This window comes from Athene noctua, chromosome 28, assembly GCF_965140245.1.
Source record: "Athene noctua chromosome 28, bAthNoc1.hap1.1, whole genome shotgun sequence".
Classification (NCBI taxonomy): Eukaryota; Metazoa; Chordata; class Aves; order Strigiformes; family Strigidae; genus Athene; species Athene noctua.
The window spans coordinates 1,472,127-1,758,951 of NC_134064.1; the positions used below are offsets into that span (position 1 = coordinate 1,472,127).

Here is a 286,825-nt window from a genome sequence, read left to right on the forward strand (position 1 = left end):
ATGGAATTAGTCATGTAAGTGTAGACCATTCAGAAGCTGGATCCTGACCCAACACATGGCAGAGTTCCCTATAATCTTGGCTGGTTATGGATGTTGGCTCTGTAGCCATCCAATTCAGACAATCATGATTATTTGGACCAGAAAGGAAAAAGAAAATAAAGTACAAAAGTTTCTGACCATGCTGAGAGTTAGCTGATCTCCTCTGGAAGGTGGATGGGAGGTCAGGGGATTTAGGGCAATGGTTGTCTGCACCCTGTTGTACCTTGTTGCAGGAGCTGCCCCCTTCAGGAAGGCGAGGGGTTGTTACTGTAGGAGAAATTCCCCATATAAGGTTCAGGAGACAAAGCTTTGTCTCTCCAGGAGCCCTTTGCCTAGGGTCTGCTCAGCTTTCAGCATGTTGTTGCCATCTCTTAAAGTTTGGAAGGGCTATGGCTGGCCTTAAATATTGCCAGCCTGAAGCACTGTCTAGCACAGCTTTGCTGTCCCTGCGTCAGAAGAGGAACAGTAAGACAAGCCCACAGTTCCTATCAGTGCCGTAAGTAACAAAGCGCATTGCCTTTCTTTTCACTGATATCTCCTGTTTGTCCCATCAATTATTTTAAACTCCCTTGTTAAAAAGCTTTCCAAATCCCCAAGCTTTATTCAGCTGCGTACCTGTTCTGTACTCCCTCTCCATCCTGCTGTTTTCCCATCTCTACAAAAGACATAATAAAAATTAAAGGTCACAGCAAGACAGGGCAGCGTGCTTTAAGTAAATAAATAGAGCTCAAGCAGCCAGCTTGTTAAGCAGGAGATATTTATTCTAGGTCCCTCAATGAGAACACAGCTGAACCTCTTGGAAAATGGCAGCATTTGTTTTTTTGCCCTAAGGACCTGGCCTTTTAAATTTGCACCTGAAAGGATAGAGGAGCCTGGTGCTGGAAGAAGAGATTTTCAGTGTGTCATTTGATTAACAGGTACCTGCCTTTAGCTTTGGAAAAGCAGCCTCACTTTATTCATGGAGGACCAAATCCTGACACTAAGGAAGTCGTTAGCCAGTCTCCCACAGATTTAAGTGGGGACCAGAATCTGGGCCTTTGGGGATTGTGCAGGCAGGTGTTTTGAGGAAATTTATAAGGGAATGCTCATTTTTATACCTGAGCACTAGCAGCTTGCAATTGGCAACCCCTGAAAATAGGGTTATTTAGCTGTTGTGTAAGTGCTGTCGGAGCTATGTTTCGATGCTGGAGCTCAGTTAGACTGTCTCCATAGCAGCGGGTAGCCGAGGTTAGGGTGGAGGCTGAAAACCAGCACTTGCTTTTCTAACGCACCAGTTTTCACGTGCTTGTAAGAGGGTAAAGAATTCTCATTCTGCCTATTAATAACAGATTAATCACAAAGTTAACTGTGGATTTTAGGACTTGCTGCAGAGATGTAGGGGTACTTTTGACACTTAAAGCAAGAATGTCTCCTTAGCTCCAGTTCAGCACTGTGTAAAATGAAACCTCCATTTCCACAGGTCAGAGGTAGCCTTGGTGGTGTTTTGGGGAAGACCCTAAGAAGAGACAGCCTGAAGATCCTATTCTATTATTTGAGCAAAGCCCTCTTAACACAATGATAAGAAGGAAGGTGACAAACACCCTCCCAGAAATAGGTAAGCAGTGTTTATTTGAGGTGGGCAGACTAAAATGTTCCAATTCATGTAAGAAATAAGTGTTCTTAGCTCTTCATTGCTTGCCATAACCATAGAAACCCTGTTTTTACAGAGTATTACCAGGGGAATGTGCAGCACTCCACCTCTAGGCAATTCAGACACATTTCACAAAGCCCTGAGCACAGCACACCAGTACTGCGACGAAAGTCAAGGGCTCTCTAGATAGACCTGGGTTGATTACATCAATATACATGTCACATAAGGCCAAGAAGGAACGGGGGAATGGAACTGATTTGAGAAAATCCCTATAACCTAAAGTGCCTTTAAAACAAGATACCACTTCGATGTGGTGGTCTACACAGCTTAGAAAATAAGCTGTAAGGGGAGACAGCAATGAGCAGCTGTATGAGAAAGCCAGGAGTCAAACTCCCTGTTTCAAGAGTGCTTCAATTACAAGATTTTTAAGACTTGCTTGCACATTCTGCAGGCAGACAAAGAAGAGATCCTGGATGCTATTACAATTTATAAGTGATAACTCTAACAGTGTCTTAGGTGCTACTGCACTCAGTGCTTTCCACGCTGCTATGCCGCAGCGTATGTTGTGTTGACACTGTCTCAGAAATACCCACACACTCTGCCTTTCTCTTACAGAGGAACTTAAGGCTGCACTTGGCCATGAGCCCAGTCTACTGTTTTCTTGTAACTAAAGCTTTTTTTTTTTTACAGCATGGAAGGCAACCAGTCATGGGCCATTGGCTGTTAGACAGCTTCATCGGCTTTATCCAGAGGGGGATTGGAGTCAGCAAGCACCTCGATAGTGAGGTTGTGAAGATGGTTAGGCACTTGTGGGGTGACACTTTTACCTTCAAAAGAGCCCTTTGCAGTCATATAAGTTGTCGCTTGCACTTGATCTGATCCTAGCTGTGTTGTCTCACTTTCCCATGGTTCAAACTGAACTGGGGAAACAGGTCTGCTTCAGCATCCCCAGCAGAGCTTAAGGCACAGACTGTGGCAGAAGATGCAGAGGAGTCTTCACATGCTCTAGGGTTGCCTGGCCTCGAGAAGCCATTCCCATCACTTGCTGGGAAGACATCGCCTCGTGTGGGTGCAGTGCCATCAGAATTACACTGCTTGTCGGGGTAGAGCCTATTTACATTAAGGACAAGAGAGGGTTCAAGCCACCAATACTCCTCTTTGACATTGCAAAGTCTCTCTCCTTGTAAAATCTGGGGTAGACCACTATAATTGCATTCATGTTACAGTTTGTACAGATATAATAATTGTCTCAACCCCCCACTATCAAAACTAATTGATACCGTTTAATCCCCACGCTTTAGGGCATTTGCGAGCTCCACGGAGACACATTCAGTCAGGAAAACTCCTAATGCCCCTGTGGAAGCTCTGTATTATTTGTGGTACAACCCAAACCTTCCTTCCCCAAAGCTGCAGGCTATGAAATGCTACACTATTGCTTCCAGCAGCCTTAAATGCATTATCAGACCTAAATTTCATTTAATGGGCTTAATGAATGTTTACTTCAATTAGCATACATATAGTGCTGAAGAGGAAATGAGTAGCTTTCATCTTTTTCTTAATTAATATCTGCCTTTATATAGCTTTATCTTAGCTGCTCTGTAATTTGGCTATAACCCAGCTCTAGGGGGTGAAAACAGAGCTGTGACTGCCCAGCTGAGGGGGACTTCCAAGGCACACACGTGTTCATTCCTTCATGGAAATAGGATAGAAACTCCCTGGCTGATGCAGTGCTTGGAGTGCAGAAAACACATTAAGCATCCTAACACAACATATGTAGTGCTAAAAAGCAACAAGAGTGGGGCTGCTCCCCAAGAAAAACCAAGCTAGGAGTAAAGGATGCTGACAGCACCGCAGGTGAGCCTGCAAATGGGACTCAGTCCTACCACGTGTAAATACGGTAGTAACAGTTGCATTGGCCCCCCAGCAATGATGAGGCAAAGTGAGGAAGCAAGTCCCCAGCCTCCCCAGGAAACTAAGTTAGAAACACTAAGAAACTGCACAAGTCCAGAGCTTACCCAGCAAAGTCAAAAGACAGAACCACAGCCAAAACTACTCTACAACTGCCTCAAAGAGGGATGAAGTCTCCTGGGCCTGCATTTAAATGGAGGTGCTGGCCGATGAGCAAAGGGTGGTGGGGAGAGGCCCAGGTGGGACTCTTTGGGGTAATTAAAGCCTGGGGGTGCACTCAGGACCCTGGCACTTGAAAACCAGCTGATAAATCCCTTCTCAGAGAAATCTGATCTGAAAATTCCTCCTCATGCAATGATACCTGCTTTCAACAACAGTATATATTTATAGTGCAAAGTCATGCTCCTTGAGAAACACAGCTCTTTTGGACTTGGTGGTCAAACCTATGAGGGACACAGTATCAATCTGGGCTATGTGTAGTATTGCATCAAACATGCATCAGCCTACAGACCTCAATCAACTCAATTATTTCCTTCTGTGCCTGCTATAAATATATATATATATAGGCCATGAGTACCATTATTGCTGATGGAAGATGTTGGTTTCTAGCTGCAGGAAGTGTAGCTATTGTTAGAGCTAGTGACTATATCTTACAAGGGCAAACAGGAGCATATAAGAGGTAAAAACTTGTGGGTTTTAAGCAGGTAAAGTACAGATATGAGTTCTGGAGTATTTTTGCTCCTCCACAGAACTCTAAAGCTAGTCAAATTCTTAGCTACACGATGGTATGCTTTTCTTGGGGGTGGTAAGGAAAAGTGATGGCTCTTCTGCTCATACTGGTAGTGTTTGTGGACTACTGCTATGCCCTTAAAAGAAATTATTGAGTTCCAGAATATCCTAAGCAGAAAGAGATAGACAGAACAGTGGTTCTACTACTCTTTAGCTGGTGAGAAGTTTGTTAGAAATTTTTGCAGCAAAGGTGTGTGGTTAAGGGGACGTCCTTATCAAGATAAAAAGAATTGGATGAGAAGAGTTAATTATTATGGACTGAATACAGGAAAGTATGTTACTTTGCCACCCCCGATAGTTAGGTATAGCTAAACACAGAAATCTGTGCAGCCTTTCTACCTTGGTGCCGCTTCTCGCAATGTCCAGAAGAGGCCAGTGTACCCTTGCTTTTAGGTTGCCTGCATGAAACCTTTCCAACTGTATGTTTTTATTTAGAAAATGCTGAGCTGTCTGGAAAGTTTGATCAAGAGGGATGCAGCTGTATTAATGTGCTTCTTCCTGGGGATTTGAATGCATTTTCTTAGCGGTACAGTGGAACGAGGGATCAGGGAGACAATATGCAGGCAAACAGCTCTGCTGACCACATCATCAGGACTTGAATATTTTAAAACCAGCATCATGGGATTTTAACAGCTAAAATTTGGTCTTTAGGATTGACCATGTTAGTCAGACTGAGGTTTCTCTCTGCAGTGGGACAAATCTGTGAGCACCCTGGAGCTGCTCCAGGCTAACACAAGAGAAGTACTAGACCATGTCTCTGCTGGCAATCACTGATGAGCTTTTTCACTTAAAGCTTTCAGGCTCAGTCCTCTCTGATCCCTCTGAAGGTCACCGGGATTGCAGCAGTGCAGCCGATCCTCGTGCCTTCTGGAATAAAGAATATCATCAGCATCTGCAGCTGAGGGTTGGCTTCTGCTGTGCTTTTGCTCCCCAAAATGGTCACCAGCAGAGTTTGTGTGCCTGTGGCCAGAACATCAGGGCCCCATATTGTATGTGGGTCTGACACTGCATTATACCTCAGCACTACCAGGTATATTTTAAAAAAGTGCTTCTCAGTGCCTAGTTAGGATGTTCAGCAGTGCATCTGCAAGCTCTCTGCATGGCATTAGGCTTATCTTCTTTAGTTGGAAATGAGTCATTTCCCTGTACTGTACAGAGATGCCCAATTTCCTTGGAAATTGTTCAGTTCTGCAGAGTCCCCAGAAATCACTGATTATTAGACTCTTTTCACACTGGGTATTTTACCTCAGTCTTAATAGATGCCTGGGGATGCTTCACAGGTGGGAGTAATTAAAAAAAATTAAAAAGGGGTAGAAGAAACTGAGGCTTCATATTTAATCTGAAGGCAAGTGAATCTTCTGTACTGACCACTGGCAACTCATCTGGAGGCTGAGAAAGGTTTATTGAAGATTAAAGCCTGTTAAAAAAGGACTGCTTTCACTCTTGTGTTAGTTGACTGGCTGAAATGATTGCCGTTCTAGCTGTGTGGATTTAGGGTGTCTTGTGCGTGACACTTGGAAATGAGGTGCAGGTAGGAGCCACCCTGCAGCACCCTACAAACTACAGATGAATGCTGGTGGTCAAGGAGGACTTGAGGTCTGCAGGGGGGACTTGTAGACTCTTACCTACAAGAACTACTGGGAATAAGGATGGTGAAGAGGTATAGCACTAACCATAATGGAGAGGCACAGTGGCTCAGCAGAAGAACAATTGTACAGTAACACACTTTTACATCTGTGCGTCCAACATGCTAAATATCACCAGCAATTTTACTTGCCTATTTGGAGAGCCATATGCATCTTAAAAGTCTTCAAACACTGGGTGGAAAAAACAATTAGGTCTGTTTACAACATGCTGTTCTAGTCTCGATGGCATTGCTGAAGCCCATATCCAAAAGGGATGAAGGAAAAATAAAAAGGGCTACGCAAAGGGTAAACATTTTTGCCATCCCACAGTAACCAGGGCCTGCCTAGCCTATCCACTTGGGACAGGAGCTTGTCAGCAGGATGGCTGTAGTTATTACCATAATACAGGAAATAATAGTCATCGGGGAAAATGTGAGTGTGCTCTGGTTTCCTCTTCTGCTCTAGTCAGAGGGGAGGAAGGAGAGCGGTGCTGTCATGGAGGCATCCCTTGGTCAGCCACATGTTTCTAGGGGCTCTGTATTCTGTGTCACAGGTGGGGAAAACCAATTTTTGCCATTTTAATATTTCCCTCTGCTGTTCGAAATCCTAGCGCTGGCCTTCCCTGTTAATGCATGTGGAAAGAAGAGGAGCCAGCTACTCTGGATGCTGTAGGCTGGAAAAATCTTCGGATTTCTGAGAAAAAATCCAGAAAAGAACCCAAAGTGCATTTAAAGGAAATTTCACAACATTCAAGCTAAACTAAATTTCTCTGAAGCCTGACTCAAGGGCTTTGGGCTCTTTGGATGAGTCACATCGCTGCTTATGAGCATCTTGCTGCAAGCTGAGGTACTGGAGTGGGGAGGAGAAAGATGCAATTTAATAGTAAATCTAAGGTGCAGGCTCTACAAAACCAACTGCTAGGTTTAAAGCATTCAAGGAGTTTAGAAGGCTGGGGATATCTAGTTTGGTTTTAGTTTTATTTAAGGCTCTTGAACCAGGCACTAGCAGGGCCTGATTAAAGACAGGCCTTGTACTTCAGGTCAAGTCCAAGATGCCACAGTAGGAGGCTTTTATGACACGAAAAACCTCAAATTTAAGTGCCCTATTTCGAAACCCAACGTGAATAGCTGTCACCAGACACAGGCCGCGGCTCCTCGCAGACAGAATTTCCGCACTCATCTCTCGTGGTGGGGGCAAGAAATGGCTCCCAGGCACCCTCCGCTCTCCCTGGGGCCGCGGAGGATCCCATCGCCGCCGGCCAAGCAGCGGGGAAGCCGCCGCACCGGGGTCTCTGTCCCTCCACAACCCCCTCACGGCCCCGCCAAAACGCCCTCCCCCGCGCCCCCTCCTCCCCCCCCCGCCCTGGCGCTGTCGCGGTGCATGCTGGGAGTCGTAGTCCCCGCCGCGCCCGCCGCCGCCGCCGCTCGGGGAGCGGGAACTACCGCTCCCAGGGTGCCGCGCGGCGGGGCCGCTGCCGCCATTCCGCCTCCCCCCCTCGCCCCACGCAAAAGGGCACTCGCCCCTCCGCCGCGCTGTGGGGCGGGGGGTGACGGCCGTGCTCCCGGGTGGCTCTGCCGCCGCCGCCGGTGGTGGTCGTGGGGGCATCCTGGGGCGGCGGGGCCCGGCCGAGCCCTCCGGGCTGGCGGAGGCGCGGGGGCGGCGCCCCCGCCGGCGGCCGGGACTTCCTGTGACAGCCCATTTCCTGGTCGGATGGGGCCGGCGGGGGGCGGCGGCGGCGGGGTCGGTCCCTGACGGGCTCGGTGGCCGCCGGGAGCTCCGCCAGGCAGCGATGCGGGCCCCGGGCCCTGCCGGCAGGCGGCCCCCGCCGTGACCCGCCGCGGGCAGCCGGTGGGGCTGCGGCAGGCCGGCCCTGGGCGCCGCTGCGGGGTGCATGGAGGCACCCCCCGCCCGCGGAGAGGTACCGGGCGGGGGGCCCTGTCAGGGGCCCTGTCACTCAGGGCTCCCCTGAGGGGGCTGCGGTGGCCCGGGCCGTGCTGCGGGGGTAACCGCCTTTCCCCTCCCGCTATCCCCCCCTGTGGTTTTGCAGGTGTGACTCCCCCGGAGGACAGCGCGCCTGCTCTGCTTGGTCCCACAAGGCGAGCGGCCCCGGGTCCCCCCTCGCCGGCCTCGGCCGGGCTGCAGGAGGAACAAGGAGGGGGCTTAGGACCTTAAAAATAGCATCGCCCCCATAACCAGGCAGCTGCTGCCTCCTGAGAAATGAAGAAGTTTTTCGACTCGCGTCGGGAGCAGGGTGGCTCTGGCCCTGGATCGGGCGCCAGCGGCGGCGGCGGCGGCAGCGGTGGCCCGGGCAGCGGGTACATCGGGAGGGTGTTCAGCATCGGACGGCACCAGGTGACGGTGGACGAGGTGCTGGCGGAAGGTAAGACCCCCCCGTGCCTTTTGCAGAGCGCCCTGCCTTTGCTTCTTTCCCTCCCCCTTTTCCCTCACAAAGCTGGAAAGAGAGGCTTTGGCCTTTCCCGTGCACTCCACCTCCCCCTCTCTCCCTCGCTCCCCTAATATTTCATTGTCCTTGACAGACTTGCAACCCAGTGGCATCTGCAAGCTGACATTTCTGGTCTTCCCATGGGTAAACCCATTGTGGGTTTGTTGGATTTGGTTTGGTTTTGATTTTTTTTATATGCTTCAGAAACTGAGGGTATTTCAGAAGTTAATTGTTTCCCACTTTACCTAAACTGGGAGCTTGTTAACAAAAAGCCCAAACGCAAAATTGTCAAATTGTTGTTTTGGTGCAGAACAAGTTGCTGTAAATAAAAAGCAGTGGCCTTTACTCTTTAACTTTCTTCAGCTGGTTGCCTCCTCTCCTACCTTAAGCAAAGAGGAATAATACTGGAGTGAATTCCTTATGGATATAATATGCACATTGATGGGCTGAGTAGAGGTAGCTGTGATCTGGGATGAGGGATTTCTGTTTGTGTGGGGTTTCTGCAGGGGAAGCAGTAATCCCAATTGCATTTTTTTTCAAAGCAAAGAACTAAAAAGGAACAGTAGGGATTATAAAACTCTTTACGTATACAGTCCTTGCAGTGCAGCAAGCTGCTGGTGGTATTTTTTTAATTGTAACCAGCAGTACTTCTTTAACTATCATTTTACATTTCATTTGTTTGGGCTATAAGGAACCTTATGAATGGCTCTGGTAACCTTAGCCTCGACCTTCAGAGAGATGTTGGCCTCCTTAGACCTGCTTCTGGTCCATCTCCTCCTTTGCAATTTCAGTCAAAACAGTGTTCTGTTTTGATCTTGTAATTGTGAAGGAGAGGGTAGCTGCTGTGTGAGAGCTGAGTGGGAGGACCTGTGTTGGCTTTTACAGGAAGAACCCTAAAATGGAAAAGGGACTCTGTGTACGCTGTGTGTTCAGGTTTGTAAAAAGTCACCACAGTGTACAAGAAAATAGATCTGTGACCATCTTTCAGATATGGTTTCCGATATGTTCTGCTGCATGCTGAGCTGAGAGGAGCCCCAAAACCAGCCCTTCAGTTAGTAACTATAATGAGGGTTTTTTTTTCTGACTTGAAATTTGCAGTATAGGTTTGCCTTGGCTGATATTTCCAAGGCCCGTTTTGGCCCTCAGACCTTAGGAACTGTAGGAGCTAAACCTGAGAAGCTGTCAGTCTTTTTCTTTTTCTTTCTTTTTTTTTTTTTTTTTTTTTTTTTTTTTAAACACAGACTGGCCTCATCCTGGTAACTAGGAAAACAGAGGCTTTTTTTGCTGATGAATAATCTGCTGGCAGGTTCTGCCCCGGTGCTGACAGCACCAGGAAGCGATGCCTGTGTGTCACTGGGCGCTCTCCGCTTCAGCAGGCCGAGGCTACAGCCACCAAGGGTGCAAGGTGGTGGCACAGACTGTGCCGGAGAAGTGTCTCTCCTCCATCCCTCACTGTCCTGGAGGAACTGCTGCTTGGGAGGGCTTTTTTCTGTGACTCCTGGTTTCTTGACTGGCCTCTGGGATGGAGCATGGCCTGGGGTTGGCTGCAACGCTGAGATCTGCATGCCCAGGCCAGGCGAGGCGCAGCAGGCCTGTAAAATAGGTGCTATGTTCTCTTCCTGCCCACGCTATAAGGCAAAGGAAGTTCTTTGGGTGAAATGTGCTACGCGGGTGTTTTCCTCACACTTAGATAGACTCCTGGTGTGGGCAGTTCCAAAATCCTGCTGTGTGGGGAGTGAAGCCTTCAGGGACAAGAGCAGGGTGGCTTGCAGGTTTGCAGGTTTGTTGCCTTTTGATGGGAACAGAGGGGTGAAAATGTGATTTACTTTATAGGAAAGGTAGGTCATCTGGGGAGTCTGCGTGGGTCAGAAATGTTGCAGCTTGGCATGCTTATGGCCTTTTGGTGTAGCTGCATGAGCTCCCCAAATGCTGGTGAACAGCATTTTTTCACTGACTCAGCTGAAGACCTGGGCAGCTGTCTGGCAACCTGGTCCCTGCACTACTGACATCTGAATCTTCAGCTGGAAAACTTCTTTGTATCTGCAGTGAATTTTAGTGGTTCAGCAGTGTTGAAAAGGCGACTTGTGAAGTCTTGGCTATTTCTGCTAAAAGGAAAAGTCCCCTGGGAAGCACTTTGTAGGAGGAGTATCCTGTCTGGGAAAGAAACATCTCTCATCCCCGTTGCTTTAGAAGGAAGAGGAGAGGCCTATGTTTTGGTGTAGCGTGTGAAGCCTAGAAAATAAAAGTGGCTTAAAAGAAAGTCTGTGAAATGATGATGGATGGTGTGGGGGAGACTTGAGTTGCAAGCCTGAGGAACTGGTTGGACCAGAACTTTTGGCATTAAAGTGTTCGGATTTACCTCTTATCTGTCAAAGCTGTGACTGGTCACCCTCAATTCTGCTGAGCAACCCTGCTGAATATGACTGCTCCCTGGCCCGGGATGGGAGTCCTTAATGCAGGCTCTGTGAAGTGCCAGATGGCAGATGTCTCCACGTGCTCGCAGTCTCTTGCGTAGATCCCCCAAAATATCCACTCTGGTTGGGTACACCCCCCACCCCCTTAAAAATAGTTGTGTCTGGATACTTGCTTTCCTGGGCGGGGAGGAACATTCCTTCCTTTTGGAAGGAAGTAGGTGGGAGTAATATAGAAGGAATTTCAGTGGTTGTTAGTGATGTTATAATACAGGTGAATAATTTTTTTTTTTTTTTATGAAGAGTATATTGCAATAGGTGATTCTTAGTTGAGCCTTCGTAGTCGTATTGCTCTAATCCATACAATAGCATGAAAAATCTCTTGAAAAATTCCCCTCAAAGTTTGCATGAGGATTAACTGCTGTGGGAGGTCAGCACTGCTGGCCTTGGAGTTTTGCAAGGCCGGGTTAAAGCCGATGGCATCATCCGATCTGGGCTGAGGGGGGTTGTTGCTGACTTTGAGGTGACTGGTGTTTCACAGAGCTGAGGTGAATGCCCGGCAGGCATTTGAGTGTGTGGGTGAGTCAGGCTACTATCTTACTGTTTTGTTTATGAAAAGAAACCTAAACCGTGTGATCAGATTGGTTGCTGCTTTTTGTTTCTGCCTGTGTGTAGAGGGAAGAAACCCAAAACACCCCAAAATCAACAAACCACCCCAAAAGCCCTCACTGGAGCTGTAAGGAGGACGGTGTCTCTCTGCTGAGGACCAGAGCAGCAGATTGATAAGGATGTTGCCAGAAATGAGAAATTTATTAAGGAGTTTGAAATGTGCATGTGTGGCAAAGTACCACAAGCCACATGTACTTCTCTGTGCTAAAACGAACAAGGTGGGGATTGCTCCAGTGTCCAGGTTTCAGGGGCTGGTTTGTGTTACTCTCTGTACTTGCAATATGGTAAGAGTGCTGAATTGACCCAGGGTATGGAAGCGTTGATAGAGTGGCTGTTTGTGCTGGGATTTTGGTTGTCTTGGTCTACTTCTAGCAGAAGATACAGGTCTGTGAAGAATTACTTTTTCAATTAGCAGTATTTTTCTGAAGGTGCTACTTGCAGTCTTTTCCCCTTAAAATGTGTAGGTTAGGGTATTCAGGTTTAACTGTGAGATATTTCACAGATTTTTTTTCAGATACATGCCTCTGTGTGTGCTGCTAGCTAGTGTGTATTTCAAAGCATTTAATGGTAGACATTATAAACCAATGCAAAATCAGTTTAAACTTGCCAGCTATATTTTTTACTCTGTTTTGGAAAGATGGGCGTTGTGGGAAGGTTTAATTGTGATTTTCTTTAGTGGATCTGCAGGCCAGCACGTGTAGGAAGAGCTTCCTAAGGCTGTGAATGTGCAGCCTGTGCCCGGTGGGGGCAGGTGGTCCCCTGAGCTGCCTAATGTGTGGTTGGGCTAATTGCGGAGGACTTCTGCCGACCCCTGCCTGGCTTGCCCCCAGCGCTTCCTTGCCTTGGAGCGTGCAGCAACATAACCCGCAGTCACTAAAAGTACATGTGAGCTTCTTCTGAAATTACTTTGCTTTAAAACAAACTCTATCTGAGTTAAATCTGATCCTCAACCCAGTTCTAGTGTGGTTGGGTTCAAGACATCCCTTTGAAGTGTATTTTGTTAGTTATTGCCTTCTAGCTTCTGCCAAGTGCCAGCTGCTGATCAGCTGACTAGTGACATTTGGATTAGGAATTAAACTATTTCTCCTCTTGGAATGGGACATGTGATTTTTATTTTTTAATTTTTTTTCCCTATTGCTTTTCCTGTGTACCTTGTGAGGCAGGGCATGTACACTACTCTGTTTTCATAGTCTGGTGTTCTGGTATTTTTTTTTTGAGTGTACAAGCCAGGCAAACTGATGAAGAATCCCAAGTGAGTTATTTGGTAAATGTCAAGGTATCCCAAGTGCTTTGTTGCTTTTAGCAGCACAGATTTTGCTGGGGCAGAGTATGCGCCGTGTCCCTAGTTGTAATCAGGAAGGAGAAGGTGTTAGTGGATTTAACTGTGTAAGAAGTTGTATAGCCCAGAGACTCGCATCATCGGCCTCACTTGTAAGCTTTATGCGATGTGTCAGAGAACAGGTCTGGGATCCTACGCAGGGGTGGCTGGTTTCTTACGTAACAGCTACATTAGCTAGAAGCGTATGTAATGGTGATGTTAGCCCCATGTGCTCACGGGAGGACGAGTTTTCTGCAGTTGTCTTCCCAGGAAAGAGCTTCCATTTTAAAACAAAATAGTTTCTAATGCAAACAGTCCTGCAACAGCCTTAAGAACTTGTCAATTACTTAGTGTGAGAAAACTTAGTTTTGGGATTCTGGCTGGGAAAAACACAGGGTTTAACTATCCAACTCGGGTCTTGCCAAAGTGTTCTAGCAATTAAATATGAACAGGTTACTAACCTCTGGTTGTGACACCAGCAATGACACTTTTGGATCCAAGGAGAACATGTACTGCCATTATGTTTCTATTGTATCATGGGCCTTCTCCCCTTTGTACAGGAGCTTTTCAGCAGTTGAAGAGAGCAGGTGGTAAGTTATAAATGTGCTGAAGACAGGCTGGAATCCACTTTGGGTTTAGCACTTGCTGCTTTCCAAGCTCACCCACCTGCATTAATCATGGCTAATAAGGGGTCAGAACTGACTAGGTGCTGCACGCTTGCCTTGAGACTGGAAGCTTCTTCCTTTGAAGGTGACTTTTTTTCAGTGGAAATAGTGATTTGGTCAGGCTGAAGCTGTGCCCTTTGGAACTGCAGCTTGCCAGACTTTCCTCTAGAAAGTCACAAGCGATTTGCCTTCATTTGTACTAAGTAAGTGTTTACTTGTGTTTCACGTGTGGAAGGAGACGGGAAGTCTCTAAGGAGAAACATGCCGTAAGCAACCTCAGTTTATGGAGGAGTTCTCTTTTGGTAACAAGAGGTAACTGAATAAAGTTTCCCAGGAAAATGATACCTTCTTTCTCGGATGAGGGGGGAGTTACAGGATGTCTTTGTGGCGATATCGTGTGGAAACATACTTTCCTAAATCAGATACTGTCTGCTGTACTTTTTTCAATGTACAAACAATACTGACAGTGATTTACAAGCACAAGGAAAAGATTTGGAAAGGCTTAAGTGAAACAGTTGCAAGGTATTTCTCTCTCATTTGTGGCTTTTTATCATTATGGAAACTCCTTTTCTCCTTTTGTAGGAGGTCCAGGAATTGCCACTCAATGAAATGAAGGTTATTGTTAGCTGCCTACAGTATGATGCAGTAGAATGAAAGCAGAGAGCAGCTGCTGCAGCTCCTCTAATGTGAGAAGCTCTCACTACCCTGTTGCCAGAGTATCTGAGCCCTGGCACAGTCCATGAAAATGTCCTTCCGTTTCTTTTAGGGCTGCTGGGAAATAATATACTGAGATATGAAGGTGAAGCGATGCAGAGTATGTGTGGCCAAATCAGGAACTGATCTCTGGCCTTCCAGATTAAGTGCTTTAATTGCAGTCTGTGTTTTCTCTCAAATGCTGCCTCTATGTGTTTTAAATGGGCGTGCTCTTGGCACACATGTGATCTGGGCATAAATTTACGCTTGCTCTGTGGCAGAACCCATGCTGACATCAGGACCCCGGGCCATGTGTCACAGGATTGGATTAAAGACTTTTTTGGAACAAGATGCTCATAGCATCTGGTTTGCTTCATGATTTTGCAGAAACAAATTACGTACCAGTGACGGGTGATCTCATAGATTAAAAATAAAAAAGCCATCAGCAGCTGAATTCCCTGAGCAGAGACTTTGCTTGCGTGTATATCCACCCCACAGTTGAGCTGGAAGCTAACTGGTGCTGTCAGGAGGACAGGTAGATCTGATCTTCATTTGCTGTTAGGATCGTGCTGGTTTTACTTCCTGGTTGGTGTTTGTAGGGCTGCAATAGGGAGGTGACCCCAAAAATATGCCTGTGTGAACTTAAAAAGCAATCTGGCATGCTGTTCTCAAGAGTGTGATAGCAAAATGCATGGTCTTCTGAAGCTGTCTAAATGCACAGCTGTTATTCCTTTATTTCTGTAAGCTAAATGATGCTTGCAAGGTTGACATGTGCTTTTGCTGCACAGCTCTGACGGCAGCAGTAAAATAAGCTTAGAACTTGTCTCTTAAATGTGGAATGCTCTTTGAGGAGCACGATGTGGCCTGCTTGGTGTGGGCTTTCCCTGAACATCGCTTTCTGTTCAAAGCACCATCGCAAGCAGGAGGAACCCTTGGTTTGGTGTGGTACACCTGTTTTTTTGTGACTTTACTGCTCTCCTGAGTTGTAGGTGGAAGCTATTCAGATATTGTGGGAGTGACAAATATAAAACTCAGACTTGAAAGTGTTTTAAAATACTTAAAATGAATACAAATAATCAGTGCTAATGCGAGAGGAGCACAGCAGTGCAGACCCATTGCTTTATGTGCCTTCTCTGTGCGACCTATCTCTGAAGTCAGTGATACTTTAGTTACTTGTCATGAGCCTCTGAAGGATTAATTGCTTCTGACTTGAAGTATTTCAGAAATAAAGACCTTCTCTCCAGCATTTAGCTGCTGCTTTGGAGGAGTGAGCTGGATCGATAGGAAATCCTTGCCTTATGACTGCGGTGTGTTCACATGAAGATATTCGTGGCTGCTCTTGACCTTTGGGCTCTGGTCTAATAACTCTTTGTGACCTTTGGCAAGAAGTGTCTAATGCCAGGGGATAGGCACATGATTGGTGGCATGAAAGATAGGGTGAAATTCTCAAAGACAGTATCATTTTAAGTTGAGAAAGGGTCTGTAAAAGCATGTGTGTGTGTATACAGTCACATGCTGGCACACCGGCCTCTTTTATCCAGATACTGTAGCACCTCTCTAGGCAGGCACCTGTGTGGTGTGTAGAGAGTAGATGAATAACAAGGAATAACCAGCCCTCTGGGGTTCAGCACAAGTAGGCAAGAGACATCAGGTGGATGGAAGAGGCAGTGCCATGTCTCCTCAGGGAGAGTTGTGGTGAGGGCAGCAGACAAGCAAGGGTGGCTCAGTGGCTGGGATGGAAAGGTTCTCTTCATGTGATTCCTGTTGCTTTGACTGGAGTTCTGCAAATGTCTCATTAGGCAACTTAGACCCTTGAGAGGTACCTGCTAAACTCCGACATCTTTGTGCCTTATTTCCCCCTTGCAGTGCAGGTAGGGTCAGCAGAATGCTCATGACTGTGTTGGGGAGCAGGTGATGTGGACGCTAGCGGAGGTGAGCTGGATGTTCCCTGGGAATCTTAGCAAGTGCCACTCGCAAAGTTGAGCGTGCTATGACTTCAGCTCTTCGGTTGCATGTTCATTACAGACCTTTCACAAGTCACTGAGCGTAAGCTGACACAAGAAGCCAGCCCCAGTTGTCAGCTGGTGAGATCCTGCTGGTTCTTATGTTCTTTTTTTTTTTTTTTAATGTTTATGTTTGTAAGGAAATAAAATGCATTGTGGAGCACTGATGTGTGCATTGTGGGGTGGCAGAGGATGAAGGAGGGACAGTATGGCAGAGAGAAAGGGAATGGGCAGTACAGACTTGTGTCAGACTCTGTCCTGGGGTGCCTTGAGTGCATATTTGTCAAGAAAAATTCTGCTGAAAGTCAGAGTCGTTCTTTTGCCCTTGACCTGTTGCTTTTGAGTTAGAAGGTGTACTTAGATATGTGAATATGAGTTTACCCTTCTGTTCTGTACCTGATTACCAGCTGTAGTTTGATCTGTTTTGCTGTTATGCAAACATAAAGACCCCTGTGTGCATACAACAAGGTGTCATACAACTTGTGGCTCCGTGCGTGGTGGTTTTCCTTCCCCTCACTGCAACGTAGACAATGCATGGTCGAAGAAAGGCTTATCAAATTATTTTACAAATGGGAAACTGAAGCCCATGAAGATGCAGCGATTTGATAAGGGCTATGTAGGAAAGCAGTGACGAAGCCTTGTATTAAATGCAAATGTAACTCCTTGTCTGGTGTTTTAACCACAGTGTCATTAATATTCATGTCACCATAGTATCAAGGAACTTTTATCATGGACTAGAGCCCTGTGTCACATAATGCATGAGCAGAACAAAGACTGTCCATACTCCTGGGAGATGCATGGCTGCCCTTGTCTGTGCCTGCTGAGGCTCAGTAGTTGTGTTTGGTACCAAAATATGCTCGTGTGCTGTGACCTTAGGGGACATACTCAGAAAGACACATCACTAGGTGCAAGCAGCTGTAATCTTACAGCTGATCATGACATGATAATTAACACCCAGTATCTTCTAAAGATCTGATGTTACTCAGAGACCACAGGAAACACACAAACTCAACCTTGCTCACACAGTGTTCAACAGAACATGTGACAGGATTAGACATGTATTGGTTTTTTTTTAAAAATTAAAATGTTGCTATTTTTGGAGTGGGACAGATGGTTTTCTACCTTTTGCTTTTGTTTTAAACTTAACGACATAAGAAGCACTTGTGTTGTACCTTTGAAGCCTTTTCTGCTACTGACCAGGCTAGAAATATGTATGTTGATATATTTTATGTAAATTGGGATTCTCAGGCAATTATGTAAGTTCATTTGAGCTGGTGAATTAAACCCCTAGTAATTACGGGGCTTGTGAGTAACAGTCACAAGACCGCAGGTTCTGGACCCCTGCAACCCTTTCCTGTTTCTGGACATCTGACAAATGAACAGACAAGCATATGCCTGTTCATATCTCTCTCCTTCCTCACTTGTATATATGTGGACAAACTCAAAACCCTGCTTCATGTAGGGGTAATTTTTTAATTATTTTAAAAATTATTTTTAAAAAATTAGAAATTTTTCCCTGTACTGAATGATAGATACTGTGTGCTCCTGACTGTGGTTTGAATTCCCTGAGAGCTGCCTGGTGGGACAGTAGATACCTCTCTCCACGCCTGACACGTACCGAAGAGTTGAAAAGTTCATTGCTGGCTTCAGGGTCTGATTAGCATATACCCTTCTAGAGGAATATTATGTAGTCCTCAAGTTGTATTTTCCTGTTACTTAGTGAGATGGCACTTCCGTGGCTCAAGAGTATACCTGTAGTTATATAGGAGATCTGAAAAGGTTGAAATCTGGATTCCTGGGTTTAAGCAGAAGAAACTTGTTTGAGACAAACCTCCATGCCCTGTTGTGAAGCTCTTACAGTATCATGTTAGCTGTAAGCTTGAGCTTTTCCTAGAATGTATGTATTAGGGTTTATCTTGTGGTTTTCATCCTGCTTTGCTCAGTAGGGATGTCAGAGTGCTACCATAGTAATCAAAATTCCTAAATGTCTGACTTGTCTGTTGCCATGAGCTCTCTTTGGATCCTTGCATAATTGCTTCCCAAATGGAGTTTGCTGTTACCATAGCACTTAAGGTCTCTGGTAAACCCGCTCTGGCTGGCCCTTCCAAGCAAGTCCAGTTAAAAACCGGTCCCAGCCCTGACCAGCTTAGTCTTGCTCTATCCTTTCTCTACACCTCCAGCTACAACCTGCTTTCTGCTCAAATAGTTTTGTTTTTTCTCTCCTCTCCTGTCGACGTGATTCACTGCTTCCTTGCCTTTCCAATGAAGCTTTTCAGCTGCATGCAGTTGCTGTAGCTTCTTGCTGGCTTTGCAGTTCCAGTCATGTTCACTCAAAAACAGTCGTGCTCTGCAGCATGTTTATGCCATTACTAGTTTCACTTGGAGATGAACAAGGTCTCAGATGCTATTAGCAGCTGCTTGGAATAATAGCAGCAAAAATGTGCTTTTTAGAGGGCTGACTGATAACTAAACAAATTCTTTTTTTTTTAAGCTGCGAGTTATTCATAACCCATTAATTTTTTTTTTCCCAATCTTACAGTGGAAGTTCAAGGACTAAAATTGTCACAACAGAGAGGGACTGAGTCTGCTTTGCCAAGTAATCTACTTGGAGGCAGTGTGTCTTGCTGCATAGTAATAAAACACGGCTCCATCAGCTTTGGGTTTCCAAGTCTGCCTGTCAGGGAGGAATTGAGCGGATGCACAAGACTGTAAAGCGGGACACATGCCTAGCAAATCTACCCACGTGAACATCCAAACGTGCTTCCTGCTGTGAAGGCCGGTACAGTTCCATAGACTTTAGTGAGCTGCTATTTGTTATGAAATTGCTGTCACAAATACTGTGAGACTTTAATACCCCTAAATTAAGGTGTCTGGGCTGTGTTCTGACTGTGTTCTTGGTGGATGGGTAGTGTGACAAGCTATTGCTGCCCTTGGACTAGAGCTTTTGAAAAGGGAATGCACAGGATGAATCTGCCCACTGATTATTTTAGGCTTCTAATATGCTGGTGCATGGCAGAGATTAACTTCCTTCCCCCTCCTTTTTTTTTTTTTTCTCCCCTCCTTTCTCTGCTATGTTATGAATTACAACTTCTTTTTTGACTTTCTCCATGGAGCTGGCTGGGAGTTGAAGGGGTATCGTCTAGGGGAGACGAGTGGCTCTTAAAGATCTGTAATGAGACAGAGTCCTGAAAAATGCAAACAAATGAAGCTAAACAGCTTTAAATGAAATCAAAATAAACCCCAGAGAAGTGAGGAAGAGGCAATTAAGTTTTTTCCATGTCATCAGTGCAGTGAAAATGCTTGTGACTATAGAATATTTTATAGATATAGAATATAGAATATTTTGTGGCCGTTTACAGTTGTGTCATAGGCAATAACCTAAATGTTAACCAAAATGCAACACTTGCTAGCCAACCAGTCTTGCTCTCCTAAAATTAGGAGAGCTAAAGACCATGCTGCTGTTCTGTGTTGGATGACATTTCTGGTTGTATTATTTTGCACAGTTTAGGCACTCGTGGCTGTGACTGCCACGCTAACATTAAGTATGACATCCTGCCTATTTAAAAAGCCCCCAGAAGAGGGTGGAGCCTGTAAATCTAAATCTGTTTTGTCATGGCCTAGATATTGCAGCAATGACACTAAGCAAGGGGCCTATAATTATGTTGGTAATATTGGATAATCACATTAGGATTCTTAGCTGTATAATCTGTATTGGGCTAACTATGTCCCTGCTTTACTCTTGCTGAGAATCCAAACCACAAGCTCTACATAAGCTTGAGCCTTTGTTTTACCTGGGGAGAAATCCTGTGCTCTGTTAGATATGCTAGATGTTCTATTAAAGTTTGTCTAGTAGTAGTTGAAGACTAGAGCTTAAGCAGTGCTATGGCCATGAGAGCTACTGCTTTCTTGAGTTGGTAGTGAGAGGAGTGTCTAAAGAGCAGGGCTTTGCCTGCACACCTTGGCCTTTTCTGCATTATTGGATGCAGATCTTTGCCTTGATGGTGTGTGTTGTCTAATGGATGTGCATGGCTCTGGAGATATCTTTGTAGCTGTTTCCCCCCACCACCACTAAATCAGTTGTGCAGCAGTTGCATTTTGTGTCCAGCGCAAAGCTAACAGAGATGCTGGGCTTTCTGTGCCTGGTGAACTTGCTCAGCATGTAGCTGCCTAACAGATTGTTGCTGGCCACCGACGGAGGCTCCTCTCTCTTCTTTTAAGCCAATAGAACATGGAGACTGTATTGCTCATATGTGCAAACTTACTTTGTGTAGATCAAATTCTTTCCAGCTCAGATGTGAGTGGGGTGGATAATTTCTTGCAATTATCATTGGTGGAAGAGTGCAGAGTCTCACACCTAAACCTTAAGATCTCTGAGCTGTAGGGCTGTGTGTGTCATTCTCTGCCACAGGCTGTGTGAAACAGATGACTGACTGTGCATTTATGATCTGCTCTGCTCAGAACTGGTGTTGATATGAATATGAACCAGGTGAACATGGAATCTACCTTGATTTCCCAACACTGCTTTCCTCTGACAGTAGGACCAAACTTGTGAAGCCCCAGCCTTTGCTAGGAGGAAGCGAGTTGTGTACGTGCTTGCTCTGGAGGTGGGTTGGAGATTTTATGGGACTGTTGCCCAACAAAGTTTGGATATTCTTCATGAGTTTGTCCTATGCCAGATGGATGCCATCCTTGGATAGCTTGATGTGCAACCTGTGTCCCTGTTCCTTCTATAGTTTCTTTAGTTAAAGTAGCACTAAAAATATTTATAAAATGAGAAGCTGCATTTCCTGTAAGTTGGAGCTCCTTTAACTTGGAGCTCTCTTGACTTCTTACAGTTGTGTCACTGTTACAGTCTTCTTTTGAGTATGATCACTATTAAAGCCCTAATCTTGCAAACATACCTGCTTAGCTAATTTTCCATTTGCTTAGTATTTCATATGGGGAGATGCAGGTTTCAGCTGATTCTCCTGATATTTGTGCCTGTTTCAGGTTTCTTGTTTTGAAATACTAGGTGTCCTTTATGCTTTATCTAGGTGCTCTTACTTTCCCTCCAGCTCTGATGCTCTGATTTGCTCCTACAGCCACTTAAAATGGTCAGAATGTAGATGAAATTTGAGTGATCGTGACCATTGCTCCTTACACATATGAAGCTCTTTTAGCTGCGAGTTAGTGGTTTGCTTTTTTTCTTTGCCCTCAAGATAACTCTTAAATCTTCAGACTATTTAATTGGCGGTTGATGTTTCAAGATCTGATTTGATAAGTTTCCCAGAGCAGTTCTATCTCCACTCCAGTGTGGAGCCTTTTAAAGTGCTGTTTAGGGGCAATGAAAGCAGCTCAAAGGAACAGACTAACCCACAGCTGAAAGCTTAGTAAACCAACCAGAATCTATTCTGATTTTTTTTGTTTTATTTTATTGGTGTCTAACTCCCTGTACAGGTGAATATAGTGAGATAAGACACTGAGAGCTTTGTCTTTCCTCTTGAAAATGAGCATGGAGCTTCCCAGGGACTGCTCCTGTGCACGAAAGGAAGCGTGGTACTTTTTCTGCACTCTTATTTGCTTCATAGCTATTAGGCCTGCACAGACTGTAAGGACTTGTATCTCTGTGTTTTAGAGCCCTTGAGCTGAAGAAGCCCTGCAGCACTGTACAGACTCTACTTTCTACCCTGCAGAGGCCAGTGGTTTGTATTCCTGATATGTAAAGTTCATCTTAAGAGCTTGCTCCAAATACTACTCTAGGAGATGCTGGGCCAGGCCTTTTAGACTGAAGTAGTCCCTTAAACTTGGCACTGTTATGCTTTAGCATAAATCAGGTGACTTAGTTGTTTTTTGTTTTATTTTAATTAAGTAAAGCTTGTTATTTCCTTTGAGGTAGAAAACCTCGGCTGAGAGTGGACCTGTTTAGTTTAGCATTATTATCTGCTTTTCTCAGCTGGAGAGTCTGTTGGCAGGGGATAAGGGGTTTTGTTTTTGTTCTTGCTCAGAACTGGACTCTGGTTTATAACACACATGTACCCACACAAACGTGAGCTGGTTGGAGTTAGAAGAACTTGGGTGTAGTAAAATCAGGAGATCCATATTCAGGCTTTCCTGGTTCTGCAGAGACTACTGCTTGGTCTGTGCAGCGTGTCCTGTGTTAGCCCTCACTTCTCATTGCAACTTGAATGACTTTCTGAAGGTGGCACTTACAGCTGTGGGTTTCTGGGTATGAGCCTGTTGTGCTGTGGCTGAGCACACCCTGTCACTACTCTGTGCTTGAGCTTGCAAGCTGTTGACACAGCTTAGCCTAGGTAAAGAAAATCCTAACTTTGTAGCCTGGATCGTGGGAAATAAACATCAATTACGTCCACATATTCCTGAGACCTGTACCCCTAGGATAGGCTCTGTGTTTTCTGTGCATGCAACTTGTGGGTCAATAATCTTTGCTTATATGGATATAAAATAACATACCCTAATGTAACCAGAGGATTATGGAATTGGGTGGGAGAGTGAATCACAGGCATTAATTAAATCCCAAACTCTGTGTGTCATGATGAATGCTCCAACATGTTGTAATAAAACAGCAAAATACAAACACAAAGGAGAGCATTAGTACGACCACCACTGCTTCAAGTCTTTTTAGTCTTTTTGTGTTAGGTGATCTGGAAAAGACACTCTGGATGGCAGAGCTCCAGCTGTGCAGGAGGCTGTGGAGAAAAGACTGGCAGTAGCTTGTTGATGTCTGTGGCATGCAGGGTAAGAATCTGGGGTTGAAATCAAGTCAATGAAGAGCTTGGCGAGACTTCCTGAGGGTAGGGATAACAACACCCCAGGAATAAACCACTCGTGAGCATGCAGAGAATGCGTGAGTAGAATAGTTAAAGAACAGGTTAGACAGACGTGTCAGGAGTGACTGTGGGCATTGTCAGTCCTGCCTGTAAGCGAGAGGCTGAGTCAGGTGAAATCCTGTGCCAGACAGTGACGCAGTGACACAGGGCCACGCTTTCTCAGCGAGACAGTCCTGTGTTGTTTCCCTCTTGAAATTTGGAGAAGGTGAAATGAGGCTGGAGAAAGCCTCCCTCTGTCCACTAATCTTGTCATCCTCGACCTACCTCCTTTCAACTCCACTGAGGCAAGAATAAAATTGTCTTTTTTTAATGCAGTTTTGATTGTTAGTTATAAAGCTATAAAACCACTGGGGAGAGAGAGAGAAGTTTGAAGGCCCAAAGGGCTCACCTTTTGGGTTGCTGCTTGTGTGGAGATGACCATGAAAAAGGAAGAAAATACCAGAGGCCGTGCTAGTGATCTTGCAGTTACCTGTCTAACTACAGCCACTCTGGTGTCTTCGCTCAGGGAAAACTGAAGTGCCCCTTTGCCTGCAGGCTTTATAGTAGCAGACTACCTCCTACTGCCTTCCAAAAAAGCAGAGGATGTAGGAAATGTTGTTTGACTGTATCAGTGATTAATCTTTCACCAGACCAAAGCAAGCTTGCGAGTAAGAGATCTTATGTTCACTTTTAAGACTGGATTCCTGGCAACAGTCAGGGCTCTTTGATACCTGGCAGTATTGGGCAACCTCTAAAAATATTTCTTCCTGTTGGAAATATGTTGTGCCATATCCAGAATGTAATGAGAGGGGTTTCTGTGTGAACCTTCAGTCCCATCCTGTTAGGATGGCTTGCCACTGTATCTTACTGTGAGATGCCCTGGTTTGAGGGGTCTTTTCTGGACTTTCCCTCATTGGACACCTGAAGGTGCCCCTCCAGCATGAATTTCCTTCCTGGAGACAGCCTGCAGAGCTCATGTCTGCAAAGCAGAGTTCAGGGATGTGAGCTGTGTAGGCAGGGCCTTTGCTTCATACTGCTGCTATGAGTAGTATGTTGTCCCACTGACCCATGTGTTCTTTGATCAGGCGCTTAATTTTTTGCCTTTTTTGTTAATCACATGTTTTCCTACACTAATAGCATTGTTTTTAAGACTGTGACTTATAGAACCAAGGATTTATTTGCAAATTGATTGTGTTTCTGACAATCTCCATCTCAAGGAAGCAGGAGCAGAGATGATGTTCCAGGTTGAACTCGGTCCATCACAGATTGTACCAGTATTGTCTTTGATACAGCTGTGGTCTTGGATGTTACAGCCCTAATGCAAAGTCTGCCTCATTACTGTGGTTTCTTAATTAAATCTCCAATAGCTTTACAACAACTCCCTCAAGATTTGTTTTTATTTTTCTTTAAAGGTGTTAATGCTGACATCTCTGTCTAACTTTAGAAGTGTTGTAGATGCCTCATAAAGCAGAAAAAACATCTAGTGATCCTGACCATTCCAATTCCTTGTTATGTGTTAAAGCAGGATGCTTCACAATACTGATTCCAGTTTATGGGTGTGTTTGGTAGTAAAAAGGGGTAATGTTGGAACAGAAAACTTATTTTGAGGTGAAATATGCTGCCTTGGAAACGAAGAGCTCAGAAGTGATGGCGGAGTTGCATGAAAAGGGGAAATGGGATTTAAAATCATACATTTCCTAGCAAGTATACTGCAGTAATACCCTCCTGCTGGGCAAGGGAGTAGAAGAATAAAAGATAGCAGAAAGAATATATTAGTGCAGATTATAGTGCTATTTTTGTCAGTATTAATCCTAATACCCATCATAGTTGACTAGTGGAGCTGTAATTAAAGTAAAAAGCCCATATAAAAATTAACCAGTAAATATTTGTCAATGTGGAGGGTAATACAAGATCATCACATGTGAGAGAGGATCAGTCAGGGGCTGTTGCCCTTTGCTTTCCTCCCCGTTATTGCTGTGTTCTTGGGACTGAGCGTGGTGCTTTCTATAGGAGCTGCTGGTCGAGTCTGCTCATGACAGCACCACTCACGTTGTGATGCACAGTAACACTTTCTAGCAGTAAGAGGAGGTTTTTCTGCATGTTTCTGCAGCTTAGCAGCTCCAGTGTTGTCTGCGGAGGGAATACCAGGGCATCTTGGTGTTTTTTCCCTGTCTTACAGATGAGTCACTTGTCCATCTTCATCCTTGGTTATAGGTGGGGAGAACAGTCTTTCACCTTTGTTGGAAACTGGCACTAAGAGCTAGAAGAGAGAAGCACTGGCACATCTGAGTGCTTTTCCCTGATGTGCTTGCAGACCTTGATGTTAACGTTAACTGAACTTGGCCATTGTCTGAAATAATTACGGATGATTGTATTGCTCAACTCTGCCCAAAGTGTTTTCCTTGGCCTTTTTTCTTTGTGATGAAGGGTAAGTGACTCCAAAGTTGAGGTTTGCTGAAGCCATCTCTGTTCCTGGAAAAGATGTCCCAATATTTTGGTGCTTTATAATCAAGAATCATATCATAGAATCTTAGAATAGTTTGGGTTGGAAGTATACACAGCAAGGGAAAACCTTTTTTTTTTTTTTTTTTTGTTAAATGACTGTATGTTACGCCAGCTAGAGAGGTGTCGGGGTGCAGGACGGCTTTCTCAGTACAGCAGCAGAGAAAATGATTCTGGTGTTGCCAAGTGATGATGTCCAGTGATGGGTAATGAGCAGTGTCTGTGTGTCTGCTGGTTGTGGCTATGACTGTAGGGAAAAATAAGTGCTGGGAACTATTTTTTAGTAAAGCTGTGGGAATAGTGAGCTGCAAACACCCTGTGCAAGGGAGTTGATGTGATTTTCATCTAACTGAATCACTGCATCCTGACTTGGGTGTAATTAAAAAAAATTGAGTAAGCCTGCCCCTTGTACTTAGGAAAGTAAATGCTAAGGAAGTTATGACTTATGAGGTAAGGCAAACATGATATAATTATTGATGGATAAGAATGGGTAAGTATTTGGATTGTGCAAATGAGGAGTGGCTTTGTGCCTGGTTCAGCAAAGCACTTAATTTTAAGTGCCTGCTAGCACAACCGGAGCTTAAAACGCCTTCCTGGCTGTCCCTGGAGGCTAAATATTCCTAGGGCAATTGTTGGGGACATCTGAAAAGCACTTGGCTGTCCCCTCAGCTTCAGTGCTAAAGCACGGTGGGCTGTCTGGCATGCAGAGCTTTGAGGTGGATGAGATAGAGCTAAAGTACAGAAAGCTGGAAACAATTCAGTGGAAAACCACATGCGTTATTTGTCCAGCTCAGAAAAGAATTTCACCCCTGAAGAATAAAGTTTTTAGTGGCATCCAGAACGTTTATCAAGAACTATGCTAATCTAGATATTGTTTGTTTGTAGAAGGGTGATGGAGAAAATCCAAAATGAAGCAGTAGTTTTGGTTTTTTATTTTAAGTGGGAATTAATGATTTGATAGTTGGCTCTTTCAAGCCCAATAATTTGACTAATTTAACTGAAAAGAGGAGTGATTCCTCATGCTCAAACCTAGCTGCTTTTGGGTTATCCAACATGGCCTTGGAAAAAGAAATGAGATGTGACCTAAGACAAAACTTGGGAAATGTTTGCAGAAGGAAGACACATCCATGCACTGGAGATGTTTTTGTAGCTGTTATTGCAGAGCTCAAACACACAGCTGGGAGATCATCATGCTACAGGTCTCCTTTGCTCCTGTGCAAATAGCGTTTAACGTCTCTGGGAGGTACTTTCAGCATGGATTTTCAAAAGAGGTGTTCTGCCTAATTGTGTTTGGATGAAGCTATTTCTGTGTTGTTAGTGTACCTGCTTGCAGAGGGTGGTGGATCAGCATAGCAGGGTAACACAGAAAACGCAGTGTGTTTTGGGAACATTAATGGCTTGTGAAGAGGCCTTTGGTCCTGCAGATCCTGTGAAATCTAACCTGCTTTACTTTGTGTGGAAAGGGCAGAGTCCAGCCAGTCCTGTTCTGGCCTATGATTAACTCAGGTGAAGTGGTCTGTTGAGTTGTGCTTCAAGCACTGTCTGGCTATGGTTGAATTTGCTTTATTTTGGCTCAGCATGATCAAAACAGGAATTTTGTGAGGACCTGTTGTCTGGTTGGCACAAAACCTGACTGCAGTAACACTTTGTTTTCTTCTCTGCTGTTTAAATAGGTGTCTGATAGGGTGTGGTTGAAGATCTGGAGCAGAACTTAAATGCAGCTCAAACAGCTGAATAAGTGATGATGTGTGAAGGTCCAGTAATAGTGTTGCTAGGAAGGGGGTTCTCAGGACAAGCCGTTTCTCATGGTTTCCCCATCCCTGCAGGAGGAGGTGGCTCTGTTGCTCTGGAATACCTGGGCTGTGCTGGGGGCAGTTGTGCCCATCGAGGGCAGGGTGTGCGGTGCTCAGCACGTTGATCATCTGCTGTAGTAGCATGTACTGAGTTTTGCTAACTTATATGTTCACCAGTGAAAGGCAGCTCTGGAAGACCTTATCACAAAGAGGTGACGGAGCAACCTATTTCTCTGTAAACTTTCTCATCATAGTACAGCTTTTCTTAGAAGCAGGATCCTGTGTGTGTTTGCAGGTTGGCAGTGCTGGCTGCCTCTGACTTACTGGCTGCAAGAGGATTCCAGGCTTGCAGTACACGTGAATCGCTTAAATGCAGCAGAGCACTATCTTCTTACCTTGAGAGGAGCTAAGAGAGGGATCACGTGCAGCTCTGTGTGGCTGTTTTTACCTAGTTCAGAAGTGCTTGCCTGGCTGTGAAGAGTTCTGCATCCTGCTGAAATTACAGAAGGGCTGAAAATATAAGTACCAGTGCTGGAAACTGGCCAGCTCACTGACACAAACCTGCACGGAAAATTGCTCTGGCATATCTGTATTGACTGGAGATTAATTGGAACTTCCTTTTTTTTTTTTTTTTTTCAGCTTATCCTAAAACCAGTTAGCAAGAACAAGTCAGGCCAGAAGTGTGTAGCAAGATAATCGTGTTCCCATGCTGTTGTGGAGGTGGATGCAGGCCTAAGTGCAAAAGCCAGTGATGTTTCTCAAGATCTATGGCTGTTGCTGGCTCAAAGATGATGGTGATCGCAGTGACTGCATTCTTACCTGTTCAACAGTGTTAATGTCTTAAGGATGAACATATAAACACTTAATGTTGTTGAATGAGAGTGGTATTTTAGATTCTTCTGGCTTGTATAGGAAGAGTTGAATTTTCTTCAGAACTTTAAATCACAGGCACTTGTTTATGAATACAAAGAAGTGTCCTCTAAACTGACTTTCAGGACTAGTTCTTGCTTCTCTCCCTTCTGGTGCTTGCAAAGTCTCTGGATTTATTTGCTCTATTGTATCTTACCTTTAGCTTTCCATATGTGTGCTGAAGAAAAGGCTCTACTGGCAAAGAAGTGAGGATGTTCCTGGTGCCTGGATTACTAAACTCTGCCTTGTGTGTGACCTGCCCTCCCTGGCCACTTGTGGCAGAGCTATCTAACTTCACTTGAGGCAGCACAAGCTCTTGAGCTGACCTTGGTTGGCTTGGAGTCACACAGATCCTGGCGTGTCTGTCTGTTGTATCAGAGCTGACATAGTGCACTAGAGCTGGCAATTTCTGGCCGTTGAAAGGGTTGTCTTGCTTGCTGTTCACTGAAAATAGAAGTAAATGGTTCTGTAATGTGCATCTAGCAGTGCTTCATAATAATTGCTTGTCAGTTTGTCTTTGATCTTTTTCCTTTCAACTTTGCCCAGATCTAGCAAAGTTGGGGCTTGGACTGGGATAAGGAGGGAGAAACTGGTTGTGGTTCCAGGCTCTGGAGGCTGAAAGTAGTCCTTGAGGCCGACAAGGTGGTAGAGTTTAGATATGTAGTGTGCAAGGAGGAGGGGTTAACCAGTGAGGAGCAGCTGTTAGCAAGATAGTTGAAAGCTAAAGTAAGTGTATTAATTTCAGCATGATGCTGTGAAAAACCATCAGAGTTCAGATGAGTGCTGAGTTGTCTAAGCAAATCCTGCTTGTTTAGTGCATCGATGACCAGGCAGACAGTGAGGGTTGGGCAGCACCCGACCTAACTGCTACAGCCTGGAGAAGACACCCATCAGGTTCTGCGAATGGCCCCCTCTTCTACTGTGTAATGTTGCATGGTAGGTGAAAGAAAACTTAAATCCATTAGAAAGTCTTTGTTAGGCAGTGTTAGCGACAGTCTTGGTGCTTGATAGCTTGATCCCTTCCTGAGCTGTGCTGAACAGTGTTCTGGGCTGTCAGATGCTGCCAAGTGAAAATTTCAGTCATCTATTGGGTCCTTCTTCCCCTCTGTCATAATTTGCTGAAAAATGTGAACTGTATTTTCTCTCTGCTGCTTACCAACAAAGTTGCTGCTTTTGAGGTAGCTGTGGGAGTACAGGTCCTTCTGAAACTGCTCTCTTAGCATGAATCTAAAGTATTGGCCACAGTTGTCAGTAGTAAGGTTTCAAATGCTTCAGAATGCTTCAAGTGTATTAGCTACTTCTGCACCTGAACCCCTAACCTTCAACCCATGATGCAGTGGTATTGTTAATGATTTTTGCAATGCAACAGTTTCAGGCAAGTGCCATTTTCTTTAGCAGGATGGGCAGTTCATGAGCAGTCAGTAATAAATGTGTGAGCTGCTTGGGAGGTGAAGAATAGACAAAAGCTCCAAAATCACCTCTTGGGGACAAGAGACTTAAAAGGAAATATATCTAGGTCCAGGTACAGACCACTGAAGGCATCCCTGCCATTTCCACACTTTCAGGCATACAGCAGTTGTTGCATGAGAAACCTGTAAGCAGATATACCTATAGCTTTGACTTCAGCCTGACAAGACCTTCAGCTCCTGCAGGGAGCAGGATTCCTGTTGTAGCTCAGATTTGCTCTGGCACATGGAATGCCATCAAGCCCTGTTTCTGCAAATACATGTGTGATGCATGAAAGCTGGTGGCCTGATTTTCCTTGCTCTGTCTGTGCACCTGCTGCTTCCTCTGGAAGCTAATTTTCAGGTTTAGGTTCTTGGAATTCTTAAAATTGACCCTAATGTCCTGCTAATGGTTTTTGATCTTGTATTTCTAGAGCTATTTATGTATGAGGAGTGTGGCAAGAAGCTGCTGTTCTTTGTGCTCTTTATCCCTTTCCGCTTCCCTCCTCCTGCTGTTTTACTGAGAGTTTGCAGTCCTGCTCTCTGCATGCAGAACTGGGAGTGCTGAAGCCAATTAGCAGTGGAACGTGTAATAAATGCAGAAAAATTCAAATTAAGGTGGTATTTTTCACACCTTTTCTGATTTAAATGAGGAATACCTGAGGCAAGTTAGATATTCTTGATTATGTTGTGCCTTTCTGGACTAAATACTGAATACAGTCAAAACCTGGCTCAGTAAAGGGTAGTTTGGAGGGAATACTGTGGTCTGCTTTAACTGAGGTAATCGGACCACGTGATGTATTAGTTGTTTAGAAGGTAAGACTTTGCATCCTCACTCAAATGGATGTGGATCATCAGATTTTGCTTCTCTGATGGCAAAGTCACTTACTCTAGATTGCTGTGTAAAAATTGCTGTATGTACCCAGATTAAATCAATACTTGTTTTCTCTGGAGAGAAGCATGCTGCTTTTACTAGTAGCAAAATTGTCATGCTTTAATCTGCAGTCAGTGGGAGTTTAATAATAAAGTAACCAAATTGGTAGGTGTATTTTGCAGATGAAGTAAGTTAATGATTTTGCATAGCTTCCATGTGTGGTGTTGTCAGCTGAAGTTTGCAAGGGTTAAAGGTAAGGGAGAGAAGGACGTGAGGACATAATTTGCCTGTGTATGTAAGCACTGTGACACCTCTGCAAATGCTGCAGGATTCCCCTTCCTTGGATGTGGCTCCACCTGACGTATGTGTCTTGCTGCTCCATTTGGAAGATGCTCCGGGCCATGTTTCTGTCAGGTCCCTATGTGTTCATGTTGCAGTTCTCTATCAGAAAGCATTAACTTATTTTTTAATTATTTATTTATTTTTAGATTCTACATTTCTCTTTCCTTTGAGTTCTCAGGATGGTTTAACTATGTTATCTGTTGCATAGACTGTAGTTTTCTTTGCCAGTTGGCCCTGGCTGCTTGTAAGCAAAACAGCATGATGTACATATTCTAGCAAGGGTGCTCTAGGAGTGACTTAGTTAATTAGCAGCAGATCCAGACCAGAGGAAAGGTACCTTGCCCAAAACTTTGCTAATGAGACAGTTAGCAGTGGGTGTGAAGAGGTACCAGTCCCACTTCAGCTGAAGCAAAGATTTAGGAGGAGGTCCGAAGCAAAGATTTAGGAGGAGGTCCTTGAATTGAGTGGATCTGCTTTTTTTTTTTTTTAAGTTTAATTGATCTATTTTTTGCTGCTCAGCTCGTGTTTCTTTCTGCTGAGCATAGCACTGTAAACAGAGATGGGGTATCCTGCTGGCCTCCAGGCCTGGTGGGAGGAGCTGCGGGAAAGGAACTGAACCCCTGGAGAGGAGGGAAGGCTTCTGATGGACCACTTCTGACTTTGTCATTTGGGGGGGGGGGGAAGTGATTCCCCAAAAGTTTTGGGGATGACTGAGACTGTGTAATAAAAACATTTTTTTGTTTGTTTAATGTTTTCTCTAGATTTTATCTGTAGTCCATGGAAATACTGTACAGAAAATTAAAAAAGAAGTCCAAACCTGATCTCTCCAATGATTTAAAAAAGCGTGATGTGTTAAAGTAGGAATTGGAGAAGTTGTGCTGGTTATGGGTCCTTTATTTCTTACTGGCTCCGTTGTGAGTTATAAGAGGGGGGGGAAAAAAATTCAGTAGAGTGTTGTCTTGCTTTTTTGAACATAGACATCCTTTGGGCTAAGTGGGATATGCAGATTTGTTCTCCAGAAATGAGACAAATGTGGCTAGGGTAGAACAATAAGGATTTGCTGTGGATTTAAGGAGTCCTTAAAAATGACTTGTAACTTGAGATCCTCAACTTGAAGCATCTTAAGGGTTATTTTTGTGTCTGAATTTGAGCATTATGAAGAAATGAGGCCTTCAGAACAACAAGGGTTTTAAAATCTTCTGTCAGAAATGAGCAGCATCTGTATGGCTTGTTGTATCCCAGGGCCATGTCCCGTTCTTCTGCATTTGTATATAATTTTTCAGCCTGGTTATAGGTTTTAAGACCTCTAATTGAACTCTTGATGCTTTTTCTACTTTTTTTTTTTCCTTCTTCCTCTTCTGTTGCATCTTTGTGCAACTTCTCCGGGGCTGCTACCAGTTAGTTCTGCTCCTGAAAGTCAATGGGGCTTCTGTGGAAAACCTGATCTACTTTTTATGGCAGACTATGATGTGTAGAATTAAGGTTTTTTGCATGCTAAAAGAGAGATTTTTGTTTAACAGCTCTGGTGCTGACAGGCATGTTATTTGCATGTGTAACTTCTGTGGTTGTTTTGGAAGATGGGCTGTAATGGGTGCTATAAAAGCTGTTTGATAACAAATGGGCAGGGTTATACTTTGAACACAGCAGCGTTGTCTGATCACTTGCTCTTTTTCAATCTTAGTGAAAATAAATCCCAGTTTTAGTAAAAGCTTCAGTGGGCCTTTTGGCTGTGGCGTTCGATTTGTTAACAGCTTGTAAGCACCAGTTGTTGCAAGACTGGAGTTGTCAAATGCAACCTATTTTAACACTAAATTTTACCCAAATGTGGCTTTCTTGCTTGTCACATTTTACATGATGGGGAGGAACTCATGTAAGTGCTAAATAGCCATTAGTAATAATTATGTACAAACATGTCAAATGTGGCTATATATGTGTTGTTGATCTGATGGTTTCTGGCAGCTTGTAAAGATTGGGATTCACCAAAGGGCTCAATCTTTAAAAATGAGAATTCTTTGGGATGTGAGTAGCTTTTTACAGTGTGTAACTACAGCTCTTGGCGTCATGGGACTTCTGAAGGCTACGGCAGCACCAAATCATAATTTACTATCGAGCTGTTTCTTTAGAAGTCCTTAAGCATAAAAGAAGTATGTGCAGTAATAGAAGGTAACAGAGAGCAAATGAAGTGCTGTTAGGTTGTGCCATCGACAGTGTTGTTGTGCTTCCCTTTTTATCATTGTGCAGCACTTCTTGGCTACTTGGATCCGTGGACTCTTTATTCGGATTCATTCTGATCTCTGGGATCCAGGTGTGAAACTTTGATGCCTATATACCTCCATCTTCAATCAGCTTCCTGTTTCTGTCCAGGACTACAAATGTAAAACCCACATATTTTGATGCATTGCTAAGAGAGATGAAAGGCTTTCATCCTAAACAAGTCAAGTATGTCCTGGGAGTCCTGACCTTACTAATAGCAATGACCACAAAATGAATTGTGGTTTGGTTTTATTTTCCTTGTTCTTCTGTCCTTTTTAAAAGCAGTAACATCAAACCACATGTGGGAGATGGGTTTCTTCTGCTTCTTGCAAAAATCAGCTTTGTAATGTAACTTAGATGCTTCAAAAGTTGGGAAGCCTTTTAAGTTCAGGCCTTCAGTAGTAATTCAGTGGATGATCTGTAGCCCTGATTTCTGTCCAAGGCAGCGTTTATACTTCAGCTTTCTTCATAATGGAAATTAATGGAGCAATGAAGGACTCTCTGGCAGGACAAGTAACTGTGTCATTTCTTGTTTTTATGGAGATGTTAATGTTAACTTTGCTTCCATTAATTGAAGATTTGCCCCCTTGGATTCCTTTTAGTTCCCAGAAATAACTGTCTGGGCAGAGTTGGAAGCTCTGGAGCTGAACACGTGTAAGGGACGCACCAACCACGGCTCTGTTGGTAGCTGCTGAGTGCCCTGCCTCATCTGACTGTACTCTGAAGGCAGGTGGAGACAGGGACAGGGTTGGAAGCAAGAACCATGAGGTTTCTTGGTAAATGAATAGGGTGATTTTGTGTCTTCTGCAGGTGGATTCGCCATAGTGTTTCTTGTGAGGACTAACAATGGGATGAAATGTGCCCTGAAGCGGATGTACGTCAATAACGAGTATGACTTGCAAGTCTGCAAAAGAGAAATCCAAATCATGGTAAGTCACCGCTTTGTATTGGGGCCCCATTGTACTGGGAGTGGAATAGTGCAGGAGCCTGATCCCCTTCTGCCTGTGATCTGTGTAGCATCACGTCGCCAACTGTGGGTTTTCTTAGCAAAGCTGTCTTTTGCAAAGACCTGACTCCTGAAGTTATATGACTATGTGAAAAAGCTCATACTGAATTATTTAAAGTGTAAATAGCTTCAGTGGGCAAGAAAAACAGGAGAGCTGGAAAAGCAGAGGGAATCTCGGGAAAATGAGGGGAGGAAAACACTTCTATGTCAACCCCATGACTTAATGGGAAAGCGAAGAGCTGAAGAGGTGAGCATCGTTGGGGCTGTTAGACTTCAAAGTCTGTAACTATCTTCAGGGCTGAAGTCTTAAGCCTTTTAGACTTCATCAGAAAAGGCTTATGATTCTGATTTAACCATCTTCATCAGTTAACGAATGGAAGACCTCCATCCTGAGATGAATTTGTATCAACAGCTTCTAATCTTTTGTGTTGGGATGAAGGCTATCTCTGTATTGGTGAGGTTGGTAGAGTAAAACCAGTATTTGTGGGGTAGTTACTACCTGGAGTTTTGAAATAGGGAAGTGTTTATATAATAAGCACTGGGATACTTTTCTAAATTATTAGATAACAAGGAGTTACATGATAGGATGGCTGTTCTTAATGTCTCTAAACAACAAAACATTGAGGTGGTCCAAATGAACTTGGTTAGTCTTGTTTGGAACCTGGTAAACCTATAAAGTGCCACTTTTGAAGTTGCATTCAAAGGTATTGATGAACATTTAGGGTACTGCAAGGTGGAGAAGGAAATATTAAAACCCTCATCCTACTAATTTACGACACAAGATTTAAGTTTGGAGTAGATGATCTTCATATCAGAGGCTCTTACCTGTAGCAATTCTGGGTATGTTTTTTGAAGTAGCTTTTAATTAGGTTAATGCCTTTAAAGTTAACTTCTGGAGTTTGTGCGATAGTGCAGTGAAGCTTGTGGCCATGCTTTGTCATCACCGTAGCTAATGCTACATGGGAAAAGTTGAGATTAGATCTTACATCAAAGGTTTTAGCTGTGCTCATAAAGCTTGTTTACTTGGATCTTACTTGCCAGTGCTTTCCACTGTCTCCACGTCTTTGGTGCCTCTCTGAAATGTGTGGCTAACCTGGAAAGTGAGGGCAAGAAGTATCCTCACTTGACACGTCCGCTTGCTCCTGTACCGAGTCTTTTCATAAGCCCTTGAGTCTTATCACTTGCCCTGAAGAACCTGTACATCACTAAAAGGCCGTATTTTCTTATTTCCTAGCTTTTGTGCAGTAAAGAAGTATTTAAAACTTAACTGTGCTAACTACAGCATTGTAGCAGAATGTGACTAGCAGAATCTTGATTTCTTTTACTGGTGAAGCTGAACGTTGAACTGGACTGGCTATCGCACCTGGGCATGTGTGTGACGCTGGCAGTCCCAAAAAATTACTTTCCCTGCAGGTTTAGCATGCATCACAGATAAATCATTGATATGAGAACTTGTGCTTTAATCCATCAAGTTACTTAAAATAAGGTACTTCTAAAGCAAGGTTGAAATTTGCTTTATTACCTTAGTGGGGTTTTTAAGCCTGTGAAGAATTGAGGTGGTTTGCCAGCAGAAGAGTGGAAGGAGATGAGAAAAGTAAGCACAACATGTACTGTGCATGGCCACCACAAAACATCTGCCTTGTTCTCTTCTCTGGGTAAAGGAAGAGCAGCTCCAGGTAGCTTGGCCTGGGCCATCTAAGGAAACATGCAGAAATGTGGACTGATCCCTGGGCAGGTTAGTTCAACAGGTTGGCTGTTTCTCTGCTGTTTGTCTCAAATCCTTCTGGAAGGTAGAGACAGAAGGTCTGTTCAAGTTTTGCATGACGATTAATCCAAAGTGACAGAAGCTTGTGCCTAGACAGGAAAAGAGCTAGGAAGGCTTTGTAGTGTAGAACCACCAGATTAGAATATTGCTCACTCTATATGGCTGGTTTATGCTTTATTTTACAGCGGGACCTGTCTGGCCACAAGAACATTGTTGGATACATTGATTCCAGTATAAACTCTGTAAGCAGTGGCGACGTGTGGGAAGTGCTGATACTAATGGACTTCTGTCGAGGTGAGTGTGGGCTCAGTGTATTGTTCATTGGTAGATTTGTCCCTTTTCAGTGCTTACAGGAAACTTGCACAACATCTTCCTTTGAAAAAAAACCCAACTAATTTCTAGGCCTGGCCCTTCCTTGGCTACCAAGGAACTGTTCTGAATGAAGCAAAGCCAAAACTAAGCGTGGAGAAGTAGATGATATGTGAGGCTATGTTGGCCCTGTTAATGGCACTGGTACCACCTTTGCCTGTGCCCATGGTTGTCCTAGATCCTTTCTGTTGTGAAGAAGAATCCTTAAATATATATTGCTGTTTTCCCTAGGCTGGTCCACACAAGAAGTGGCTCTTCTAAAGCTGCCAGGCTGTGGAATTAAATTGTTCTTCACTTTATGTCATATTGCAAGCTTTTTCCACTTCAGCCTGACTTAGGATTGTTCTAGAAGAAGCATGAAATGAATAATGTGAAGCTGAAAAGTATTCATTTTACCTCTGACCTTTTTACTTGGCTGTCTCTAGCCAGACAGGCTCTTCCAGTCTTTTCCAGCTGTCCCAAAGCTTTGATCTTTTGTGGCTAGGATGTGGTGTTTGGAAAATGACGCATGTGCTGTGCTCAAATGCCTCTCGCAGGAATAGTGTTAAGCAAAGAGATTGTTTTGGCCAGGTGACTTCAGAAGTCTGTGGCTGTTTTGAATGGTGGCAGCTGATGGAAATAGGTATTCTTGGGGAGTGTTTGGCTTTTAACTGAAGCCAGGTGCATTGTAGCAAGAGCAACTAGATGCTAAAATACCTTTGCACATGTACAGTACAGCTTTCTGTTCTGCTGTGCTGGCTTTGCTGCTTCCTTTTGATGCAGGAATCTTGACGAACTTGCATTCTGTTTGTTTGCTGGTAAAAGGAAGAACCTTAAGTGTACTTTTGCTGAAGGAATTGTTACGTAAGCTCTCTGTAAGCTTAAACCTAAAGATCACAAGGAGTGTTGTAAGAAATAGGTCTGGCAGTGCTAGTAAATCCATACTCAGCTCCATGTTGCATACCCCGCTGTGGAGGGAAGTGCAAACCATAGCAATTCAGAATGCACTCCCTCCAGCTGCAGTAGACTCCCCTCTGTGCCAAATTTTGGGCTGATGAAGTAAAATCTGTCTTTCTAAGGTGCTTCCTTCCATCTGAAAGGAGGAGAGCTGCAAGGTGGTATTTCTCACGTGGTTTGCTTTTGCCAGATACTCAACACACACCTGTCTGTCTCCAACACCCAGACTGAAGCACAGGAATTGCTGTTACATGTTGGATTTTCCCGTGTTACTTTCCTTTTGTGTGGAACAGTTTCCAAACCAAATCAGTATGTCTTTGTGTGCAGAACTGCACTTGCTTTCAGTGCGAAATGTTCACAGCTGCATTATTTATTAAGCTGAGCTTTTCTTTTGTGGCATGAAAATAAAGTTTTCCAACACTTGTGATATGAAATGATACAGTTTTGCTTTGCCAAAGGTTCAGAAAGGAGTTTTTTCTGCGTGTATAGGGTGTTTTGAGGGGGGAAGAACCTCAGCGTGGATTGTTTTGGAAAGGACTTGACAGCAACAAAACCTCAAAGTTGAGGCAGATTCAGGAATCATTCATGAAAACTTGCTTTTCTTTGTCCGGAGTTCCCCTTGTTACAGAGGAATTGTTAATTTTTTGCCAATCCGTGAATTTAGCCAAGCCACTTAGTAGAGTATGGGCTTTCTGAGTGTCTCCCTTTCCCCCTCCTCTTGCTTACATGTGGCAAACTATTTTGTGGACTGGGTGCCCCAAATTCAGCCTTTTATTCCTCTAGTCTACAAAAAAGTCTTATTTTGAAGAAGAAAGAAAAATTTGTGGCTTAGAGTTAGATTTGAGAGTTAACACAGCCAGGTGAATGTGGGCCTTAGAAGTTAAAGTGCTGCTCTTGAAGCATTGTTCAAAGACAAGGTGAGATGTAATGCCTGCCAGCGGATATGTGAAACCCCCTGGGATTTAGGCAAGGGAATGCGAATGAAACAAGATGAGTAAGCAGATTACAAAAAGCTTCTGGGGAAGGCTTGGTGTGAATTTTGAATTTGAACTTGTGGACTTCTTATGTGCTGACTCTACAGCCACAATTTGAAGGGGAGCAGACTGAGACAAATTATGTCTGGTAAGATGGGAGCTTAGGCCAGGCCAGACCTCATTTTGCATATCTACTCTGATTCTTTGTGTTTTTCTCCTCAGGAGGTCAAGTGGTGAACCTCATGAACCAACGCCTGCAGACCGGGTTCACGGAGAATGAGGTCCTGCAGATCTTCTGTGACACCTGCGAAGCCGTAGCCAGGTTGCATCAGTGTAAAACGCCAATAATCCACAGGGATTTGAAGGTGAGCTGTGGACTCCAGTAATACAGCAGGGAGCGTGCGTCCTCCTTAACGTGTCTGTTTGCTGCCTACACCGTGGCAGACGGGCTTTGAATACCGGGACTGTGTTTCTGTTGTTAGTAATGAGGAAAAGTGGGCATAAATATCTCTCTCTATTGGAAGATAAAAAAAGAAATGAGCCTCTTATTGCTGCTTACCATATGTTTACCATCTATAGATCTACTTAAAAAACACCAGTGTTTGTGAATAATTCTGTTTTGCACAGGAGATGTGCCAGAATGTATCTGATGAATTATTCACGGTGACTTTCTACCACCTGAAACATTATTGATTTTATAAGGTAGTTCACAGAAAACATGCTGTAAATTTGGTTCCTGGACCCACATTAAAAGGATCCCTCCAGAGATGTTGGCCTTGGGGCAAGAGTCGTTAGAAGCTTTTGAAACTGGCCTCTAACTCTCTGCTGACCATGAAAATGCATTGTAAAACTCTGTGTGCTTAGCTGGGAACAGAGCTAGGCCAGCAGGGAGAGCTTTTGAAAAATCCCATGCCTATAATCAAACAAACAAACAAAAAGATCTTCCCTTTCCTCTCAACTAGCTTGTAAAATGCCTGAATAATATATTCAGCCAAGAAGGAGGCTCCTGTGTACATTTGAAATTCAGATGTGCTTTGTGGGTCAGGTTCTGTTTTCAGAGCCTGCAACAGATGTTTGTTTTGTGCCGCTGGCCATTATGTTACAGGAACAGAAGATGCCACGTGTGCCAACGAGAGCACAGGGGAAACAAATCCTCAGGGATTGGTATGCTTTAGCATGTTTCAAATGATTGTGACCCCACTGCTCGGTCAGTCTGAATGTATGAAACTAGTCTGACATCTGTTTTTTCTAGAGTGAAATGGGTGGTCTTGTAAATTCGAGGCCTGGATTTAAAGCTGGTAAGGTCTGTGGCATCTTGCAGGCGTATGTATAGGCAAGGAAAATTGGGATGAGAGGATGAGGCTTAGGAACAGGAACCTCTCAAGTTGATATTAACCCCTGCTGTTACCTTTTTGGCGAATCCATGGGTTTTTTTAATAAAGAACAAACTCATTGTGTGTCATGTGAATAAAATCTGGGACATCTGTGCCGAGTTAAGAAGTTGATTTGGAGTGTTGCTTTCTACACTGAGTTGAAGTTGAAATGGACTGTTACGGTCTGATGTCCAGCCCACTGCTGCATGCATAGATCAGTAAAGTTTTTGCCAGGCCTGGCTCTTGGTTGGTAAGCTGTGTCCAAGGTCAGAGTTGGCTCTTCTTTGCTTTGAGACATGTTTCTCAGTTGACTATTGTATTATTTCTGTGGTGATGACCTCTGGAGCTCCAGTCACAACTGGGGATCTGAGTACTAACACTGAATGAATAATTTGGATATGTTTTGACTTTGAGTTCAGATTTAATAATGCCAAAGGGGAGCTGCAATTCCAAGAGAGATTAAGGGCCAGAGAAGTTTTGTACAAGTCCTGAGTGTAAGAAAGGGCATCCATCGGGTAGGTGTTTTGTTGGGGTGAACATAACCCTCCTGAAGAGTGGGCAGATGTTGACTTTGCAGGCAGCTGCATGGGGACTGGAGGCTTTTTTTTGCCTTCCAGCTCTTTGATGTTGCTCTGATGCTGGAGGTTCCTGCCCAGAGAACTCTGCCAGCAGAAGGGATCGTGTGAATTGTCTTTAAGCCCTTTCAGACAAATGCAGCTGGATTGGTTTCAGCAGCCTGTGGCAGTGATTTTTGAATTAACCCAACAGGCTTTGCCAGAAGCAAGAGCAACCTCCTGTTGGCACAGTCTCCAGCTGGTGGGAAGTGACCAACAGCTGGGGACAACAGCACCTTTAAGCAGCGTGCCTGTAGGCAAAAATGGACATCTCAGTGTGAATAAAGGCCACAAAAAAGATAGTATGTCATCTCTGTGTTTGTTTGTTAAGGTTTGCCTTCCTGATCTCAACTCTCAGGTGCTGTGTCTGTCCCTGTGCACTTACAGCTGGGATGTACAGGGTGTGATGTTTAATTTCATGTGCTCTGATTGACTGCCACAAAACCAGGTGTATATCGATGTTGCTTTTTCCTAAAAAATTAGGAAGCTCCTCATGCGCTGCCTCTGTGCTGGTTAGGACCCCTGACCTACAGAGGCAGTGTAAGCCTACTGGCAGTGGGCTCGCCTTGTGTAGTTACCTTTGCTTTTTCTTGCAAACATTTTCCTCACCCTCAGGGTTCAGAGGCCATTGCTGCTCTAGGGCATTTCCTAAAAACTTAATTTTTATCCTCTCTGGAGTAAGAACACTTCCTAGATCTTTAGGTTAGGCTTTTTAACAGTGAAGAACAAGTGGTAATCTTCTTATGGCTATCAGTTGTATCACCCTGGCTGTGAAGTCTCTGCTTCTAAGTTGGACTTTATGCAGAGAAACTGTAACTGTCAGACCCCAGAGGAGTAGGGTTTAGTGAGGTGGAGGGAGAGGAAAAATCTATCCAGGGCTGATGATAATTTAGACAACTACCCTATACCTAGTGGCAGTTGTCTGCATAACTTGCTTTACAGTTAACCTGTCTTTCCAGTCTTGTGTCCTATAACATGTGTTGTTCAAAGCACCAGCTTAGAGCCAAGTTTGATTTCTACAGCTCAGAGCTTTCTGCAGTGAGAGGTCTCCCATGTCTACCTGTGAAGCTTCTGCTAGTCTGAACCCATCTGGTTCCAGGATTAGATGACTAGTTTGCAGATGAGTGGCTGGATAGACACTGTAGTAGACACACAGCAGGATACAGCAAAATACTATGTCAGTCAACCCAGAGGATTCTGTTGATCAAAACATTTTTCTCCTTTCCTTTCTCTACTTTCTGAAATAACCAGAAGGTTGTGCTCTCATGTTAAGGATTTAGTTTCTTCTGCTTTCTTTTTAGCAGGAGTCTTCCCTATGTTGTTCTTCTCTGTGGCGTGGTAAGACAGTTACACTGTGCTGCTGTTATCTCTGTGCCGCCTTCTATCATGCTTCTTTGTAATGCCAAGCCTTGCCCTGATGCTGACAACAAGCCTTTGACTGGAATTTGTTTGGATAAATCTGTGTTCAGTGTGTGATACGTAAAATTGTTCAGTCCTCTAATGGTAAACCCTTGTATCGACCATGTTAAGAATATGCCTGTGCCAAAATCAGTTAGTGGTCTTAGCTGTCACATTGCATTCATTTCTTTGCTATGAAATACTAAACAAACTTTCAGAAGTAAAGAGTGAATGGTGCCAGGGGACGAAGGAGAGTTGAAACATCTCTAGAGAGACCTGAAGGTGCTGGAAAGCAGTCAGGAATTGTACCCTGGTCATGCACCCCTCCCAGATTGCTACCTGAATTTAGAGATCCCGGACTTAGAAGCCATTGCTCTCACGAGAGGATAAGGTGTGTTGATTTTGCTAGTTAAAGCCTTATTCCTTATCCCTTGCCCGTGTGTGCCTGTGCACTGCTTTTTGTGACTTCTGATTTTAGCAAAGAAAGGCTTCAGAGGGTAAAGCCAGAAGCTACATTCCATAACTAACAGAACTTGCAGCAACTCATAGTTTCCCTTAAAGATTCTTGTTTGGGGTCTAAATCTGGTTTTTAAGTGTTGGTCATGTTAGAGACTGCAGCCAGAGTTGTGGGTACTCAAAAATGCTGAAAAGTATTTCAGCTTTCTGAGTGTTTGACTGGAAGAAGGCACCTCTGTACTATTTTTAAAAGACAATTTTCTCTGGCCTGGCTGTCAGTAGCAGTAATTTAAATACTTTGTTTCGCTGTTTTTAATTTTTTTTCTTTCTTTCTGGAAGTTACTGAACAAGCCTGGTTGCTGGACAGTCCACTGCTGATACTTAATAAAACTTGCAGGATGTTTCAGTGAGCAGTCATGTCAGACTTCTCAGCCAGATAAAGTGGAAGGATTCTTCTGGAAATGTTTGATGAATATTTGCAGGGAATAGGGAATAATGCTGTCAGTGTTGATCTGCTAGGGAGAACATCTGTGTGCAATGCTTTATTCAAAGCAGATGGATAGCAGAGGGGGGAAGGGGTGTTGTTTAACCCTTGGTTTCAAGCCAGCGTTTCCCCCCTCAGCTGCTCTAATTTGGCTGCATTTTCTGATGCTTAAAATGCTGACTACTTCTTTTTCTTTCCTTCTTGTAAAGATCATCCTTGATGGAGAAGTCGACTTCCAAAAGATTTTGTTAGTGAACGCTTATATGGTGATTTTCTTGAAATATATGAGCAGTATGTTTTATCTTTTTATATCTGAGCACTTGACATTGATTGAAGATAAATATGTTAAAATTTGTGTGTGTTCCCATGAGAGAACATGCTGTTAATGCCACTGTACAGATGAGGAGCTGGAATACAGGGATGCTCTGCCAAAGCAAAGAACTGAACACAGGTTTGTCCACATCTGATGTAGGTGTTGAAACATTTAGACAGCTTGCTTAAGTGGATGCAAACTAGATATTTGTTAATGCATGATTAAGTGTCACTATTTAGGGAAAGGCAGTGACTGCTGATTTTTATTTTTTTAGCTATCCCAGGTGTTAGTTTCAGCATTTGTTTCAGTTGTCTGATTCAAATTACCAAGTACTTGGAAGAAAGGGCTCATATTCTTAGCAGCCTGGAGGAACCTCTGCTGATACAACCACTGTTGAGGATTACAGGGTACCCAACACTGCCTGATAACAAGCAACTGAAGTGTGAGCATAAGCTGAAGCTTGTTTTGAATGAGACACTAAGCGGCAGGTGAAATGCAGGCAAAGAACTGGAGGTGTAGTACAGTTCCATAAAGGATAGAAGTGTGTGTGCTGTCATCCATTTGTCTCCCCTCTGCCCCACTGGACATCTTGTGTGAGCTGGCTCAAGTTCAGATGGCAGAGTGTGGGTCATAGTAAATCAGGGAAGTTGAACACGAAAGACTGAGACACATTTCCTGTCCCGAAGCACACAGCAGTCTTATTGGCAAGGTGATGTGCTTGCAGAAGGAGAAAGGAGAGGTGGCAGGATGGAAGGCAGTGTTACAACTATGCTTCCACAATTTGACTTCTATTTTAGGAGATGTGACAGGGTTTTGATGCGTATTTTCTTTGCTGTCATGTTATGCTTTCATGTCAGACATGTCTGATATGTCTTCAGGCACTAAAAACCCTGGCTCATGGAAAGAAAACTGATTTTTTTGTCTGAGTGATTCTGTATTTGTCTGTGATGCTCACAGGTTGAGAACATCCTGCTCCACGATCGTGGCCACTATGTCCTGTGTGACTTTGGAAGTGCTACTAACAAATTCCAGAACCCTCAAACAGAAGGGGTGAACGCAGTAGAGGAGGAGATCAAAAAGTAAGTGCTCTTTTCCTTCTCAACTTGGACATAGTTTGTGTTTGAAGGGTAGTTTTTATCTTCTACTGGGGACTAAATTTTACTCAGTCCTGTTGCAGCAGATTGGGTGCTGCTGCATAGAAGTGTCTACTGCAGGTAAATAAGCGCCTGGGGGAAGGTGAAACAATAAATTGAGCTTGATGTAATTGTTTTGGACCTGAAAGACTGAGTGTGCTAATGCAGAGAAGGTGCCCATCTTGACGAGGTAGTGACATGTTCTGTTATCTATGGGGTCAGTCTATCTCTGTCCTTCATCTCTCTTGGCTTCTTTGGACTGCAGTACAGCAGATGATAAAATCCCTGTCCTCCATGAGCAACTTGTCATAAATCCTTGTAGTGACTAAGGGAATGTATGGCCGAACTCCTCAGCTCTTCATAGAAAATCTAAGGACCTTGAGGTGTTTAATCTGGCTGCTTCTCTCGCCCCATGCACAGCCAGTTATAGTGATGGCAACTAGGTGCACCTTGATGCCCTTAAAAAGGGAACTGGCAGTTTGGTAGGACCTAGATCAGGAATGGAGCAGACTCCAGCTTCTTGGGCTCACTTTGGTTTTAACACTGCTGCTGCAAACTTTACAGTTCTGTTAATACAGTAGTCTGGCTAGAAAACAGCATGTTAGAAATGTGTGCAAATGCCTTCTTTTTGTTAGGATTCAATTACACCTGCATGGATTTCCTAGACTTGTTTGACTGAAGTTTTTAGAGTGCTCCTAGTCTGGCTTTGCGGTCCCTTTGGAATGCCCTATTTGTACACTTATTAACAAGCCTACAAAAACTTTGCCTTTAGCAATGCTTTCTTGTGATCAAGATAAACAGCATGCAAGGTGCTGTGGCAGAAATTATAGACCTACTGATAGGAAATCTTATCGTAAGAGTCTTTTAAACTGTGGCGCAGTTTCCAGCTATTCTATTTGTAGTGATTTGTTAAAATGAGGCAGATTCTAGCCATAGTTTAAGATATGAAATAACCTTTCCCTTGTTTACAGTGACTCTGAGCAGGAGCCCTGGTATGGAAGTCTGTCTATTAGAGCCGCGTATCTGGTTACAATCTTTGTAATACAGTTGGCCGAAGCCCCAGCAGTGAGGACATTGCAGAGGACATCTGACTATTGACCTTGTTACTCTGAATCCTTGACTATTTCTGTTCTAGTTCTTAAAATGACTGTACTATTTTGTGAGTAAATTTCTTGCTTTAGAAAAGATCCTGGTTATTGCTTTGGTTTCACAGGGCAGTTTGTAGTGGTTAGTATTTTATTGTTAAAGGTATGTAGCAGATGCTGCTGTTAAAAGATATTATTTTTTTTCCTATAGATTATCTTCTTTAGTATCCCTTTCCCCAAAATGAATAGGGATGGAGTGAAATTTTAATAATTTGGAAAGGTGACATGGTGAGAATGTATCTGATACCCATTTTGAACTCACTGATGGATCTTTCTGCTACAGGTACACTACGTTATCCTACAGAGCACCAGAAATGGTCAACCTCTATAGTGGCAAACTTATTACTACAAAAGCAGACATATGGGTATGTATAAAAACTGCTTAACATTGTAGAACCAGACTGCAGCTTGCTTTCATTACTGTAATGAGAGGGTAGCTTTCTGGTTGGGGCTAACCTAGTTTCCTTAAGAGGCTGGACAGTTTCTGAATAAAGAGTTCCTCTGCTTGATGTTTCTGAGTTACTGCTGAGCATGGTGGTTTATGGATAAAACATGCATGCTTCTTCACATGCTACCCCCCCATGTGGTTTTAATTTAGAGATGTATGGAATTCCAGGGTTGAACAGTGCAAACCTGGTGTTGTGTCTTAAGAGTTAAAACAGAAAATTCAGAGTATTGTGACTTCTTGTGCCTGGGTTGGGTTGTAAGCATGTGACATGAAAGTTACTGGTCAGAATTTAGTAGAAAACTAAGAAAACAGACCTTCCCCAGGAGCAATAGTATGCTTATCCTGGACAGTGTAACACAGGTCTGGGTTGTCAAATCTGGCCAAAGACCAAGCTTTTGTGCTGCTGTTTCTAATGACCAGTGCAGTCTTGCCATGCTTTTCATGTTGAGAGCAAAATGCAACTGTAGTGTAATCCATTACTGGCTAACCTGATCAAGGATGGAAGGCTTCCCCTTTAGTTGGGATGGAGATGAAAAAAGGTCTGTGCCGTTTGTAGTGTAGTGGCAATTTAGCAAATAGGATGCGTTTAAAATGCTAATTCAGAGCATGTTTGTTTGGTTTCTGAAGCCCTGAGCTAGGAAGAAGCCAGAAGCAGCATAAGGAGAGTTCTAATGTGTTCTCAATAGCTCTGCATCTGCATATATGAGAGGGAAAATTGCTGGCGTGACATCTGCTGGGAAGAGTCCTCTGTCCTCTCTGAGCTCAGCTCGGAGTTGGGAAAGCAGCAGCTCCTGTGGGGCTCTTTCTCTGCTGAGTTCAGCAGGACGTTTGTAGGCCTTGTACCAGTGCTGGCTCACTCGCCTGAGTGTTGGAGACCTGGAGAGGGAAGGTCACAGCTGTAACAGCACAAAAAGATTGTCAGGGCCTCCAAGGCAGCCAGAAAACTTAGGATTTGCACTCCTTCCTGTGATAATGTGGAAGGGCAGAGACCCAAAGGCTCTCCTCTTCCTGGCATGGAAGGAATTTTGTTCTAGTGACCTGCTGAGCATTTCCAAATGAGCTTGTGGTGGTGTGCACAGTGGGACCTTGGCTTCAAGGCCCGTTGCAGCATTTGTCCAGCTGGAAACCTCCCCTTCCTTAAATCTTATCGAGGTTATTTTAAACTAGAGTGCGATTTAATTGTGAAATCCTATGACAAAAGAGAAGCTGATGATGACTTGCTTAGGATTAGGAAATGTCTCCCTCTCTCCCCTCTGAGATGGTGGGAGTGTTTCATAATTAGCCCTTTGTGCAAAACTTGTATTTTCTTTTGAAATAGGTGGTGGTTTTTGCTGTCAAAAGCAGCCCAGAAATAGATGGAAGGGTGATATAACCTAGCAGCCTGTAGTCTTCTCTGTATATCTCTGCCTGGTACATATTTATAACGATTGAAAGGTGGTTTGAACTTAAGCTTGGAAACAGTTTAGACTTTCTTTGCCAGAATAAATGTATTAAGAAAGATGGTTACCATTTATTTTTGCTGTTACTTTGCTTTTTCCTCCCAGTATGTGGTGGAAACAGGCTTTGCCTGTTCAATGACATGAAGGGTCACTCGATGTGTAGTGGTATGTGGAGCTGTGGGGGGTGTGTGACACAGTCCCCCAGATAACAGTATTTCAGCCTAGCAAGGGAAGGCTCTTCATGTATTTATCTTCCCATATAACTGTGCTTGTTTTCAAGTCAGTCCCAAGGACGTTAAAATGCAGGCCTGACGTCATGCAGGACCCATATAGTAGAGCAAGCTAGAGCACTTTCCCTGCTATCTGCAATGGTATTTGGATTGTACCATTCCCTGCTTTTCCTCAGTTTGTTGAATCCTTTGCTCTGTTCTCTCTCTTTAGGCCCTTGGCTGTTTACTGTACAAGCTGTGTTACTTCACCTTGCCGTTTGGGGAGAGTCAGGTGGCAATCTGTGATGGCAATTTCACCATTCCAGATAATTCTCGGCACTCACAAGACATGCACTGCCTCATCCGTGAGTGTCTGACAGTGGCGTAAGCTACTTCCACAGAACTAAAAAAACCCAGCAGAAGTGTTTTGTCCTTACATTCCCTGTTCCTACAGTAAAACCGTTGGTGTTTCTCTTCTTTTAAGAGACTTGCTTGCACAAAGGGGTGGTTAAAGTGATCTTGTAGTAGCTTAGGAGATCACTCTTTGAAAGACAGTTGTGACAAAGAGATCTCTCTTTGGCTAGGGTGTAGTGAACTCCGTGGAAAGGCAGGAAAACAGACAACCATTTGGTTTGAGTCCTACAGAAACTTGCACAATAAGCCTATTTATGCAGAAACTTATTTCTCCAGTAATAAATCTATTTGGATAAGGAACTGAAAAGAACCACAGTGACTTAGACGAGCGATAAGAATTCATCTTCTGTGAATTGAGAAACAGAACTGAAATGATTTATAAATAACCCACTGACTAGAGTGAATGTGTAATTAAGGGTACAATGCACTGCTCTTGGCAAAGCTAGGGCAGCTCTCTTGTTTTCAGCACAGCATTGGATTATTTTTTTTTTCCTAGCCACAATTTTGACTAACACAGAGTTGGATGTGTTTGCAGAGCAGGCTGGTATTTTTTTTTTTTTGCTTATGTGGTGGTACATGTGCAGCGATATATGTGGCTGGCCTGTGTTCCTGCCCCATTGGCACACCGGGCCTGGATCAAGCTCTTTTCCTGTGGGTTCACTTGGAAATGCAGAAGTCAAAACCAATGCTGTTCCCTGACCAAGCAGGCTCCATTTCCCCTTCTGGCCCTCGAGCCTTCAATAGCAGCTACGAATTTTTATAGCTGCCCTGGAAAATATCCCCTAGTCCATCCTGAGTGGCTGTCTTGCTCCTTCTTCAGCTGACCCAGATGATCACCTCAGTCCTGCTGGCCACTGACTGGGTGCTTTGAAAGAGTCATGGCACCCTCTTAGCATCTGCTTATACCAAATGTGGAATCCCAGAATGGTTTGGGCTGGAAGGGACCTCTAAAGCTCACCTAGTCCAGCCCCCCTGCCATGAGCAGGGACATCTTCAGCTAGATCAGGTTGCTCGGAGCTCTGTCTGGCCTGACCTTGAGTGTTTCCAGGGATGGGGCATCTACCACCTCTCTGACATCCTGTGCCAGTGTTTTTACCATGCCCATCATAAATTTCTTCCTTATATCTTCTGATACGCTGCCACAAATGGCTCATGTCAGTCTGTCTGTTCTATTGCTCTGATGTTAGCATCTCTGTCTTTTAAAGGGTATATGCTTGAGCCAGACCCTGATAAGAGACCTGATATTTATCAGGTTTCCTACTTTGCATTCAAATTGGCAAAGAAGGAATGCCCAGTCCAGAATGTCCAGGTGAGTGGCAAAGGAGTGGACTGATGTAGAGCTTTGTGGGAGGAGACTGGGGGTGGCAATTGCTGAATATCGAGCATTTTGCTATATTCTGTCGGTTGTTCCTCAGTTCTGTAATTAGGAGGGTCTGTCTTTTTTTCTTTCCCTCTTTTTTTTGTAACTAGTGCTGTTTGGGTTGGGGTTTTTTTAGGAGGTGGGGACAGGAATCGTGGTTTTGTTTCATATGTCTTTTATTTCTGTTTGTCCCTGGCTTAACACCTCACCCAGTTACCATGTGAGGCCAACCAAGAGATCTTGTGCATGTGAACATGAAAAATTAGGCCATGCTTGTGAAACCAATTTGATCTCCCAGCACATTCATCATAGCGTGTGTAATTTGTGCTGCAGTGGGTTTTAAACATAGCAGTTTTGTGTCTGCCGTCTGGCTGGGACTGCGTTTGAACTCCGTCAGGCCTTACACAACCGTCTGCCCCTTCTTAGTGTATCCTTATAGACTTCAGTTGAAAAATAGTTGACAGGTTTTTTTTTTAATGGTGTTACACACATCTGTGACATGACATTTTATTGTTTCCAGGTAAGAGGAAACCTATTTTTTTCCCCATGTTCAGGTGGTTATTTACAGTCTTTATGAATAAGACATGTTTTTAGTACTACTACGCCTGTATCTTTTTTTATAGCAGTATTAATATGTATGGCTGCTATTGTCCCAGGTTGTCTTTTAAAAATAACCCAAGTTGTGCTGTGAAGCTTTGTGTTCAGATTCCACATGTAGCAAATAGTCAAAAAGCTGAACTGTGTTTTTTCCCTTGTAAAGACTCTCCTAAACTCCTGTCTTCTCATGACAGTAATATTGAGGGGTTTGTCCTGTGTCCAGCATGAGGAATAATTGTTTTGGGGATCCCCCAATTTCCCTGTTTCATTGTGATGCTCTTGCAAATTAGTTCTGACTGTCTTCTGCCCTCAAAATACAAAATTTGTTGGTTTTGGGATCTGCAGAATTCTCCAATCCCCGCTAAGCTCCCAGACCCGGTTAAAGCAAGTGAAGCTGCTGCAAAGAAGAGTCAACCAAAGGCCAGGTAACCACATCTGCATTATGCTCAGCCCTCTGTTGTCTTTCTGCTGTTGGTTAGGAAAGATGCTTGGTATATTTAGGTGCTTCCTCATGGGCTTCCATTTACATGTGGAGACAGACACTGCGGTCCTGAGGCTTCTGCTTCAATGACAGAAATAACCATTGATCTCATTGATCTGAAAGGCAGAAAATGCAGATATTTGGGGAAGTTTTTCTGCTTGGGGGGGGTGGGGGTGGGACTTGGGCGGTGCTCAACATGACTCAACAGCCAGGCTTTTTGTGCTGAAGACATTGCTTGACAGCAGCACTTGAAGTTCGTGCACTTAGATGAATCTAGTGTGTCATCCATCCGGAGGCAGAACCCACAGTACCTGGGAGCAAAGTCAGGAGAGAGACTGCAGCTGGGCTGCAGTGGGCCTGGAATTGGCCCAAAGAACGCGAGACTGCTGAGAAACAGCATCAGGGACTCTTGCTGTTTTGAGTTTGACCCTTGGCAGATGATAACCTGCCGCAGTAATTACTGTATGAAATTGCTGTGATTTCTGCAAAAGTCCTGTAATTTCTTCGGGGGGGGGGGGACACACACATGAAAGCCCAAGCAGTCTCCATCTGAAGAGCCCAGTTATTGGGGACACCACTGTACTGCTGTGCTTTTTTCTCCTCTCCTGCTGCTGCTTGCTCTGCTTCTGACACTGTAATAGAGACTTGTAAATTCTGTTAGACAAAACTTGTACCTTATTTCACTGCAATGTGAGCAGTACAGCAGTGGGCACTCTAAAACCAACAGTTTTCTTCAGACTTTAAAATAGGGCATCCTCTCTGTCTGTCAATCCCAGGAGTCTGCTTTGTTTGTTTTTATAATTGAATGCAGTTACTCTCACATTAGTAGAACAACATGGTATCTAACAAGCAAATGCATCCACAGAAGGGCAGGATGGTGTCTGGCTGCTTGGCTCCGTTGCTGTGCATTTTTTGGAGCTCAGTAAATACTGAGCACGGATCAGAAGAGGTCCAATCACCTGATTCTGGGATAGATGTACTAAAGTTAAGGTACTTCTAAAGATGACAATTTAGACAACTCTGCCCAAAGGTACCAGCTGCTCTTCAGCTAATTTATGTCCTTCATCTGCTCATTCAGAACTCTAAGTGGATTTAAACAATATGTCGTAGGAAATATTTGAATGAGTTGAGTGATTTTGACAAGTTCCAGCTGTCCAACAGAAGATGATGCCACAATTAGCAAAATTACAGTCCTTGGATTAATTGTTGTGAATGCATCCATTAAGTTTTACTGTGCTTGCAGTTTTCTGGAAGGAGTCGATGTGGGTGTCTGGATGCCCACAAGTGTTTCACCTTTATCAGTCACATACTGCTGAAGTTTTTAAACCCCTGCAGTGTGTTGCATGCAGCAGCTGTCAAGTTTACAAAGGCTGTGCTCTTACTGCTCTTCTTTTTATTCCTTACCTTATTTTGCAGGCTGACAGATCCCATCCCTACAACAGAAACTTCCATAGCACCCCGCCAGAGACCTAAAGCAGGACAGACACAGCCCAACCCTGGAATTCTACCCATTCAGCCAGCCCTGACGCCGAGGAAGAGACCCACGGCTCAAGCAGCCATTCAGCCCCAAGGTGAGACGATGTTCGTTCCCTCTGTGGTGCCTTCCTGCCGCCAGGCTGTGGTGCACGTTGATTTAATGGATCTGTTGTGGTTTGGTTTTTTTCTGTTTTTCTTTCTACCAGTTGCAGGACCTGCTGCCCTGGGCAGTGGTCAGCCTTCGCTCCCTGCAAGTGTCCCCCAGCAAAAAGCAGCACCTCCACAGACTCCGGCACAGCCGCAAGCCAAGCAGACACCCGTTCCGCAGCAGGCCTCGCAGACACAGCCCCAGGTCCCTTCTACTCAGCCACAAGCCACACCTCAGCATCAACAGCAGCTTTTCTTGAAGCAGCAGCTTCTGCAACAGCAGCAGCAGCAGCAACAGGCTGCGTATTATCAGCAGCAGCAGATGATGCAGGCTCAGCAGGTAGGTGTGTGTGCTCATGTTTGTTGCAGGCTTCCTGTGCTAGAGGCCTGAAAGGCTGTATCTTTGTGTTTATGGCAAGATGACTCCTTTTTTGGGACATAGGTACAGTTTTTAGGCATTTTCCAATGCATCTCCAGTTCTCTAGCAAGATTTTTTGCTACTCAAGGCTGGCATTTTTAACTTGAGATAGTTTTGTCATTTATAAACAAAATAAGCTGTGCTGGTTAAGATTTTACAGCTCCAAGTGTTTCAGGGTCTTGAAGTGAATGCTCAGCTGATGAGTAGAGGGGCAGAGTTTCCCTTCTGCTCTCTTTGTGACACGAGAAGCCTGGCATGCCTTTTCAACGGTAAGATTCAGGTTTTGTGGTAGACTGCGGTGATAAGGAGGTCTGTGAACACATGATGTGTTAGACGGGGTGTGTCTAGATGACAGACTTGTGTGCTAAACTGAGGTGTTTATAGCAGCACAGTTCTCTGCTAAAGCATATTTAATAGCGGAAGCAAAGGGACAGTAAATCTTCCCATCCTAGGGAAAGGTTTAGAATTTATAAAAATGGAGAAAGACGGAAGCTCTGTGCAGGCAGGTGTAACCCTGGATGGATTTAATGTTAGACCAGAGGCCATTTTCCAGCACTCCTTTGCAGATGGTCTCCAAGCCATCGCAGACTGTTACTCCTCTGCTGTGTGCAGTGGCTGTAACTGTTCTCATGGCTTGCCCTGAGTTCTGGTGGTGGTACCCCAGTTCCCACCAGCAACCAGCTTAACCATGGGTTGTTTCCCAGTTCCCAGTGATGCAACAAGGAGCGCCAGCACAGCAGCAGCTGATGCAGAACTATTACCAGCAGCAGCAGCAACAGCAGCAGCAGATGATGGCCCAGCAGGCAGTGATGCAGCAGAAGACAGCAGTAGCAGCAGTCCAGCAGAAGCAGCAAGCCCCGGCACCGCCGCAGCCCCAGGCCCAGGCCCAGCCGAGCGTGGCCCAGCCGGTGCAGCCGCAGGAGCAAGTGGTAAGAGCCTTGTGGGAGGGAGTGGGCAGCGGTTCTGGAGCCTGGCACGTGCTCCCCTGCCTGGCCCTCTACGCCAGAAACACCCCAGCGCAGTGCCTGGTTTTTCAGACCCACAGAGCCCAGGTAGTTAGGGCTCTAGGACCTGCTGACCCCTGGTGAGTTATTACTGAGTCACAGAGGTCAGCGCTAAACTCGCTGTGTCAGACACGTGCAGTTGTTTGGACTGCTCTTCCCAATGGGATGCTGGGCTCTGGAGTTGTGCTCTGGGTCCGTAGGAGGAAGATGAGTAGGTGATGAGTAGAAAGCAGACAGGAAGATGTAAGTAGCTGCTTAATGCAGCTTCTCTCTATCCCTCCTCTGTCACGTTGCCTTAGAAGACATGTCATAAACTCTTTTTAAAAGTTGTTTGTGCTTAACACATCAGGTTGGGCACCAGGCAACAGAACTGTTGCTGCATGTTTTGAAAACTTCCATCTTGTGTTCAGGGCTGTGATGCAGAGGGTGGTGCAAGCAGCCTTCCTGGTTGTTTCTGGCATTTGGGTAACTTTTTTTCTATAATACTATGGAGAGAAGACTTTTCAAAGTACTGTATCTAAAAATAAATAAATCAATCATCCACTTTACTAATCATCAGAATGTGTGTCCAAAATAAATGCTCTTAATGGAAAATGTGGCTGTCTACAACAGGGAAGTAGCCAGCTGTCCACAGTGTTCAAGGCAGGGGAGCTGTGCCAGAGGGCAGGATCCCCGTTGCCAAAGTGTCTCTGCAGTACATATGGGAGGAAGCTGTGCCTTTTGCTTTTATTCCTGCGAAATCCCATCCCCTCTTGCTTGGTTCTGGGAGTGCAAAGGGGTGTCCCTAACTCTAGTTGTGTGTTGAAAAGAAAGCATGTTGAAAAGAAAGCATGTGCAGGAGGAAGCTCCTCGTTAACTTTGCTGTACCAGGTTGCACATGTGCAAAGCAAACAGTATCTGATAACAAACCCCTTCAGGTGCACACTGTTTGAGTCCAAACTAAGGGTCAGTTTGTGTTTGCTTGTTCCTGAGTTGCCAGTTATTCAGGACCTAATTCATCTCTTGAGCATGCTTCCTTTGAAGTGACATCAGGAATTAATTTGACTAATAGACTCCATAAGCCAGTGACCTGAGCAATTCTGGGGAAGTATTGTTTGTTTTACTCTGATGTGTCTCAAGGCTCTGTCACATTCATCCCCTTTGCTTTTATATTAATTTTCAGCACGAAGCTGCTTGTTAGGGAGGGTGACAAGCTTGGAGCTGTTGTGTTCCTGGTCTTGTTATTGTTTTGCTCAATGACCTGAGGCAAGTTATTTTGTTGAAATCGGTGGGAGATTTTTAGTACATGTAGACAGGTTTTGGATGAGGCCATTATTACCCAGTTCCTTTTAGAGGAGAAATGCCTGAAATGTAGTGTTAAAATGCATCTCTGAAGAGCTTTGCTGTGATTCACTAGCACAAAACCAGTCTTAATTTTATTAAATCATCTAGATTGAAAATTAGCCTTATCCCCCTGGATGGCTGATCAGAATGGACGCATCTGGACACTTCTCCACTCCTGCAGCTGTCAGAGGGGAAAAGCAGTGGTTGGCTCATTTAAAAAATGATAGTGAGATGTGGTCTCTGCAGAGCAGAGTCTCTGAGCAGAAGGTACCAAGCCAGGACCCATCAAAACCTTTTCACATGGCGAGACTTCAGCTTAATAAGCCCTGCATTCATTTATGTGGCGATTTCAGCACTGCCCTTTTATTTCTCAGCACCAAATGTACTTTCTGCAGTGACCTATATAGCGAGATGTAAGGTGGGTGCATCAGAAGCAGTCAGGTCAGTTTGCTTCTCAGCTGCAGTGAATTAGTCTGCCTGAAAATGCCAGATGAAGAATGAGACAGCTAACCACTTGTTTGCCTTGGCCCACTGGAGTTAAGCACCACACTGGGGAGGTAAATCTTTTTCTCATTGCCCTCTCTTAGGTCTTTACAAGTCTTTCATCTGTCTTCCTTGGTTGAAAATGGCCTGGGATGGTCCAGGCTGGGGAACAGGGAGCTAGTGCCCAGGCAGAGGAGGTGACATGCACAGCTTCCTGCTCTTTGCATTCTAGTTTTCCTGCTTTAAATCCAGCCATAATATCTAAATGACAAACAGATTTTGAAAAAACAGGTAATTGGAAGTGATGCTCTTGTTTATTGCTACAAAACAGTATTTCAAGTATTTATGGGTTTGTGAATTTAATGTAAGACTGAGGTAATGGAAAAAGGAGATCAGTTTGAGGAAACCCCTTGAAGTTTCCAAAGGTTTTGTAGCTGGGCTGCCTTGGCTTACACTTAAACCAAACGTGCTGTTTTTCTCCTGCAGATTTTAATGACAAATATTGCTTCCATGATCCTTGCTTTTCTCTTTTTTAATGTAAGAGAAAGCTAAGAAAGCCTTTTGCACAAGATTCCTGCAGAAGACCTGTACTCCATTAGGGGTTTGCCCCCAGTCACATGTTATCTACTGGAAGGAACACTGCTCTTTACCTTACCCCCACTCCTCATGTCCCTGTGACGAGAGTCCTGCATACTATGATCTGATTTCTTCTTCTGCCATGGATTTCAGCCTCTTTACCCATGAGCAAGTTTCTGAGACCGGCTAGCCTTTAATGACATGTGCTAATAGAGGCTTTGTCTCCAGAGCTGCACCATAGAAAGGGGAGAGTCTCTGCTTGTACAGTTGTAGTTATCCTGAAATACTATAGAACAGTGAATTCCCTCCTGCTCCCAATTCCTTTGGTTTGCTTTTCCCCTCCAGACTCCCCAATCCATGACTTGAAGGTCAGATCCTCCAGCATTTATTTGGTTTTGTCATCGTGGCTGTTGTTCTCAAACAAGGACATACCATTTAACTTTCTCTCCTAGATGCAGGCACAAATGAGGCCACAGCAAAAACCTCAAACCACACCCCCCCCAGCAGTGCAAGGACAGAAGCTGGGCTCCCTCACCCCTCCGTCCTCCCCCAAGACGCAGCGTGCAGGACACAGGAGGATTCTGAGCGACGTGACCCACAGTGCGGTTTTTGGGGTTCCAGCCAGCAAGTCTACGCAGCTCCTGCAGGCAGCTGCTGCTGAAGCCAGTCTCAACAAATCCAAGTAGGTGGCTGGTCACTTGGTGTCCGAGGGTACGGAGGGAGGGGATTGATGGGGCTCTTCAGAGATTTCCTAGGCAAAGCATTGAGATGAATGTAGGCAGCAAACTCTGAGGTCTAAATAAGTCCTTGCTTTCCCAAGACCATAGTTTAGGGCTTGGCAGAAAGTTGCTGAAAAACTTCCCCAGGGGCAGAAGTCCTCCTGAGTTCTTCTGTGCTTCCCAAAAGCTGAGCAAACAAGGCCTTCCTCTAGATTATAAAAGCCAGCATCATCCCTGGTGCATGCTTCACACTTGCTGCTTATAATCAGTGCTTCCTCAGGAGTATTTGCTAGCTCACTTTTGTAGTGTCTGCAGGCAGGAAGCCTCCACATGGGCATTGCAGAAAATTGTTTCAAACAGGATGTTTATGATTCTTGTTTTAATCTCTGACACCAGGATGCTCAACCAGATTACGTGTAGATAAGGCTAACTGGTCCCAGCTTTCTGGGCCTGCAAGTAAATAACTTGTGCTGAGTGTTTTAAGTAGGAAGTAATTATAATGCAGTAGCTTTGACCAGCTCATAGTACTAGCCAGAGGATTTCAGATGGGTTATTAATGACTGTTGTTTGGTTGGGATGATCACATCTAGATCTGCTTCCACCACACCCTCGGGTTCCCCAAGGACCTCACAGCAGAATGTCTATAACCCGCCTGATGTCTCCACGTGGAATCCATTTGATGATGATAACTTCTCCAAACTCACCGCTGAGGAGCTGCTGAACAAGGACTTTGCAAAGCTAAGTGATGGTAGGTTTATGGAGGTGGTTTAAGACCAGCCTGCTCTCAGAACAGAAGATGGCATGGAAGTATGGTGCTTTTGGTCAGATGTTGCTGGGGTGCTCCCATATTATCATGGTTCTCTGTGCCTGTATGAGCTAAATCCTTCCAATTTCCCATCTCAGTCCCTGTCCTCTTTGCTGAGCAATTGCTATAAGCATGATCCTCAGAGGTATTATCTGCTTTTAAAGCAGCCTTGATCAGCTGGAGGTAGAAGCTACAGTTTAAACTTTGCTTCATCTGCAAGTTATGATTTGTGGGAACGGGGTTAAGTCACATACTGAAATAGTGTCCTAAAAATCTAGGTCAGCAAGCTACCATCAGAATGGATGTTTTTCCCCTAAATCTGCATCTGGCATTTCAGGGAAAGCTCCAGAAAAGATGGGCAGTTCCACAGAGAACTTGATTCCAGGTTTCCAGCCAGCTTCATCTGCAACCCAGACAGATGCATTTGGTGGCTCTTCCTTCACTGCTGGATCAGGTGAGTTTGTGAATGTCCTATAGGGCAATGCCCTGGGAAGCACTGCAGAAAAGTGGCAACTCTTTGTCGAGGCCTCTTTGAAAGGGAGGTAAAACTGGTATAAATTGAGCTGGGCCTTGGCACTAAGAACTGTAGGAGGGAAGGTAGGAAAGGCCCATGTCCCTGTCACAGTTGGGTTACAGAGGCAGGAGGCACAGTGTACAGGCAGAGCTGAGGCTTTTGGTGAGACCCTTAAAATAACGAGAAAGCTTCTTAATATACCATATATAGTTCCAGGCAGCTCATAATTAGAAGTAAAATATGTAGTGTGCAATAAGGGAATTGGACTCAGACATTGGTCAGACATGCTGGAGGATATTCCTTGCTTGAAGCTGTTAGGCTGTATGAAGGGAGATGAGCAGGGATAATAATGTCTCTGCCACAGAATGAGGAGAACAGCAGACAGGAGTGAGCAGGGAGAACCCTCAGGAAGGCACAGTTAGTCTCATAATTTACATGTTAAATGGTGAAGGTAAGAAGTCTTGCACTGGCTGCTCTGTCTGGGTCCAGAGGCCAGGAGTTCTTGGCTGGTTGAAGGAGCTTTTCTGCAGAGGTCTCTGCTTGTGTGATCTTGTCTGGCGTCTCCTTTGGTACTTGAGTACCAAGGTTTTGCCATGAGCAGCCCCTGCTGTGCCAAAAAAACTTGGTGAGTGCTGATGCTTGTTTCTAGTTCTTTAGCACCATGCTGAATACGGCAGAGACCTGCCAAGCACAGTGTTGGAAAACTGCTTCCAGGAGTCCTCAATGCGAGTAATCCTCTCCCCCATCCTGGGCAGTCATTGGTACTGGTGACAAATGCAACTGTTTGATGCTTCCCCATGGAAGTGCACCAACCCTTGGTGAGAGGAGTCCTGGGAAGAGGCTGGAGAATCCTTTGTGGGGCAAGAAGTGACAAATCCATTTATGCTTATTTCTATTTATAAAAGGAGATTTAGAGGAGCTTATAACTGAGCTTGGTATTGTTGGCTCTTACCTGAGAATTAAGGAGTTGAAGGCCATGACACAAGTGTGCTCTAGGGGGTTGCTTTCTGAGTTTGTTCAGCTGTTCAGCGCCCTGTGAATGGTTTACAATGTTCCATCAGCCTTTGTGAAGTGCTGTTGAGTGACAGCAGCTCCAGATTCAGCTGTAATGTACCTTCTGCAAAGCTTGAGAAGCATCTGCATGTTCTGGGCTTTCTGGCCGCTGTAGCATGTTCATTTTGTATAGTAGTTGTCTTTAAAATGTGCTCCTTGACTCTCCTGTCCTGCGGTTTGGCATAGGAATGTGTCTTGGAAATTCTCTTGGTGCTGGCATTGGGCTGTGCACTTCTAGCCCTTTTCTTTTTCTTTCCTCATAGATACAAGCCTGTCTGATGCAAGATGCTGTATCTTTTATTTCAGACAAAGAGGCCCAACATGGGGGCTGGCCTGCTGTATGTCCTTTGTTAAGGCGTTTCACCTTTTGTGCCACTGTAAAATGAGATAATAGTACTTCCTTTTCAAGGAATGTTTTGAGATCTGTAGGTTGAATTGTGTTGGAGAGCTATGTGGTAATAGTGGTTTTTTGTTTTGTGTTTTTCTTCTTTTCACTAGCAATATAAACTTGTTCTGAGTGTACACGTGTGTGTTGTTCTTGTCAGGCTGTAGCTTGGACTCTGTAATATTGAGCTGTGCTGAGATTTTGTTTGATGCTTTCTGCTTTTCTCTTTTCTTCTCTGTTTCACTCTGCCTTTTCTCTTCCTGGTTACCAGCTGAAAAAACGAAAGACATTCTGAGTTTGGATGCTAGCCCTCCTCTTCTGACTGTGCCTGATCCTTTCATTCCTCTCCCGTTGTCCGACACGCCAGGTAACCGGAACTGACTTTATGGAGGGGGGCAGATTCTTCTTGTTTGTTTTGTATTCTTGATCTTCTGGTTCTGTTTCTAGGCTCCCCTGAACTCCTGGGCCTCAGTCAGTGGTGCTGAGTGCTGACAAACTGCTGAACTCACTGGCAGTAACAGTGTGTAGCACTTTCTGCTGCTGGATATCTGGGTGGTGGTGGGAGCGGTGCTGAGCACAAGAGCCCTTAGTTCTCATGGCAGACCCTGGGGTTGTCTGATTGTTTCTGATGCCAACAGTGTTGGTGTCTTTAAAGGTTCAGTATTCAAAGCCAGAAATAATTGCTGGGTAATTACTTGTTCTGATCTAAGCCATTTTCAAGTTGGTATCCAACTATGAAATTGTATTTTTTTATTATTGTTAAACTTTGTTTCCCAGAAGAATCTTGGCTTCTGAGGTCTATTGCAAATGTGTGCTTGGTGTGCAGTGCAAGTTAAGATGTAACCTTTTCTGAATTGGCAAAATTTTCTAGTGCAGTTGGTAGCTATTTCCATTTACTTTGCAGTACTACTTAAAAGTCTTTCCTGTATGCACATTTCTGACTGCAGCAGCCAACACTTTTTAGCACAAGATTATATAATTGCTTAGGAGCTTATTTGCAAATCAGTGGGATTTGGAATATGGGAATGTTTTTGTTTTTTTTTCTTGGAGTTTCTCTAAGCCCTCTGGTGAATGTGTGTGACTGGTTCCTTGTCAGCTAGCTCTGGAGGACAAGTGCTTGTTACAGCTCTTACCCTTGTCCTTAGCTCAAGCTGTGGATCACTGGTGGCTTGACAGGAGAAGACCCAAGCTTCAAAATTATCTACTTGTAGATTTGGCATCTCTGTGGAAAGTTAAGCAATTCAGGAAAAAAAAAAAAATCTATTTTTTTTCCGTAACTGTGGAACTTGCTTCCTTCTGGTTGATGCTTAAAGAGCATGAGAAGTATGTTTTGGTTCAGAAGGGATTTTACTCATAAATGCTGCAGTTTGAGAAAAGAAGCAGAACTTACAGGCTTTCTCCCCTAGTGTGAGCGCTTGCCAGGAGCTGACTTGCCCAGCCATAGTTTGAAAAGAACCTACAGAAGGCAGATGACTGCATGTTTTTCTACCCCCATTCTACCCCCCCCCCCCCCCCCCCCCCCCCCACAAATCCTACTGCAAGCATTGGTTTTCCTGACTTGAAGTCTGGCAGCCCAGACTACTATTTAATTCTCTGTCAGCGTGCTCAACACGTGCAGTTGCACACAGAGATGGTTGTTTTCCTGATTGCCTATTGCATTTTGATACAGCACAACCATACGAAGCAGCAGTTGCAGCTTTAGCTACAGGAGCTCTGAAATACTTTATAGTAGAAACCACTGCAGAGAAATTGCCTTTCAACCCTGCCCAGCAGTTGTCTGCAGTTTTGTGGGGCCAGGTTGCTCATCCCACAGTCTGTCCCTGATGGGCTGTGTATCTTTGCAGGCAGGTGCTAAACCTTCTTTTGCTAATCTCTGTCCCTGCATGTGTCTGGTCCTGTTGAGTTCAGTGGATGTCCTGTGGGGGCAAAGCGGGGGGCAAGGACATGCAGGAGACCTGGCTTTGTTGGCTTCCTGCAGGTTCCTGCAAAGACATTTCTCATGTTTGTTGGTTTTTTTTTTACCTTAAAACTTCAGGCCAAGAGCTCATTAATGCTTTTAAGGACCAGAGCTACAGGCATATCCTTAGCTTTGAAAGCTGAGAGGGCTTGTCTGTGCTTGTAAATTGAACAGAAAAGATAAAAATCCTGGATTTGGACTCAGGTTTTCAATCTATGTGTCTGTCATGCAGAATAGAGTCATCTTTGTTCTTCTGTCTGCATTACCTGTGCAGAAGCATTCCCACAGCAAGCAGAGAGGTCTTGGACAAGAGGGATGTGCTGACTTGGATGTGAAAGGCATTTTTAGGTGTGCCCCTTGGGTCAGCAGAGCTGGGATTGACTTCGGTCTCTTAACATGTCAGCATCTCCAGTTGCACATCTCCAAGCTGCCTTAGTTTTGTGCAGAAGCAGCTGAATTTGTTTGAATATTTGCTAAATATTTACTTTCTGCTTGGAATATTTTTATTTCTGAGAAAAACCTTGATAGTGAATCTCATTGCTTTGAAAACATTTTACGTCAGTCTTTTTATAGACTGGGAGCATGCATAGCCCTTTGAGAAGTAAAAGCGTCAGGCTTTACCCCTTGGTTACAAGAGCAGTGTTGTTCAGGAAGGCTTTCAGTACAGGCATAAGTGAGGCTTTGATTTGGTATTTTCCCTATTTGTCATACAGAGCCAGTTTTGTCAGCTTTCTGTGCTCTAAACCTGTGACAGCTGAGGGTCTGGCTGAGAGCTCAGCTTCTTTATTTGCTTTAGCCACAAACGTGCTGCCTTTGGCACCTGAGGGTGCAGGTGGCATCGCTTGAATGTTGGCAGGAGACCTCCTTGTGCTTTTCCACCTTTCCTCTATATGCTCAGAAGGGCAGATGTGCCTTTCTATAGCAGATTCATGAGAAATAAGTAAATGATGCTTAACAAATCGCCATAGGGTGCATCCTCAGACAGCCTAAATCTGTTCAGGTGGAGGAGCTCACTGATTTGGAGCTACAAGCCAGGAGATGTGGCTTTAAGTGTGACGGCTCGCTTGTGGGTTTAGCAGGATCACGCTTCTGGTTCTGTCAGTTAAATGGGTGCAGCAAAGACAAACCTTGGGCAGCAGGTTCTGGCAGGCTACCCTGTTTGTGGGGTCACGGTGCTGGGGGTGTGTGATGTCTTAGAGGAGGTTGTTTGTTGTGGGTAATGAGATGCTCAGTAATTGCTTCTAGAGAAGAGGTAACATAGCACCATATAGAAGGCAGAAATACCAGCTCTGGACAATAATCAAGTGGCAGTAGAATGGCTTTCAGTATATTCCTCCTTCTCCAATGTGTAATGGCTGCAGTTCTTAATAGAATTGTAACGAGTAAGAGGAGCTGGCAAGACGGATGTAAAAATATGACAAAACATGTGTTAAAATAAGGGAGAATTAGATATTCATGCTGAAAACATTTTTCCTTGTGCATGTGCAGGAAAGAGAGCCAAGTTGTTCTTAATAAGCTTATTGCAGGCTTCACTGCTGATTAATCATAATGGAGTATTTGATCAGAATGGTAATTTTTCAGCTATGTGTGGCTACTTAATGTCTACCAGTATGAATTTAGTATGAATTTAGCTTGTATGAGCATGGGAGGCTAAATTTTGCACAAGGTATTCTGGAGACCTGAAATTAAACTGAGTTATGAAGCTTCAAGATAGATCTTTCCCTTTGTCATTGAGGCTCTGTTCTGTGAATAGTCCCAAGTTTAGGGTTTTTAAACCTGCTTTGCAGAAGTATTTAATGAGAGGTTTGACCCAGAGCATTGAATACATCTGCTCTAGCCCATGTTCCTTATTCACGGTTGAAATGGAAGCGCCTGAGTGCCATCTTGACACCGTTACCTGCACTCTTCGGACATCTGTTAGGGTCAGGAAGGGTTTTAGACATCCCTCCTTTAGAAACATCTGCTCAGGTAAACAAGTTTTTGAGTAAGTGAAGGGTGAACCCAGTGAAATGCCCTCTAAGATATGCTAAAAATATTTTTTTCCAATTGTTTGAGGGTTTGGGATGGGAGGGGGGTGTCTCCTCCTTGCTCCAATTCCAGATAAATGTTCTCCCAGGTACCTGGTGCTTTCAGCAGGCCTGGCTTATTCTCCCCTTTCTGCAGAAGAGGAGAGAGATGAGGTGGTGAGTGTGGGTCCTTGGCAGCAGAGCAAGCAAGGAGTTGTGGAGCAGCAGCACTGAGGTGTGAGAGCTGAGAAGGAGCAGCTCTGCTCCTCCCTGTGACTGGATGGAGGACAAACTCCCCCCTCCTGCAGATCAGGCCCCATGTGTGTGGGGGGTACTGGCGGCCTCTCTGCATCAGTACCGAGTACAATACTGCCTTTGCACAATGAGTCAATCTTTTTTTTACCCCCTTTCAAAAGAGAACGGATCATTCTTTGCGAATTTACACAACCATTTACTCCCTGCAGTAATTCAGCATCTTGCCTGCAGCTGGGAGACAAGTGTCTCTTTAGTGTGGTTATTTGTTTGAAGAACAGCAACACCAAGTGGCCTCTGCAACATTGTCTTGCCCATAACAGAGATAAGAGAAATGCCATGTCCAGCACAGCTAAGTAAACATGCAGCCATAGCTGGGGAAGGAAAGCCAGGCCAAGAAAGCACGGCTGTGCCATCTGGGCACATGCCGGGTTCTCATTTTTGATGAAAAGGCGCATGGCGTTGCTTATTAGAGTCATTGTCACGTTGAAATTCTCCAAGGTTTTTAAATAGCGCTTTAAGGATGATTGTTTTCCTTTTTATTTCCTTCAAATACTCAACTTGTGTGTTTTTCCATTATCCTGAGAGGGTGCTTATCAAGGCTAAGGAAGTAGATACCTTGCAGTGCAATTTCAAAACAAAGCATGTCCACGCCCTTGGCCTATTTTTCGAGCTGGCTATCAAAAATATGTGGCCCTGATAACCATTCCTGCTCAAAACATAACTGGCTTCAAAAATAAGAGTTTTAAGCAACGTGTTCCAATGTGTGGCCATCAGGAGGTGGGTTTCCAAGCATTCTCTGCAGGGTGCTGAAGCAGCATTGTGAGCTGAGGTGAGTTGCAGGCTGTTGCAACTGATTGAAGGACTGGAAATGGGAACTAATTGTGAAGCATTCAGATCAGATTGCTGAAGCTGGCAGTTTCTAGCACCTGGAAACATGAGCTGGGACTCAAACCACTCACATCCTTGTCAAAACACACAAGTTCAGCTGCTTTAATGGGGCCACTATTACTAATGTAGGAGGTCTCTTATTTTTTGGCACAAAATACTTGATAAAATGTTTTTAATCAGCATAACTCTCTCTATCCCAGGCCCATAAATTCTGAGAAGATAACTGTATGCCCACCTATGTCAGGGTGTTTATAACTACTGTAAAAAAAAAACAAAAAAACCCCTCTATTTCTAATGAGAACTTGTATTTGTATCAAGATGACACATTGAGGTAAAGTAATTGCAGATGAGATGTGCACAAATGCATATTGATGTCTACTAATGATTGGAGTTTAGATCCTGAGTTGGGAAAATGCAAAAGGGGAACTATTTATCTATTGATTAATTAATTGCTGTATTATTCACTGAGAGTGCAATATGGTGTGTTGATGGTTTGGAGACACCAAAGCCAGTGGACCACATGAATCCCAACTGCATGAGTGTAAATAGTATCTAGTGTTGCTTCTGTCTGGGTTTTGAGTTTGATCCAAAGGGGTGGTATTTTACAAATATTTGAGATCTTGAAAGTGAAACTAAATTGTTTGATTTTGATCTTTTAAGGAGCCACTGTTAAATGTTGTCCCACTATTCTCTGTGGTGTTTAAAAAGTCATATATGTGTGTATTTAAAGCATGCCAATTGCTTTTTTTATCTTCTTTTTCTATTTATGCTATATAAGAAACAGTTCCACTTCACAGAAACTCCATTAGGAAAATTAAAGTCTAGTGTCTTCCATTGATTAGACAAAGTCCTCTGTTGCTGAATGATGTGCAGGGCTTCCTTTGATCTTTAATTCTTGATTAATCAATAGGCAGAAATCTTTGAGTGACTAATCTATACCTACCATGGTAATTTGCCCTCCCACTCGCAGCACAGTTGACTTGGCAGGATTTTTACAACCTTGTCTTTCTTTCTCAGTTGACATCCGAAGAAAAGATCTCTGCTGTGTGCTGTATTGAGTTATCTTTCTTTTTGCTATTCCTCCGTGGTACATGAGTGAGTAACGTTCTTACTGTGTGCAGTGCCTGGCTGGTGGACTTCTTTAGCTTTGAGATGTTGCATCTTGATTGTTCAGTGTGTTACCAATTTATGACAGAATTTTGCCCTCCGTTCCCTGTTTAACTTGCAATTTTCTGAGGAATCTTTATTCTTTCTAATAGCCTGCTCTAACTAAAAACCCGTTTGCCTCCCTGGTCTCTTGAATTATATTTTTTTTTTCTTAACTCTAGTCCTCCTTAAAATGCTTTCTGCACATACTTTGTTGCTTAGCGGGTATTTTGCCAAGTATAAATGTAGCATGCCAACTTACAGTCTTTGGCAGCGGTGATGTTGCAGATGCAAAGTCTGTGCAAATTGACTAATTGTGAATCTCAAAAGTCAGATTTGTGCATGTGTTAGAAAAGAAGGGACCTGAAGGAAAAAGGTCAACATTTTCTCACTGGATTGTCCAAAGCTGTGCTTCTCAACCTATGCATGGGGTTTGAACTTGCTTTCTTGTCCCATGATATAAATCCATAGTTAAGTCTGCTGATGCTAAATGGCATTACTTCCACTTTGGTGCAAATCAGAGGAAAGGCTCTTGCTTTTATTCCCAGAGGAAGTGAGTTGGTTTTCCAGTCTCTGAAGCTACCAACATCTGCCATTTGGGGATGCCTCTGAGAGCTGTTAGCTGTAGGCTCTTTCTTTGCTTTTTCTGCAATGTGTTCTGCTTACTCTGGCTGTGATAGGAAACAATCAGTAATTTCTTATTATGAGGAACTGTCAAGTTAGGAACAATGTGACTGGGCCTAAGCTCTGGAAAGGGTTGATAGGACACATTTTAATCCCCCCTGCATGCTTTTAAGCTTAGACACCTTCTTAAAACTTGCTAATGAATCTTGCTACTCAGCCAGCATCCTTACTAGCTGATGCAAAGCCATAGCAAACTGCTGCCATCCTGTCAGGAGTGAAAACGGGCGAATTAGAAAATCCAACAGAAAACGAAATACCAATGGTCAGATCCATCCTGCACCCGAATCAAGCTTGTTTTCCTGTGACCTGGAAAGCATCTGGCAGATTTTTGGTAGGCTGTTTGGGAAAGAGGATGCCTCCAAGAGGCAACCTCATGTGGGAGCACAGTTATGGAGTAAAGCACGCATTTCCCAGCTGGAGTTTGATAAAAGCCCTTCCTGAGAGCCCTTCAGTAGTTGTGTGATATAAAATACCTTTTTATTGGGTGACATGTTCTTAACCTTGTTTATCCTTGTGCTTGTTCGTATGTCTACATATAAATCATCTGGATATGTCTGTTGGATCTGAGGCGGAAGGACTTCCGATACTGTAGAATCCTGAATTTAACTGCGTGGTGATTGATACAGAATGTGTTTTGTCCTGTCACACTCCAGTCTGAGCTCTATACATGCACAAGATCAGTTCCAGTGGGCCCTGAAACTGCAGTGTAGAAGTAGATTCTATTTGTTGATTTCTTGTTCCATTGCTGTTTGCTGCATAACTGATCTTCTTTGCCATCATGACCACTTGTAAAATGCAGCTTGTGATTGTGTGCCCAGAGAGTCACAAGAAACTGGTACTGTAGTGGCAAAACATCTCTCTTGGTTTTCTTCCCATAGATCTTTGCTAAGGGGATGGCAGATGGGAAAGGGTGTTCTGGAGAAGTCCATACCCGAGGCTGTAGCCTTCGTGTCTTTCTGCCAACGGCAGATACATGCTGCACTGTTGGTGGAGTCTGTTCTGCAACTGATGATTATTTCATATATGTGTGACTTGGAACTGTTAGTTCTGTAGAGGTAACAAAACCAAGGCTAGTTACGCCAGCTTTTCCTTCTCTTGCACTGTTGTATTTCTTATTCAGATGACTTAACATTGCTGGCTTCTCACCATCTCAGCCATGGCTTTGCTTGCAGGTGAAGCAGCTTTTCTCTTGGAAATGAAAATGAAACTTCTGCTAGAGAATTCCCTCGGTAGCAGCACCCAAGTGCATTTCAGTATCAGGAGAGAGCCAGTTTTTTCTTTCTAGGCCTGCATGTATTTAAACTGCAGCTGCCTAATGTTCATGCACAGGGAAACAGTCCAGTGCACAGAAGATACCCTCCTTGAGTTACTGCTTTAATCATCGTAGCTTTGGTGAAGCAGAGGCTTTAAGAGCTGGGTTTATTTGCCACTGCAAAGGCATCTAGTGTTCTTGGACTTGAATGCCTGATGGAGATTCAGAAAAACTTCCTTTAGCAATGTGCATTTTTAGTAAGTGTGGCGTGCTAAAGAGAACAAAGCTAACTCTTGTAGAGAAGGTATTCCTGCTAACTAATGCAGAACTGTGGATTGTGCTGGGCCTTCACTAACTTTTCCTTTGCTCCTAGTTGAATGTAAATTTCCCACCACTAAAGCGCCTGCTGTTCCTTTATCTCTTATTCTTACAGGTTAGTACAAGATGCAACACAAAACAGAAACCAGGGAAATGAACTGCCAGGCCTCAAAATAGAATGAGGCATCTGATTTTTGTTACTTTTGGTATCTCCTTTTCCATTCATCCTGACACCTTCTGTTGAACTTCTCAGGCTCATTCAAAAGGGTTAAAGTTCCTTTTAATCATGCCCTAAGAGATACAGTGGCTACCTGTAACAGCACTGGCAGAGCAGCACCAAGAATGAAGGGAACAAGAAAGGGGATCTCATGAGACAAGTAACAAAATAAGACAAAAAAAACGCTGACAAAAAACACTGTCTAAAGCTTTATGTAAGGCAATTGAGCTCAGGGGCCAGGAGAGAAAAATAACATGCACAGAGAACACCGTGTTTATTCTCATAGTTTTTGTGTTTAAAACATGGGGCTGAGCTCAATAGGCAACTTTCTAGTACCTGACCAAGAGGCAGTTCCACTGTGTTGAATGGAAAATCTGCAGTAATGAAGGAGGAGGAAACTTACTGGAAAGGTAAGGTTGAAAGAGGGAGACTTCAAGGAGCAAGACACTTGGAAATGGCATGGTAAAAGGCACGATGACTGTAGATACAGCTTTGAAGATACAGGTTGGTGCAAGTGCAGTGAGAAGAGCTGGGCATTGGCTGACAGGCTTTCCGTAAGACCCTGCTTTGAAAGGAGAGTCTTGGGCCTGAATCTCTAAAATGTGGGTACATACACCATGTGCATACTTGTCACTTCATAACTTACAAACTTCATCTCAAACTAGAAGCCAAACCCAGTCTGAAACTGTCCAACTCTGAGACAATCCATGATTTCTCCCACATAGTGTCCTGTGCCTTGCTACCTGGATTAATAATCTGTATTCTAGGTGGGTACCTGTTATCTTACTGCTTCCCTTCTGGGAGGAGGAGTTGAGCATGTTCCCTGTCATCTTGCCCCAAGTCTCTCTCCTGTGTTTTGTTATGTTTTCTTGACATGCTTAATCAATTCCATCCTTCTTCAGCCCTCCTTTTTATAGCATCAACACGTCTTCTTGTTGCTAAGCCCCTGCTCCCAGCCCCTTCATTCACACAAGGAGAAATCCTCTCTTAATGCAGCTGAGAAGCCAAGGGTGATACCTCTGCAGCTGGGGTGCATTTTATTTGGCAAAACTGACCTTTTAAAACTGAGTATTCCTTAGAGGTGGGAAGGTTTCAAGTCCATTCAAAGCTGCTGTTCCCATCAGGTTTTTTCTTTCAGTTGACCTTCTTCAAGCTTTTAATGGTGTAACAGCTGCCTCTTGGGTTGCTTTAGGTTTCCTTGCCCTCCTGGTTGCTTTAATGTGTTAGCTTGTGAAGTTTTTCACAAGGGAGTAGAATTTGTCCTGCTTTGAATAAGTAGTTCCAAAGCCACTAGGCTATTTTATTATTGATATAGGGCAATAAAAAAGATCGATGTTATCACCATGTATGTAACAGTGCATGTTAAGCTTTTCTTTGGCTTTTTCAGCGTGGTAAGTGTTTTATACAGCAGTATTCCAGAGCCTGTGCTCTTGTGCAGTTATGAGCACATTTTCTTTGGATAATAAATAATAACAGCAGCCTTTGAACTCAAAACATAAAGCACAGATATAAAAATTTTGTAAAGGCATGGCTGTGGCAGGACCACAGCTCATTCTAATGCTCGATTATAAATGCAGTCATTCCAACATGTTGAAATGGCCCAATTTGTCAGTGTGGAGCAAATTCATCAGTGCTGTTCTACTGAAGGTGATTACTTCTAGCACATCCGGAAAATGTTGTTCTTCATCTTGTTCTGTGGAAAAACCCTTGTGAAAGCTAAATAATTAAGCTCATTATTGAAAACCTGGTCAGTATGATTGTGAAATCACTCATCCACCAGATTAATAATTGAGATTAACTTTTTGCCCTGGCTATTTAAATTTCTTTGTGTGAAGGATAATGGGAACCACAGGAGTTGTACTGCTGAGAATTACATGTCTGATTTAAAACCTGATACTTGAAATAATTGGTAACTAGACAGCTGTTTAACCCAAGGGCAAGTTCTGATGTCTGGCACTAGTGTCTCAATGATTTCTGGTTTTGCTTAAGCTCTTAAGGGCTGTAAGTATTCCATTCTTGAGCATATTAATAGGTGTTGGATACCTAGCTCTAGCATCGTGAGCTTCAGATCACTTCTTCCATTTCTTCATACAAAGACTAACAAAGACTTCCCCAGCATGAGGGGGAGGTGAGAGAGGAAAAATTGCAGGGTGGGGATTTTTTTTTGTTTTGTATTCTTTTGGGTTTTTTCAAATTTGATTTTCAGTGGGTCATGTTCAGCTTTTGTGCTTTGACTAGGAGTGAAAGAACCGCTTGCTGTTTTACAGTGGCTCCTTAGGGAGAGCAACACACAGTGGGTGTGAATGTCCTCGGTTGTCTTAGATGGCCATGGCCAGCTGGTGAATAGCTGCCCTCTAATATCTCTGAGTGACAGTGTTATTTGCACACAAAACCGTGCAGATGCTCTTCTGAGGCTGTCACACTGGACTGTGAGCCACTGAACTGAGCATCTGATTAATGTTGTCTTGTATTTTTTTGCTTTTTTTTTCTCTGTTGCCTGCCTTCCTCCTTTTCCTGCTTAACCCAGAAAAACTGATTGAGGGACTCAAATCTCCTGAGACTGCGCTTCTGCTCCCTGATATCCTGCCTCTCGCTGACCCCTTCGGTAGCACGTCAGACGCTGTGAATGGTAAAAATAAACTCAGGGTGCCTCCTCCCCTCTGTCTTACATGGCATGTCTTGTCCTGCATGATAACTCTGCGTGTTTACCCCCACTGGGCGCTCAAAACAGCTGCTGATGTTGGTGAAACGCAGTGTAATGGGAAGATAATGGATTATGCTGAGGCAGACCTGCCTCTTCTCCATGAGACTAGATTTGAACAGCAAAGACTTCGTATTTGCATTAAAATCTAGGCTTACTGATTTGGCACAATAACATGGCGTGGTTGTGCCTTGTGTGTTCTTCTGGTCTTCGTAGAAGAAAGTTAATTGACTGAAGGAAAAGATGCAAAAAATTCCTGCACTTCTGTTCAGGATTTTGTGGACCATGGCCCAGGCACTGAGCCTGTCTGTGTCTCCATCCACTCCCAGCAGGATGAGGACGACGGAATTGCCTTTGACCTGGGTCACTATGGGGAATAAACGTGCTAGGATCCATGAGCCCAGATGCAACAGGCTCCAGGCAGTATAAAGACTTCAGAGTGTTGCAGAACTGTGTTTTGATCTACTTGCCAAATGTACTAAAGACTAATAATTGCAGGCTGCAGTTAGTTGCAGTCAGCTGCTTTTGTGGGTTTGGGTCCCAGCCAGGGTCCCCTGGCTAGCTGGTTGCAACCGTGTGGCTTTGAATAGCAAGTTAGGAAATGAGTCACCTTAATAGTAAGACTTTTTCTCCCTTTTGCAATTTCTAGCAGTTGTCTGAATACTTGCAGATAATCCTCCTGCAAATCAGACACACATGCTGGTCCACAAACAAAAATATTCATTCATCTCTCTTAGGTTGACCAGTTAGACCATTTTGGGTCCTGGCTTTGAGTGCAGCCTTGTTCTTCAATTTAACAACTTGGTCATTACCTTGATGCTGGTCCTTGAGGAAGAGACACAGACAAGCATTAATACCTGGCTGTTGTGACTGCGATAGTTATCTTCTGTGTCTCCCCCTCCCTTTTATGGTTTCTGTAAAAACAAATCTTTATATCCAGCCTTTATAACATCTCCTTTTGTAGGCACGTAATGGACATCAATATTAGATGATAGTGGGGACTGGTGTTAGCATAAGACGTTGAGTTTCAAAACTTTTCACATCTGTGTAGGGTCTGCAATCTTTGCTCCACTGGGCACTCAAAGTGGAAAAGAAAATCCTGCGTCTTGGGTTTTTACAGGCGTAACTGGGGATATGCTAAGGGTTCCACAGTAGGTTTAATGAGCTGTTACTTCTAATGCAAGGGGACTCCTTAAAGGTCAATGTTTTCCTTTTGCTGGAAAAGGATCTTGCAAAAGCATGTAGCTCTTTGCCCAGCCTCAGGCCTGCTGCTTAGCTGCAGGGCAGGGATTATTAACCTCCCATCCCACTCTCTGGATGTTTGAAATTGGGCTTGCACAAATTAAAATAAATTAAAAAAACAAAACAACATTAAAAAAACCTTCAAACCCAACAAACGCTAATGTGTTACAGTCTTCCCTTGTGATTAAATTAATATTGGTCTAACTTCAGCCTCCTGTTGCGGCCAGCATAGCTGACACATATGAAAGGGTGACTAAAGGATTCAGACAACTGCTGCCTTAGTTCCTATTTATGCTGTGTCTTGCAAACTAACCTCTGGCTTCTTCTCTGCTCTGGTATTTTGCACATTTGGAAAGGAAAACCTGACGTAGCTGTTGAGAGTCTCATACCGGGCCTCGAGGCTCCCTTGCCCCAACGCCTTGTGTCACAGACCGAGTCGGTTGCCTCCAACAGAACAGGTTGGTGAGGCAGGAGGGTGTTGGGGGGCAGGGGTGCAGCGTATCGCTGTGGGCTGTGTTAAATCGCAAAGCACCGTCTGCTTGAACAGAAGCAGCTCTGCTGCTTTTCCCACCAGTGTAAACTGAGGTTGCTTGTGTGTCTTTTAAGTGGATGCTGCATGTTCCTTGAAGGTCAGTGTTACTTGTCTCCTCGTGAAGATCGGTGCAGTATTCCTTCAGGCCACCGTTACAGATCTGTAGGTGTCAGAGTACTGCTCTCATGAAGTGCTTTTGCAATCTGGAGCAGTCACTGTTTTTGTCTCTTCCATTGGGGTGTGGTAGTAAGGAATTCACGGCCCTTTCTTACTGTGAAGGCCTTGATCTGGCCACTTCTGCAGCAGATGGACTCAACGTCTTTTCAGAGCGCTCTTCTGAAATAGCCAGTGCACTCAATTTTGCCGGAGTCCTTGCAATTCTTTCCCTCCTCATGCTCCCCTTTGCTCCCCTTCCTTTAACCTGTCACTTGTGTGGAATTTCATTGTTGTATACTCAGCTTTAGAGGGTATTTAGCTCCATAGAATGCGTTATGTTGCTAAAGGTGTTGGGAATTGCTCTGCCCTCACTACAGAGCAGTAAGAAATGTTTTCCATCACAAAAAATAGCAGCTTTTGTGCTGCTTTGCATCAAGCCTCTGTTTGTACACTAAGCGGGCGGGAACAGGAATGTGAGAAAATGAGCTTAACAGTGTTTGTGTCCTGTTTACTGCTACCTTGCGGCCTCTGGATGCTAACCTGGCTTCAGACTCTCTCACTGGGGAAGACTCTCTGCTTGACTGTTCTCTGCTTTCTAACCCTGCTGCTGACCTCTTGGACGAGTTTGCTCCCGTAGCTTTCGCAGCTCAGCCTCACAAAGGTAAACTGTCCCCTTGTCCCTAACACCTAATCAGACCTGGGACACGGTCTTTAGCTTTCGTGAAGTGAAGCTGATGCCCGTGTACACCAGCAGATGCTCTGACCTGTGTTGTGGTGGTGGTTTGGTTGGTTTTTGTTGGTTTTGGTTGTTTTTTCCCAAGCCATTGTTTTGTTTTCTTCCCAAGCTGGTATAACTTCCAGTGTATATTGAAGTACTAATATATAGTACTATAGGTAAAAGTGTTCAGTTTGACTTGTAAAGACAAGATTTTTCAAGACAGGTGGCATCTTCCACAAAACAGGGATAGAGCAGAAGGGATACAGTAGGCTTTTGTATGCAGCCCTCCTTCAGGTTTGTAAGTGAATGCACTCTGGTTTTGCTTTTTGCACGTGGGATTTAAGACCTGCTTTTCTGCTGCATTATTAATTCTGGAAAGGAGCCTGGTAATCATCTATACTGGTGTCCCAGGTTTTTGAAACAAAAAGAATTGGTTTTTTGGTTTGTTAGAGTTAGCGTCAGAGGCATGCGCGTGAACTTTTTCAGATCTAAAGAATGTTTTCCTCTTCAGAGGTTGACATGAGGAGGTTCTTGAGTCAAACTGCAGTGCCACAGCAAATATGAATGAAAATCTAAGTGCAGTATCCTACTGAATAATGGAATAGTTTCATAGTAACATGAAAAAGCAGAGCTAAGGAGAAGCAGACCCCATGTGGTCTGAAGAGCTGCAGATCAGCCGTTGCAGTACCTCAGTATTTGAGCTTGAGTGGAATTGTGCAAATACTGTGTAGTGATCAGAGTCCTGTTCTCTTTCCACTAACGAGCAGGAGTAGAGAACCCTGGGAAGCTGGGTCCTGGCTCAGATGGCTTTTTTTTTTTCTTCCCAACCTGCAGAGCATCAAGCTGAAATCCAGGCCCTCTCCATGCAGTGTGGCTGGAGCAGTGGCAGTGGAATAGTTTGAAGAGCTGAAGTGTGAACTGCACAGTGAACTTTTCCTGCTCTGTTCTGGCACATCCCTGTTTCGGGGTAAAGCAGTCGTGAGCAGCACATGTGTCCCTGGGGGAAGTGCCAGATGTTAGCGAATGACTCTCACATAAACCAAGCTTGTAGTGAATATTGGGTAGTAACACATCCACCCGGGTGGGAGGGGAAGACCAGGACTTCCGTGCTATTTATTGCCTTGAAAAGAGAGGCCCAGAGCACAAATGCTAACTACTGGGTGCCCCTTGATGATGAGTTTTGCTTAGCTCGTGTGCTAAGTATCCCTATAGCAACAGAAAATGATCTGTCCTCAGAGGAATCGCTGTAAAAACAGTCTGTAATCAATTTTTACACTTGATGGCACTTCAAAATGAGTTTGTGCTTTTCATAGAGCTTTTGGGTTTAAACAAGCCGTTGTTCTAATTGCTCATTGCTATAATACACTTCCATGCCACTTTATTTTGAGTAAATGGCTTGAAATGTATGTCGAGCAGTTATTACTCCATGTCTGGAACATAGTAAAGCCAAAACATTGTTGGTGTGACTTAATGAGAAAATGAATTAACAGATTCCTGCATGACTTCTCCCAGGCTGCCCTGCTGTTCCCTCTGGGATGAAGAGGCTCACATTTGACAAGGAAAGCAAGACTTCTGTTAGCAGGGTGGGGGCAAAATATTAAAATCTTCCAAAAGTCATTTGTGGCTTCTTTTCCAACCCTGCTTTTATAGCTGTGGGTGTGGCCATTAACTGTACTTCTGTGTCAGATCTTTGGTTTTCGTTGGCCTTGTTTATCCAATCCTGGCTCTGAAGATGCAGAGCGCCTGTGGGGCAGATGCTGCTGCCCGTGGGCATCATCAGCTTGTGGAGCGGCAGCGCTGCGACCGGGGGACCTGACAAAGCAGCCACAGCCTGGGCATGGACTGATGCTCCAACCATGCCGTAGTACCCTTTTCTTTGTGCTTTACTAGGCTGTTTTCTGGCCTCTGAATAAAAAAAGCCTTCAGGATTCCTTAATTTGTTTGCTGAATACAGCACCAAGCTGCATGTATGCGAGAGGGGAGAATTTTTCTACTTCTGTTGATTAAATAGTCACTGGGATGAACTCAAACACTTTTGAAGGAATTTTGCCTGAACACTTGCCAGCCTTCCCCTCTCCTTAGGAAGGATAGTCCATAATTGAGCAGTGCTCCTTCAGCAGCTTCTTGTACAGCAAACTCCAGAGCTATGAGCAGTTGTGAGGTGAATAAATGAGGTGAAGTGGAAATAGGATGCTTGCAAAGGCTCCCATGTAGGTTGAGAAGAGCCACAAATAAATAACTTCAGAGACAGAGTGATGACAAGATGAGACTTTCTGTTAAGATGAAACGTCTTTGTGGTTTTGACACTTTACAGGCTAGTCTTCTATAAAATTTGTGGAGTTTTTTTCTGGGTCTGATCCTCCAGAGGACAGTGTATTTCCACAAGTGGTTTCTTGCATAATCTCACCCAAAACCTTGTCAGCCTATGTGTCAGCTTTAGGTAGAGAGCTTTTATTCTTGAGAGGTGTCAAACAGGAATGTTCTTGTTCCTTGGAAACCGTTGACTTGTACGTGTCCTTGCTAGGTTTCAGAAATATTTCATGTAGTGATTGAGGACCAGATTTTGGAAGGTATTTTAGGTGTCTGAAGTAAGAAGTAGTGATGCACAGCGAGAGTGCAGAAGTCCCTAAAGGTATGTAATTGCCTGGTAAGGCAGATAAATGTCTTGTCTATTGTGGAGATTGTTGAAAGTGCCTCCCACCACGTGTCTAACTGCAGCTGACGTGGTTTGAAGTCAATGGAATTACTTGCCAGAAAAGCTTTAGGGGCTTTTAAAAAAAATCTCTCTTGGTATCTAGTTACATCTTCAGGCATTTTAAACTCCTTGGAATTCTGACTTCATATTACACTTCTTGTTTTACCACTGTAGGTGAAAGCTCAGGGGTTTTGCCTCACGTTGATGACTGGAATTTCTTCTGTGTGTTCTTTTCCCAGCCTTTTTCTTCTCCCTGTGCATGAGAGCTGGTAACCAGAGAGCCAGACTGCGCTCTCAAACTGTACTAATATCTGACAGCCATTGGATGATGACAAAGAATACCTTCAGTCCTTAGGAGCTTAAGTCCCAGGCCTTTACCACAGCTTTGAACTGTGTCGGTTGTTAAGCCCTTAGATTGGCCAAATTTTATTTTGGTTCTCATGACTTGCCTTGTGTTTTGTTTTGTGTTTTTCCTCTCTACTTTTGTATTTAATTGGCTCTCTTACTTCTTACCTTCTTTACCAAACACCAACTTTATTTCACCTTTAAATGAAACTGCTGCTTCTAAACCCTGTCTGTGAAAACATAAAGATATTCTAACACTTTTTAGCAATTCTAACCAGCCTTCTCTGCTATCTTTGCTTCTTTACCTCTGTTTCTCCTTTATGCTGCAGAAGATACTAACCTGATATCAGGCTTTGATGCTCCTGAGGGCTCTGAAAAAGTGACAGAAGATGAATTTGACCCAATTCCAGTGTTGATATCCAAAAATTCACAAGGTAAGCCAGGATTCGGGGTGAAAAAGGGAAGGAAAAAAGGAAAAGTTCTGGGGCAGTGGTGCTGCAGCCCATGTGAAGTAGGATGATAATCCGTTATAACTCTGAAACTCCTGCTGAAAGTGAGTTTTTTCACTTCCGACTGATGTCTTTCAAAGGTGCTTGTGGGAACTGAGTATGAGAAGTTTGGTAGACAGTACCCACCTCCTTTGAAGAGCTTTGAGCAGTCAGAGTCCTTGGGACAGAGACTGGAAAGCTTCTCGGTTTGCAGCATTCCTGTCACCTAGATCCCATTACTGTGATCTTTGCAAACAGTTTCAGCCTTATGCATGGTTAAGTATAAGAAGCAGCACTGTTTCCTTAAGAGAAGTAATAGCTCTGCATTTTGTAGCTCTTGTAGGGGCAGAAGTAGGCAGCATTTTGCAGTTTGGTCAGTCCAGTAGTTCTTCTCTCTGCAGTCACGCTGCTGAAAAGTTTTAATTACAGCTTTCGATATGCTAGCATAGGTTTAAAGACATACTCCAGGGCTCCCTTTTTTTTTTTCCTCTGATTTTTTTGTAGTTGGATCATAGAAGTTTTCTACTTCCCTAGCTCCCATTTTTGTTCACAGCAGGAATGTGCTGTACACCTCCTCTGCATCTGATGCTAGCTTTCAAAGACTGACACTCATTAGAAAAATTTCTTGGACATAGAAACTCTGCTCCTGCTGAAAGTCAGAGATTTCTACCAAAGTTGGGCCAAGATAGGCTACCTTGAATAAAGAGGAGCCTCTTTACTTCAGTATCAAAGTATCAGTTACAGAAAGCTCAGCTCTCCTTAAAGTAGCTGACAACTCAAAGATGCTCTTAAACCTTGAAATTAGTTGCTGTTTTAAAGCTCTGAACAGTCCTTTCTATAGGCTGTAGGAGTTCTTGTAATTGCTTTACAGATCCTTTAGTAAGGACAGAATTCTGCTGCTTGGATGTAAACCTTGGGAAAAAGAAATAGTTTATAGAGATTTATTGGCTGCTGTGATGTTTTTCCATCCAGCGAGCTAGGGTTGGGGGGGCGTGGGGGGAGAGGGTGGAAGAGCAAGCAGGGGAATGTTACTGTTGTGATGTGAGTAATGAGAAGAGCTTGAGCAAATTTTCTGTTTTGCTTTGACTTTTTTCTTGCTTGCTTGCTCTTGAACATCTGAAACTGTCGTGTGTGTGTGTCCTGTTCAATACTGAATTCCTATCTCTCACACTTTCAGGTGGGCATTCTAGAAACAACAGTGGAAGCTCTGAGTCCAGTCTTCCCAACATAGCCAGGTCTTTACTGCTGGTGGATCAGCTCATAGACCTGTAGCAGTGACACAGTAGCAGACGCAGTTTCTGTAACGTACCTAATCCTCCGTTTTCATTTCCAGAAGAGTTACCTTCAGTTGTGGTTCTTTTGGGCTTTTTTTTTTTTTTTTTTGGCTCCTTAATTGAAAGAAAAACAAATCTGCCTACAGGAGACAGTCATCCACCTTTCTCCCTGTCTTCCCATGCTCTGGGAAAGATTCTGTCTCAGTTCTCCAGGTAGTCCTCTCTAAAGCTGGTAAAAAGCTGTTGTGGTTCCTTCTGCACCTGTCTCTAATAGCCTGTGTCTAAAGGGAGCACTGTCCTTAGCCGCCCTGCTGAGATGAACACATAGCACCATGGAAAGCCTAACTGTAAATGAATTAGATCATTGTAGCTGATGTATGATCCCTGCGTACAACAGACTCCTTTCTCCTTAGAGTAGTGCGTGAACAACTGTGTTTCAATCTTTGCGTTTGTGTTTTTGGGTTTGTTTTTTGTTCTGTTCCTGTTTTTCTGATGAATGGGCAGGAGGAAGGGGACAGGTGAAATCGGTAGGGACGTCCCTCTCCTGCAGAATACAGGTTAGGAGAGCTGATGTTTCTAAATTGCCAGTATATGCTTCAGAGGAGGAGAAAGCACTGAATTCCTCTGAAGTAGTCTTGCCTAGTACCTCTGGTGATGGTGCATATGAAGAGAGTTTTCCCGACTGCCCCCAGCTAATGGTTTGCTGTTTAACAATCCTGCTTGTGAATGAACTGCGCTTCCTTGGGGAAGGGGAAAAAAAGAAAAAAAAAAAAAAAAAAAGAAAAAGAAAAAAAAAACCCACCCGATTGTTAAAGCTGCAGAAATGACCCTAAGTGAAATATAACAAGTTTTTGAACCAAATACATGTGAGTATGGCTGTGAGCTAGTGTTTTGTTCACCTTTTTTGGATGAAAAGGGCATTGTGGCAGCAGCAGATGTATTTTCTGTGACTTCTTTTCTGTGTTTGACTGGAAAAAAAGAAAATCCCCCCCAACCTACTGTAAATTGTGTATGAAACAAATTGTCCTACGGTTGTTTGTCTATTTTTAATCCTGGTTTTAGTCAAGCATCTGGTATCTGTTCTGGGTTCCCCTTTTTCTCTTGTAACTGCATATAGTACAAACCAGTTAAGTATGGAACCATTTGTTTCAGTAGACAAAGATTACTGTGGACTTTATGCCACTCTTCAGTCTTTGTGGAACAAGCATGCACTTGATTCAGATGGTTTGAAATAAGTGCTGCTACAACTTGATGGGTTTTTACCTTTTCTTTTTCCCTTCACATGCTTAGTTTGTCAACTAGCTGGATACGCTAAACTTGTTTTCATTGGCTTATGGTCATGAAGTCCGGAATTTCTATCTTGTATTTGAAAGCTCTTTCTGAACAGAAGGACTCTTCCTCTGTAGTGGAATAATTAATAGCTTACTGCTAACCTTGTGTATGTGTATGTAGCTGTATTAGTAAAAGTGCAGTTTCCCATGTGCGAAAGTATGAACGACTGAAATATGTATGTACTGCCCTCTCGCTAAGAAGGAAAGAATCAAAGTTTGTGACTACTCCTTTCCTATCTCCAGTCTCTCCGCTATTCCCCCACCCCAACACTTAGTTTAACAAATTCTGTAAATAGAACTACCATCGATTGTGTCTGCTCTACATTACTCTTCTTTTAAAACCTACACTTAATAATAAAAGTATTGCTTAAGTGTGTTGTATCATTACATGTGTATACTGCACTTTCCAAGAGAAGCTTTACATGAGAACTATGGAAATGACCTTAGTAAAATTGTGGATAGAACTTTATTATTTTTTTGTTTTATATTCCTAAAGCACAGGCAAGCTGGACTGGAAAACATGAAGACGCTATAGATAGAAAGTTATTGTATAGTCAGATACTGAGATTATATGAAAAGAGAATGGATTTTAAAAAGTAACCATCTACTGTATATTAGAAACAAAGATTTCTGTGAATTAAAGTACTTTTAAAGAATGTTTAAGATTTTAAATCTAATGGCGCTTGTTCAAGGGTTCTGGAAAATTATAAATGCACTGGGATGTTAATAATGCTATTAAATAAGCAGATGTGAATGTTTATTTTATTGCTTTTTCAAGTAGCTATTCATGGATCTGGGTGGGAAATACAATGCAATGGAAGCATACATTTTTAGAGATGTCTATCTAGACCTCCTTCAGAAAATACTCACTACTTATTCACAGAATGAATGGAAAATGCAAGAGATGAAACGAGTGGATATTTGTTAATTTTAAGCACTCCAGAAAAGGTGACTGTCCTACAGGTGTTGGGTTAGTGTTGGTATGCTGCTCAAAAGTCGGAGTTTGTGTGAAAGCTGCTGCTGTGAAGGAACAAACTGAACTTTCATCCCGTGTCTGTATGGGAGATGTTTCCTTCCCAGCATTCCCAAAAACCCCTCAGAATGATTCTCTCCTATAGCTGTGGTCGCAGCCTGATTTGAAGCCATGGGAGATGTTTCTGTCCCTTTTTAAGGGTCGTAGGGTCAGGTGTTGTTAAATAACATCATACAAACCTCCAGTCAGCCAAACCACAGCAGTGTGTTCTCCTCTCTGCCCAGTCTGTGCTGCTCAGTCATCTCAGGGTGACAGAGGAGTCGTTCTGCCCTGACAAGCTGAAGCTTGTAGTTGTGATCTTGGCATTAACTGTTTTGATGGATCCTGCTGATAGGATACTACAGATGCAACCACAGTACATGGAGCAATTTCCTTTTGAGTTAAGGTTGAGCTCTGGAAGCAAACTCTGGTTTTTGGGGTGGCAAGGTGTTCAGAGGAATAGTTGGTTCTCGCTTACTCTGAGGGGTCTTGGGTTTTGAACTGCCCCTGCTTTTGGGAATCTCCCCAGTTTTAACTGGATGAGCATGAGTGTCGCAGCCACAATTCAGAGATCAGCAAATTCATGTTGTATCTGACACTATTCACTGTAGTGGGAGCATCTGTCCCAACACCAGAAGGTGCTGCAGCTCCGTGATTTCTGGCTGTCCAAGTCCTCATGGGCTTCCTTGGGCCTTGGCCCAAGTGTGAAGGTGCTGTGCAACCTGCTGGAGAAGCCTGAGAGATGGGTGAAGAATCTGGGCACTGGTGGCTTTGTGGCAGACCCGCATCCTCTAACAGCCCCTTTACCACAAGTAAATGGTGCTTGTGTGAATCGCTGGGTAGAGCAAAATTATTTTTAGAGAGGGCTTCTTGTAAGTGAATGATGATGGCTTTCTTCAGCATGAAAGCTCACAGGATATTGCCTCCAGTGACTTTCCAAACCCACCCTGTTAAATTGATTTTTTTAAAAATTTGTTATTACACTGAAAGATCCAATGCAAGTCAGAACAAAAACAGAGTTCAGCATTTGTTGGGGTATCCAAGCAAACAAAATGTGGAGCATGTGGGCCTCTGACTACAGAAAATGTCACCAAGCACATGCTGTGCTGCAGTAACATCTGAAGCGTGTGCGTGTCTTTGTGGAGTAAGTTATTTTCTTTTTAGCCAATACATTTTCTAGTTTGGGAACATGGGAATCAGTCAGAAATTGGGGAGTAGCTGGCATGGATGTGGGAGAGCGTGAATGCTGCGGTGGGGGGGGGCATTGATGAATGAGCCTTATTGGTCAGCTTGGTTACCAGTAGTTGCGTGAGATGAGTTCCCCTGATTTCTTTGTTGAAGTGTGTGGGCACTGCACGTGAAAACTGCATCACTCCACCAGGAAACGTAGACCTGGGGTGGGGGGGAGGTGGTTTTTATATTTATTTTTTTGTTCCTCTGTAGTCTCTTTCTGTAACAGAAAGAAGCTGTGCTCTGGGGACAGCCGTGCCTACGCACGGGAGCGCAGACTCTACGCGCAGCTTCAGATCTGTTGTTCCTGGGGAGGAAGGGTGGGTTGCCTGCCTGGGCTTGTTTTAAGGACAGTGCTGATGTGTGAGACTTGTGCTCCTGCCCTGCACAGGAGGGAGTTTAACCCCTAGAAATTTGCCTTCGTTTTTTTTTTTTTACACGGTCACAGACTGCATCTTAAAAATGAGTTGCATACGTAACCCTTGGCTTGTGCCTGGTACCAATGAGGGGAAAACTAAATGATGCTGTTAGGCTCCGGGTGGTCAGTCTTGTTCATAAACTGCTGGAATATGGTGTGTGGGGTTAGTCCGTTTAACGTGGGTCCTGTCTCACTCTGCATGGTGCAAATGACTGTACAAGTGTGCCAAAAGTCGAATATTAAATTCCTTATCTGCAACTGAAGAACCCCAGATTTGTTCCAAAATCTGCCGCTGTGCAGAAATGCATAATTGTGCTGTCCAGATTGTCCAGTGACATAGTAATAAAAGTTTAAGAGTAGGGTTGACTTAGCACTGAGGGATATGGTGTAGTTTGGAACTGTTAATGTTAGGTTGATGCTGGACTGGATGATCTTCAAGGTCTTTTCCAACCTAGACAATTCTGTGATTCTGTAATGGTGATGCTGACCTTGGGTGTTCTGGTTGATACTCCCTCGCTGAAAGCACTGAGGGGGTAGCTTTGTCTTGTTACTGAATGATAGTGCTTCTGGGAATCAGAATAGAAGGAGAAACTCCACCGTTTCAAGACCAGAGGATTAAGAAGTCTTTTGACCCTTTTAAAATGTTAAACTAGTAATCTTGCATACTAGTATGTTGATTTTTAGGTACACATTACCATAATTTGAGACCTTCCTGACTTTGGCTGGATGAAATCAGGAGAGTTATTTAGTGGAAGAGTAGCTTTAGAAATGCCTCTGTCTCCCTGACTTCCTTGTTTTGGACTCTGCCCTAGCGATGAGATCATCATCTTGGTGACTGCTCTGCCTTCTTGCAGCCCCCTGTAATAGGGAGAATAAATCTTTTATAGCTTTCCTGTCCATTATTTCAGTCCTGTGCCACTTCAATGCACCTTTTCTTTAAAAGATGGAGGAAATCTATGTGTCAGTGCTGTAACTCAGGAGTAAACGCCCTTTTCTTCAGGTTTCTATCTGAATACACGCAGGGTGTATTCCTGGGGTACCAAGCTATAAGGGTTTTTATTATTAAGGTTCTTCCTGCAGAAAGGGAGCCTGGGCATTGGTTATTTAGTGTGTATAGCTGATTCTGGAATAAAAAATTACATGTGAATGTTGTACATGGGTAGGGAGGGGAGAAACCTTATCTATAAACTCAAGCTTCTGGCAAGATTTTATGCTGTAAAGCTTGCAGCTGTTAGGAGCGTGCACGTGTTAAAACCTGAGCATTAATTGAAAACATTAGGGAATGCTTCCCCATGAAGCAACACACAGGTTTCTGGAGTCCAGAGGAGGAGGGAACGAAAGAGGCAACTGCTTGTTGACAGGGTCCATCTTGGCACAGGCAGATGTTAGGAAATGCTGCCTCTGGAAAAGAGGCATCTCTCTGCTTTGTGTGTTATTTCAAGCAGATCATCTGCCTGTATCTTTTCAGACCTCTTCGGTGTGAGAGAGAGCTGAGTTGTCCCAGAGAAGGGGCAGGGCTTCCAACAAAAAGGCACCGTCTTAGTTTCAGGAGATTTGTCATTTACCCTCATGCTGTTACCAGCTCGTGGAGTGACCCTTTCTCCGTTACTGTAACACAGAACAAAACTACCCTGCCTTTTCAGGTGAAACTCTCCCTCGAGCACTTCAGTCTTGCTGGTCTCTGCTCTCAGACCTGCCCAAGCATCCATCGGCGCTGCCTGACTTAAATTCTCTATCGTCCTAAAAGTTACGCAGCACGCGCCTCCAAAACGTTTCTCTGCAAAGCCCGTAGCTATGGCTGCTCGTGTGGATGCACAGACCTTGTCTCGTTAGCTCTAACCTGACCTTTACACAAAGGAGTTTGGGTTTTTTTAGTTCGATGGCATATTTCAGTGTCTAAGCGTAGCTCAGACCTTTTTTAACACAGGTGATTAACAACTCTGAGAGGAGATGTCTAAGCCATTGTCTAGTTAGACATGCACCCAGGTGTTGGCTAAAGTAAAATGCTGGCATGATGTTGTCTTCCTTGTTGTAGTGATGCTGCCATAGCTCCTTCTGGGACTGTCCCTTTGCTTTCTACCAAAGGAAACAAACTGGGGGAACCCAAGAAACATGGGAAGGAAAGAGATTGGTTACTGTGGGATGGTGGCTGGAAGCCAGGTCTTCCTCCTTCAACGTCAGAAAAATAGAACATGGGAGTGTAGATGGTGCTTCTCTCTTGTCAGTAAATCCCCAAACTTCTCAGGTAACTGCATTTTACTATCGCTGTGCCTATTTTTGTTGTTTTCAAATTGTCAGGGCCCTTCCTTTCTTGCTCTTATTGCCTAGCAGCTTTGCCTGAAACCAGCTCTCAACTGAAGGCTCCTACCTAATGATCACTTCATTTTTTCTTCCCAGAGTAATTCACAACTCCTGTACTGGCCTTAGCAAGGGAGAAAACTGCTTCCAAGCATTCAGTGCCCTTCTTACTTATGATAGGCAGAGAGAGTGAGAAAGCATTGGAAAAAGTTTTTTTTTTTCCAAAAATAGAGCGTTTTGCCTGTCATACAGTGCTTCCAAGTTCAGAGACATGTGCTGCTCCTGTCCTAAGCGAACGGGCTTATATCCTGTCAGCCCTTCTCTTACTCTGTCCTCAGTGTCATCACTTATGTGAACGTAGACACCTACTAACTCTTTAAAAAGAAAATTCTGATCAGATGACTTGTTTGTGCTGTTCTTGTGGAAAGCGGGTCACTGGTTTGCATTGGCATAATGTTCACCTGATAAATGCCTTTTTGCTTTCCTTGTTTTCCTGTACGCTCTACTTCAGTGAGGAGGGGGTAACTCAGAGGCGTTGGCATGATGTGGCAACTGGTCTTGCTCTGCTCCAGCCTGTATTCTCAAAATCTCACAGTAATACCTGGTAAATATATAACCAGCCTCCTGGAAGAAAGCGACACCATAGACGTACTGTTCCTGTAATCTGAGATTAGCATCTAAGGTTAAACCATGGCTGACAGCATAGGCTTCAGGAAAGATAGATAGTATTTTTGTAGAGTAACTTATAAAATGTTCACATATCTACACTGTCTTTATTTAGCAGTGTAATGTATCTAAGTGAATAGTTTCCCAATAAACACCGATTTTGATGCCTAATGACCGACTACTGTGTCTTTAATGGTGAGCAGTGACTAAGAACGAGTTAACTTGCATAAGTCTACAGACTTGATCAAGAAATGGTGCCTTGTGGGCTGCAATGGGTGTGCAAATGTGAACGATTAACCTGGGCAGAGTATTAACCTGGGCAATGATGCTATTTTGTCACAGCAGGGTGGGTTGGTTAGTACCTCGCTTGTCCATTGGTCAGTGGATACCAAACAACCTCCTTACCCTCCTCATTGTACCTTCAATTCAAACTGCTTAGTTTTCATGTGCCTTTTTCCTATCCTCTTGCTAACATGAGTCCAATGACATGCTCCTAACCTGCCAATAGTTCTTTGAAGGTAAGATATCTTCTGTTCTGTCTGTGTGAGTCCTAAGGCAAAACCAACCCCATCTTGGGCTCTTGCAGCTGGAGAAGAGCAGAACAGCGAGCCTCTCCCCACAAGGTCATGTACACTACCACAGAAGCAAGCCAGATGGTTATAGTTATGTTAGATACTTAAAGTCATGGTATGGAGTGTTTAAAATCATATGTCTTGCAGTGGTTTAAAATAATGCTGCTGTAGTTACCAGGATTCTTTAAAAGCTGTAGGCTGACCTTCATTCTTTGTAATGTGTATGTTATTTTAGCAGATTGTAGGACATCCCTGTGTATTTTACATGCCTGACTGTAATTCCATGTGTCCGTGGGATGACTTACAGAAATAGTGGCTGTGCCAAGCTACAGATCTGCCTGTAGGGAGTCAATAAATAACAGCGCAGAATGAAATGACGAAACTTGTCTGTTTGCTGGAGCTTCACTCCGGGCAACAGTGTCACAAAGTGGAAACCTCTGATGGTGGTCATCGTCATGGGGGGCAGAGGAAACCTTGTGGAATGGCGCTGAGAGAGTGCTGGGTGTGCCCATTTGTGTGTCAAACATCTTCCATCTCTCTAAAAACTGGTACTCGTGGTGTCCCCGAGCTGTGAGGTGGTGCTGAGTTGTGGGTCAGTTTGTGTGTTGTAAATACCTTCCCTGGCGTTTTTTATTTTCTTTTACTTGCCCTCCCTCTCCTTCCCATTTTCCATGTGTGATGGTGGTTTAAATCTGAATGGCATGACATTTCTTGTGTAAGAAGTATCCTTCATTCATGTTTATGACTAAAGAGATGGAGCATGTTGAGTAACACTCTTCCCTTGCATTTTTAGGTCTGCAGAGGGATCCAGCCCTATTCCCTGTTGTAGGTCTTGAACTCTGTAAAGGACCTTCTGGCAGTGATGGACTTGCTTTGTATAAGGGTCAGTCTGAGATAATGGAGGTGAAAACGCAGCCCAACTCGGAGTCAGACTATTTAACAAGAGATGGTCCTTCAAGCAACAGCTCCTTCTACAGCAGCGAAGGAGAGGGGACAGACCATGAAGGAGATATTTTGGACTGCAGCGGGTCCAGGCCTTTACTGATGGATTCGGAAGAGGAGGAGGATACCTACAAGCTGTGCACAGGGTTCCTGCAGTCTGCACCCAGGGAAAGACACGAGGCCTCCAAAGAAGATCCCCGCTCCCAGTCTTCCCAGACTAGAGCAGGGGAGATGCTGTTCCCTGCCTTCCAGTCGCACACTGGGGAGGTTTTCAACGAACCGGATGTTTTTGCCACGGCTCCTTTTCGAAGCTCTAGAAAAGTGCCTGATGAGGTGGATGTCTTTACCAAAGCTCCTTTTATCTCCAAGGGTAACGTGGCTCTTAGACATCCAGAAGAAGCAGATGTATTTCTGAGAGCCCCTTTCACTAAAAAGAAAAGCATGGAAGAGTTGACTTCCCACAGTACGTCTAAGGAACTGTTCGCACCGTCCATTTTCTTAAGTGTAGGAGGTGATGTCCAACACAGAGCTAACCAGCTGTTCCCAGGCATGGATTCGGCGCTCTGTGGGTCCACGGCCTCGGCAAGATCTCAGTGTCCCTCTGCCGGGTTTACTCAGCCAAGCAATCTTCATTCCTCTTCTGTAAGAGCCGTGGAGACCCAGGAAACCCCCCCTTCGAAAGGTGTGCTGCAGGAGCAGGGTGGCATTGCTGGTGAGAGGAACCAAGGAGGCCCCGCGCTGCCCCAGGAAGGTGTGCTGGGCTCTGTGGTTAACAAGCCTTTCCGTCCACAATCCTTGTCAAAATATTCCCGTCACTACAGTCCAGAAGATGGGCAGGGTCTCGAAGTCAAGCCCATAGCTGCTTACAAAGTGGTTTCTCAGACCAACAGACAGGCGATAGCAGGATCTGTCTCTGTTGCCCCTCTGTCTTCCAGGACTACAGAGCTCTCCGGCGGGGATCCGTTTGCTTCAGCACCCTTTCCTTCCAAAGCAGGAAAGCAAAAGCCTTAATCTGCTGTGAGCTGGGAGGTGTGCATCCCATAGGAGCACCTCTCACAGGACCTTGAACCTCTTAGTTGAAATGAATGATATAGCAATATATATATATATAAAAAATAATTATTATTTTTTGGTCAGAACTCTATTTGCAGTGATATATAGTTGAACCATTTTAAGTTATGTTAGTTAGTCTGAATGCCTGGCTCTCAGGATCTTCATATCTTTTTCAGTTGCTTCTTACCTTCCTCCTCTCACTGTCTTTCCCCCCATTTATTTTTTAGATGCTTTTCCAAACCAGTAATATTCCATATTTTCTGGTCCTGGCTAGGGAAATGCATTATAAGATGAATAAAAAGGTTTCTTAATTACAGAGTAAGTCAAGCGGGACTTGCTAGTGCTCTGGAAAGAGATTTCCCCGGTTAAAGGGTAACTGCTACTTCTTTGCTATCGGTGGCGGCTCGAGAGCAGGGTCATACGTTCCTGCTGCTCTGGCAGACCTGGCAGCTGTGGCTCTGACCATGGTTGTGTGTGTTCGTGGGTGATGCACACACCGAGCCAGAGCCGTGTCATCGCACGGGCAGCGTTTCTTTGCTCGCTGTGGCAGGTAACGTGGGGAGAATGCTTCTGCCCAGCGGCCTGTGCCAGAGCCTGGAGCTGTTGGTGGAAGGACTCACAGTGCCTTCAGTCCCTTGTCTTGTCAACTCTCAGATACACAAACTTCAGTAAAGCAATCTGTCAGGCTGTTACTATTGCTGTTGTTTGGAAAATCGAATGATCAGGCAGAACTTTAGTTTTACACATGTATTCCCTGTCTGGTTTATGCCAAAGTGTAGGACCCAGAAATTTGCTTATGGTGTTGTGAAGGAGAGAGCCGTGCATTTTTACAGTATTAAAAAAAGCCTTACAAAAAAAATTATTATGCAAACAACTCGATAAATGTCCTGATCTATAAATACCTCTTTTGGTGTAATTCAGCATTGGATGCAATCCGATGAGACTGATTTATACTGTCTATAGTGTAGTGACTTTCTATTTGTAAATTCTGCCTTTTTTGTTTTCCTGTAGATCAAGGATGAACCTAAACAAAATCCATTCACACTCCTTTGGTAATGTTTGCTCTACTTCCAAAATACTGTGCTTTCTACCATATTCCCACAGAGAAAGACAGCGTCTTGTTGTTTGTTCAGTCATTGATGTAGTGAATCCCAAGATAGTGTTTGGAGGAAAAATCGCCCAGGCTGGCAGCTGGGCAGAAACAAAGCAGACTTTGCTCCCCTCTCTTTTCGCTAATATAAGACAGAGGTAAGAGTGAAACCTCCTGTCTTTATTTTGCAAAATGCCTGGTTGCATAAGTTGTCCTGGATCTGCTATTTCTGGCCCGCAAAGGCTATTTGTAAGCGTGGACTGACTTTCAAAATACCCAGTTATAGGGACTCTTTGGGCTCAAAGTCGCTGATGAATCTTCGTGGTGCAGTAATCCTTCCTCCTAACAGGTGTTGCTGCAGAATGTCTCCCAAGAAAAAAAGTCTGGTGGTTTTAAGGACTTGACATCTATGGAAAAAATCCCCACTGGCTCCAGTAGCGTCTGGCCAAGCCTCTGAAGAGCCTCGCGGTGGCCATTTCCAAAGGGAGTTTGTCCATTGTCACGTGAGCTGGAGCATGGTGCTGAGGGTGAAGCACATATTGTGTGTTTGGGGGTCTCCCGCAAGTGGCTTTGAGATCTTTGTGCGTTTGCAGGGTAAGGAGCAATGGGTAGGTTGCTGAGATCAGGACTGGCCGTATGTGGGGCAGGTGCCTGCTCTGCCTCTGTTCTGATGTGTTTGTACTCAGAGAGAAAGTACTGTGAGTACTGTCACTCATGAGAGGGAAGGATCAGCCGTAGCACCTCCTAACTCACTGGGATTGCACCTGGGAGAGCTTCTGCAGCTGAAAATAGATTTCAGTATAGTTTTTGGGGGAGGTGGGTGTAAAAAAAAGGAGACCACCTGCGGTACATAGCTTTGTCTGATGTCCAAATAATAAGTGTTAAAGGAATGCAACAGGCTTATTAAAGATGCATGTGAAAGCTGCTTAAACCCGGCAGAACATTGCACAGTCCGGGGCTGGCTCGCTGCTGACTTTAAGGCCAACAGCATAAGGGGAGGATGGATGGGAAAGCCTTGAATGCCAGGAGCTGACTAGCGAATCTTCTGCAAATAGGAGTCACAGCCTGCTCCGTGTTTCCTTTCCCCTCCCCAAATTCAGTTGCCCTCCAAAATATCTCCACTTGCAACAGATGAGCCAAATATTCTGCTGGACGTGCTCAGCGTGGAGATTGCCTGGAAGGGAGAAGCTCGGGCTGAGGTCTTAAAGCCCTGGGGTGGGGAGGGAGAATACTTGAAAGCACGGAGGTTATGTTGGCTTGCACAGCCCAGCTGCTGGCAAATGGTGACTTGCCAAGCCCAGGTCAGGTCGTGTTGTGTGGAGCTGGAAACCTTCTGCCCTGTTCTGCTACGCTTGGAGTAAAGTAATATTGGTGCATACTGGCGGTTTAGGTTTTTTTCTGTCCTCTGTCACCTCTTGAAAACAGAAGTACTGTAGAGAAATTTCTGGATTTCCCTTGAGATGTTTCTTCAGCAAAGCTGAGGCTGTTGCTTATCGTTGTCGTTTTCTGTTTAAATATACACCCAAAAGGCAGTTGTTGGTTTTGTTTAATATAAACCCCCTCTAAATCAGTTGTTGCTGGATTGCATCAGTGAGAGATGCCAAGAATGACTGTGATAGCAAACTGTGAATTCAAGGGATACCAAGGAGACTGAGCGTTGAGGGCCCAGATTTGCTTCAGCACACAACTGTCCCGGCCATGCGTGCAGCCAGGAGGCTGAATTTGGCCTCGAGCTGTTAAATTCACTCGGGAAGCTGCTGGAAAGGGAGGTCAGGCCTTGGCAGTGCTGGGATAAATCTGTGGGACAGGGAGATGCTTTGCTGGAGTGAGCGAGTGCATATAAATCAGATGTAGGTTCAAGGTATTACCTCTGCTAACTGGATTCAGGTTCTCCTTCCTTTCCTTCATTTTTACTTGAAAAACTTCGGATAATTCTGTGAAACTTCCTTCAATGCCGCATCCAGGTCTCACTGAGCTGATGCCGGTGAAGCATCAGCCTGTTCCCCTTCACGCTGGGACCGGAGCCCCCCGCGCGCGTGTTCACGAGGTGGAGGTGAGCTGCCTGTGGTTCAGACCTTGCTATCCTGCACTGCCAGCCAAGGGAGAAAGGGAAAATACACCGAGGCACAGTTAGCTGCGGGGGCTTGTTTACAGCCCTGATTCAGGTCGGGTCAGGCTGAATTTCCAGCTAGCATTTTGGCAGCTTTTATGTTCTTCAAGCACTTTATACAAAGAGCAAGCTAACGGTGCCCCAGAAGCTCATGATCCTGCCAGCATACATCCAGTGCTTAAATGGTTTTCAATCTCTTTTGGGGGGTCGAGGCAGCTTGTTTGTATGTCTGCATGTGACCTATAAAGTAATGGGACTTCTGGTTATGGTCAGAAAAATGTATTTCAGTGCCTGTTAGTCTGATATCCTTTGCATTTCCAGTTTGTGTTCCTCCTAATCCTGCACTGCCAGTACTGCAGCTTCAGTGTGATTGATTACAAGTGGAAATTTCATTTCCATAGCCTCTGAAGCTTACTGTTTTTAATGAACGTAGAAGAATAATGCTAATTGTTTTCTTTCCTATGCAACCAGTGATCTTAGTGAAATAAGACCGGTACGGCCTCAATGCAGCATTTTGAAGTCAGTTTTCTGAACAGAACCACTGGTTTAATCATTTTTTAAAGCTGTAGTAAATTCTGTTAACTGCCCTGGGTCCTCATGCACAGCAAGAGGGCCGCAGTTATCGCCGCAGTCCTGCGACAATCTTAGATTCATGCTGCGAAAGGGACTGGTTCTTACCCATTGCCAACTTCAGCTTGAATGCACTCAAAGTCTCTCTTCAAAATGATTAATCAGTTTCTGCATTAAAAAAAAAAGCAGTTGCTTGGCTCTCTGTGCCTCACTGCCATGACGTTTATACAGCGCATGTAACGGGACCAGCTGCCCTGGTGGTAACCTGCGCGTTCTGCAGCCTGCTGCAGTATCTTTGGGACTTTCCCTGTATCTCCTCTCTCCCTTCCAGCCAGCTCAGCACTAGTCAGATGTGGTGTTCAGTTTACAGCCTTAGTCTCCTGAAGCCAGCGCCCACTCACTCGGTAACGCACACTATGCACGGAGCACACGGGCGGCGTTAACACTCGTAACAGCAAACCCACGTAAACAATCGTGACACACGGCGCCTGAAGCGTGTCTTCAGTGGGACTTAAGCAAGACTGAGCGAGATCTCTTTATTTGCTGAACTTTTAATCACTCCAAAGTGGTAATCGGTTACTTTAACTCAGCTTCCACCAAAGACTCTTGTGTTGGGGAGTTGAATTTTTTGCGGTTGGTTTTGGTTTTTGGGTTTTTTTCCTCATGGTGTTAAATCAAGGCCTTTCAGTACACAAAAAGACTCCAAAGCATTTTTACAGTAGTGTCTTGACAGTGAAATCTTGTTCCAGCTCTGAAACACATTTCTGAAACCTGATCAGCTGTGTTAGTGTTTCTAAAAATAAGCCACAGCCTGTAGTTTCCATTGTAGGTAGGGCAAATACCCTCACACACACCTAGAAATATTCCCTTGTGAAGTTAGAAGGATCATGATGATCCCCTGTTCCCCAATCCCTCCTCTCTAAAGGGAGAACTTGCTCGCAGGCGTGGGGAGGGTAGGGGCTTGTTCAGGGCTGGGAGCTCTGATGTAGCCGGCAGAGCATCACTTCCCTTCGAGTCCAGCAGCAAAAAACTCCCCTTGTTTCTGCATGGAGTGGGAAGCCGGAGCTGGAAGCATCCATGATCTCTGCTAACTGTGACAAACAATCTGTGACTCGTGTCCTAAGAGCAGTGTTTCGTTTGCACCACACTCTTAATAAGGTAATTCTTAGCGATCTCGGAAGTACCTCTGACTTGCAGATTTGATGGAGTCAAGTTTTGCACTCCGGGTGTGATCATCTGTGTTTCTGGTAATTATGATGAAGAAATGTTCGAGTTGTAAACTTATGTACATTTTATTAAAACTGTATCTGATTACAATACATCTTCTCTGCTGTGCATTCCTTCTCCCCCCCCCCTTGCAAAATATTTTTGCTGGATATAAAGAATCTGCATTTGAATGAGGTTTTTCCTACTGAGGTACTGACCTCTGTCTGTCCCTACTATTTTATCTGGTAGGTGGAAGGTTGAACTGATCTCACGGCTTTAAGCAGAGGCTTTAAGCAGTGGATATTCCTATTTACAGGAAAGAAACCATGTCTAGGGCAGTGCTATAAGACAGCACAGGGCTACTGAGCCTTCTCTGCAAACCTGGGAGCTGCTGCTGCAAGAGAAGAAGTGCAGGATGAACCCATCTCCGAAGAGGATCTGCTGTCTGCAAGTGAAATGGTCCATGGCCACTAACTGCCGTGCACATGTGTTGGGGGGAAATATGGGGGTATCCCAGAATACGTTTTAGCACGAAGTTCAGGGAAAACATGCTTTCTGTGAGTGCAGCTGTGTGCCCAGGTACAGTGCATCCAGTGAGGAATGAGCCAGCAGTGTGCCCAGGTGCCAAGAAGGCCAGTGGCATCCTGGCTTGTACCAGCCCTGGCGTGGCCAGCAGGGACAGAGAAGGGATCTGAGCCCTGTGCTCGGCACTGGTGAGGCCGCCCCTCGCTGAGTGGGTTCAGTTCTGGGCCCCTCACCCCAAAAAGGCCATTGAATGACTCGAGCGTGGCCAGAGAAGGGCAACGGAGCTGGGGCAGGGTCTGGAGCACAGGTCTGCTGGGGAGCGGCTGGGGGAACTGGGGGGGTTCAGTCTGGAGCAGAGGAGGCTGAGGGGAGACCTCCTGGCCCTCTGCAACTCCCTGCCAGGAGGGGGCAGAGAGGGGGGATGAGTCTCTGGAGCCAAGGCCCCAGCGCCAGGCCCCGAGGGAATGGCCTCAAGCTGCCCAGGGCAGGGTCAGGCTGGCTCTGAGGAAGGATTTCTGTGCAGAAGGGGCTGTTGGGCGTTGGAATGGGCTGCCCAGGGCAGGGGGGAGTCCCCGGGATCCCTGGGGGGGTTGAAGAGTCGGGCTGAGCCAGTGCTGAGGGATCTGGGGGAGTTGGGAACGGTCAGGGTGAGGGTCGTGGTTGGGCTGGAGGAGCTGCAAGGGCTTTTCCAACCCAGATGATTCTGGGATTCTGGGAATGACTGAACTGAAGGGCTGAAAGTTTGTTTAAAGAACTTCGTTGGATTTTTAGGTTGTCTAGTTAACTGTAGGAGAATAAGCAGCTATGATTGGCCTAATGTAAGTGATTTTCTGGTCAAAAATCATCAGGACTATAATCATACTGAGGGGGGCAGGCAACCACGGCCCAGACATAAGATGGAACCTCTTAATCTTGCTGAAATTGCAAGTGTGTCTCCTTCCTCACCAGGGATACTCTTCCTCTTCTTGTTCCCTGTGCAACAGCCCTGAATGGCAGCAGCTGCCATATGCAAAATCAAGAGCATCCCTCTCCAATATATTTTGATCAAAGCCAACCCATCACCTCTCGCTTTATCTGCACCTCCCAATCTCTGGAAGTTTACTGGGCTAAATCTGCAATTTCTTGATGCCTTGGGAGACCTGGCAGGGGGGAGTTTTTTGTGTGTTAAACTTGTCTCTGTGGTGAAGCCTGGCCTGGAGGGTCTGGTTTAGCGCTGGGTGTGGTAACCGAGGCTGCTCCTTCCAGTGACCGGGAGGGTAAGGAAAAAGTAGCTGTTTTAAAAAAAAAAAAAAAGTGTTCCTTGTGTTCGGGGGTGTTGCTTTGATTTTACTTCTATATTAGACTTTCAGCAGTTTTGCGCCACCCCCGGCGGCCGGGCCGGCTCCGCTCGGGGAGTCGCGGGGCCCGTTCCCGCCAGGGGTCGCCGCCGCGCCTCGGGCGGGGCGGGAACGGGGCGGGGCGCGCGCGGCCCTGAGGAGCGCCAAGATGGCGGCTGCGCGGTGGCTCGGCGCGGCTGCGGGGCTGGGCGGCCGGTAGGTGACGGCCGGGCTCCCTCAGCTCCTGGCGGCCCCGGCCCGGAGGAGGGAGCCCGGCTTTTTCCCTGCAGGGCTTCCCTCTCCCCCCCTTCCCCGCGCGGCTGGAGCGGGGCGGCCGCGTCGCAAGGAGCCGCACCGCGACCTCCCGGGCTGCCCCAGGCAGGCCTCGCTCTTTCCCTTTGCCTTCCCCGCTGCAGCGGGCTGAACGAGGGTGAAGTTATTTCTTCCTTCTCCTCGCTACGGGCGGGCAGAGAGAGGTTGTTTCTTCCCCCTGCCTCGTTACAACAGCGAGGCGGGGATTTCCCCCCACACGCAGGTGCCGAGGGACTGTTCACCCCCCCGCGCACAAAGGTGTGAGTAATGAGGGGGAATTTCCCCAACCGTGCAACGAGGAGTAATTCCCCCCCGTCCCTCATGTGCACAGGATCACGCAGAGGGGCAGTTACCTGCCCCACATATTTATACTTGGGTCCAGACAATAAGGGGAAATTTCTCCATTCCTCCCTCCCCGAAGCTGCTAAAGACTGTGCAGTAAGGGGAAGTTCAAAGGACCGTGTGGCTCACCTCCTACCTTGTGGACTCTATTCCCCAAAACTAAAGGGAGAAAGAACTTTTTTCTTGGCGGAGCCCCCCCCGTAGTCTCTCTACCTGTTACAAAGACCACAAAAGTAAGCAAATAAATGGTTTTAGACCTTTTCTGTGTTCATGTCTCCCTCTCTCGCAGGGAGGCCCATTTCATGAGAATGAGCTTTTCTCCTGTCCCATGTTTGAGGAATCTGGGCCTGGGTGCAGTACTTGTGTGCTCATTTATGACCCCGGAGAGAATCAGCCTCCTCTCTCAATAACAGCCCCTGCAGATGTCATTTATTTAGTTTACCTGCTTTCCCCTCTCTGCACCTGATGAGGCGTGAAACCAGATAATAATTAATCCTCCGTATGTAATAGTTATCTGTGACATGAGGTGGGTTTTGGTTTCGTTTTCTGATTTTCACTTTGTTCTGAAATACCAGGATGCTGTTGGCTGTGCATACAGTTACAGAAATCGGTTGTGCAAGTGTTTACGCTCTTGAAAGATAGGCCTGCTGGTCCATCGCTCTGCTGTGCGTTTTCTCTTAAATGTTTTGTTTGCTTTTTCCCTTCTGCTCTCCCCTCTTTTAACTTCAGCTGGGCAGCTGACACCATCCCTATTTTGACTGCTAGTGCGAGTTTATGTGGCCAGGATGGAGCAGGGCCTCTGTAACTGCTCTGGTTTAATTCTGGAACACTACTTGTACAGAAATATACTGAATTTCTTTATTCCCCAAAGGGAAGAAATACATTGAGATGGACAGAGATGAGGTATAGCTTGGTACATGGAACGAATAGAATTTTTATGTTTTATCCAAATGTTGTCCTGGTATTTTTTTCTTACAAGAATTGCTTGTGTAAGAGTAGCCATTGCATTACCTTTTTAGCCCATCTTGTATTTTCTAAGAGTCATATGGGGGAATCTCATGTTTGACCAGCTAAACCCACAGAATATAGGAGTCAATTCTGGCCTTGATTTAGCCTCAGGTGCTTGGGGTTGGATTCATCTCAGCTGTCTGTTGTCTTCTGAAAATTATGTATTTAGTCCAAGCTAGATTTCCAGTTGCTCAGTATTGTCAAAAGGAACACTGAAAAGCTCCCTTAGGGTGATTTATCCTCTTTTGTTATAAGTAAGTAGTGTGGTTGACCTGTTTGTAGTGGCTGTAAAGGAGTGTAGATTAATTTTTTAGGTGGCCAAAATTGGAGAGTTAAGTCTGTTTTGTTATGAAATGAGAGGGAACACTAAAAAGGGGAAAAAGTAAGGGATGTTTTGTGATCTAGGCTGTGAGGTTTAAGGCAAGTGTGTGTCTTGCTCTGAGTTCAGGGGTTGCTAGAAACATGTGAAATGGAAATTGTTAGTGAAATTATTTTTCTCTAGGTTCTGTCGCATGGTTTTAAAAGATCATAACTTGACAACTCAACAGTCTTTCCACCAACTTGTGCAAAAGAAACCATTTTTTCCGTCTGCAGTATGGCGTAATGCAGGTAAATACTAGTTAAAAATTATTAGATGAGTGTGTTGAGAGTTTTTGTGTCTTGTGGTAATAATGAAAGTCTGCTCTTCTTCCTGAAATCTGAGTGTGATAACATTTCCTAGGTGGTATTTGGACACTGGGGAGATGATGTGGATGGCTCACTATGTGCTTGATTATACATTTTTTCTGTATCATTTAGCTGCCAAGACTTACAAGGGGTTCTGACAGTGTAAAATAATATTTGGGCTTTGCTGCACTTCTTAATTTAATTTCTGTCTCGGTGTAAATGTATCCCTTGCGAAAGACTTTGTGCTGCCTTCTGTCCTGCTCTAGCTGCTGAGCTCTGCCAGATGAAATTGCCAAGCCTTTCATTCTTAGAGCTGCAATTTTTTTGTTTTTTTAATTTTCCCCCTCTTGAACATGCATCCACGTATGGTGCATTAATGGCATTCTCCATTAATATTATCTGCAGCTTGGTGTTACCCTGGAAAAGCAATGTTTAAGATCGAGTTTGTTGTAGCTACCATTTTTTTTAGGAGGCTGTAATGCTGAGGAAAGGAAAAAAAACCTGAAAACAAAAAAAAAAAATCTCTGAAACTTGCACCACAGAAAAGCATTTTGCTTTTGCACCTGCCTGAGGGACGTAGCAACTGCTCTCCAATGCTGCAGCAGAAAGAGTCTTAAGACAGAAAAATTCTGCAGGTGGCATTGCATGGATTAGACATAAAAGGAAATCTTATTTAGGTGAGTCTGCTCAGGCAGAAGTTTGTTTTTAATTCTGGTTTCAGAGAAGTGCAGTCTCATCTGGTCCAACACCATTTTTTCTATTTCTGTTCTAATCAACTGGCAGACTCTGACGAGTAGACTTAGTATTACCTGCTTCTGTAGGTGTCCTACTAAAGTTGGCCTCTGTTTGGGCTCTTCCTCGTACCTTGAGCAGATGCAGAGCAGAATAATAAGCAGCTATATGCAGCGTTCTGCAGAGGGTTGAAAGAAATTGTATGGACGTTTGATGTAAATACAGCCAGTTACCAACTACAGAATAATAAATTCTAAGCAAGTTATTCACAGCTGTGCAAAGAACTCTGCAGACTGATTAATGACTGAAAAACCTGGTTTTAGGAAGGTAGATCTTCAACTGCAGAAGACCCTTTTAAAATACAGAGGCTACCCGCATGGGCAACCTTTCTGAGAGCTGATGGAGCCAGTTGTGTTTTAGGGTGTTAGAGGTGCTGGATGAAAAATGTACAGTAGCTGTTAGTGACCCATTGCTTTCAGAAAAATGGGCTGAGTGTACTCAGCTCACGCCAGCCCAATCCCCTGGTGTTGGTTATTTGTAAACTAAACTGTTACACTGGGTGTGATTTTGGATGCCAGCTGGAGCTGGAAGATGAATTCTTCCATCCCCATGGATAAAGCTGACTAGTTGCTTGCTCGATCAGAATTATTCTTTTCATGTTAAAACTAAGTATTTTCGTGCTAAGTTTTTTTTTTCCTTTTTTTAAAAAAAGAACCAAGAACCCCTGTAGTCTGTGCGTACTTTGCCATTGTGTACGTTCAAGTCAAAGGGGTTGTCGCCACGACAGACACATGCAGTAACAATTTGGCAATTTATAAATAGCGTGATGTGTCATCTAATATTAGGGAGTCACAGGCAAAATGGCAGTTTATGAAAATGAAAATGTCACCTCTTTTTGCTGCTTTAAATCCCTCTATTCCATAGTTTTCGAAGTTATGTGAGCTTGTTTCTCAAGTATAATTTATTTATAAATATTCCTAGAGGTTTTTGCTTTTAAAATGCATTTTTTCTTTCCTGAATTTTCGTATATCATTGTGTTATTTGATGTACAGGGAGAGTTAGAAAGAAGAAGAACTAGGAAGAAAATTAGAACATGGGGAAACTGTCCCTCACTGTGTTCAGCTTTAGTGAGACATCAGGCATATGCTGCATAGACATGTCTGCAAGGAAATACACTATTAAATGTAGAGTATGAAATTTTAGTCAAGATCAGGGTTTTTTTTTTCACTATTCTAGTGAAAGAAAGACACTGCAAAAGGAACTTAAGTGAAAATTTATCTTTGAAACATCTTTACCAGTGAACCGTAAATAATTTTATTTTGAATGGTTTGGTCAGTTCAGTTTTTGGAAGATAATCAATAGCTTACAGTAATTTTTCCCTCTGTGGAAAATATTATAAGCAGGGTGTGGTTCACTGTAACTGCTGTTACACTTGTTTTTCTTTTTTTTTATAATCCTGAAAAATTATTCATAGAATCATCAAATACCAGGTTGGAAGGGAGCTCGGGGATCATCTGGGCCAACCTTTCTGGCAAGAGCCTGGTCTAGACAAGGTGGCCAGCCCCCTGTCCAGCTGAACCTTCAAAGTGTCCAGTGTTGGGGAATCCACCACTTCCCTGGGGAGATTATCCCAGTGGCTGATTGTTCCCATTGAGAAAAATTTTCCTTCTGTGTCTAGTTGGAATCTCCCCAGGAGTAACTTGTGCCTGTTACCCCTTGTCTTTTCCACATGACTCCTTGCAAAAAGGGAGTCTCCATGTTCTTCGTGACCACCCTTTAAATGTTGGAACGGGCTGATAAGGTCTCCCTGGAGCCTTCTCTTCCCAAGGCTGTACAAACCCAGTTCTCTCGGCCTTTCCTCATGTGGCAGGCTGCCCAGTCCATGAGATAAAAAACAAACCCCATAAACCATGTGTATCTTCAAGAGAAGGTTAGTAATTCTGATAATGCTTTGAACAGGAAGTGATAATGCTGGAAGATGGGCTTAAACAACATTTGAAGATTGTAAAATATGAAAAAAAGAAAACACAACAGGGAAATGAAGGTTGCACCCTTCTGCCTCATGTAGAAAATGAGGATGATACTGGCCTCATGCAGTTTGATGCTGTTGCAGTAGCATGTTTTTTAGTAAATAAAAGTTAGCAAAAGAAGCAAAGACGAGGTTCCGTTTATCATCTTGTTCCTTGTGGGATAACATGCCTGTGTTTATCAGTCTTCATGTCAGTCTGGAGGCTTCCATGGAACCTGTTGCACTGTGGTTTTGAAGTACTGTTGGTGCACAGGCTGCTCTTGGCTGTAGCACAGTGATCACCCTGGTCTTGGCTTGCTAAGTAATCAAGATCTTTGACTTTCATTTAAGCTACTTAAGTTTGCTTACATTATTGTTCTTCTTTTTTTTTTTTTTTTTTTTTTTTTAAATTTCCAGTAAGAGGCATGTTTATTCAAACTCAGGACACACCAAATCCAAATAGTTTGAAGTTTATTCCAGGCAAGGAAGTGCTGGAGTCGAGGACTATGGAGTTTTCCACGCCAGCTGCAGCATTTTGCTCACCTTTAGCAAGGTATTATTAAACACATCATCATTTGTTTGGGGGACCAACATGGGCCGTCTGTCTACAACTGATGTTTTTAAGCACAGCTTCTGATCATTCTGCTTGCTCCTCCTTGTACTCAGGAGTAGCTTGGTTGGATTTAAGTTTTTAACGCTGCTTTACTTGTGTGTATAACTAAAACTGGGAAGATTGTCGTTATTAAAGTAGTCTTTCTGTGTGTCTGTGCTCCCCATGGCTGTATCATAGCGGAATGTGTCAAGGTCTAAGTTTACGCAACTGGATTGAGTAGTATTATAAATCAGTATTCTTGAACAGTTGCTGCATCACCAGTGAGACCTCTGGCCCCGATTTCACAAAAATCATTCCCATCAGAACACCCTTAATTGAAGTAGTTACTTGGAAATCATGCAGCTCTGCAGAATTGGGAAATAGATGGCATAAGGAAGTAAATAGTCCCCACATACCATGAATTAAATGTAGTAGCTTGCCTGCTTTGGCAGCTGGTGGTGCTAACCTGAACTTCAAAGCCAACAGATTTTTCTTTCACAAAAGGCTTATAATGTTTGGTCAAAGGAAATTCAGTTTGGGGCCACTCTTTCGGGCTGGATCTATAACAGGTCTTGGGAGTTGCAGTTTTCAATACCAAAATGCATAATCTGGAGTGTGAATTGCTGAGCAGGTAATTGATTTGTGCCATCTTGTATAGAAGGGGTTTGGAGCACCATCACAAGCCTCTCTGGGAATCTTTAGAAGAATCCTTTTCTGCATGTTTGTCGTTGCTTTCACATTAGGTACTGAAAAGAAACTTTATCTGTTACTTGGGTGGAAGGGCTTCAGTTTGAGGGTGAGATCCAGAAATGCTTCAGTAGGTTCCCTCCGGAGATCCCAGCTGAGGTCATCTTTGAGTATGTTAGAAAAATTCTATGCAAAAGCAGGAGTTGTTTCATGTGACATTCTCTCCAGGAACTGTAGAGTTATCAAACAAGCAGCACTGACGTTTCCAAAGGTCTCTTGCAGAGTTGTTTGAGAGCAAACAGGATCTTTACACACAAAGCTTTGTGACTTAAAGTAATAAATCCAATGTGAAAGGTTTTTGAGGACATCAAAACGTGTTAGTGGAACGCTAAAGCTGTAGGATCTGATTATGCCAAAGTGCATCAGGTTGCAGAATGCAATCAACTGTCAGAAAGTGGCTTTTTGTTGTCAAATATCTGCAAATAGACGTCTCATCAAAGATGTGAGTGTGTACTGTGGCAAATCATGCGTCTTGTGCAGGTTAATGGAAAAAAAATGTCTATTATATATTGTTAAACCCCAGATTATGGTTCTTCTAAATGGAATACTCATTTATTTTAAAAGGGAACATTAATTTTCCAGTATAGAAATAATAAAAGCTTCCTGAAGGGGAGGGAGAGGGGGAGAGAATTATTTAGTTGATCTAGGATGGTTTGGTGCACTTGCATAATTTAAGTAATTTTAAAATCCATTTGGTTTAGTGATATAAAAGCTTGGTACACGTAGAACTGTTTCATGTGTGGAAATTCTTTCAAATGGGTATTGTGAAATCTCTTCTGTCATTTTTCATCATGCATACCTTTGTGATAAGACTTCCAATTCCTTCGTGCATTGTATTTTTGACATTTTCTAGCCTTTCAGGAGAATTTTTTTTTTTTCTTAATCACAAAAACACGCTTACAGTGTTAAGCTATATTTAACTCTAGGTGCTACCTACTTTTAATGATTTTTTTTTTTTTACTCTTCAGGAGTAGCGTTATTTATTCTGTAAGATGAACTTGTTGGGTCTTATTTAACCATTTGTGGAAACTGGTCTTACATTCTCATTCTGCTTTTTATACTTAAAATACTGTCAGAAATATGCTCTTTCCTATTGTCTAAGTTCTTGGTTGCTTTGGATGTGTGCTAATTTACCACCTGGTTGTTGGGTGCTGTGTTGGCCATCTCAAGCAGTTTAGTATGAATCCTGAGCCTTTACTAGATCTTCAATATTTTTAATCATTTGTATGGCACATGAAAAATTTGAAGATTGCTCACAGAGTGAGTCACTGTGTTAAAGCCTTGAGGACTGCTTGGCACTGATCCTTTTATTTAATGGCAACAGAATTGAAGACAGTTTTTATTGAGCTCAATTACTTTAAATAACTTGCTTTGATCTAAGGAACTTTCCTTGTATTTGTATTACTCCTACCTGAAACAATAGGTACCTACTGGTTTTGATGCTGAACAAAATACATTTTTATATACAGAATATAACTTTGCCTCCAAAGAACAACTGGAGAGAAACTCTTTCACACATCTTGTGGAAAAGTTGTGTAAGATATGTTCAGTTTTACTATGTACACTGCTTCACAGCAGGATCTCCTGGCTCTTAGTAAACTGTAGGTGAAGTAACTCAGAGTTTCTTCTAAAGGTTCTGGTTTTGGTGCTTATTTTTGTCTGGAAGTGTATTCTAGAACTTTTTTTCTGTAACATGAAATAAAATCTTTAGGAGTTTGCCCGAAATATGTGTGCATTTTTTTCTTGGTTGTTTTTTTTTGTTTGTTTTCCTAACAGACAGTTATTCAAAATTGAAGGAGTTAAAAGTATTTTCTTTGGACCAGACTTCATCACAATCACCAAGGTAAGCAGAACGGCGACTCCCATGTACTAAAAGCTGCGCTGGGGTTCAGCTGTCTAACAGATGGGCCACGGAGGAGATCCAGTCAGGCTCGGACTTGCACAGTGAAAGTACCAGAGGCAGTGGTCACAAGTGGCATCAAGGAAAATGCCTTTAATGTAAAGAAAAAACAAAAAAGACAATGTGTGGATAAGCACTGTAAGGAGTAGGTTGACCAGTGAAGTTGTAGATTCTTTGATCTTGCAAACAGCCGACGCTGGCCTGGCCCTGTGCGGCCTGGCCCGCTTGGCCACTGGCTCTGCGTCGGGCGGGACGCGGGACTCGATAACCGCCAGCGGTGGCTTCCGAAGGAGATGACTGTGCGGCCGGGGTGCAGCGCCTCGCGGGCAGCGTGCTGTTTGCCCAAGGTGTACAGCTCCTGGCAGCAGAGATAAGGTGTTGTGTGGTAGCTGTGCAGTTATACTCTTACTGTGTGAAGAGTACAGGGCAATCCAGTGAATGGTAATTTGGCTCAAAACTAAATGGAACCAAACAACCTTGAGTCTGTGAAACAGTTGGTAAAAATATGTGTCAGATGTATTTAGGAGACTTTTTCACCTCTTTTTAGCTAAGATTTTAATAGCATTTGGCTTGCAAACAAGGAAACCTTTCTGTTGATTATTATACACTGAGTCTTACTAAACTTTTTTGGCAAAGCTGGACTTGACAAAACTGTGAAATCAAATTTTCTCAGCGTGAGAGCCCACTGTGATATTTTTAACATAAAAAGAATCTCTGCGTAACTTATTATTAGGAGGCAGATACTCTGGTTTTTATAATTTTTTTTTTTCCCTTCTGATTTACATAGGAGAGTGAAGACCTGGATTGGAACTTACTGAAACCAGATATTTATGCAACTATAATGGATTTCTTTGCCTCTGGCTTACCTGTAGTTACTGATGAGGCACCTAGGACAGATACGGGTAAGTCAAACTCTTCAGGAAGTAGCCCGTATCTGCCTTTGGGTTGAAGTTTTTGTAACATCCAGAAGAGCCTCCTCTTGTCTCTCAGTAAAGCATGCAAGAGAATTTAAAGTGAAAGCCACTAAAATTAACACAGGAGAGAATTTGCAGGATGTGTATGCTCTAGTGGAAGCAATGCTGCACTGTCTAAAGGAGTTGCTTACCTGTGAACATAAAGCCTGGTTCTGTCTGCTGTGGCAGGAGGGCTGTATCTTCACCAGAGCTGTGCTGCACTGTGTGTCTTGGCAGAGTGGACCGTGTTCTGTTATTCTTTGTGTGTGTGAAATGTTTTGGGAAGTACTGTGTTTGGAAAGCTGTGGGGTGTTGCTGCATATCCTTTTTGTATGGGCACCTACAAAGGGTTTTATTTCCCTCCTTAAATCAAAAAAGAATGCCCAGGCTTAATGTGCGTGTCTTAATGATAGGTTTATGGTCTTAAATGAACAAGAAATAGCAAGAAGTCTTTTCCAAACTGTAATAGAAAGTAACTGAGACTAACTTACAATTTAACTCAAGGGCAGTATTTTGCCTTTTATTTTCTCATTTACAATTTACTGACTTAAACCATTTTTCCAGTGTTTTAAGGAAGATTATGATGATTGAATTTCTCCCTGTTCTCTTACATGTGGATTTAATTTTAATATTAACATAGACTTTATTTGAAAAAAAGTTGTCTTTAAAAATGCTTCCGTGAGAGTAACACTGAACTTTAAATTACATCCAGAGCTGCTAAACCCAGGCACGTTCATAATTCTTCTCCTGCTGAATTTGTTAGGTTGCTAAAACTTTCCTTCTGAGGACCCTGCCTTAACCCATGCATCCTCACTGAATGTTAATTTTTGCTCCCTCTAAAAGATGGTGCTGCTGTTGTCTGTTAAGGCCTTTTCCATTTGAGAAGAACTCTGAATGAATACTGGTTGTTGTTGATGAAAACAGAAAAGATACTTACTCTGAATTAAGACTTCTGCCTTTTGGTTTCAGCCATCTCGGCAACACTTTTATGCTGTTTCATTCTGCTGTTATGGATATATGGTGTTAGTAATCATAGTGGAATTCTCTCCAAGTTCTAATTTGCACTTTTTTCTTTTCCCAAGCTGCATCAGAAGAAGACGATGAAGTTGTGCTGATGATCAAAGAACTGCTGGATACAAGAATAAGGTAAACTGGGAACATTACTGCTAGATGGAACGAGTTAGTCTTGGGGTTTGGATTTATTTAGGGAACAGTGATTTGTCTTTGGGTCTGTGTGATTCCATGGTTCAGTATCACGTGTGGGGGTTTAAAGTGCGAGACTGGCTAGGATTGAGAGTGCTCTTTCCTCTGATTGAAAATTTTCTGTCTCGTTTTCCTGTTTAAGCAAACTATGTGCTGAACAGAGTCGTTATTGCTGAGTGATTTTAGAACCTTACCCTCCATAATGCTTTTAAGCAGGTCCATTGTGTTTAACCTGGCTATTTTGAAATAGTGAAAGCAACACAATCTTTGCTTTTACAGTAACTATTCTCCCTCTGTTGTATTAACCTCTGTCTTAACTGTACTTGTACTTCCCTTCCAAGTACTCCAAAGTAGTTTATACTCTTATATCATACTCTGAAGGAAAATGTCCTAGTCTCTGTCTGGCCTTCAGTGGATTTTGTCCTTGCATTCTGTTTCAATTTTATTGGTATTTTAACAAAGCTTGAATTTAGAAACTGGTGGTAACTAATGAAGTCTCAGGAGTGGCTATGGATCGTGTTGTTTACCTGAAGTACATTTTTGTGCTCATTAGTTGCCTTCCAGAAGTGAACTGAAAGGAATAAGCAACTTGACATTTTAAATGCAAGGGAAAATGTCTAATGTGTTTCTGAAGCTGTGGTATCTGATAACGACATCTTCCCCAGCTCTCAGATTACAGGAACCAGAAGCTTGTATGTGGGTCCAAATAATGGAATTCAGTTGACTTTTTCTAGAAGTTATGACGAACTTGGGCTTTTAAAATTTCTTTTTAGATGCTGCATTTTAAAAGTGATATATAAAAATACTGTTTTGGTTATCTCGTAGCTGACACATGGTACTGGTTAATGTTCCTGAAAGGAAGGGGGGAGAAAAGCAGAAATAAGTTGGAACAGTTTACCCAAGCATATGTACTAAACATTAAAAATGTGTAACCCACGTTACTGTTGTATGTAGCTGTGACAGAAAGCCACATTTGGGAGGCCCTCCTCTTGCTGGCTGTGTAGCCATTTAAGCTCCCTCCGGTATGTTAGTCCTTGATTTCCCAGTGGCCTTTTGTAGTGGTCACAGAATTTCTGCCCAAATTTCTGTTTTTTCCCACCTTTTCCTTTCTTTCATTTCCTTCCCCCTGTACCCCTTGGTGGACCAAGAAGCTGTTGATGAGAGTATTAGCAGTAGAGTATCTTACTTCATTTTATAGCAGAGTATTTACAGAAGCTATATATGAACCAGTGGTACATACAGAGCATTTATTGTTTAGTCGATCAAAAATACATGCAAAGAAGTTGTCAGAAGGTGCAGGATGGAGAGAATGTACGTAAGAAATGTCCAATTTCAAGTAAGAAAACCTGAATTTTTAGTTATGTTCTTTGGCTTTCTGTAATGGAGATAATTTGCTATGGTGAGTTGTTAATAAATATGTTAGATTCATAGATTATTCTCTTAGGAGTGTAGCTCTCAAAAGAGTTATTTGGAAATCAGTATAAAGAGCTTCTGTTAGAGTAACTTGATGGTTTTAGTTTGGTCTGGAAAAATGTTGCTATGGGGATACAGTTACAATGCTGGGCATTTATTGCTTGCAAAAGGAGACCAGGCTGCAGAAATGCTAATAGTACTGGGATGTGATCTTATCAAACACTGGTTTCTTCACCCGTTAGCAGGATTAATCTTTTATAGCTGGAGCTTTTCTCTGTCCTGTGTAAACTATGGCGAACTGCATATTTATTTATGGAAGCAGATGCACAGGCGTGGTGTGGTGGGCACACGCCTATTGTCCTTGGCACGTAACTGAGGCAATTGCTGTTCCACGTGGAGAGGGCCTCAAAGCCAACTGGTTTGTCTGCAGGCTCAGTCAGGCTTCACTCGGAGGTGCTCACCTCAAGAATTTCAATGATTCCTTCGTGTGCTGCTGCATTCATTGCAGATCTGTTTTACTTAACGTCCTACAGAAAAACAGTAGCTGTCAATGTGAGAGTGTCCAGCAAAGTATGAGTTGTTGGAAATATGAACCAGGTGGTTGTAGAGGAAGAGGGCTTTAGTTACTGTATCTTGACAGTCCTTTGTGTGTATTAAATCTAGCTTTACTCAAGATATTTGGAAGGCAACATATTTCGGCCAGGTCTGCTTTTAATTCAGTATTGTGTTCCATCAGGCCGACAGTGCAAGAAGATGGCGGTGATGTTATTTATAAAGGCTTTGAGGATGGGATTGTGCAGCTGAAGTTGCAGGGTTCGTGCACCAGCTGTCCCAGTTCCATCATCACCCTGAAGAACGGGATACAGAACATGCTCCAGTTCTACATCCCTGAAGTGGAAGGTGTGGAACAGGTGGGTTGACTGAGAGATAAGGGCCGTTTTCTTTTCAGTGGAATAGGGCTTTGTCCCTTTCCAGCCTGGAGAGGTTGGCAATTTAAGTGAAAGTACAGGATGTATAGATGCAGTTTTTGCAAGTCAGAAGCTGTACAGAAGCAAATGATACAGAGCTCTGCAAAGTCCTGCACAACCCCAGGCACCGAAGTGTGCTGGGTGCTGCCTGGCTGGAAAGCAGCTGTGCAGGAGGGGACGGGGCGCCTGCTGGGCTGGGCCTCTCCGGCCACGGTGCCTGACCGTGTCCTGGGCTGCGTTCAGGCAGCTCTGCCAGCAGGCTGAGGGAGGGGATCCCTCTGGGGACACTCTCCAATAAGCCCACGACCCTCTTCTACTGAGGAGCCCAGGACTGGACACTCTGCATCTGCCAGTGATTGTTATCTTTGTGCTTTGGTGACTTTGTGTGATAATAAGGGACAAGTTTTTCTCCCCTAAAATGCAGATTCTTTTGCTTTCTCATTAAAAGTCTGATATGCTGTAGTGATTATTCTAGTGGCCATTGTAATAACTTGACCAGCTCCTGTTATTTCAGTCACGTTGCAAGTTTTTTCTTACCTGTGACCATTGTCATTCAACGATATGGAATAACTGCTGTTCTCCTTGGGTCCAGCAAGGATTTAGTGTAATAAATCCTCTGTGCAGTCCTGCGGGACTGAGAGTTTAAACTGTTCACCTCAGCTACTTCCGGATTTGATTTCAGGTTGTTGATGACGATGATGATATGGAGAAAGAAGCAAATTCTACTTGAGCTGACATCATCTACGGCCAAACAAGTATTTACCTCTTGGTGTACGTCAACTATCTTTGTGCTGAGGAACAACCAAATTTGCCTTTCTTTTCGGGAGAACAGTTGCACTTTTATCTGTGAAAATGTATCATCAGTTTAAGCAGTTTGTTGACTAATTTATTAAATGCCCTGTATTCGGAAAAGAATTCTTTTGCTCTACTTTGTACTGTGTCTTAAGAAAGAAATGGTGGGCTTTAGAAACGGTGATGTGTTTCCATTGTTCTTTCATACAAAAAATTCAAGATTGAAAAGAAGAGAGGGCAGAAGTAAAGTTCCTTGACTGTTTTTTGTGCAACAGAAATACTAAATGTTTGTTCTCCCAAACCTACTTAGGAGGCTTGCAGGACTATCTGCCTGTGCTTTACAACTGGGAAATTCAGGAATGTTCATTTTATCAAGTCTGGTTAAAAAGGGTTTAATTCATCTCAATTTTTTGTGTGAAAAGTAACCCATAACTTCATCTGTTCATTTTGATTGCCATCACTTGTGGAAAGTTACCTACTTGCTCACTACCACTGTGCAAACAATAGCAATAGAAAGAAGAAAAAATCTGAGCTGTTTGTTGTAAAAATCGTATCTTTTAAAATAAATCTTAGAAAAAGATGATCCTTATCAGCTTTAGTAAGTAGAGAGACTAATTGGCTTATTTAGAAGTAAAGTTGTTCAGCCACCATTAGTGGTCTGTTTAAACTTGCAAAAGATTATTTCTCAACATAATACTCCAACATCAAGATGAATGTGCAGTGCTTAAGGGCACAAATTACATTTGTAGGATAGCAGAGAAAATGAATGTGTTTACTTTATGCCATATCCTGTTTGTTCCTTCTGCAGAGCCAAAGAGTGCAGCGTATGTGTAACGTGGCCTGGCTGAGCGAGGGAAGACGTGGCAGAGCAGAACACACGTTCCAGTTTTAGAAACTATGCAAAGAGAAATATTTATTGTTCTGAAATTGAAATACGTAAATCAGGCTTTGCAAGTACTTCTGTTTACTTGTGTTTGTAGGTCTTAATTTCTTCCTGGTACCTAGTTTTAGCAGATGGCTTTGCTAGTGGAAATGCTACTACTTTGTGCTGCCACAGTCAAGCTGCATTTGTGGGCATTATTTGGCTTATGGTTATAGTCAAGTTCCCTGTGTGCAAGGATTTGAGAGCCTCTGGTATGTTCCCCTCTTTCATTCCTGGCCAGTGTAATTCCACTGAGTCCCTGAACAGGATCAATTAAGTCAGTGGAGAATCTTTCCTATAGCATGCAGATGAGCATATGGTTGCCATAAACTTTGTCTTACTTGTTAGAAATCTGAAAATAAATTATTTTAGCAAAATATTTCTTCAGCTTTCATGGAGATTAATAACTTACAGTCATTTAAATAACCCACTCAGGATTTGGAAATTGGTTTGAAATTACCATGTTTTCTTTACCCTATTATGAGTATGTAGTGTCCGATCATACAAGTACATTGATGACAAAATTCCCCTCGGGGTAGGCTCAGACTGTCCAAAAGAGAGCTTGTGCAAATGTTCCTGCCATGTCCTTCTTTGTCAGCAAACCATAGAATGGTGAGTAGTGTTTCTAGTTTCTCAGAGTTTTTTAGGCTTAATTTGTCAATTTAAGGCACTATACAAGCCAAAACTTAAACAGCAAAGTAGCTGTTTTGCATGTTAAATAAAATGTATCTCTCAAAAATGTGGTCTTTATTCTTCAGTTAAGCAGTACTAATTTCTTCCAGGTACAGTAGGGATCCAGTTCTGCTGTTGTATTTGTATTTCCAGTCTTGTTGTTAATGGGGTTTCGATTTGTACGCATAGGACCAAATTAAGCCTGCATGTACTGAGGCCGAAGGTGAAGCATCTTGTGACTGAAGAGGTTCCATGTCTGGCCTGTGTCCTGTGTGTCCTCAAGCTCCGTTGTGGAGAGAGAAGTGCATAATGCTCACATCCCAGCTTTTATCTGTTGGGTCCCACTACAAAGTAAGCTCTGTAGGGCAGTGGTTGCATTTCTGTGTCATAAAGCAGTTGGGGGGCTTTCCAACTCTGGATAAACAAAAGCAGGAGGAGGTGGTTATGTGCCAATTCTCACTTGGGGAACAAAACAAACTCCAGCTGTATTGACAACATTAACAATAACCATAAACTCTAATACTGTGATGGCCCAGTGTGGTAAAATCATCTGCCCAAATCATTAGGAGTTTCTGTGTGACCCTTCCAGGCTCTGTCTGTAACAGCTTCATTCACGGAAGGGATCCCTCTTAGTGAGAGGTATCCCAGCTCCTCCTCTCGCCCAGAAAACCTTGCATGTTCACAGAGACTGAGGCAAGGAGGGCAACGTAGTAATGACTGCTCCAGGTTTAGTGGTGCGAGGGGCCTGCAGCTCTTGTTCTGAAGAGAGCTCCTTGCCTGGGCGCTGGGAAGCTGAGCTCTACCCTAACACTCAGGTCAGCCGGGGGTTTTGACTCCAAAGTGTTTCTATAAATTGCAGTTATTACATTTAAAATAGTAATGGCTGCTTGGAATTATTCTGATATTTTTTAAAGAAAAAAAGTACTTTGGTATTTTTGCTGGGCCATAGATAAGTGCAAAATTACAGTCTGCCATTCTGCCTTCTTTTGTTTTCACCCATCAGAGAAGACACACAAAATCCATTCATGTTTCCAAAGCACTGTTCTTGCACTCCTTCACAGGCAAAGTTGATCACAGCTCTTCAAACTCTCATCTTAAAACTGTTCACAGGTGGGCTTTTTGTCAGGATGTGACTCATTCCATGCTTCTAGGAGGAATTAGCCTGTTTGTCTAGAAGGCAGGCTCCTGATAAGGCTGGAGTGTACGCTGTGAAGCAATCGACAGCCACAGCCTTCGCTGACAGCATTTTTGGAGCAGGTACTTTCTGCTTAGCAGCAGGAAGAAGTGGCTCATGTTACCTGATGTTAATATTCAGAATACCTTCTATCAGGGATCACAAAACATACTCTTTCCCAGGAGGTGATAGTTTGCAGTCTCTAAAATTCAGGATTTTAGCCTGAACTTCTATTTCAAGTGAACTACGTTGAGCGTAGAGAAGGAAGCGGGCGTTTTTTTTCCTAACTGTGACCCCTTTCTGTTAAATTTCTGAAAGGCTCACCTGTGAGAGCCAGTTGGGGAGGCTGTTTTCACATTTCTCCATTTGGTATTAAGTTGTGCATCTACGTCTGCATGAACTATATATTGTAGTAAAACCATGTACTGTACATACAGCAATCCTCGGAATAAAGGAGCAGGTTACATAGGGGGTAAATACTGGCTTTTATGGGGAAAAAATTAAATAACCGCTTTGAGACTAAACACATGGAGCTAAATTTCAGTATGTGTAAAAATCTGAGGAATCTGCTCCAGATTAGTACATAATTGATGGATGAGTTGGCTTCAGTTTGAGGGATTCCTATTTATAGCATCAAGCACGGTACAAGTTTAAGTTGTAAAGTCTGGTATTTGCTGTGAATTTGACATAACTATGTATTTTGGGAGTGCTTGTAAGGCCTGTCCGTGCTCTTTCAGGTCTGGGGCATCCCTCATTACAAGTAGGGTCCTTTTGATTTGTCTTCAGGCAACTCTATAGATTATTTTAGGTTTGTAGTGAATACTTCAAGAAATTTCCGTGAGTGGTAAGAAGTCACAAACTGGGAGCTCCCACAGGGCAGCAAACCCCCAGTGTAGAGGTGCAGCAGCCGATGACTCGGGTGTGCCTGGCAGATCAGTAACAGAGTTTGAACAGTGGCCAGAGCGAGGAGAGCTCTGCCAGCGTATATTGTGTGTATTTCTGATGATCACCTTTCAGATTTGCACTATTACAGTGGATTAGGAGTTCCCTTCTCATCTGGGAAATCAACTTCCACTGCCACAAGGCATTCCGCTTCCTAATTAAAGATGTGGAAGTGAAAAAAAACAAAAATCAGAGTTTGAAGTCAGCCCTGCTTCACCTTCACGACTGGCAAAGGGGAAATGAAGCATCAAGCAGCTTGGTTGGAGGTTGCTGCTCTGCACAAGCCAGGCCTAAGGACCAGGACTAACCCCCTTGGCTTGTTCCTGTGATGTCCTCAGCAAGAGCAGAGGTGGCCGTTGGTAATGGCTGAGAACTTTTAAATGTTTCTTAGACCGGTGACCTCCTGCTGTTTGTGTTCAGCTGGGTTCTTCCAGCAGCAAGCTCAAAATCTACTGCTGCCCTGTCTTTTTTTTTTTAATGTACACTAATGTTTATTTTCTGGGCTTTTTAAGGAAATCTTTACTGAGTTTTCAGTGTCAGGATTTAAGCGAACAGCATTTTTCTTAGGAAGGGGTTGCTATCATACTAAAAGCCTCAGGCTACAAAAAGATAGGATCCGAAAAATCCCAACAGGGCTCGGTGGTGGTAGCCCTGGACGGGGTAACTAGGCGATGCAGCTGCACGAACAAGTGACAGCACCTGTCAGCCCTGCCCGGCCCAGTTCGCTTTGCAGATTCATCTTAATGGTTTCTCTCGCCTCTGAAGGGGCAGTTCCAGTCGAAGACGAGAAGAAAGGCCACGTGGAGCTGGGGGGGATGTGTAATGTCGTGTCGTGGGGGTACGGGACGCCGAGGGTGCTGCTCGTTCACCGCCGAGCTCGGGAAGGCTCGGGGGTGTTGGCGACGCGTGGCTTCGTGCTCCCGCCGCGCTGCTCGAGGGCCGGGGCTCACCCGCCGTTCGCGCTCTGGTACGGGGCGTTAACGGGGGGTCCCGCGGCCGCAGGCTGCGGGCGGGGCCGGAGAGCCGCCCGGCGGAGGAGGCGCCGTCCCCGCAGGCGCCGGCGCGGGGCCCTTTGTCCGCCGCCGCGGGCTCGTCGCGCTGCCACGTCCCGGGGGCGGGGCCGGGGGGCGGGGCCTAAGGGCAGCGGCCAATGGTGGCGCGGGCGGCGCGCCTGCGCCCTGGGCCCCCGCCGCGGGGGGCGGGCGGGCGGCGGGGCCCCGGCGCGCAGAGGCAGCGCGGCCGCGGACTGGGGCGCACCATGTGCGGTAAGGACGGGGCAGGGCCGGGCGGAGCGGCCCCGCGGAGCGGCGCGGAGCGGCGGGCAGGCGGCGCATCCCGCGGGAGCGGGCGCCCGGGCGGCGCGGGCTGGGTCCTGCCCTGCTCCCCCCGCCCTCCGCCGGAGGAGCCGCGCTAGGCCGGCCGGTGCCGCGGCGGAACAGCCCGGCCCCGGGACACCCCCGGCAGTTTGGGCGGAAAAAAGGGGGCCGGCCGCTTCTGCGTCGCCTCGGTTATAGCGAGAAGGAGCGCCGTCTCCGTTATCTGAAAATGTCATCTTGTCCGCGGTCCGCGTACGTTTCTCCGCGGGAGGTGTCTTGCCGCGTATTGATAACTCGAAAGGGCAAATTCCCCCGGTATTATGTGCAAATGCGGCCAGAGCGTAGAAAAGGCCAGCGCCCTCCGTCTGCCTGAGACGCGACGGTACTAAAAATACCCGGTTTCCTCGGTGCTGAAGCCGTCAGGGCGATGGTGGTGGGTTTCGGTTCGGCGGGTGGTGCTGAGGATGGGGACGCGCCCGTGCTGTGGCGGGCGGGTTAGAGGTTGTAGTTCTCGAAAGCAACGGGGCGAGCGAGGAGCCGAAGCCCCGGTGACCGTCGGTAACATGCCCGGTGTAGGAGTGGGATGCAGTTTCACCGGTAGCGTTTCTGAACCTGTCTCTGGTGGTCACAGAATAACCACTCCCACTTTCAGGTGAAAAGTGGTGCTTATTGTTATTTTTTATAGGCATTACAACTTTTGATGTGGATACTGTTCGTTGCTTCAAGTTTACTCAACGTAGGTGGTGAGGCGGACAGGTAAATGGGTTTACAAGTGTCCGTGGCAGGGTCAGGCGCCAGCTCACCTCGGACTGTTCGTCCCCGCTCCCTGAGCCCAGCACAGGCCACCCAGGGTTGTTCTCCAGTCACCGAGGTACTTCCCCTCCCGTTTGCTGTATTAGTACAAGTGCTCCACCTCATCTTTTAGACACAGGAATAAAATTTATCCTTTCTCTTCCTCTTTCAGTCGCATTGCCTTCATGTTTTTCCATGGAAATTTACACTGAGATATTGGCTCTTCTTATTTCTCTTTCCACAATTCCTTCTCTTTTTCTTTTTTTTAGTTCTGTCTTTTTATGTGCAAAATTCAAACAATGTTTTAAACAAGACAATGGTTTTTATAACTCAGTATGCAAGTTGACATTTCTTTCATTGTTTTTGTGAGATTGAAGCGGTATCACCTTCAAACTGTCAAGTCTGTGGAGTGCCACGAAGAGGCAATCAGAAATTCATACTTCAGCTTACATTTAACACTATGTTAATTTGTGTTAAAAGTACAAAGTGGAGCAAAGCTAAGAATAGAAGGGGTAATTACATTATTATAAATAGCTTGCTGCAAGAATAGGGGTGGTTTTGGTGCCTTGTGCTTGCCTTGAGGTCCAGCCTTTGAAATGTGCAATATTAACATTCTGCTCTTTGTCTTTTTAACTGCAATAAGCCTTGGGAATGCTGTTGGTAGTTAGTTACGTACAAAATTTAATGTGTTTCTTCCCTTTTTGATACAAGCAGAGTTCTTCGATATTGAAACATTCTATGAAACAGCTAGAAGAGCGTTAAGGATTATTGGCTCTCTTGTTGAGTCTTTTCTGGGAGGCAGAGGTGTATCCTGTAGTGAAAAACAAGAAGAGGGGAGCATTAACTCAGCACGTTAATACAGAAAAGTAAGCCTTGGACTTTGAGGTGCTTCTGAATGAAGGAAGTGCGTGGCTGAAGACAGTTGAGGTTTTTGTAGGGAACAGAAGGAGAACTGTTTGGAGTCTGAGGGTGCTACCACATGAACTCTTATGACTTGTGATTAAGCGCAGTTGGCAGAAACTGAGGAATAGTCTCCTCTGCTGCTGCTGGCGGTCTGGCTGGTGAGCGCCAGGCAGAACCAAGGGGGGTGCCGGCTCCTGTGAGGAACCATCAGCTGCAGTGGGGGCGTTCCTCCGTGCAGCAGCAGTAGACTCCAGCAAAGGAACAAGGTGAACAAACGGAGGCATTGCCCTCTCGGATAGTCCTGCAAGTGTCGTAAATGGGCAGAGCTGGCTTGTAGGTGATTCTGAGTGCTTACATGAGCAAGACTTGTCTCTCCTAACTAAAGGGACAGTGTCTACATCTTGGAGTAGAGGGCTCTGATTTCTCATGCTGTGGCCTCTGCATGGTCTGAGTAGCCGTGTGACGCAGCGTAGCGATGCTGTGCGGGCCTGGTTGCTTGTACAAACCCTCAAGACAACGTTTCTGTAACAGAATTGTAGGCCAGGATATACGTTGCTTTATCTTGCCACACTATCTGATGGGTACATGGTTCACATTCAGATTTTTATCCAATTCATTTCAGATACAGTGTTAGTTATTAGGATGAGGTTTTTTTTAAAAAAGGTCATAATTGTTATCTGATGTTCCAGTTTCCATGCACAAAACCTTATGCAGTCCTGTGATCTGATGTGCTTATACCACCTGACAGATAAAGGAAAGTAGCCCCTAAATTCAGTTCCTTGATGCCTAGCCTAAATGCCAGGCCTGCTGTGTAGTTGTGCTGGGTTTCTGTTCTCAACAGTGTTAGTGAAAAACAGGTTTTGTCGTTGGTGTGTATTACAAACTTGCAGTTTGAAGACTTAGCCAGGTATAACTTGGTGTGCTTTGGTGTGAATGCACCAAACCAGTTCAATGGCATCTATGAAATAGTTTGGAAAACAGGTTTTTCAAGGTAGCCAGGCTTGATAGACTGTTCTGTAAATAAGTAAACCTGTCCTATGCCATGACTGTTTTTAACAACAAAAGGGATTGTAGAATTTAGGTCTTATATTACTTGCGATTACTGAAGATAAAAACAGGCTTAAAGGAGACTCGGGTTTCAAGTGTCAGGGCTGCATGTACATCAGTGGGGACTGCCCTCCCACCTGCCAAATGCCATTTGTACACCTAGGTGTTGGCCTTCTGTGACGCACGGACTAGTGGCTCTTGCCCAGAATGACTCTTTCAGACTGCGTGCTGGTTGTTTGCTCCATGGGTGGTAAAAGAAGCATCCAGCGGACAAACGTAGTTCTCCACTGAGTGGATGTTTTTCTGCTTTGCTTTTTTCCCAGCGTGGACTTGATGAATTGAACGTACACTCTCCCATACACAGCTAGCAGACGTAATAACGATAGTCTGCTTGTTTCTGACCTTACGCTCATTCAAACTGTGCAGAATTAGCGTTGTTTTGGTACACAGGGGTTGGCACAGTGTTTTACCAAACAGCCAGGCAGCAAATAATAGGACTCCAGAGCAAATAATAGGAGCCCACTCCAGCGGGTTTTGAGCATCAGTCCTGGAACTTTGCTCCATGCTATGATTAGTATCTGTGTTACAGCTTGCTGTTACTGCGTAGTGTCTCCCCTGCTGTATAGTTTGAAGAACAATATTTTGATCGCTTTTCCCAGTCTGTAATGTGTATTATCTATGTGATATTTAGTAGCCTGCATCTCATTTGTTGAAGACTTGAGGCCTAATAATTGTCACCAGGATAAAGGGTTCTTTGGAATTGCCGAGTGGATGTTCTGATAACATTGTCTGTTGAAATGGTTTTAACAGCAGACGGTATGGTAAAAGGACTTTGTAAATCCGACAGTAAACCTAGCCTGAAGGCTTTTGTACTTTCATAGGAAAGGATTAGGAGAAGCTATTCCTGAGTAACTTCACATATTCAAGACACTGCGGAAGATCATTTCTTCTTACCTGGGAGTGGTGATTCATTTCATTTGCCTGTGAACTTCCCATGAAGTAAAGGAACATGAGCACCGAAAAGGTCACAGGAAAATGAAGTTCTGAGAAAAAGCATCAGCAGTAGGAATAATAAGGGTCCATTTGGTGAAAATGCTATTCTGTTGAAATCTGTCAGCTGTTTATAGGGAATTCTTTACGTAGCTGTCATTAAGAAGGCCTAGGTTTTGTGCTTGAATATTAAAAATTGGTTCTAAGAGAGTTGTGTTTCACAGCAGCTGACTGGTGGTTCACCAGGTAAGGTTTTTAAGACAAACCTGCAAGAAAGGAAATGTTTTATGTTCTAAAATATATTGTTCAAGATATTTTACTTAAGAGAAATATATACAGGACTTCTCACTACAGCAGGCCTCAGTGTGATTCCAGAATTGTATGATAAGCTGATGTGCTTTGAACAAGTCTTTTCAGTCCGTATGTGCAAAGTTCTGTGTCAAATTACTAGTTGAAATGTTTTATTATGTTGTAAAGTGCGACTGCTATTCTAGTCCTGAAGTATATTAGTGTCAAGTCCTGAAGTATTTTAGTGTGTACCAGACAGGGGTATTGTGTTTTCTGAGCCTGTCAAATATAAATTCCTATAGTATGCTTGCTGCTGTCTTACTGTAGCTGGAATTCACAATTATAAACAGTGCTGGACTAGAATGGAGTTCACAGGGTTGGGTTTTTTTTTGTTTCACTAGTGTGTATTTCACTTCACACAATGCCAACTCCAGGCTTCTCAAGGTAGAATAGTTAAATGTCACTCAGATATCCTGGTTTTCTGTAATACTTCCTCTTTCTGGGTTGTTCTGGAGCGTGACTTAGGGAGGGCAGATGTGGCATTATTACTGAAAAACGCTGGTGTTGGATGGTGTCTAAATACGTAGGTTGAGCTGAAACTGAAACTCTTCTTCTCAGGTTTGTTAGGGACCCGAAATTCACGGTGCGTTGGTTTCAGGAACGTTCTGCTTGGATTTCTAGATTTCCAGCACCTGGCATCTAGGCTGGCAAGGGGGATAAGCTGGTGGTGCGCCAGATGGGACCCTGATGGAAACTTGCTAGATTTGCATTGGAATTTCATCAAAACCAACATGTTTCCATTGACTGTTGTGATTTAAATGAATTGTCACTCTGACAGAAAAATTGGCGCGTTGTGACAGAGTGCTCCTCACGGAAGCCTTCCAGCCACTGTAAAGATCTGCGCAGTTGAGATCTTTTCGTCTTTTGAATCGTGTGGATTGATTTGAATATAAGCACAGGGAGGGAGAGAACAAGGCTCTAACAAGGCATTGTGATGTTGGAGAAAAACATGTCTGTGACGGGTGAGTGGAAGAAAGGTCTTTTACAGTCTCAACTGCAAGGTGGAGTTGCTGTGCGCCGTCCCGCATCTGCCGCGCTCCACCTCAGAGAAGGCTGTGTTTTGTAGCTGGATGAAGCGACGCTTTGTGCAGTTTTTGAGTAAAAAGAGGCTCTTTTCTTGAACGGCCAGGGCTTTGCGTCATGCTGGGACCTAAGCATCACCTGAGTGTCCTTTGACTCAGCACCGCTGCGTTCCACTGTACACTTACACAAACAGGACTGAAGGACTGAGGTCTGAATAACTCCAGAGCAGAATTTTATCTGCAGAGCCCCTTTTGGTGGCTGCTAGGAGCAATAAACATTTTGTAAAAATACACTTAGATAGTGAAGCATGGCAAGCATTTAATGCTTTGGGTCTCTTTTTTTTTTTTTTTTTCCTCATTGGCATTTCTGTCGAGGGCAGTGGAATGGTACTTAAAAATGGAAGTGATTACAAGATGTGATTGCTCATACATCCCTGAATAATCCAATAGTTAGGGTAGGGGAAAATGCTGTTTTCTAAATGGGGGTTGAAACTTTCTCCAGCTATGAAGAATCACTTCCATTATGGGATGTTCAAAAAGGGGAAAATGAAATGCATGTGAAAATACTTCTAGTAAATGAAACTGTTATTTACACATAATTCATTGTGATCAGGTGTCATAAATGGGTGACAAGCATTCAAATATTTGATTTTAGCTTGCAGGTTAGTAAGTCATGCATTTAGGAAGACAAATGTTCATTTTCAGGAGCCCTATTGTCCCATTTTTTACTTTAATTATGCATCATTTTTACATATTATTCTATTTATTTTTATTTCACTTTTTCCTGCTTTCTCTGAGATGAATTTTAAAACTCGCCTTCTCATCTGTAAAATGTGTTGATTACAGGTGAGTTCTTAGAATTTTATTTTCATAGTGACATCTTCGTTATCACTCCAGCTCTTTTTCCTGTCAAGATCTAGAAGCTGAACTGAATCAAAACTGAATCTCCTCATGTTTACGTGGTCGTCTTTTTTGAAGCGTATGTCCACGTATTTTGCAGCATCCATCCCGTATTTGCATTTCTTTTGGCTGGTTTTCAGTCTCTGTGTTTTCTGATAAGCACTGAATTCCTTGGGTTGGTCTGTTGGTTTGTTTTGGGGTTTTTTGTGCTTAGTCTTAGGTTCAGGTCTTTTTGCAGTCCTCATGAATAATCTTAATATAATTGTTCTGTAATTAATAGTTGTGGGGGGTTTTTTTTCAGTGCCTGAGACAAATGCCAAGTTGGCTCCTTTCTAGATATATGTTTTCTGTTTGTTTACATTATCAGTAGAAGTAAGCACTGCTGTTTTTCAGTCTCATTCCAGATGAGCCATCCCTTCCTGGAGGGAGTTGGTGCCCATTCAGTACATGGCATTTTGTTGTACACTGCTAGAAGTTGTGAGCTGTGACAAGGAAACAGGTTTTGGGCGGTTGGGTTTTTTGTTTTTGTTCAGTTCAGGTGTGACTGAAGTTGTTAAAATGTGCAGGGAAAATAACTTGCCAAGCCACTGTCTGATTTGGGTTAAGGTTTAACAAAGATGTCCAAAGTCAGCCCTGCCTAGATGGAGGTAATTCTGATTTTAAGCCATTTTTTGGTTCAGAATAAGTTGCAATCCTTGTCCAGAAGCAGGATGGAGACTAAAATGATCAATTCACATTTACAAAAATGTTTTATGAAAGCAAACCAAGTTTCTGCCTAGTAATTATGCCCATCTACTGAGTTAGACTTTTTGTCACGTGGAGGACTTCATTTTCGTGGCCTTGCTGGGGCACCAGGCGACTGTGATGGTGCTGTGCGAGGTGATCTTCACTGGGCCTTGGTGGGAGGCTGTGGTGTTTCCTTGGCGTCCCCCCACCCTCTGGCTCTGCCCGTTGTGTCGCTCCCGACGTGTTTGTGGGGTGTTTGGGAGGGGATGTGTGCTCTGGGCTTTCTGCAGGCCCACGAGGTGACTGCCTGCCTGGGGCCCCCAGTCTGCTTCGGTGGAAAATACCCTCTTAAAATGCAACATCACGGCCTGGGAACAAGTTGGGGGTTTTGTAGCTGCGTGCCTGATGGGGTTACGCTGTCTCTGGGGCACGGGGCAGCACTGTCAGCTTGCTGCCCTGCTCCATGCTGCTTCCCCTCCGCCTCTCCTACACTCCTGTTTTCTTCTCCCCTCTTGGCCTGTGCGTACTGTACCTTTTGCACTTCCCCAGACCTTACAGTGCTCTGTTTCACCCCCTGCGTGCCAACCTCACCCCCTGCTCCGTTTTTGCCGCCGTCGCTCCGCGCGATGCCCCGCCAGAGGAGAAGGCCTCCTCTGTGCTCCCGTCAATGAGGCTCTTGTGCCTCTCCTGCTGCTGCTGGTCACTGGAAAGGGCGTGCAGGAGCTGTCTTGCTGTGGCCAGCCTGGCGTTCAGACTCCGGAGCACCTTAACGCTTCTCATCAGTCCCCGTTCGCTCAGAAGAGCATCTCCCGCTTGAGTGGCCTTTGGTGTGGTGGAATAACTTACTGGGTAGCTGCGTGCCCGAGTGGGACTGGTTATGCTGGAGCGAGATAGCCAAAATGCACTGCGGGGGGATGGAGAGGTGCTTCTGGAGAGCTCTTTGATGGGCCTGGCGAACGCCAGAGCTGCCCGGTGCCATCAAAAAGAGGTGTAAGGCTTTGGGGGGGGAGTGGGACCCTTAGCGTGTGCTTCCAAGCTGCATGAACACGGAGAGGGGTTTCAGCTCTGAAATGAGTTGGCTCATTTGGAAGAATGTAAGCAGCATTCATGTTTCCGTAATTACTTGTGCTGGTTATAATTATGCCTTCTGAAGTAGCTTTGGATGCCGTGGTAGGTGGCTTTGGGGTGAAGGGGAATGTCAGGAACTGCTGGAACCCAGCCTGCCTTTTTAAAGACATCTCATGTGCTTGTTTTCTCTGCTTTATGGCACACACTTGTTATTTTTATGTGTAACGCTACCGCTGCACTGGGCGTCTGGGAGGTTTCTGGTGAATATGGAGAGAGGGACTTTTCCAGCTGCCTGCTAGTAAAGCAGTCTGCTTTGTACTCCCTTTGTAAGACCTGGAAGTCATTTAAAGAAATTTATGCTTCCAGGATATACCTGAAACGTGCCATCCTTCAGCCTGGATGACAGCTATTTGGAGTCAGTTCACTTGTAAACAGGGAGGTTGCTGTTTGCCGGATGAATGCAATTTTTAGAACCAGAGTGAACTAAGTATCTCAAATTGGAAAACACTTTTTTTGCCAGAAGGGTGGGGAGGAAGGTTTGGAGATTGAGAGCACGCGGGAAGTATCCTTCAGAGGCAGCTTCTGAAATCCAGCAGAGCTTGTTAACTGCTGCTGTATTTTATCTGTTGGCTTTTCGCTGTGAACTCCGAGGTTTGTGGAGGAGGACCTCACCCTGTCCGTGTCGTTACTGGAACCAACATTCAGGCTGAACAAATGCCATCAGGAGATGGCAGCAGCAGGCCTGTGTGTGTGTGAGATTGCTTTGGGGTGTCAGGAGCAATGGAAGTGAAACTGCAAATGTGTATAAACTTGGTCCTGATATCTTGCAAGTGGTTATCAAGAAAAGGCTTTGGGTTTGGGGAAAATGAAGGTAGAAGATAAAGAAACCAAGTGTAAAGTTGCTTTTTTTAAAAAAAATCTGACTAGGTGGTTTAAGAAAGGAATGACAATGTGCATCTAATTTTTTTTAGCAATATGGAAGAAAATAAGCAAGACATGGAGACATTCTCTTTTTGCAGCAGAACTGCAGGGAACTGTCATTTCTAATGCTCGTGCTCTGGGAATGGGAGGGTGAAGCTTATGACAAACTGAGACTTGTAGCTGAAGTCCATGGAAAAGGGAGGAGGAATGGGAGAGCATCAGAATGGTACATGGCTGTGTATGCCCTTGGCCCTGCTCAGGCTAAAAAGTCCCTCGGAAATGTTTCAGCATTTTGCTGTGTGGTGTTCAGTGCATCCATCAACTCTGAATATTTCTACTTATAAAATAAGACATCAAAAGGCTTTGAATTATTTACTTTCCCAAAACACAAACAGTTTAAAAATGCAGTTGTTCAAATGTCCTTTAAAATAATCTGTGGGTAAACATAAAGATATATGTTCCAAAAATCATCTTGGGAGTAAAATTTTCCGCATGAATAAAAGTTTGGGAACTGCAAGGCTGGCTGTATGGCAGTTCTGTCAGGAAGAAATCAAAGATTTGGGATGCCTTTAAAAGGACTTCGGTTTTACGCGACTGAACTCTGTTCTCCTCAAGAGGTTTCAATAAAGTTTCTCAAATTACGACCCTTAAAATACAGATATTTGTGTGAAACCTGGCTTGCCTCTATTCCATGCAGATATTTTTCTCCTTTAAAATGTTAGAGTGAAATGGTAGATTTCAAGTACAGATATTTCTAGCATCCAATAAATGTCTTCTCGTGCTACTGCTTTATGATGGCACCAAAGGAAATCTTTCTGAAATGGAGCCATAGTTGGCATTAGAGATCTAGGAAATTGTGTGTCCCCATCACTGCTTAAAAATAGAAGCAACAATTTATCTTCCTTTGAAACCTACAGGAAAAATAGCTCCATTAGTTTGAGGGTGTTAGTTTGCATGAGTTAAAAATTTTTTTCTCTTAGTCTGTGGGAGGAACATAGAGAAAGCTATTCAGGGAAGAATTCCTTTTGAAGGTGGTTCTTAAGCATGCAAAGCTCGGTGTTAGTGAATCCTGAATTTTTCATCTGGAGCGATTAGTTTCCTGTCCCCTGCATTGTCTCCTGACAGCTCACATAGAAATTCTTCCTCCCATCATGCCCAGGCTTGTCCTGTTCAGTCGCTCTCAGTGTCTTGAGAAGGATGCTGGTGTTCTGTGGTTAGTTTTGATCTCTTGCACGTGTTAGCGACGTCTTCATCAGACCTCAGGTGGGGGAAGGAAGAGCTGCAAACGCGGTGGTACCTTCCTGCGGGAGTTCTTGTTTGAGTTTAACTTTAGTGCACGCTAAGCAGATGGCACGTACAGAGTTTCCTCAGCTGTGATTCTGTGCTGATTATGCTCTTTTTTCCCCACACAGGCATCTTTGCTTACCTGAACTACCATGTTCCCCGGACAAGACGGGAGATCCTGGAGACCCTTATCAAAGGGCTCCAGCGGCTGGAGTACAGGGGCTATGATTCTGCAGGTAGCCATCTCTGAGCAAGTGTGGTTCTTTTTAGAATTTTGGCTTGTAAATGATGATTTCTCTGGTATGTTTGTGAATGGTTTCTACTGTCTTCTGCTTTGGAAGAAAGCTGGAGCACAATTTGGATGCGATGTTCCTGTGAGCACGTGGTCAGAGGTTATTAACTTTCAATATCCAGATTTCTATGAACATTCTTGATGCCTGTTATCTAAGGCTTTAAAAATACCTGCAAGGTGACAAAGGGAGAACTCACTTCTAAGGTTATTTTTGCCTTTATTTGGAGGGTCAGCTGTGGGAAGACAGGGCATGGTAAAAAAAAAAAATTGGCAGTATTTGCTTACATAAAATACTGCAATATACTTTCTGCACTTCACACTCTTTTTTTTATAATCCATGGTGGTGCTTAGGTGTGGGATTCGATGGCGGAAATGACAAAGACTGGGAAGCCAACGCCTGCAAAATCCAGCTTATCAAACAGAAGGGGAAAGTGAAGGCTCTGGACGAAGAGGTTCACAGTATGTATTGCCCTTTCATTCTTTGCCTGCTCTCTTTCCTTGAAATGTCCCCTCATCTCTCATCTCTGTTCTGAAGATCATCTGCTTTACCCAGAAACGCTGTATTTCCCAATAACTTGTATACAAAGTGCCAGAGATTTAAACAGTCACAGGTGTGCTGTGAAGATCCCAGTGATCCTGTGGATGTTGTCATGAAGTTACAGAGAAGTCCTGATTTCTCAAGACAAATGACTCACATCCTGCTAAAGGAAAATAGAAACTGAAACACATTTTAGAAAACAGACCAAAAAAAAAAAACCCAAATGGAAAACTCCTTAAACTGGGGAAAGGAGAATTACTGGGAGATAGTTATCAGAGACCTAGAGCTTGAGCCAAAAAGAGAAATTTTCTGATAACTTCAACAGCTGAATGTATAATTTGATATGTAATGCTTGTCCCAGCTAAAGCTTCCCATCCCAGTAGGCATCTGAGCAGTTGGCTTCCAGAAAGCACTAATGCATGTGTGTAACTGCCAAACTGTGGGGTCTTCTGCATCTGTTTCTGCCTCTTTATGTTCCCTTGATTTAAGCATTAAGTTCATTAAATCTCCGCACAGCGCAAAGACACTCACAGTTTTGGGGTGTGGAGTATAGGTGAGCTGTGTGAGAGCGGGACGATGCTTTTCAGAGAGTCAAGATCTCGAGTTTGCATTCAAAAGCTGCTGGGTTGTTGTAACTTACCCTTTTTTAACCTGTGCTAGTGAACCTCACGGAGCAGAGTGCTGTTTATCCAAAAGGAAGAGAAGTAGATCTAATCTTAGGGTAGACAAAGCCAGGAATCAAAAAGGCCAGGCAAGGTGGTATGTGTGTCGCTGAAGTAGACGATACACAAAACATTTCCAAAGAAATGTTTGCCTGCTCAAGACAATTGCAGGATATACAGTTTTAAAGTGATTGTGGAGATGCGTGTGGAACAAAAGGAGTATTTTTTTTTTCAAAGAAATACTGATGCTAATGGTATGCTTTCTAGAGACAAGTTTAGTGATGGTTACTCTACCCATCTATAACGATACATAGTGGTACGTAACCAGGAAAGGGGCTGGTTCAGTCACAGCTGACAGTATGGCAGGGGACAGGATGACAAGGTGCATCCCTGCGAGATAAAATTGAGGTTGGATTCTTTCTTAAAAGTTGTTTTTTCTGTTGGTGGGGTGAGGAATACAGGGGGGTTGCCCGAGTGCATCTGCATGCTGAGTCCCCTGAAAACACACTCGCTGTTGTGTTGGATTTGCCGATTGTTTCCCTGTCGGCATTGCTGTCCCGTGGAGCCCGGAGGCCTGGTTGAGACTCCCATGTTGGGAGTAGGGACAGCCCCTCCGAACTAAAAACTTCTCCTACTTCTGCTGCAGAGCAACAGGACATGGACCTCGACATCGAGTTCGATGTGCACCTTGGAATCGCCCACACGCGCTGGGCTACCCACGGCGAGCCCAGTCCCATCAACAGCCACCCGCAGCGCTCGGACAAGAACAACGGTGAGTGTGTGCGCTCCAGGAGCCGCCTCTGCAAACCGCGCTGGCCCCGGGGAGGTGATGGGCCCGGGGCAGTGGGGTTGTTGCAGGCCGTGATGCTGAGCCCGGTTCCTGCAAAGCCGGAGGAGTTTCGGTTTGATTTCTGGCCGCAGAGTCTGCTCACAGCAGCGACTGATCGCGGGAGGGATTGGGGTTGGTGCCTGGGCACGGTGCAGGGGCGAGGTGACACAATGCAATCGGATGGTAAGAATTTTCCTGCCTGTACTTCGGAATTTTGTATTCTTTTTTCCTATATATTCCGGGGTTTATCTCATCACTGCCGTGCGGAAGGGGGTTGCTGCGCTCTGTGCTGCGGCGGCGTGCGGCTCGGTCCGTGCTGGGTACCGGGGAGGGGCAGGATCCCGGGAGCCCCGGGCCCACCGGGCCCTTCTCATCTCCTGCCACCACCAGCGCTGCCGGCCGGGGCCGAGCAGGGGGGGTCACACCCGGAGGTGAAGCTCTTCCCTCCGTCCCGCCCCGCGTGGGGTTTCCCACCGTAGAGCTCTGTGCTCCCGGCGGGCGCCGCGGCCTGGGCAGAGGCTGGGGCTGAGCGGGGCCTTTCCTCTGCCTCCAGAGTTCATCGTCATCCACAACGGCATCATCACCAACTACAAAGACCTGCGCAAGTTCCTGGTGAGTGACCCCCACCCCGTGTGTGTGACACTCACTCACTCGCCCACTCACTTGTGCTCTCACGCTCTTCCCCACTGGAACTCTCCCACTCACATTCCCCCTCCTACACTCCCCCACCCCTTCACTCTTCCCCAGTCATGTTCCCCCACTCAGATTTTTACACTCGCTCTCCCGCTCATATTTACACTCACACTCCTCCACATACTCTCACACTGACTCCCCTACTCTGTGAGTACATTCTCACATCCCCCCATTCCCTCCCTACCTCAAACTCCCCCAGTCACTCTCACTCGCCCTCCCACTCACATTCCTCCTCACTCCCTCACTCACACTCCCCGCATTCCCCCACTCATATTCTCGCATTCACACTCACTGACCTACTCACACACCCCAGTTTACTCTCTCCCCAATCCCTCACACTCACTCTGCTCCAGTCACACTCCCCCACTCTTAATTCTCCCGCTCATGCTTCCCCCCTTGCACTCACACACTTAACCTCCCTGCCCTCCCTTCCTCCCACCCCCACTCTCACCCCACTCCCGATTCCCCAGGCCTGTCACACTCACCCTGTTCACATTCCCCCACTCACACCCTTCTCTTTCCACTCCCCCTCACACTCCATCACACTCTTCCTCGCTCTCCCACTCTCCCTCCTCCTCCTCACCCTCCCATTCCCCCACTCATTCACACTCACTCCTTTACTCTGATCCCCACTCACACTCACTCTCCCATTTCACACACACTGCTCACACTCCTTCACTCACGCCCCCACTCACTGCCCCATTTCCCCACTCACATTCTCACACTAACTCCCCCGTTCACCTCGCATTCAGCGCTCTCCTCCGCTCCCACTCACCCACTCCCTCCCTGACTCATGTTCACACTCACTCTGTAACACACTCTCCCACTCGCACACACTCCCCTGACTCTCCTCCCCGCACACCTCTGCTCATTCCCCCACTCACACTCGCCCTCCCACTTACACTCCTCCTCACTCCCCCATACTCCTCCCTCACACTCTCTCCCACTCTAACTCACCCTTCCACTCCTCCCCTACTCACTACCCTGTTCCCCCACTCATTCTCACACTCAATTCACTACTCACACCCCTGATAACCTTCTCCCTCACACTCACCCTCCCACCACCCCACTAACACTCCTCATGCTCTCACTACCCCGTTCCCCACACTCCACTTAACCCACTCACACTCTCTCCCCCCACTCATCTCACACTCCTCTTACACTCCCCACTCACTCTCACCCCATTCATATTCTTGTACTCACTCCCCCACTTACCCTTCTACTCACGCTCCTCCACTCACTCCACCACTCACACTTAACTTCCCCATTCCCCCACTCATTCTCACACTCACTCTCACTCCTCCCTCACTAGACTTGCCCTCATTCCCCTACTCATTCTCATGCTCACTCTCCCACTTACACACACCCCCAGACTCATGCTCTTCTCACCTCACATTCACTCTCACACTCACCCTCCACTCCTCACTCCCCCATTCCTACTCTCTCATCTTATTCACACTCTCCCACTCACACACTCCCCCCACTCTTACTCACATACTGCCCCTCATTCCTCACACTCACACCCCTACTCACACTCTCACACTCACCCCTCTCATATTCTCACTCACACACCCCTCCTGAGTCCCCTGCTCATTCTCACACTCACTCCCACACTTCCCCACTCACGCTCACCTCCACACTTCCACCTCCTTCTCCCAGCTCATTTCCCCACTCACACTCTGCCCCTTGTATTCTCACTCATTCTCCCACTCACGCTCCCCCACGTGTTTCACTCCTGCACTCACCCCACCTCTTGCATCGCCATCCCCCCTTCACTCCTGCACTCACACTCGTTCCCCCATTTCGTAGCCAGGTGCACACCCCAGCTCACACTCAGGGGAGCACTCGCACACACACTCCACATTTGCACTCGAATGCTCACCCTCACTCACACTTACACTGACTTCCCCACTCACACTCACGTTCTTGCACTGAACCCTCAATGTGCCACTTGCATCTTCTCACACTCTCCATCTTACACACACTCCCCGCTCCACTTGCACTCACTCTCACCTTCTCTGTGCACACTCGGTCCCCACTCACATCTCTGTTGCCCTCACACGCTCACCCCCTCCGTGTGCCCTTGTGCACACTCCCATGCACGCTCACTCCCCTGCTTCGTGCTCACCCTTCCACTCACACTCCCACTCTGATCCCTGCTCTCCCGGATGCTCACACTCACTCTGGTACTTGCCATCGTGTACTAAGGGAGTGGGGAGGCAGGAGGGAAGAAGGAGAGGAAGGAAAAGGAAGGAAGCACATCCAGATGGAGGAGAGAGATGGAAGGAAAAGGGAAGAAGGGATGAAAGGAAAGGAAATGAAAAGGAGGGGAGGGAAAGGAAAGGTAGGAAGGAAATGGGGGGCAAGAAAAGGAAAGGAATGGAAAGGAAGTGGGAGGAAGGAAAAGGAGTCCAAGGGAGGGAGGGAGGGAGGAAGGAAATAAAAAAAGGGGGGGGGGGAAGAGAAAGGAAAAGGGAGGAAATGCAGGAAGAGGAGGAGAAAATTAAGGAAGAAAGGAGGAAGGATGGATGAGGGAAAAGGGAGGCCAGGAAAGAAGGCAGGGAGGAGGGAAAGAAAAAGGAAAGCAGGAGAAAAGGAAAGAATGCAAAAAGGGAAAGTCAGGAGAGAAGAGAAGAAGGAAGGACTAAGGCAGGAAAGGAAGAGAAAAAAAGGGAAGGAGAAAAGGAAGGAAGACAGCATGCAGAAGGAAAGGAAAGGGGAAAGAAAGCAAAAAAGGGAAGGCAGGAATAAAGGAAAGGAAGAAAAGAAGAGGAAAAGGCTGGAAAGGAGGATGAAAGGGAAAGTATGAATGAAGGAAGAGGAAGGATAGAAACAAGAAATGCAGGAAAGAAAACAGTAAAAAAGTAAAAGTAGGAAAGAGGAAATGGCAGGAGGAAAGGGCAAAAGGAAAGGAAGTGCAGGAAAGAAGGAAAAGAAAAGGCAGGAAGGTTAAAAAGGAAAGGCAGAGAAGAAAAAAGGCAGAAGAGGAAATGCAGGAGGGGAAAAGCAGGAAATAATGGGGAAAGTCAGGAGGGAAGAAGGAAGGAAGAGGAAATGTAGGAAGGAAAGAAAAGGAAGGGAAGGAGGGAAGAGAATAAAAAGAAGAGGAAAGAAGGACAACAGGAAAATGAGGGAAGGAAAAGGAGGCAAAAGAAGGAAAAAGGAAGGCAAGAAGGATTTAAAAAAAGGAAGGATGGAAGAAAGGAGAGGAAGAAGAAGGAAGAAATGCAGCATGGAAGGATGAAAAGAAAAGAAAGTGAAGAAAAAGGAAAGGTGGGGAGGAGGACAGGAGCAAAGAAAAGGAAGACATGAGAAAAAGAAGGAAAAGGAAAGGAAAGGGAGGAATGCAAGAAAAGGAAAAAAGGAGAGGTAGGAGAGAAGAAAAAGGCTGGAGAAAGGAAGAAAAAGGAAATGCAGGAACAAAAGAAGAGAAAGGGAGGAGGGAAAGGGAAGGAAAAGCAGAGAGAGAGGCAAAGAGAAGGAAGAAAGGAAAAGCAAGGTGGGAAGGGCAGGCAGGGGCTGGTTCCCCATGGGGTGCTGTCGCTGCAGGAGAGCAAAGGCTACGACTTCGAGTCGGAGACGGACACGGAGAGCATCGCCAAACTGGTCAAGTACATGTACGACAACCGGGACAGCGACGACATCAGCTTCACCACGCTGGTGGAGAGAGTCATCCAGCAGCTGGTAATGCTGGGGGCGGGGACGGGGGGACACACGCCGGGACAGACACACAGACGCACAAAAAAATAACAACTGTGCTCCTGCATTGCCCAGGCTGTGCCACGGGACGTTCTGTGCCACGTGACACTGTGTTAGGAGGGGTTTTGTCTTTCCTGCTTCTGACAGTTCATCTCAGAAGTACATTTGAGAACGGTCAGTGTGAGGTTGATGGTTGGACTGGGTGATCTTCAAGGTCTTTTCCAACCGAGGCAATTCTGTGATTCTGTGCGTTCATTTTTCTTTAACATTCCTCAATGCTTCTGTGAAAAATCTAAGTTTGGGGGCGCAACAGCATCTGGAGGCAGCCAGATGTGCTAGGTGGCGAGCAGGCAGGGGGTGGGAGCTGGCCTGGGGCAGGGAGAAAATAATTCTGTGCTTCAAACTGCCTGCAACCGTGTGGAAGAGCTGCTGACCCCTTGCGGGAGCTCAGCACACAGCCCGCAGCTCCGCGGCGCCCAGCTGGGCCCCGGAGCAGGACCCATCCACAATTCCCTCCCGCCCCACAGAGCCTTGCTCAGGACACGGTTTTTTTGCAGTGATTTGCCCAGCAGGAGCTGTGGTAGCAACGGACCAAGAGCAGGTTTTGCTGGCAGATGGTGGTGGCTCACCTGTACGTTCGGTGACGCCGCACCTGAGCAAACGCCCCGGAGTTCTGGCGCTTGTTGTACCAGACCTTGGCCTTTGTCAGCTCCCTCGCGTCACTCCGGGCTCAAACGGGAGCGCTTGTGCGGGGAGCCAGCGCTGTCCCAGGGCAGAGCCTGTCTGGGAGTCCAGAAGACTCATTAAATGGTTGAGGAGGAGCCACCTGGGCTCAGGGGAGGGACGTCCTTCCAGAATGAGGTGCCTGGAGCTTCTGGTGGTGCTGGAGACGGCTGCGAAGCCGCCTGTGCGGGATCTTTCTCACAGAAACACGGGTGCAGCTTCTGTGCCGGGAACCCTGCGGTGGTGGCCCAGGCCTCGAGCAAAGGGTTAAGCAGTTCTTTATTTCTCTTGTTCCAGGAAGGTGCTTTCGCCCTTGTGTTCAAAAGTGTTCATTATCCTGGTCAGGCCGTCGGTACCAGGTAAGTGTTGCTGTCGTGTTGTACCCTATTTTCTTTGTCCCCCCAGGTTAGAACACAGTGGAGTAAAGGTAGCTCTCATCACGCTGTATATGCTGGGGTGAGGGTGGTGGCTGTTTCATTTCCTTTCTCTTGTTTTCCATTTATTGTAACAGAAAATTCCCAAAAATGGTTGGAAAATTTGCTAGCGACCACCTGTATCACAACTGGTTGGGGTTTTTTTGGTAGACTCTGGTTGTGAGAGATGTGTAAGGAGGCAGTTCTATCTTTTCCTTTGTGTTTGCCACTGTGGCAGCATTCAGCCAAGTTCTCCGTTTGACTTGCTGCTGGGCCAGCCCGGTGTTCAGGTTTTCTGCTCCACTTTTAAACATCAGTCGGGCAGGTTTAACCATTCACGTGCCTCACACAGGTGTTGAATTCCAGTGCCGTAGCTGTTTGATACACACAGCAAGCAGCAGCCAGCGTGTTTCTGGTTCGAGTGTCCGTGGGATCGCCGTTACTCTTGTGGAGTTTTGGCTAAACTTGAGATAGATTCTTCGTGTCCTTGCGTTGTGTTTATTCAGAGATTCTTTCGCTCTGTCGTGTGGCCTCTGGTGTTTGCAGCACCAACAACTGATCTGGCAGCAGCTCGTTGTTTTTCAGTTCAATTCGGTCGCTGCGCTGGAGAATAACAGTCCCTTCAGGTCGGATGTCAGGGTGATGCGTCTTGGGGCACTGAGGGCTGTGACTCTCTCCTTGCAGGCGAGGCAGCCCCCTGCTCATCGGAGTGCGCAGCGAGCACAAGCTCTCCACCGACCACATCCCGATACTCTACCGGACGGGTGAGTCCAGACCCCCCTGCCCAGAGGAGCCACGTTCCAGTCACACTCAGACCAGCGTCCAAGCGTAGAGTTTCACAGACACTTGCCTGCTTTGGGATACATATTGCATTTTTAAACTTTCATCTGTAAATGAAACCATTATGAATAAGATTTCTTTTTTTTTTAAAAAGTAAGTTTTTAACCACCATATACTTCAAGTTAGTCTGTAGTTTTATAATCAAAGCTTGAAATGTCCAGTGGTGTCAAGGAACACAATAGAATAGAATAGAATAGAATAGAACAGAACAGAATAGTTCAGTATAGTAAAGTTAGTAATATAGTGAAACTTAGATACTTAAGTTTATATTTTACTGAAGTTTATATCTGATCCATGGCATGTTGACATTTGTGGACTTTGTTGCTTTCAAGAACAAAAATGACTCTGTTGAAGGCTTTTCACCATCACAACATCTCCCCCCTCCCCATAATTTTTAAAATGTACAATTCTGTTACCCTTCGTCTGGCAATCTATATTTATGTTGTCTGTCCATCTTTCCCTCACACGTGTGTTTTATCACTATGTGTAGACACGTAGTTGCACCCTTGGAAATGAAAAGTACTTAAGAATTATCCCATAATTAACCGTTGTCAGAGGGGTGTGAACCCCTGTGGTCCCTGGGCACTGGCTTAGGTCCCTAAGCTCTGCAGTGATCAAAGGGACTCCCTGTCACACTGTGTCTTGCTACTTCCTAACGGTGTTGCTAACCAGAGCTTCTGCAATGTAACGTGAAGAACCAGTCCCAGTAAGCTTTGTCTGTGTTTACCCTTGGTTGATGTTCATAATTAGCAGTAATCCTGAATGTATGTATGTAATGATTATTTTTTTTCACTGATCATCTGAAGTTTGCTGTTTGTTTTGTTTTTTTTGTTGTTTGTTTATTTTCCCAATTGCCCTTTCAGCTGTACAAACTATGGATCATTCTTTTGATGGAATATCCATAAAAATGGAGGAAGGTGCCTACCGGAGAAAATCTAATACTTGAAATTTCAGACAAATCCTCCAGTTCCTTAGGAAAGGAATCAATAAATGAGACAAATATGCATTGGCTCTTTAATATGTGGTTATTGCTTTCTGTGTAGTGTAGTGAAACAAGGGGGATAATCAGAATTCCTTCTTGATCAGAAACACCGTGAGCGACACACAGGAGAATCCACCCATCCCATTTCAAATATTCTGACAATGCTCAGCAGATGTACAGGATTGATGACTTAGTGCAGGTTGTGCTGCGTGCTCCCTGCAGCTCCTATTACAGAAGGAAACAGTAAATTACATTAAAAAACCACCACAGAAAAATAGACCAAGACCCTGTTAGGAGGCTGCTAATAATCCTCATGCAGGCATTCTCCAGAACTTCTAGAGCTCAGACTAACAAAGAGCTACGTCCTTCCTGATCACAGTGTGAACCTGACTTGCAGCAGCGAGGTTGACTTGAGGCTGGAACTTACTGCCCTTGGTGCATTTATCAGGATGAACCATTTTTAATTGACGTTAAGTAATTTTTTTAAAGGCTAACCCATTGTATGTTATGTGATGAACTAAGTTCCCATCTGAAGCAGGAGAGTGCTTTTCTGTAAGAGGAAAGGATCTGATTCTTGGCTCTGTAAATAAATGAGATTCCACCCTCAGCAGACAATGGCCTCAGGCGCTGACACTCAGTGGATGAACTCGCTGCTCTTTTGCTGGAGGAGAAACAAACCTCAGTCTGTTGAAAGGTGAACTACGTTTGTTCTCTCTCAGGAGCTGGTTTACCTGAATCCAAACATGAGGCAAGATTTTGTTTCTTATTACCAAACGTAATCTCTCCTAAGTCAGTGTAAAGTGTTTAGAGTAAAATTCTGAAGTCAGGTTAACCTTAATTCCCAGGGGCTTTAAGAACCAAAGGCCCTCAGCTTTCAGAGGCACTAAGGCTTTTCTGAAAAATTGACCCCCCTGCCCATTTTTTTACCATACCTGTGTCAATTCTCTGTGATGTTTCTTTCCATTCTTTGATTTAGAATGGAAAAGATTAAAAGATTACTTCTGTGTTGCTTCTAAATTCTAGTAAACAGCAGGTAGGTGCTGTAGAGCAACAATCCAGGCTATTTATAGATAAATGGACAATCTATGGACAATCCATAACAACCACAATTGGCTGGTAATACTCACTGTAACTTTTTAACCACATCCAGGAAAGCAATGCAACATAATAAAGTCAATGCAGGGAAGTGTTCTATTTTGAGAAACAAAATTTGCATGTTTTGATCAAGTATGGGTGGTTCTGTTGGGGAACGGCCGCTAACACCTTTGCTCTGTCCTTTCTCAACCACAAATCAGTCTGTCCTGTCTTAACGCGACAACAAACGAGTTGTTTTCCTCATTTACGGACTTAATAAGTGGAGGGCTCTAAATTGTTGGCTGAGTGGAACCTTCTTATCGAGTATCAACATGAAAGCAGTATTTTTTCTTTACATTTACATTTACAGAAGTATAAATCTAAACATAATGAGCTCTACTTACATCACTGAGTAGGCAAAACACAACATCAGAGCTTATGGAATAAATATTATAATAAGAGTAACTTCAGCATAGTTGTTCTTCAGCAGGAGTCACATTTTGCTAGATAAGCTGATTAATCCACCCCCTTACCATACCGTGCACAATGACTGGCAAATAATGTTGTCTGAGGTCAGTGCTGAGCAGTAGGTGTTTTGGTCCTCATCTGCATTCCTGATGAGCCTCGCGACTGAGAAGTATTTTCTGCAGTGAAAGAGGAGGCGGAGAATTGGAGAGTATTGGGAATTGCCAGAACACTTCAGAAAGGGTCCCTGGTGAAACACTGAACCTTGTCAAAGCTTTAGCACAAGTTTTTCAGAAGCTGACTCTTAGCCCCAGACCCTTTGGTACACCTAGAGACTTCCCCTGGCAATAGCATACAACTCGCAGCAGTTTACCAGCCGTACAATTTTAGGCTTAGAGTGAGGTGGTTGTATGTGGTAGCTCAGGAACAAGGCCGAGTACTTAATCATGGATTTCCTGATCTGTGCCTGAGCTAGCTCAGCCAGACAAAAACAGGTTTGGGTTGCATCTGCCAGGGCTCAGTGGAGCAGTGCGGTTGCACAGGTGGCAGCTCTGAAAGAATTTCCCCAGTGCTGAGAATAACTGACAAAGAAAGAGCAATCCTGCTTGATTTCTGAAAGCCTGGGGAAAGTTAGTGAAACGAGACCATAGGAGAAACTTAAAATGATAAAAAGAGCAGATTCAGCTGGGCAGATGTTGGTAAATGTGACTGCGTGTAAAGCAACTTGAATTTTCTTCTCCTAGTGGAGCCACACATTAACTTGAATTTTTACTGGCATTTTCCTCTAAACTTAAAACTCTGGATTAACATTACACTTGCAGACTTAATTCGCAAGCCCATAAAAGCCTCACAAGCAAACGGAGAAAGGCACAATAATATGAGTGCTGGTACGCTGCCCTCTTCCATTGTGGCTGTTAAATTTACTGTGACCACTCACATGAAAATGAAAATAGTGCTTCATGTTGGTACGGTGCCTGGGGACCTCGGGGTGAGCTGGCGCTGCCGCCGCGCTCCGCATTCGCCAGCGGGTGCCAGACCTGACCCTCCTCTCTTCTAGGTAAAGACAAGAAGGGAAGTTGCAACCTGTCCCGCGTTGACAGTACCACCTGCCTTTTCCCTGTGGAGGAGAAAGCTGTGGAGTACTACTTCGCTTCTGATGCTAGGTAATGTTTTCCAGTATCATTTAGCATATATGGAAACACGCTGTTTAAAGCTGAATGAGAGATGGGGGCGCTGGGGTTTCTTTCTGAATAAAGTGGTTTGTGTGTACGTGGCCATCACCTTACCCACATTAACGAGTTGCCATACGCGGCCCTGAGCGAGACGGAGGTGGATTGGGTGAGAGTTTCTGTCAAGTGAATGCTGGCTTTGGAATAGTGATGTTACCCTTCTTCAAGCACACCTGCTGATAAGATTTCTGAGGTCAGTGATAGGAAACCTGAGAGTACTGACCTAAATTAACAGGATAGATGCTAATTTTCAGGAGAATTGATTCTCCAGGGATCTCAGCACATCTGCAATTCCTTTATCATCAGTGGTGGCTTATTTGAATCCCAGTGGAGGGAGGAAACACTAACTTGACAGCAGCGTATTTACCAGAGCTTTTGGGTTTTTTTGTATTAGGGAGGTGAATGTTTGTTCCAGAAATGTAAAAATACTGCTATGGTTGACTTCTGCAGCTCTTCTAATCAGAGCATTTTGGGGAGTCAGGATATCCTAATGTGTTTTGATTTTTAGAGAGTTTTTCAGAACAAAAGCTACTAAAGTAGGGACCTGATTTCAATACAGGTTACTATTCAACTAAGAGAGAGTACAGGCTAAAACCTGGCCAGAAATTGTAAACCCTACTGGTAATTCCAGTATTGACATTCCCCAAGTGAACTGCGGGCAGGGAAGGTATTCAACAGTGCCTAATTCTTGGAGTGCTCCGCAGCAGATCTCAAAGTACTTTAACAGGTGGCCAAGCTGTCCCCAGTTTCCAAATGGGGAAAATGAGATGCAGGGAGGGTCAACAGCTCATCACTGGAAGAACCAAGAAAGGAATCTGCACCTGTAGTTGAGCCCCGGGTGTGCTAGGGCAGATCACTCTCTTCCTGACTTCCACTCTCTAGCTTCGAACGGTTAGATCACACTGCTGCACATCCTGCTTTGTCTGAGGAATGCATAGCTTCTTCTTAAAGCAGGCACTGAAATTAATAATGAGGTAGGTGGAAAAAATCCAGTTATATTGGCAGGGTGGAAATGTACTTTACAGTACTCTTCTTATTTTAAAAGAAATTCCATTGAAATGAGTAACTTTCTTGAATCAAAAACTGTATGTTGGATTATAAAAAGGCTGTAGCCCTCATCTTTCTCTGAAGAATAATGTCTTATGGCAAATGGTGTATGCTTTTATAGTGCTGTCATTGAGCATACCAACAGAGTGATTTTCCTTGAAGATGATGATGTAGCAGCTGTGGTTGATGGTCGTCTTTCCATCCACCGGATTAAACGCACAGCAGGCGATCACCCCGGACGCGCCGTCCAAACCCTGCAGATGGAACTTCAGCAAATCATGAAGGGTAAAATCTTCTGGATGTCACCTGCGTAGATGTACGGGTCCTCCTGGAGCCACAGAATAAGTCGGGTTGAAAAAGACCTCTGGAGGTCACTGGTCCAATCCCTGTGTTAAGAGCGGGTCCAAGAGTGTTAAAGGGCCTCGATCAGTCGAGCCTGGAGTGTCTCCAAGGACAGAAAGCCCCCCGCCTGTGTGAGCGCCTGTTCCGGTGCTCTACTACCCTCATGGTGAAAACAGTTGTCCTTACATCTGCTGGGACTTGCCCTCTGGCTGCTAACACCATCATGAGGAGAACTCTGGGGCTGAGGATTCTGCCTCCTGCTAGGAGGCATCCGTTTGTTCCGGGATTGATCCCTAGCAGGTTTGCTGTTCCAGATCTGACTCCCCTTTGACACATTTTAGTAATTTGAATCTAGCTCTCATGATGAGCTGACGCTTTGGCAGAAAACAAAAAGTATCATCAGCTTAATAACTTTTGTCTGGCCTGTTAGTGACTCTGGTCCAAGCTTTTCCCTGTATACACAGGAAAAATGTAGATTACCAGGAGGTAGTTTAAAATGTTCTCATTTGGTTTGTTTCTTTCTTTTATAGGTAACTTCAGTTCGTTTATGCAGAAGGAAATTTTTGAACAGCCAGAATCTGTCGTTAATACGATGAGAGGAAGGGTCAACTTTGATGACTACACTGGTAATTGAGATTAAGCCTCCTTTATTTTTGACAGCTCAGTATCTAGCAGTTATTCACAGCAGTTCTAGAGGAGGAAGTAGGTGATGACATGGGAGATTAAAACACGCTGGTGTAAGACGATGTGTGTGTCTCGCAGGGAGAGCTTCCAGAATTACATGCGCTGGTGGTGAGGTTGCCAAAAAAAAAAAAAAAAAAATCAAATCACAAAAAGTAAAGCAGTTGATGGAGATTGTAACACACTGTGTGTCAGCACCACTAATCCTGAGAATTTCTGCTGCGTGGCCACCCTAATTTTTCTCTCGGAATCTTGTTCACAGTCAATCTCGGTGGGTTGAAGGATCACATCAAGGAGATTCAGAGGTGTCGTCGTTTGATCCTTATTGCTTGTGGGACAAGTTACCACGCGGGCGTTGCGGTGAGTGCTCAGTCTCTGTGAGCTGGGGAACTGAACAGCGGGCACAGCATCGCCTGTGCCGAGCAGGTCAAGGATTGATGCAGGTTAAGACTGAGCAAGTGCCCGCTGATGAATGAAGCTTTTGAAAGTTGCGTACAACCACACTTTCACCCCCAACAGCAGTAGGAAATAAAAGCTGAGAACTCGAATATTTCTGAAAACGTTGCCTGTGACTTTCGTTGCTGTGGAAGGCTTTAAAAAACAAAACCTGCTCTGCCATAAAAGACCTTTGGCAGGAGGAGAGACAGTGGAGAGCAGAATGCAAGTGCTGCAGCAAGGGAGGGGCTGCCGTGAGCCAGGCAGGATTTCCTCCTCCCTGCTCTTCACGCAGACAGCGGTGCCTGCTCAGAGCGAAGAGGCTCCACTTCGTACCTCACAGAAGTACTGGCTGTGCCTGCAGCCAGCGTGTCGGCTTGTTTTGTCAAGGCCCGGCCTAATCACTGGTTAAAACACGATGGCTGTAGATGAAGCCATTTTAGACTGTAGCTTGGCAGCCCGTAATGTTGCAACTAAAAGCACTCTGCAACTTTGCAGAGGAATCCTCTGGCTTCTCTCAGAAGGGCTGCAAAACGCAGCTGTGTTCGCTGATTTGCAAGGACCAGTAAAGAAAATTTTTGTTCATCTTGGCTAGCTCTGTAAGATAATGTTAACAGTAATCCTTCAGCTAGCCAAAACGAGTCACTGGCTTGGCCTGGATGAGTTTTTGAGTGGTTTTTGAGTTCTTCAGTAGTCCAAGTTACAGTCTGACAGAAGGACACCCTGTATTATATAATAGATACGTAGTATTATATAATAAGTGAGGCTGACTTAAGAACAATCCACGTGTGAGGGAGGAGTTGGCCTCAGGCTTTTCGTGGTGCCAAAAGCAGGGTCGCTTTTCACAGGGATGTTGTGCAACTTGAGTGTGGGTATACTGAGTAATTAAAATATAACCCAGCACTAATTTTCACACGGTATTTTGATAGTAATGTTTTCCAGAGTGTGGCAACTAGAAGGCTTTTTTTTGTACTCCAAACACTTGGTTTTTTTAAACACGATGTAATCTGTAACATTCTGATATCTCCTTTTACCAGACCCGTCAGGTTCTGGAAGAACTGACCGAATTACCCGTTATGGTTGAACTTGCCAGTGACTTCTTGGACAGAAACACCCCTGTCTTCAGAGATGATGTTTGCTTTTTCCTCAGCCAGTCAGGTATGGTCTCATTTTGCCACCTCCCACTCCCCTCTTTCCCGTAAGCTTGGGAGGGAAGAGGCAGCAGGGCCTGATTCTTGCAGGAATCTGTGTGAAAGAAGGAATTGGCACACACGTACTAGAGATGGGGAGAAGTAGAGTGGTTTCTGTCCATCTGCCTGCCGGGGCAGGATTTGGTTTGGCTGAGTCTTACATACGGTAACAGTAGTTTTGTTTCTTTTCTCTGTGAGGAAATATTCCATCAATCTAAGGAAATGCTACTGAGCTCTGGGTAATGGCAGTGTGATAGTTTCTTCTGAATAGCTTTAGTTCTGTAGTGAAAGCACGACCAGATACCGAGCTATACGGTGGCTTGGATCCATAAAAGAAATGACTACACACCAGTATCAAAAAATACAACAACCTGGGAGTGGAATATTAGAGAAAAGACACACTTAAGCATTAAAAAACAAAAAAGGGATGTGTGTCACATTCAAAATATTTTCAAGGACAACTGCAATACAAAACTACTTTTTTTTTTTCTTTTCCTCTTAGTTGTATTTACTATTGCAGATTTCCGTAACTGATCTTTGACTTTGATACTAAAACTAGTTGTTACTTTTTCTCCATAGGTTAAAATATCCTTCTGGTAGCAATTTTTTCTTCTCGTATCAAGTAACTCAGAATAACCTCTCTTTGTAGGGGGCTGACATTCAGGTTTTCCCTGGGTTTTTTGAATACACGTGCAGATGCCCCTAACAGGGCACACGATTGAGGGCACACCAGGGGATGCACCTTTCCCCTGAGGTGTTGGATGTGGCAAACGAACAAAGATTTGCCTGGAACCTGAGCTTGGTCATCGGGCAGTAGAAAACCAAAGTAAATACTGAACTCAACCCCAGTTCCCCCCACCCATCATGTTCATTTAAACCAGCTTTTTCTGCTTCCTTTATATCTTTGAGTTTTTGAATCAACACATGAAGTCCCACCTAAGCCAGCTTGTGTTTGCATAGGGCAAACAGTTTTGAACGAGGATGATTAGTTTTAGACATAACCTCTTTGGTGACAGATTTCGCAAGCTCTCGTGGTGTTGGTAAGCGCCAGCAGCCCAACAGTGCCCTGAATTTCAGTGGCAGAAAGGGGGGGCCTCAAAAGGCTGTGACTTAGTGCCACTTGCAGCCCCTGGACGCTTCAGCAGGGTTATGTCCAGTGATCTTCCCCCCAGGTGAATTTTTATTAATGAGGAAAAGGAAGAAAATTGGTTTTGTTAAAGAAGATACACTTGAACTGCCTCTTTTCTTTTAACCATAGGAGAATACCACCTTTTTCTTACACCAACTACTGTTGTGAGGTTTTGTGTTTTTCTAGATTTCACTGTCCTCTTTTTAGGCTTAAAACACAGTGTACTGGGTCTGAGATAACTACAAACTCCTTTGACTTGCAGGGAGATACAACCCTCTCAGATTCTGTTTGGGAAGTCGCTGCAATGACTGACACTGACCATGGCACTGTCAATGCTTGTCTTTTCAGGTGAGACAGCAGATACACTGATGGGTCTTAGGTACTGCAAGGAGAGAGGAGCCTTAACTGTTGGCATAACCAACACGGTCGGCAGCTCCATATCACGAGAGACCGACTGTGGAGTCCACATCAACGCGGGACCAGAGATCGGCGTTGCCAGTACCAAGGTGAGTCACAAGCTTATAGACCTCACTGATCATTATTATTATTATTATTATTATTGTTCCTGAAACTCCTCCTGAAGGTGTTGGCTGTAGCACTACTCCTCTTCTGAATGCTTCTGGTTCCATTTTTACAGGTTGCTATTGTGTAATGGTGATGATTGTGTAGTTAATGACCATGTGCCCAGCAAGACTCTTTATTTTCTTTTTCTTCTATCTTGCAAAGGTTTTTTTTTTCTTGTAACTGAAATATTATAAGGAATCAAATTAAACATTGAAAACAAAAGGGTCTCAGAGGAAAGAATTCCCTAAAAGGCAAGAATTCCCTCCTCTCTACCATCATTTGTCTTGAGGTGCAGATTCAGCTTAAGGTCTAAAGATGAAAAAGGAAATTAAAAGACAAGATTATGGAAACTTTGACTGCATGTAACTGCCCTTAACGGCGTTGCTTTACTAAAGAAAGTGTGATATTAGAACTATACTTTTGGCAAATGAGGGAATTGGGCTTTTAGAGAAAACCTGTATTAATGTCCACCTAACAGAATTATTCTGTGGTTGATGCATCTGGCTATGCACCATAAAGTATAAAACAACTTGCTTTGCTGCATTTCATTTTGATGAAGTGCTTCTACATGGTGAAATCTGCTTTGATTTAGTTATATTTAGAGGCGAGATGATGTCAATCTGTTACATAAATTCAGCCAAAAACCACATTCGAGTTTAATAGTTCATTGGGGAATTTGATCATGGAAAATTCATGAGTCTCTTACAAGAAACTCTTGAACGAGTTGTTTGTCCCTGGGTTGTTTTCACATGGCCAACATTACTATGTTGGAGATAACTGAAAATGGCATTTTCTCTCTGGTGATGTGGGGAGTTACCAAAGTTGTGCGTATATGAAATACAAACTTGAAAAAATTCTGCCCTAAGGTTGTCCAGAACTTAATTTTGGGAACATGCTATAAACAACCCCAAGCATTGTTAGCGTGACTGGTGCTGTTTACTTCTGCAATCTTCAACTGCACCAAAACAAAGTAGATCACATTCCATATCAAACTCTGTTAGTCAGCGTAACTGAAGCTTTTCTAGATTCCTTCAGAGCTATTTAAATCTTCTCCAGTATAGCAATATGAAAGGTTGTTTGATCATTGTTTAGGAAGGGACAGAAATACTACAAACCTTAATCTTATTTCTAAGCACTTTCAATCCCAGGCTGGCACCACAGACCATTTTATAACATTTGTCTTATAAGGAATTCAGAGGCTAGGCTTTGCAATAGCTGTTTGATACTGTGCCTCAAATCTTTTTGTGAATAGAATTGCCTCAACTTGAGCACTGATTTCACTTGCCTGTGCCGATGATTTTTCCCAAAGTCAGTGACACCAGTCACTATGGTCTTTTAGACAAATATGGAACCTTACCGAGGTGAAGAGTTCAGAATCTGTTCTTAAAGAAGCAGGGTGGGAAATCACTTACCTTTGCAGCTGTCTTTGTGTTCCTTGAACGTGGTCCAAAAACATTTCAGCTACTGTCCTGTTTTGATGGCCAGATGTTAGTGGTGGGCTTCCACTGGACATCTCCAGTCAGTGGGGCTGCCTGTCTTCAGTGTTTTCAGCATTTACTTGTAGTAAAGAAGGACACAGGTATGCTTCCAAAATATGATTTAATAATCACCAGACAATCTTAGAAATATTCCAATTTGCCTGTTGTATCTTAATCTCTCGCAGTATCAGGAGACTGTGTCATTGCACACCTCCATTTGAGGTTTGCTCAAATGAGATTTGCCCTGTGAATTTTGTCGAATCACAGACTGGTTTGGGTTGGAAGGGACCTTAAAGCCCATCCAGTCCCACCGCCCTGCCCCGGGCAGGGCCACCTTCCACCAGCCCAGGTACCCAAAGCCCCGTCCAACCTGGCCTTGAACCCTTCCAGGGAGGGGGCAGCCACAGCTGCTCTGGGCAGCCTGTGCCAGGGCCTCACCCCCCTCACAGGGGAGAATTTCTGCCTTAGATCTGACCTAAATCTCCCCTCTGTCAGTTTAAACCCGTTACCCCTCATCCTATCCCTCCCCCCCGATCAATAGTCCCCCCCCCCCTTTCCCGCAGCCCCTTTCAGCCCTGGGGGGCCGCTCTAAGGTCTCCCCGGAGCCTTCTCTCCTCCAGCTGAACCCCCCAACTCTCCCAGCCTGTCCTCACAGGGGGTGCTCCAGCCCCCCAAGCATCTCTGTGGCCTCCTCTGGCCCCGCTCGGGCAGGTCCGTGTCCTTCTGCTGTTGGTGCCCCCAGAGCTGGACCCAGCACTGCAGGGGGGGCTCACAGAGCGGAGCACAGGGGAGAATCCCCCCTCTCCCTGCTGCCCACCCTGCTCTGGGTGCAGCCCAGCACACAGGTGCCTTTCTGGGCTGCCAGAGCATGTTGCTGGCTCACAGGTAGTTTTCCATCCAGTAACACCCCGAAGCCCTTCTCCCTGGGGCTGCTCTCAATCTCAATTCCACGTTCATCTTTGCTGGTTAGTTGGAATGAAAGCTGCTGTTTGGTACCACATTAAGAATAAAGTCAAGGCCTAGTCTAAGGATTTTACACAGTAGGTGACAACTGTTTGGTTACTGTTGTAATGATGTGTTTCCCCTCTTTCTTCCCCCCGCTTATTAGGCCTACACCAGCCAGTTTGTCTCTTTGGTGATGTTTGCTCTGATGATGTGTGATGACAGAATTTCCATGCAGGAAAGGCGCAAGGAAATCATGCGTGGGCTAAAGGGACTGCCAGGTAGGAAACTGCCGCATGTACTGCATCTCACCAAGTGAAACTCAGTAGCACAGATGAACTTCAGCAATGCCTGAACTTTGCTTTGAAATACTGGGGGGATCAGATAGGTGCAACGTGGCTGTTAGCATTAACTTTCACAACCATGTTCTAATGTCTTCAGACTGCTAAATTGGACTGTTAAAACACAGAGTCCAGTTTTTACACAGATCACTGTTACCTGTGTGTATGAAGGGTATTTGTTGTTTGAGGGGTGCAGGCACAGGAGCACAGACAACTTGAATTCTTCTCTTTCCTTCTAGACTTAATTAAAGAAGTGCTGAGTATGGATGATGAGATCCAGAAGCTAGCCACCGAGCTCTACCATCAGAAGTCTGTTCTCATCATGGGACGTGGCTACCATTATGCCACATGCCTTGAGGGAGCTTTGGTAAGAAATTTCTTTATTTAAAGATGGTTCAAACACAATTCACCTTGGATTTCAGATTTCCACACAGGAAATGACACGTGCCTACAAGCTGGTTTAAACACAGGTACCAGCTGAGGCATGTTGGCTGATGTTCTGGGTCCAATAGTGAAAAGTCCCAGTAATGCTGCTCAGGCTGCTGTTTGCAGGTACCCCGGTCACAGCCACAGGCCACGGGAGGTGAGAGGGTGGGTGTATTTTCTGCATTCGGGCTGGGGATGCTTCACTGGGCACCCCAGTCACATCAGTTCTTTGAACTGTTGGGGTGGCCTTTCCAGGAGTGCTCAGCATCCAAAACTGAGCGTGTACGTTCTAAAAGCCATATATTGGAGTTCCCACGTTGGAGGAGCTCCCTGTCGTTGTGAGTGCTGTCATCTGCGGCCACACAAACACGTCCTCTTGGCGTTTGCCTGCCCAGTTCAAGACCATGATGACAGATGCGTTGGCTGCTGCCAGGCCACGAGGCCCGAGCTGGGCTCGGCGTTAAACTCTAAAGCGTGGACGGTCTGCAGGCAGCTCAGCCCTCGTGCACTGCTTTGGTCTCAATTTCCAGGCTGGCTTTCTACATATTGGATCTGAGGAGAGCCAGAACGCGCTTTTACAAAGTTGCAAAGACAGTGGAAGAAGCCAGAGAGATGGTTAAAAAAAAAATTACAAGTTTGCCCAAAGCTGTATGAATGTTTTGTTTGTTTGGTTTTTTTCCCCTATCTAGAAAATTAAAGAAATTACCTACATGCACTCCGAGGGGATATTGGCAGGTGAGCTGAAGCACGGCCCTCTCGCGCTGGTGGACAAACTCATGCCTGTTATCATGATCATCATGAGAGACCACACGTATGCCAAGTGCCAGAACGCTCTCCAGCAGGTCATTGCACGGCAGGTAGGTACCTGTAGAAGTTTACAGTGTGTTGGAAATGTTGCTTTTAACGTAGAAGCAGTTTACAGGACACCCAAAAACTATTTGCCTTAGTGTCACTGCCTAGAATGTGAATTCAGCAGATATTCTGGGCACTTCAAGTGCAGTTTTTGCAGCAGGCTGCAGAAGCCTGGTGTGGTTTATTTACGCCTTAAACTGTGTTACAGGGATGCTCGTGGGATGCAAAACTGTTTTGTTCTAAATTAAGTAAAAAGGTCTTGCCACTGGTGCTCTGAACAGAAGTGAGAGAAGAACCTTCCAGACCTCTTTTTCTTCAACGTTTCTCTTTTTTGCAGGGGCGACCTGTTGTGATTTGTGATAAGGAAGACATCGAGACAATTAAGAACAATAAAAGAACAATCAAAGTTCCCCATTCCGTGGACTGTCTGCAGGGGATCCTGAGCGTTATTCCCCTCCAGCTTCTGGCTTTCCACCTTGCAGTTCTCCGAGGATACGATGTAAGTAGAACATTCCTTCCCTTTGCGCTCGCCTTTGCTGTCTGCGGACCTGGAACAGATGCGTGGGGTGATGGTGGAAGTCTGTGGGGTTTGTCTGTCTAATTGCTTGAGCTACTGGAACGACCCTGATAAATGGTAGACCTGGCAATTACAGAAGCTTGTCGTGAACAAAACTGGAAGGCAGGCGAGCACACCCGGCCCGCTCTCGTGCAGTTTGAGTTTGGACACGTGTCTGTTTTTGGGTACGAGCGTACAGTTTCTGGAGGGCTGGTAGGAAGCTACAAGGAGTAACAACCCACAGAAGGATGTCTGACAGAGTCTGTTTGTGTGAGGTGTTTGGTCTTAATACAGACACTGGCCTCGACCTTTTATCATTTGAGCACCGTAACAACACAGACTAAAGGGTCTGACTCCTTAGTTCTTGACAGAGGAGTCATAACTGTTGAGGTTTATGGACGTTTTCTGCGCCGATTAACACAAAAATGTGTTCAGTCGTTTTCAGTTTAAACACAGAACAAAAGTTCCACACGTTACAAAGTTATACACAAACGAAGTGTGTAAATACTCACAAGCGTGTTCTTTCTCCTCCCTCTCTGCAGGTTGATTTTCCAAGAAATCTGGCCAAGTCCGTAACTGTAGAGTGAAAGATCATCTGAATCATAGGGGCAAAGGGGAATTAAATGAAAGACTTTTTTTGGTACCAAAATAACTTGATTTTAAAGTCCCCTAGGTAAATCTTATTTTGGTAAATCATTGTTTGTGTATAAGATCACCGTAATTCCATTACATTAGTGATTGTCAAACTGATTCCACATGCTATGTCGATAGCTTTGGGGTTTTTTGAACAGTAGCCTTCCATGAAAGATGTTAAATGGTTTTCTTTAAAGATTACTGAGTCTTCTAGGTAAGGGGCCCTCCACTTTACTTTCAGATAATGTTATTGTTTCTTACCCAGTGTGGCTCATTCCAATTGCTGATGAGAAACCATTCAATGAATTACCTGGCGTGCTCTCAGGCAGTGAAGCAGGATACCAGGATATACAACTGGAACAAGAGCTGTTACTGGTCATGCTTGTGCAGATATTTTAACAGTGAATGAAACTGTAAACAAGCGTTTGGGGTAACTTTCTGCCTCATGTACAAAAGAATTAAACTGACCTGTCACAACCTCCTAAATTTTAGGCACGTGGTAAACGTGCTAAGAAAATATTGTTGCTTCAGAAGGGTTTTTTCTATGCCAAATACCTAGCAAGTGACAATCTGTTAGCCTCGGTGGGCCCCAACATGCTGTCACACCAGCACAGGCCTGTGCTGTGCCCACCGAGATGGGGAACTCGCGCCTGGCTGGCGTGGGACGGGCCCTCACCAAAGGTGGGGCAGGAGAGGGGTAGGAACAGCGCTCAGGTCCCGCTGGGCCTTTGTTACTGCTGCTCTTTGGTTCTTTACACAAGTAGAAGTCTTCCTGTGTTGAGGATTTTTTCCCTTTGAACTGAGCACTGTGGCACTATAAACACATCCCAAGGAACCGGCTTTATGCTGCCGCAGGTCACTAGTCTGAATGCGTAGGAGTTTCTACCTTGTATTTCTCTGGCAGAGAGATGGCACAAAAGGTCCCTTTCTGAGGCTTACAACGTTGGCCAAAGTCCCTTAACGAAAGCACGGGTTCTGGTTTATTTAGGAGCAGTTTGTATGTGACTTGTGTCAAATTCAGCTGGTTTAAAATTGGAGGGGATAAAAGAGGCTCGACAGACAAGACAGAAATATATACCTTGGTAAATAGCTTTATAACAAGCATGCAGAGAATCAGAAATGACTCAGAGAAACACGCCTTCCAGACTTAACACTGACTTTTTCAGTCATTAAAGGGCAGTTAAGCCACTTAGTTCCTAATGCAAGAAGGTCGGTTTCCTGCCAGCTTGGTGGGTTTTGAAGTAGCTTTACACACGCACCATAAAAAGAGAAACGCTCTGCAAGGCGTAAAGCAACGCTGGGGCTACCCCAGCCCTCGCTGCCCCCCAGGAGCTGCTCTAACAAGTGCAACACTTGGGGGCTGGCCACCACCCTCCAAAAGTGAGTTCTCCTTGCACGGGATGGCTGTTGCTAAGGAGCAGGAATCCAGGCGCTCGCACCAGGGCAGCTGAGTGCTCAGACCGAGGCGTTTCCAGAGACCCCGTCTGTAGCAATTCCCCTTTAGATAAAACCCCAGCAAGTATTTAACTTAAGTATCAGCTCAAGGCTTAGTTTTATTACGAGAATGAAATGCTGCGTGCCTGGAAACAGCTTCTCAAAACCAATGTATGTATGTTTATTAATACATGGTTTTCGTTCTATTAATTTATGAATGCATTGTGCTGCCAGTGTCTGTTTAAGAACAAAGTAGTAAATACTGCATTTTATTTAGACAGCTTTTCTTAGGAGGCACTGACTCCTCCAGTTCTGTGCCTCTGCCTAAACATGACCAGTAGACTTCCCTGCTTCATTTGCCGGTGATACTCATCCTTAAGGAAAAACAACATGTGTTCAGTGCTGGCAGCTTGAGGATAGTTCCTCCTCCTCCTCCTCCTCCTCCCAGTCAGCTTCCCTAAGAGAAGAGAAGCTGTGCAAACCTCTCCCGTGGAGGGCTGGAACCAGGGCAGGGTTCCCTCCTGGATCCCCCCCCAGCACAATGACCCAAGGACTTGCAGTATCACATCCCGTGTTCTCGTTAGTGTGGGATCTCACAGGAAAGAACCCTGCAAGAGAATTATTCTGAGATCTTTTTCTCCTAGTCTGCCCCGAAGAAAAGCAGCAAGTATTGTTTTATCTACCCTCCCACAGGTGATTGTCCGCTAGCTTACCGAGTCTCCTAGCAAACGGGATGTAGACATCCCTGTTAAAATACAAGTTGCTATTCAGTAAAAGTCCAATAATGCAGGCTGTTAAATATTTATGAAGTAAGTTGTATACAAAGAGGACCAAAGAACAGGAGTCTAAGTTAGAAATGTTAAGTCTGACACTCTGATGTCGGGTGTAACTGTACAGATATCGCTGAGCTATTTGGTTTTCTGCTGTGATAGACAAATCCTTATGTGTAATTTAAGGCATTAAAACTCACGACAGATTCTTCATTGTCAGAAGCAAAGGTAGTTTTCACCCCCTGCATTCTGCCAGTTGCCAGCAAACTGCCTGAAGTGTATAAAACTCTGCCTGCCACAACAGAGGTGTAGTCGCTGCTTGCAGCTTAGGCTGTCGGATGTTGTAATGCTCAATATCAAAGAATGCTGTGGAGCACACTTGCTATGAAGAATTTCTCTGATGAGCATGGTAGGGAATCTGTTAAGCATCTTGTTGTTGTTAATTGCCATGCCTGTGTGAAGTGAGAATGTATAAAGGACTCTCCTTAGCTTTCCTTACCTCATTTTGTCTAGATGTGTTGCATTTTGATGAACAGATGATGTTTTCTCTTTTCCTTAGAAAACTCTTAGAATGTCTTGTGGTATTTATTAACAGCCAGTCAGTCTTCTGCTCTCCAGAATGAATGTTTTGCTTACTGAGCCAGTAAAATTCCCTCCTTCCTAATTGAGGTGTTTAAAAATTCAGTAGCCCTGTCACTAAAATTGAGCCACAGGTAAATACAGATAAAGGCCTTTGCCATTTGGAATAGCAGCTGCCTATTACTGCGTAGTTTTGTCAGAATTTATTTTGATTTAACTGTTTAAAGAGGCTTAAAGGGAAGCACATGCCCATAGGTTTTAGGATTTTTTAACTGCCAGAGAACTTCAGGCTCAGCACATGTTGTTTCTGCCCCACAGATCTCAGACAAATTCCACACCGCTACACACACAATAGCAAATTAAGTTGTACATGGAATATGCTTCTGTCAGAAAGGTTTCCCCCTCTAGCTCTACTGAGGAAAGGCTACAGCCAGTTCTTTCCTGAATTTGTCAGAGGAGTAACACACTGTCTGTGTGCATGTTCTTATAAAGAGCCCAAGGCTGTCTTGGGGTGGCCATGGCCCCGTAGGGTGCCCCCATGACATGGACAACGCTGTCTCCTCTTCGGCGTGGTCGTACTGACCTCAGGGTGACGATGTCCCACACTCCTGTTTGTGAGGGCTCAACCCCTCCGTCCTGGAAGAGCTGAAAGCTTCACGCAGCCCATTTCCCAGTCAAGGGGGAGGGAGCTCGTGGACATGACACAACGCATCGTCATGCTCAGTTAGGAGCCTTAAGACTAGCCTAGACACACCAGGTTTGGTTAAGCTGCAGATTGAAATATCTAAAGGCATAAGGAAGACCAACACTTCAGTGAAAAATGAAGCATTTCTCCTCTCCAGCCCTCGCTAACAGTCCTTGGCACCACAAGTAGGTGCCTGGCAGCAGCGTGTCGGGTGGAGGGAGGGATTGAAATTCATCGCTTGAAGTAGCACGTCAGTGTTTAGCTGTGGCTAATTTTAGATCCTACCTGAATGTACCAAACTTGTCTCAAAGCGTGGAGACCCTCCTCTGCATCAGAAACAGGAAGAAGAAGAAACAAAGAAGTATTTGGTTTGAATAAAAGGAAAGAAAACTATTTGCCTTCAATTCAGTTTATGTAAATAGACACTGGAAGTGGCAACCACCACCACTTCTTCCCTTCTAGATCTGTTTGCCTCTGCCTGTACATATCCAGCTGGCTTGGTTTGTGGGGACCAGTCTGTATCTTGTTTCCTGTTGTGTGCTGTACGCAGAAGATGTCTTTCTTTTGTCTGTAGTGTTTTACAATTTGGGTTTTGTCTTTTTGCTTACTTTTTTGTATCTCACCCTTTGAATAAAATCAAGTGCCCTACATTAAACAAACGGAATTATTGGTCTTTAGTTAAATCCCTTGAAGAATAGGTAACCCCTGTGAAAGTTAAGGGCAACATGTACAAAGCAGAAAACCACAGGGTTTAACTCCCCTCTCCTAACCAGCCAGGCTTTTTTTCATGTCTGACTACAGAATGTATTTCACCTGCCCCTTCCTAACCATGATTTTGCCACTAACCAAGAAGAAAGCCCATAAAAAATCTCCTTAAGGCAGGACAGTCGCTATCACCTTCCATACCTTAATTCTCATATAATACCACTTTTCTAGCACCAAGTGAGACAAATTGCAGCCAGCACAGCCCATACGTGACCCAAGCTTAGCAAATATTACTTGGGGTTTCTTTTTCAAAAAAGAAACATTTGGGTAACGTGCAGACAGGCTCTTTGCAAACCCAGCAGTGGAGGACTACCACACAGATGCTGAGAGAGTACAATTAAGTGCACCTTTTTGTAAGACAATAGCTGGGGGCTTAGAGATTGTTCATATCTAAAAAATGCCTTTGTAGGCGAAGCCCACAATGACAAAAAACTGTCTGAAATTCCACCGTTCCTCCAGTCGGAGCCATTCATGGATTAATTTCCTCAGGGACCTTCACCTCGCCAGGGGAAGAACATCAAATGCGATCATTTAATTTCCTGGATAACATGAGCAGCTTGGACTTGCTCATCTCACAAATACCTTTCTTACACAAGTACCAGTATAAAAGGTCACGAAGCTGCTTTTCAGGGCTTATTGCCTTGAAACAGCGCACGTACATCCTTAGTACCATAATAAAAGTCAGTGCCTATGCAGATGTTGGGAGCGACACCATCCACTTTGGCTTGCTCTGAGCTGCAAAAATCAGCAGCAGGTCCAGTTTGTACGACAGTCGTACACAAAACCGGGTCCGACAGCTCAGAGCTTGAGGCTTTCATTGTAGCGGTAGGTCACATCTGCTCAGGACACTAAAGGTGCCGGGGAGGATCTTCCCAAAGTGACCACAGGGCTGCAGCACCTTCAGCCTCATTTCTCGAGCTGCTGTCGTGGGGCTCCTGCGCTTCCAGTCACTGCGCAGGGGACAGGGCACCCCCCCTTCTCTAATACATTCCACATACTGTGCTCCAAAGAGCAAGGGAGTTGTAGTGTGATGGCTAACTCACTGCCAGGAGAAACTCCTCATTTCTCCATCTGGGCCATCTGAGCACACACATTATACAGCACATTTAATTTAAGCTAATAAAAATGGCAGCAAGAAGACAAATGCAAAGAGACACATCCAGGGTCCTGAGCAAGTCGGTCCTGAGCTCTGGCTGCGAGAAAGCCCTTTCCTTAATTCCTGATGGGGCTAAAAGCTGCAGGACAAGGGGCAAAAGACCTGCAGCCCTTTGTACAGAACTCCATCCCACACAGAGTTCATCTCCTACAATACGGCATTTGAAGGTAAATAAGCTCCCAGAAGCTAAGTGAGATTTACAGAAGGGGGCAAGCATTTGGTCTGAATAAATTAGCATAGATTGCTTCTCCAAACTGCTCCTTGGCCCCACTAGAGCAACCTGCTTCTCGCCATTTACCCTGCGCAGGCTTCACAGGACCCGGGCCTTCGGCACAGCTGCAGTGCTGAGCTGCAAGCTGCTGACTGTACGCATTCATGCAAGTTTCTTTTTACCTAATTTACCTTTTCTGCTATATAGCAGTGCTCACCCTTGCTTGCAGGAGTACCGTGCGTAGCCAAGAGCCTGGGAACGGTGTTCATTCAACACCTTATTCTCCTCGTGCTCTCTGGCAAACTGTTTTTCACCCATAGCCCTGTACACTTAACCGCTTGCACAGAAAACACCCATGGGACACCTGGGACCAGGGAAATGCCACCTGCCCCTGCAACAACAGCCAGTTCTCAGGTTGCTGTAAGAAGCTCGGTGAGGCAGCAGCAGTCCACAGGCTATGCTGTGGGGGATTCTTACCCCAGACCCCTTTTGGACATGAACAAGTTTGGAAAGAAAGCAGTAGGCAGCTGGACACAGGCAGAACCAGGAGGGGAATTTTTTTAACCTGGACAATTGACTCCTGTTCCCAGGGCACTGTTTGACCACAACACTGAGTAGTGGTGGAGCCGTTCCTGCATACTGGCTCAATCTGCTGCCCAGGGCTGGCTGGTGTTCACAGGCTGTGCTTCTCGATTTGAGAAGAGCGACTGTTCCTTACCCCCTCAGAAAGTGGTAACAGCAATTTTCTGTTTTTTTCCCCCCTAAGAAAGCAGCCAGCCACACTCATGGTGGAGGTGTGAAGAGACACGAAGTGAATGAACTACTCCTCCTCTGCACACACAAAGCCTTCAGGGCAGCACAGCGTTACCGAGAGGACAGCCTGCCCCGTTGAGCTTGTGGGTCCTGGTGCCAGAGCAGCACCCCCGGGCCTTCAGAGCACTGGTGAGGAGGATTTAAGGGCCTTTGCTTAGTGACAGCTGCCAGGATTTCTTGGGAGACAGTAAAAAACACTGTACAGGGATGGACGTTCATCTCGGTGGCCAGTTCCACTGATGAGTAGTTGCCTTCCCCATTGCCCACACACCCTCTTTGCTGGGCTGTTCTTCCAGCATCTCTTTGCTGCTATTACATCTCTGTAGGTCACCACATTTCAGCTCCTACAGCTTAGAAGCTCCAACAAGCAACACGCTGCAGCAGCGCAGCTTCGTCTCCCATCTCTGCTACAAGTCCATGTGCAATCTCTGCCCACGCTGCCCCTGAGGCCACCCCAACCTTCCTGTCAGAGGACTAACAGCACCCCAGGTTGCTCTGTGCTGTCTTACACCTTATAATTATCAGACAGGAGACTGTCACTGTCCTTTCCCAAGCAGTGATTAGGCGAATCCTTAGGTCCTGCTTTAGGGGCACAAAGGCAGAGGGAGGGAGTGCAGAGACAGCCAAGGTCCCTCCCTGCCATCCAAGGCACAGCCTGCACTTGAACTTGGACAATCTGGCTCCTTCAGCACCAGTTCAGACACAAGTTTCTGAACTACTGCAAGCCTGACCCAAGAGCTGGCCTGTGTGCTTAAAAAGAGGCTATTGCTGACCTATTTCTATGCATTTGTCAGCTGATTGGAATACGTTGCAGGCATTTGAAAAAACAAAGGAGAAGAAAAAAGCAAGTTGACTTGCCAAGATGGTCCATTCTGTGCTGAAGAGGTTACCCAGCCTAAGAGAAAAATCAGACCCACAAATCAGACGTGACGGGACTCATTCCCCCCTCCTCAGCCTCATTCTTTATTGTTTAGGTCAAATAAAATATGTTCCCATGGTCCTTAAAAATTCCTATGGAAACAAGTTTAAACAAACAAGCTGCTGGCCTGTGTCTGGACAGGGAGCAGCAGCAGTTCTTTGAGGCAGGATCCTGCGAGCGGCGGTGAGCCCAGACACGCTGGAGACACTCACAGTCCCACCGCAGCCCTGAGCAAAGAGCCAGCCAGGCTCCCAAGGGCTCCCCAGCACCGGGAGACGCGCTCGGACCACGCGCGGGCTGGGCGGCAGCGCAGGGGCCTGGCCAGCTCCTCCCAAGAGGTAGGAGGGCGCCCAAAGACCTTATTACGGAAAAAATTACCCTGCCCAGGCAAACCCTGCACCTCGGCTGTACCGAAGTGACGCTGCGGCTCCTGCAAGAGAGGAACAATCCGCAAAGCTGCATGAGATGCAGCTAAAACCTCCCTGCTCCTCTCAGTTATTAACCTGTGCTGGATGAGCGTGTGCCCAGGGGCAGGGGACGTGTGGGAGCCTCGGGGCAGGTCACACCAGCTCTGCCTCGCCAGCTCTCTGCACCCCCAGCAGCGCGGGACCCACGAGTGCTGTGGTGGCACGAGGGGGTCACTGCCAGGAAGGCGACGTGGCCTCTCCTTCCCTCTGATGCCAGCTGCCACCTGAACAAGCCTTCCACAAGCAAGGGCTTTCTATCACCCAGTGCTGGGCCGGCCTGCACAGGATGACTCGCGTTGCGTTCCTTCAGGGCTATCAGTGTATGGCCACTGGCGCACCCACACTGGGAAAACCCCGCATGAGCTACAAAACCTCCAGTGGGAGACCAGTGCAAGAGCACGCCCAGGACAGACAGAATGGCCCCTGTGGTCACTGGCCGGATCACTCTGCTGTAAACTGTGGTAGAGACTCACATTCCTTCTTGCATTTTCTGCAGCATCTCCTATCCTCAGCAAGACCTGCTTTTCCAAGCCCAGCCAGAAACACTGCTGAAAATTAGGATTCTCTTCTATCCAAACAGCCCCAACTGGGCCACCCTGAGAAAACTCAAGGCACACGTGCCCCATGCCAAGACAGAATGTTCGTGTTCAGAGGGCGACCTCCGTGGTAATGTAACATCAAGCTTGTGCTGCCACTCATCGCCAGGTGGAATTTAGGGAGGATTTCACAGTTGCACAAAGCTGGGAATTACACAGACAGGAAAAACTCTCACAGAACCACACCACGAGGAGTCACAGGGTCGTGTGTCCCTGTGAATGCTGATCATGTTGCTAAAGGAGAACAGAAGTCCTCATCCCCCTCCTCTCCATAGGTCAGACTTGAGCCTACAGAACAGTCATGTCATCTCCCTGGGCATAACTGGCAGACGGCCCTTCAGGACGTGCTCCTAACAGGGCTTAAAACCTAGGGTGAATGAATTGCCAAGGACTGTCCCTGCAGGACCACATCCAAGTAAGGCAGGTCTAGAGACCAACGTGAGGTAACCCAGAAAGGCTCCTGCTGGCAAGCGGAGTGGCTGGGGTTAGGAAGGAATTTTTGCGGCAGGTCTGTATTGATGCAGGAGCTGGGGTAGGGAGCAGCAGGGACTGAAGCCATCTGCTCCTCATGCCCCTCCAGGTGCTGCCAGCCAGGAACAAGGGCTTCTGATAGTCCCAAGCCCGGTCCTGGGCTTTGCTAGCCTAGCTGGGAGGGGGCAGGAATGGGTAAAGCTTCAGGACAGTTACCCCCTGAAAGGGGAAGGAGACAGAGGCCTGGGGGCAATTGTCTCTCCTCCAGGCAGGGCTGGATCCCAAAAAGGGCATCTGTCCCCTGCTCATCTAGATTTGAAGGTTATGGCTCAGTCACTAGATGCCACTTTGTGCAGAGTAAGGTGTCACTGAAAGGACAGCATGGCTCTGGTGAGCTGGCGAGACAAAGCAAGAGCTTCAAACCCGCTCCTAAACCTGTTGCAGCTTAAAATCTGCTGCCTCTCTCTAAGAAGCATTCTGTACCTCAAACTTTACCCCTCCCATTTGGGTTACAACGTGTCTAAGTGGTATGGTGGCCAATGCCTACATGGAAAAGCAATAAAGCAAGGCATTTATTTGTAGCTGTCTTCAATTTAAAGCACCAGCTGGTTTGTAGCAGGCCAGCAGCCAGGGGGCTGTGGATAACTGGAGGTACACTGGTCACAGCTCTGAGAAATACTGTGCTTGAGTAATGTGGGTGGTTGCTGTTAGCATAGGAAAAAAAAAAAACCACAACCACAAAAAAAAAAAAAAAAAAAAAAAAAAAGAACTGCAGCAAGACCTGGGCTTTGACACTGTGGAAACATCAGCTAAGAAACACTTCTCTCATCAGTAGGAACAAGCAGGGAAATGTTCAGCTGGGACAACAGCTCACCAGCCTGGGAACATTGCAGTATTTGACATTTTCTGTTTGCTTCAGTGACTATGGAAAGCACTATATAAAGTCCTGTTCCAAAGGGAAATATCTGCCATTATTCTATGGCTGGAAAAAATAAAGGAAGAACTACAGCTGCTCCTAAGACCACGTAGCCTATGTGGATGCTGCTTCCCAGAATGGAAACAGGTAGAAAAGCCCACAGGGAGGGGTCCTGCGCGACCCTCAGGCAGTTTCAAAGCAGCACCCGACCTGGTGCAGAGCCTGTAGGAATTAGCCACTGCTAATTACACTGCCCTCCCCCAGATGAGTCGGGGAGTTCTTGCCCCAGAGCCTTGGTCTCTGCAGAGCCACAGCTTTACCAGAGGCCCAGCATGAGGCTGTTTCACAGAGAAACAGCAGCCAAGACCAGAGCAGCGTCAGTGCCGGAATGACCCAGTTTCCAGTTTGCCCAGCATGTTTCAGCAGTAACTGTACCTCAGTGTCCCAAAACTACAACCTCTGGTTCCCAAACCCCCGCCTCCCCACAGCTATTTAATGCAGACTGGCGGCGTGGTGCCAGCGGCGGTGGCGTTGGCCTCCACAGAAAGGCAAGAAAGAGAAGCGGAGCTACACTACATCACAGGTCCCTCGAGACCAAGGATTAACCCCCCCCAGCGTGCCCAGTTCTTCCTGTAGTATCTCAGTTACAGTGAGTAATCCCATCTAGGCTGGACTGTTATCCTGCACACACAAAGTCCTTCTTTGTTTAAGCCCAGAATTAACACTGCAGAACGCAGATATCCTTATCTCTGGGGTTTTTTAAACCCCACTCTACTTTTCCTGCAGGTGACAGGGCCGCATGGCAGCGGTGTCCCCATTGCTGGGTGCCGTTACCACACCCCCCTGCTCAAAGGGCTGTTGTTTTTATGGCTGCCTGTCCTTTTTGCAGGTGGACCGCATTGCCGCCGCCAGAGACTGAACGCCAGCGCCGCTTCGCCGCTGCGTGAGCAACTCGCCTCCTGTGCAGTGGTTCGAGAGCCTCGAGGAGGAGGAGGAGGAGTGAGAAGGGTGAGCTGCAGGCAGCCAAAACCACGTCCCTGGGCTGTCACCTTCTCTGCCCGCACCCGAGGGCTCTCTGTGGTGGCAACGAGCATCAGCCATGTCCCGTCTGCTCTGCGCAGCGCAGGCTGGCAGCCCCAGGTTGGAGTGTTTTGCACTGAGTAAGGCCTAGAAACCCCCCCTAGATAAGGACAGTCACAGATTACTTGCTGGTTGCATTTTGCACTGAAGTTCTCGCCTTGTTTTTAGGTTTTAAACAATAAAAGTCGCCAAAGATGTCTTGATTTTTAAAGCAAATGTCAAAAGCAGAGCATTCTGCTTTACAGATGCCATTTTGTCTTTGCTTCTGCAGCCCAAGAGACAAAGCCAAGTTCATGACATCCCCCTGTACCCCCTTCTTTCCCTGTTCAGTCACAGTTGGATGGCTCAAGCCTGCGTTGGTTTGACTTGAGTTTCTAGCCAGCGTGCTAGTGTGGTGAGGATCTGTCATACAGACAGCTTGTGAAGCCTGGACCTTTAGTCCTTGTGACACTTGTGTCACAAGAGCCTGGCTGGACAGTCCTGCACGTTGCTTCAAATGTTTAACACACCAGACCCATGCAGACAAGAACAGCTAGCCAAAAAAAAAAAAGCAAAAAACAAAACAACCCCAAAATCTGCTGAAATGTCTATGGCAGGCTGCTGGGAGGGGAAGAAACCCATCACCTTCCATATGATTAGATTAGAAAACTACAAAAACAGTAGAAGATGCAGAAGAGCGGTGGCTTGGTGTTAACACCATGGGGCTGGGATGTCAGGAAATGCCTCTTGGCCGGGGGGGGACCATTGCTTATGGTGACCATGTCACAGGCAGGCTGAGGACACAGCGAGGAAGAGGCGATGGGTCTCACCTGCAGCAGCATGAAGGTATCAAGCACCAAGCCAGCCAGAATAAACCCAGATCCCACTTGGTCCCTGGTGACAAATCAGGGATCATCACTATTTGGCAGTTATTACCCCAGAAACAACCAGGATTCGCCCAAACTATTTGGCTGAGAGAGTTACCAGCACTTTGCACATGCAGTGCCCACACGGTGCCGTACAGCACCGAGACTCTTACACAAAGTGGTTCGATAACACAGATCTCAGCTAGGAAGTGAAGGAGGTGTTGGTGAGATCATCGAATCCCAGACTGGTTTGGGCTGGAAGGGACCTTAAAAACCATCTAGTTCCAATCCCCCTGCCCCGGGCAGGGCCACCTTCCCCCAGCCCAGGTACCCAAAGCCCCGTCCAACCCGGCCTTGAACCCTTCCAGGGAGGGGGCAGCCACAGCTGCTCTGGGCAGCCTGTGCCAGGGCCTCAGCCCCCTCACAGGGGAGAATTTCTGCCTTAGATCTGATCTAAATCTCCCCTCTGTCAGTTTAAACGCTTTCCCCCTCATCCTATCCCTCCCCCCTGATCAAGAGTCCCTCCCCCCTTTCCTGCAGCCCCTTTCAGCCCTGGGGGGCCGCTCTGGGTCTAGGGAGCTGCACAGGCAGTTGTGCCTCCAGAACAAGGGCACATGACTAAATTAAAGACGTGCAGACAAAAGCTCATGCTTCTGGCAGAGAGCAGCCTATCGCAAACAGGAGGAAACATTAATTACAGCAGCATTGCAGAGGTAAATCTGCTGAAGAGAGTAGGTGAGTTTTCTGCCTGAGTCATAACACCAATTTGCACAGGCACCCAACAGCAGCAGATGCTGAGGGTCTGATGCAAGACACTGCAGTAAGGGGGAAATCTCTCCAGTTGCTTCCACAAACTTTGGATCAAGCTGTGCGGGGGGAATGCAGAACTGGAAGAGATCTTGTGCCTTTAAATCCGGGGTCACCATGCCACCTAATCTCACCCTCAAATCACACACTTACTCCTAGACCAGGACAGTCTGCTCCTGCGTGGGCACTGTTCCACGTCAGCCCTGGAATATCCTCACTTTTCCTGCCATCTGAACAAGAACGTGGCTGCTGTTTGCCAGAACCACATTTTAGGATAATAAAGGACAGTTGTGTGCATGTGAAAGTAAATTTGTCCTTTCCTCCCCTGCAGTGTTTTCAAAAGCCTCGCACACAGGCCTACATAAACTGCACTCTGCAAGCTTCCATCGTTGCACAAGGCGCTCAAATCCAGCCACAAATCTGCTCCTTCGATTGAAATGCATTTAAAAAAAATTAATACAGCGCAAAAATGTTTCCAGACTGTACCAGCCCGAATTAGACTGACAAAGCAAAGCTGGGAAAATCCGTGATGCTTCCCCACGAAACTGAAGCACCAGCGGTGCAGAAGAGTGTCCCAAGGCTGCTGGAGTCCCTCCCGCTCCAGTTTGTCTGTGGCTGAACAGCGTAACCAGCAGATCCCCTCCTGCTGCAAACCTCTGCAGCTGCGCAAGAAACTGCTGCTTGAGACGACACCCCCCTTCTTTCATGGCCTAAACATCCTCTAGACTCCTCCAGCAGCCTGAGTATGTTCCTGTCTTCCCTGGAGCATGGGAAGGGACTGTGAAATGCTGCAGTATTTATGCATTAGCAAACTGCAGCATTTGTAACTCGCCAGCACGCAGAGTATCCCACCCCCAGCTGCAAACCCTTCAGAGGAGGGGGGGAGCGTGGAAATGGTTTTCAGCACAGCTCATCTCTTTCACAGTCTTCCCTTCTACAGAAAGGGAGGAAGAGAGGATAAAAACCAAAAAAATCAAACCGCCATCCTGCGCTTGCAGTGAAGTGATTTATCACCAGGCTGGCTGCAAACAGGCAGACACACATCACCACTGCAAACGGGTCCTGCCTGTCTCCCCAGTGGAGTTAGCGGTGAATAAATCGTATTCTAGCAACAGCAGAAAGGGAGGGAAAAAAAAAGTCAGGAATTTCTGGACAGGAAATGCATGGGAAGAGGAGGGGAAAGGATTAAACAGGAGTGGCGTATCAAGTGTGAAAGACACGACTGTTAAGTGCTCTCTGGTGCAGTTTCTGTCCTTCTCCCCCAGCAGTCTGGGGCAGGACTGTTGCCCCAGGGGCAGATACCTGCTGGGAGCTGGGGGCTCCCATCTCCCATTGCCACAGACTCCTGGTGGTGGTGAAATCTCTCATCCAGCGCTGGGCAAGCTCAGCTGAGCTGAGCCCAGGAGGAGCTGGCATTCCTTGAATCCACATGGGATTTCTGTGGGCATACACATGTTCCTCTGAGCAAGGCGGAGAGCGCAGGGAAAGGAACATCCTCACATCACTCACCAGAGCCTTCCCCTTACAGGCCAGGTCTTCTGCACACACATTGCCTGCAATTAAAACAGTCCTAATGAACTTAAACCCAATTCTGTGCTTTAGCTCAGAATTATTTAGGATTGCACTTGACTTATTTAGTTCCTGAACTGATTTTATTTGCAGGCAGGGATGAACCAAGGGCCAGCACCACTTGCAGTGGCACCAACGTTCCCGTCTCCATTGCAGGAGGAACACGCCATGACACGACATGCTGCTGTCCCCAGCTGACACTGGCCTAACTGGTAGGGGGAACCACTCAGAGAAACTATGCCACAGCCTCCAGCCAGGTGCTCCCATCAAATGAGTATTCTAGAGAAGGGATCCATAAGGCTGTATGAAAATTACTTGGCTCTGCCAAGTCCAACATGTTTTGGACATGTGCATTAGAGCCTACAGTAACATTTGTCAGTTTAAAAAATACATTCAGTTTTTAAAAGGCCTCTAGTAAAAAGGGAAAATAAAGGGGGAAGAAAAAGATTTTTCATTTTTAGCCACACCACAGTTTTCAGTAAATATTATTTTTCAGATAAATAATTTGTTGTTGTTGTTTTTAAACAAATACATAAAGCCTGCTTGTTAAAGCCCGGATCTGAATTACTTTCTAGGGAAATGAAAACATTTCCCTTGGGCTTTTCATCAACATTTCCCTCCCCCGTAAATACTGCAGTAAACACAGACAAGTAAAGATTTCCATGAAAAAACTCCTGCCCCTGTGCAGACAACTCTACCCTGCAAAGCACCAGCGCTCATCACCAGCGGGTTTTGCAGCTCCAGGTCGTGCCCTTGTGCCCTGTCTCCCACGCGGGCTCTGCTCCGGGAGCGCAGCCCCAGCTCACCACCGACCTTTGGAGCCACTGGGAAGTTTTGCTTCCTCCTTGGCGATCCTACTCGGTGATTTGTTTAAACTGATTTGCCCCCACCACCGCTCTCAAGAGTTCTGCTGCTGCTGGCGCTCAGAGCTCTCCGTGTTTGCAAGGGTACAGTTTTTTCTTTGACTCTGGATTATTGTGTTCTCATGACCTTCGCCTGCTAACACCAAAGCATTAAGAGATCCCCTAAGCTAATGGGATGCCTACCTACCATCCTGATCAAGAGCTGTGTTTATCCTACTGAATCAATGAATTCTCTGACGGGTTTCCAACAGTTTGTGCCTTCTTTTTTGTTTCTCACATTCTGGTCTGTTTCTTATTTATTTAATTTTATGTTGTGGGAATGTAAAAATGTGCCACAGTGGATTAGGCCGATGGCCTGGGTGGTCCAGCACTTGGCTTCAGCTGGTGTCTGTTTCAGCCAAATCGTTTCAGTAAGAAATCATTTTGAAGAGGTATAAAGCAAAGTTCTTATTCAGGCAAAAATCCCTACAGACCAGCGAGGGGCAGGGTGCCCCAGCACTTACAGCATCGGCAGCCTTCTCCAGACACCAAGTCCCTTCTCTTCTCCAGCTCACTGCAATGCAGGCACCTGTGTCACCATGGGGCAAACCTCCTCCAGTCAGGAGTCACGTAGCTCTGCACACTCTAGCCATGGGCATGAACAAATTCAGCAAACAGGAAAATCTGCGCTAGAAAAAGGTACAGCTGATGCTGCAGGACCCCTCTGATTGATGCCACCCAGCCCCTGAGGGGACTTAGCCCTAAGGCCACAGGCTACAGGAGTGTGTGTGAGGATATCGTGTGTGAGGATAACCCCGTGTGAGGACAACTGTGTTCCACACCACGGCGGGTGGGAGGCTATCTGCAAATACATCTCCCAGCAGGGCGACAGTGCAGGCTGGGTGGAGCCCCTCTGTATTTCCCTGGTGCTTTTTGACTGTCTAAACAGCACAAAAAAACCCCTCTCACTCTGGAGGGCAAGAGCCAGCCATTGCTGCAAGAACAGGAGAGAAACACTAGGCACAAAACTGCTCTGTTGCTACTTACAGCCGGCTCGCAGCAGCTCATTCGTAGAAGATGGACAGCACAAACGTGGCATTCTTTGGCATTCACACGCATGCTTCTCTCAGCTGTCTGGTGTACGTGACACATAAGGCCCTTCTGCTTTATGAGGAAGCTTGTTACTGAAGGCCAGGCTTGGAAGGCTCTAAGCATGGTTATGGAGTCACAGCTGGAACAGGCATGAGATCAATATATCTGGAGACAAAGGGAAGCTCTCGCCAAGACTAAAATCAAAAGTTGTTTTGCAAGAGGAGCCAAATTCCCTTCTAAGGCATCCTATAGATCAAGGCCTAAATTCTGGAGCGCTAGTCTTGGCCCAAGTCCTACTGTACCAACCTCACAAATATACATCAGTGCTACCTGGAAGACAACCAGCCCCTCTGCAAAGCTCCACGTGCTGCTGTGGCGGAAACATGACGCCCGTGGCTGCAATGGTGCCCAGGGAAAGGAGACACCATGAGATCCATTAGTGCATGAAGATGTGTCTGTACCATCACTTCACACTGTGTCCCAGATTAATAAGAAGTTTGGGGAGTTTTTATGCTTTGCAGAGGATCTTCAGATCATAGGATACAATTACTGATGCTGGTCCTCCCATTTCCAAGATGCTTCTCGGGAATGTCTGAAAAGCTTTTGGCTTTGGGAAGAAAACCCAAGCCCTCACTCCCCTTTAACATTTGCCTTTCATTTGTTCCCACATGTCAGACAGAACAGCCCCGCACAGGGAACTCCTTTTCTGCTCAGCCTTTGTATGGAAACAAGACGGGATGGGGGTACTGATAGCATCCAGTCGCGATTAGCAGCCAGAGCAGGGCTTTCTTAGTCACTATCTCTGATGTCTTCCATTTATAATGGGCACTCTTTAAAACCTTGCCAGTTTGGCCTCAGATAAGTAGACAGAGTTACCTCCATATTTGCAGCATTACCTAAACTTTCCCCTGCCTGCTATAGGGAATGTTTGGAGATTTAAAGAATCAGCAATCCGTGAACAGGAACTAATCCTGGGTTTCTTTTTCAAAAAGCCCCCCAAACTACACACTCATGCCAGCCCTAACAGAGCAGCAATGGAACCGAGAGGGAGCTGTAGGGGCTGGCTCCGGGTCCTACTGCAAGGCTGAAGGACATGGGCACCACGAGGGATGCCCAAGGCTCTTGCACAAAGCCAGTACCAGCCCTGGGCGCAGAAGCACAAACGTCTTGGGTGTACACGTGCAGCGCCTGGTTCAAGTCATTAACTGTAAGGGCTGAAGGAATGTGTGTGCCAGCTGGAAACAGCTTGTGCAGTAGCAAGTGGCCAGGTTTTAACTATTAAAAAAAAAAAAAAGAAGGTTTTCATTGTAACCTGTTATTCCAGTCACCTGAGCTCCAATTTTATTTCTGAAGCAACAAGTGCCACCAACAGTTCTGCTCCAGGAACTTCCTCCCTATATGCCCCAAATCTGGCTTTTCCTAAGCCCAAGGGATGCTCCTATCCAAGCAGGGCTGTCCCTTGGGCTCACACCAGTCGCTGCTGCTGGGAAATGGGTGGCATCAACCACTCGCTGGATAGAAATGGTTCCTCTTGCTGTGCACACACCTTCAGGCTGGTTTGCACACACAGCAAGAAACCGCACAGGAACCGGATTTCATAACGTCACTAACCTCGGCCAGGGGGGCCCTATTGCTCTGAAAAGCTGGAGGGACTGGGAACAAAATTACCGAGGCCTTTGTCTGGTTTTGTTGCCTCTGAAGACTGACGGTGCCACGTCTACTCTCAGTTCACCCAGTGTCATGGTCAAGGATTGAAACTGCATTTCTAACTCACTGCATTATTTGGGTCAATGCAAATGACTCAGTCTTCTAAAAAAGCATCTTATTAGATCTTCTGCAACTGAAAAGGAGAAAACAATAGTCTGCTGTCATATTTTGAGGACAGACTATTGTCATAGGAGCCTAAGCACTTTAGATGCAAGTAATAGCTCTGCCAACAGACACCTTTTTCATCCTTGACAGGTTATTTACCTCCACATTATTCTCTAACATAAAACCCCCAATACTTATTTTATTTTGCAAGCCACTCTGAGCCAATTATTTTCACCAGATTATCTCAAGCAGGTTGGGGGAGGAGTCTGGGCCAAGCCATCCACATCCCTACCCAGACAGGAACAGAGTCAGAGGCAGACAAGTGAGAATGACTTCAGAATTTGACCTTCTGAGCTGGACTGTTAAAAAAACAAACAAAAAACTGTCTGATGTACTACAGTCAATTCAATACATTTTTAGCAACTGCAAATCTCTCCAGTTTCCATGGCAGCCTGTGAAATAGGCATCTGTAATCGCTATTACTTTAAGCCAACAGCATATCACATACACACACACAGACAGACACTGGTCTTACCCTAAAAAAATTAACTATCATAAAATTCACACTGTATCACGTCAAAATAGAAATTCCCAAGTTCTGTCCTATGGGCTCTTTTCTGGCAGTCAATGGAAATGCTGCCCATATACCTCATGCTGGCTCCCTTGGCTCCCTGCTGCTGAACTGCATTAGAGACAGCTAAAAATACCTTCGATCCCTTCCTAGTATTTTTTCCACATCTGCTGTTGCTGTAGTTACCAGAGAGCCTGCTATGCCATTCTGAATGGGGAGGGTGAGGCACTCTGCACAGCCACGGATGGTGAAGGAACTGTCCAGAAACACAATCTCTCTATTAAATGCACCCTGTGGAACACACCCAGCAGCTCCTCTGAGCGCGGGCAGGGTTTGCTGTGGGTTCCCAGGAGCAGAAGCAAACCTGGAATGAGGCTCCATTAGCAGCAGAGGCTCTTCCCAAACCAGCAGCCGCTGCCCCTTTGCTGTCCCCGAGAAATACCCCTTGGCCAATGCACAGCTTGATCCCTGACCCTGCTCTCAGCAACCCCAGGTCTGCTCCGCAGCCCTGATCCCACCCCATGCCAACAGCGTGGGTAAACATTTGAACATCGGGGCCAAATCAAGCTGCAAGCAGCTGAGTGCAAGAAAAGGAACACCGATTTCAGATTTTCATTTGAAAACGATAATATTGCAGCCCATCAGGATGCTTGTGAGCCCTCTCTTAAATAAACCTGGAAAACAAAACCAGCATTCTCCTCAGACAGTCTGGAGCATTTGCAATGTACAGAAATTTTAATGTCATCTGAACTCAGGCCCTGCAGAACCAAGATGAGTCAAAAAAAATCTCACTTCCCCAGAGGATTTTCCCCAGCTTTTCTTTAAAACAGTTCAAGGTTTGCCTACACAGGTCATAGCAACGGCAAGCTAGGCCATTACATTTCTAAGGCCAAAGATGCTCACATTTCACATCACCCATTACCAAAAACAGATTTAAGGAATGCAGACATACTCTATTTCTGCCTGGCTTTCACTTTCCCAGAGACTTTCCATTGAGTAAGAAATACTTAAAAAAAGGATCCGGACACCCCCATTCCCAGTTGTCTACTAGTGAGCCCTGGATGTACCAAGAGACCACAAGATCTCACATGCAAGAAGAAATAAGCACTAAGCATCTTCTAGAAGCAGCTAAAGACATACACACCCAGAGGCACACAGCAGCAGGCCTCAGGGATGTGCCAGGAAGGATTTTAAATGGGAATGGAAAGTGGAATATAGAAGTCCCCAGCTTTCTTGCAAGTAAAAGTTACCTCATCTGCTAAGCTGAGTTTTCCACTCTCTGTGGTATTTTTGCATACTATAGTTTCTCCATCCCTATTAATTCCTCCAGCTCTGGAAAAGGCCCACAATTTAATGTCTGCGAAGAACTAGAAAAATTCCTGTTCAGGCTGCAGCATGGGTAGCTCATGAGATCCTACGGTGTCGCGGCTGAAGGCAGCACAGCACAGATTACAGCTCCAGGCCACGGCCAGCGTCAGTCGGGAAATCTCCTCAGCGGAGGGGACAGTCCTTCACCGTCAGGGACACGGTACCTTGGCCAACATCTACACTGACCTAGTGGCATGAGAAAACACCTTCTCTGACGCTCTGGACCTCTTGAAGATATTTTACCTTCCCTTACTAAGCAGGAAGGACCTTTGAAAGCATTTAAATATTAAAAGATATTTAAGTAATCTTAAGAAGTTTGTTCTGGCAACGTGCTATGGACTTTCAGCCCCTGTCTGTGTCCAACACGATTTATTCTGTAGCTGATGTTATTTTTACAAGTTATTTTATAGCTGTTTCTTCAAAAAAAGTGCCTTACACTCTCCAGCAACACTAACAACAAAAAGAGGATCCTACTATTCTTTCAGTTGGACTGGTGTTTCTATCAGCCCCCATAAAAAAGCCTTATCTATGACTCAGAAGGGACTTTCTCTGCCAGAATTAGAAAAAACAGTAATTTCTTTCCACGCCAAGCAAGGAACTCCTCAGCTGCCTAAAGCCAGATGAGCCTTTGGAGGAACAGGCAGGCTTCACCTGTAAGGAGAGCCCTCGAGCAGACCCTGCACAAAGACAACCGCAGTTCAGGGAGGGGGCTGCTCTCTGCACCCCACGCATGTAGCTGTGGGCTAGGGCAGGGGTGGCTGAGCACCTCCTGTCCCAGCACAGCCTCCAGCCAGAGGTGCAAAGCCCAGGAGAAAGCAGCCTCTCTCCCTTGTAGCCTCCACACAAAAATAAAAGAAATTGCTGGCAGCAGTCCAGTCAGAACTCGTTATTTTGGCTTCTCCCAGCTGCCGCAAGCACCACCCTGGTCTCCTTTACTTTCCTGCTCTGTGGACAAGCCAGGTCCCAAGGTACTCTGTCACCAACCACTCCAGAATCACCTCATGCAGCCATAAAGCCACCCATTCCCTTTCCATTCCATTCCATTCCCATTCCCATTCCCATTCCCTGCCTCCCTCCCTCAGCTGCCCAGGCTCTGGAGCCCAGACCTGCTCCCAGGTGGGGCTTGTTGAGGGAGACTGGTGGCTAATTAGTAGCTAGCCCAAGATTGGGGGTGGCCACATGCTCAGGGCTACTTAGCAGTCTCAGGTGCTCACGTCCTTGCTTTGAAACAACTTTGCTCAAAAAAAATGTTCTGTCTGAGGAATTTTTTCTTAGCACATGTACGGTGGTGAAGTCTGCTGTGCTGGCAGCACAGTGCAGTTCCCTGAGCAGGGAACAGGCTCAGGCAGCTGAGAGCTTCCCGAGGCCACGGGGCTGGCAGCTTGCTGAAAGGATGCACGAGCCTGCCTGGGTCTCACTACAGTGTTTTTCTCAGTCTAGTGATGGGATTTATGCGAAGCTGTGCAGCCTCTTCTGGGTAAATGCATGCCCTGGAGGACCCAGAGCTGCCATCAATTCTCCGTGGGTTTGCATTATCTCTTCTGAATTTGAGGTTTAACTTTCCTTGTATTTGTTTTTCACCTGTCCCTGTCTGAGAAAAGCAACTACGATTTTCTTTGATAGTCTCAATTTAAAAAGCACTTTTTGCCCGAGCGAGTAGAACCTGTTGAGTACTGTGGCTTCCCTCTTTGCATTTACTAGATACGAGTTTAGTTTAAACAAAACGTGGCAACAAAAATCCAGACTGAACCTAGACTTGCAAGGTTTGATGTGCTGAGGAAACTGATAGTTCACATATTCAGAGGAAACTAAAAAGCCTGGGCTTACATGCTCTGCTGAAGGAGGGCAGGCTGTTGAGCTGAACTTCTTCATGCTCTGTCAATCTTCTTTGTGGAATAAAATATTCCAACCGTATCAAAATCCAGATGAGTTAGTGATAGTTAAGCAGAGAGGAAGAAAGAAGGACTATCAGCAAATGTGAGAGGAAACATGCTTAGTTATTTCTAGCAGTCATTATGCTTTGTTAAGGGTTGCTGAGTTGGCTGTGTGGAATGAGAAGTTATCCTCTGTTTGGAAGGAGAAACTCTGGGTATCGGCGGAGGAGCAGACAGGTCAGGCCGTGTCACGTCTGAATGAAAATAGCTTTTGTGTCAGGCAGAATTGCTCTGGGCTGTCGGGAAGAAAATCCCATGTCTGAGTTCTCCAGGATGACGGAAAGTCAGTTTTATGAGAAAACTGGACCACGATTCTCCTGCCTCCTGCTTCATTCACTTTGCCTAGTCAATGAATCTTATGGAGCCCAACACAAATTTGTGTAGTTCTTTAATAATAACATCAAGGTCAGCAAGAGTAATGACTGAATTTAACAAATGACACATGCAACAAACAGAGGGAGTAAAACATCATTGCACAGCACTGGCTGAACTGATAAAATGCAATTCAACATCAAAACAGAAGGCTTGTTTCTTTTCCTTTGCTGCATCAGCACCACATATAAGGCAATGTTACTGACTGGGCACCCTCAAATCTTGCCAGAGCTCGCAGAAGCCAGACATTCCCCCCCCATCCCTAAAATAAACAGCGACAGAAGATGCCTTCACACACCAAGGAGTAGAGAGAGAATTTGGATGACTGCAAAGTTCATGTGGGTGAATGCTTCAAAATACAGCCTGCAAAAATTTGTAATATTTCAGCAATTAAAAAAAAAAAAAAAATCAAATCTGAATCTTTCTCAAATGCAGCTGCTTAGTCCTTTGAGGCTGCAAGACACACTGACAGAAAGTTTTGCATGAATGAAAAACAATGGGAGTAATTGAACCTATTAGAGCGATTGAAAAACTGTTTATTTAATGCCATCAGACATCTGTTTATTGCTGTTTAGACCAGCCCATATAGGAGCATGTGCAACCAGTAAACAGTGAGACCTGCTGAAGTCTTTTGAAATTGCAGAGCAGGTGTAGTGCCACTCAACTCCTTTTGATCTATAAGAACGTTTACTTAAAAATTGGCTAGTGTGGATTGATAGCCTGTGTAATGTGTTTCTAGGAAAGTTTTATAGACAGAGAATACATAGGCTACCATATATCAGTATATGGTACACCAGCTAATTCAACCTCATTTACGTAGCATTAATTGTCAGTGGAAGCTGTTATAAATTCAGGACCAAATTTTCATTCTTGATTGCCTTATGTTAAAGTTCCTAAATTAATCTTTAGGGAGGGGCATAAAAGGAGTCTGATTTTTTTAAAAGCATGTGTGGTATTCTGGGAAGCCATTTTAGCAGCCACATTTAGGTTGATCCTAAATACAAGACCAGGTACAAAGTCCGTCACCAAACGTGCTCTAATTTTTCTGAGAGCATTAGCAAACCAAAACCAATTCACTGGCAGCAGCATGGGTGCTCTGCTTCGGCATCCAGTCACCCCACACCCATTTTGTTTGTCTCTGCCCACTGTGCTCTGGCTGTATCCCACCCTGGATCGATGTGCAAACCTCTTTGCCAATGGATCAAGGGAGCGTACAGCCTGGAGCTTCACTTAATGCTATGTAAAATAGGTATTCGTCACTACAGGAAATATTTGTACATTTATAAAAAAGCAATACAACCATAAAGAAAAAAATACAACAAGCACAGCTTGATACGATAACATGCCATGAAATGTCATTGGCTTTATAATAATTTACTACAACTTGAAAAATGTTCTTTTATCCACAATGGATAGGAAATGCTTCCATCTAACATATGGTAAGCATGCAGTAACAATATGTACAACAAAGAATTTGGAGTTTGTTTTCTATTCATAAACTGAATGATTACATAGGGGGTATTTTAAAATTACTATTTTTCTAGCCTGATCTAGGTTTTATTTTGCTTCTTTAATACCACAGGGTTTTTTCCCTTAGTTTGAGGAGAATGTACATCTGCAGGAAGTTAGCTTTAGTCATGGAGTATACACTGCTTTTTTTTTTTTTTTTTTTTTTCCCAACAGTAGGTTTAGATTTATTGGCTAATTGACACTTTAAAAAAAAAAAAAAATCTTAATGCCGTATTGTTGAAAATCAATTTCCTTTCCGAACTTTTTTGAAATACTGAGGATCTGTTAAGAGAAATATCTATTGATCCTCTATTACACTATTCCCGTTTTTTACACCTTTCATCATGAAACCAAATCAAACAGGTCTTTACCTAGATCCTATCCATCACAAGAGGGAGTCCAACCAAACTCGTGTCAGGGTGTTAAAAGGTTCCCTCTCCCACCTGCCAATCACAAAGTCCTAGTGTTGAACTAACCATGGCCTGTAGCTGATACAGTCTGACATAGCAAATAGCAAAACTGTTGGTTTTGCTCCTAATTGGGGACTGCTCTGTGCTGCCTGCAGACAAAACAGTGTTGTGGGTGAATTAATCAGCCTTTTTGCAGAACAGCCAGCTTTGGCTGTAGATTGAGTCTTCAGAGCCATTGTGACTGATATCTCATCTGATAGATGACCTAGTGGTGGGGAAAGCTGGGGAGTGACAGGCTGACTCTGAGTCTCATGGTAAGGGTTCATTCACAAAGGTCCCAGGTCAAGTCTCCACTGAGGTTTTTTTTGTCTATTCCCTTTCCTCCTTGAGCATTTTTTTTTTTTCTTTTTCCTTTTTTCTTTTTTTGCTAGAAAAGCTAGAATTAATATTTCCAACAGCACTGAAGTACTTGGCAAAGCATTTCTTTATCTGGTAAAAAATTATATGATTATGAGACCCTTAGATATTCATAGAACTGCAGCTACAAAGACGGTTTACCTCTTACGACTTCGCAATTTCCAGAGAGAGAGTAATTTTGTGAGAACTGATCCTGACAGTAAATTAGAGAGCCAGAGGTTTGACTGAAGTGCTGAGTGATCTCACCTATTTCTAGCCCCGTGTTGCAAAGGCAGGTGCTCAGAAGGTTTGCTATAGGATAAAAGATGCGCGTACACAATATTGTGGCATACGGTGGAGTCCCGTGAAGGCGAGGTGAAAGCGTGGAGAAATGCAGCCAGTGCATCTCTTGGAAGACTGATTCCCATCTTGCATGTCCGGTGTGTTGATTTTTGCCTTAGTCAACAACTGCTAATAGAAGGGATGTTGTTGAGAGTTGACAAGAGTGAGTAAGCACACTGGCTCTTCTTCACTACGAGTTTGGAAGGCATCTGCTACTTATTCAGGAAAGGAAAACAAAAATTAAACATCCATGTGGAAACATTTCTAGGGTGAAAGAATGCAATTTACAGGAAAAACAGAAACGCATCAGTGGTAACCATTTCAAACTGACAATAACAAGGAGCCCAAGCAGACTGGATTTAGAGAAATTGATACACCTAACCTCTTGTTTATATTCAGAAACTTCCCTTTTAAAATGGAAACCAGCATTACATTACACTGCTGAACTGCAGAGCTATTAACTAGATGGACATAATTAGTCTAAACTGAATGCAAAGACTCTTCTGTCAACCATACCTTCCCAGATTTCCTTTGCTCAATTTTTATGAACTCCTCTGTCCCACTGGGAGCGCTGAAGGCTGACCTGTCGTCAATTAGTCCTTGTCCGCAGGGGATGGGGTCAAAGCCTTGTGACGTACTGACTGGTTTCTTTTTCAGTGTAATTCATTTTCCTAGTGGCACTCCATTTTCATTCACCTGCACTTCCACATACCAACATACGCAAATCCAGACCCCAGAGACCTACCCCTTCTCCTTTCTGGACCCTCCAAGATGACAATACCTTCCCTTCTCCAGTTCGTGGTCCATGGGAACAGCTGCCTGTCATCAATTCTTTTCAGATTTACAAGGGTTTCTGTACTTGCAGACCTGCTGTTGTCATTATTTGCTTGGCAGCTGGCATGGGAGCGAGACGTGATCAGCTTTCTGTCATACCTTGAGTCTTGTCCTGTGAAGTTTGTGCAGTTGTCTCCAGGTAGCTAGCTGGGATGTCTGCACTTGGAAGAGCCTTTTGCAGTCCTTCCCTGGGGAGAAGTGCCCTTCTGGAGAGTTTACTCTAGTTATTCATTCATTTTTTGCAACGTGTCCTGGAATCACCATGGTAAGGCACAGGGAAGTGTCGGGGACAAAGAGAGGGGAGAGCCTTGCTGAAATGGAGCTCAAGTTATTTGCCTTGTTCTTGCAGTCTCTTGGATTTTCTTGCTTCGATAGTTTGGTGGCACTGATGCACAAGGGATTTTTTAAAATAAAAGAAAACTAAAGGAGAAAGACGACTACAAAGTCGTTCGTTCTGTTGTCAACCATTTCAAAAACGGTCCGGCTTCCTCTAGCCCCCACCCCCCCGCCCCCCCCGCCCCGGAAGATGGATGTGATACAGTACTGCTGAAAAAGCCTCTCGAACGCTTGTGGAAGAGACGGGAGCAAGGCCGACCCCCTAAACTGTTGGGCGAGGTGGGGGCCGAGATGGAGGGGGAGCCCGGTTGGGTGGTGGGGCTTGGGGTGGTGGGGGGAGTGGTGGGAGCGTGGAGGAGGGCGATGGGGTGTGGGGTGTGGATGAGCTGGGTGGAGGGGGGGTATAGATTGGAGCCGGGGGCGGGGGGTTGTAGATGGGTGCTGGGGGTGGAGATGACGGAGGGTATGCGTTGTTCAGCGGGTATTTGGGTGGGGCATCTGTGTTCTTCACTCTGGTGAAATTGATGCAACGGCCCTAAAACAGAAGAGACGGAAGTGGAAAAGCACAGTTACTGATCGAGGCAATGGCATCACAGCATCACAACCCTCCTGGCTGTCTGCAAATCTGACGTCAGTTTAAGTATTCCTGGGCACACCGCTTTGTTCCCTCTCTTTCTCAGAGACAAGTCCTGTGCTGAGCAACCAAGAGGTTAAACCCTAACAGCAGCTTTTGTAGTGAAGGAGGAAGAAATCCTCTCCGACTGACTCCAGGATCTTTACAGCAGAGCCTCAAGTACTTCAAGTCATCCTGAAGCCGCAAGAGCCGTTCTTATTCTTCCGAGCTGGCGTCTGAGTCAGTGCACGACCTGTGGTCCCTGCCCCTACAGATCCCTCTACCTAGACCTCAGTCTTAAACTTCAACAGCATGAAATCTGGACTTTGCACCTTTGGAGCCTCTCTCTCCTTCAAATAACTGGCTTTTGTGTCCTATTTCTAATCATTTACCAGCCAGGCAAAAGGGAAGATTTGTTAAACTAAGACAGTTTCTTGCTCAGAATTTTTCCTGAAATACATCCATTCTTCATAAAGCTGTCTTGATATCTGAGTGCTCGTGAGAAGCCAATAAATGTCTTTTCTCGCTCTTCGGTGCTAAGCTACAGTTTGTTGTACATTTTTAAACAAAACCTTTGCCCTCTGAGCTGTTCTTTTTTTTTTTTTTTTTTTTTTTTTTTTCTCTCCTAAGTTCCACCTGCGAAAGATCTCACTGTAAATACTCAAATGTCAGAATCAGCACTATTGTATTATGGATTCATTCTTTTAGATATTAAATCATCCAAAAAGGCACTAGAGGATTTCTGAGTCCATACTTTGTTTTTGGATTTGTGAGCCTAAGCTTATTTTCTGTTTTCCTCTTTCCTCTCCCAAAGTAAATGTTTTTCCTGGTGAAAAAATGCCAAAGGGAACATTGAGCCCATGCAGGCTGGAGTAGATCTGTTGGGGTAACGACATCAGCCATTTTAATCCTCTGCACGGCTCTGTAGCTTCTCCCTGCTGTAGCCAGCCTTCGGACAAATGCTCTGCAGAAGAGGGACCCAAAGTGAAGTAAGGGAGATGCTGGTAGAAAGGCAGAAGGGTGCTGGAGAAGGATTTGATGGGGGTGAGAGGAGCTGGCGTGGAAGGGGCTGACACATAAAGAGATACAGACAGCTCCTCTCCAAGAGCTCTGCCAATTATAGCATCATGCTCTGTGGATATGAAGAAACATCTGTCTGAGCCTTAGCCGTTCAGCAGAGGAAAGTGGATTCCTTGCTGAAGTGATGAAGTATGCAGAGCAGCCCACAGCTGAGAGCAGTCTGTCTTGTGCAAGCAAAGGTCGTTTAAGGAAAACAAAGATTTCACAGTGCCTTGAACGACATCAAGGTCAAGATGAGAGCATCACCTCAGGGCTGCTCTGAGCATGGTGGCAGCCGAACCCTCTCGGCATGGCTCGGCCCTGGCCGTCTGTCAGCAGGAAGAACCTCTGGCTTCAACTCAGGCTCTCCTCGAGGAATCAGGCTCCGGGCAGAGCTGAGACCCACGTAACGGCCATGAATACACCCATGGTAATGCCCCTCCTTGAGGATTAACACTCTCTCAGTTAAGGCTTGTCCTTGCAGCACGGCAACATAGAGGGGAAAAGGGAGGAGAGGCTTGAGTGCTGCTCCGTACGCTGTGCTACCATTAGCATCTGTGCAGTGGGGACATGTTCTCCATCCCCTGCACAGGTCAAAATGCCAGTACAAAATGAAGTGCCAGAGTGGGCAATGTCTCCGAGCAGAAACACTATGCTCCCTCCACAGCATCCCAGCACAGCTGGGGCTGGCCAAAAAGGGGGCACTGTCTGATGGGCAGAGGAAGGCCTGAAATAAGCACACGGCCATCTCATCTGTGAGCGTCCCTGGTTCTGTTTGCTCTCTGGGCTGGCGTGTCTGCTTTAATGTCCTTTTAATGCACTTTGCTGTGATTTTAAGCAAATATTGTAGGACAGGCCTGCTGAGTGAGTGAAAGTCCAAACCCAAGATTAACCAATTCTACTCAGAAAAAAACCCCATGAGAATGTTTTCCTTGTTCTGGTTCCATGTCTCCTGCAATGCAACTTCAGTCATTTCAGACTATTACTTGCACTAGTTTTGTTTTCTTTATTTATGTTGAGAATAAAATAAACCCGAACAAAAAGCAGCAGTCCTGGAATCCCAGCCAGAGAACAAAAAGTTGCAATTGTTTTTGTGTGGAGCGATACTCTGTCTGGATGCTCCGGGGGTGAGGTTATGGTGCTGCGGATCCAAATGGAACTGAGCACCGCCCTACAAGCATTCAAGAGGATGCAGTGAGGCTCCGACATCTTTGAATTAGGGGCTGGGGCAGGGCTTGAGGACTAAAAGCCATCCAGTCCTCACAGCAATGCCCAAGGTATGGTCCAAAAGGGTAAGAGAGAACATCCTGTGCACTGGTAAAGATTTGACTTACTGATGACAACTGGCTTGGATAGGTCAGCAGTGCCATTCTCATAAACATGGTGCTAGCAGTTCATTCCAGCATATAGCTGCACTATGCTTCCACTAGTTTTTGTAGTCAGCTGTGACCTAGTAAGCCTGTGTTCATAAACTACTGTTTATATCCATGACTAATGGTAACTCTTTTTCTCCAGTAATAGGATTCCTTTGAAATTAGAGAGCCACTTTTTTCAAACATGATTGTCTCCGCTGCCCTTGATAACTACGCTTTAACATGGACTTACTGGACACGTTGTCTGGTTTGAACAAGGAGTTGGACTGGAGTCTGAGCTCAGATGCAGACCAGAAAACAGACAGCACGGGAGTGCAGACAGGAGAGCCAGACTTGACCCAGAGCTAGCACAGCATGTAGCTGTACTCATCAGATACCTCCTCCCCATTCCCTTGTGCATTACCCTGGTCTAACTTCAGAATTCAAACCTTATTCCCCTCAAAGGAGGACAGAGTATGTCTTTTTCTTAGCTCAAGCATGCCATTCCCTATCTCCTCCTATTTCCCCTGCTGCCTGGGTCAGCTGCTCTGCAGCAAATTGACAGTGACCCGTTTGGCAACACTTTCTACTACTGTGCAATGGGTAATTCTGCAGGGCATCCAACATATGTGAAGGGCAGATACAGTTCTGGCTTTCTTCTCCTTCCATGTGAACTGACAGACCAAGGAAATTCTTGTGTTTCTTTGCTTGACATTTCTCTCACCCATGCAGATGGGGGGAGGGAGAATGCCAGATAGGAGTTTTCAGTCCAGATGGACTGAGATGGACTTTGGCAGCTACACTGCCCCAGAGGAGATGGAGAAGCCAACATCTCCTAGGGGATGAGAATTGTCAGACTGAATGACAAGGAGATATCCAGGAAACAAATGATTGTGCCATCGCACGAGAGGCAGAAAATGTTTTACTAGTACCCTGTGCACAAATGCAAAGCAGACCCAGGAGGAAGAGAGCTACTTCAACCAAAAAGCTGGATCTTGAACAGGGCTCTCATCTTGTATCTAGTAATATGACAACAGACACAAAAGTGCAGAGGTTGTGCTAACCAGAATGGACCATAAACAAGTAATCCTAGAGCTCCGGGAGACCCAGCTTTCTCTGAAATGTGTGGCAAGAGATGTTTTCCCACCTGCACTTACCAGAAGGGGGCCCTGATTCACAGCTGTGCTTTGTACCATGCAATTGCAATAGAAAAGTAAAACATCAGCATTATCAACCTACTGCATGGTTCAGTGCTTTTTTATCTGGAAAACTGTCTGGATGAAGATCAAGTTGGCTGGCTAATCACCAATCCATTCAAGCTTTTAGAGGGCTCTCCATTGCCAGCACAGTTCAGTTCCTCTCACAGATAACAGAAGCTGATGCAGAGCAGTAACAGGCCCTCTAAATAAATGGGCCCAAACGCCTTGTTCAGCCTTGGGATCTGGATCCAAAACCAGAGCGAGTGTCTGAAGTACTACAGGTAAGAGGAGTGTGGATCTCTACAATCAGTGGAAACCTTCACAGGACCTTCACATGGCTCTGATTTTAGGAAGGTCTCAATGGCAGCCCCTCTCAGCTATCCACCAGGGTTTATCACCTCATTTGGGTGTCCAAATTTGGATGGGGTGGATGTGGAAGGTGGTGGCAGGTCACCCAGGAGGCAGGAAGTGAAGCCCTTTCCACTAAATACTACTTTGCATCCTTAACCAGAAGTCACCTTTCATCCCAGGAGAAAAAAAACCTCCTGAACCAGATTATACCACAGCTTTGAGAATAAGAGGAGCCAATTCTATTAGTTGTTCTAGCAGGGAGACAGTAGTTGGAGACACAGAATGTATGAACGTAGGGAACAGGCTGTATATTAAAATGCTGCTGCGTTGAACGCCTTGGCTAGGTTTTATTTCCCTTTCTGCAGCCACAACGCTTCAGGGGGGAGAGTCACAGCTGTGCTTCAGAAGAGACAATTGAAGCAATATGGAGACATTATTAGGTCTGAAATTTAGTGGAATCAGCAAAATCTGTGAGGGCAATTCATTCTCGCATTTTATGCTGTTTTTCTTAAGAGTACTGCTCACAGGCATATGCATAATGAATTCTGCTTGGAGTGGCCTTGCTCTTTCACCTTCAACAGCTAATTGTTTTAGGGATGAAGGCAGGCAGCACTGCCTTAGGACAACAAAGCACTCAGTGGTGGGAGGCTCCTCTCCTCTGACCACGGGCCTCGCCCTGCGAGCTCTTTACATGCGGAGTGCCGTAGGGTTGCACACTTGATCCAAGCTTTTCCTTTTGTTCTACACATCTGGTTGACTGAGGAGCACTGCCAGGGTTGAAAGAGAAGGGTAGGATGTGGGGTGAGGAGGGCATTAGGCTACTGAGGTCGTAGCACAGGGTGGTGGTTGCTGAGTGTTCAAGAGAGCGAGCGGGAGCGTTTGAGTCTTGGAGAAGGATCTGGCAAGCAGAGGTGCAAAGAGCAGCAGATGCCTCAGCTGAGCTGTGGCATTTCCTAGGAACTCCAACAGCCTTCTCCAAGCCACTTCCCACCTCCTGCTGCCTCTCCTTCTGCTTTTATCTGAGTCTGGAGACCAACTGGGAGATGGACTGTCACCTAGAGCACAGTGTGCAATGACCTGCCCAGAACTCCACCTGCACAGAGACATTGACTGGGATTTGGCACATTGAATCCAGCTGTGGGGAGGATGGACCTTTGTCTTGGGTCACTGCATTGTTTCTTTTTTCTCTAACCAGCTAGGTCTCTGCCCCCACCACAGCAGGACTCAAGCTAGGAGCAAGCATTTTTCTTTGTTTCATTTCAGCCCTGCTCTCTGTGGTTCCAGCTGTCCAGGGTGAGGCTCACACTGCACAGCGGAAAGGTAATTTAGGAAAGGGAAGTTGGTCCCAGAGCAGGGGCATGCCCTCCACGGTTCGGAAAAGACATCTCTTTAACAGAGAAAGATGGAGCACATTTTTCTGAAGTGAAGATGAAAAATGTTTCTGTTTCTCTTGGTTTCCTATCAAGCTGGAATTAATACCTGGAAAAATATCAACGTTTCAAGATCATAAAACACTGCGACTGGCTTCTGAGCTCCTGGGTTTTAAAAGAGGCACTGGAAAAAATATGATCCTTAATGTTGTTTTGTATGGGTCATTAGTAACTCAAACTTTCCATAAACAATATCCTGGTTTACCCTGTTGTTATGAGAAAGAGGTGAGAGAAATAAAAAGAAATACAGAAATAAAGATAAGAGAAAGAGAAAGAAGGAGAAAAAGGAAAAGAGAGTGAAAAAAGGAATGTTCAAATTAACCTGTGATTTGATACCTGATTCTGAATCAAGCATGCACAAAAACTTGTAGGAGATACTGGCCAAATGAATAGCAGGCAAACATTAAATTTATGCGAGAGTTACCACTAGTCTCTGCAAAGAGATGATTTACTAAACTATAGCTATTTTAAAAGCAAAGCACATACATAGATGAGAGAAACCAATGCTAAATTCTCCAAGCCAAACCCTCCCTACCAAGGATCCTGGGTGCTTGATTTGAACTCAGTCCAGGCATGAAACTTCCCCAAACATCTGTGAAGGTGATGAGTGGGGGGAGGAGAAGAAATAGAGAGTGAAGCATCACAGTGGATCTGATCGCAGCTCTGAGCCTCACAGGGAGAGGAAGGCGGTAAACTGGCAGTTTGCCTGTCCGCAGCCTGCGAGAGCCAAATGGCACAGACAGCTCACGCTGCCTCTCCTGTAGCTACAGAGAAAAATTGCCTATAGCCAAGGTGGTGTGGATCCTCTCTTTGGAAATCACCCTTTGCATAGGGTGCTTTACAAAACCTCTCTCCAAAAATGCACCCCTTTGTGCCCAGACAAAGGTGATACCGGGAAAAGACCAGGGTGAGAATAATCAATATCTGCTTCCCACCAACATTATATCAGTTGGAACAGCATTGGTTGGGAAGCTTTTGGGTTCCCAGGGGTTTTGCTGCTCCAAACCCCTGTCGAGATAATCCCAACATGCCAGGTAGCTTCTGCTACATGGTAGGATTCTGCGAGCTTGAAATATCCCTGCTTGCACGACCTGAGCTGGCAGTGTGCTGCCTTTTAAATCACACAAGGGTGCCTGGAGACAGTATTAGGAAACTGTTAACTAGCTTCTGGGCTTTGTAAGCCAGCCTCTCTCAGTGAGATCAGTCTGTGTTGAGTATGCCTGGTAATGCCAGGAAACGCTGCCTCCTGCAGCAAGCATGCTAATTATACGGTTACCTCTGTATCTGTTAGTCACCAAACAACTATTAAAACCGTCTCATTTCGTGATAAAACATCACCGCAACAAAACCATTTCCATCTGTGTCTCTTTACTAAATACAGAGCCTAGAACTCAGCGTTGCTCATAAAACCGACCATGCCCAAGGCATTCCTGCCACCTTGGCCACTCAATAAATAATAAATTGGAGGTTTGACCTATTTTCTCCCCAAATTAAGAGGAAGACTTCCATTGATAAAATCATCACTCCAACAGGGTTCTAGTCTCTTATTGCAGAGGCAGCACAGAAAATTATGGACTGTTAGAGTTTACCTTAAAAGACCTTGTGAAAATACTGCAGCATGATGAAGTTTGGAGCAAGATCCAGAGTTTTCTCTTGGGTCTCAGCACTACATGCCATGCTAGATTTGACTTTCCAACTCCCAGGAATAGAGTAGTACAAAAATGGTGTTTCCTTCCACCAGTAAGGAGGTGGGATTTACCCCATATGAAAATGATAAAACACATTATCAAAACTGGTGACAAGTGATATTACACATAGCCGCTGAGCTCCAATCAGAGGCAGTTTCCTACACTTCAGACAAGCATCCTGCCCAAATTCAGAAGGAAAAAAAGAAGCAGAAGAACTGCCTTGCTTTATCTGATGCCTTGATATGGTTTGGTCTATTCAGATGTTAAAGCGATGGTCTGTATTTGTATTTATCTGATTCTGTTCTGTTCAGGCAACCCAAAAGCAGTATACATTGAAGGACAGAGAAAACTAAACACCACGAAGTAATGCAACTTTTGCAGATCTTTTATGAAATTTGAAATAAATGAGAGCTTAGTTAGCATATCAGCTCAGTCATGTTGGCTTATGACTAAAGCTCACATATACCTATGTCTATAGCACTGTGCATCCGAGGGCCCCATAGTACAAAGAGTGGTTCTGCCAATCCAGCCTCCATTAAAATCTTACTCATAAGCTTACTCATAACTTCTTGTCTGTGTCTGGCTCTTCAGACCTACCACAACCCTGATAATATCCACTGCTCTGCCAGCTTCTGGGTCTTGATATCTGTAAGTACATTATGCAGGACTGAACCAGCCGGACAACCTACTGAAAAGAAAACTTTCAGAGCAAACTCTTCCAAAAAGTGAAACAAGATGATACAGGCTTCTACCTTGCCAAATTCAAGCGTGGGAATGAGCTTAATAGCCTCAATCTTTGGCTCGTGCCAGAGTTAGGGAGCGTGGCTCTTTCAGTGATGAGTGGGCATTTGTATGTCAGCAAACAGGCCTGATTACTTCTGCAGGAGCTACTTTTGGCTTATTTAGGCCGTGGGATGTGTGTCATTTCCAGGAAGATCTGGTCATTCTTCCCATTGTCTTTCTGGAAAGAGGTAGCTAGTCTTGGAGAAATGCTGAGTGACACATCAAAGACACTGCCTCACACAGGACTGTAATCTTTCATCTGGAGGTTGAATAACAAAGCCTACTGGGTATAAGGAGAAGAGAGAAAAATTCAAATGAAAAACGAAACATTCTTCTGGCAGCGATAACTGGAACAACTAATCAAGGGCAGTGGTAAACATCCCCCTGGAGAGGAAGAAAGAGCCTGCAGGATCTTGTAGCCTGCAGAAATCAGTGATCTGGGAAGGATCTCTCTGGGCACAATTTGTCTTTGGGTGAAGCAGACACAACATGCTTCAGGGCAGGATCTTCCATGACGTGCAAAGGAGAAGAACACAACTCAATGGCTGTTTTCACATTATATGACTTAGGAAAATCATCCTGTGCAGGGAAGTGCTAGCGGCTCGAGGAAACGGGAATTACTTTCTGATGAATATTGTCCTACCAGTATGCAGTGAGACATAATTCCCATCCCTGCAATCCCTGTTTGCTAGATTTGCCTTGGCTCCCGAGGCAGATCCCTGACCGTCAACGTTAAAGGCACAACCTTGCAATTCTGTCCAGGGGAAATTTTGCCCTGGATTGAGATAGGACTGGGATGCTCCCCTTTATGAGCTGGCTACTCCCTGCTTCAGGAACAGAGGTCCAGCAGTTCAGGAGCCAGCTCTGTGATTTGTTTTTACTGTAACGAGCAATCTGCTTTGCGGTAGTCCTGCGAGCCGATGGGCTTTTGGCTTTGGAGCTGTTAGTTCCAGGAAAAAGAGCTAATGTTTAGGTTAACTTTTCCATGGCTATTAATGAAAAACCATACTGCAACAGTATGTGCGGAAAGGTTACAATTTTGTTCTCAAGCTCTGCAGCCGATCAACAGAAACCTGCTAGCTTAGATTTAATGATGGGTTACTAGTGCCTGTTCTGCTTTCTGCAGAAAGAAGGATCATCGAGCAAGTAGCAACATAGCAACGTGTAGGTGTGTGGGGGGTGACTTGGGAGTCCACACGGCTGGTTTATTCTCAGGTCTGGAAAGGGAATGTGGTCTAGTGTTTAAAGCAGGGGAATTTGAAATTATATCTCCTGGTTTCTCTTCTTTGTTTCAGGAGGAGTATTCTATTCATGACATTGTGGAACAGCATGGTGTGAAATCAGACAATTCTCTTAAAGCTGAATTTCCTCATCTCTAAAATATACTCCTAATTCAAAATAAGAGAGGACGCAGGGAACTTGCCAGGATGATAGATTTTGCTCATGTGCTTTGTGATGTTCATAGTTAATTGGTAATACCTAGCCTTCCCCGTACTGCCATTCATTCATCTTGGCTACTTTATAATGAAACAGATTTCATGACTTTCAGTGAACTCACTGGAGGTTTGTGTGGCAGAATTTGCTCCTCAGTATCCAATTATGAACAAATAATTACAGCTTTGGGGATGTTTTCAATGGATTTGTGCACTCCAAGCAAGGGACCAGGCTAACTGCTACATTCCTTCTGTACTCTTTGATAAAGTTCTAATAATGCAGCCTTAAGTTAAAAACAGTATTCCCGTGTGCCAGCAATACTTAATGGGCTTTACAGTTCCTCATGAACCTGCTAATGGCTGAGTGTGCTGCAAGTGCCTAACAGCTGATGAACAATCACTGGTGCCAAGGCTGAAATAAATGGCCCCTGTGCTCCCCATGGTCTGTAAGTTGCTGGTGGGACGGGGTGGGACACAGGCCATGATTTACCAAGTTCAGGTGCCTACTGCTTGTGGGGACATCCAGGAAGGGGTTCTTTGTTACTGGTACAGTCCTGCATTCCTCTTTGAAAGAGACTGAGCCCTGCATACCCGCTTGCCCTGGGCGAGGGGTGGCACACCCAGGATGGTACTTGCGGGCTCCAGCACAGAACAGCCTTGAGTGAAGCAGCACAAGGCCACTGGAGTTACACCCAGGGTGGCTGCTGTCCTGCCATACACCCCTGTGTCTCTACAGCTCTTCCAAGGTAGCGCTTACGTGTTTGGAATTTGCATGTGTATTAACAAAAGTGGATCAGGAAGCAGGGCCCTGCACTTATTAAGGACTTACACATGTGTAATGCCAGGGGCAGGTGACCAGAGAGGTGTGACTCTAACACAACATTACGCTTCAACCTGTTGTGTGACACGCTGATGTGGTGTGAGCCACTCCACCCACTGACCCACTCCTAGACCCTTTGTCTTCCACCCTAACTCTTCAGTCTGACACCCTTTGCTCTTTTTTGCACTTTGTGCAGGATATTTGCCCAGGGTCTTGCAGGTACCACATGCTTTCACATCCAGGATGGTGGCCTGACCAGGGAAAGCTGAGGACTGAATTAAGCTGTAGTTCAAGTCATCCCTTTCTGTGCTTTGGACTACAGGTAAGCATCTGCGGTCGGTACTTTTGTTTCTGGGTGGCTCTGCATTCCTAGCAAGTCTCTGAGGGCCCTCTGATCACTGATGTAAGACCTAGGGCTCCCCTCATAAGTTCTCAGTGCAGATGGACCCAGACACAGTCCAAATTTTTCAGCTGGGGCTGCTGCTTATTTTCAGGAATTTATTGCAATCCCACAGGAAACAATGACCTTGCTTTCCCATAAGGATAAGGAGAGTAAGTCCAGCCCACTGCTGGAAGCTGCATGAGGGAAACAGCACAAATGCAACATCAACATTCACTCAGCAAGAAACATGCATTGGAGAGATGGGTTTTCTAGACATCTGTCACAAGGTGATTCTCCCTGCATCAAAATCCTGTTCTTTATGTTATACAAATTTCACTTCCTATGTTTTTACTGATTTCTAAGAACCTAAACACCTACTGAACAGCTTTGCAATGTTTTCTGTGGGAATGTACATACTTAGACACTCTTCTGCATCTGGTCTCCTGGGTTTTGCAATTCCATCCCCATAGCACAGCATCATCATTGCATTGCTCCAGTAAGGGTTCTGCTCCAACAGTTATTTCATTTACCCCACAGCTGCAGAACTACTCACTCCATGCAGAGGAAAGTTTGAACTACGGTGTTCCGTCGGCTTGTTTTGCCTTCTGCTCTTTAAAACAAACTAGAAACCCCTTTTGTTTCTCAGCTCATTATACCGAAGGCTGCCCTTTCCATGAGCTCCATGCAGGAATAGCCTCTGCGCAGAGCCAGCCCAGTCCCTCACTGCTCTGGAAATCTCAAATCATCAATTAAGTAGGCTAAGTTCTTGCCTCAGTTCAAATCATACTTTACAGTAAAGCTCAGCACTTGTGAAGGTTTCAGCACTGTACTAAAATCCAGACAAACCCCGTTTCCTACACTTTCTCAGAGAAGCAAAATGCAGTTATGTGCTTTGGGGCTAGGGAGGATGGGATGGGATGAGGAACCGGAGTGGAAACACAAGCATCTGCCTTTGTTTCAAGACGGGAGGTGGTACTGAGTTAGATGGAGAAACTCACATCACCACCTAAGCGCTTGCACCTAGACATCTGTCCTCTGGCAAGCAAAAATATATCCTGCAAGTTTTACACAGTGAGACACACCTGAGGGTCTAACTCCCTGTCCCACTAGTCCAGAAGAGCATTGCTCTGACCCAGCAAGCGTTTTGCACTCTCCCCCTGCTATGGCCCAGTCTCCAGAGGCAGTGCCAGCTCCGGGCTCTAACACACGTACGCGCACACGTGCACGCTTACAGGCAGTTCTGGCTGGAACTTTGTGCTGCTCTTTCTTTGAAAGCTGCACGGGAGATGTGCTGAGGGAAGATGAACTCACAAGAAAAGTTGTTTCTTGTGGTTAAAGGAAGATTTTAATTACATTAACAGATTATTCCAGCTGGTGTTGTAGATCCACTGTTCAGCATTCAGGTAAATTAGTACTGCTACATCGTCTCAGTGTTTCCCACTATACCTGTCCACACTTGCTCTTGCCCCTTGCCTCAAACAAGGCTGAGATTCTGGTTTTATTTTACACCTGTACAGCACCTGGCATGATGGGTTTGATTTAAGCTAATGCCTGGAACATATGAATATACCACTATAACGAGCAAGGCCCTGGGCTATGCGGCAGCACTGTCCCGCTCTTTTTAGTTTAGGTTTAATTCCCTTCCATTTCAGCACTGTGTGGGGAGAGAGAGATGACTAGTTATTTCCCAGATAGGTCTTTGCAAGCACACGGCTTTCTCCACAAGACGGGGGAATTCATGGAAAGGAGGCTTTGTTTTCTGAGAGTTTGAATTTGCCAGAAATAAAAAGACATTCCTCAAATGGCACAGCAGCCAATGCTAATCTCCTCTGTGAAACACCCAATTATGTGCAGCAGATTAAAGGTTTTTCAGGTTTTTCAAAGCATAAGAAGGACAGAGAAGGAGAAAAATTTGCTGTAACATGGTAATGATTCAGGCTGCCTTTTTCCTCCTCTGCATTTTTTAGACACAATGATTGCCCAGTCAGGGCTGTCCCATGAGCTGAGAATCACGGTCTGCTGAAGCAGGTCAGCCCCTGACACAAGTACCAAAGATGGCATGTGGACAGACTTGGCAAAGCCAGCTCCTGGTTCCCACTGAGTTTCTTCTTGTAACACCTCAGCTTGCAAAAGAAAAACAAACCACGTAAAAAGCACTGCCAGACTTCTACTTTAAACTATCTGAGCATCACACAGGTCTAAAATGTACAAACCTGAACTTCCAAACCCTGACTCTCTGTACCATTAGCATCACGTTGTAACCACGTGAGCCCACAGGCCACTGTGCAAACCTATACATGTACCTGCAAATACAGCTGTCCCTGCCCACAGCCAGGAGTGTTGCTAATCCTTTAAATTTATTACTAAGCTGCAGCCTTCATTTTCACAAATGCTTTGGGAAAGAACATATGTTGGATTAGCCTCATAGAGAGGACAGGAAAAGCCTCTGAGAAATGGAAGGTGCTGTGGCCTGGCCAAGGTCACTCTGTGTGTCAGTGGCAGAGACTGGAGTGACTCTGGCTTTGCCTCCAGTCTAGTGCGCCAGGCTCAGAGCTCCCACAAACCTCCAGCTCAGGTGGACATCTTGGATCTCGAATTACAATAGCAGGATGCAGATTAAAAGAACTATCCACCTCCAGGTTAAGCCTTTTGGACAGTTACCCGCTGGGGTCAGAGAGCTCTTTGCTGTCTCCTGGGGCACAGCTGTGGAGAGGTGGGCCCCTGCTCAGCAGCGCTGGGGCACACGCTCCAGAGATTCTCCAGAAATGCAGTGGGACTTCATGTGCGGGAGCAAGTCCTTGCTTTGCAGAATTGGGCCCTTCACCAAAAAATGGTCATTTGGGATGAATGACTGATATAATACAGAGTGATCACCTGAACTCCTTAAACTGCACAAAACATTCACAGTGAGGTCCGAAATCAAGTTAATTTGAGGTGCTGGCATTTCACTGTAATGTAAAAACGTTAGTGCAATCATGGGGCAGAGGGAGTTTTATAAGCTTTTGTTGAAACACATTGCTCTTCTGTAGTGAAGATTCATGCAACTTGGCTGTAAATTTGTCTTATTTCGTACTCTGACTGTTCTGTTTCTGTTAACATCAATTTTTTATGTTAGCACATGCACACACACATTCTTCCTTTCATAGTAAAAAGAACAATTGCAATTACTTTAATGGGGACATTTTCATGTATTTCGTAGCCTCATCCTCTCGTCATAACTAACCACAATTTGTACCAGAACCATATCACTGAGATCTAACAAGATATGTGCTTATGTGATTTCACCAGTAAACTTGCAAAACTACACTAGTTCTGGGAAAAGCTCCTCTCCTTGAATCTTCATTAGTTTAGGCAGGATACATCTTTACACATAATTATACATGGGTTTGTTATCTTTTTTCTCCATATTTATACCCATCTCTATTTACCTATACACACACTAAATGAAAATGCAATTAACACAATGCAGTAAAAAATTAAAATATAATTGGCTCCCAGACTGAGATGTCCATGGCCAAGTCTGAGCTTGAAACACATTTTAATAATCTCCTCATAAATTACTGGCATAACAAGGTTTATGAAGGAAATGCAACTGACACTTTGAAGAGACACTAATTTTTTTGATCCTGTGCTTAGTGAGCAATTTGCACAAACAAGCATTCCCTTACTCCATTATAAAAGCAATAAAGTTTTCTAATATATATATATATATATATATCTAAATTACCCCTATCTGATGATGTTTTGAATGTAAAAATAACCTCATTAATGCTGACAAGAATGCAAACCTAGTCTCTTGAAAATGTGAGAAGACCACAGGAATCCCATGTGACTCTGACTTCCTTGCCTTATTGGAAACATCTGTGTCTGTTGGTAACATCAGACCATTTCCAGGTTTGACTCCAAAAGAATTTCACAACCTTTTTGTGCATCTCAACCTCTCCGAGAGCACTTCAAAACAGGTCCCGAACATCCCTCTCTTCTCCTTTTGCTTTGGGATAAAAGATGCATTTTTAAAAGCCTTCTGCAAACCAGACCAAAGTTTGCTTCGTGGTTCATTCTTGCAAATGTGACCGGTCGTTGCAGATATAACACCACGCTGATGGGGACCTGCTGCTGACATCAGAAGCCAGCTTTCACAGAGCTAGAGAGGTCAAAGCCAGGTAAGACTCTGGCTTGGGCTGCTGCCATGCTACAGGCAGGTGTCCTTTCTGGCACTTCTCCTTGAAAAGGTCTCAGCTCTGCTGTCCAGGAGCATCTAACCCCATATCCAGCACTTTCTAGTCAGCTATTTCTATAACTGTACCTTTTGCAGTGAAGAAACTGTCCTGTACAAGGCATCTCAACCTTGATTAAAGCGTTCAGGGCATGAACAGACAAGAGGCAGAGAGAAGGGATTGTCTGAGGTCGCACAGAGGAGGAGGGCTGGAATCTAAGCTTCAGTTCCCACATTATCCACTGCAATGTATATAAATTGCAAATTTATTAGTCATTACCCTTGAAGCAATGTCTTGTTACAGTCTTCTTGACAATTTGTATGGTACCTAGGAAGCTGCGTGGGCTACAGCAGATAAACGGTGACAATTAATCAACACAGTGTTTGAAGCTGAATCCATGTTTCATTCTACGCAAGCAATCTTTTGAACAGCTCAGCTAATGTGCTGGCAGTGGATAAAGTAACTGATTATAGCAAGGGGTTGCTTATATATGAAAATGATGTAACCCTGGGATTAAATCCAACTCCTTTTCAGGCTCCAAAGCAAAGATGCCTTTCAGTTACTTTTCATCTGGCTTCACTTTTTTATGTTGACCAGTGGGTGAATGAAGGTGCCCATTCCACAGCACCAAGAGTCTGAAATCTGCTTCCTTCTTTTCTTCAGGAAAGAGAAGGAAGGAGATACAAATTGCTTTCAAAACAGGTTTTTTGGGTACTTTTAGGAATATCATACGGTCAAAGGCTCCTGTCTGCAAATTTCAGGCTACTCTTTACTAGCCATAAATTTTGCTTGCAAGGGCTCAAATATTTATCTAGCCTGAGAATGCACCATGTGGTGGGTTTTTGATCTGCTGGCTCTGTTTGAGGCTGCTGGTTACTGTAGGATGCTTTGCTAATCACTGGTTCTCTCATTCCCAGGGCATGTCCATGCTGTAAAGACTGCTAGGGCTGGCAGTTCCTACGTAGCTGGCAGCGTGGGCATGCTAGTTTGCTGCTAAGCAACTCTGGAGTATTTATTCAGCTTGTGTCGTAAAGTCTACACCAAGTGGCTGCACGGCATGATTGAACCTGAGCTAGTTAGTCTGAAACTCCTCTGGGTGACTGCCAGGTAGACAAACCAGAGTGCCCAGGCCAGCCTAGCAGAGGGACTGGGGTGGCAGCAATGGGTGGCCTGGTCCCCTAGGCGCAGCAGGTAGCGCATACCGCAGCACCCTGGGGAAGGATGGCAGCGGGATGAAGGTAGGCAGTCAGGAAAAGGGGGAAAGCTGCAGCTGCCCTGCCTTGTGCAGCAACATCTCAGGGCCCTGCATCTCACTGCCTGAAGCTTCCTGTCTTCTGGGACTGGCCAGGCTGGGTTTACACCAGGGCATTAGGGCTGAGGTTTCAAACCGGCTGTGCCTCTACCTCAAAACCACAGGAGTGACTGGGCGCTGTCAGCACCAGCGCTGATGGGCCCCTTTGCTGGGTGGAGACTCCTTTACCTACACATTCCAGCAGAACAGGATCACATCTAAACTTGCCAGTGGACAGCTATGGAAGCCTGCAGACTTGCTGCCATTCACCTATGCTGAAGATTTTGGAATCCAGTGAGCACCAAGTCTGTCCTTGCTGTGCTCCTGGTCCAGAGGAGCTATCTGGGATCACATGGAGAGGCCACAGGAATTTACAGCCGAGCTCACCACTGCCAAAATGACTCTCACAGCTCTACGCTGCTGGCTAATCTTTAGTGCTGGCAAACCCTGCACTAGAAACACATGGCTGGCAGAGCATCTAGCATCTGTGTATGAATGTGCGGGGCTGCCGCGGTGTGACTCTCCCCCGTAGTGCTGTCCTTCAGCATCTCCTGCGCTAGGAACCTTAAACCTGGCACATACAGACAGTTGGCCTCAGTCTGCACGTCAGGTCAAGGAGGTAACGTGCCATATCTCAAAGCACTGTGCACAAGGCACCTTCCTCACACGAGCTGTCAGCCATCAGACATACCATGCGCTTGGGGTATTCCTGGCGTGTGACCATGTGTAAGGGTGCCTGCTAAGCGACCCCCTGCGCAGGCGGTGCATCCGTCACAAAAGGGCTCCTGTCTTTGGACAGCAAAGGCTTGAAACGCTGTTGCTCTGAGTGTTGTTGCAAGCCTGAGAGATGCCAAGAACTATGTCTCAGGCTGGATGAAGGAAATGATGAACAGATTATTAAACTTATGTTATCAAACATCCACTTCAGAGGAAGGGCCGTGTCTATCAGTAATCCAGAGGCCCTCTCACTGTGATACTGGTGAAAAGTCTCCAAGCTAATGGCAGGGATTGGACCCAAGCTCATCAAAACCAGCCCTGACTTCCCAGGTGTAGGATTCTGGCCACACAGTTGTTTGCACAGGTAGAAATTTGCCATCATTTCAGTGCAACCCAGCCGATCCTTTTGCAACCCTGACTCAGGACTATTTGCACTGGAGGCACTGACAGCTGCAGTCAACACTGGCAGATGTTTCCATGCTGCCATCCTCATCAACTCAGCGCTGACCTTCCCACTGGATTTCCAGTCACACCAACACAGTAATGTGTTTTATGAGACAATATTTGATGTTTGCTGACCTGGGAGAAGCCACCTGCCTTAAGGTAATCATGCAGTCTTTGTATCCTAATGTTTGGACATGCATTTGCATTTCTATTAGAAGAACAGTGGCACAGAGAAGGAGGTTGGCAGGGATCAAATAGGGCTCAGAGTTTCCTTATTTTGTGAGGTGCAAATTTTGCAAGTATTTTTGCAACTTTTTGCTTTTCTTTTTGACTAATTCGTCTCCCAAGGCACAGTTTGAGATTGTGGTAGTTCTGTTAACATCAATGTTGCCTCATTCCTTCCCAGTCCCTTGCAGAGAAGCCTCTAAATGTTGTAAAAAAACCTTCCCAACGCCCAGCTCTGGTAAAATCACTTTCTATATCTACAAAGGAGAAAGTGAGATGTGACAAACTAAAACCTGCATCCAAATCACAGGGAATGTCTATAGCAAGATAGGAGGTGACTCAGAAGTCTCAAAGCTAAATTCTTCTCTCTACTTTAAATCCAAAGTAGGAAGACAACCTCCACATTTTTGCTGAAAAGGGGAGGGGAAAACCCTGTCTAATTCTGCCATTTCAGCTGTGTAAACTAACGAATGTCATTTTAGTGTTTTACAGTGAGTTCTCATACTGGTTTTGCCTGCACTGTTGGGAGTGACATCACCTGGTAAGTTATGTCACTACTGTAGAGGGATAAACATAAACTGCTCACTTAAGTCTGAAAGTGATTAAAAACATCAAGAGGGCCACACGTGGTTATTCAAAGAAGACAAACACTCAGCTCATAGTTTTTTTTACAAAGAAGAAAACAAATGTTCTAAGAACAGTCTACCCTCACAGGAAGTCTGAGAAGAACTTCATATCTATACAGAAAAGTGCTCAAACATTTGGAAGTCTTCCAGGAGTCAGCTGGAGAGAAACAGGTATTTTAGCAGCTATAAGCCTGTGTGCATTTTCAGCCAGCTTCTCTTCCACACTAAATTATACTTGCACCCTAGTCAGAGATCCTTTATAGCACACCAGAATCATAAAGAGCTTAATTTACTTCAAGGCTGGATCATATAACACCTATATGGGCTAATTCTGCTATTGCTTATGCTGACAGGACACAACTGCATGTCTAAGATACATCACCAAAAAGGGATGGAACCTGCTGACAGTTGCACTAAAATAAATTGCTGCTAACTATATCAGCTTCAGCTAAACTGCTCTGGATTTTCCCTAGCATAAATGGAAGTGGCATCTTTCATCTTAGCTTGTCAAGTCAAGAAAATTATTCATAGAATCGGCATTCTTCAAACCCTGATTTCTGTGGGAAAATTGCCAGGCATTAGCAATCCCTATGTTATGAGCTTTTCTCCCAGAAATCAGTATCACACTCAGTGAAGACATTTTAGCAAATCTTCTCCCTGAAGGAAAAAAATATTAAATCGCTTTATTCACAAGAGTTCACTGGTCCAGCATTCAACGGAAAACCTTACAGGGAGCCAAATGTTACAGAACTATGATTCTCCAACAAAAAATTACATTGTTGTTTCATGTGCAGTTGCGTTTCTTGACTCAATGCTACACAGTAAGAATGCTGCACAGTTACTTATGCTTTGGACCAAAAATATTCCTGAGGCAACTCCAAGCTCCTTTGTTCATTTGTGGCAGTGGTGTGTAAAATGATTCCATAAGACATTAATGTAAGTGACATTTTTCAACATGAGGTGAACACAGACAGGGGCTCAGAGAGATGCTGAATCTCCACCCTTGGAGATATTAAAAACTGGATTTGGAACAGCCCTGGGCAACTGGGTGTAACCATCTAAATTGCAGAGAGTTAGGGGATGTTTTATGGCTACCACAGGGATTTCAATTCGCGCATGCTGTGTACCTTAGACACAGACTAAATCTGCAAAGCTCGGGTGCAGCTCTCACCCTCCCCTGCCAGCTGCGTGTCCCTGCCTGTCTGCTGCAGCTGAGCTCAACACACGGGTCTGTGTCGGGCACTTCAGTGCTCAGCCAGGTACCTCTAGAGACAGTTTGGGGTAACTGTCCTGAAATCATTTAGGAAGCACCCAGACATTTAATTCCACTGAAATAAAGATTACCTTGGAGATGAGAGGCAGCTCTATCCTACCCTGCTCTCACATGACAGTATCAATCCTGTGAAGTGACATGAGTCCATCCTATTCAGTGGCTTCTGTTTCTACCCATAAGCACACATTAATGTATAGAAATTTCCATGAACCCAGTTTTTAATAGAAATATATGGGAATACTTCCTCCCTCTCATACAACAGTCTGAACCTCATTCTGCAAACCTTGCTTTGTAAAAGTGCCCATGAAGTCTAAATTTATGTAGAAGGAAAAAAAAAAAAAGTATGTTCAGAGTTTTATTCCAGAATTTAGATTTTAATAATTATTTAATAATTATTTATATCATGTATTAATGTATTATAATCTATATAATTTATACAATCATTTTATAATAATTTATAATTATTTAATAATTATTCCATAATTTAGATTTAATAAATGAAAATATGCATAAATATTTCTTACTGTTCATTAAAATTACTTATGCAATTAATTGAAAGCAGCTATACTATCTAAGAGCAAGACAGTACTGGGCTCTTTGATGGGTATTTCTGTCACTGCACCTCGACAGTTTTCATGCTTGAAACTGTAACAAAGTGCATGAACTGCAGCTGCAAACAAAGCTGACAGATGTGACTGAATTTTTGTTTCCAAGCTGTCATGACTATCTGCCTTTAGCCCCACATGTAAAGGCAGTCAGAAACTTTAGAGGTATTTTATTTTTCCCTAGCTGTAAAAAAATGTTTTGAGGGACGATACCTTGTCTCCTGGCTGTGGGCGCATCACAGACACGCGGTCATAACCTTTCCGCAGCAAGACCCAGAGAGCATCCAATTTCCCCTGCAATCAAAAGAAACACAGTGTTACGTTCTGTGCAAGAACAAGGGCGCTGTGCAAAGTGCAGTGCAGGGACATTGCAGCTTAGACCTACACATTTTTTACTTAACCATTTGCTGTGCTTGCACAAGTTCGTGGAGAGCAAGGTTTTCTCTCATAGAAACTCACTCCAAACTCGCTGCAAGTGCAAAGGAAGAGGCTTTCAAATGAGCAGTAAGCGGGTATGTCTGACAGTCAGGAGTATCCAGGGGTCTAGCCTTTACGTATTCTTCTGAAAATCTCCAAAGGTAATAGGTGACTTGGATATCTCCTGGGCTGAGAAAGAGTCCAATACCTACTCAGCTCCTGGTATTGTTGCTAGCAAAATGCTAAATCAGTGCAGAAAGGGATTTTATACAGTGCATTTCCTAAGCTTTCTGCCTCCTCCTCTGGCTGGGTGGCTCGCCTCTAGCTCCAGGTGACCACTGTGACATATTAGATATAATTTTGATTTATATCTCAGAACAACCTGCTGGGGAGAACTGACTGTAAAACGTTTCTTCACGCAGCCAAGACACGGAGTCGCAGCTATGTGCTGTGTAAAGACCCACTTAATCTTTCATGTCAGCTACATGCTAGCAAGAGAGCATCGGGTCACCAGGTCTCACATAACTCCCCAGTCCCACCCCATATGTCAGTTAATATTTACATCTTTTCCAGGCAATAACACACATCTTTCAAAGTCCTCCATTGCTATGAGCTCAGCGGCAGCTGCCCTGCAGCTGCCACCCTCCTCACACTGTGATGGTTTTGAGAAGCTCTTCACCTCACTGGGTGGTCTCGTACCCAACAGCCCGTACCCCAGCGCACACCTGTGCGCACGCACAGACCCTGACAAGTTTTGCTGAAAACCCAACGTGTTGAAATCTCTTGTGGACAGAAAGTTTGGCTGAGATGGGGGATTGGACCCTTCCTGCCATTCCTGCAATGCAGACAGTGTTCATTCCTGACTGAAATTCAGCAGTGACATACAATACCAAGCCTGCGGTTATTTTCCAAATGAGCTGAACAAGGCCAGAAGGAGCAGCACAGGGCTCTGCAATGTAGAAATACCCATAAAATCATCTGCTCTGAAACATACATCTGCTGCTGAAGGGTTCCTGGCTATATCGCCATTCTAATAGGCCAGGGTTTCACTTTCAAAATGGATTCAGCTTCTGGGAGATCTGCAGAAGGGTTTACACAAGCACAGCACGTTGGCTGGCTCAGTGGAAGGCTACAGACATATTACAAGCCAAAGATTCATCTATTACAGAATCACAGAATCATCTGGGTTGGAAAAGACCTTGAAGATCATCTAGTCCAACCATTGACCTAACACTGACAGTTCCCAACTCCATCCACCATATCCCTAAAGCTCTCTTCACATTAACTTCATTTGACCCTTGGTCTGTTAAGTGCGTGATACCTGGAAACTTGTAGAAATCTCTTGAAAAGGTTAACAACAGACAGTATTTATTAAGCTTTCCATCCGTATTGTTCTGAATGCTACAAATGGTACGATATTAGAGCAGGCACCACGAGTGAAACCCACACCAGTAATAGTCAGTAAACTTTATTGTGTCTGCAGAGACAGAGACGAGCTACTATGAGAATGTACAAAGTTGTCCCTTGGTACAAAACTATTTCCTGGGGTCAAGAGGATCAGACCCAAAGACCTATCTAATCCTGACTGGATTCAGAAACTCATGTATGATCGCTACCCATTTCCTGAAAATAAAGACAACAAAAATTTTGTGATAGCAGAATTGCCTCATGGGACAAAATTAAGCAAATGGGGAAAAAGCACGCAGTGTCATTAGCAGTAAGGAAGCTTGCTTTCCTGAAAGTCTGGGTCCCATGGCTGATTGTGAACTTCAGGGTCTGTGGAGGTGAGACCTTCCTGACAGCCAGGATATTTATAAGGTCATTCTGTGACACTGGTTCTCTGGTATCTAATTAAAGCCTCAGTGCACACTCTTCCTTTCATGGGGACATAGAGTCTTTCACTTCTCTTTTCAAGAAATCATTAGGGCTATAATCCTCTCAGAGAGATAGTCCTCAACCAGTGTGTTGAGCCAATGATTCAAAGCTTATTTAGGAACTGGAGGGACACATGGGTGGAGACAGACAGACACACAGAATCACTGCATAGATCTTGTTTCCATAGGATACCGGGGAAAAGACTTCCTAAGGTGAGAGCCAGGAAAGTCTGTTATTCTCAAAGAAGCAAGAAACTCCTCTGTTAGACTCTTCTGCATTTGGACAGCACAACTTCTTAGACCAGAGGGAAGCCATCCCTGTATACCCCAGTCCATCTTTCCCCCTACATCAGAGCTGGTTGAAGCTCTTGATCTCCTGTCCTCTCTGACAACTTAAGAAATAACTATCTTTTTCTTCCATTTCTCCTTTAGGAAACCAGAGAGAAAATTATAACTTTCCATGGAACAAAAAAGTCATTTTTACTCTGCAGTCCTAATTTCCAAGAGCCTACCAAGATTTCTTGGGAAAAGCCAAGAGCTCTGTCTTTGGGAGTCTGAATGGAGCTTCAGGGTCTGCCCAAGACATCTGGGTGGAAAAGAGGGAGAGTGGATCATGGAAAGGATGATGCTGGTTAAAGAAATGAAAACAGCAATGCATTCACTTGGAAATATAAACACTTCTGTGCTTTCTAGTGGATGGGCTGTGTCTCTGTGTTGGGGAACTCCTTTGCAATTGAAGCACAAGGTTGTTTGGAGGAAAAAAAAAAGAAGTCTGGAGGCAGTTAAAGCTTCAAGTCCTACTAGATATGGAGTCTGGAAAGAAGAAACAATCAGGGCAGATGATAAAGGAAGGCATAGTTTCAGCCATTGGTTTAACAGGAATGCATTCCCAATTAATAAATTCAGCTCTGTATTGACCCTGGTGTAGTGAATGACCTGATACCTCCAGTGCTCCGGAGACCTGGTACCTGGTGGTGTCAGTGAGAGGCAGTTTTGTAAGCTGTCTGTAAGTGCAAGCTGCCCTTGGGCCTCTTCTAGCCAGGAAGCTGTGCCATGTCAGCTTTGTAAATAGAGACAGGAGGGACAACGGCTAGAAAACGTGCCAGGGACACGTGGCTTAGTAAATGCTTAAGTAGCCTCCACTTGGGATTCACCTGAGGCTTCTTTCTGCGAGCACAAGTTGTTGCTTCAACCTCAGCCTTGAGGCAGATCCTGCATGTGAGTTTTTGTGGGTGACAGAGTTTAGCCTTCTCTTGTAGTCCTCTCTGCATTGTTTTTTAGAGACTGATAATGGTCCTTTTGAAGTCAAACAAGTACTATAAATGCTCTGACAAGGAGGAAGAAAGGGAAGGGAGGTAGGTAGACAGAGGTAGAAATAGAGGTAGGAGGAAAGCTGCTAACCAAAGCGTACAGAGCTGTGTGGCTGGCTGTAGCAGGAAGCATGTCCTGAACCAAATGAAAACTAAAGGCATGGTCCTTTGCGATCCTTCACTTGCATCTATGTTTTGTGCTGCCCTCCCTGTCAGGTGAACTGAGGATTTGGCAAGTTTCTTAAGAAATCTGCAGACTTGTCTTTCTCCTTGGATTATTTGCACTGACTTTTCAAACTGTTGAAATGACATTTTGTAAGTGGGATAATCCAGCTCACAGTGTGCTAAGAAGTAACAGCAGCAAATAACAATAATAACAATAATAATAACCACAATCTGATAAGTGTCAGTAGCCACATTTGGTAGGAAATAAATCTCTGGAGCATTTCAAAAAGCAATCTATCTGCTCTAAGCTGCCTATCTACCTTATAGACATTACTCTGGAAGAGTAAGAAGGAGAGGGAAGAAAAACTCCATCAGATAAACTGGCAAAAGGCAGAACTCTCTAATAAAGGCTGGCGCTTTTGCTGCGTGGAGAAAAGGTGGCCCGCTGGTCAGCAAGATGACTGGCCCTAAAATGTGAATTTCCTGGCTCTTTGTCAGATTCAACCTACCTTGATTGCCATTCCTGAGGATTAATTCCTTGTCCTCCTCCTTTACCAATGACTTTTTTTAAGTAGCTTGTTACATGCATATTTATCTACCTTCTGAAGAGGGAGTGGAAATTTAAAAGCTGCTTTAACCAAAAGAGCCGAGTGCACTTGGAGCATGGGGATGAGGGAAAATTTAAGCTGAGTATCAGGAGACATTTCCTATGGGTGAGGTCTGGTAGTCTGTGAAATATTCCCCTCTGAGAAGTGGTGGAAGCCTCTATGTTATTTTAAAAACCAGACTGGAAAAAGCAGTGAAGGATAGATTCAAGTTAGCAGTCCTGCTCTGGCTGAGAGTACAGCCCAAACGACCTAATAGGCTATCCCTCCTCGCCTCCCTCTGCTTGTAACAGCTCTGTGATAGCTTCCCTGCATAACACAATGCAAATTCATCTTCATATGCTCACATCTTCAGGACATGAGCTCCTGCCAAGAGTGCTGATGAATTTTCACCAATTTTGCTAATTTCTTACTGCACAGAGAGAGCAATAGCAGGACCCCTGCTTCATAGAAACGATCCCCTCAGGTTTTGATGAGCACTCATGATTGCACGTGGGGAAAGGGTTGGATACAGTTATCCTGTCTGCATACAGTCTTTTTGGGTGCAGTTCAATCAGGGGTGTGGTGGCAATTAATAATGAGGTAAATTCTTGTCCACAGACAGACTCAGGCTGCTAAATACTATCCAGATGTGGAACACCCCAAGGTTATGAGAGTATCTGGGTATGGGGTCTTGGATTGGAACTGTCCTTATACTGTATATAATTTGAATGGTAGGTAAGAGAGATATTTCTAAAGGTATTAAGAATATATATCACCCATGAGATACTCCTAATATTTATAGGCCCCCTTATAACTGAATTATTGCTGTTACAAAGAAAAATCTGTTCCTAGTCAGAGTCAGAACTGAACTTGAACCCTACATACATTGAATCTTTTCTCCAAGCCTCTTTTGAACTTTGGAGAATTTCCAGCTGGGACACAGATCTGCAACAAACTTGACTCCTCTGTTCAGAACTGATTTCCTACCATGCAGAATAAACTCTGAAAATTAACTGAAAGTCTCCTGAGGCTGTAATCCAACAGTGTGAACTGGTGAAGGAAGAGGGGAGTAACTCAGCAGTATCTCCTATGGGAAAGGACCCAGCTCTAAACTAATGATCTCAGGTAGCTGTACCCACATGGATTCCCACTGCCTGAGCATGTATTCAAGGCTCTTTGTGCTCAAATCAGTGTTTCTGTCAGCTCCTCAGTGGTTAGAGTATAGCTTTGTGTGCCGTGAACCCTTCTGACTGCAGCATGCAAAAAGCGGCTGAGCTGTGTCTCTCAGCTAGATGAGGTAATTTCCATGAGCACACAGTAGGAGTGAAAAATCTCCCAGATGGGACAAGCATGTTTTACAAATGCTTTGTGCTGATGCAAAATGACAATGCAATGCATTCAGGAACAAAGGAGCAGCTCTATGGGATGGTGCTTACTGCATTCTCCACTCTGAACTGAAAACAGTTGACTCTCTAACCTGTCCCACTGTGGGAATGAATAACCTTCATGAACACATGTTGAAGTCATTATAACGCACTTGCAAATGACTTGTTGGTAGGCTATGTTTATTAGATGATAATCTTTAAGGGGGAAAAGAGAGAAGGCACTGGACCAAATTTTCAAAGAGGCTCACATTTCCGTATCCTCCGGAAACCACTCTTAGTCCCTTGTGCATCCTTGCCATTCCCATCACTGGATTTGAACCAGCTGCAAGATCACTGACTGAGGAAAGCCAAAACATGTGACCTGCCCAAATTCCTACAGGCACTGCTTGGAGCTGCTCAGTAGGAAGATACAATGCAGGGAAACCTGGAGGTACTGCAGTGTAGTATATCTGCATTGCAATAACTTGGCTAATAGAGTATATCTGACCAGATTGGCTGCTACTGGGGAGGAAAAAAACAGGAGAATAAACCCTCTATTTTCTAGCAGTGATGCACTTCCTCATTCCCCAGCATAAAGTTCAAGGTGAGGTCTATACACCAAAAGGTTTCTACATGTGTTACACACACCCTATTTGCAGACTACTTGCAGATAAATTGCCTGCAGAGGGTTTCTAAGACCCTAAGCCGCATCTCCACTCTTCAAAATGAGACCCAAGCTCCAGTGGTGCCAGGTTTGCACTTGGATATCAATTGGGCATTTTCAGTCTTTTCTGATAACTACAGAGCTTCTACAAATAGCCCCAGATTGAAAAGAGATGAGAAAGGTATTAACATTTCCCAAAAGAGTTAAACCTGACAAATAGGACTGTGGGATTATTATTTTTTTCTTTTCATTTGAGCAGTTATACGTAAGATGTTCTCTTTTCCTGAGGAGAACTTAATTTGTCCTGAATGCAAAAGATTAGCTTCCTGACATTGCCCTGGAAGATACAGCTAATATCTGTTTTGTGTGGTTTGTTTCTCTAAACCCACAAGAAGCATTCACATGTGCAAGGAAGAGTTTAGCTTCAGTGGAGTATTCGGTTGCTTGCTTGTTTCCACTCTGTACGCTGCCAACCATTTGTATTAGTGAAGACAAACCGAAGAAGAGCTGTCTGCCCTTGGGACAGATGGCAAGAGAAGAAGAGTCCTCCCAGTTCCTGTGGGTGACCGTTGTGCAGCTTTGCATTGCATGTGACCCAGTATCAGTGTGAACTTGACCTTCCACATCTGAGGCACTCTAATTCAGCCAAACACTTCTTGCAGGGCATTCTCTCCTTGTGAGGCGAGCGTGCTGCCCTGCAGCAAGCCTGGCCCTGTGACCCACGCCTGCTGGCAGACATCCATCTGCCACACTGCAATCCTTGATCTGTTGAGGACAACCCTCCCTGATGACATTTAGCAGTAATTTTCTTCCCATTTTCTCCCCTCTTTCTAAGGAAGGAGGATGCTATTTATTCCTACATCTCAGGGAATAGGCAGTGTGGACTAAAGTTCCTGCCCTTGGAAGTGCAGTCAAGTCTGCAAGCACTTTACAGAAGCTAGCTATGCCAGCAGAAGACATCAGGATCCTGTTCTGGTCTAAGAATACAATGCAGCCCCCAAACCTGATCAACCTGGTGGGAAATCCCCATTGTCCCATGTGGCTCCTTTCTACAGCACCTCCCTTCACACATGTTCAGGGGAACTCCCTCCTGCACAGCTACTCTAGCAGGCTCTTGAGATCACCGGTTTGTGGACACTCTACACCTTAGCCTTGGGTGTGAAAACACTTAATACAGATCTCCTGGAAACATCCTCTGCAGTACAATTCTGGACTGGACTTACCTTGATCGGAGAGTACCACTTCCGAGGAGAGGAAGGCCTGCGCATGTTGTTCGCGAGGTTCCTGGGTTCGGGGAACTCGTACTCCTGTTCTGGCATCTTGACCCTGGCATTCTTGGCTTTCTCTAGCTTAGCACCTTCTTCTGTGGAGCCCTTTTCTCCCCAGCGCACCTGAAAAGATGGCATCAGGGCGTATTACAAGAGTAGCTGCTGCCGAGAGTTACATCCTCGCTGTGATAACTAGATCCTTGTCTGCATTTGCCCAGCATCCAAAATCAAGGTGAAGAGTGATACTGGCATGGGCTGTGAGGCGTTTCTAGACTAGAGCCCAGACTTTGAACTTCTTTGTGATTTATGAGAAATATGAGAGTGGGGAAGGTTTTCAGAAAAACTAAAAATATTTCTTGTAATTTGTATGGCAACACTGCCCCTGGATCCTAAGATCTTACCGTACTAGAGAAAAAAGATGGTCCCAATTCATCAATCTATGTTTGGCTCTCAGATACTCCTATATAAAAAATTATGTGGGCTCAAACCCACAAAAAATGCTAAAATAGGTTTGTGCCTATCCCCTGAGTTTCTTTCTGGGTAAATTTCAGGGTAGTATCACAGCTCAGTTTGCAAGTAAGGTCTTCTGATGCATGAACTGGCATTTAATTACCTCCATTCGTTTGATGCCACCAACTCCTCGTCCACCATAATAAGAGGCATCTACTGTTGGCCATTTCTTCTTTGGAAGGCCATCATCATCTTCCTCCTACAAAATAGAAGGAAGAGGTTGCACTATGAGGAAGCATGACTAGAGACGGAGAGGAATAAACAGCCACAGGCTATGTGGTCCTTTGAGCCTGCTAGAGCCAGTGCAGTCAAGGTTCTGGTCTCTCACTGGTTATTTTCCAGGGAACATACACTCATGAAGAGAAAATGTTTCATGTTATAAATACCACCACCACTTGAAAGGTACAGTCCAGCTCTTTAAATTCAGGGAAGTAAATTGTTTCCAAGTTGCAAAATCATTGAAGCAGCCACCAAACGAGCACTCAGCAGAGCTCAAGAGCTGGGGTCTTTTGGCTGCAAGTCTCCTTGATGTGCTCACCATGAGTGACAGTAGCAGCGACTTACCTCTTTGTCATCCCTTCCCCTGTGATCAGGGAGAGAATAGCCACTGCTCCGAGGAGTGCTCCCTGACTCACGGCTCCCGGTGCTGGAGGAAACCTCCAGGGCCCAGATAAATCATTGTATTAAAGTTCAGATTTGACATAATGGGGGGAAAAGGAAGCAAGCAAGCAAATCAAATTTGCTCCTGAGTGAAGGAGTACATTTGGAAACAACCCCAGAGTGAATGCCCAGCACGGAGATGTGGGGTTTTTGACATGAGCTGGCCAAGTGAAATAGGATGGGAAAGTCTAATGGAAAAATTACCAAAATGGAATTAGCTCTTATAATGAACTTCTGCCTCTGCTAAGGAGGCTGCCCATGCAGGTCCATGTAGCTTCAGCTATTTTCATAGGCTTATGCCAGCAGAAAGTCAGGCCCTGTGTGAAAAATGAGACTTTAATTCTGTACAAATTAGAACGTGTTCTACCCTAACATATTGCAGGCAGAAGCCTATGCTACATCACCACACATAAAGTGAAACGTGTTCAGGACTCTGGCCTTCATGATGACATTCAGATACAGCCAAATTAACAAATCAAGAAAATCTCCTTAAGTGTATTTAAAATTAGTCTAGCTAAAGTTCTAGTGAGTGTATTCTATATATTCTATGTCCTTTGTTGCACTATATGACAACTCCACATATGCTCTGACCTATATAGTGCCTTTCCCTTTAATTTTTACAGTTCAGGCTGTGAACTGGCAAAGCTGAAAAGCAGAGTTCATCAAAAACGTGAAGTATTTCCTGTGAAAAAATGTGGAAATGAAAAATGGTCCCTCTCTTTTTTTTTCTTTCTTTAATTTTTCACAGGGATTTGGCAAAACTCCAAAACTTAGGAGCTTTCCAATACTGGAAAAGCCAAAAATACTTTGAAATTGAACTCCCCAGTAGGAAAACTGAAAAACTGGGGGAAAAAATCCAAGACAAACTCTGCTTTTCATGTCAAACAAAAGCATTTCTGTTTTTCAAAATACACATAAATTTGACTGCAAAATTTGTCTTGATCTAAAGGAAGAGTGAACAATTGAGTCATAAATACAAGGTTCCTCTCCTTCATAGCTGACCTCTTTCTCTCGCTCTGGTTAGAGCTGCTGAGGCTCTTTGCTGCAACCTAAGAACTTAATATCTCTGCATGAAGTTTTCCATGAGGACTTTTTTAAAAAATTGGAATCAAAGCCATCTAAATATTTTCCTTCAGCAATTCTCTTTCTCTCTCTTCAGTTTAGCACAGACTGGACTTCTCACAACAGGAAATACCAAGGTTTAGGAAATCTTCCCCACAAGCCCTTAAAAGCCCTGCAAGTCACTTCAATCTAAGATGGGAGTGTTTCTGCCAGAATAACAACAGAAACAGCACACGCACAAAATGACAACAGTGGACACTTGAAAAACAAAAGAGTCACAAGCTTTCCTGAGGATGAGTCTGTTTACATGTTTTGAAGGGCATGGGAGGTTTTGCAATACATGCAGAAAAAAAAACCCAACCCACCAGTAATGTCCTACATACTTGGCAAATATGCTCGCTACACACGTGAGTAGCTAAAGGAAAGCAACTGGAAACTTGGGGGTCAGGGCAGGGAGACAGCAGAAAAATGAGAAGGAAGAGGCACACAACCCCCATGTCCACCATCCTAGCTCACTGCCCCACTCACAGGATCTGAGCCAATAAGACAGGGCTGAATTCTTACATCCTGGCTCAGTTTTGGCCATATTTTTCCACACTTAGTTACAATCGGCTTTTTGCCTGAAGAAGAACTGCATGAGGAACTTCAGCTCTGACCCAACAGCAGTACAAAAAACAGCCCCAGAAAATTCAAGTGCATTTAAGGATGCTGGAAATTGACTGCACAGAACTTGGCATCTTTCCACCTCCAAAATCTGCTTTAGATGGAGCTAGAGTTTCTTTTACAAAATAAGAAGCAGCAAGGCAGAGCTACATTTCACAGTCAGAGATCCAGATTCATAACTGCTGGATTTCAGAAAACAAAGATCTGTGTTTATCTCAGAGTCCATGCCGAGCTCTGTGTACTTTGACCCTGACCTGAGGGAACCTCATCTGTGGGTAACACAAGGATAATTCAGGCTCCGCTAGGGACATCTGAACCACTCAGGGTAAGAATTCAAACTAAATTTGGCCAGATATAAAAAAGTTTGGACAACTTACCCCTCTCCCCACCCTTATAATTGTTTTCACAGTTGTCTCTGCAATGCCTGAGCCTTGTCAGAATTTAGCATTTATAGAGAGCTCTGCCTACAAAAAGTGCTGCAAGACACGACAAGACTTGGAGTACGAGGTGTTATCCTCTAATTTTACAGATGAGGATACATGGAGATGAATACGCTGTCCTCAAGGCGTCTGGTTCTGTACTGGCTCATTTTTATCCCAATGTCAGACTCATTTCCAAATTGCAAGGCCGCTTCTCAGATGCAGAGGCATTGTTACACTTTGAGGACACCGTGCTCAGTTCTGAAACAATTCCTCCCTGCCGTGGAAGCTTTTGCTTGTTACATTATACCCTGCCAGGCATCTAAATCACAACTGCATAAACTCATCGCTTTGTTTTTTATCATATATTTGCCTTTCACTGGCCCAAGCCTGCAAATTGTTGTCAGAAAGCACTCACAGGTCACAACAGCATCTAAGAGATGTTCTACTGGTGCTCCACTAAGGAGCAGGCTGAAGAAAGTCCTCAACTTTCATGAGGCACCAAAAAATCCACATATAAGCTTATCCTTGAGACACAAATGCTTAGAAAACCAGACTTTATTGGTCTTACTGGTCACAGAATCTCCTAGTTTATCTATGGCACAGATTCTTAAGCATCCTGCCTGAAGTTACATCCTCCAAGTGCAAAGCACTGCATGCGCACAGCTAAGAGAAAACCCCCATTATATGAAGATAGAGAAGAAAGGATGTTGAGTTACTCCCACTCTATAGCTCAGATGCTAAGCTACAGGAAGATGAAATAAGGTCTTATAAGGTCAAGGGTATTAACACTGGTGCTCCCATTGCAACTGTGATGTGATTAAACCCAGCTTTCACAGCCTGTATGTTGAGTTTGCTGTGCTGGGCCTGCCCAGGTATTTCACATGAAATTTGGCTATTAAACTCCACACCTTCATGGGGTAATACCTACACCGCATCTGCTGCCAATAAACATCCCAAATCTTTTTTTTTTAAATGCCTGTCTCTTGAAAGCTTTCTTTTCTCTTCCTCCCGTATTTCTGCAACTGACTGTAAATGGGGAGTAAAGGGAAAGGAAAAGAGCTGGCATACCACTGTGACCTGGCTTTATTTCAGGAATAACAGAATACATTTCCTGCCTTGGTGTCTCCAAAAAATTCCTATCAGATATTTTCTCTAGAGCTTATTTTGCTATCTCCCCAGCAAGGCTTTTCAGGAAGAGAGAGGAAGACAATTTGGAAAAGATTAATAAACACCATTATGTGAGGGTGCAAGCAGCTCCCCAAGCAGATGAATCCCCTTTAGCCATTCTTTGGCCTCATGAATGTTCAGCTGCAGAAGAAAGAGATTAGTTCACAAAGATCAAAGTGGTCCAAGCTGAACAGGTGGTTTCATCCACTGGCTTAACCGTAGCTGCCATGCAGCAAGTTAATTTCCTCCTTTTCATGCTTGCCTCCCACGACAGTGATAATTACCTTCAGCATCTCATCACTATGCTGCTGAATGGTCCTTTCTCTCCAGGACTTTCTTGTATGTGTTCGCTTTGGTGTATGTGGGTAAGATGACAACAGACATAAGCATTATCCAATTATAGGTTGGTTGGTGGCTTGGCTCTGGTGCCATGCTAGGGGTGACTCTGGAGCTTGGGTGATAGAGCAGCGTGGAAAAAACAGGTCTGAGCGATGAGGAAAGGGCACGCTCTGGTCATCTGGTAGATCTCCTGCCTGGTTTTGCCAGATCTGAGGGAACTCTGTGTCCCTGAATGCCTTCTGTGGTAGAAAGCGCTGCCTTGACAGAAAATGAAGATCCAGCAGTGTATTTTAACATTGCCTGATCTCAATTTGCAGAGCAAGGAAGCAAGGAGGACAGAGTAGAGTGTGCCTCTTGGTGATACTCTGGTCTGGAGTGCTCCAGTTTATGTACCCTCTGACTGCAGGTCAGAGTCTGCCCTTCTGTGGGACTGACTAGCAGCAGACCTCTGGCATGGGTCAGGTAATGAACAGGAAATTGTTGGAAGCTGCAGAGTCCTGCAGGTTGGGGTTTTTTGATGTAGAAGATGGGTTGCTACAGTGAGAACCAGCTTCAGCCTCATGGTAAACTTCTGGTCTGAGCCGCGTAAAAGTTGTTCCAATAAGCCCAGCCTGAAGGTGATGGGACACATGAATAAAAGCAGCTGTGTCTTCCTCCAACAAGGCTAGAAAAAGCCCTCCTATTCACTGGAGGTAGAAGAATGTGGTTTTGATCCACCATCAGTGACTAATCACAGGCCAGAAAGGTGCTCACTGGCTCCTCGAGGCATTCACCTCTTCCGATTGGCATTAACTCAATCTTTCCTGGCTGTAAGTAAAACCATCTGTCCTTCATCTGGACTTAACCTCCTCAGTATCCTGCGTTGTCTGAGGAGCACAGCGGTAAGTTGATGACATTTGCAATTTCTGAATGAATTAATTGGAAGTTTCTAGCCAATAATGATTTCCTTCACCAACAGTGAGCATGTCTCCAATATGTCTCCAAAGGCCTTTAAAGCAGAGTTCAATAAAACCTTTGGCGGGTTTGACAGCAATGCTACTTTCCCTTCATTGTTACAGTATAATGCATTCTCCTTGCAGTGCAAAGACATATGGGCCTCAGTTCCCAAATATGCTGATGCAAGAATTCCTCTTGTCTTTTTTTTTGCCAAGATTTTTGGGAGAAAAAAAAAAAATCTTACTGTAACTGTAATGCTGCTGTTTAAGGGATTAGCACTCTTTCATGCTGGAGACAAGCATTTGCTAGGTTTTCTGCAAGGGAGAAAGCTACCTGCAACACATAAGAAAAACTGGATTGTAGAAAATCAACTGCATCTTCTATTTGTTTTGAAGCAAAGTAAAAAATCTGGAGTATACAACCTTCTGTGAAAGCATTATACTACTGCCAATCCCATTCTGTGGATCAGGTTCTGTAAGAGTAAATGGGACCAAGGAAATGCATCTTTTCAAAGCTTCTGCTATTTTTCCACTAGCAGGAAACTCTTCTGTCTTGGAAAAAAATGTGTAGTACAAGTCACAGCTCCAAGTCTTACTAATTTTTGAGCACTCCTCTGATGCTACACAGTTTCTAAAATAGTATAAACTACATTTTCCTTTTTAAGAAATCTTTGGCTGCTAGTTGTATAAGACAGCTGTAGGATAACTGAGTCTTGAGCTTAGGACATGTGCTCTGGTGGAAAGTACGTGTGAAATTACTGTCAGACTAGTCCCTACAACACTGGCACATTGTTGTAACCAAAGCGCCCATTCCAGGGTCTCAAAAGAGTAAGAATAATAGCCGAAAGATAGTACAGATCTCCTCTTGTATTAACAAGGAAGCAGGTAACTACAAGTACAAGTTAATGCAATTTTTCAGGCACTGTGCAGTGCCCTATGCTGGGTACAACCAAAGCCTGGACAAGCGGGCATTTGAAGCCATCACCTACAGGGAGCCAGCCTGAGAGCAAGCAGAACAACATTCTGCTTCTATACAAAGAGTATTTGCCCCACGTTCTCCACAGTCCAAGACCAGATTAGTTTAAAATAAAAAGCCAGTGGCAAATAAATTGCTAAAGAAAAGCTGTGAAACAGACAGGTGAACTGAGGACTGTTTCATCCAAAGAGCTGCACAGATGGCTTCCCTCTGTCAGAATCAAGGCCGAGAGAAAATATAATGTGTCTAGAAATACCTTACACCAGCTTAACTAAACTTAGCCTGAAGCAAACATAACTGGTCTGCTGCAATTAGTTTATTTTGCAGCAACTGGTCTGCTCTTGCAGCACTTACTGGTTTGATAAAAGGCTTCCTTAGACGTGAAGCACGCCTTCCCTCTTAGTACAGGGATGTAATTTCCCCTTCTAGTCCTTGGCCAGTGAGCCAGCATTCCAGACTGATGTATTTTAATTAATTTCAGCAATTTAATCCCTTGGCTTGGAGGTATGTGTGATGCAGAACAGAACGTGTGCAATTTTTGGTTAATATTTTCCTTTTCATCCAGAGCTAACAAAGCTAGTGGATTTACAAACAGCCTAAACAGAAATGTCTACGTAGGAAAACAGGCCAGATGTTGCATATAGAGGCCTGGAGAGTGCTGGATCCATATGCAAATCTCCTTTGGGTCCAGGAATGTTCAGTTTGGGAGTTTTGCTTCAGGCCTGTCTTGAAGGGGATGAGTGCCACCAAGATGGAGGTTCTGGTACCGGCCTTGGCTCCAGCTGCTCTGAGCTATTTCTCTGTCCTCAGTGCAGGCATAAGCTAGGTTGGATTCCACCTCCATAGTGTTGCAGGGGACTGAGCTTTAAGGGTGTCTGTCTGCCTTGGCACAGAGCACTCTCACTGGGCCAGACTTTATGGACAGCAGAGAGGATCATTTCAGCAAGCTTTTCCACTTGCAAGCTGAATCAGGCAATGAATTTGTCTCCAGATGCAAAAAGCAAGGCGAACTAACCAACCAAATCACTCTGAGCATAGATCTAAGTCTTCTCTTACTTGCACAGTTAAGAGGAACTGATCCAAACCCCAGTGAAGTCAATGGAAAAACTCCCATTGACATCAATACACCCTGAACACAGCCCAGTGACTATTCAATGAAATCCCATGTGCAGAACAGGGAAAGCAGAGATGACGCTCATTATGTGTTGAAAGCAGAAGGACACAGAGGCAGATGAAAAACTGGGCATGTTTCTGGGCAGAGGCTACTAATTAAGTAATGACGACATGGCTTTAAACCATTTGTTGCTAGATTTGTCTAAAAAGCGTAACCAGAATTAAGATTAAGGTTTTAACATTGCTTTACCATTTCTCTCCATTAAAAATTCCCTGGCTAGTGCAGCTCTTCTGATGTCAAGAAGATTTTACTGGGGTTTTACATCTGCTCAGAATCTGGTCCACTGTCTTCAGACACATTGCAAAGACTGTGGGCTGCCTTTACTCACAGCAACTGTAGTCCAAGGGATCAGCATTTTGAGTTACCTCTCAGCTGCCAAGGGCAGTTATATATGCTAAACCATCAAAATCATTACCCTGCTATTCCAGAGAGGCAGTTAAGCATATGCTTAGGTTCCATTAACTTCAAAGTTAAATGTACACTTAAGGGTTGTCCTTTTTGTGAATCACAGCCTAACTCTGTAGTGCTGTTCCCAGCAAGTGGAAGCATTGTCTGCCTCTGCCCTTCCCTACCTGCTCTGTGGACGTGCTGTATACACAGATCTATAGTCACTCTTAAACAAGCAAACACCACATCTCTACCTCTGTGGAAAGCAAAGTGAACATAGTGAAACACACATGGCAGACATCAGCTGAAAAACCTCTAGTTTAGCTAAACCAGTATTGACTTTAAGGCTACAGAGCTGAGCACAAAGGTTTGAATGGTCCGTACTCTACCATGCAGCAGAATCACAACCTTTTGTGAGGAGACTGAACCAAATCTTGTCTAAATATTGAGGAAATCAGGTTGTTGGTGTTACTCACCTCGCTGTCTTCTACAGGAGGTGGAGGGGGCTCTTTGATGATCTAGAAGGATCAAAGAGAAACAGAATCATAAATTCTTACTTTGTTCTTTAGCACAATTTAAAGGTCACTTAAAAAAAACACAAACAAGAAAACAATAGGGTATGTGCTGTGAGCAGCTCTGACCTTAGTTACAGTAACTAAGTTACAATGACTACAGGGTGGCTGTGGGTGGTACTGGTGTCACAGTCACTGGGAGTAAGGGGGAAAACAGAGGGTGTCCCAGAGTCCTGCCATATAGACATTTCCTAATAACAGCTCAGTTCAGTGACCCCTGCCCTGTGTGAGGTAACAGCAAATTCAAAGTCATGTATCCTTGATTATCCAGCCTCCTAATCCCAGCAGGAGCCATAGTTAGTGCTGGCTCTAAGCAACAGATAGCAATCACTGTTTCACCTGAACAACCACACTAAAATCAGCATCTCCTTCAACTGGCCACTGCATACGTGTACAAATCCTGCCTCAAATAATTTACAGTCTGAGCAAAGACTGGAAAGTGAAACCAAGGTGAAGTAAAACACCCTGGAGACATTGCAAAGCAAAGCAGTAATAAACCCCCTGCCTCTGTCTTCCAGGCCTGTACTTCATTCCAGAAGGCTGTGCCACCTCATGCCTGTACTTCATTCCAGAAGGCTGTGCCACCTCATGCTTTCATGAAAAATGCTTTTCACATTATCAGGCTAATACAGCTCATTCTCATAAGCTTTAACAAAAATATAAAAATATATATACATTTGAGGCTCTCCCAGGGTTTCTGATAAAGCAAGCAGGGTGAGGTTTTAGGCTGATCCAGGATATTCTCCATAGAAACAATTTAAGTTTATGTGGGCGTGAGGCTATTATTTCATGCAAAAAGTTTGCATCTAGGGCTTGGCAGGCAGTTGGCTATTATCACAGCCCTCCACTCCAAGAGCAACAGAGAGCCTTCCAAAGAGAAAGCAGTTGCATACAGGCACGTCAAATATCTCTCCCTTACAGAAGACGCACCCCAATGCACAGCCATTGCAGGCAACAGATTGAATCCAGCCAGGCATGGAAATGCAAGTGCCCCAGGGATGGATTTTCTCCAGTAGTTTTAAGTCCATCTGGATGAGGCAGCTCTTTCTTTACACACCAGGCCGTGAGTCAGGTGCTGTCAGGGTGCTGAGCACCTGTTGAGGTGGCACTGGGTATCCTCAGCTCCTCTCAGGACCGAGTATTAGGTGTAGAGGCCCCCTAGGCATGGGGTATGGATGTGTGGGCTTAAAAGTTACCCTTCAAAAAAAATCAGTCTTAAACAATAACAGCTTGGCTGTTTAAATGCAGAAAGGGAAAATGACAATCACATTAAAGGCCTGAAGTTATAAATATTTACAACAATTTCTCTCACTCGTGTTTTTCCTTCTCTGATGAGCTCACTGTTTTTATTTTCTTCTACAAACCCCGAGTCATGCAATGTGGCCATTAATGAAGAGCATGTGCCTCTGGCAAGGGTGGAGATCAGGCCTGGATCAGTCCTTTGAATCTCAGCCCAGAGCAAGGATGGTTGTAGAGCTCTGCCACTACCTGTTCCTGGGCAGCAGGGATTTTTTTTTTTTTTTTTGGTAGCCTACAGTGCCCTTGGGGAACCCCTGTTAAAGAATCTTCATGCTTCAGGAATCAACACTGAATCTTCATTTATATGCACAGAAGGACGTGTGGTAGCATGAAGTGACATTCAAGGAGCATGGTATATGCACCCGCTGCCCTGCTCATGTCGTCATCACTTGTTCTGAAGCAGCAGAACTGTGGCCACTGACCACATTAGGGAGAAAGGAAGGGTGATGCCCCAGAGGAGCTCAGGCTGACTAGCAGAGCTGGTGCAGCATCCACCTCGCTCTGTTTAGCTTTTGCGTTCAGCTCTGGGGAATACCAGTTCTTTCACCAGAGGAAAGCAAATGATGAAAAGATAATGAAAAGTTGTCTGCGTCAGAGTGCTGCTCTGCAAAAGGGAAATCATGGGGATCAGCAGGGTTTACCCAAAGTGCCGCTCCTTGGTTTGAGGCAGAAACAGCATAATCCCTTGTATGTCTCTTGACATAATAAATACTGACACAGCATGTACAACACACCAAAATGCACAGGAGACTTTTTTACCCACGTTTTCAGATATCTTTTTATCAGTGTGAGGGGTGGCACTTGTCAACAGACCCTCTTTTGAACTAAACTCATTAATCTAAACCCATGGGACGCTGAGAAACGTCAGATATCTGATCCAAAATGTACCTACTGGAAGTGGCCTTGTTCCCTCCTCTAACAGTAGTCTGGTGGAACATCATGGGTTTCAGTGGAGTTTCTCTCATTTGCATTGGCATGAAATGTCAGGATAATCCATCCAACATATTTGGTCCAGCTAAGCATTCAAACACAACTTCTCAGCCAGTATCGCTAGAAACTCCTGAGATTACAGACTTGGAAATGCAGAGATGGTTGTGTTTTTCATACATTTGCATTCCTATACGCATACACATACACGCAAACTAACTGATTTCTATAAACAGATCAAGTTTATTCTATCACAGTCCAAGAGGGAAGAAAATGAGATTCCTTCCATTTTTAAGTGATATGTACTCCTAAGAGCAACTGAACACTCCGTAAGTTGGCAGCATAGATTGATTAGTTTGGACAAGTCCAGAAATGGGGAGTGTTTAGTCTTCTCTGTCTTTGAGCCTGTACGAACTTTCAAAGTATTTTCTGTCTCGCTGCCCAGGTCCAGAAAGGCTTTCGGTCTACAAACAGTACAAAGCTTTTCCTTCTGCTTTCAGATTCTTACAGTTACAGCTGTACATGCATGAGACCCTTATTCTGGGGTACTAAAGACCAAACAGGATCTTTGTGCCACCTCGCACAAGAGCAAAGCAAGCGCCAAGTGGGAACAGCAAGGTCCCAGAACCAAAAGGCCGTGCCTTACACCTGCTCATTTTGCACAAATAGAAACAATTACTCACGTACAAGAAAGAAAATGCCATTACAGGGAAACCCAGTGAGGATACAGCCCACACTGCCCACCACGTTTTGTTCCGGGCTGCACCTCTTGCCTTCCCTCTGTCTCGCCAGATGACACACATGGACCTGCTGAACGCAATCAGCTGGGAGAATGCTTGGCCAAGCAAAATGCTTTGGCTAGTTTAGCTTGGCAAGGCTGAAGTGTTTGCTCATGTGTGCTGCAATTGTTTTGATAACCCCAAGCCATTTCTGTGATTGCTGCTGCAATTGTGTCCCTGTGTTTGAGAGAAGAAAAATATAATTGTTCAGCGACCATATTTGCTCGCTAGGTGAGGAATACCTGAGGGTTTCTACCTCATTGCCATGCTAGAAAAACCTTACAATGCAGTCTTTTGTTTTCAAGTAGTAAAGGCCTGTGGGATGGAGAGGTGGCCATTGGCTTTTCTTGGCAGAGGAAGGAACTTCAAGAGTTAGTTGTCAGCACTTCTACACACTTAGCTGTGAAAATTCAGGACAGTAAAGTAATTCTTTGCCTTTCTATCGCCTTTCATCACAGATCTCGACATGTATGTGACTGACACAGGTCTCTTAGCTGACCCACCCTGGTGTCACACATGCATGGAGAAGCAGCTGCTTCTGATGAATAACCCAGTGTAAAAGCAGAGGAATGCTATTAGCTACCCCCTAGAAGTTTAAAAGCATTGGAGAGGGCTGGTTTGCTGTAGCCATTCAGGCATAAAAGAGCACGTTGAATCCAAATTTTGCATCTTCCAGGAATGTGTCTAGGATGTTTTCCATCTTAGGAGACCAGAAAACTCCACCAGTTTACAGTGTCCAGCAAGCACATACTCAGTAACTGTCCCTGGAGTTTTGTATGATAAATAGAGGCAATGTTTCTTGTCAGTAAAGTGAATCTGCTTTAAGATGGAACAGAACATCATTTAAAATGAAGGCTACACGAGAAAACAGTACAAAATAAGAAATAAAGGACTTGCCTCTAATTAGAACTAAAATTTTGGAAGGGAGCATGCAGTTAACTGAGCAGAATTTTTGTCCTTATTTACCTTCACTCTTCTGGAGGATACAGAATATGTATTTTTGTTGTCCTAATAAGCAGAGTGTTTTTAATAGCATTAACTGACCCATCTGACTCATCTCTTTTTTTTTTTCTCCCTTACATATTTATAGTTTTGACCTCCTCTAAGTCCTGTGACAGTTTCATAGTTTAGTTATGACTCGGGTAAAGGAACATTTCCTTTTTATTTGGTTCATATCTGCCATGTCTTCTAAGTACCCATTAAATCCTTGCAGATTTGGTCTACACTTCAAAGTTTCTAACACAAGCAGGAGCCTGTCCCTATTTCCTCATCTGCAATACAATACATTCTTTTTCCTAGACATATCAGTAAGAGGTAAATGAAGTCCAATAGGAAAGCTAATTCATCCTTTTAAGTTAACATCTCTTGTCAGCCTGGAAGCAGATTCAGTAACCTCAATTTCAACTCATTAAAACTAGAAGACAAGGCTCTTTCACACCTAGGACTTCAAGCTGACGTCCAGAAACCACATCCAATACAGATCGTAGCACATGTCAAAATCATCCCCTTATGAATGACATGATGTCATGGAGGAAAAAAACCCCTGCATTTAATTAACCCTGTTAGTGTGCAACTGAATGGGGCTGACAGGCAGTCCTCCAAGGAATGTATGAAAAAAATGTAGCATCAGCAAAGGTCATTCCTTTTCCTAGTCTATTTCACTTACACAGGCCAGAATCCGTGGGGTTTGCTCCACATGTCTGACCCACTTTCTCTGGAAGACTATATAAGTGAAATTAATTTTGTGGACTAAAGAAAAACATCATAGCTACTTTCAGCTGTATGCAGAAGCCCTTGCTCTCACGCAGTGATTGCTAGTGAAATTTCAGGTTAAGCAAGACTATGTCCTAAAGATCTACTTCTTAACTGGGCTGAGCCAACTTTCTTTGGAAGAGGTGAGAGGTGGCCAGGGAAAAAATAAAGGAGGAAGTAATTTTTATTAAGTTTATTACTTCCCATGCATGATTGGGGCAAAGAACAACAGTGCCTCCTTCGTGTTGCGTATCTGTTGTGGTCTGGAACAAAGGGTGCTGAACCTCATCGAGATTGATATAATTGGCCTTTGGATCTGGCCTTAATGAAATGCATTAGCAAGGGAATGGTTTGGGAATCTGAAGTCTAGGCATATCATCTAAAGGCAAATGGCCACCTTCCTGACTTTCAGAGGGCAGTGCTTAGCACTTTCCAGAAAGGATCCATGAAGATCTTCCAGTTTGGACACCCCAGAACTGATGGACACTTTGGAGAATTTGGTTTTAACTTTCTGATAATGACACATCACAGCAGCACGTCAAAGCACTCTAGTTCAGTGCCTGGCACACACCCTGTTCTACTAGCCCACTTCTCTACCTGGGCTGTTGCAGAGCTGATGGTATTAGCCCAGGCAAAATGCCTCTGCTATGCTACTTTCAGACTTAATTCTAGTCTGTTTAAAGATGAGCAGTTATAGACCATTATATCCATATCTAAACCATTCTGATCTGACTGACAGGAGGCTGAGAGGAGCAGTGAACTGCTGTGGGTACTCTGGATGATTAACAAGACTGTCTTTATCCTCCTGCTGCCCTTTGTGCACAGTAATTGTAAAGTCTGGTTCTGTTATTTACACTACTTTAAACCTACAATAACAAACGGAGACCCTCATTCGTGGCAGCATGCACGGATTCAGGGCTTGAATGTTACACACCACATTAAGCTCCAATAAATTCAGAGAAACTACCACCTTACACTAAGTGAGGGTTAGCCTCAATGGCTCAGATCTGAACTGCAGGCAGAGACTGTGGGGTCCACGAGCAATTTTTGCCTGCACATTTGTGTCTCTTGCTCTCAGTTTGTCTCAAGAATGTTTCAGATGATTCATGATCCTGTGCTCCCTTGTCCCAAAATCAGCATAACTGCAGAAAAAATGTGCCTTGTGCACATGGGAATGGGTGGGAATCTGAATACGTGGACCCTTGAAAGTAATCTTCATCAAGCCAACATGCACCATGTAATTTTATGGTTCTTCAGGTTGCTATAGAGTCTGTGCATTTCCTCCCCTCCTCTTCCTCCAGTTTAGCTATTATTTTCATGTGGTTTTAATATATATTTTCTGTATTTTCTCCATCCAGCTTTTTGTTTCCAAAACTCCTGGTCAGCTGCAGTACAGACTGAGAGCCAAACAAATTGCTGGGTTCTTCCATGCTTCCTTCCAGAAAACAGCTTTAAAGTTAAAACTGGTGTTAGATGCTTAAATACCAACACCTCATTTATATGCCAGCCACATCCCTGTGTTTAAAAAAGCTGCGGTACAAAAATGAGTAAGATGGTGTATATATTTTAAGTGGGCAATTATCACAGACCAGCTTCTCATGCCCTCCCCTCTCAGGCCATGCTGTATGGATGCATAAGGGAGGCAAAGACTCATGTTTACCTTGTAAAACCATAAGGAGACGTGACGTACGAGCATGTGGGGAAATGCCTTGAGTCTCAGCCTCAGCTGCACCAGGGAGATATTTCCACTCATATCCTCCACATTTTAGCCCCCAGACTGCCCTAGCTAAGATTCAGCCCAAGGCTCGGGGCAGGCTGATTGTAGCCACCACTTCAGCTATGCCAGGGCTAATCTTTCATGAAGATCCCGTTGAGGTGCAAAGCACAGCCCAAACACAACTCACTCAGCCTGCCAATTTTAAGTGTCTGTGCGAGACACTTGCTCAGTGTGGTGATGCATACTGGCACAGGGAAACTGTCCCAGCACAGAGAAGCCTTCCAGCTATTGCATTAATTATGCCTTCATCATACATCCCAAACACTTTAATCAGCTCCATTTCCCAGCCAATCCAACAACGTGTCTGCAAAACCCTCCTTATGATAGTTTTGGAGGCTTATTATCTCTTTGGCTTACGTCTATATCTATTTGGTTTGCATCAATATTAAACCTAAGCCTTATGCTGGCCTCCTACCCAGAACAATTTCACCCTTGGGCACCTAAATAGGCTCTTGCACATACAGTTCATACAATCGTTTAGGTTGGAAAGGAACTTTCCACTAAACCACATCCCTTAGTGACACATCTACACGTCTTGCAAATACCTCCAGGGATGGCGACTCAACCACCTCCCTGGGCAGCCTGTTCCAGGGCCTGACAACCCTTTTGGTGAAGAAATGTTTCCTAATATCCAACCTAAACCTCCCCTGGCAAAACCTGAGGCCATTTCCTCTGGTCCTATCACTTGTTATTCTGGAAAAGACCAACACTCCCCTCTCTGCACCCTCCTGGCAGGGAGTTGCAGAGGGCCAGGAGGTCTCCCCTCAGCCTCCTCTTCTCCAGACTGAACCCCCCCAGTTCCCCCAGCCACTCCCCAGCAGACCTGTGCTCCAGACCCTGCCCCAGCTCCGTTGCCCTTCTCTGGACACACTCCAGCACCTCAACATCTTTCTTGTAGTGAGGGGCCCAAAACTGAACGCAGTATTCAAGGTGTGGCCTCACCTTGTGCTGAGTACAGGGAGATGATCCCTTCTCTAGTCACAGAATTCTCTAGGTTGGAAAAGACCTTGAAGCTCCTTCAGTCCAACCATTAACCCAACATTCCCAACTATACCATATCCCTTAGCACTATGTCAACTCTGCTCTTAAACACCTGGAGGGATGGGAACTCCACCACCTTCCTGGGCAGCCCATTCCAACGCCCAACAACCCCTTCTGCAAAGAAATGCTTCCTAATATCTAGTCTAAACCTTCCCTGGTGCAATTTGAGGCCATTAACCAAGTAATAAGCGATCAGACAAGAGGTAAAGAGACTCATCCCCAGTAGTCCTGCTGGCCACACTATTTCTGATACAAGCCAGGATGCTTGGGCACATTGCTGGCTCATGTCCAGCCAGCTGTTGACCAACACCCACAGGTCCTTTTCCACCAGGCAGCTTTCCAGCCACTCTTCCCCAAGCCTGAAGCATCGTGTGGGGTTGTTGTGACCCAAGTCGAGGACCCAGCACTGAGCCTTGTTGAACCTTACAGAGTTGGCCTCAGCCCATTGCTCCAGCCTGTCCAGATCCATCTGCAGAGCCTTCCCACCCTCACGGAGATCAACATTCCCACACAATCTGGTGTTGTTTGCAAACTTACTGAGGGTGCACTCGATCCCCTCATTCAGATCACTGATAAAGCTATTGAACAGAACTGGCCCCCAGTACTGAGCCCTGGGGACACCACTGTGACCAGCTGCCAGCTGGAATTAACTCCATTCACCACAACTCTTTGGGCCTGGCCATCCAGCCAGCTTTTTACACAGCAGAGAGAACCATCCAAGCCATGAGCAGCCAGTTTCTCCAGGAGAATGCTGTGGAAAATGGTGTCAAAGGCCTTACTAAAGTCTAGGTAGACAACATCTACAGCCTTTCCCTCATCCACTAAATGGGTCACCTTGTCACAGAAGGAGATCAGGTTAGTAAAGCAAGACCTGCCTTTCATAAACCCATGCTGACTCAGCTGGATCAGCCAGTTGTCTTGTACATGCTATGTGATGGTGCTCAGTATGATCTGCTCCACAACTTTCTCTGGCATCAGGGTCAAGCTGACAGACCTTTAGTTTCCTGAATCTTCCTTCCAGACCTTCTTGCAGATGGGTGTCACATTTGCCAACCTCCAGTCAACTGTGACCTCCCTGGTTAGCCAGGACTGCTGATAAATGATGGAAAGTAGCTTGGTGAGCACTTCCACGAGCTCCCTCAGCACCCTTGGGTGGATCTCATCTGGCCCCCTAGACTCCTGTGTGTCCAAGTGGTGTAGCAGGTCACTAATCATTTCCTCTTGGATTACATTCTGCTCCCTGTCCTTGTCTTCCAGTTCAGGGGCGTGGGTACCCAAAGAACAACTGGTTTTACTATTAAAGACTGAGGCAAAGAAGGCATTAAGTACCTCATCCTTCTCTTCATCATTTGTCACTATGTTTCCCCCTGCCTCCAATAAAAGATGGAGTCATCTTTAGCTCTCATTTTGTTGCTAATATACATTATTACATTATTATAGAAGCATTTTTTATTGGGGTTTGGCCCTTCTAATTTTCTCCCTGCATAATGTCACGACATCCTTGTAGGCCTTCTCAGTTGCCTGCCCCTTCTTCCAAAGGTCATAAACTCTCTTCTTCTTCTGAGTTCCAGCCAAAGCTCTTTGGTCAACCAGGCCAGTCTTCTTCCCCGCTGGCTCATCTTTTGGTACATGGGGATGGCCTTCTCCTGGGACATTAAGATTTCCTTCTTGAAGAATGTCCAACCTTCCTGGATTCCTCTGCCCTTCAGGATTGGCTCCCAAGGGACTCTGTCAGCCAGGCCCCTCAACAGGCCAAAGTCTGCCCTCTGCAAGTCCAAGGTAGCAGTTGTGCTGACCCCTCCCCTTACTTCTCTGAGAATCAAAACCACTATCATTTCATGATCACTCTGACCAAGATGGCTTCCAACCATCACATCACCCACAAGACCTTCTCTGTTCACAAACATCAGCTCCAGCGGGCCGCCTTCCCTAGCTGGTTCCCTTACCAGTTGTGTCACAAGTTCTCTTCCACACACTCCAGGAACCTCCTAGATGGTTTCCTCTCTGCTGTATTGTATTTACAGCAGACATCTGGCCTTTCCGCTGACTCTTACCCATAAACACTCAACCCCATCATCACCATCATTAAGTTCTAGATAGTCAAAACACTCCCTAACATAGAGGACTACCCCACCAGCTCTCCTTCCTTGCCTATCCCTTCTGAAGAGTTTATAGCCATCCACTGCAGCACTCCACTTGTGTCAGTCATCCCACCACATTTTTGTGACAGCAACTACACCATAGTTTTCCTGCTGCACAATGGCTTCCAGCTCCTCCTGTTTGTTGCCCATGCTGTGTGCATCGGTGTAGATGCACCTCAGTTGGGCTATTGATCCCACCACCTTTTTGGGCGAACAAGTCTCAATTCCTACATGACCATTCTCAGGTGCTTCTGTGGTTTCTAACATATCAATAACCCTTGCTGCCGTATGGAGCTCCATCCCCTAACTCCACTGAGATGGCAGACCGAAGAACCCTCAAACACTGGCATGCTGTCCCCAGGCTTAGCTCTAGTGAGCCTGGTTTTATCCCTTTCCCCCTTCAAATCCAGTTTAAAGCTCTTTCAATGACCGCTGCTAACTCCTGTGCAAAGATACTTTTTCTTCTTTGCAACAGGCATACCCTGTCTCTTGCCAGCAGGCCTGGTATCATGTAAACCAGCCCATGATCAAAAAAACCCAAATTCTGCTGGTGACACCAGGCTCAGAGCCAGGTATTGATCTGCTGGCTCTTCATGTTTCTTCCCTCATCGTTCCCTGCAACCAGAAGGATGAGAACACTACTTGTGCTCTTGATCCCTTAGTCATACCAAGGCCCTGGAGTCTTTCTTGACTGCCCTCAGACTTCTTTTTGTAACTTCATTGCTGTGTACCTGAAAAATTAATAATGGATAATAAACCAAGGGCCATACCAGGGTAGGAAGCTTTCTCTTCACATCTTTAACCTGGGCCCCAGGAAAGCAGCTGGCTTCTCTAAGAAGTGACCCATCTTGTTTTTCTTTATGGAAGCAGTTTTGACACAGGGCATAGGCTGACTTAACCTCGGTGACACCCCCACACTACAAAAGCCATTGTCCTCATTATTGTTTGGGTCCACCAGAACCTTGCAGAGCCTCATACCTGTTACTCAAGGGCACCTGGGAAGGTGGGTCAGTCAGAGGAGATGTGCCTGCTGCTCCAGGCAGGAATTTGTCACCATTGCTCCTTGCTCCTCAAGTGTTCAGCCAGGTGGAGAGAGGATCAGGAATTGGGAATCCTCCATGTTATGCATGTCCCGCCTGCCTGCTGGGCCTGCCCCGGCGAAGGCAGGCTGTGATTCCAGTAGTCCATCACTCTCTCGCACTCCCCAATACTCCTCAACCTACCCATCTCCTCCCAGAGCTCTGTCACTAAGCAGAGGAGCTCCTCTCCCTGGGTGCACCTCCCACAGGTGTGCTCACTGCTTGCTGGCCAGTACAGGAGAAAGAGCAGGGCCCACCCTGGCACCAGGGCAGCTGCGTGTTCCCACAGCTCTGCCTGGGCAGCTGTGTCAGTCGTGGAGGGTGCAGAGCTCGAGAGGCCACGGCTTTCTGCCAGCCTGTGATCACTTGGACTCCTTCAGGAGTTACTAGTAGGATTGCTTGGACTCCTTCAGCTTATGCCATGTTCAGGAAAGAGGAGGAATGGGAAGACAACAGCAAAATGCTCACTAAGATCAACGAGACCAGGATCTGGCATCTGCTGTTTTGCAGATATGCTCTGCTCAGGAAAAGTGGGGCCATCCTGTTACAGATGTCTCTGTATCTGCCATCATTCTTCTAATGTGCACAGTATTGGGGTTGTCAGCTTAGCAGAATTATTTTCCTTTGCTTTCTGTTGTTGAATAAACATCCCTGAAACCTTCTGGAAGGTTACCACCTGCTCCCATGCTTTTGTGATATTCCCCCACAGACATCAAGGGAAATTTTGCCTGTGGTGGTATCAGGCACAGCAAAGACCTAATTATTATTCTGATCCACTAAGCAACAATTGCATCTACTGTAAACTGAGTGGTAAATTCCAGACTTCATCCCAGAATACTTCTGAGACCAATAAACTTGAATACACTTGGAAACAGCATTTCTTAATGGGTGCATGCCAAGGAGATACTGGGTTCCAGATAAATCTCCAGAGCAAGTCTATTGACTTCAGTCCATTTACTCCAGGGATGAAGCTGGCTTGGTGTCTTTCCTGAAGAACTGCTGGATAATAATGATTCCTATTTAATTAAAAAGCATGCCAGGAGGAATTTCAGGGTTTATAAATGTGCTTGTCACTCAAATTTATACTTCGTAAGAAAAAAGTTTGTTGTGTTTTTTCTTTCTTCCCCGGACACATACACAATTATCTCTGAAACGTCCCTGGGCTTGAAGCCACAGCAGTGTCTCTGGGTCTGCGGTTTGATTATTAGAGGTTGTTGCTTGCCTGCCTCTCTTGTCTGTTGTGCAAGCCAGTTCCTCTGCCCTTAATTCACTCTGTGCTTCTGACAACACTGCATTCCTTAATGTGCCATTACCAAACTAGTAAATAAGCACTGCTCTGCTCTCTTTCTCCCTCCCCTAAGCCAAACAGGCTGGGCACTCCTCTGTGGATTTATCTTTAATTTTACAGAATCTTCGTAAGCAATACACAGTGAGGCATCTTAGCTGCTGATCTACTGCCAAACATATCGGACTGCCAGCCCAGAGAGATGGAAGAGTTTTCAAACAGGCTCTTGAATTAAAATCTTTCCAGCAAGTAGAGGGATGTGTTTGACTTACATTTGGAAAATATCAGTGCAACAGTCCCCACTTGGAGAACTTGCTAAGAGGGAATGTGGGAGGTAAAGAAGGAGAGAGGTTGAGGAAAAGCTTTTATCTACAACAAATTTTTAAAGTATAGAATTTAAATCTGGAAAATATTAAGCTTAGAAAGCTTCATGGGGACAAGAGACTCCCTATCTCTGCTGCACCCGCCCTGCTTATCTGGACTGTATTCCTCACACCTCAGGAAGGCTGTTACATGACCACTATCCTCACATCATTCCATTGGAGCAGTCCCATACTACCCTCTCAGTGCATAGCTCTGTATTGCTTTTACTCCACGTCCTTCTGCTTTGCCTTTTTCCTATCAGCTTCATCCTTCTCCTGTAACAGAACCTTAAAATGGCAGCATCCCTTTGAGCCTTTCCTCTCTATCACCTCAGTTCTCCACCAAATCTCAGTGTAAACATCTGTAGAGGGCACATCTTCATCGACTTCTATGCAGATGCGCCAACAAAGAAGTTGGCCCATCTTCTCTGGGAACATGCCATCTAGTTTAGACACATAACTCGGAGCAACCTACCACACTGCTAACCCTTTGTCCATTTTTAGAACAGATTTTTTTTAATTTTTATTGTTCTGAAAAGTCCAAATAATTTTTTTTTCCCTTCTAGTTTTCAGAGGTGCCAAACTACTGTGAAAAGAAGCATTTTACCCCCTAGCATTTCCAGCCAGAAACAGAAATAGACAACTAAGATTTTTCCTGTGAGATTTCCATCCTTGTTCTGGATAAAGAAATACATCTCAACACAAAGACTCATCCTCAAATGTGACTGCTCCTGCAGTTTGTGGCTCCAAAGCTCTCAGCACCAGATCACAGATTTAGTACAACATGGTGCAAATTTACAACACTGGCTAAGGGATTTAAAATCAGGAATAATGACAGTGGCCCAGAAACTGGAGCTAGTTTGGGCAGTGTTAAAGGAAGCATCTGAAACATTACACACAGCCAACCACCAAAACTAAACTCCAATCTGCTGACACCTGTACATCCTTAATTCTTGTTCTATATTTGCAGCACAAACAAGACGCAAAGTAAGAACGGAGCTTTGCTGTGTGGTATGTCCCACCATAATCTGCCTTTGCCCCAATCTTCATTGTAAAAGGCAGCCCCAGGGGATGATCAGCAGAGATGTACAGGGGTATGACAGGTCCTTGCAGACAAACAGCAGGGTCACATGTGAGAGAAAAGCTTGTCTCAAGTCCTGCGATTTCCTTCTTGCCTCCCTTGAACTCTTCCTTTTCTGCTCTTTTCTCCTGATTTCTGTCTGCCTTTTTTCATCAATAACTCTGTGGCTGTGCTTTTTAAGCCACAGAATATTTTGTGAAAAAACATGGAGGAAAGATATTGCTCAGTAAATCACTGTCATACTTCCACTGAAACCATCCTTTGGATATCTCAAAGTGGTCTTCAGACATGGTGAGCCAGGAAAAAAAAGTTAATCTTGCAAAAATTTGCACACTTAGAAATCTTTTCCTTGTACCTGAGGCAGAACAAGGACTCCAGCCTGGGTTCAGCATACCTGCCCTCCTACAGGAGCCCTCCAGCACTGGGACACTGACACAGCAATTAGAAAATCCAGAAAAGCCATTCCTTCCGAAAAAGGCACGGCAAATAATATGTTTCTGCAAACCATTTCCATTTTGTGATCAATGAATGAGACTAAAAGGCTTCTGACAAGGTCTGTGTGTTAGCAACATTTCATGGGTATAATCCAAAGGTCAGGCAGATGAAATAGAAGCACATAACAGTGCCAGCAATGGAAGAAACACTATCTTGTTCAGTGACCAGTGCTCTGCTATTTATTCCTGGAAAACTTTGCCTCCTTCCCACTTGTTTCTTACATTCAGGCAACACTGAATTGCTGTTTTGTGTTAATGATTTCTGTCACTTACCACTGTGCAGCAAAGAGGCCAGAACCACCAGAGAAGAACCAAGGCCAGCAAGAGGAAGAGGATCAGCAAAGCAATAGCCAGGATGGTCCCATCTGACTGGAAGAGAAACACAGAGAGTATGTGAGCACCACTACCACAAAACTGCCCTCTCCACAGTACCTTGCCCGCTTCCAGGCAAGTACAGGTCCCAAAGGCATTGCCATACTTCATCTATTTTTCAGACAAAATGCAGTTTTCCTCCCTCCTCATACACCCAAATGTGGCACACATATCCCCTCCACCTCATTGCAAAGAGGCTGAGGCCTCTAGTTCACTCCCCAGAGTTGCAGGTTTTGTCTCAATTTTCTGAACCTCACAATTATGTAAAACACTTATTTCGCATCAGAACAAAATTAAAGTAATATTCCTCAGAGTATTGTGAAGACTGAAGATTTAAAAAAGAGCTCAACACAAAATGCTTCACATTCTCCTTTCTTTGCAACTCTTTTCCCCTCTCGCAGTATAAATTTGACAGCAATGTTAGAATTAAAGTTTACTCTAAACAGAAAACTTGAAGGGAGATCTCCATGGGCCCATGACTCAGGTCATCCTGCTCTTAGCACTGCTGAGTCAGGGTAGTTCTGCCATAAGCTTTCCAAGGAAATTTGGACATACACACCATCACAACAATATACCGTTTTTTTCCACATCAGAAGCCATTAACTCTAAAAAAGCCTTTCCTCTCTAACCAGGACACTTCCCCCATTTAAAAAGGCATTTGCAATTCTCTGATATCGATTAACAAGGCAAGCTGCTGCACAAGCCCGCTCCATATACCAATCAAAACCAAATGTGCATTATTTCTTGTTGCTTAGATTTAACCCAAACCAGATGTTCTGGGCTTCCTGAGGCATGCCAGCTTCCCTATAGCACTCCTCCCCAGTATCATCCTATTCTGAGATAAGAAAGCAGGCAGTCCTGGCTTAAGCCAGGATGTTCTTGATGTAAGAGCCAGACATTTAAAAATCCCCACCCAAGTGTCAAGATCACATTGCCAGATTAAGGACACATTCTAGAGCAGACTGACCTGTAGGATGGGAAAACTGGGTGCGTGCTTAAGTCCCCGTAATTCAATGGCCAGATGATCTCCCATCATACCATAATGGGAAGAGCAATGGAAAAAACAATCAGGTTGAGAGCATTTTCCAAACTCTCTTCTGGTGTAGAAGGAATTTCTGGAGAATTTGGATCAAGACAACCTGATCTTTGACACTTGGAAATAAAAGAGAGGTAGTCCACACAGGAGAGGAATTCACCCAAGACATCTCTGGAAATGGAACTTGGACCCCAACACAAAAAAAAAGCTCACTGGAGAAGATAGAGCTGTACGTTTCGTGCTGTTCCTCTAGACTGACAACATAAAGTCGTATCCATCATCTACAAAATGGAACCTGCTGATATTCAGCTTCAGAAAATGTGATCTGACTCTGCTGCCATGAAATTGTAAAAGAAATAAGGCTTTTTATGTCTAATTGTGGTCTGTCCCTTTTGTCCGAATATGGAAACAAACATTTTGTCATTAAGAATATTCTAAAATCAATTTGCAAAAATATGAACAAATTAAAGCAGCCTTTTAACTGCTTTGTTCTGGGATTTTTTTTGTTTGTTTTTAAAAACAGAATTTATTTTTACTTTGGTTTTTCCTTTCCAAGGCAACCTGTAAAGACCAATTTATGTTACCCTAACACATCTGTTTCTCTGCAAGGCAGCTGATGTGGCCAGCTGGTATTCTGTGTATCACAGCAGCAAAACAGTCCGGAGGACATAGAAGGGTTTGATTTGCCAAATCTTACATTTCTCACTCAGGTAATGCCTCTTGCTAAAGCCAGTGTTGCCTGGCAAGTCTGCAGGAACAAAACCCCTTCAGATATCAAAACCAGAACACTTCCCCTCTGACACCCCCAAAATGCTGGCTGGATTAATTCCATTTCTTACATTTGAACAAACATCAAAATATTCCAGACAAATATGAGCTGAATTTTCTGGGCTCAGCCATAGTTACAAAGCACCAAACTGAGACCCTTAATCAGGAACTGAAAATCCTACCCCTCCCCTACTCTGACTGTGCCATCACTGCTGCAAAACAAGGCTTTGAGGAAACCCTAGCAGGTCAGAACAGGACAAAGCGTATATACACAGTAAATCCTACCATAATAACCTATAGTGGCCTGAACTCTGCTTTTGGTTTGTGTTATCTGTATTTTGTCAGTTTCTGCCAGAATTTTGTGATCATTCTGTGTAATATCTATGGTTTTATACAGCTAGAACTATGCTTAGATAGAAACTGCCACTTACTCAAACCGAATAATAAACTAGAAGGAAAATATGCCCTTTAAAATAGTTTGCAAAAGTTTCACTGACATTTTGAAATCTTTCTCCCAGTCTTAGAGCTGGTTAAAAAGGGCTGAAGCACTCGAAACGTCTGTTTTCATTCCATTATTTTTTTTAATCAAAATTTGGAAGAACAATACAAATGCTCATGGAAACACTGAACCACGGAATAATTCAATGAGCTGTGTTTAACACTTACTGAATAAAGGCTATCAATCCAGACCAAAAAACCAACTTTCATTTTAAAGACAAAAAAGATAATTTTAACACTAATCTAGTGAATATCTATAGAGACAAAGTGTGGCTAGTCCCTAAATACACATTTATCTGAAATCAGTACTGCTATCCCATAGGGATTCAGTCTGACTGTTTACACTGAGACAAAACTGTGGTGCTTGCACCCCTAGTGAGATCAACAACCTAAAGTTCCATTAGACCTGAGAGAAGCTGGACAGCTCAGGTACTCAGCCAAACTTCTGCCAAACACTAAGTGTAAGACATTGGCAACTTGCTTCCCGACAAGCGTTGAAGACCCAGACAATACCCAGAGACTCTGTTTTGAAATGCCTTGCTATTGTATCAAGAAACAGTAAAATGAAAAAGAGCAGGCTCTTTAAATGACCTTTCAATGTGCTACATATCTGACATGTTAAAACTCTACTGTGTAGACTTTGAAACAAATAAGCTGGTAGAGAAAGCAAGGCAGCTGTGTCTTGAAGCCTCCTTTTCCCTGCCAGAGTCCAAGAAGGCCAAGAAAATGCTACAAGAATTGCTGGCTGTTGAAGTACAATGGAAAACAACCACTGGAAGAGACTGTAAAATATAAAGATATCAAGAAATCCAAAACAGGACACATTAGAAGCATTTCCTCATAGTAGGGGGGTGTGTGTGCGTGTTTGCATGTGTCTGTATGTGTATATATATGTGTGCATGTATATGTGCTTTCACGCAGGAGTTATTGTGGAATTGTTATGGACTGTGAGAAGTCAGACTGAGACTGTGAGAATCCTTTTGTCACAAGACAGAAACGTGGCCCACGTCTTGGACTGTAGGTACTCCTACAGAGAAGAGGGGAGGGCTGACAAAGCTTGACCCCATGAACAGCATCAGCTATTGGAACCCACAGACGTTCCAAGAGGTGCTGGCCTACAGAGGAACACGCTCCTCTAAGGAGCTGCAGTCCCTGGGAAGAGCCTCTCTAACAAAAACCTTAGGATAAACCAGGTGCATGCACATTCCTTTGACAGTCAGCAAGCGGGGATGAGCACTGCAGTGGTGGCCATGCCACACAGGAGATGCCTCATCCTCCTGAGTTCTTTTGCTCTTGCCTACTGAGATGACAGAATCACAGACTGGTTTGGGTTGTAAGGGACCTTAAAGATCATCAAGTTCCCACACCCTGCCATGCACAGGGACACCTTCCACTAGACCAGGTTGCTCAAAGATTGCTGCCTAAGACCAAGATCCTAAGCTTTTTGCCACATGAGACATGTATGCAATCACGTGGAAAGACAAAGCTAAGACAGAACCCATGATTTTAAGTCCCCTGTTTCATCTCAGATATCCTCAATGCTTCTAACATAGAAACAAACATAAATCAGTTCATAAACACAAATCAGTTCATCGGCATTTCAGTGGAACTATGGCTTATTTCTGAGAGTGTTCCAACAAACGTTATGTTAATGGGAAGGGCATTTTTTTGGTTTTGGTTTGTTTTGTTTTTTCCAGTCTTCTTATTTTTGTTTAAGATTTTATTTCCTAGTTTCTCACTTTACTGCACTGGCATCTGCAGCATACATCAGCTATTCCAGAAAGGTAACCTGGAATAACAACCCCAAAGTGCACAGACCCTCAAAACCTTCGACTACTGACATTCAGGAGTGATGAATGAAGTACTAGATGCATTTAATAAATGTGCTCATGTATTGTGGCTGACAAATTAATGCGCTGATGATTTATAGGGAGAGGGAGGTGGGTAGCTTGCATGCTTGTTACCACAGCAGTAAATGGGTTTAACTTTAAGCATGTGTTTAAATGTGCTGACTTCATGCTGTGCCTAAGAGGAATGGACTTCTGTTAAATACATGCATCAAGAGCTTGGCTTTCATAGGCCTTGAAGGCTGGATTCAGTATTTAGTCCTAACTCCTACAGGCTTCACTGGAAAGTAAAAAGCTTAAATGCCCTGTTTAATCTGGTTCTGCACTCACTGTTCCAGCAAACAGAAGGGATGCACCCTCTCAGGACTACAGGCAGTCTGTCAGTCCCCTGTGGTTCGCAGAAGAGCCTGTGGGAGCTTTCCCAGCTGCCGACTGCAGCAGAGGACCTCAGGCTGTCAGGCAGCCCCGCGGTGTCTCCTCCAGGGCAGACTGGAAAGCTGCTGCCATAACTGCCATAACTGAGGGCTGGGAGTGCAGAACCATCTACATTGCTACCCAGGACTGGGAGCAGCAGCGTGAAGGCAGCTGTAACTGAGTCTCACTTCAGGGTGACTCCACAGTAATAACACCTTAAATAACCCGTCACTGCTAAACCTTCGGTGCTTTACAAAGAGCAGAAACATGATTAATGTCATTCCAGAGACAGGGAAGATGTGAATGGCCCCTGTATCCCAGTCTTTTTTACATTTTCCAAGAAGGAAGAGCAATAACATGCTGAAAGCCCTCAGAGGTGTTAGTAGGAAAAGAATGAAGTGCTTTTAAAAAGCTTTATGAAAATCTTGACTACAGTTTTGAATGAGCATCCAAAATCAGACCGAAGTTTTCTCCCTGGAGAGAAAGGAGAAACTATTTTAATGTCCTTTAGTCAATAGGGGAGGGGAAGACAAAGGATGACCCTGCCTTTTCACACCAGAGACTCAGGCAGCTTTTATTGTGAAGGAAACACTCTCCGTTTCTGCCCAACTCGCTTGGGGACTCTCCCATCACAGCAACAGAAACTGATGTCTATCATTTATTTCATCACACAGAGGAATTTTTTTAATATAACAGAAACAATCTGGCCTAATTTCTAAAAGGAAATGAAAACTCACTGGATGCACTGTTCTGCTCTGATCAGCGTCTATGTGAAGCTACTTGAGTGGGAGCCAAGCTCAGCAGGGGATGTGAGCAAGAAACACCTGTATTAGGTCACCCAGCATAGGTGTTCTCAGCTCCTTTTTTCCAAGTTTACTACACTGTGAAATGAGATGCCCCTCTGGCACTGATCTCTTTCCCTCCTCTCTTTCCCCAGCTGAAAGGAGATGAGAGCCTGCTTACAAAAGGCTTCGCCAGAAACCTGCGTTATTTGCTTTACAGCCTAGTATAAACACGCTGTATAAACCCAGAGCAAGAGACAGCTCTTGTCCTGAAGAGTTCACACTCCAGACAGAGCAGGCAAACACATGGTGGGAAGGAGGAGCAATCATTACTCCCTCTGTTACAAGGAAAAATCTTCAGTCAGGGAAAACAACTCTCTAATCCTTGATTGCTGTGTTTACGCTTACGAAACCAAGAAAAACTTTTCCTTCAGAAGAAATACTTAAAAGTTTCCACTAAACAGAAGTGTTCACAAGACTTCTGAAAGGCAGAGATAGCAGAATTGATGGTAGAATTCAAGTTTGTCCAGTCCCAGGTTAGTGCCTCACCCATAAGGCATTGTATCTGGGATCCTGCATTAAATACAACTGGGTCTGGTGGGGTAGTTTATGAATAAACACAACATGAGAAGACCCGGCAGACTGGTGAGCTTCCCCTCTTCAGTTGTACATACTCTCCAGCAGTACCAGGATTCAGTAGTCTTCAGATGACAGGCACCTCCCCACACTCAAGAGGTGCTGAGGTCCGAACGCCTTTGCCCTCCTCTTTGGTTTTCTAGCTCCCTCGAACATCCCATCTGGTTTGGTAAAATGCTCCAAATTCTGTTACAGTTTCCAATACAAAGCTCCTGAGTCCTGAATTTTACCATCAAGAGACCTATTCTGAACCAAAGGCTAAAATCAGGGGTAAGACTTTATGCCACTGACCATCTGCTCAGATCTCTACTGGTCACACCATTACCTGTGAATGTCAAACCTCAGGTGTGACAATTTTAACAGCCTGACTGCAGGAAGCAGCACGGATCAAAGAGAGGTGCAACCCTTCAGCACTCTGGATGAGCATCGTAATAATCACACCCTATAGCTGCAGGCAGAGGTAGGTCACAGCAACTTGTCAGGCCTCAGATTTTGTCCTGGAGGTGAGTGTCGAGCCTTTGCTTTGTGGCTGGCATCAGCTAGCACAAAGGCAGAGGCCCCTTGAGGGCTCTTTTTAGGTTCAGTCTGCACAAATACTTGCACTGAAAAATGCTGTCAGCTTGAGTGCTCCCCCTGACAGTGCATGTTGGGGTATAGGTTTCTGTTTTGACTGAGGAAGTACTGAGGAGCTCCTATTCTGAAACAGTCATCTCTTGTCCCCCAACACTTGTAGCTAAACAACAAAACCTTTGAGGTGAAACCTAAGCAGTTATTTTGGTTTCCAGTTGTGCCTGAAGGCAGTCCTTAAGAAGTATGTTAAATCCATTTCAGGAGGTAAATACCAACTGGAATAATAGCAGACAAAATTCTGTGGAATTAGACTTTGTCATAACAGCAACCATTTATGGCTTGAATTTGGTTTACTTCTTTGCAAGGAAGGAAAGGAAGGAAAACAGCATGCTACAGCTCTGGAATGTCTTGCCTCTGTGCATGTCTTTGAGATTTGTAGCATTTAAAGCAGCACTTAAAAATAAATCTCAGGAGCACCTTCCTGGAGCTAACACTCATGTACCTCCCCCAGCTGAACAGGAGAAGTTCCTCACAGGCCGTTACAGGTGACTTGCCATGAGTCTGACAAGGTGAAGAGCGTGCCAGTGTGACCTGAATCCACACAACAAGATGTGTTTGGGATAAGTTTCCTTCTGAAACTCTGTTTAAATTGAAATCACATTTTCAACAGAAAAACACTTCAATAAAATAAAATGTTGTTTCAAACACAGTTTCAAAGTGCTCTGTTTCAGCTTAAATGTTAAATGAGATTTCACTACTAGAGATGCACATGCGTGCAGAGATTATAGCACATACTTTCAAGTTAATTTTAGCACTGTCACAGAAAAATATGTCTGCATATCCACAAGCTATTTTGATGTATCCAAATTAAAACTTTTTCAAGACGTCCACCCCCACCTCCAATTTATTGGTCTCTTTTGTGTATCTCTACTTTCCAAACCATAGGAACGTGCTGTTTGTAATATGCCTACCACACTTAAGGGTATTATAAAACAGCCCATGGAGCAATATTAGAGTGAAATCATCTCTGCACATTTAACTCTTCGGGTGACCTGTGTTAGGGAAAACATTCTCTGCCAACTATACCTGCAGCATAAAGCATTTAAGAGCAATTTCTTTTAGAAACAAACCTGAAATCATATGCCCTGGAGTTCCCACAGAGCAATACCTCAACTAATAATATACAGGTCAAGGGCCTAGGAAAGTGCTCATTAAATTTACTCTGCAGTTTCATAAAGCCTCTATTGATACAATAGTGAATGCACTTTAATTGCCTGCAGACTTAGCAACACTGATAACTAGCAGAGCCTTAATTGTGCAGCCCAGAACAAAGTCACAATTGAAAAAAACATACTTTAGAACTGAATTACATTCCTTCAGGATAAAAAAAACCAAACCTTCAGTGAAGGGCATCATTAGTTTTTACAAGCCTGCAGTACATTCTTGATTTTCAAACTTTTTCTTTCTTCAGATTTAAAGATCAAATCCATCCACTATTGTTTAACTCAAAGGTACAAATTCCTTCAGTCTTTCAAACAGCCACAGCAAGAAAACCAGGATACCTAGACGTAGTAAAGCTGTGCCAGTACCCACCTCCTTTTGTCAAATACAAAGTGTGTCGAGGTTAAGAGACCGAGTTCTCCTTTTTAGCTGACTCCAGTGGCTCCTGCAACTGGAAATAGGAGACCAGAGGGACTATTCCTTTCAAGAATGGTAGGCCTGTTCCCCACCTGTCACCTCACTGATCACCCCAAGCCATTTATTAATGGTCACCACAGAGATAACTGCTTCATTATAAGATAACCAGCTCCCTGATCTGCCTATGCAAGACCTTCTCTTGCCTCAACTTGCTGTCACGTGCAATAAGCCACTGCATCCATTCAGTTCCACACACTTCCACAGCCAAGGACTGGCAGCAGCAGCTCTCCTCTGGTTTCCAAAATCTGAAATCCCATCTAGCACTTTGAAGGGCTCACTGCCCAGCAGTGTGCTTAACCACCTTGAGATCTTCCCATCCAAGAGGGGTTTTGGAGCACCAGCATCTCAGGTGAGGAAGGGCTGGTATCAGCTGGCACTGGATAGGACCCCAGCATGCAAAGGCAAGCCCTGTTTAGGCACTGCATATGCCTCCCAAATGCAGTCACTTCCCCAGACTGACCCAACATGCCCCTTTTCAGCTGAAACATGCTCCTTTTCATAAGCATAATTCCCCTGGCCCTCCTCCTGAAGGAAGAGCGCAGACATCCATTATGAACGGGATATACATGGCAAATAAAAATGAGGTTCAATCAGTGCTGGTCTAAGGCAGGTCTAATATCCTGCCACAGAAATGCTCTCCCAGCCCACTGTGGGTACCTCCATTGTCTCACCTTCTTGCAAAGAAGCACCATGTGTTGCTCACTAGGTGCTACCGGGAGTATGAGAGTATCACCTAGTGATGCTCTTTGCTCTTCCAGTCGAGAGCTGCCCAGGAAGACACTGTCACTGCAGCCCTGCAGTTTTCCCTTCCCTTCCCATTTTGAGTTTGAGAGTTACTAGTGCAAGAGGTCATTAGTGGTTTTTCCTCTTCTGGGAGCATTTTAGAAAATGAACAAAGACTTATTTTAATTCCCATCCTGGCTTCTCTCCGAGATGCTCCCTTTTTGCACTGAAGAACTTGGCAGCAGCCCTCCAGTCAGCAGAGCAGGACTGACTTCCTGCCTCTGAATTATTTCCTCTATTGCACATTCCCTTTCCTGACAATGTTTGGTGAGCAACCTGCTCTGCGCACATCTTCATGCACACTCATTCATAAAGCAGCATTTAATACTTTCTCCCTCTTTCAGTTCTTCAAACTCCTACCACAGGAACAGGAGTAAATCCCTTTTTAAGAGCTTCCCAACTCCACCAGCCATTCCTTGCTAGTTTTTTTTCAGGCAGTGGGAAAACCACTGCAGCTTACACCCCCCAGGCATTAATAGGTGCGAATGAAAGCAAAGCACACTGTTCATACCACCAAAGCCTGATGCAGGGCAACTTTGCATAGGAAACTGGTGGTATGCAGAGACTAATAGCTGAGGAAGAAGAAATAATTTATTTTTTTAGTCTTACACTAGTAAAAGCTGAGGATGCACCATTCCCATTACATTTGTGGTCCTATGCTTTATATTATTACTGTTACAACATGAGTTTTTAATGTTCAGCAGAGAGTAAACTATAGTTCTTGGTGCCTTCAAAGGTCCACTGACATCAGCAGTAGATTGAAACTACTTTTTAAACTCTCATCATTAATTATCTGCCACCCAATGAAGGTATTCTGGTCTGTCAGATAGAGGGTAGAAAGTGAGCAACTACATGACAACACGGGTAGCAATGTAAGTTGTCAACTTCCAGACTGGGACTAGAGGCTACATTAATCTATTTTTTGCCTTAATGTCTCTTTTATAAATGCAGGCACATTAAAAAAAATTCTAATATTAAAACCTAAGAGAGAGAAACTGATCATGACAACAAGAATTCAGTCTTTCATGGTATGTGAAAATATACCATTCAAGCACTGTAAAGTCACACCTAAATGTGTCCAATTGTTTCTGAAGCCCTTGTTCTAATCACTGACAGCTTTATTCAGTTACTGGGCACGCATGGCCCCTGTCAGAATACTGCACAGAGACCTCTGTAACGGAGAACAAAGGCACCTCATTTCCCAGCCCACGCTGGCAGATGACACCTTTCTGAGGCACTGGAAAGCTGAGAGCACTTGGCTGACAGCAAGAGCATTGTAACATTTGAAGTAAATAGCCTTGCTGCAAGGAGCTGGATGGGAGCAATTTGGGGGCAGGAGCTGTCTTTTGTCTTCTGTGGTTACACAGCACCTGGAACAAGCCAGATCCGTAATTGTGACTGGAGTACAAAGGCCAAGTAAGAAAGAATATGAGCAGAACGTGGTGTGGGAGTGTGTGTCTTGCCTCCAGAAGGTGGCTTTGTCTAATTTGAGTCAAGCAACACAGACAAATAGTGGCAAGTACTGATAACTGAACATTATTTATAACCAAAATACCTCCTTGATGCTCGAACTTGACTGGAGGACCCAGTTGCTAAACAGATACCCAGGATACGTCTACAAACCTCCTAAAGAATGCTTCCAAGGGTAGCCTCCTCCTGAAATCTCAGTCCAAGCAGTCACAACAGATTAAATCCACAGTGGATTCTAGAGAGAAGAGATTACCTTGTCCAAAAGAATGCAGGAGAACAAGCCCAGCTTCTCTCTGGGCCTGCGTAATGCCACAGCCATAAGGACATTTCTTCAGAAGCAATGCTTATCCCTAACCCGTGCCTGGCCTTTGCGGGCTTCCGTATTCAGGGTTGCCGTTTAGCACCTTCTGCCAGCAATAGAGGTCACCTGGATGTCCCTGCACGGTTTTTCTCTCTTTTGCTTAGGTAATGCAGCCTCATTGCCCTCTGTGTAGAAGGGGGGTTTCCTTCCCCCACAGGGAACTTTCAAATTAAAGAAAAACATTATTTAAAAGGTACAGATATTGAGAGGAATAAATTAGTAACTCTCCAAGAAAAGCAAGCCAAGAGACAAATTCACCAAATACTTCCAGCCAGCTGAGCTTTGTCATACTGGAGATGCTGGCATCTTATATCCCCCAGCTAAGCATATAAACAGCATGCTGTCTCCAAACCTTAAGAACACTAATTCCAGCCATTCTCCTGTTCTGTTGGGGTAGCTGCCAGTGGTCCCACAGCCTAGGCCAAATAACACCCTAAATTACACTCAGAACAGCCCTGTCTTAGTTTAACTGGGTAATATGTAACTTAGTGGGGAGCAGGATTAAACTTCTGTCTGCAGCCCCTGATTTACACAGTGTTATCCTCTTGCTTCTGAAATAAACCCAGCCACTGTTAGCAGCTTTACCAGAAGCCAGGCAGTAATCCTCAGTCCAGGGTGTGCAGTCAGCAAAAAAAACCCAGAGGGCACAAGCAAGCTTGATATTTACATGCAGTATCATTCTGCCCTAAGCTAGAGGGTTTCATCTGCATTCCATAACTTAATAAAACAAATGCTTCACCCAACCACAACAGCTCCTGCGTCTGGCCCATTTTTGACAGATAAATGGAAATCACCGCATTCTTCCAACAAGCAAAACCCCTTTTTTGTCCACAGAGCTCCTTACTGACACACAGCCCCTGCCTACCGCGCCCAGCTGTCCAGGGCTTCTACAGGCACCCGGTGAGGTTGAGCAGGACACAGCCCTCCCAACTTCTTCCCCCCTGAAGTACCTGCCTCCTCTTGCCCTGCACCGCTTGGGGATCTGTGGGAATGTCTGCTGCAGCCCCAGCCACCTGTGGGGCCTTGGTTACCTGGGGTAGGCTGGCTTTATAATCTCAAAGCAGCGGGGTGCACTACCCTGGTCTTTCTCCAGCATGCCTTTATTTTCCGTTCCTGACACACAGATACATGCTCTGATGCTTTAGCACCTCGAGGGCATCAAGCACTCTTCAGACAGGTTTTCCATTAGACTTTAGAGCCACCAAAACCAGCAAAAAAGCCAAGACGGTAACAAACCACAACAAAAGCACTATTCCCAAGGAACTAACAAGAGGGTGGGAGAGGGAGTCACATTCATCAAAACAAAAAAGTTCTCCTCTACTAACCTAGTCCTATATTTTTTTCTTTCTTTCTTTCACTGTTCTTTGAGGTAAAGACTGCACTCCAAAAACTGTGCAGTCCCATACAATTCCACAGAAAACGATAACTCCACCTTTAACTAAACTTAACTCCTGCATGAAATCGAGGCATCAAGCTTTGTTCTGACTGATAACTTCTTTAGTATCAGACAGACCTTGTATTTGGAGTTTCATTTGTAGGCAAATGTGCCCAGGCAAATTCCAGATTGATGCTTATCACAAGGGATTTGAAAGGGCCTCCTGTGTGTAATCAACTTTCTTGCCTCTAAAAACTCATATTGAAAATCCCAAGGAAGAAAAAAAATAAAATCCCCAAAGACCTCCTGTGATTCATACCTTAGGCTTGAAAACAACTGGGCCAACTGAGAAGAATTTTGATTCTTTTTTAAATGAAGATTTTGCTCCACCTGATCCAGCTGAGATCACTTTTATGTGACTGCAAGTCTTCCCGAAATGTACTTTAAAATGGAAATGCTGAAAGATCCTCTGAAACAAAAGCATCTTTACAAGTCTCTCCCACACCTTCTTCTGTTTTCTTTTGTTAAAGAAAAATCAATTACCTTTCAGCAGAGAACTGCAGTGATGTACCAAGAAAACCTGAAGGCTCACTTAAAAAACAGAATTTAAACACCACTGGCAGTTTTATTTTGGGAACCTAAATCAGTGATTCCTTGAGTCCCACGGAAAAATGAGGTATAAAAGCATATACAGTCATGCCTGTACTCTGATATTGGAAAGCACAAGCAATTAAGAAAAAGGCAGAATACAACAGAACCTATGCAGTTTAATTAGACACCCCTTGCACTTTTTTTTGGACTGCAAACCTTGAAGCCTGCCACATTTCAGGAAGCAGAAAGCTAGGGAAAACAAGCACTCCCTCGAAGCACAACAGACCACCTGCAGTTCAGGAAATGGATTCCAAAGCGCCCAGATTTGAAAGCATAGGTAGAAGCTCTGAGGCTGCTTTAGCTGTATGTATGACTCCTTTAAACGAAACAAAAAACCCAGAACCCCAACTAGTGTTCAAAAATTGGGGTCTAATTTGGTGCTGACAGATTTGACAAGTAGTATCAATTAATGCTGGAAAAATGAGATGTATGTGTGCCTCAGACTAAGGAGGAGATTAAATCAGCCATTACGTATGTCTTCATTCCTAACCTCCCCTCATTTTCTCCCCCTTGAAATGCTGTAGCAGATTTTACACCTCAAGGGGAAAAAGTGCAAATAATTACTTCAGTTAGGCAATGCAGGCTCAAGCAAAAGCTCTGTCTGTTCCCAGAGGGATTCAGTTTCTACCGGAGTGCATTATTGCACTTAGAGACACAAACCAGTAACATTTCCTAAAGGGGACCAGCACACAGAACACTTTCTGCCACGCATTCAGTATTTGAGTAAGAAGGCAGCATAGTCTGCAAAAAAATACTTTTAACTGGCAACCTCACAAAAATGACGACACTGGGCAAGGCAAAAAATCCCAGTATCCCATTTTCAACAGCTGGCACTTGGCATTAGAAAACACACTGTGAGCACAGGAGTACCAAGTGCTCTTCCCTCCGCACTTCTGGCAATTGCAGGAGTTGGGTCTTGCTGAGCTACAGCACCGAAACTGCAACGTCCATCTAGAAAAGGCAAAGGCTTTCATCCCTTTTTTCTTTCCAAAAAGTGACCTAAGACAAAAAGTGTTTTCTTTCTTCTAGAGTTTTCACTGCTCAATAAAACTGACATTTATTTAGCTGCCTCATTCCTAGGAGTCTTCAGATATTAAATAAAGGTTGGGACCTACACTAGTATAAAATAGCTTTGTTCTATTGACCTATGAGAAACTGGCCCAGTTTCCTTAGCATGAAAACCTACACTAAATTTTTTGCTAGCTAGGGTGATGAAAAAAGCTTATTAAATAGTTCAGAATCTAGGCTCTATCTGTTCTCATCTTCAAATACCTACATTTATAACTTAGGAGTCAAAGTCTGACTGTTCATTTTGGTCTTTACTTGCTGGGAATGTAGCTGTCTGAGCTATGCTCTTAATTGAATTTTCTTCCTTGGATTACCTCCAGATAGTCCTCAAAAACGGGTAGTTCATAAAACAGGATAGGTATTGTTCATAGGGAAAATGGGGTATTTGCAGTTTATTTACACGCATCACAGGGAGGTTTTGTTGTGGAGCTACCAAAAGAAAAGAAAGAAATGGTAACGTTTATCATGCCAGCAAGCCCCTCCTTTGCTCCTTCCCGTTAAATAGCCATTTCTGGAGAGCAAGGAGGTTGGTGTTCAAGGCACTCACATCAAAGGGGGTGTGGGGCTGCCATGTTAAGTCACTGCCAATTACCATGTGGGAAACTTGTTGAGGATGACACTCCAGGCCTCTTTTCAAACATGATCATTTCTGAAATAAAGCACTGAATGGAAACCCAAAGCACTGATTGCTGGTTTGCACACAGGGAAGAAAACCTTCTTTTTTTTAATCTCTGCTTGTTACCATCACCTCATTCCACAGCTTTCTGACTGTTCCACTTCGGCTGCAGATCTTCAAACAGACTTTCAGGTCTGAAGTCAATTAATTAAGTCATTTGGTGCACATTTTGTATATCCGTATTTCCAGGACTGGAGCCCTTGTAATATTAATTAAAGAGGGGATTTTAGTCTCAGTAAACAGTTTCATCTTTAACAAGAACATAAAAAAAATAAACACTACTACAAAGACAAAATGCCTGTTTACCCAGAAGAAACATCCTCGATTAGTGAAGCCTGCAATATAATTTTCAAAGCAGCCACTGAACGTCGCTGCATCTAGGTTTGGATGTAGGATCTGGATTTGAATTCTGGTGGCTTAGCTGCACTGCAAATCCAGTTTTGCAGCTTGGAGGCATCAGAGAAGTAGAGACTGCCATGAAGCATAGGCATTTTCAAAAGTTTCCTTACAGCTATTAAAACAATAAAAAAAACCCCAGATATTTCATCTCCTATAGCCTAGAAATAATAATTCTATCCCTGGAAGAAAGCTTATCAAGAAGGAATATTTTTTCTCTAAGAAAATTCTTTCCTAGGTCTTGCCTCATATGCACATAACCTAGGAAAACAGTCCTGTAATTTGCTGACAACATACAATTACATTTTTGCCAGTGAACAAAGAGAACTTGAAACAAAAAAGTAACTAATAAAATAAATTCCCTTCTAAGGCAGAAGGAAGTCTTTATAAATTTTGGAATATAACCCCTCATGTAAGCTTTGAAAACTGCCTCTCCATAGAGTCTTGTCCTTGTTGAACAAGTATCAAGATCAAGTGACACAAAAGACTTTTTCTCATCTTGTGCATCAGCCTTTGTGGCCCACAGAAGACTGCTGGCAATCCAGTGTTATACAATTTACCCTTTTAACTCAGTCTGTGTGGAAACATGATATGCCTTTACTGGACAGGGAGAAAAGCAGGTTGTGGACAGATTTTCAAGTCTTTCTGACAATACTACTCTGACTTCCCAAAAAACAGTTTAAGTAAGTACACGGGAGAAGTAAAGCAGCACCACAACCATTCCCTGCACAGAGGACAGGTCTTCCCACAGATTAATTAAGCTGAATACACTGAAGCATGAAGGACTGCTCTGAACTCAAGGTGAATTCCTCCACCATCTCCTTTAGCATAAGTCATTTCTTGTTCTATACCCAACAGCCATGACTTAGCAGAAGCAGCATCTTGAGCAATACCATGAATTATAAATCGTTTCATTGTCCTTTGCCTGATTCCACCAGAGACTGAGTGCAGCAATTCACTACTGGCAACAAAGGATGCCAGCCATAAGCCAGCTACTGCAGTGGAGAATCTCCCACATTTTATACTGGTTTCCAGACAAAGGGCGTGATCACAGCTGCCATACATCTTTCACAATTAGCAGCACCACTGCTGTAGAGACAGACTAGCTAACGAAGACAGCAGACCTGCTTCTTGTTCACTGTGCAGCAGACAAGCAGACAGAGACCACTGGCTCCTTGTCCTGTTCTGGTCTGCATCCTACAGCACATACAGAGTCCGAGGTGTTCACTGAAGACTCAAGAGCTTTGCCACATTATGGCACGATACACAAAATGTCTTATTACCACACTCACAAGCTCACCTTTAAAAGAGGGAAACAGGTCCTTTGCACACCAGGCTTACTCAGCTCGAAAGCCCTAATACCTGTGTAACAAACATTTGTTGCTAAGTACCACCATCCTACTGAAGCATTTTAGGTGCATGAATCAGAACTTACACAGTGTGTACTGGAGATGATGACAGAGCTGGAGATGAAGCTCAGACCATCGTTCATACTGACTTGAAGAGCTGCTTCCCTGGAAAAAAAAAAAAAAAAAAAAAAAAAAAGAAAGAAGTCAGGTTAATTCACACTGTTGGTGCTCTCTCCCCTGTGAGATCTCCAATACACACCTGCCAGTTAACCCAACAAGCACAAGAGACAATGTCAGAATCAATTGCATTTAAGAACAACAGAATATAGTGAGATGACACAGACTCATTTTCCCACAGGCAAAGTAAATATTTGAGTATGTAAAAAAAACATACATGCCAACTTCTCGTAGCACAGGTGCTGGGCAGAGTAAGTAGGTATCTTCCACTACAAAAGGTTTTTCATCTGGAAAAAAGAAGTATTGGGATTTATTACCTGGTCAGTAATGCAGGCATTTAAGATCAAGCTTAAATAATGTTTTTGTTTACTGTTGATCCATAAACAATATCAAACACTATGTGAGGGATAAAAAGCTATTGCACATCAGTTGTTCTGAGGTAACCATAAGCATGCTTTTAGCCTGTGGAATTACAGAGTAAATACAAAGTAACAGCAGATGCCCTGCACCACGGGAGAAAAAAAGAATTCAACACCTCGCATTTACCCCTCAAAAAAGATGGGGACATGTGGCAGCTGACTCTCCTTCCTCATTTCTTTGCAGAGCCCTCGTGAAAACTGTCTTGTTTCCAGGCTGCCACAGCTCTGTCATTCTCACTCTGAAACATGATTCCACAGAGCCCTTTGTGCCCCGCTCCTACAAAAGGGCCGAGGACTACCTGCCCCTGCAGAGCTGAACGCCCCAGGGCAATGGGAAGCCGTGCACCGCCTGTCACCCACACCTTGCACCAAGCACCTTCACCATTCCTACAGCTGCTCCGTGCTGATGAAATCTATCACGCCACAGGTCTGAGCCACAACAGAGCTGAAGATACAAAGCTTTTTTTGAATGGTCAGAGTGAATTATCACAGCCACTATACACAGGAGACTAGATGGAGTTGCAACAGATTACATAGAAATAGAAATAGCTGAGTTAAGAAAATAAAAGTGTGGAAAATTTTGCACTTCAAGGTAGACTCATCTAAACCTAAATTAAATCTCCCAGCCCGAATTATACCATGGTTTTAAAAGTGGAATGAGAAAAACTACCAATAGGCAATTGCCTGGGAAACAGGAACATTAACTAATAATCCTCTTTTGCAGACAAATCAGAACTTTATAATATCTCTCTGGTGACCAGACGAATGGGGATCCCAAGGAACTTCCCAGCTCATTTGCCAGTTGACTAGAGATTGGGCAGATTGGCAGAAAATCAGGCAGGCAGGCTAGGTGGGTCAGCATTTTCCAGGAGCACGTGACTGCATCAGAACGCTTTCTGCCAGCTGTACTTACAACCATCTCTAGGGTCTCTAGAGCTGCTTATAGACCTGAGATAAGAGATGCTACCAAATATTAGCAGCTTCCTAAAAATTTTCAGTTAAAATTTTCATTTTTGAAAGCCTCTCCTTTCCTGGGAGATTCCTTCCCCTTCACCTCTCAAACCTGTAGGTTTCACACCTCATCTTCAATCCAAATCTTGATTCTTATCTCTAGATACTGCAGGATGGAAGACACCTTCATTCTAAGGGGTCATGTTGAAACGGGAGCACAGCTGGCCACCACCTTGCTTTGCTATCACGATACAGCCAGCAACCCTGGTCTCTGAGCGTCTGAAGTCTCTCCACACCCGCACAACGCGCTCGGCTTGGCACTGGGGAAGCAGGTTATGCTGGTGCATCACCGACAGCAACAGGCAATGGGAAGGAGCAAGGATAAAAGTTTAACCAAATCGTTCAGCAATCTAATGAAGAGCTGAGCTATTCTGACTGTCCGGTCTTCTGGTTTTGAGGAAAGTTGCGCAAGTTACAATTCCGTTTAAGGTGCCAGTGGAAAGATGAAAAGCCATGAAGAGACACAAGCCAAAGAATGTGGCAACCTTCTCTAATTTCTGCATCAGTTGGGAGCCTTGTTCATTCTTTAGTTGGCTGCTGAGATACATTTGTTCACACGGATAGTGTTAAATAATGATTAGGGCAACAGCAGTAGAGCACTACTGGTGCTGGTCCCATTCTTGGCTCAGCAGGGTTCACTCTGATGCAGGGTCACACAGCACATTTTACGGCAGTGGATGATGCATAAAAATAAGAGATACAGACTGCAAGAGTTTGACCCCTCATGCAGAAGCAGGATTCGCTAAGACAAGCATTCTTTCCCAGACATTCCTAAAAGAGAGGTTTCCACCAAATACAAAATTTTAGAAAGCACTAGTATTGCGCTAGTAATTCCTATCACACATTATAATCCCTATTTCATACCAGTGTATTTCTTTGCTTTGGCAGCAATATAAAAGATTATTTCCTCAGGCAGGTTAGGAAATGTTTATTTTTTACACTCCATTAAAAAAAATGAAATGGTAATGAAATGTTGTAACCTTCCCTGAAGTTTTCCTTATATTTCCAGCTTCCAGCAGATTCCGGCCTACATACACACATGAATTTTGAGTGACCCACAGCAGTTATTTAGTTAAGGACTGTTTGACACAAACAGCTGAAAGTGAAAGATTTTAGCAGTGATATGGTTTTCACAAACAGGCTTTGCTTCTGCATCATGGCTCACCTACTGAGAGCAACCTTCAAGCTTTTGTGATCCCTCTAGATTCCTGCTCCTGCTGTTGGCCTGCGAAGTACCGTATTATTGCTATTTTCCCACAGCCTCAGTGCAAGAGCAGCTATGAACATTTCCACTATGCTAAACATCAGGAGCAGATGTTTTTAGCACAGGGTATCCCTTTGCTAGCCCCATACTATCTAGAAGATTACTTCCTCCCCAAGAGAGGCAGACAGACAATAGGCATTTAAAGCCGACAGCATAGTCATACAGTGCACGTCCCTGACTGCCTGCTGCCCCCAGCACAGGCGCTGGATCCATGAGCTTGCACCACACACAGGCACTCGGTTTTGCAAAGGAGTTACCAAATCAAACCAGCAGCATTTCCCGCTTCGCACAAACAAGGCGGATGCACATTGGTGGTAAATCTGGCCCTACAGTTCTGTTCTCACCCCGATTTATGAAGATATCACTAACTCCCATAAATTTATGACATTGTCTCAGCACACACATGCCAAGAGGATGAAGACCAATGTCTTGTTTTCTCTTTTGCTAACACTGACAGCAAAGGCTAAAGAATTCTCCATGACAGTGTTCACTAGAACAAAAGCTGGCTTAATTTTGCAAGGCCTTTAGTTAGATCTCATTAGCTTTTTACTTTCCTTTTTCTCCCTTCCCACCTCCAGCTTGCGTTAAAGTCTATGCCTCTCTAGAAAGTTTATCAGACTCAGAGTCCCAGGAGGGAACTCATGGCTGGCCAGGCTGGCTACAGGGAGAGATTATTTTGTTTGGAGAATGTTTGTGTTTCACCACAAAAATGAGCGACTATTTTCCTTTGCTCTAAACAAAAGAAGATCCATTTGGTTTGCATAACTCCAGCCATCTGACTCCTTCCTGGAAAACTTACATAGGGAAACCAAACAAAACAACACTTCTCATCTGCTATTGCATCTGTATCTGCAGGATGCATTTGAAAGAATGCCGCTTTTCTTGTCTGCTGCAGAAAAAACTCGCTGTATTCCTGTGCAGTAAGAGATGGGCCTGATTGCTCCCAAACTCTAGATCTCATGCCAAAATCTGAATTTTGTGGTTTGGACCCCTCTCAGCTGACAATACTAGTGGAAGAGTTGTGGAAGGCGGCGGGCGGAGCACTCGACTCGATGTCGCTGACTTTGCTGCCCAGGAAGTGATTTCTGTTCTCGGCTCCGCCGCTAGCTGGCTGCGTAACCCTGGAGAAATCACTTTGCCTCCTTTGCCAATTTTACAGAAAGGATGCCCAGGCCTTGATCACACTTCAGACACCAACCACGGGCAGAGCTTGGACATTTTCAGGAAATATTGCAATGCCTCACTTTTGAGAAAGTCTGCCCACAGTAATGGGCACAATTTGCTCCTTACATACACACCATTAATCTCCTCATCAAGCAAAATAAGGTTCTCACTGTAAAAAAAAAAAAAACAACACAGGACACAGCACACACAGGCAACTAAACCTAGGCAGTCCTGAGGCAAAAGCCATTCAGAGCAGTGTGCAGAAATGAAGAAGGGTCAAACATCTCACACAAATACATCTGTGATCTGTGGATGCCCTTTCAGCAAGGTACTTTCTACTGCTCAAATTCCTGTAATTTGCTACCCAGCATTCCTGCACCTTTTAACAACTATCTGTAGCCTGTAAAATCTATTATTCCCAGCATTAGTGAATAGTTTCTTTTGCCATTAGGAGGGTGTAACCTTTTGGCAAGTCAAGACTTGGAGTACTTCCCAACCTTAATAATAAAAGCCTCAATATATGCATGATGCTTTAACACAGAAGAGCAGACCTCAATAAAAGAGAGGTACAAGAACCCAAAGAAGGTGACCCATACTGGTAGTAGTACTTTCTTTTAGCCATGTAACCAAGCTAAAATTAACAGCCTTTGCGTTGGTTAGTGGTTCGTCCAAGCACCAACTACTGTACTGAAAACTGACTGCAAAGATCCCTTACAGAAAGGTTTAAGAAAGCACATTTTTGAATTGCCACAATAATATCACAAATGCTGATTGTTGGACTCACAATATCAGCAATATTTTAGTCCAGAAAAGGCTGCAAAAGCTGTTTGCCAAACTTTCTATATATCACAGACTAACAATTTCCTTCTGTTATCCCTGTATTTATGATTTATGTTCAACTAAAGTACATCTCAGAAAATACTTTGACCTAGTCTTCTGTTTCTGCGGGAGCAAAGACTCTGGTCTATTAGGCCAGTGCAGGCAAATTGGGGGTGGGAGTATGGCTGCTTTCACATAAGACTCCCTCAGGAACATCTGTGTGAAGAAGGCCGTTCGCTGTACCTCAGCCCACTCGAGATGAGTAGCCCTGAGCCCTTCCACTGCCCATTTGTCACCTCAGATGAGACAAAATACCTCCATAATTCTCTGCACCTTGCCTACCAAGGCACAATCTCTGTTCCTCCTGGCTGACTCCTCTTATGCCACTCCTTGTGACAACTCTACAAGCAAAGTTTTTATTTCAAACCCATTTTGTGGGGAGATAGGAATGTAGACAGACACTGGAACACTCTCTGAGCTAGAGAAACTGCCTACGAGAAAGACCCATAAATAAGAAATGTTTTGTTAATGCTGTAATGAAAACCACATTGAGATCATGCTATTATTGCTCTGCTTTGTGTAGGGACACATGAGCTCTGAATGCCAAAGCCATTCAGAGCAGAGTTAGGGGATGGGGGAAAGAGACAGATAAGCACAGAACAATGATATCACATTCGTAACAATCTCTAGACGGAGAGAAGGGATCTGGAAGGATTTGCTGATGGGTTCATCTGCTGTGGATACAACTCTGCTCAACAAGTACATATAACTTCAAGACCAAGACTACTAACAGAACTTGGCACAGCACCATTTACTCATGCTCACAACTGGCAGCTCATGGGAGCAGCCCATGCTGCAGTGCAACAGGGTCACTCCCAGGCAGGAGGCTTGGTCCAGCACTGCAACAGCTCCACTCCAGGCTCTGAGCTGTAACCATCAGCTCCGTCATGCTCGTTTACACATATATACTAATGTCACAGTGAGACACCATCTTGGTCCCCTGGCAGCATTCAGTATAAGCAAGCGAGCTGGGTAAAGCACTCCACATTGCACAGAGATTCTTCTCCTCCCTCAGCCCAAGTTTCCTGATTGCCCCACGCTCAGCCTGGACAGCTGCAGAGAAGTCTGCTGGAGATAAACACACAGGAATCCTGTTTTAAAAGTTCCTACACTGCAGTTTGTTGGAGTCTAGGAGAGCATCTGAGGGAAGCATGATCATTTCTCCTGTTCCCATATTCTTTGTCAAGCAATGACTTTGGCCACCCTCCAGAACGGGATGCCAAGCTCACCTTGGTGTATGTTTTCACCTAGGAGAAATTAAAGGCATACGTTGTGTCCTTCATAAAGGTCAGACTCCCCAAAACACCTGATGGAGTTTGAGCACAGCGATGGACATTCTCTAGTACCATAGTGGAAAGAGGGAAAAGCTACTACAAGAAAATAAAAGGTTCAGTGCAGGGTTAAAGTGACATGATCAAGTGGGGAAATTGGGGTTTAGAGTGGAACTGCAAAGCAAAACATTCTGTGCTAAGAGTGACCAGGCTGAGAAACTAAGGAAGTTATCACAAGAAAAGTACTGTGCTGACAGGAGAAAGGAAGGATGGAGAAAATGGAGCAACCTGCTAGGCTTTGAAAACAGAAGACAATTTTTAAAGGCAGTTGGGCAGTTTTGGAATACAGCTCACTCTCCACTGGTAGATACCTGGCAAAGTCCTGCTCCCACTGTATTTGCCTCATTTTCCCCTGCTTCTGGTACTCAGTGCTGAAGCAAAAATATCAGGCTAGTTTGTGTAAAGGATCAGTTTTGGCCAAGCATCCAGAGCATTCATTAGAATGCCAAAGATCTGGCCCCATCTCTGCTGTGGTGCATGCCACATGGTTTCCTCACCAATCTTTCATCTCTCTTTTCAGATTTAAATTGCCTAGGACAGAGCTGCCTCTATGCCCAGAGCTATCTTTGCTGGATCCTGCACAGTCTGTGCAGACAAAGACATTTTAGCACCACAAAGCAGTCATAAGTCACTGCAGTGGATAATTACTTTTAACTCTGTGCAGTCTGAAACCAATTCTCCCAGGTCCTGCTTCTGGCAGAAAACACACTGCTGTTGAACATGCATCTGATTACAGTTCTGCTCAGCCAAATATTCTTCATGGTTTCTACAGATGTTCCTTTTTTTTTACCCCATAGCTATGAACATTATGAGCCAATGCTCTCTTCACCTGCCACTTTTCTCTGCCAAAAATCCAAATAAAAATCTATTAGCTCATGCCCTTAACCTCAGCAAGTCCTAGCTGTGCTGGTCTACATCTCATCTGGGATAATTTAAGGTTTCAGGAACTGTTGGCTTAGTATTATCTTTAAAAATACCTCCCTCCCTGATACAATCAGAGGCTGAGAGGGTTCAAGCAAACAAAAACAGCTGAGCTATCCAATCTCCAGAAGGTTTCCATAAGAATCTCATTTGGTTAACTCTTAGGTTAAGCTGTTTGCAGCAAAGTGCCACAAAGGCCTACTGAGAATAGGGGCTGGAGCTGCAGGATCCACTGAACCGGAATGCTGAGATACATTCTCACACAGAGCAACTTAAACTTAACTGGGCTGTGCCAGCTCCCACCAGGAAAGACTTGGGTTTGAGAACATTGATGAGCAACTGTTGAGTTCCCTCAATCAGGGGACAGTTTGAATTCAGAAATGGAGTGTGTGGCCTTTTGCTTCCAGGTTACCGCATCAAACAATCTAGGGCTGTGCAAAATGAACTGAGAAGGCTTGGTGCAGGACCAAGGAGAATGAGCTCACTTTTCACCTTTGCCTCAATTCAGGACACAAGGAATGCATCAGGTCAGAGGGCAGGAAACGTTTTTGGCTCTTATCCTCATTTTTCACAGTCATTTTGTGGACACAGCATGACAGCTTCCAAGCTAGGTTGCACTAAGATAATCTGATCTTTCCTGAAAGCTACTATGAAATTATGACAGACACCACAATAAATTAATCAGCTAGACAAGCAGTCAGCATACAAAAAGAGAGGAAGGAGCCTTCTTCCTCACTCTCACCAACACCAGGTCACAATGTTTGGGAGTGAGGTAACCCTCGCAAACAGTTCCTCCCATTGGCAACATCGGATGTTTTTGTGTCTCCACAGACAGGACACACATTGGAAAGTGGAAAGCTGACGGATGACATTCTTAGCCATGGGAAGACTTTAGGATCTTCCCAGGAATGAATGCCTTGCTCCAGAGCCAGCTCCAAGGGAGCTGAGCTGAGAAGCAATTGGGATGCAGGTCACAGTTAGCATAGCCTCAGGTAACAGAGGTAACTTTCAAGGTAACGATAGGGGAGCAAGTTGTCTTCTCTGGAGGAAAAAGCAGGACAGCAAATCAAGGAAGGGAGGGAAAAGAAGGCTACCATTAATGTCACTTCTCCACCTCACAAACCTGGCAGGAACAGTAGCTACTTTTAACCCTGAGTCCTGTCTTGTCCTGCATTCACAATGCAAATGGGGTCATAAGAAGGACAATTGTTGGATGGATATGGAGGAAGAAATGTAAGAAGATTGAGAAAGGAGATCTGCACCAAATCTTTAGCTTTTGAAGAGGCACCCTAAACCAGTAGGAAGAGTACTAGGCTGAGTGTCAGCACGTCCACATGCTTGTCAGTGGTTAGCTCTCTTGGAGCAGCTACCTTCAGTACAGCAACTTCCATTCCCCTGTCTGTAAACCAGGGGTAGCAGAGTTTACTCATTTTCTATGCTGCTTTTTCTCTTCAAGATACAGATCTATTTTAAGGTTCCTATAAAAAACTCAAATTAAGTCCCAGTTAAGTTTTTCAGCCCTTCAGAACTCACTCTCAAAGACTTTTGTGCTGCAGCTCTTGAAAGCAATGTATAGAAGAAATGGAAAGCCATTTGGGGAAATCAAGTATTGATGTCCTTCCTCTAAGGAAGGACCAAACCTACCGCTTATCCCTGCCCACACAAGTTGCAAATCTGGCCCCGGTGGTACTCAAACTGAAATGCTGCACACGTTGACTCAATCAGTCTTGCTTTAGAGATTTTCAGCAGCACAAGTTGCACAAAGGGATATGTGATCTTCAGGACTTAAAACAAGGCCAGGCTGAGCTACAGCAGAGGGACGTGGGCACTCCTAAAACTTGCAGCCTTAGGGCCTTCTGTCTGCTGACTGGTGGTCTTGTAACCCTTATAACTTCCATTATACACGTCCATGCACTTCTGAGCATAAAATATGACTACTTGAAAAATCCTCCACTAACATTTTTCTTGAACTGAAAGTAGCCTCTCTGCAAAGCAGAAGATTTCACCCAGATTAGATGTTTAATATGGGTTATTCACATTTTAACTGAAAAAAGACATCAGACACACAAACTAAGAATGCTATGAACTGTCAGCTTCCAGCAAACAAGCCCAAAGACTTTTGGGTTTGCACCACATGGCTTCAGACTTCTGATGAAAGGAAAACTTCTAAATATTTCAACAGCGATTTCATTTCCACTGGAACCTTCTCGGTGGAGAGAGAAGGAAGGTTTCCTGCCCAGCTCTAGAGAACTACAGGAGACACTATAACACATATGATCCAAACAAAACTTTGGATGTGAACTCTGGGGAGAAATCAAACGTGGTTCAACACCTAAATGCAGTCATGATCCAGATTTAAGGAGTTCTGGCCACATGTCAGGTTTCGGTCCAATTTTATGGAGCTTAAAAGGAAAAGCATGAATCTGTGGCTGCCTCTGCTGTTCTTTTTCTGTAAGCCACCTCTCACTCATTCGCACATCTGCAGCACTTATCTCTGGGCTGCATGAAGGTGCCTCTAAAACAGTTCATTGACCTTATCACTCCCACTCCAGTGCTTTTACTCATATCCCTCTCCTTCCCTACTCCCCCCTCCAATGCCACCTGCTCCTGAGCTCTCCAGCTTCTGCTCTTCACATCCCCAATGTTCATCATATCTGAATTAAGAAAACATGATCCACAGCCAGCCAAGCTTTCTGTTAAATGACACAAAAGTTGGCAATTTCAGAACCTGCCTACTACAGAGGAGACCAGGATACCAGTACAAAAACTGTTCAGGTCAAGTCCCACTCACTGTCCTGTACCTGTCCTGAACGCTCAGTGGCATTTCTCACAAGGCAAACAGCCCTCACAAAATGTTCCCCTGCTCCAAAGAGCAAATTACATAGATGCTCACAGCATGAGCAAGTCCAACATCGAGCCGTTAGACTTCCACATGTAAGAAACTAATTAATGCATTTTTTTTATACTTAAAAGGATCAGGACCACCTCCAAAATGATCAGGCAGCTTTGGAATAGAATCCATGTTAGAAAAGATGAATTCTGCTGTCACTAGTGGTATTAGCTATGAGTTATACTATCTGGTTTCCTATGTGGGTTGGCAGGCATGCCAAATGAGAACAATGGGATCATTAGTTCTTCCAGCTCAAGGGCTCTCAGTACACTTCACAGAAAGACCAGACACTTGGGGTCTAATTTGCTTCTCATACTTCTGTTCTTCTGCTTGGTGAACTCTGTAGAGGAAACATCTTTCCCAGCTGTGTCCACAGAAGTGCCGCAATGCCTTAGGCACTGCTCCAATACAGCTTCCAACACCAGTGTTTAAGCTGCATGACCAGGCCTGCCACAAAATATAGGTAAAAAAAGAAACAGACCTGATCTCACTATGTACATAACCCAGAAAAACACATATAGATACTTTTTACAGGCAAGTTTCTCATCTTCTATATTTTGTCCCCACGATTGCTCAAGATTATCTCTTTGCATACTTGCTAAGTTACAGTATACAATAACAACCAGCAATTTTACTCTTTAAAAAAAAAATATTCTGCAAATGTAATAGCTCCTCATCCCATAATTATTACCTGCACAGTCAACATATTTGAAGATCCAAAATGTTTTGCAAGAAAACGCCTGCCAGTGCAGAGTCAGGAGAAAGAAAAAAAGAGATCAGAACAGCTTACTGAGAGTAACTGTGTCATTGATCCTGAAACTGCAGAGCACTCTGTCAACATTACGGGCATGTCGAAATCCGTTTCCTCTCACGACAACCTGAAACGACTCTGTAGCAAAAGAAACGGTGGGTTATTGATACGTAGTGAGACAAGGCACGGTCATTTAGACAAGGCACCTATGTCAAAAGTTTTCACTTGACCTCTTGAGCCAAAATTTGCAGTTTCACATTTTTTTTAAAGTTCAATTTAAATTTTTAAGCTTAAAAATTGTTAAAAATTGAACTCCCAACTCTCTTCCCACCCAATTTCAACTTGAGTTTTTAGAAACAGGAAACAATACATAACAGACATTTTAACTAACCTGCAGTGAAAACATTAAGCTTTCAGAGACACTGAGCTTTCCCCTCCATGGGTTGGCATTTTAAATGGTAGAAAGTTTTGGGTGAAGAAAAGCAGAAGTAAATTTCCACAGAAAGAAAAATTCTTCCAGTGACAGATAACTTGGAGAAGTTCAAGTGCTACTTTCCTAGGTAACTGCAAAATTGTACCAGCACCATGAGTTTTGTCACATCCTGCCCTACCAGCCCCTACAATGACCACGAGCCCCTGGCTGGACTCGTTTCCATACAATGACAGCAGATTTTATGAACCTACCAGCTTTCTAGTCTCTGGACAAAGGCTCTGATCTCAGAGTCTGGGGGCATTTCTCTAGCCTTCCTCTTTGCTATTCTTCCAGATCAACTCTACAAAGTCACCACAAGCTGCGGCGCAAGCAGAAAGCATTGAGGACAGTCACCAACACCTGAGCACTGAACTGAGCTGTCCTTTTTGGAACAAGCAGGACGGAGCAATGAGATCACATCCTCACAAGTCTTACTTGAACCTAGTACTGGGAAAGGTTTGCAAACTTCCTGCAGCCACCAGCATTAAGATTGCCTTGCAAGGAAAGCACCATTTTCAGACTCAGATTTTGAAACAGGGCCATAGTCACAGAAAAGCCCTGGCAGCGGACATAGGAACTCAAACTCTGCAGGTCCCCATGGTGAAGGAAACAGCCCCCACAATTCCTGTTGCTATCTAGGAGAGGCAGTCAGATAATCCCCACTGATGTTCCACTGGTGAACGTGGTTTGAACAGAAAATGTTTCACCATCCAAGACAATGCAGGGGCAATCACAGTGCATCAGAAACATCACCCTGGTTTTAAAATTCCCAGGAGCAACAAGGAACCTAGTTTTGCAGATTCAAAGTTTTCGCCTTGCACTTTACAGTCCCCATCTTCTTTCATCTCCCTTAAGGACTCACACACTGTACTTGTCAAAAAAAGCAGATTTGCTCTGGAATCTGGGCTCCCTTCCAGGTCCCACTCATTTACAGCCAAGTTGCAAATCATCCCACCACATCTAGCCAGGGAAGCTGTCTTGCAAGCCCATTATGTGTTGTCCGAGAGCATTTGGGAAGAACGGGGGAGAAGAGCTCTGTTCTGGAGTGCGGGGGCTGATGAATACTTAAGAGAAATCACAGAAGTCTCAACTGCTGGGGAATGAGAGTTCAAGTACAGTCAAAGAACAGCATATCAGTGATGTCAGGGATCCTGCCTCTGCTTGAGGCTGAAATGAACAGATACAGTGTGCATGTCTGTACTGGTGCAAAACCAAATCATCAAGAAACTGGCATTTTAGACTGATGTGTTGCTGCTGAAGTGTCTGGGACCAGTCTGCGGTGCAAGAGTGGTCTCAGGTCACACAGAGCCCTCATGTTCTCTCCTTAAAAACAAAAAAAGGCAAAACCCACTACACTCTTCAAGGATGTGCAGAGAAACAAGACGACACATGGTATCAGAGCTATAACTGCAAAAATTTATTTCAAAAAGACACTAATGCACATAATCTCATATTCAATGGCATTTTCATTAGTCTCAAAGTCCTAGGTGATGGAAAGAGCTGCAGTTTGAGTGCAAAGGAGTATTTGCCCAAAGTTGGAGATGAGGCCTTGATTTGAGAGTCTAAATAACTTGGCATTTTTCATGGTTAACATTACTCCTCTTGTGAGGTACTGGACAAATTCCAACGTGAATGGTTTATATAAAACCCCTCTACATTGCCTCTCAGCTGGCTCTGCGGGGTTCAGCTGTGCATTACCCCTACATTCTCATTAAGACACAATGAACGGGAGTGATGAGGTGTATAAGCAACTGGCAAGTATATTAGAAAGTGTTAAATGATAGTTATAAGTCATCTTCTGGCTTATGACATTACATAAGCATCATTGTTTATCACTTGTATAAGTATGTAAATATTTATATGTATTTAAGAATCTGTAAGTGTGTAAAGTGGGTCTGAATATTCAACACAATTTCATTTCCTTTCCCAAGCATTTATAGAACATCCCTGCACTATATCAGAGCCTCTCAAGACAATAATCATCTACCATGCTTAGGTAGACAGAACCCTGTTTTGGAGACTTTTTTTTTTAACAAAGAAACTATTTAAATGCCAACCAAAATGAGAAATATATGATTAAGTACTATAATTCATGTCAATTGTGCCATCCCGGCTTCAAAAAACCAAAACTACTGTAATGGCAGGCACAGAATACAAAACTGATGCCTGGTACTTATTGGGCATTTAGCCTGGTGTCTTGCATCTGCTAGGAAACTATGACTACGTGTATATGTTTATGTATACAGGCAGTTGCTCCAGTAACAGGAGACACAGGAAGGATGATTAAAGCAGCTGCTTTGGAAGTGAAAACAAGAAATGATTGGCTTTCTTATGTGGACTACTGATTTAAGAAAAACAAAGATGCAGAACTTATGAGGGACTCATCCTTCTCTACAAACTTCAGCTCTGCTCCCAACCTCTCTACTTAATGAGTTGCTACACATTTAACAAACAGGATACACTTAATAAAATGTGAAGAATTCACAGGAAGCAGATGGAAGAGGCTAAAATGGTTCTCAAGCTTTCTTTGAAAAAGGTTGGGCTCTGCTGAACACAGAAATGCTTGCCAGGACTTTAAAGCCACAGTGTACACAGCACAATCAAATCAGAGCAAGCAAACAAAGAGGGGACAAGTACAAGTCACACAAGTCAGCTGAATGATGCTTAAATTCTAGTCCTTGGTCACTATATCAACCCTAAATGCCTCAGAAATGTTCAAAGAATATTAGAAGCCTTTACATAAAAGTGCAGCTTTCTTGCTAGTTTCTTAAGCAGCACTTCCACCAGCAGTCCTCCAAGATGATGAATTTGCAAAACTCTAAATCTAATCACAAAGTCTTATTTTCTGATTTGGTATTTTAAGTTTGGCACAGACTTAGTAAGACAGACTGGTTTGACTGAAAAACAGGCAAAACAAATTCAAGCATTTTCTGTAAGAAAATCCCATTTGACATCATTTGGCAGAAATGGGAAATAAGCAAGCTACTGTGAGATGAAAAAGAAATTCACCAAAAAAGCAAAAAATTTAGGTCCAGTTAATGAGTTCCTTTTGTATTCTCCAGCAGTTAGCAATGGACAGAAAGATGTATTTTAGGCAACATGAACAGCTAGGGCCTCAATTTATACTTACCCCCTGCACATATACTGGAAGGCTCTGCTGCCAGAATTTCTATACAGGATTTCTTCAAAATCTAAAAGACAGAAGAAAAATGTCATGAAGTATCTCAGACCAGTTTCTATAGCAACACAAATCTGAAAGCATGAGAGAGTGCACTTGTTCTCATGTAAATGCTTAACTCAACATTGCACTTTGCATTCATGTCACAATTATGCTATCTTGGCTTCTCACTTCAAGCCAACCAGCCAGGCGTCACTGCTCTGCCACAGCAAGTGATTGCTCCAGAGGAAGACAACGCATGCTGGTGCTCCCCAGTATCTCAGCACAAACTTGCCTTTGCCCCTGGTACCAGGCGTCAGGCAGACTGTGACCCATAACAACTTAGGTGTGCTCTGAAGGGTTAAGCGAGGCAATCACACCCCTCTCTCCAAAATTATTCTGGAGCCCAAAACTCCAAATAAAACATAGCAAGTTTAAGCTAAGCTGTTTATCTCTGCATGCACCCTAGGAATATCTATATAGGCACTTCTCAAGTCCCAGCACAGGGGTTCCAAGTTCTTGAGTTTTTAATCTGATCTATGAGAGCATCCTCAAAGTTGCACTGTGATTTCAAATCGAGATGTATAGACAATTGTTCTTAAACCAAATTTAAATTCAGCAGTATGCTTTTGTAAGGGTTGGCACTGCCTTTAACCACTTCACGTGTAGACAGTGATTTACACAAATGCTTCAGCCTCAGGCTTGGCAGACTACGTGCAAGGCACAAGGGCCGTGGCTAGAGTTGGATACTGTTTATTCCCATACAGTCCTAAAACTGCTCAAGTAGTTATTTGCATGCAGCAGCCTTTCCCCTGCTCTGAAGACCAAGTCAAATGCTTCACTGCACAGAGTCAGCAAACTTGTGACAGTGCCTGTGAGCCCCTGTGAGCCCAGCAGCAGTGACCGAGAGCTGTGGGTGTTCAGCACTGGGCTGAGCAGCCCCTAGACGAGGTAACGGATCAAAATTTAGGTCAGCTCCAAGAGGCAAGAAAATGTCAGCCAAGCATCATGACTCAAATCCAACATGAAAATTATTTTCCCAACTTTAAATTGAAACATCTGTAAGGAAAGAACAGCAACCAATACAATAAATTCTGTAAGAAAAAGATAATCTATTTTTTCTCCACAATCATGGCACTCTGCCTCAAATACCTAATTGCAGAAGGTACAGAGCCATGATTTATTTTTTAAAACCTTTAAACAAAAGTTTGAGTTACTCAGAAGTAAGGTTGGTAGAGACTAAAAGAGTACCAAGGGACTGAAGGAACCAGGACCGTCTGAGCTGCTGGCAGCCTGACATGTGAGGAGAAAGAAGATTTGCAGGAACAAGGTTATACAGGAACTGTGAAGTGGGAAAAAAAAAGGCAACAGTTGAGAACAGAACTGAGAAGCATTAGAAGAATTAGAAAGACAGAATAAGGAAAATACACAAAAAATAGAGAGTACTGTAAAAGAACACTCTTCCAAAGTATCTATCTGTAGTCATCCATCCATCCATCCATCCATCCATCCATCCATCCATCCACCCACCCATCCATCCATCCCCCAGCAGTCCTCTGCTACCCACCCTTTACTCATTCCAGGTTCTGCTTCTCTGAAGATACAACATTTTTCTCCCAAAGTCCGGGCTAAGTCTCCCAATTAGCCCGGGCTAATGAGCACAACTAAGAGTTGATGTCTTTCCAAGTACTTTTTTTTTCCACTGAAAAATGCCTCCTTTAAGAAGAGAATTGTTTTGCATTTTTCCCAATTCCCCCTTAGATTCTGTTCCCCTCTCCCTCAGTATCTCCAAACATTTAAATATTAAATATTCTTCTATGTTAAACATATTTAAATATTCTTCTCCTCCTTTCTTTTCAACAATGAAGTGAAAGAGAAGTAGTCTGGAGAACAAGTAGGGTTGGAGAACAAATGCATGAAAAACACAACCAGTGCTTGCGTTTTTTTAAAAATCAAGTAAAACCTTACATGATTAAGATTGAAATTCATAACTTCTGTTCAGTCATTTGCAAACATTTATGATGTAAGCCAACTCAGATGGGGGGGTGTGGAATAGCAGGTGTCTCAATTAGATGATGCAGAGCTCCATTTCAGTTCAATCCATTTACATGACTACAAAAAGCTGGCCTTAATGGCTTTTTACAGTGCCAACTGCAATATTTATTTTGATTTAGAATAATAATGTCTCCCATGCTCCAAGTACCCACCCTAACAAAGTGAAAATCAGGCAGCAGTAACTCTTGCAAAGTATTTCCTTTATGTCCCTTCCTCATTATAAAAATACATTCAAAAAGGTCTTCAACATATTCATTGCAGAAGATTTCATCAAATCTGTTCTCTTATTTCCCTGAGGACTGCACAGACTTGTGTGGGCTGTAGGTGCACTTCATTCACTGCGGACTGGCTCCTCAGGAAAGCAAAATAACATGCAAGAGTGGTGATGCAATCTCCCAGCTGAGTGCCTATAAACCTCTCCAAGAGCGTAAATGGCAGAACTGACTCCACAGCCTTATTTTCACAGGGAGAACCACAACAGTTCTGGTTTACTTGATAACTAACTGCCGGCCTCAAGCCAGCTTGCCTTGGCATCCATGCAGAAAAGTATTTGAAGCACGTGCTCAGGCTTGGTGAGGAAGCATCCCATTGTCTTTAGCAGCACACACTTAATGACCAAGCTCAGATTCCCAAATCACTCTCCTGTTGTACTCTATGGGGCTCCAATTATGCTCCAGCTTCACACAAGCTCCTGGGAAGATCTCTTGCTAATATTTGTTGACATGCCAAATGAAAAAATGCAACACATCCTTATCTCTAACAGGACAGAACTGAATTTAGCACTACCTGGGACTAATTTAGCTTTTTGCCAGGCTCAGTTGCCAGCTTTTTGCTTGGCACTAAAGGCCAAGAGCCAGGAGAGGCCCTGCAGGTCACCTGGGCCCTCTTAGAAACAAAGAGAAGGGGAGTGAAATTCTGCAGCTGCTGGAAGCTTCCATTTGGTATTCTGGTCCACAAGCATTCATACAGATTACTTCACCACAGCAGCTGCATATTTCTTATAATTTTTTTTCACCAAATTAGGGAATTCTAATTAGCAAATAGAATGCTGAAGTTTAATAGAACGTTACTGCCTAATCAGCGTTAGTGTGAATGACCTACAGTCTGAGGCTAGGTACTCATTATCAAGCTCTGTTGAATTACTAAATAACAAAGTCTGTTGCCAATTGTAAAACAGTAATTTATTCATGAAGTGTTTCATGTTCAATAATATCTGCATGAGGTAAGTAAAAGAAATATATTTAAGTCCTTTTTAAAGATGCATTTGGGGGGCGAAAGAAGTAGAAAGCATGAGCATACGCCACTAAAAGTAAAAAGAAACACTATAACTGTTGAGACTGGGGGTTTGTATCGTCTGCTTTAGCGGGGTAAACTTGCCACCCAAGCCAGGAGGCTTGAGCTGTTGACTTTCTCTTTGGCCTCTGCAGAAAGCCTGGCTTCGACAGAAGGCAGATTCAGAATATCTATGTGAAGCTCCTGCTCTGACCTGCCCTCTGGAGCTCCATTCCTTAAAGTGCCCAGCCCATTGCCCCTGGGCAGTGTACATGTAAACTCAGGCTGTATGTTCATACTACAGCAGGAAGCCAACTGAGAAATTTTGTGTACATTACAGGTTGTGCACATACAGGATATGTCTAGCAAAGGAAATAACCTTCCTCTCATCCCTCCCCCATTCACGCGGTCTCAGTGTCTCTCCCTGCACCAGGGAATATACAGTTTATCTATTTGCAAGTGAAGTTTGAACAGCGAGCTCTGGATGAATACGTAAAAGCATCACCAGATTTCGCAGAATCCCAGATTGGGTTGGGTTGGAAGGGACCTTAAAGCCCATCCACTCCCACCGCCCTGCCCCGGGCAGGGCCACCTTCCACCAGCCCAGGTACCCAAAGCCCCGTCCAACCTGGCCTTGAACCCTTCCAGGGAGGGGGCAGCCACAGCTGCTCTGGGCAGCCTGTGCCAGGGCCTCACCCCCCTCACAGGGGAGAATTTCTGCCTTAGATCTGACCTAAATCTCCCCTCTGTCAGTTTAAACCCGTTACCCCTCATCCTATCCCTCCCCCCTGATCAAGAGTCCCTCCCCCCTTTCCCGCAGCCCCTTTCAGCCCTGGGGGGCGGCTCTAAGGTCTCCCCACAGCCTTCTCTCCTCCACCTGAACCCCCAACTCTCCCAGCCTGTCCTCACAGGGGGTGCTCCAGCCCCCCGAGCATCTCCATGGCCTCCTCTGGCCCCGCTCAAGCAGGTCCGTGTCCTTCTGCTGCTGGTGACCCCAGAGCTGCAGGGGGGTCTCCCAAGAGCAGAGCAGAGGGGGAGAATCTCCCCCCTCGACCTGCTGGCCACACTTGCCCAGCACACAGGTGGCTTTCTGGGCTGCCAGAGCACGTTGCTGGCTCACAGTCAGTTTTCCATCCAGTGACACCCCCAAGTCCTTCTCCTTGGGGCTGCTTTCAACCCACTCCTCACCCAGCCTGTGTTTGTGCTTGGGATTGCCCCGACCCATGGGCAGGACCTTGCACTTGGCCTTGCTGCACTTCACAAGGTTTGCACGTCCCACCTCTCCAGCCTGTCCAGGCCCCTCTGGATGGATCCTTCATCAGCACGTCAGCCACACCACACAGCTCAGTTGTTGTCAGTGAACTTGCTGAGGGTGCCTCGATCCCACTGTCCATGTCCCCAATAAAGATGATAAGCGGTGCCGGTCCCAACCTCAACCCCTGAGGACACCACTCATCACTGCTCAACACCTGGATGTCAAGCCGCTGACTGCAATTCTTTGAGTGCGACCACCAAGTGTTCCATCCATCAAATCCATGTGTCTCTAATTTAGAGACAGGGATGTCCTATGGGACAATGTCAAATTCTTTGCACAAGTCCAGGTAGATGATGTAATCCTGTCGCAGAAGGCCACCAAATTCATCAGGCATGATTTGCTCTAGTGAAGCCATGTTGGCTGTCACCAAGCACATCCTTATTTTCCATGTGCCCCAGCAGAGTTTCCGGGAGGATCTGCTCCATGATCTTGCTGGGCGCAGAGGTGAGACTGACTGATCTGTAGTTTCCCATGTCTTCCTTTCTCCCCCCTTTTAAAAAGGGGGGTTATATTTCCCCTTTTCCAGTCAATGAGAACTTCACCAGACTGCTGCGACTTCTCCAACATGATGGATAGTGGCTGAGCCCCTTCATCCACCAGTTCCCTCAGGATTTGCAGATGCATCTCATCAGGTCCCATGGACTTGTGCACATTCAGGTTCTTTAGATGGTCTTGAACCTGGATCTTCTCCTACACTGGGTGGTTCTTCATTCTCCCAGCCCCCGCCTTTGCCTTCTGTGACTTGGACGGTGGGAGCAGCTGGAGCCCTTGCTGGTGAAGACTGAGGCAAAAAGTAATCAAGTACCTCAGCCTTCTCCACATCCTGGGTAACCACATCTCCTGTTTCCTTCCAAAGAGGGCCCACATTTGCCGTAGTCTTCCTTTTATCACAGATGTACCTATAGAAATTTTTCTTCTTGCCCTTGATGCCCCCAACCTAATTTAAATCTCTCACAGCTTTGGCCTTCCTAACCTGATCCCTGGCTGCTCAGACAATTTCTCTGTATTCCTCCCAGGTTCCCCACCCTTGTTTACACCCTCCGGAGGTATTAGAAGCTCACATCAAGTTCTCACAAATTACCTTGCTACACAGATTCAGCATTGAAGTTTGTCCCAGAAAACATTTGTGCAACAGAAGTATTCAGAGACAGTATATTTCCAAGCTAAAATTTCTTGGGGTGAAGGAGTACATTGAGCTGAGGCAAGACCTGAAAAATACTGAGGGTAGGTGGACACCATTGCAAAATGATCCAAAAGGAGCACAAAGGAAATTAAACTTAAAAGGATTAATCATTTGCACAATTTATACAGATGGGAGACGGTCCCACAAAGCAGTTCATGCTACTTCTTTTCTTATACATCACAAGTGCTCCATGAGGCTTCCTGCAGCTCCCTCAGAGAACCCTACATAAGACAAGGGAAGGAGGGAAGAGTCAGGCTGCCTCAGCAGGAACACAGGGCAGTTCACACCAAATCACTGCAGACCAGAACAGACCAAGGTCTTCACATCTCTAGATAGATTTCAAGAACTAATCTCCTCCAGGCTCATAATTTTATCTTTCCTTCCCCTGTTATGTCAACCAGCAGCTAGTAACCTAACCAATACCCATGGCTGAGCATCTTTGCTATACCAGCTCTCACATGGGAATTGAAAGAAGCTTCCAAATTTCATGGCCCTTTCAACATTAAAATGCTTTCCTATGAACTCAAATGCTTTGTTTGTTGATCAAAGATGGAGGTACTTTGCAAGGACAAGAAAAGAAGTATCGGAGGAGCTTATTTTCCAGCTTACAGATTCTTTTTATTCTACAGAGTGATTAATGTCCTTCTTGCCATTTCCTTCACACGTCTCGTTTCTACTCAACCTACTGCAATCACTCCACTCAAATGCAAGTGATCAGGTCACAGATTCATTACTGTACAACTACACCTCCTTGTGACCCTCCTTCCCAGGGCTGGTAAATCTTGCACCATTCAGCTGAAGCTGTTCTTGACAAGGTTCCTGGAGGCTGAAGTCTTCCCATTCTGTTCAGTGTAACTGGAAAGGGAGTCAAAACTGCTGCTGGAATTCATTAAAAGCAGCTGCAAAGGGAATGCAGGGCTGAGAAGAAAACCAGGGAGTTTTGTTGTTTTGTTGATTTCTTAAATGACCTGCAACACCTGATTGTCCAAGAGAATTGAGGCAGTAGTCTCACACTTGGACAGTGCCAGGAAAACCAATAAGCAAGATGCTGTATTCAATCTACAGGCGAGAGCACCAGGGAAAATTGAGCCTGTGCTGAGGGAACGGTTTTGCTTGGTACTACATGGTCAGAATAGTGTGTAGCCACTGGAAACACAGAAATCTGAGACCCCCCCTGGTGAACCTACCCTCCCTAGCTTCAAGTTGTGTATTTCATCTGTGTTTTATCAGCTAAAGAGCCTATACCAAAATGAAGAAAACACGTGTCCTTAGAAGGATTTCCCATCCTTCTTTGTAGCCATGGGAATCAATCTACTTAGAACAGTTATGGGATATGACTGAGCAAAGGGAACAGAAGAATATTGAAAGCTATCTGAAAACAGTGTTTCCTAGTGAACGCTTGGCACATTTCACACTTACAAGGAAAATGGCACACACATCCTCTCACATACTGCCTTTCCTGCTCAGTCAAGGGAGTTGGTCCTAGGTGGGACAGTATTAAGCCACTCAGAGTTTTAGAGCTAGAAATAGGGATGCCTCATGAGATGTCCTTATTTGCCACTAAAGACCACGAAGTCATTTGCATGATTTGTATGGCAAGGAATGGCATATTGGATCCATGGGAATGGCATATTGGATCCATGGGAAAGGAATCAATCTATGCCCCTCCCTCTGTCAGCTGAACCACTAGCTCTTATCCCAGCCACTCAAGAACAGGCCAGCTCTTAAATGCTGCACCCAGCCCTTAGAGGAAATGCCAGGAACTGATTAATCTGAATCGGGAAACCTAGGTCTGGAGGGGAAAAAAAATATAGCCCATTTTTCTGGAGGCTGAATGTAGAAAGCTGAGTTTTGGGGATTTTGGCATACAGAGCAAGATCCCTTCTCCCATTCCAAACAGGTGAGCAGTGCAGCGCATCCATCAGGACAGAAAGGATGCAAATAAGCAGAAAGAAAGAGGTCAAAGAGTGCCCTAATCCTTTCACACAGAACTTCTCTAACACATCTCTGCTATCCCAGCCTGTGGCAGCCATTTTATAAACTGTCACCATGTGCCTAGACCATTCAGCCAGTTACTTCCCATCAAGGAGGGAGACATACAAAGATAATATTTGGGCTCAAAGCTTCCTGTATTGTGACCTGTTGATAAACTCTACCGTGAAGTCGCAATATTAGTACAGAGATCAGTTTCTTCGGAAAGAATGTTTCAGTGATTTATTAGCAGTCAGCAGGTCCTTGTGAATACAGGAAAACTAAACCTTCAACTGTGCAAGCTATCACAAACAAACACGCACACATGCAAACGCATGATTAAAAATACTTACAGAGTCTATGATCCCCTGAAGGGCTTCAAAACCATCATTCACTGGAAAGACATGATCTTTGCTGTCGGCAATTCTAGCCAGCTGACAGAGCGGTAAAAGTAAATAAAACAGAAATGCAAAGAATGACATAAATTAGCCAGCAGGCAGAAAATTAAGACTTCTCCAGACTCATCCACTTGCAAGTGAAAAAAAACCCAAACACTCCAAGTACTCTGTATGGATTGCTACTGCATTCTAGTTTGTCAAGCATTGAAAAGTTTATCTGTTTAGCCTGATTGCTTTTAGAAAGCTCTATACTGGGAATCAGAAATGGCTTCCCTTAACTTTGAAGACAAGACAGAACGTGGCTTTCACCGATGCCCAGAGCCTAATGATCGTTATTGTAAAAATTGCCTCCCACATGACTGTAAATCACCGAGCACAGTAAGTCCCCAACCAAAATAGGCCACAGCATTAACATGACAGGCCACTAATGCAACAAAACACTTCAGCACATACTAATTTAAACCAGGGAAGTAATCAAAATGAATCAGTATTTTCACATATAGAGAAGACTAATCCAAATCATGCCCCATCTGGAGATATAGGCCTGATTCACCTTTGCTGTCAGGACAGAGATTTGACTGTTTCTCCTAGGCTCAGCCATTAAAGAGCCAAGAAGAAGAAAGCAGGGAGCTGTAACAGGACATACTTTCTAAGTGGTGGGAAAAAGAGAGCAGAAGAGCATTTAGAAGGCTGCATGGCAAGGAACTGGGCCATTCATGAGGCAGTGCTAAGGTAAGGGGAACCAGGACATCACTGGTAAAGAGCTACATGCAGGGTCACTTGTCAATAGCATGCTAAGGGTTAAGTCAAAAATATAAGCCCAGTTCAGAAGTAATGAGCTCTCCATGCATCTGCTGGAGCAGAATCAAGTTTTACTGCTGCAAGGCCAACGTTTGTTATAGTAATTCTCTCCCATGGCAGAGGTAACATCAACCCAGCAGGCCTCTCTGGCGTTTCCTGTAGCACTGCAAATTGGAGGCAGCAGACTAGCCACACATTCCTCCCTAAACCCCACTGGCTCCACCTTTCCAGCTCATGTCACTCAGAACTCCCTCTTCTCCAGCAAAACACCAAACTGCCAACCTCCTGGTTTGCATCCAGAGAAATACTCCAGGCAACTTTCCTCTGCCTGCTCCGAAAAGGGCAGTAAAGCAGCCTGCTGCCTGCTGGCCAGGATACAGCAGCTTCTGTCAACTAGGATGTTTACAGTTTCTTCAGCTCATTCCCCATAGTCCTCCTCCTAGTGCATTCTGGGACTTTAGAGTCATCTAATTCCAGTTAATTTCTTCAGCATCTAAATTACTTCAAGTAGCAGCTGTCTGAGGTCTGCTGCTTTAGATCTAGTCTCTGCCATTTTTATACCTTCCTTGCTTTTTCTATGACTTACTCTAAGGGTTACACTGGGTTTGATTCAAAGGAGATTGTTCTAAACCAAGTTTGTTTTGACTCCTTTTGAATCAGTTTGAAGCTTTGTTAGAAAGCTGAAAACCTGGAAAAGCTCCAGCTTTCAGCGCTCCACATAGGGGCTGTACAAGTGGCTTGCTCATGTTACAAAAATATGTCAACCGTTGCACTTGGTGTGAAATGTAATTCATGGACATAGTAAAATGATAAATTTAGAAGTCAGACTATCAAATGGGAAAACACTGTAAAACATTAGTGTCACTAATGAAGCTGTTTGCTTTTTACAGCATAGTTTTCCCGTGAAATAAAAGCTGGACTGAAACTGAAGTGTTATATGGCAATACCTCAATTTTATGGGAAAAAGAAGTCCCCAGAACCTTCTTCTGCCTACAACTTAAACCAGATTGATTTGCTGTTCTTCATGTGTCCCTTTCTCTGCTTTTCTCTACCATTAGCAAGAATCATCATGGTGTGCAGAGGGACCATTCTCTGCATGCAGTGATTTAGACAGAAAAAGGGGCTTAAACCCAACACCCAGACCAAACTTCAGGCAGTCACTTTAGACTGTCAAGCAGTCAGCAGAAGGAGAGGAAGATCACTTGAGAAGTCCTGACAAAGTGATTCAGAAGCGTGTGCCTCTTGTTTACTGAGGTACTTGGCAAAGGTGCACGTTGAAGAGAGCGCCTCATTTACCTGGGTCTCATTGAAGTCTTTCACACCAACACAATATACTGTTGCTCCCAGGTCACGCGACCGATTAGCCTGGAACAAGGAAAGGTAGGGTGAGATGGATGCAGATGTGATGAGATGCAGGTTTCTGAAAGGTCTTAATCATAAATTTAGTCTTTATAAAATGAGCGGGGGGATGGGGGGGCGGTGTCAAATGACAGCTTTAAAAACTTTCCTCTCTAATTCCACAAAAACACGTTTTTATGTGCTACTAGAGTAGCTATCTGTTTAGTAAAACAAAACCCAAGGTATTTGATGGTTTTGTAAAACCTAATTAGCTGACCTTCCTAGCTACTCCAATTTCCTAACATTAGTCTGTCCAACAGGTGTAGAACCGACTAAATCCATTCTCTTTTCAGCATTTAGGACACATCCCAGTATAATAGTAACCTAAAATGTTTTGATATTTTCTATTTCAGACGTGTTCCTGGACTCATGACATCCATAGGTGAAGAGACATTTCATTCCATCTGGTACAAAACTGTATACTCCCACTATTTACACAGCATCTCAAACTAATAAAGGGTTCCATTTTGCCAGGCTGTTTCATTGACACGCAGATGAAGTTGCATTTACTATTCAAAAAGCAACTGTTCTAAATGCTCTTGCCTGTGTAAGTATGAATTAAGTCATTTAATCATATTTCATTAGAACAGGAACACCTGACCAAAGACCCATTCCCAGAAAAGAGGGTATCAAGTCAGATTATACCAGAAGACTGCAGCAGTTCCATTTGTTAGATAGCAAAGTGCTTTACAAGAAAAACATCACTCCAGTTTTACACCGAGAAACAAACCCAAACAAATGAAGCAACTCAGTGTAAGAGCTGAGTTCAGGATCTCCATTCTACTAGCTCACTAACTGTTCCTCCCCAAACCAAAACAAATATAACACTTCTGACCTCTCAACTTGTTCATTCACCTCTAAAAATAAACTTGGGTTTTTTGTGGATTTTTGATTTCAGAAGAGAAGAAAAGGAGATGAACGGTAAGGAGGGAAACTGTAGAGTCTTGACATTTGTTTGTGCTGTAGCAATATTGGGTTTATTCTACAAAACCATTCTTTTTGTTGTTATTGGATTTAAAGCAGCACTTTGGACAGACTGAGAGGAAAAATTCTGCCCATAGCAAATTCATGTAACACCATCTTCCAAGTTTAGGTCCTCTTAATTTGACTGACAAGTGAAAATTAGTTCATCTCTTCAGAGATGACTATCAAAAGGAACACTATACAGCAAAAGCTTTCAAGTGCTCAACCTACTGTTTATCTACCATTTTGCACAATACGGTAATTGAATGAGGGATTTGAGAATACATAGTTGAATCTTGGAAACATTTGTGGAAATTTTGGATTTGATCATCCAAAGGCTTTCTGATGTGACAGAAAATTACAGCAACAACAGTCATCCTCTTTCTGTGGTCTTTGACTTTTCTTCTTCCACAAAAAGCAAAATGAAAAGATTCAGGTATTTCCCAGAACAATCCAGTAAATACTGAAACTTTTTAGCTGGGAACCATTCCTTCCTCTGTATTCGTTTTGGTTTTGGGTTTTTTTTAACTGCAAATTTAAACCTCCCTCCTCTCCTATGAACTGTCTCAGTTTTGATGAGTCAGAATCATTGCTGCTGTTAATGTTTATCCTTAAGATTCATGCCTAAAGAGCAAAAGGAAGTTTTGTTACTAGGAAAAAAAGGTTTTCCCTATCTTTTGCCTTCAAAGCAGCAAGCCCAGACATTTCACTGTCTCGCTGGCTAAAAAGGTGTAAGACACTTACCTCCCTCTCAGAGTAGAAAAATAGGTCTTCATGGAGTTCTCCATCTGTCAATGCAATGATGACACTTGCAGTTCTGTAACCTAAATACACAAACTTCTTTAGTCCCTTGTTTTTGAGTTGTATTTGTTAAACTAGCCTAGAAAACATCCTGCTAGTGACCTGTTAGCACACTTAAAAGGACCAGAAACGGTGGACATCAAGCTCGTGTCCTTACCTCCCTTCAGTCAACCAGTTTTCAGAAGACATGAATTTCTGTACATTTTTTCCCCTCAGGCACATGCCTTCAATACCAATTTTATACCACACTCCTTTGATGTGCCAATAATTTTTGACAGCCCCTCATAACTATTTCAATATTTCAGACTAGCAGATTAGACTGCAGCCATCAAAAAAACAATGCAAAGCATTCCTAGTTTTTACCTGATTTTATTAATGCTGTCAATTCAAAAAATTCAGAGATTTTTTTCAGCTTGTAATAAAAAGCTCAACTGAGATTTTAGCAGATATGGTAGAAAAAGGGCCTAAAATGTTCAACCTTTCTATGTAACATATTTCGGCCACATAGTTTAACCTTGCAGCCTTCCCCTTGTACTTATTGTAGCTTGGGTTTTACAAACTTGTATTCATTTTCAGGAATGGCCAAATACGATTAACTCATATTTCTAACAATAGACTTGCTACTGGATCTGCAGGAGCTCTGTAGGTACATCTTGCACAACCACTGGTATGGAAAGATAAAGACTAATTATGTCAAGATGTGTAAATTATCAACCTTTAAATTTCTTCAGCCATCTAGGGCAGTTTCCTGGCATTACAAGTAGTTGTGCCTTTAACAAGCTGTTGCTGAAGAGACAAAAACCCAAACAAGCAACAACAATTACTGCAGAACAGAGATCCAATGCCTAATTTTCTTGGTGCCACTTAGAAATCCCCGATTTTAAATAACATGGTAACGATGCAGTTAGCAAGTCGAGTGCTTGACAAACTTAATAAGCAACATGCAGGGTCATTCATGTTGTAGATGCCCAACTCAAGTGCCTAGGCTCTTTCTGTAGGAAATGGAGAGAAGCCAGCACTTCTTCTACAACTTGAGGAGCCCAAATGACCTCCAAAGATGCCTTTCTCCCTCCACTGAGTACTGCGGGAGCCTTTGGACCTACTGCAGGTGGTATAAACACTCCTTTCAGTGGAGTGAGGACAAACAGACGGGACTAATAAAGACAAAATACACAGGCCTACATTCAGACTTGAGGACCCAGTTGCCCACTGCTTCTTGCATACGGTGGCAACCTGTTTACTGCAGTATGTATGCCAGCATGTAAAAGCATTATCAGTCCCAAATAAAATTGTTCCAGTTATCTATTACATTCTGCTGCAGCCATATTTTACAGGTGAGTCCCAAAGCTGTGCAGACTTAGTCACTACTTCATTTTATTCACTAGTGGCCCTGCAAAACCATTAGGACCGGCTTTGTACTCAAACACCCGGTCGCCTGTCTTTTGGTTTCCAAGAAGCAATGTTTGTAGTTAGTTCTACTTCAGGCTTTGCCGTGCAGAAAGTTTTTAGAATAATTACAAGGAAAGACAAACATTTTTGCAATTGTCTGAACTTACTACTGGATCTAATAATTGCTTATTTAAAAAAACCCACTTTAAACTAACAGCACCTCTGCTTTCATACTCATGTTTCAGAAGGAAGAAGAAATGGTTACCTGAGTCCTCAAACAAAAAGAACAAGATAAGGTACCAGACAGTTTTGGTAAGGGTAGGCCCCTTCAGTCAGTCTGGCTTCTCACTTTTGGCCTGAAACACATTCATTCCAGCTCTGGATCCTTAAAGCTCCACCTGTTCTTTTTCTTTTCCAGGAAAAACTACCCTGAGTAACATTGTGTTCCTGTAAGAACAGGAGCCGCCCCCCACCTTTGCCCCAGTGAAGCTGCATTTCAAATCTATTAGTAATCAGTCAAAAACAAAGAGAAAAAAAAATATTCAATGGATCAAGAAAGTCTCTCACCGTGAACATTTTCATAGTAAATCTGTTCACTTGCCTGAAATTAAATCAGAAGATTATTAGCAATAAATGAATAATAATACTTCGTGTGCATCTACACATGCACCAGAAAGAAAGAGGAGATGGCAGTGAGGATGGTAATGTTTGCAGTCTGCACTTAAACTCTGCTATCAGAGACACCTGCTCCACAGAACCAGTTTCTTGCCTATGGTTTTGACTGCTTTACTTCAAGGTCTTATCTAAAGCATAACTCAGTCAAACCAACCTTAAGGCCATTGGCCAACAATACTGTAGTCTCCCACTATTCTTCTATACCTTCCTCCTTGAGAAACATCCTAGGTCCATGACAAATATTCCCCAGCATGTCTAGATCAACTACTTTAATAGCAAATAAACTAATTACACTTCTACCTCCCACTTGAACTATGCACATTCATATTCTGCAAGGTAGAAAGGCAAATGCTTCAGTGTGCATCAGTTCAAAATTTAAAAGTAGACAACCCTGAGCATATTTGGCTGATGAATTTTATTTCTGTTCTGAATTTAATTTTGGTTTTTTGGACTCCTCCTGCAAACTTTCTTAAGTCACCAAACTCTGGGATTTGGTTCTGGAATCCTAGTCCTGGAGCCAGCACCTCTGTCAGGTCAATTGAATTTTTGTCGTGTGTTCCCATGCATTTTCAATAAGCAGACAGTTCAACAATCCTCCCAAATGTACATGTAGCACAGAAGTGGGAGGGGGTTTAGGAGTTCAGGTTTAGAGAAACTCCTGAGCTTGTAAAATATACAGAAGGAGAAGATCAGAGCAGGCCATAACTTCTGCAGATCATTACTTATCCATCAGTGAGAACAGGCGAGGGTCATGGCCTCAGCCCCCACCCAACCCTAACAAGCCTACTACAGCACCCATACAGGACTCCAGACAGCTTTCCACCCTACATCACACGGTTCCATATGGGATTGCAACGCCACAGCCTCCTGCCTTGTTCCTAAACTGAAAAGGCAGCTCCCCCCATAAAAGCTGAAGGCAAAACCAAAGATAAGTACTAAGGTTTGCAGTTCCCTTGTAGCAGCTCCAGCACTGAAGGCCTACGCTTCAGTGTACCTACTGCTGAAAGGGAAATAGCCCCACTTACCTACCAGAGAATTATTAATCAGATTCCTTTGTTTAACATTTCCCAAGGAGCACCCAGTCACAGTTTAGAGGCACTATAGCATGAATCTAGTTACCCTTTCAAATCCTTCATGCATGTACGTGTCGCCTCCCGGAAGGACTTTCTGCAGCTCCTCTAGCCCCTGGCGTATCTGCTCCCTGGAACGAATGCAGATGCATTGTTAGATCCAAGATCAAATTTATCAGGAGCTGATATCCAGGCGAAGACATGCATGGCAGAACCAGATAGAGAGAGGGGGTGAGGGCGGGGAAGAGTTAACCCAGTGTTTACATGGGCTAAGGCTATGTCATAGGCTAAGGGAAAGTCTGGGTAGGTACCTTCCTAAGGAAGTGGAAAATAGAGCAGATGTGCTCCCAGTATTCCCACAGCCTGGGGGAAGCATCGCAACAGCAGCATGTCCTAGGTCAATACCCATACATGTCTTTCTAAGTAAATATTCCCTGTGTAACCCTGGTCAAAGCTCTGATGCAGAAGCAGAGCAGCTGACTTGCACCCAGCTCACTTCACTCACACTTGCTGACTTGACTATACAAAGGTAATCAAACAGTCACAGAAAATGACACAATGTCAAGCCACCCCAGCAACTCCAGTTTATTTGGACATTACACCTTCAGTTCCTGTCCAAACTGACTTGAAGATTAAAGCCTTTCCCAATAGCTCATTATGATTCAGGGTATCTTTTAATTTTTTCAGAAATCCCAAGCAGTGACAGATCAACTGCAGGCTAAATGGGGCAGGCACCCACTTGTCATTCCACTGAGTTACAGACACCAAACTCTGGAAGCTAAGTACAGGCCAGAAGTCTTTAATACCAAGATAAAACCCTGCAGTGTGTGGGGTGTATCTCTGAGCAAACTATACAATCTTCATGGGAAACAGATTAAGTCACTGCATGCAGGACCCCACTGACACTACAAGACTGAATGCCAGAAGTCAGTTTTGTCCCTGCATTTAACTACTTCAGAAAATCCAGTTTGTGTGATCATCACGTACTCTGTCTCACGTTTGTGAGGCTGACTGCAGCAGTGCATCAGTGTTATCCAGTCTACAGAGCAGCAACTCCCACAGGGAGAAAGGAGTATCTGCTTTTGAAATAGGCTGAATTATCAAACATTCAAGAACTCATTCTGTACCTGCGATATCCTAAACTAGTTAGGCACACAGAGCTGTATGTCACAAGTGGGCTAGGTGGGCTATTTCCTCTGTTCAGCTACACATGCACATACCAAGCCAAAGGTGAATATAAAATCAAGAGCGTTTCTATTTTTCAAACATGAACACTGACATTTTAAAATAGGCAGCAAAGGTCTTTAAAATACGGCAGACCAGGCCCATTAGAGGCAGTTTTTCCAAAAGGGATGCTAAGCACCCTTAATCTTCACATCCAGATGCTAAAACACCACATGGAGGCATGGGCAATGTAGAAGAGGTTTTGCCACTACTCCATTGAGAAAGGGCCATGAAGCTCACACCTTGTTCGTCAATCCTCCAATAAAAACCAGCAGCTGGCTTTTAGACTAATACCATATCAATATCCTGTTCCCAGTCAACATTTCTAGGACAGCTGGATAAACATGAAATACATTTCCACATGGGAAACACTTAAGTCTCCCAGCTTAGAGTTTTAGCAGACTAGAGATCTTTGCAACGGGGTGTGCTCCACAGGATGGGAGACAGAAAGACGCAGGGAACAGGTTTTCCTCTAGCACCAAGTTAGATATGGTTAATTCTCTTTATACTTATTGTTGCAGTAAGTAGCAAGAAATGCTTAGACTGGCTGGTTTTAATGACATTTTTCAAGGTTGGTATGTATGTGGATGGGTCTTTAGGAAAGTGGCCAGTTTCCTATTCATTCCTCTATAGTAGTTGCTCTGGTATGCAATTTCATAGACAGCCAATATGTAAAACACATGCTGACTTACACAGCCTTCACATGTGTTACATATATTTTTGCTCCACGTGGCAATGAAGTTAACAGAGGAAGCAAGAGCGATTGAAGGACCTCATCCAGCTCTCCTTGAAGACAGAGTAAAAACCAAAATCCATCCCATAGGTTTTACTGGGAGTAACTTGGGTATCTACAAGGGAATGACACGAACATGCTTCAGAAACATGTCACTCAAACTGTCGTTGCCAAAAAATAATCTGTCCTAAACACCATTTGCCTGTAACATACCTTCAGATCTCCTAAGAAATCATGTTCACCTCAAGAGTATGGGTATCACTAACAGCTTTTAAGTTTGTTTTTATGGGAAGGGAGTTTCATCTATTTGCTTGCAGAAGAAACTCCCTAAGGATGTTTCAAAGGGAACATAGCTCTTGTTCTCTGACAAAAGCCTGAAAATCTGTGGAAGGCAGACACCCTCCATGAAAGCAATTTGAGTTAAAACCCTAATTGCTGACAGAAAGACATTTAGAAGTTAAAAATTAAGAAGGCAACCTCTGCCTTAAGAGGCCTGAATGCGTTCTAGCAGAATGAGTGAAAATGGGCAGATGATTCAAACAAACCGAGAAGCACAAAGGTGACACAACACTGCTCATAGGGGACTGGAAATCATTGAGCAAGGAAGGTGAAGGAAGCTACAAGGGCACAAAAGCTGCTGTACACCTTTAAACCTCTTCTTACCTGTCTTCTGTTAACCTCATTAGAATTGACCCTCTAGTTGAAAAAACGATGAAGGACATCCTCAGCTGAGGGCTAGATAAGGGGAGGAAAAAAGTAAATTAGTTTGGTGGTCCAGACCAGAGCTTCCTGTGTGCATAGCACGAAACACGCAGGGAGCTCTTATTGTTATCTAGATTATAACTGAACAGGATGAAAGACAGGACTGAGCAGCAAAAGGTGGTTTGCCCTGGGCCTCCCTAGTCAAGGCAAACCATGAGTAATCCTGCTAAAAGATGTAAATAGCACCTGCATTGTGACCTTACCATTGCTAAAGCAAGAAAGGCTTAAATGTGTCCTGGTATCACCATGGAGATGCAGGAAAGTTAATTATGTTTATCATAACACATCCCCCGCTGGCCTGAGGGATTTTTCATGCAATCTCAAGACATTCAGCACCTGAAAGCTACAGTCTCAGGCCTTTCCCTGCAGATCCAAACTTCTGTACCTGAGGCACGTCAAACGAGAAAATTCCTTCCCCACAAAAATACAGTTTGACCCATGGAAGTCAGGCAGGAAAAAAGGGAACAATTAGCTTATCTACTCCTATTTGCTGCATGACAGAAATCTGGGGAAAAGCAGTCAGTGGGATGATCTGAGAAAAGCATGAAAAACTCTGCACCAGGGGACTGGCACCAGCATGTGCTACCTGATGGCAATGGAGAGCAGGTCTCCTAGCCGCTGGCACACAGCCCCTCCTCGCTTGGCTACCTGCAAAGCAGCACTTCTTACCTTATGAACTTGCGGGCCAAATGTTCCACAAAATGATATATTTCATTCCAATGGTGCAGGACACTTCCTGATCTAGGGAAACAATTGTTACAGGAGATATTAGTTTAATTGCTGCTCTTGCAGATTTCCCAGCCTGAAGTTTTGTTACACATTGCTCAGCTACCTTTTTTTTTTTTTTTAACACCCACTGTCCATATTCTTCCTTTGAAGATATATTAAACTATAAACGACATTTCCTACTTAACTTTGAAAAGCAAGAATAATTTACACTCCATGCAAGTGTTTGAGGCTACGCTTGGCAATAACATATGGCAGTTAAACTAGACCTTTAGCACAGCCTTAAACAAATAAACACTGAGCAAAGACCTGTCTCTGCACAGTATTTTAGATTAATTCCACCAACTCACTTGCCATACCATTATGAAGAGCTTTTAGCTCAAGTGTATTTTGAGAATAAAATGCAGTTAGAGGAACAGATTATTAAACTACTCTAGCATTTCCACTGTGCTACAGACTATGAAAAGTGAAACACCTTTGGTCCGCATCTTGACTGTTCTGACTAATTCTTTCACACCTCAGTTAAAGGCAAAACAAACCAATTTCACTCCTTGGAAAAATAAACCATGGACTATAATGGGATTTGATATTGCTGCTTTATGTTGTAAGAACCAGGAAAAAATTAGGTTAATCAGAATCTTTCAGCACTAAATGCCCCCTCTGGCATAAACACTTCAATATTAATATTGGGAAAAAATTCCTTCCTAGTGTTAGAAAATAAATGTCATCACTTAATTAATTAATTATTTACAACTAAAAATATTTCTAGGGGAAATAACCATCCCAGCCTTGATAGAAGCTTCACTGATCTACAGCCTGAGGAAGGAAAGATGAACCTTTGAGAAAATGTTTTCTGACTTCACAGAAAGAAAAGACATCTGACCTGCCTGTGTTCTACCTTAGATCTGGGACTGCAAATGAACAGCCATGAATAGATTCACCCAGGCCCCGCACACCTGGTGCAGCCAGCCCCAGCCAGGCTGCAAAGAGCATTACTTCACTTCCTAGCAGCACAGCAAGCACGCAAACCACATCGGGCAGGTCACACAGATTTCCTTCCCTGTTCTCCCCACACCTGGTTTTCATTTACAGCTGTTCAGTAAAAACCCTGGCCTTACCCACTGGCTCCACGATACCTTAAGCCGTTCTTTCTCTATATGAGCCCAGTATGTCCAAAGGCAACCTTAGATGACACCCAGAGAGGACCCTTCCTGGCAATGAGATAACCTTACAGGTACCCCCATTTTGTCCATGATTGTAAGGGACAGGCTGCAGAGGAGACTTGATTATAAGCAAATGCTAATAGTGCTAAATTACTTCTTGGCTCTCTTTCCTTTCATCAGACCAGGATTTGAAATCATTACTTGTTCTCCATGCAAATGTGTATCAGAGAGGACTAAAACACCAATAGCAAGCGTCTTGATAAACTAATTAAACCACACAGACAAAATCAGTGTCTTATAACAGATGAAGGGTGAGATTCATCAGGACTTGCTCTCAAACAAGAAACTTAACCCTTGCTACATCCAGACCGCAAACTGATAGAACAGAGACACACAAAGCTCAACTCTGGGTGCACTGGAATAACTCTGAGACCTTGAATATGACTGGCACTCCAGTCCCATCAATGCCACATAGCCCAAATCACTTCCAAGAACTGGCCTGGAAAATAAGTATTTATTGCTTTTACAAGGTAAGGCATAAAAGAAACCCTTGACTTCATAGCAGTGGTTAATCAAGCAAGGCTTTGATAACCATAAAACAATTATTACTTCCTCCGGTGAAATTTATACTGCTTTAGATCATATATCCACCTCAAAAAAGGGACACCTCATTAAAGTTTCACATGTCTTCTGAACCATCTAAGTAGCAGACATGTGACGTTAGGATCCTTTCACAAGCATACCCTAACCAACCTTCTCCCAGCCATCAGGTAAGACATGGTTATACTATCTTCATGTTAAGGGAAAACTTACAACTCAGCCTCTGCCAACACTGAAGCTCTAGCTAGCCCTCACTTGCAACAGGACACTGCCCTAAAAGCTATGTTAGTCTTAAAAAGTATGGTTATTCCTTCCTCTCTGAACAAAAGTTCATCATCACTTAAAATTACTATTGCAGTAAGGCAGCTGGGAACGAGATCCAGCCACAGAGCACCTAAGGTATGTAGGTTGTCATATAAAACCCTTGTCATTTTCCATGGCTCTGAGGAGTCATGCATTTTTTGAAAACAGTATTTGCCAGAATAAAGCTTAAAACCCAATAGCTCAATTCAATGACGTGCCAGTCAATAAGTCAGGAGCACATCCTGTTTCAGTGTTTGCCTTTGCAGCTGTTGTTCTGCTGGCCTTAAATTGTTTGGGCAGTTTTTTCAGGTAAGCAGTGCTTTTTTAATTCTTCACACAAGTATGGCTTCAGCTCCTGTTGCATCTCTCCCACTTCATCATCCTCACTTTGTTCTCCCACCAACAGCCCCATCTTTACGCCCTCTGGAACAAAACTCCAAGCATCTGAAGTTACAGCCCCTTTTCCATGAAACCTTCCCACAAATCTATTAACACACAAAAGGAACACACAAACCCAAATTTCTGGACCAGCAGAATGTTAAACATTTATTTTAAGGAAACATCTTACCTTTGCTACAATCATAAAAACAAACCCACTCTATCCCACAGAAGGAGAATGATTTCTGCTTTCAGTTCCACGGAAGCGGGGCAATTGGAATAGTCTACAGCCCATTTGTTCTCCAGCTCTACCAGAGCAAGGTCTCACAATGAAGGCTCACACTTCTGCTGACCATACATCGTTCCTTCTAGCACAGGAAGATTTCCATCTGTAGCTGGACAGCTTGCAGTCTACTTGCAGTTAATTTGTCTACCTAGTAAAGCCAGGCTATAAACACCCAGGTCTGCATTTAGGAAAAGATACTCCTCTACTACATAAAGTACATCTCTGAAACACGCTTCAGATTTCTCACAGTCTTCACTTGACATAGAATGGACAAAACCAACAAAACCAAAGTTTTTGCAGTCAATAGAAAGTTTACAAAACCACCATTAACTTACAGTACTAGCTTAAGCCTTTCAGCTGTGTTATTTGGAAGCCCCACAGTAAAAGGCACTTGTCACTTGTAAAGCCTCTCATAAGGCAGGCCAAGGACTCTGAATAGGACAAATATTTCTGTAGCCTAAATCTAAGACAATAAAAACCAAAATTAAAATCGTTATCTCCTCATATTCCCAAAGAAAAAGAAGATGATCAGCAAGACAACATTTTGCAGCTGAATGGTTAATGCTATAAACTTGCAATTTAAGAAGAGGCTCATCATGAGGATGCCAAATTCTCTTGCTGGAGAAAAGCCCAATAAATGGAAATCAAGACTAAGTAAACCATTATGCCTTTAACAAGGGAATAATACATTTTGTGGTCAACTGTGCTGGCATTTTGTGTATCTAATCTAAATGCAAGGGTGAGAGGGATACTCCCCGTGGCCTCACAGTTCCAGACATGGAGAGCTCTGGCTAAACTCTGCCCTCCAGCAGGTGCTTTTCTCCCCCTCACTGTGACAAGATGCACTGTAACCCAAAGCCACGGAAACTCAAACCTCTTACAGTTTGTCTTTCTTGCAATTTTTAGACTCCTTATTTCCATTTCTGTCACTGCACCTTCTTAGAATACCCATGGCTTTATTTAATTGACAAACTAGAAGAAAACAGGATCAAGCCCGCAAACTTATACAGGTTTCACACCAGTTACATGCACTGCAGCTGACAGAAGTACATAAAGATAACTGATTCAGAGACTGATGTTGATCCAAATTCTCCTTAAACTTCCACAGTTTTGGACTAACTTCAAGAAGTCTCATAGCTGTCAGAGGTGGCATTGACCCAAGAAGTTTTGCAGCATCTTTTTATTGAGCTATTTAAAAATAACACAAATGAGCCAAATTTTGTCTTTCCAAATACTTCAGGAGCTATTCTGAAAACACTACATAACACAAAGTGTTAGGGAGGTGATGCAGTTCTGAGAGGAAACACTACTGTGTTGTGCCACACTTCACACAGGGCAGCTCACCGGAGAGACGGTCAAACATTTGAGGTGACAGGGTCTGTAAAGGTCCAGTTCAGAGCAGGATAAGACTCTAAGCCCAATCACAACCCAAGAGCATCCTTCTCTCCTGACTGGCAGGGGTACGTAATAAACAACTAATCAACAAGTAACCATGGGCTGGATTTCCATCAAGCAGTAGCTAAAGTAACTTAATCCTGGATGTAGGGTAGCTCCCACTCATCCCTTTTACAAAGGAATAGTTAACCTTAGATTCATCACTGGCTAAAAAACACGTGTTGATGGGCAAGGATTTCACATATTAACTTAGCTCATTGCAATTGCATGCCTACAGCAGACTTCAGTTAATTACGTTCCTTCAGGCAACAAGCAATAAGATACAAGAAAGTGCAAATTTCTGTACCCTACCTTGCTAGCATCCCTCAACACTCGTGCTAAAAACAATGAAAAACTATGCCCCTGTACACTCGCAGCTGCCTGCCATCCAAACAAAACACATATATTGCTCTGGATTCAGGCCTGTGATTCCAGAAAAACAATCAAGGCACCACTGACTAGGTCAACAAAGAGCAGAGCTGATTTTGAATCTATTTCTGCAGACACTCAGTTTTACCATTGCCTGCTAAAGGCTTGTATTTCTTCAGATGAGGGCGGCTAGAACATTATTCAGCTCTGTAAGGGTCCTGTGGTTAGCTCTGTTGGAGGGCTCGCGTTTCCCAGGCCAAGGGTCACGACTACCAGAAGCAGTTCACGCAGGTCAGTCTCCCTGCCCGGTGATGCAGAGTGTCTGTCTGTCTGCTGTCCATCCCACTTCAGCCCCTCTGTTCACCTACACTCTGAGTGTAAATCTGGATTTAGTCCCACTTAAGTCATGGTAACTACAGTTACTAAAGCTCAATTCAAAGAAACAACTAGAGCAGGAGTTTCACTTCAGTACAACTGGTTAAAAATAGATCAGCCGTCTGGCTGAATAACGAAGGGATCACAGGAAACAGCTTGGATTACTTGCTCCACTTTGCCAATGATCTTTTAGAGCCAAGTTTTCTTTCACACATGTACAGTTCCTTGCGTGTTTTCTGCACATGGGTATAAAATGCCTACTATTTGCACACAACAGGCAGGAGCATAGGAAAGAACACCTTTGACATACAGAGGATACAGCAAAAGATTACTGAGATGACTTACTCATTGTTATTCCTTCCTCCCTACCTGCAAACAAATTAATCTGGGAGCTGCTTCTAAATATTCCAACTGTGCTTGTGGTGGGTGTTTCCCTACTACAGCACTAGATACCATGTCAGTTAGGGGGTGGCTCATAGTCTTTATTAAGTAGTCACATGAATTATATTTTTAGAATAAGTGGACATCAGAAAAAAACAAATATTTGCTTTTTTTATCAACATCTCACTGCTTTCTCCTTCTTCCTTCTTAATGAAGGCCCTATATCTTATCTCACATCTAGGCTGTAAATCCTTTGGCACTATCTCCTGCCATACGTTTTGCTACTCTTCAGCCTATGGGAGCCTCAATCCATGAAACTGCTCAGCACCACAATAACACAAAAGGATGTGCCGTCTAGGAGCAGCTCTCACAAAAATTCTCCCAAAATAAGCTGGCCTCACCTTCCACAACAAGGGGCTTGGTTTGGAATGACCTTCATTTTGAGATGCTCAGCACCCTGGATGACTAGATCCTGCATATAACTTAAATATCAAATAACATACAGCTTGAGTTGCAGCTCTCTCCACCTTTTTTTTTTTTTTTTTTTTTTTTTTTTTTGCAATTGAAGCACAAGTGAAATAGATTAATCCAGTCTTAATTCATGTAAATACAATTTCTTCAGTGAACCTGCTGGCAGGCAGCTCAGAATTTCTAGTTAGGTGTTTGTAATGCTGTTTTTGTCCTTTTCTGTTTGCTGCATGTCAAGCAACGATTCTCAATAGAGCTGGCAAACCATAGTTTCCTCTAAAGTTGGAGCGCTGCGCCAACAACAGCGTGACAACTTCAGTGTTACTTGGCAAGGAGTTTGCCCAACTCGAACCGCAGTCCTCTGGGTTGTCTTTGCATCACTTCTGGAACATAGCTCTGCTAGTCTGAGGTCCAACAGTCACGGCATGAGAGGCCTTCTCTACTGCTACCTAAACTGTGTGCCAACGCTTCAAAGTGATAAAAGCCATGCAAGTGCATGCACAGAGGCTAAGGACGCTGTTGTAACCTAGCAAGCGTACATGATATCATTTGAGCTTTTGTTCTGTTTGTTCCATCCTCATCAAGGCTGCGTAGCATGACAGGATTATTTCTGAATGACTGGATACTGGATTTTCCTCTGCTGCATGACCATGAGAAATGGGAGATTTGCTTCGGGTCCTCTGAGCATGCCATCTGCAGGGAGTCATGTCTCCAGCTGTCAGCAGACAGCTGGATGAAACCTGGTTTCCCTTCACCAGTTCACACAGCAAGTTTGCAGGAATCTCTTAAGGAGAACGTTGCAGGGAGCTAGAGCATGACTTCATGTGAACAACCTATACCACGAGCCTTCTCCCCAGTGGGTTACGTGTTCACTTTGAAGGGCTTCTTGTGGCCCGAAGTACACGTGAAGAGCAGCGCTGTGACGAGGACCACGAACGGTGCAGCAGCTGGGCCGTGTCCGGTGAGCAGCACACAGCCAGGGTGCTGCAGGGACCTCAGGCACTAAATGCAACCAGGCACCGAGGCGACAGGGTCAGCAGAGGGCTCCAGAGCTGGTGACTTCCAGGGCTGTGTTTGTTATTTTTATATTACTTCTTTGATCCCAGAAAGTAGGTTGCTTAATATTTTAATGGCTTTCTTCCACAACTGAAAGTAACATCTTATGTTTTAGAACCCAAATCTCTTCTGCTTCAGTGTCCTTCATCACTTTTAATAATTTTTAATCATTTTTAGAGCTATTTCAAAGAAAAGCAGTGAGCCCTGAATCTATTATTATAGTTTCATAGTTTACCTGAAGGCCTCTATAGGTATCACCTCTCTCTGCATTCAGGACTTCAGCAGCATTTTTGAAAACATTCTCGAAACAATTAAAAGGCAAAAAACTCAGGCTAAATGAGACCCAAGTTTTTTAGAACTTCAGATTAGCAACTGAGGAATAAAAGAAAGTTATAGAGACAAAGGATATGGGATAACCTACAGTAGGTCTCTCATCAGACTCCTCAAAGGCTAAACAATCAGGTCCATGGCATGTTGTACACTTTAGTTGCTTAAACACCACAACTCTCCTCCAAATTCCACCAGAGACCAAGGACATTTTTACATCAGACCCTGTTCATTTTTGTATCAAAAAAAATGCCAGAAATAGGATTCCTGCAACTGTCAAAGCCGGATTTGTTGGATACCTTGATACATACACTGAGGTAAGCCTGCCTACTTAAGGGTTTGTGCCAAGCTTATATTTCCACCCAAATTCATCATCCCTTGAGTAAGCCTAGAAAGTCATGTCTTTCTGTAACAGGACAGCACAGACCTCGAAATAAGTAGCTGTTAAAATTACGTTAGCTCTGAGGTATAACACAGCACATCCATCAGACTTGAGAAACCCTTCGATTCTGCTTCAACTTTCAGGGAAATGAAGTTTGCAAAACTGTCTGCAGTACAAATCATGCTCTGTTGTTTTTTTTTCATTTGTAGCAATAAAAGTGTTCCAACTAGTAACTGAACAACCAAAGCAACAAAATGCATTAGACAGATAGATCTTTCCACTGAATAAAGTAAAAAAAAAAGCCTTTCCCCTGGAGCATTGGGACAACTGGCACACTAACATATCCAGTGTCCCTGTCTTACATTTTACCCAGTATTTTGTAATAAAGTGTTATGTAATTCCAACTCACTTATACTAATGGAATGTGGGAGCTACTGCAAAACACTCAAGAGGATCAGTCAGAAAGCTTCATCTGCGAGCACTTTTGGCAACTTGCAAATACTTTCCTGTCTCTGAAATTTACGGTTAATAATGTCAGTACCATGGCTCTGGCATGCGTATTCTCCAGTATTTCCAAACCTTCGGTTCAAAATAACTGCTCTTAATCAAGAAAATTAGGAGAATCATTTTAGCTAGTACTTTTTTATACATTTTTGCAAATTGTTGTATTGCTTCAATATGAAGCTTTGCAAAGCTCAGCACATATCTATTCCACATTGCTCCATCTACAATCTGAAGGTCTGTAAAGAGGCAAATTTACCAGTGCCAAGAAGATGACACTATCACAACGGGTGATGAAAAAGCTGAGGTAGGAAGTTATGTTCAGTATAAACAGTTAAGCAGTCAAAATATGCATTTGATTAACAGAAAACAAAGAAAATGTGACTCAGCATAGAGACAATAAAGGTCTCTTTAAATAAGGCTTTCTAGCTGCTTTCCATCACAGCAGCCCAAATCAGACCCTTTCACACGGAGCGGCCACCTCGCAGAGCCCAGTCTTCACCTGCAAGTTGCTGCTCTAGAACGTTCAGAGCTAAGGAGCAAGCAGTGCAGAAGCAGACCTCCAGGCAGACGAGCATTTCCTCCACGTTTTCAGCTGCAGAATTAATGCCTGCAATAATAAATCTCCAAGCCCTGCTTTCATGAGTGCCTCAGCCTTCAGGGTTCATATAGGGAAACCAGAGGTGACCAGGGTGCTGCCCTTCTCCCAACCACTTTTTTAAGAAATTACAGGGTCAAGTATACAATAAAGCTTCTATATCAGCCACAACAAAATTTGTAACAATTTAATTTACAGAACACAATGGGATTATATACTAGACCTACCAAAAAAGTTACCCCAACAAAACCAAAACCGGAGTAGTAAGGAGTTTCACAGGTACCTCTGGGACACAGTGATTTCTACAAAACCAAAACCCAAAGAAAACGTCCACACGGTATCAGCATGTGGCATTCCAGTTCATGCCTAGAGAAAGATTTCTCTGAAAAAGAACAGAGTAGAACTGACTTACTTGTCTAGAATGAAATACAAATCAAATCCTCCGTAACAGGCAGGACCACCATTCTCTCTCTTTCCACCTTGTCCATCACAGGCTAGCATAAAAGTTGCTAGGAAGAGATATTTGAAGCCAAATCTCAAGATGCTTCGCTTTGCAATGGCCATTATATCCAGAGAGGAGGAGAAAAAGAAATCTCTTCTTCCAAGGGTCCTTTATTTCACAGGTTTCTCCACAAAAGCCATTCAATGACCTTTAAATGTATATATATATGTATTTTATTCCTTAAAACTCGACTTGCAACAGTTGTCTTCAGGAATAGCAAGACTTTCCCCTTGTTTCCCTTGCACTTCTGTTTCTTGGTTTCAGATTTCAAGATGCACAATACTGTATTTCACTTTTTTTTTTTAAAGGGACTTGACCCTGTCTCACTTGCAGCTCTCTGAAAGCAGCACCATTGTTCTGCAAGAGAAGGAGCAGCCTCCTAACAAATCTTGCTTTGTCACAGACTTCAGAAAATACAGGGAGGGTTTGAGGTTTTTTCTCCCTTTAATTATTATTGTTATTATTAAGGATGGTAAGTTTTATTTTTCCTTAGCAAAAAAAGCTCAAAGAATGCCACCTTGTGGCGAAAACTCAAGCTGCCCGGAGTCTCTGGTTTTAAGCACATCGTTCGTGCAGCGAGCACACTAAACACGTACCACAGCAGCTTTAGGGATGAACACAGAAGCGCTTTGCTTACAGCACTCACACAGCACTGTGCAGAGACATCTTTGTTTTCTCACGTAAACAACATCTGAGTTTAAAGACCTTTCAAAACTTGGAGCAGCTTCGCAAAAGTTAAAGTGGCAAACCACGCTAAGTTTCATACTTTGTATTTTCTCAGACTGGAGAACTACCAATGTCTGTGCTTATGAAACAGGCTGCCCCCTCTTACCACTCATAGCAAACTCATTTCAACCACTAGCCCCTAAACCCACCCTCTTCCAAGAAATGTAACTTCAGCTACATTAACTCCAAAACCTGAGCAGGACAGCTCAAAAGAAAGAGAATTATTCCCCACACAGAGCAACAATTACACCATCAAGAGCAAAAGCAGAAAACCCAGGAGGGGCTCCCAACCTTCCCCCTCAAATCCTCTCAGGCCGTCCTTAGCAATTCGCCTGTTCTCCCAGTACCAACTGCTGGTAGCAGGTCAGGTCTGACAGGGGAGACAAGTGAACCTGGGTCAGGTTTTCAAGCTGTTCCTCCTCATTGATTAAGGAGTTAGATTTGCCGTTAAAAAATCCTTATCACAAGCAAAAACTCTGAGGAAAAAAAAAGGAAAAGCAGCAGGATAAGTTTCAAGGGAAAATGACAAACAGCATGGTAACAGACTTTTGACAGAAGTGGAAACATCTGGATTACAAATTAGTCAGGCACCTTGCTGCACTGACGATTAAAACTCTGGGAGTGTTCTCCCTCCCCCACCTGGCTGTGCTGAGCAAATACACCAGCTCCATCACCTCTAACGGCGATAACAGACCTGGGCAAATGGTTCCTCTTCCGTCCTGCTGCTAAATCCTGATCAGACCTGAAGGAAGTGGAGATCTCTTGGAAGTCAAAGCTCCTCTAGGGCTAGAGAGAAGCAGAACCAGGTGTTTTGTAGTGGATATTTTGGACTTCCATACCTAAACTCGAGGGGAGCTGGGAACGTTGGTCTTGTAATTTATCTCTTAGTCTGAAGGGAGAATAATAGCACAGCTCGTTACTGCACAGGCAAAGGATCTCTGTCAGGGTATCAGGCTTTTTACAACAAACAGAAATAAAGCACGATGTCAGAAACATGTACAAGATAAGAAGGTAGGGTCTGGTAATTTTAAAATTTCCTGTGTATGATCTGGAGCAAACCTTTTTATAGCTAGGAAGCTTGAATTGCACAAACCGTGGGTTTTGCGTATGTATTTGAACATTGTACTGCCTTAAGGAAAGGAATGAGATTAGTCCATGGATTCTTTTTTGGTATTTTAAAAGAAAATGAGATGAATGGAGGATGTAAAAATAGGAGGAGTAGAAGAAAAGCTTCCTCTCTGAGGACCGATGTGCCATTTTTAAGACATCTTGGAAAAGTCCTCGGGGCCAGTTTCTGATCTGAGGTACAGCTAGTGCTCCTGCTGCAGCCAGATAAACTATCTTCTTGTCACTAGCTTATGGTCTGTTTCTGTCCAAAGATTAAAAGCAGACTGATAATCTCTGTCACTTGTTTCTGACTGGCCCCAAGATGAACAAATATGTAGAGTTTAACAAAAAACAACAAAAAAAGACTCTGCATATGCCTATCTTAAGAACGTGTCCTTTGGTTTATGGTCTGGTAACAGCAGCATCAACAGTCTGAGAAGAGCAACTCCATAACAGGAAGCTCATATGAGACACAGGAGGGGGCGTTGAAATTTCTGTCTGTCCCTCCCTCACTAAAAATGCTAGGAACAAAAATACTGTGAAGATTATAGCTTTTGTGTGAAAGACCTAACAGTTCTTGGAGAGACTGGCTGTGTTGTGCTCTTCGTGTGAAAGAGACAAGAAGTAAGGTGTTTTAATTGCACACAGCAGCTCAGAGGTTAATTAAGCTCCAACTGATGCCCTTGGTTTGTGATTAGAATTTGCATATGTAAATATGGGGGAAGTGGTATCAGCAGGCTTTCTTGCTTTGGCATCTACTCCCTTATGCCTATCTATGGGACTTTTTCTGAAGCTGGTAGCTTGGGAGAAGCAGGTTCTCTCAGTTTGTGGTAGCCGTGGTGTTGCTGATCCCCAGGAGGTAGCAAGTGACGGCATCCTGTGGGTTTTGTGAGCGCTCACCTGGGGGTCTGTGGGGGTGGTTCCCAGTGGCTCCAAAAAGTCTGACCTGTGTGGCTTCTGTCATGATCTCAAAATCACCTTTCCTGGTTTCCGTGGCACTTCAGGAAGCTGTTCCAGCAGTCTGCATGGATAATCGAGATGTAACGAAGTGCCTACGCTGACCAGTGTTATCACCACAAATACATTATTACTGTACAGGAATTACTTCCCTGTTGTCGGGGTAGACATGGCCTTAAATTCACTGGCCGGACCTTCAAATGGTGAATTCGGGACAGCTCTGCTAGTGCCAGCACAGCTCCACTGGCTTCTGGGGCGCGCGGCAACGGGCGTCCCCAGGTGGGAGCTGTGTGCCTTGGCGTTTCGATTGTACATCGGACTCCAGGCTGACACCCCGTGGCCAAGGCAGCTTTTTTCTTCCTTGGATTGCTCCAGTTTTTCAAGGGATCAGTAACTCCCTTGTCTCTCGCTTTTATGACTTTGCCCTGCTTTGATTTTTATTGTGCCTCTGCTGCAACATTTAAGGCTGTATTGCATTATTTTTCTGGTGATTAGTGTTCCTTCCACTAGCTTTTTTAACAACAGCTGCTAACTCTGCGTATGTATGCAATTTCTTCCTGAAGAGGAATATTATGCCAAGTGTACAGATGAAAATATATTGCTTGTAATATGTTAAATAAAATATAGTATAGGGAATCATTCTGCTATAATCTAAGAAGGCCATTCAGTTGCTTTCCAAGTCTTTCTTTATTTCTGCCTAAACCAGCCTAGGAGCAGGGGGTGCACTCAGATGAGCTGTGCCCCACCCCTCTGGTTAGTGCTGTAGGAAACAGGGTCGTGTAAATGAGGCTTCGCTATTCCCAACAGCTTTCCCTCCTCTACTCAGTGTTCCACGTATGTTGCTTTTGTTTGCTCATTTTAAGGCAAAAGGATAAGCACACATGCCCAGCAGGAGGGAGCAGAGCTGCACAGAATGAAAGATCCAGATTTACTGACTGCATTTCACACAGTCCTACAGGTTTAAAAATAATTCCTACCTCATTCTTGGATTTGCAGTGTCTGATTCACGCTTTACCAAGTACTGTAAACATGGAGGGTGGGACCATTTATCAATGAGGCAAGGCATTGTATCTCAACTGACCCTTTTCCTCCTTGTAAAGTTTCTTTAGAAGAGGTTAATTATATGGACATGTGCTCCAAACTGCAGTTTGGACTGGAACTTTTTTCCCTTTTCAGTCTGTGCTGTGTTGCCAAACTATCCTTCTCCCAGTCATGCTTACAGGTCTCCTTTGAGTGAGTACTGTCTTTAGTAGTGCACTTATTAGCACGTGCTTTAGATTTTATGAGACAAAATGCAGAAGAGTGTATGCAGGATGCAACTGTGGCTTTTTAAAATCCCAAATTACGGTGTAGCAGACTTCTGCCATGAACTGCTCTGTGTGTTAAATGTCACCGGGACTACAGTAACCTCCAGCAGTGCTGGAGGAAGGGATGAGCTGGAGGATTGGTAGTGAGGCTGTTCTTGCTGTATTCACCCCTCACAACTCTCATCCCAGCAGTCTGAAGTGAATGTGTACATATGCTGTGGGGGCGTGCTGGCAGGCACAGCCTCTGCGCTGGGGTAGCGCGACACAGAACAGCTCCACTTGATAACAAGCAGTAAAGTTTCTATTGAAGCATTGGGTTTATGTGAGGCCTTGTCTTAACTCTGTTTCTTCGGATCACTTGTACTCCAAGCATCACAAGGGTATTTGTGTTTCTTCTGAGAAGTCTTTGGTTTGTTAGGTGGCTGCTTTCCTTCCCTTTCACTCATCTACGTTTGGATTTAAAATGCATGTACTACTACTAAAAAATTTCTTGCTGGTCCCTACTAGAAAGGGAGTTAAATAGAAATATGTCAATAAGAAGGCAAAGTATGACATGACAAGAGCTGAAAGTTTTTGTTAGGATACTGTATAATGACTAAAAAAAAAAGTTAAAATCCTTCCTGAACTTCAATTCTTGCCTCTTTCTGTCATATTTTGCCTCAGCTTGAGCAAAACGAGAACTGATGGTGTATAAAGGAATTAAACTTGTGTAATACCAAAAAGGAGGAGATTAACAGCAACAAACTACCGTCTCTCTCTCCTCTGCTAGGACTGATGTGGGCTAATCCAGATAATTCAGATGCTTTTGCCTGAGATGTGCCTAAGTGAACTCCATATCCTTTCAAACTGCCACAGAATAAAGCCTCTGGAGATCCG

At 44.5% G+C, this 286,825-nt stretch overlaps 4 protein-coding genes across 18 annotated transcripts; 3 read left to right on the plus strand and 1 right to left on the minus strand.

The window, feature by feature from the left end:
- Window positions 1–7,510: 7,510 nt before the first annotated feature.
- On the plus strand, window positions 7,511–92,411 carry AAK1 (AP2 associated kinase 1). 4 transcript variants are annotated; one of them, XM_074928423.1, is made up of 22 exons: window positions 7,524–7,909; window positions 8,039–8,371; window positions 33,928–34,046; window positions 36,074–36,182; window positions 38,390–38,532; window positions 43,763–43,884; window positions 45,367–45,448; window positions 47,412–47,544; window positions 48,799–48,902; window positions 49,896–49,975; window positions 51,448–51,602; window positions 51,714–51,994; window positions 52,777–53,001; window positions 55,911–56,140; window positions 56,768–56,925; window positions 57,320–57,436; window positions 59,206–59,301; window positions 70,185–70,286; window positions 71,957–72,058; window positions 72,839–72,949; window positions 76,376–76,480; window positions 77,712–83,116. In XM_074928423.1, exons 2-22 carry the CDS (start codon window positions 8,209–8,211, stop codon window positions 77,804–77,806), a joined length of 2,832 nt encoding a protein of 943 aa, XP_074784524.1. In that variant the 5' UTR covers window positions 7,524–7,909; window positions 8,039–8,208; the 3' UTR covers window positions 77,807–83,116. The 4 variants fall into 4 exon arrangements, with proteins under 4 accessions (XP_074784523.1, XP_074784524.1, XP_074784525.1 ...); XM_074928424.1 differs by lacking the exon at window positions 70,185–70,286; XM_074928425.1 differs by lacking the exons at window positions 70,185–70,286; window positions 71,957–72,058; window positions 72,839–72,949.
- Window positions 92,412–94,264: 1,853 nt separating this feature from the next.
- Window positions 94,265–109,444, plus strand: NFU1 (NFU1 iron-sulfur cluster scaffold). 8 transcript variants are annotated; one of them, XM_074928577.1, is made up of 9 exons: window positions 94,265–94,363; window positions 96,312–96,418; window positions 99,633–99,768; window positions 102,331–102,397; window positions 103,242–103,356; window positions 104,490–104,553; window positions 106,760–106,934; window positions 107,674–107,762; window positions 108,592–109,444. In XM_074928577.1, exons 1-8 carry the CDS (start codon window positions 94,317–94,319, stop codon window positions 107,719–107,721), a joined length of 759 nt encoding a protein of 252 aa, XP_074784678.1. In that variant the 5' UTR covers window positions 94,265–94,316; the 3' UTR covers window positions 107,722–107,762; window positions 108,592–109,444. The 8 variants fall into 8 exon arrangements, with proteins under 8 accessions (XP_074784678.1, XP_074784679.1, XP_074784677.1 ...); XM_074928578.1 differs by having other exon boundaries at window positions 107,674–107,746; XM_074928579.1 differs by adding an exon at window positions 95,091–95,327 and having other exon boundaries at window positions 94,328–94,363; window positions 107,674–109,444.
- A 3,231-nt stretch (window positions 109,445–112,675) lies between these two features.
- GFPT1 (glutamine--fructose-6-phosphate transaminase 1) lies at window positions 112,676–158,922 on the plus strand. 4 transcript variants are annotated; one of them, XR_012635260.1, is made up of 20 exons: window positions 112,676–112,758; window positions 122,939–123,046; window positions 123,454–123,561; window positions 124,949–125,074; window positions 125,685–125,743; window positions 129,374–129,508; window positions 130,544–130,605; window positions 131,344–131,423; window positions 135,078–135,183; window positions 136,418–136,581; window positions 137,169–137,264; window positions 137,582–137,679; window positions 138,792–138,912; window positions 140,422–140,579; window positions 143,224–143,338; window positions 143,638–143,765; window positions 144,514–144,681; window positions 145,014–145,175; window positions 156,537–156,655; window positions 158,711–158,922. XR_012635260.1 is itself a non-coding variant. In XM_074928316.1 (20 exons), the coding sequence occupies exons 1-20, from the start codon at window positions 112,752–112,754 to the stop codon at window positions 145,817–145,819; spliced, it is 2,100 nt and encodes a 699-aa protein (XP_074784417.1). In that variant the 5' UTR covers window positions 112,676–112,751; the 3' UTR covers window positions 145,820–149,986. The 4 variants fall into 4 exon arrangements, 3 of the variants coding, with proteins under 3 accessions (XP_074784417.1, XP_074784419.1, XP_074784418.1); XM_074928316.1 differs by lacking the exons at window positions 156,537–156,655; window positions 158,711–158,922 and adding exons at window positions 132,363–132,416; window positions 145,775–149,986; XM_074928318.1 differs by lacking the exon at window positions 158,711–158,922 and having other exon boundaries at window positions 156,537–156,890.
- A 13,046-nt stretch (window positions 158,923–171,968) lies between these two features.
- Window positions 171,969–281,978, minus strand: ANTXR1 (ANTXR cell adhesion molecule 1). Of its 2 annotated transcripts, none has more exons than XM_074928479.1 (18): window positions 281,763–281,978; window positions 272,673–272,744; window positions 271,905–271,976; window positions 269,334–269,415; window positions 268,107–268,140; window positions 266,094–266,173; window positions 264,285–264,353; window positions 262,143–262,223; window positions 253,967–254,027; window positions 250,404–250,502; window positions 239,952–240,021; window positions 239,644–239,722; window positions 223,081–223,176; window positions 208,695–208,736; window positions 200,537–200,632; window positions 199,879–200,046; window positions 192,488–192,568; window positions 171,969–172,301 (listed from the first exon to the last, which is right to left on the minus strand). In XM_074928479.1, exons 1-18 carry the CDS (start codon window positions 281,912–281,914, stop codon window positions 172,029–172,031), a joined length of 1,707 nt encoding a protein of 568 aa, XP_074784580.1. In that variant the 5' UTR covers window positions 281,915–281,978; the 3' UTR covers window positions 171,969–172,028. The 2 variants fall into 2 exon arrangements, with proteins under 2 accessions (XP_074784580.1, XP_074784581.1); XM_074928480.1 differs by having other exon boundaries at window positions 223,081–223,172; window positions 239,640–239,722.
- Window positions 281,979–286,825: the final 4,847 nt, after the last annotated feature.

Bases quoted from the DNA above. Each gene is read 5' to 3' on its own strand.
- GFPT1 (XM_074928316.1), top strand. The intron at 132,417-135,077 runs GTGCCTACCGGA...CCTCTCTTCTAG, and splicing joins ATCCATAAAAATGGAGGAAG to GTAAAGACAAGAAGGGAAGT. The intron at 140,580-143,223 runs GTGAGTCACAAG...CCCGCTTATTAG, and splicing joins TCGGCGTTGCCAGTACCAAG to GCCTACACCAGCCAGTTTGT.
- NFU1 (XM_074928576.1), top strand. From the start codon at position 94,317: ATGGCGGCTGCGCGGTGGCTCGGCGCGGCTGCGGGGCTGGGCGGCCG. The intron at 94,364-96,311 runs GTAGGTGACGGC...ATTTTTCTCTAG, and splicing joins GCTGCGGGGCTGGGCGGCCG to GTTCTGTCGCATGGTTTTAA. The intron at 103,357-104,489 runs GTAAGTCAAACT...TCTTTTCCCAAG, and splicing joins GGCACCTAGGACAGATACGG to CTGCATCAGAAGAAGACGAT.
- ANTXR1 (XM_074928479.1), bottom strand. From the start codon at position 281,914: ATGGCCATTGCAAAGCGAAGCATCTTGAGATTTGGCTTCAAATATCTC. The intron at 271,977-272,672 runs GTAAGAAGTGCT...CCCCTTATCTAG, and splicing joins TTGGCCCGCAAGTTCATAAG to CCCTCAGCTGAGGATGTCCT. The intron at 269,416-271,904 runs GTAAGAAGAGGT...CATTCGTTCCAG, and splicing joins ATGAGGTTAACAGAAGACAG to GGAGCAGATACGCCAGGGGC.
- AAK1 (XM_074928422.1), top strand. From the start codon at position 8,209: ATGAAGAAGTTTTTCGACTCGCGTCGGGAGCAGGGTGGCTCTGGCCCT. The intron at 8,372-33,927 runs GTAAGACCCCCC...TGTCTTCTGCAG, and splicing joins GGACGAGGTGCTGGCGGAAG to GTGGATTCGCCATAGTGTTT. The intron at 49,976-51,447 runs GTAACCACATCT...CTTATTTTGCAG, and splicing joins AAGAGTCAACCAAAGGCCAG to GCTGACAGATCCCATCCCTA.